Consider the following 288,358-nt stretch of genomic DNA (forward strand, 5'->3'; position numbering starts at 1 on the left):
TAAATACAATGCTTTCTAATATATAACATAAAAGAAATGAATTAGACTGAACAAAATGCAGTTTGAATGGTTTATTTTTTACAGCTGTCGGCCAATTCTGTAACTATAAAAGCATTTCAGAAAAAAAAATGCGCTTACAAAAAATGTTTTGCCATGTTAAACAGCAAATGTTTGAATTCCAATGTCAATCATTTGCACTAGAGTCACGAAACCTTTGTGTTCCATGTTATTGTTATTTTACAATTTAAATCTTTTATTAATTGTAGAATAATTGTGTGTTGAAATAAACTTATATATATAGTTTAGAGACATATAAATAATGTGATTATTTTTAAAGGCGTTGGAATGTTTTGTTGTATTAAGAAAAATGATTTCCACAGCTTTGTTTTTGTTTAAAGAACACAGACACAACTATTTGATGAACATACCAGCAATGTAAGTATATGAAAATAATTTAGCTCTCATTACTCGTGCTTCCCATTTGCTTAGTCCATTTTATGTTATTTCTAGAATTAGTAAATATCTTACAATTGCATATTTTAGTATCTAGCTAATTATGTTGTATGTAAGTAGTGGTATTTGAAGCCACTTACAATAACTGTTAAAATCAGATTGCCTTGGTTTATACGTGGGTGTGCATAAATTTCCTAAATCCTCCTGAATTGTGTTTCAGGATACAAGGTGAGTCTAACCTTCCATATAAGGGTTAAGGCTAGTACAATATCTCTATTGCAAGTAAATTTAACACCATATGCTACTCAGGCAGAAATTAACTTTCAGATCCATACTCGTGTTAGTTCTGTTCTGCTGAAATGATTTCTCGCTGTGCACACCTCAAGTGTTATAGCTAGTGACAGCAGAACTAAAGCAAACCAATATATAAAAACAAGCCATGGAGGATATTTAAAGGAATACTCCAAGCACCACAACCACTATAGTGTGCTGTAGTGTAACACTTGAAAGGGTTGTAGTGGAAGTCTTGGTGCCTCCCCACCCCCAGTGCAAGTAGTCAATTTGTAGTCATTAGCAATTTATTCCCTGCAAATTAATTTTCTCTCTTTTATATGATCGTAGGGACAATATGGACCAATCATAGTGACCAAGACCAACTCATCTCATTGAGGTGGCTGGATACAGTGTCCCTATCGCCCTTAGTCCTGCAATGTAAATCATTACAGTTTTCGAGAAACTGCAACATGTACATTGCAACACAAAACAGCCCCAGAGATGTTTCTGGGATCTTACCAGACTTTAGATCACCTAACTGATGCAGGACGTCCTCACGCCTGCATGAGGACATCAAGTATTAGTGAAAACCCCATAGGAAAGCATTAATTCAAAGCTTTCCAATGAAGAGGGCCTAATGCTCTTGCAGTGCCCAGCGCCAGTGCTTTTTAGGTCCCCTCGGCAAATGACGTAGGAGGAGGCAGATCGCTGACCTAATGCCAAGGGACATTGCTGCTGGAATCAGGTGAGTAAAAAAGGTTTTTTAACCCTTTATTGGTTGGGTGGTCGCAAAAGAGGGGGAAAACTGAGTAAACTATAGTGTTAGGAATACAGCTTTGTATTTATTTGAACACTATAGTATCTCTTTAAAGTGTCCTTAATTACAGCCCTGATTCTATATTTATTAAATTAAAACTGTTGAATATTATAATATTTACTTGTCAAACATGAATAAAAGTTCTTCTCGGTATTACACAACTCCAACATAATCAGGACAGTCTCTCACACCAGTATAACATTTGCCAGCGGGTAACCAAGTGGGTGACCTGAGTAAACCAGATTTAAAGAATCAATTCAAGCCCCATAACCACTACATCATGCTGTAATGGTTACTGAGCCAGGAGTGCACAGTGCAGTGCAGGACCTTGCTCATTGGCTGAGAGAAAGCCTACTCTCTACCAATAGGCTGGCCCTGCATGGAAGAGCTTAGCTCAGACACAGAGCTTTTGGAAGCTCCATGGCAGAAGAGGTTAGACAGGAAGGCACCCAGAGAACCCCATGTAAGAAGTCAAACCATTAACAAAGTGTTTTAATGCATACATTGGGAGATACCCAGGTACTCCTGGCATTATAACCACTACAATTTGCTTGCTGCTTGTGACTGTTCTTTAAGCAAATTTGGGAATAATAAGTAGTAGCTTACCTAACTATAAAACCATTTTTATCAACAATTCCAGCTTGGAATAGCTGAGCAATACAGGACAATTCCTAAATATGAATAGATATAATGTGATGAAACTGGTAACTGCATGGTGTAAAAGCAAAAGATCTCCATCCAGATAGACAATCTGTCCTACCCTTTTTATTTATATTTACAATCTCTATAAAATGCCTTTCATTTATTTTTTATTTTTAAATGAACACTGTAGGGTCAGGATCACAAACATGTACTCCTGACCCTGAAGTGTTAAAACCACCGTCTGGCCCCCACTTGCCCCAGAACATATAAATCTTACCTTTATTGCAGTCTGCTTCTGCTGACTCTGTCCCTGATCTGCCTACTTGGCTTCCATAATCAAAAGTGTTGTTCTGAGCCAATCACAATGATTTTACATAGGAAAGCACTGGATTGGCTTAGACTGTCAAGAAGGCAGATTGGGGCAGAGCCAGCACAAGTGAGGAGTGAGCAGTGGAGGTATCCCTAGGCTGTAATGTAACCACGACATTTTCTCTGAAAAGAGAGTGTATACAGCAAAAAGCCTGAAGATAAAGATTATATTTACCAGAACAAATACAATAAGCTGTAGTTGTTCTGGTTACTATAGTGTCTCTTTAAACTCCCAAAAGAAATTATAGTTTTATGGTGAAGGGTCCTACAAATGCAAGCCTGAATCATTGGGCTGCAGTCAACATAAATTTAATGATCATTAAGTTTTCACATTAGATGGTCACATTTCAGAATAAACAATCGTAATTGGCCTACAGCTTAAAATGCTTTCTGAAGACTAAGAACTGGTTGTAAGTAATTTTAAACTTCCTATTTGGGGGCAATAAACATTCTGAAAAACATACACATCAGGATGTTCAAATATCTACTTCAGACCACTTGCCCAAAGCTGTTTCCAGGTGCATGGATGTAAAGTCACGTATGCATTGTGTCATGTGTAAGAATATGAGCAAGCTGTGGAACACATATTAAAAATCAGTTTTGAAGTTGGCACAGGATGTTGTTTCATGATGTTATACATACAAAGGTGTAGCTGTTATCTACCTGAGTTACTCCAATGGGTATAGAAGCCCAATAATCTATAAGTCCTTGTGGGTGTCTAGATTGTTAAATTTTAAAAATGGAGTAAACATCCATTATAAGTTTTTCTAGCTTCAATATCTATCTTAATATTGTATTGTATGTTGGTTGATTTGGTTGAGCTGGGAAATGGTGTCCTTCAGAGCATTTCACAGAAGAGTTTTCTCAAATTTGTTCAAAGGGACATTGATCCATTCTGTTGGTTAAAGGGCACTCTAACCATTTTAACCACTACAGCATGCTCCAATGATTATGCTGCCTGGATCATTGGTGTTCCAATGTGCTGTGGCAAACTAATGTGTCTTAAGACATCTTAAAGGGATCTACAAACACATTGACATCAGGTTTAGAATATGATGAACACTGGCATTAAATTTCAGTTTTAATAAAATTAAGATTTCTGAAAATTATTTTAAGTTAGTCGATTTGTCTACAAGTATACATATCTCCCTAAAAGTGCTTAAAAATGTGATGTGTTACATGCCTGTGAAGTTAAAAGAAAGCATAATTAATTGTGCATTGATCATTTTTCTGTATGCTCAAAAGTTCTAAATCGTTGGTTATCACTGGTCTAGTGTAGCCTAATATTCAATTTAACATAAAAAGTCTTAAAAACAGTTTAATAAAAGCCCTAACACTTGCCACAAGACTGTCCCATCCTCATTCACATCGAAAATGGATAATTACAATTTTTTTTTTTTATTCTTTATTTTTGTTAGTGCATGAAATAACATTTTAGCTTTCTGAACCACAACAGTTGGAGGAAACCATTGGATAACCGTATATAACATGGTATAGAGATAGCTGTGCACATTTTTTTTTTTTAAAGAAAAGGTGAACTATAAATGAGTATAAACGGAGTTGTCAGACAGTTTAAGTGACGAGTAATGACAGTGCATAGAATAAGAGGAGTGTTGGCTAGATATATATATAACTTATGAAGTATTAACATCATTGTAAACCAGAATCTTTCTAACCGTTATACACATTGAAAAACATTTCCAGCTAGTATTTCTGATTATCCGTCTAATTATGTTGTCACGTGTTAAGTTTTATAATGTATACTCTTAATAACATCAAGTATGTAGAAAACAATAGTGTTGAGGACGGTTGTGATAGTCTAAATCATGGCTTGTAGGTGGGCATAGCAGGCTGCCTGCGGTTATCTAGTGAGCGCCATAAGCCTGCTTCCACCTGGGTTTAAGTGTCACTAAACAGGCCACCTATATGTAAAAGGTATGATGAGTTGTCCCGGTGATCCTCTGCTAGCTATGCATTAAACAATAAATGGTTATATCACAAAAAAATAATAACGGTATGTTAGCAGGCTGAGTAAGCATTGTGTTCCTTGCAGATTAACATTCTAACTGAGTAAAAACAGGCTAGGTTGAATTGTGAAATGAGATTAGTTAAATTTGGTTGAGATTAGTTAAGTCCAGCTTTAGAATAAATACACTATTACAGCTTTGATACCCCTAAGTTAGCCGTCTTGATTCAGAGTCCCTGTCCGGTGACTGGTCTCGGCCTATAGCCATCTTCCAGTGTCCTGAAGCTAGCCGATTCCCTGGATGGGCACCTGTGTAGCATGCGTGCAATGTCTCTGAGCGGCCACCGCTCCAGGGTGATTTAGGGTGTCCTTCAATTTGTGTGGACTAGGGTGAGTAAAATGAGCAAGCTTGAGTACAGTCCCTTGTGCAGGCCTAGGTGTCGGCTTGAGTGCTGGCCGCTGCGTATGTTTGGGTGCTGGCTTGAGTGTAGGCTTGAGTGCAGGCTTGGGTGAAGGCCGCTGTGCAGGCTTGGATGCAGGTCGCTGTGCAGGCTTGGGTGCAGATCGCTGTGCGGGCTTGGGTGCAGGCCGCTGTGCAGGCTTGGGTGCAGGTCGCTGTGCAGGCTTGGGTGCAGGCCGCTGTGCAGGCTTGGGTGCAGGCCGCTGTGCAGGCTTGGGTGCAGCCCGCTTTGCAGGTCGCTGTGCGGGCCGCTGTGTAGGCTTGGGTGTAGGCTTAAGTGCAGGCCGCTGTATAGGCTTGGGTGCAGGCCGCTGTGCAGGCATGGGTGCAAGCTTGAGTGCAGGCCGCTGTACAGGCTTTGGTTCAGGCCGCTGTGCAGGCTTGGGTGCATGCCTGAGAGCAGACCGCTTTGCAGGCTTGGGTGCAGGCCGCTTTGCAGGCTTGGGTGCAGGCTGCTGTGCAGGTGATAATTAACATTTTTACAATATCAATGCCAATTTTGCTCAACCACTCACTGGCACAGACTGTAGGAGGTAGATTAACCTAGTGATCTCACCTAATTAATGTTGTCCAGCCAGGATGAAATTGACACTGATAATGTAAAAGTGATTATTCTACTTTATCCATGTGGACGCAGAAAGGCTGATGTATAGGCATTGGGAAGAGCCTTGGTTTACATCAAAGTATTCATAAATGCCAAACAATATATCAAACTGCTTGGTGTTGGACAAGAACTGTTTTTGTCTTGCAATACTTCAGCTGCAAATTTAAATAAGCAAACTTGATGAGCACTCAGGTTTTTTTTTTTTTTTCTTTGTTGCTTTATTGAGCAAACTTCATCAGACAAACGTCAAAGCATTCTGTGCAGAGGAAAATAAAACTGTCAGCATTTCAGTCATGCTCTATACCTTCTTCACCAATTTCCAATATATATATATATATATATAAAAAAAGAAAAAGAGACCTTGCACTCCAACTTACTTGATTGTAGACCCGGTGCTAGATTGCACTAAATAGATATAGCCAAAGAAAATCAGCACTCCCAGGATTTGTATCAAAAAATGAAAATAAATCTTTATTCCAACGGTCAACGTTTCAGTTCCGCTAGGGAACTTTCATCAGGACAGTCCCTAGCGGAACTGAAACGTTGACCGTTGGAATAAAGATTTATTTTCATTTTTTGATACAAATCCTGGGAGTGCTGATTTTCTTTGGCTATATATATATATATATATATATATATAATTAGTGGAAAAATAATGTCATATCAGATTTCTGGAGATATAATAAACCACAAGACTGTCAAGTATTTATGAATGTCTCCAGAACCCCAGATAACATTTAGTTTCCTTAATACTTTAATCCCTATCACGCATCGTTTGTAGTATGTGATATATAGTCTTAGTGATAGGATTAATGTTAAAAGTTAGGTCTAGCTCATGGTAAGGGTTAGGATTTGGTTTAAAGTGTTTTTACTCATAGTACAGCACCAGGACACACGTCATGCTGCTTCTACAGCCATTTATTCAGCTCCTCTGTCTATAGTAGGGATACCCAAAATGTAGATCTCCAGATGTTGTAGAACTACAACTCCCATGATGCTTTGCATGTGTTTGCATGTCTTTAGAATGACAGAGCATCATGGAAGTTGTATTTTAAAACACCTTTTGGGCACCCCATGTGTGGCGAAACCGACCTCGCCACATGTCCTTGGAGGGGGCTGCTTGCCCGCCTCTTGCCTTTAGACTATGGCCCCTGTTCTTTTTCCCTGCAAAAAGGCTGGTTTGTGCCTTTCTGTGGACTGTTAAAGCCATGCTACCCCAGATAGCTATGCCATGGAGCCCAGCCGTATACTGAAAGACTGTATGAAAGACTTTGGCTCCATGGCGATTGAACTGTATGTATGTGATCTGAGCGCCCTCCGGTGCGCTCAGATCTAAGCTATCTGGGGATAGGTAGAATGTCTGTAGTTTATGTAATAAATGTAACCTTGTGTATTTTATTGTATTTTTCTGTCTTTTATTGCCCTTTGTCTGCCATTTGGCTCATTGGAGTTTTGCCTCTGTCCTTGGAAATAATTGGATTACTTCTCAATTATCTCCAGTATAGAAGACTCTGTGGAACTGGTTTTGGGCAGAAAAGCCATGCTTCATTTGGTCACAAAGGACTTTGATCTATCTTTTGAACCAATGGACCAATTTGGATGATTTTGACATATGTTTGTATTTGGAGTATGCTGCTTATGAAAATGTATGTTTTATGTTTGTGACATGTATATTTTAGAAGTTATAAATATTGTGTAAAAACTGTATTCCTCTGCCTGTGATAATGAGATTACCCATTGTGTTCAGTAATCATATCACAGGCAGAGGGGAGGATATTGTGTGGGAGTGTCTGTGTGTATTGTACAGATTGATTGGTTGTTCTGTAATACCCTGTGGGCAGTACTGTGGTTGTGGATTGGGAATAAAAGAGACTGTATGTGCCAGGACAGTGAGATTCTGCTTAACGAAGTGTCGTCTCGTTATTGGGGGAATTGGATTGTATGCTGACTGCCAGGAGTGTAATGCTTTTGTATGGTTTTCCTGTTCGGCTGTTTCCAGGATTCGTAGAGTTTGCAGTTCGGGAGATTGGTGCTTACAGTTGCTGCCTGTGCATCTGGAAAGGGGAATATCGCCTAAATGGTTTTTAACCCCTGATGAGCGAAACGGTTCGTTACACCTGGTCTATAGGAATCTGTGTGCAGAGTAAGATAAAAGCATAATCACTCTGTTTCTGCCTACGCAGCTACTTTCACTGACCAATGTTTCACTAAAGGGATAGGGCTGAAATGAAATAGTGGAGCATAACACCCACTAAACTTGCACACATATATCTGTATGTATTTATACATCACAAATACAGCATTCAGACACTAGAACTTACACACCACATCACACACACACAACATTTCCTCACTAGATTAGGTGTCATATAGTGCCATGTTTATTATAAATAGATATAGAGACAGACAAACTGATAAATACCTATAGAACTTTGTGTTCTCTCTCTCTCTCTCTCTCTCTCTCTCTCTACCTCTCTATCTTTTCTTAAGTGTGCACACAATTACATTTTGTAACAATGTCATGCTTTTGACCAACAGCTGCAACAGGGGATGTGAAAGGCTGAACCTGATAACAGGGTTTGTATGTTACATTTCCATTTTTTATTTACATCTTAAATAGCATGCATAATGATGCCACATGTTTATAATGAAGTCATCCTCTATCTTTTCAGTAAGCATTAATCATTTTGATGTTTTCAAAATGATATTGATCTAACTAACTCTAATGCTGATCTAAATTTAAGAAAAAACATTTTTGGAACATAACATGTAAGAATGAGGTTCTCAGTCCATTGTTGTTTTGTTTAGTTTTTTTATTAAGATTCTCAGACCACCAAGACTGACACTTAATTCCTGTCATATAACCTTACATTAAAAGTTTGTTTTCTCTACTATCAAGTTTATTTTAATTGAACTCTGTCTTTATAAAATTGTATGTTTAAGCATAATATTCTAAACTGAGGAGTTCAGGACCCAATCTGTTTACAAATGATCAGATTTAGGACTAGCATTCCCAAAATGATGTGCGTGCCCCCAAATTTCTACGAAGTTTATAAAGCATATCATAATGGAACAATATACATACACTCACGGTGCAATATAGGTTAAATGTTAACAGTGTATACTCATATTACATTGTAATATGCTTGATGTGTGGCCTATGAAATATGTAAAGATTTATTAATGTAATATTTTCTGTTCTGCTTAATATTTCACCTTGAACTTGTATTGCTTTTTTTGTTCATATTTCTTTACAACTTGTGTTATTTGTATGTTTTTCATTCTGATAGATGTGTGACAAAAAACGGTATATATCTATGCTAATATAAATGAAATAATTCCAAAGAAGCCTTCTTGAAAGAAAATAGATTTTAAGATAATAACAAGTGTGTATTTGTTTTAATAATTTTCTAGATTTCTTTTACTTTAATAAAATATGTAAAATGAAAACCCCGTAGCATGCCAAAATTCTGTCTCTCATGACCCCTATACAACAATACAGTCAAATGTCAAAAGCAAGAATATAGACATTAATCACTTTTACCTTGCTGCACTGGTGGTGCTACCTTGTTAGCGCTAGTGTTAGAAAGGAGCACTGATGAGAGATGACAAGTGTGCTTTAAGGCATTATCCCTACCTTGTACGCACTGCTGCTGTAATAAAACCAATGGCTGGGTTTTCTCATGGAGAATAAATTAATAAAATGCATTAGTAATGTATAAAGAGGGCTATCTCAATTTTTTTTCTATCTCAAATTTTAGATGGACTGTAGTAAAAGGAAGTAGACTCATAACTATTAGTCTGCTAGCTTACTAAAATAAAGAAGTGCACTAGCCTTAATTTCATTTTTGTGTTTTGGGAAGATTAAATAGTCAATCTAAGCTCCAAAACCATTTCATTATACTAACATGGTTAGGTTGCAAAATACTCTATCCCTGCAGCCTTTCTTGAAAAATGTTTAATAATGAAGATACATACTTTTTTATTTCTATGTGTAGGGTCTGGATCTTCATTAGCTACAGAGGTCATTCCTGCAGCTAATGAAAGGTATTTTTTAAGGTTTAGTAAATAGTTGAGCAAATTTTAATAAAAACATATTTTTACATTGCTTAACCCCTAACGACCGCGGACGTACTAGGTATGTCCAACAAAAAAAGGTCGTTAAGGAAGTCCGCGGCAAATATTAGCGGTAAACTTACCTGGACCGCGATCTGCCTGAGACCCCAGCAGTTCCCCTGCAGCAACTCCAGCCACCCCAGCTCTCTAGGGCTATGGGATCATCATGAAGTCTATGGAGCTGCCTGCAGGGGGACTGTCTGAACTGTCAGGCCGTTCCCCCGACACCTAAAATAAAAAAAATATACAAATAAATATATTGTACATATTATATATGTATAATACATTATAAAATCATGAAAGCATTTTATAATATATTATACATATATAATGCATATACACTGCGTGCAGAATTATTAGGCAAATGAGTATTTTGACCACATCATCCTCTTTATGCATGTTGTCTTACTCCAAGCTGTATAGGCTCGAAAGCCTACTACCAATTAAGCATATTAGGTGATGTGCATCTCTGTAATGAGAAGGGGTGTGGTCTAATGACATCAACACCCTATATCAGGTGTGCATAATTATTAGGCAACCTCCTTTCCTTTGGCAAAATGGGTCAAAAGAAGGACTTGACAGGCTCAGAAAAGTTAAAAATAGTGAGATATCTTGCAGAGGGATGCAGCACTCTTAAAATTGCAAAGCTTCTGAAGCGTGATCATCGAACAATCAAGCGTTTCATTCAAAATAGTCAACAGGGTCGCAAGAAGCGTGTGGAGAAACCAAGGCGCAAAATAACTGCCCATGAACTGAGAAAAGTCAAGCGTGCAGCTGCCAAGATGCCACTTGCCACCAGTCTGGCCATATTTCAGAGCTGCAACATCACTAGAGTGCCCGAAAGCACAAGGTGTGCAATACTCAGAGACATGGTCAAGGTAAGAAAGGCTGAAAGACGACCACCACTGAACAAGACACACAAGCTGAAATGTCAAGACTGGGCCAAGAAATATCTCAAGACTGATTTTTCTAAGGTTTTATGGATTGATGAAATGAGAGTGAGTCTTGATGGGCCAGATGGATGGATTGGTAAAGGGCAGAGAGCTCCAGTCTGACTCAGACGCCAGCAAGGTGGAGGTGGAGTACTGGTTTGGGCTGGTATCATCAAAGATGAGCTTGTGGGGCCTTTTTGGGTTGAGGATGGAGTCAAGCTCAACTCCCAGTTTCTGGAAGACACCTTATTCAAGCAGTGGTACAGGAAGAAGTCTGCATCCTTCAAGAAAAACATGATTTTCATGCAGGACAATGCTCCATCACATGCGTCCAAGTACTCCACAACGTGGCTGGCAAGAAAGGGTATAAAAGAAGAAAATCTAATGACATGGCCTCCTTGTTCACCTGATCTGAACCCCATTGAGAACCTGTGGTCCATCATCAAATGTGAGATTTACAAGGAGGGAAAACAGTACACCTCTCTGAACAGTGTCTGGGAGGCTGTGGTTGCTGCTGCATGCAATGTTGATGGTGAACAGATCAAAACACTGACAGAATCCATGGATGGCAGGCTTTTGAGTGTCCTTGCAAAGAAAGGTGGCTATATTGGTCAATGATTTGTTTTTTGTTATGTTTTTGAATGTCAGAAATGTATATTTGTGAATGTTGAGATGTTATATTGGTTTCACTGGTAAAAATAAATAATTGAAATGGGTATATATTTGTTTTTTGTTAAGTTGCCTAATAATTATGCACAGTAATAGTCACCTGCACACACAGATATCCCCCTAAAATAGCTATAACTAAAAACAAACTAAAAACTACTTCCAAAAATATTCAGCTTTGATATTAATGAGTTTTTTGGGTTCATTGAGAACATGGTTGTTGTTCAATAATAAAATTAATCCTCAAAAATACAACTTGCCTAATAATTCTTTACTCCCTGTATATGATTTCATTATAATTGTACTTTGAGATATATACACATATATCTCAAAATACACTTATAATGTATTCATATATATGCATTATATATGTATAATATATTATAAAAATGCTTTAATTATTTTAAAATATATTAAAAATATATAGGAAATAAAAGTGTGCGTGTGTGTATATATACACACACACACACACATATTATATACACGTACTATATGTATATGTGTGTGTTTATTTATATCTATATATACATACACACACACATATTATATGTATACACACATAATATATATATATATATATCAACACAGTAAAGGAGGAGACCATATTTAAAAGAAGAAAAACTACCACAACAAGAGGATATATATATATATTTGTAGTCGGGGACATAAGCCGTAAGTGTACTGATTATACCAGAGTATGAAAGTCGGTTGAGGTGTGCCGTAACCGACGTATGAGGTAGGCCTGAAATAAAAGAGGGCAAAAAGGTTGGAGTAAACAATTCATTTTATTTATACACAGATTACATAGCAAGACCTTTGAATGCTGATCTTAGTTCTATTTCTGGTTGTGGAATGTAAGTGGTGTAAACCGCTGATTTCCACCGACCTAATCTTTTAATTATGTGAGATGGTACGCCATGACTAGAGGCTGCTGAAGCGGCTCCGATTCTGAACGAGTGACCGGAAAATCCTGTGGGATTGAGGCCGAGTCGGGTGAACAGAGTTCTGACGTACTGAATGAACTTGGCCGTTGTTAAGGGTAGACCTTGGAGTGTGAGTAGTGGGGTGTTTTGATTGAGACCTGTGAGGGAGGCCAAAAAGGTGTCGAATACTGCGACCGGGCACCACTGATTGCCCGTGGGGTAGTAGCAGATCTTAGTCGGTGGGCCTACTTGGTTAGTTTTTGTGCGACCTAGGCTGAGAACGTAGTGATCTGTGTTTCTCTGGAGATTTGAAATGTAGAGAGGCTGACAAGAAACACTATTGGTAGTGAACTCGTTTGGACGTAGAAACCCATAGAAAGCTAGGTATGCCGCTGTCTTGATAACCAGGTTGGTATGGGATTCGAAAGGTTTGGAGTCCAAAATATTGGAGAGTGAGCGGAACTTGGGACCGTCTATCGGTAGTCTAGACAAGGTAGTGGGTATGTCTAATCTCATTATACCTTTTAATATGGTTTTTACGGGATAGGAAGATATGAAGGGTTTAGTACTAGGGTAGGCACTGATGATATGATGTTGTATACCCGAGAGATATAGTTTAATGGTGTTCAATGCTAATTTTAGGTTAAGGTGGCAGAAAGAAATAAAGGCGATAATGGAGTCTAAAGAATGGGTGTTGGTTAACTGATGGTCTGTTGTGAATTTGGTGTATAAGCTAAATGCTCGATTATAAGCGCGGGATGTGTTTGTGGATAGGGCTGCTCCGGCTAGGTATCTGCTGTGAGATAGCAGTCTTTCTAGTCCAGGATGAGGTCTCGGAATGGAGGGGTGCTGACCGGTCTGGAGTTGGCTGTGGGATGTGTCTTGAAGAAAACCTGTAAGTTAAATCGAGACAATGCATCAGCGGCTATGTTGGTTTTCCCTGGGATGTGGATGCAAGTGATATGGAACTGTAGTGTCGCTGCTAACCAAGTCAGCCTTCGAATCAGTCTCATGATGGTGAGTGAGGAGGATCTACCCTTGTTTATTATGTCACAGGCTGGTTTGTTGTCGGAAAAGCATTTTACCGCTTTCCCCTGCCATAAGTGTCCCCACACTCTTGCGGCTGCCACTATTGGGTAGATCTCAAATAGAGCCGATGTACTCGGAAATGAGGGTAGACCTAGGGTTTCTACCGGCCATGAATCTCTGAACCAGTCATTGATATAGATTGCTGCGAACCCTGTGTGAGCTGCTGCATCGGTCCAGATGATGGGTGAGGAGTCTGATAAAGGTGTAATGAACATGGCTACCCCATTCCAATGAGTTAGGAACCGTAACCACATGAGTAGGTCTGCCCTTGCGTGAATATCTAGCGATATCCTGCTGGAGTCTGTATTGAGCAACGGGAGGAGGTTCAGCAATCTTGAGATAAACGCCCGACCTTGGGGAATGATTTTCATGGCGAAGTTTAACGTGCCCAGTAGGGATTGTAGGTCTGACCTGGTACACGTGTCCTTCCCCAGAAAATACTTTACCATCTCAATGATCTGCTGCACCTTCTCATGAGGGAGACTAGCCTGTAACGTAACGGTGTCTAGGTCGATACCTAAGAACGTGAGTTTTGAAGTAGGGCCTATTGTCTTAGCTTGAGACAGTGGCACCCCCAATGCTGTAAATAAGGCCAACGTTTTCTGGAGACTAACTGGTGCGGACTGAGGTGGTTCTATCGTCAGGAAGTCATCCAGATAGTGCAGAACAGTGGGACAGTGAGTGACATTGAGGAGTAGCCAGCATAAAGTGTCGGCAAAAATGTCGAATAATTTCGGGCTACTTTTTGCTCCGAAGGTAAGGCGGGTGGCAAAGTAATATTTGTTTTCCCATTTGATGCCGTGCACGTGCCACAGGGACGGGTGAATGGGTAGGAGCTTGAAGGCGTTGGAAATATCGGTTTTTCCTAACCAGGCTCCCCCCCCTGCCCTCAGAATGGATTGAATGGCATCATCTACTGTGGTATACTGCAGGGAAAACTCTTCCGAAGGTATTAACGAATTGATGCTGGGAGTAGGTAAAGAATGAGGAGCGGACAAGTCGTAGATAAGTCTTTTTTTATTGTTGGACTTGCCAGTGGCAATACCTATAGGGTTGGTGCGCCAGCTGGCGAAAGGAGGGTGAACAAAGGGGCCTATGATAAAGCCGTTAGTCAGTTCGGTCTTGAGTAGTGACTGTGTAGTGATTGGGTCAAGGATAGCTGACTGTAAGTTGGGACATTCTAGAACACCAGTGGGGAGTGTGACTAGACCCGTGTGGAAACCTTCAGTGAAGCCCTGAATGAGGAAGTCGACTAAGTGAAGGGAAGGGTGTGCCTGGAGGTAGAATGCCAGGTTGTCGATGCTAACTTCGGTTAGTCATTGTTTGGGGTACAGACGATTGGGGCACATAGTTTTTGCATGTGCCCGGAAGCAGATTGAGCAGACGTGCAGCAGTCTGCAAGAACTGAACCCACAACTTCCTGAATTGAAGTTGTTGCAGATCTGCGCTTTGCCAAGGTATATAATGGGTCTGCCCAACTTGTCCTTCAATCCTCTGTGTTCTGTAGTGGAGGAACCGAAGGTAGCCCGACTAGTGGTAGGAAGGTTAGGATCGACTGGGCACAGGTTGGTGGAGTGTGAGATAGAGGCGCATAGGGCACAGGATGGAGGCTTTTGGCCCGCGAAATGGCGGCAGAAGAGTTCAGTATCCATGTTACTCCAGTTGGTATGAGTGTTAAATTGAGTTATGGATGCTGCCGCCTTGGCCGAAAACGATTTGTGGTAATCATAGAAGGAAAAACCCCCATACTTGTGTCCTAAGTCCACCAACTTGTGCATGTACAAGTCCAATTCCTCCCTACGGTGAGGGGAAGTGGAACAGATTACGTCACGGTAGAGGCCGAAGGCAAGGACGAATTCCGGTATGGTGAGCTTCCGGTTGAGCCTGGGATCTCTGGCTTTTAGCACAACCGAAAGATCGCCGTAGCAATAAGCCTTGTTCTCTACGACATCTTGTGATGCGATTAGCAGAGAAACCAGGTTTATGTCCTTGCCTTCCAGAATGTCTTTGCGTATTGTCGGGGGTACGAAATGTGCAGGCGTGATGATGTGGGAGGATGTGCTTGGTATTGGGTTTATGGTAGTGTCATTACCGTGGGGGAGGAGGACCGGAGTGAGGGTTGGTGCCGGAGTGAGGGTTGGTGTGGGCGAGGTGACTGTCGCCGTCTGGGGAGTTTCCAGTTTATCCAGCCTGGTGCTGATCGTGGTAATTGAGGCCAAGAGGGATGACATCAGACCCTTGATCTCATTATAGTTTTCTGAATGCAGAACTACTCCAGGTTGGGGAGTACAAGCATTAGAAATGTAAAGTTTGTACAGTTCTGCTTTGCGGGCTGTAGCTGGATACGGGACACCCATGCGACGTAGTTCAGCCGCGAGCTTGGGGATGGTCCATGACCGGAGAGCGTATGGGCTGGCTGGTTCTAGGTTCTCGGTGGGAGTGCTTGGGCCGGCCGGAGTGGCGGGTCTGGTAGGGGTTTCAGGTATGGCCAGCTCTTCTTCTTGGTCATGGGATTGAGACATACTAAAAAATGAAAAATAGGGTAAGAGACGGGTTTTGATTCTGAGCGAAGTTGCCTGAGTCAACTGGTGCTAGCTATGCCGAGCCGGCGAAACATTATCTGTCTTATGAGGAAGGTGAGGCCCTACTAATGCCAAGTGGCGAGAGAGGCTCTATCTATGTGGAGGGCCGGTTGGACGAGGGACACCTAAATGACGTGGTGGTAACGTTGGCCTCTCTGTGACTGTAACAAGACAAAGTAGGTTGGCTGTGACTGGTGAGACCCTAGCTGACCACCAAGGGTGGTTGTTGTGAGGCTCTGTCTATGCGTTGGGCCGAGGGGCGAATACCTCCGACGAGGATGGGTGTATGCCTCCCAGGAACATTTTTAATTTACAATAACTTAGCTACAGGCTGTACGCCAGTTGTCACCAGTTGACTGCCCTATATATGTATATATATATATATATACTGGGTCGGGGTGGAGTGATCGTCGTGCGACCGTACCTATTTGTTTGTTGTACGAGTTTCCAACGTTGGGTTTTGGAGGGATTTATAGATTATTATTATTTCCTTTTCGTCTGTGAAATAAAACATATGGTTAGGGACGGCTAATTGGTTTGGGCTTGAAAATATATATATATTTTTTTTTTTTTTTTTTTAAATGGTTTTACCTGTTAACGCTTTAAATAACGATGTTGATTTGGGTGATAGCTTGGACGTCAGGTGGGGTAACAATCTGGGGGTAGAGTTAGAAGTTATCCTTTGTATCCTCTATGTTAAATATCGGTTAAGGATAAAGTGCGGTGAAACTTAAATATTTACCAGTGGTAGGCTAGGAATGGGAGTCCGATGATGGCTCAGAGTATCAGGGGAGTTGTTGAACCAGGATTCGAATTGGGCCAGGCGTGAATCCTGAGGAGATGGACGTATTTGGTTTAAGTCGTGACTTTTATGTGGAGGGCATGACAAAGGACTGGACAACCCCTGACATGGGGTAAGCTAATCCTTACCGAGTGCGTAAAGACAAAAGTTTAGCTTTAAATATCTAATTGTATTATTAATTAATTTTTTTTTTTTAATTTATTTATTTATTTATTTATTTTTTTTTTTTTTAAACACCTGTGTAGGTGATAGGTAACCTCACCCGGTTTTTGGAAATGTGTGACAGGTTCAAGTAAACATTTGAACCAAACATATTACACATGAAAACATTATGATATAATAGCCAGGAGTATAACTTAATAGTGAAATCTGGGGAAAAAGAAGGGGAAAAAAAACCAACAAACATATATACTGCTTATTTTAACATTGTGTCATAATATGTGTGGCCACCAGGGGTCGTCTGTTTCCTTTTTTTTTTTTTTTTGAGAAAGTAAACGGATATAAATATATTTTGTCCACCAGGGGGCGTTGTGAGCTGACATGCGTTTTGTCAGCAAGAAATTTGCAAACACTAATTGCCGGGTGGCCGGTTACCGAACCGCGTTGGAGAGAAAGGGTTTGAGGTCTGCGTGACCAGTGAAACCGGATGGTAAGGAACTGCGGTACCGAGCGGTAGTGTAAGTATAAGGACGTAATTTGGAACAGGTGAGCAAAGTGTGCGTGGATGCCAGGCGTCTGGCTGAGGGTGGTGTGGATGAGACTCACGGTTTCTGGGACCTGGATTAGGTAAGTAAGTGTCCGGATTCAGCAACCGCCGTGGGTCTGGCTGGGGAGGATGGGAGTTCGTCGGGATCCCGGTAGATTGCCGGGCTGGAGCGCTAGACACCGAGCAGAGGGTAAGCACTTCGGACCGGAGTGGATCACGTGGGGACGAGCTCGAACCGGAAGTACAAAGGTTCCGAATGAACCCGGCTATTCCAGTGCTGAACCAGAGGGGGCCTGAGCTTTTATAGCCGGGTAACCCCTCCCACAACTACAGGCTATGCCTTACTATATATATATATATATATATATTATAAATAAAAATAAACATTTTATTTATTTTTATATTTATAAAGTATATCTACATATATATTTAACTATAAATTTTACATCATTATTTGATTTTATTAATTATAATTTGAGGGACCTGCCCGACAACCCAGGCAGACAGTCTAGAGAATGTCATTGTCAAGCCCTATATTTAACCCCATAAATTTCCAAAACACCATAAATCCTTTACATGAGGGGTATTGTTATACTTGGGAGACTTCCCTGAACACCAATATGAGTGTTTTAAAAAGTAAAACTTATCACGACAATGATATCACCAGTAAAAGTGCAGTTTTTGTTTTAAAAAAAATGCAAAAAATAAATAAAAATGCTAACTTTGACCAGTGTTTGTAACTAAGTGGCTACTACAAAAGACTGGAAATACCCCATTTTGAATACCCTGGGTTGTCTACATTTGCAAATGGTATGCCATGATGGGGTTAATTCAATACAAAAGGCAACATAGACCCAGCAAACCAATCTGGCATACTGAAATGGGCAAGCTCCATATTGACCCTGTAACTCCAAAACACCATAAAATCTGTATTGTTATGCTCGGGAGACTTCTCTGAACACAAATATGAGTTTTTCAAAACAGTAAAACTTATCACAACGATAAAATCACTAGTAAAATTTTTGTGTTAAGAAAAATGCAAAAAACAAATAAAAATGCTAAAGACTGGACATACCCCATTATGAATACCCCTGTGTTATATATTTCGAAACAGCAATGTCCTACTTGTACTTATAGCCCTATAACTTGCAAAAAAAAAGCTAAGAACATGTTATCATTGGGTATTTCTAAACTCAGGACAAAATTTAGAAAATATTTAGCACGTGTGTTTTTTGGCGGTTGTAGAAGTGTGTTTAAAAAAAATCATATTTTAGATTTTTTTATAGTAATTTATATGATATGATGAAAATAATGGTATCTTTAGAAAGACCATTTAATGGCAAGAAAAACTGTATGAAACATGTGAGGGTACAGTAAATGATTAAGAGGAAAATTACAGCTAAACACAAACACCGCAGAAATGTAAAAACAGCCCTGGTTGTTAACAGTAAGAAAATTGAAAAACAGTATGGCCATTAAGGGGTTAATTACATACATAAAAATATAGGCATTTTAGGATATATAATTTTTATTTGTAAAGTATTTTATTATATTACGTTGATGGGAAAGGACAAGTATGGAAGTCGCATTTACAACATAACAAGTCATAAAAAAACAACCAAAATGGATAAAAAGCTGGAAGTAAGCAAAATAGTATTAAAGACGTATATACATCCACTGGCTAATAGATTGGAAAATGACAAATGGTAACACACAGTCTTGCTGGAACCCCACAAAAAACATTACTTATTAATTGAGGATAATGCCAACTATAGGCATCACATCGTAGTTCACATAATCCTGATAAAGAATGAAACTCGTTGACGTCACCACAACCACATTCTATCTAAGACTTTCCCCCGTCCACTTACCCCGGAGGGTAAGCCATTGAACGTATATATGTCTTTTATACGGCTTTGTTTACTTGCAGCTTTCTTTTGCATTTTGCAAGTCTGCTAAAGTTGTTTTTAGTTTAATTTAGTTTTTGACTACATGTTTTGTATTCCCTATACATGGTTTTATTGATAAAGCTTAGTTTTTTACTTTGTTATAAATCATACACTGCACACACTAATATCTTTGGTTTTATTTTCCTTTTAGCCACATTGCTAATCAGAGGCAACTGCAGCTTTCAGATATATACATTATATGCACTTTATATTTTGTGTTTGGTATTTGTAATAACCCTGCTTATACAATTTGGCAAGCTATTCTACTCTACCAAAACAAAAGCACTACTGGTAGGATTGCGATCTTCCTTGATGAAGTAATTAAGCTTTATTGATTGCGACCAGCGACTATCGTATACCTTGCTGACTGCTTAAATGCAACCATACCGTCTGACCTACCTACATTTAAAGGACTAGTCCAAGCAATATAATCACTAGAGGCTGGTGTAGTGGTTATGATATGTGGAGCATCCTGGCCCTATATCTAAATATCTTAATTTATTTAAAAATCAATATCGCAATGGATCACTGTGATGAGACCAATCTCGCCACATTGCATTGGAGGAGCCTGGTTGCCCGCCTGTTGCCTCTGGACTATGGCTCCATAGTAAAACTTGTATTTTCCCCTGCAGAAAGGCTTGTTCGTGCCTTTCTGCCAGGGTGTTCGGTAAATTCAATGTACTGAACAAACGCACGAATGACCGGACCACCTGGGAGCTGGAATGTGCCATCAATTGACCTCCTAGAAGCGGTTAACCGCAGCTTAATTGACGAATGCTGGGTGGCCTTTGTTCGTTTGCCGAACACATGGCGGCGGCCATTTTAAAGTCCCGAACGGCCAGCGGTGTTCAGCGCGCAAACTATGGAACTGGAAACGGACACTTATTTGCGTGAACACCGCTGAGCCGTCAGCCTCCTTTCTTCTGCATTCGGTCATTTAACTGAATGCCTGTTCATTCGGTAGTTTAACCGTATGAACAGCATCACCCCAGAAAGCCATGCCATGGAGCCTATTCGTATAACGAAAGACTATGGGAAAGACTTTGGCTCCATGGTGATTGAACTGTATGTATGTGATCTGAGAGCCATTCGGTAATAATGTGCGCTCAGATCTAAGCTATCTGGGGATAGGTAGAATGTATATGTTGTATTCATTATTTGTAACACTGTGTATTTTTGTGTCTTTTTGCTAACATGTGCTCAATGGAGTTTTGCCTCTGTCCTTGGAGATAATTGGATTACTTCCCAATTATCTCCAGGATAGAGGGGAAGGATTGTAATGTACAGTGTTTTAACCCTGTATGCCTGTGATTGGTCATTTTACCATTTGTGTCCCAGTCTTCCATCTGGTCCCCTAGGGGAGTGTCCACCAGGTGGAAGACCTGCATAAATACCGGGCAGGTAGCAAACATTAAACCAGACCACTGCTTAACCCTCAACACGGAGCCTTGTCTCCTTCTTGGGGGGATTTATTGTATGCTGTTCCAGTTTGACTGCTAGTAGTGTAAACCTATTCGTATGGTTTTTCCTACTCGGCTGTTTGCAGCATTCGTATGTTTGAGAGCATTCATATGCTTCTCCGGTTCGGTGTATTGGTGTCTACAGTAGCTGTGCCTGTGTCTCTGGAAGGGAAGATCTATTAAACGGCTGTTAACCCGTTTTATGCCTGGGGGTGCTGTTACAATCACTATAAAAAAAAAACTCTGGTACTTTAAATATTTAAATGTCCACCCCTTTGTTAAGCTAACATGTGAAATATCATAAATAAAAATACATCATTTTCTCATCATTTTCTTTTTCAGTTTAAAAAAATAAGCACTTATTAGTCTTATCTAATTAAAACACAAAATAATCAGTGTGGTTTTGGTAATGATATTGATGGTAATAAGACCTGGTGGCACAGAACTTATACAGATGTCAGAAACATCTTTTAAATAGTTTGATAGACCTGGCGTTTTATTTCACAAACAATAAAGGAACAGGCCTAGGTATAGTGTGCATCTTTACTCAGATCAAATAAATGATTTATATATAAACACCTGAACTTATTGTGGGCTAATCAATCAGTCTTATGAAAAGTGATGCAATATGTACATTTGGCACCATTCCACAGAGCACCCAGTAGCTTAGGTCTTATGTGCTAGATCATTAACTTAGTATAACTTGGAAAAACATAGCAATTTGGTATTAATGTTAATCTTTAGTTTGCTACAGATGGATTATCCTGACTCAAAATAAACAGAAAAAGTCAATAGACACTAGAGGAATATGACTTGCCCATATATCTAGTATATCTGAGCTAACATTCTGGAAAACATGCAAGAGTATTACCTTTTAACCTTACTGATGACCATTTTAGTTAAAGACTTACTCCAAGCACCATGACCACAATGAGTCTGTGCATGCAAGATTCTGTTTTGAAACACTGCACATGCCAAGTTATACCCCTTTGCTGCCAGAGATGTAACTCCTCCATCAGCAGGGTCATGGAGCTTTCTTGAGCCCATAACAGGAATTCAGGGTTTGCAAATTTCAGTTCTGTGCAAAGCATTCATTGTCTAAGAGCGATCATCTGATGCTCTCAGGCAGTAAATGAGCAGCAGGAAGTCAGATGCCATACATTTGCCTACAGAGCGAACCTGGGGACCAGCAGGACCAGGAAAGTAATCAAACCATTGTAAAAAGGTTAATCTCATTACCGATGTATGTTACCATGTTAGTCCTTACATTATTACATAGTTGCCAACTGTACAGTTTTTGCTGGGACAGCAAACTGGAGTCTGTCCTGGGCAATTTACTCTCCCGGGACAGCCTCGGCAACTTGCAGGGCCATGTGCTTTTATTATATTCTCTTGGACTGTAACAGTCTGAGGGAATTAAGGACAGAGCTGCTGGGAGATGCTGGGGGCTATAGATAGATTCTGGGGGCTGGATGGAGATGATGGATGCTGCTGGTGGCTGCTGGGGGCCAGAAGGAGCACTGACGGTATCCTTTCTGATTTCCCAGCAGCCTCGCGGTTGCAGGCCCAGCCCCCACATCATACATGCATGCTCCGCCTCTGCCATCAAGCTCCGAACGCACATTAAGCTGGTGACCTTGCTGCAGAACATGGCTACCTGACCTCCCAGCAACAGCCTCCAGTGCCAGGTAGGCTTGATATGCTCAGTGTGCGTGTGTGCGTGTGTGTGTGTGTGTGTATGTGCCTGCTAGTGAGAAAGCTTGTGAGTGTGTGTGTGTGTGAGCTTGTCTATAGTGTGCTTGTGTGTGTCAGTGAGCTTGTCTTTAGTAAACTTGTGACAACTCACCACCACCAGGGCACAGCATCCCTCACATACACACAGCACCCCTGACACAGCACCCCTGCACACACACATCACCTTCACATACACACACACACAGCACCTGTCACACACTGCACTCCTCACACACACACACTGCACCACTCACGCACACACACAGCACCCGTCACACACTGCACCCCTCACACACACACACACACTGCACCCCTCACGCACACACACAGCACCCGTCACACACTGCAAACCTCACACACACAGCACCTCTCTCACACACACACAGATCCTCTCTCACACCCACACACAGCACCCCTGCACACACACACACATCACCTTCACATACACACATACTACACCCCACATGCCCACACAGCACCCATCACCCACACAGCACCCCTCACACACACACATCACTTCTCTCTCACACATACACTGCACCCCTCACACACACCACACCTCTCTCACACATACACACACAGCACCCCTGACACACACAGCAACCCTGACACACAAAGTACCCCTGACACACACAGCACCCTCACACACAATTAGCACCCCACAAACACACTCAACACCCCTCACACTCGAGGAAAAATAATAACACACACACAGCACCCATTGCAAACTGCACCACAAACACACACACACTCACACACACACTCAGACACACACAGCACTCTTCACTCACTGCACCCCTCACACACACACACTTCACCCCTCACACACATACACTGCACCTCTCACACACATGTGTGTATTTAGCAGCCTATGTGCATTCAGCAGACTGCATATGTATTCAGCAGTCTGTGTGTTTGTGTGTATTCAGCAGTCTATGTGTGTGTGTGTGTGTGTTTGTGTGTATTCAGTGTACTGTGTACGTGTGTGTGTGTATTCAGTAGCCTATGTGCAATCAGCAGTCTGTATGTGTGTATTCAGCAGCCTTTGTTCATCCAGCAGTCTGTCTGTGTGTACTCAGCATTCTGTGTGTGTACTCAGCAGTCAGTGTGTACTCAGCAGTCTGTTTGTGTGTACTCAGCAGTATATGTGTGTGTACTCAGCAGTCTGTGTGTGTGTGTGTGTACTTAGCAGTCTGTCAGTGTGTACTCAGCTGTCTGTGTGTGCGTATATTCAGCAGTCGGTATGTGCGTGTTTTCAGTGTATTCAGCAGTTGGTGTGTGAATGTGTTCAGCAGTATGTGACTGTTTTCAGCAGTCTGTGTGTATTCAGCAGTCTGGGTGTGTATTCAGCAGTCTGTGTGTGTGTGTGTGTATATTCAGCAGTCTGTGTGTGTATTCAGCAGCCTGTGTGCATTCTGCAGTCTGCATATGTATTCAGCAGTCTGTGTGTGTGTGTGGTGTATTCAGCAGTCTGTGTGTGAATGTGTTCAGTAGTCTGTGTGTATGTATTGTATGTATGTATTGCATTTTTTGGAGGTACCAATAAATATAAGCTTAATTTTATCAATAATTTATCGATAATACAGGTCTGTGTGCATAATATCCTGGGGCAATCAGGGCTTCCTGTATAGTGCTGCTCTCTGTACCAGGATATTATACACACATAGACCTGTATTATACTGAGAGCAGCACTATACAGAAAGGACTGACTGTCCCAGGATATTATACATACATAGACCTGTATTATACAGTCAGTGCTCCCTGTATAAAGCTGCTCTCTGTATAAAACAGGTCATTGTGTGTATAATATCCCAGGACAGTCAGTGCTCTCTGTATAGTGCTGCTCTCTGTACAGTACAGGTCTGTGTGTATAATATCCTGGGACAGTCAGTGATCCCTGTATAGTGCTGCTCTCTGTTTAATACATGTATAATACCCACAGACTCCAGGAACTAGAGGAATCAGAAGCAGTGGAGTAGTGACTGAAGCCTCAATCTGAGACATTCAACATGTTGAATTGGTGGCATGAAGAGGGGTTAATGAAATATGTACATATGTTTTCCATTTTCTCCCATTTCTCTCTTTAATTCCATTCTGTGCATTCTCCTTCTTTATCTTTCATTTCCTATTTTCACCTTTTTTTTTTTTAACTTTATTCACTCCCCAATATAATTATTTTTGTGAACTAATGCATGTTCTATGGTGTAGACAAAACTCTCTGACTGAAGCACATCTGCACAAGGTCTTTCTTTATTTGTACTGACAGTGTCACCACTGATACACAACTCATGTTAAAGTGATAAAATGTACCTGCCTGATATAGATGGTGTGCTGCGAATGTATCTATCGCACACCAAGGATGATGGTACTGTTGGTGGAAACTTGGTGTTATAAAGGTCTACTCAATAAAGAGAGAATTGCAGGGAATTGTGTTGGGAATAGGCAGCTGAATGGCAGAATTTTTCCAACTCGGCTACTTTTGCCTTAAGTTTAAAATTATCATCTCAATTCCCTGTAATTCTCTCTTTATTGAGTAGACCCTGTAATCTGCACTATAAGTAGACATAGATTAATTATGTGGGCTGTACATAGTGGGCAGAGCTTTGTGGCAGTGGTTGTGGTAGATTTTCAAGGTAGTAATTGATAGCTGTGCTGCAAAGTGTCCCTGGAATTTTGTTTCAAATGTTGACAGAGTGGGCTATTGTGTATGTATGATGCAAGGAGTTACCCTTTAATCCGGAACATATCTTTCTTATGCTACAAATAAAATGTAAAGTACTAGATATTTAAAAGATTTCAAAGATAATCTTTTAAATTAAATTCAAGCAAATGTCAAAGATAACTTGCAAGAACAGACAACAGTTTTAATTAATTGAAACATAGCAGCAAGAAGATCAGTCTACCAAGAATAATTGCACAGAAGATCAGACCTCTGTTTGAGACTGGTTGTGGACCGTATTCTGTTTCAAACCATCAACAGAAATCTAAGAAATCTAAGAACTCTGTCCACTATTTTCAAATGGGAAGATTAAGAGGTTTTAAACTCTTCAGAGCACTCCCAGTTCTATTCATTATGGTTTATATTGTAAATAAGCACCAAAGACATCAAGTGGTTTCAGGGTTAATCACTGTTTGCATGACCCTTTACCGAACTTTCTTTAGTCTTTAGAATAACTGTAAAGGAGACCAAACAGAGCCACTTAATAAGTAATGAAAAGTCCCCTATTTTACAGATTAAAGGGGTCTAAGAACAGAGTCGAATTCAAGTGTATGTAAAGGGCTCAGTATGTGCAAACACCAATGAAAACAAATCTCAAACATTTTCTAAGTAGTTCAAGTGCATCTCTAATATTTCTACTATATAAAAACATAAAGTGATTATTTTAAAATGAGCAGTTAATTCAAAATAGTGTTTTAATGTAATCTAATGTAATCAGGATTTTGATTTATGCCTTTTATGTTCATGAAATTATATAATTTCTGGAAATCACCTAATTGTCACTGTACTTTGGCTTTAAACATGTATGTCATGGTACTGAATCCAGTTATCATTGAAAGTGAATTGTGCTCATGTTGCATGTGATTTACTGGCCTGGCCCTGTTTTCACTGTTAACCTGTGTCAATTCAACTTCATCAAAACCTGGAATAATTTGGAAGGTCACCAAGCCCAAACTGAATTAAATCTTCACTCCCCTGTAGGGTCACTCACTTAAGTGAGAACTGTTGGGTATCAAATGTGAATGCGAAGTGAATTTCAAATAAATAGCCACAGTGTAAGTATAGCTGACTGGAAAATGTTCACAATTTGACTATTTTGACCCTAAATGCAAAAATAAAAATAAAATACAAATCCCTCTTTTGTAGATCTACGCCCAATGCAATGGAACCTTGCATATTTTTAAGCATGCATTTTTTAATTGGAGAAATATCTGAAAGCAACTTGCAAAAGCTGCAGATTTTGTGTCTAAAGTCTTTACAAGCCACCCCCTTTATTCCAGCCAATTCTTTCTGTGGCTGTCCAATCACGGACTTCCCAACACAACTTATTAAAGGACCACTCTAGTGCCAGGAAAACATACTCGTTTTCCTGGCACTAGAGTGGCCTGAGAGTGCCACCCTCAGGGACCCCCTCCCGCCCGGCTCTGGAAAGGGGAAAAGGGTTAAAACTTACCTTTTTCCAGCGCTGGGCGAGGAGCTCTCCTCCTCCCCTCCGCCTCCGTTCCGCCCCATCGGCTGAATGCGCACGCGCGGCAAGAGCTGCGCGCGCATTCAGCCGGTCGCATAGGAAAGCATTTACAATGCTTTCCTATGGACGCTTGCGTGCGCTCACTGTGATTTTCACAGTGAGAATCACGCAAGCGCCTCTAGCGGCTGTCAGTGAGACAGCCACTAGAGGATTAGGGGGAAGGCTTAACCCATTAATAAACATAGCAGTTTCTCTGAAACTGCTATGTTTATAAAAAAATAGGTTAACCCTAGCTGGACCTGGCACCCAGACCACTTTATTAAGCTGAAGTGGTCTGGGTGCCTAGAGTGGTCCTTTAAGAAGTCTTTCCAAGTCGTGTGTTCTGGGCAAAGGCCTGCTTGTTGAGTTTAGCTCCACTGAGCTAAACAACTAGGAAGTAACAGGACCAGTTGTCTGATTGACAGCCTGGGGGGGAGGGGGGGAAGGGGAAGTGGTTTTAGGGGTCTGGAGTTCTTTTAGGGGTCTGACAGGAATTCTTGACATTGCTCAAGTTATTGATTAATTTTTAGGGGTTAGACCATTCTTTAATGGTTTAACCCTAAAGTCTTTGTTCCAGACTAAATCTCCCTGTCTCTCTGTCCTTGCATTTTCTCTAAATCTTTAAGCCAAAAGGCTCTAGCCGAATCGCCAGTTGATGCTCTCAGCCAATGAGTGACTCCCTGTTCATAAAACTTGCTTGAAATTAAATGTACCTTTTTCAAGCCAGTTTTACGAATGGGGAATCACTGATTGGCTGCAAGAGCCTTCTGGTTTAAAGATTTTGAGAAAATGGAAAGACAGATAGGCAGGGAGATTTGGCACTGGAACGCAGACTTTGTGGTTAAACCATTTGAGAGCCACTGCCATGGACCTCCTGGAACCACAACAACTTAATTTCGATAAAGTTGTTATGCCCAAACAAGTTCTTTAAAGAGAAAATGTCACTTCTGTGACTTCTCCTCATTCTCTCATCTTAGCAAATGCTACTGAAGTGCTTACTAGAATGAGTAGAGTATGAGTAGAGTAGAGTAGAGTAGAGTAGAGGAGGAGAGTAAATAATACACTTACCTCCACAGTCTAACTAATTAGTGACAGTTCTGCTCTAACTTGTATTTTTATAATATATAATTGTGTCTGTTAGTGTGTGTGTGTTTCTGTTAGCTAGTGTATGCATATCTGTCAGTGAATGTGTGTGTGTGTATTTAGAAGGCGGGGCGGGGGAAGGGTTGGGTGGGGGTGGCGCGGGCGGGCAGGAGGGGGGCGCCTGAGTTTTGTCCTGCCTAGGGCAGCACAAAACCAGGATACACCACTGGTGCCACAAAGAATAAAAATGTTCAATCAGTTCAATCCAGATACTTGGTTTGGTTTCATAACCACCCCTCCAGTTAAATCCAATTCTATGTGAGCAGCATGTTCAGTCCTGCTTCCCATGTTCCACGTAACATTACATATAGTAGTTTAGAATTTCTTATTAAATACCTCAAAGTACAAAGGTCAACAACTGTTGAATAACCTTCAACAAAAACTCAATCGTTAACTTCAGTTAAAACATCTCAGTAAACTGGTAGCATTAAATTATTATATATTTTTTATATATATATATTTTAAAAAAATATCATGTTTAAATGAATTAATTAAGAAAAATAATTGAACACAAGAGAAATCTAAATGTATTCTTCTTGATGAATACTTTACAAACAAATAAATGTCTGACTTTATATATGTTACATAGTTACATAGTTACCTAGTTGAAAAGAGACTTGCGTCCATGAATTTCAGCCTTTCTCACATATGTTTCTACTGTTGATCCAAAAGAAGGCAAAAAAAACCTAGTCTGTAGAGCTTCCAATTTTGCAACAAACTAGGAAAAAATTCCGTCTTGACCCCAAAATAGCAGTCAGATGTCTCCTTGGATCAAGCAGCGATTACCCCACAATATGACTCATCTTACGTGTTAAATAAAACAAAGTTACTTGCGCACTATTCCAAACATTTGTGTGTTTGTATTTACCTTTTGTATTTTTGTGTATTTGTATTTAGCTTTTGTATCACACAGCCATGTTACAGTGCTACCGCCTATCCCATGTGTTCTTTTTTTAAGGTTTAATAAGTATGCACTGGTTTTACTTACACCCCCTCCATCTCATTAAAAAAAATTATATTGCCTTAAGTTTAAGCCTTAAGTTAGTGTAGGACCCACCAAAGAGGTTTGCCTTGATGTGGCAGGTGGGCTTACATCTAATGGACGTTGGAGTGGAACTAAAAACCTCCATTTATATAATATACATAAGGATTTGGGAAGTGTGCAGGTACCCTTTTTTCTTTGGATTTATTGTGTGTATGGGGGTAGATGTGTACTATGGTCATTGCTGCCTCCCTGGAGTAGTGGGAGTGCAGGACATATTTTTGTGTATTTATCTTAAGTGTTAGATGACTGCTTCATATTTTTCGCAAGATGGCTATTTCAGCTAACATTGTGCAAGTTGACTTCAACGCTGGGGAAATGCGATCTTTTGTTTAAGAATCTCAATGTCTGTTTAGGCCTTGATCATTTTTTCCAAAAAAAAAAAAACATATTTAACTATACGATATTCAGATGGACAAAACAAGTGTCTTCTTCATATGCTCTTGTCTTTATCTAGAACTATATGCTACCACCTAATTAGAAGGATGGATAAAGTACTTTTCAGAATACAAAGATGTCAAGTTTTTAACTTTCTCTAAATATTAATTAGTAGCTGTTAAAGGTATAGTAATTTGGAACATTGGATCCATTTAAAAGTTATACACACTAAATTGAGATGTATCAGCAATTCACAAGAGTATTGAAATAGATTCTCAAATTTAAAGCCATAATATTCAAACTGGAAATAATCTCAGCTTCTCTTAGCCGCGCAGATACAAGAGGGTTGAATGAGTATATTTTTATTGCATTTCATTTATTTATCAATCTATTTAATGCATAACATAAAAGAGGATGATCAATTCCTGCCTTAGTGTCCATTTAAGTTTATTATTTGCTAAGCAGTAACTGACCTTTGTTTTTGTAAATGCTGTATCAGAATATCGATAATCATGGAATAATATCAATGATAAGCAATGTAAATACTTGAAAAAAATCCTTTAAATAATTTCCTTAGTGCTTTATAATTCCTTTATTAACAACAAAATGCAGCAGATGAGCTGCCTTAGGACCCGCCATTAGGCAGGCAACAATACAGTAAGGTTAAGTATTCGCTAGCTTACCTGAATGTAGAAATATAGTGTCGGGAGGGGGAAAATGGAGACAGGACTGAAGGGAGCTCTGATCTTTGTGCTCTTCCAGCATTTGATATAGACCAGATACACAATATGCATTGTGAGTATTAACATAAAAGCACTTTGATTATTTAATTAGGACAATTTTTTTAATAGTTTTTTTTTTATTCAGATTACTTTTCCATGGTGTATTTTCTCAGTGCTTTTACAACAGATTAATTAAATGTAGTTTAGTTCACATAGCACTATTGCTATTTAATTTGACGTCCATATTAAAATTAGTGTAGGGCCCACCGATATTGGGATACTGTGGTATAGTGTCTGCCATTAGGGAACACCATTGCCATTAAAGGGTGTACATGGCCTACATTGCTTGAGGTCAGGTTTCTGGCTGAGGTTAATGGGAGTGTGAGGTCTGGAGCTGCTCTTTTCTTGCTCCTCTGCCTCCTTGCTGCCTTCTCTTCCTCTGCCTGTGTGCGCCACTACTGCCTCCTCCTTCTGCATGATGCACAGCTAGGAGGAACTGATCAGCTGTCACTTCCTCCCAGCTGGCTGAAACCACAGGGGCCCAGTAGCAGTTTTAAAAAAAACACCTGACTGGTCCCCTATTCATCAATAACACCCATCGGGTGGCCTTAAGTGCATAGGCCACATGATGGGTCCTCTAGCACGTGTTAGTTCCACCATTGGCACTGACACCAGTGTACTGACAGTGTAGACGGCATGTTAACATTAGCATGGGGATTGTCATGCTTAGGGAAATCATCCCAAGCAGGGCCAATCACTCCACATTCACAAGTAGCCAAACCCCATATTCAAGCACACTCATCCAGTTACACAAATACACACAATCACAGTCCGCCAGCTTGATACATACATATCACACTAAGTCAAGCCCTGCACCTAATCACAATCAACCAACACCCACACAATCACACTCAGCCACCACAAACAACTCACTCAGGGCCAATTAAAACAACATACAAAAAATTACTCACTAAACACCAACTTTCATGCTCACAAAATGTATGAACTCTTTGTCATAGGTGCCTCATTCCAGGGCCCTATTTAACCCTGCAAAGAGCCCCAGGAGGATGGATTTTATGATCAAGTGGGTTAATCTCATAAGAAAAGCATAAGTAGGATCTGTCAAAAATGGAGTACATCGACATTATGGCAAGGTGTTTTTTTAAAAAAACAATAAAATATTGTAAGCTTTGAAGCTGGTGTTTAGTGAATATATTTATCATGGCACACATATAACCCTGACCAACAGTAGTTAGCTCAGTAACTGGATCTAGAAATGTCCATGGTCTCACGTGGTGAAAAAACTAGCCACACAAGCTGACCCTTTTATTAAATCAAATTCCCATAGCAGAGTGTCTTTTATTTAGTTCAAATGTTAAACAAATCTAACATCCTGGTGACAGGAAATTATCTGAAAGTGATGGTCACTAACAATAACAGTCTTGGTTTACACAATAACCCATATATCCTTTGTTTCTTTTTGTCTTTTGTAACCTTTACCCTTTATGTTTGGTGACTAGAATGGATCGAAACAGAAAGTACATTGAGAAAACACATAATAGACAAGGCTTTTCTTTCTGCAATCTGCTTGTTTAACTCAATGTTTTCATTTTAGGATTGGGTTTGAGTGTAAGAATAATAATAGTAGTAGAAATAATAACAATAATAATAAAATTGTCTAAAAAAACCAAAATCTCTAAAAATGTAGGCACATTACATATAGTTAATTGAATAGGATTGTGAATAGTAAAATAGGTAGTGGGAGTCATTATTTTCTCAAGAAACCATATAGGTGGATTCTCTGTCAGCTATAAAGTTGTTAGCTATGGTAAGTTTTTTTTTTTTTATGCACAAGACAATATAGCCCCCAACACTGGCATCCAGTGAAGGGGAATGCTGGTGGGTGTTGTAAAAGGGAAATGGAAATTGGCATGTCTGCTAATTAAGCAAGGTGGCCCACTAAGGAACCATGTAAAGAGTTTTATTTCAGAGCTCTCTGCATGGTCCTAGACCCGGAACATAGTGATATGCTTGTGCTATGCTTTCTTGGGACAATTCTTCTAAAAGTAGGACATCAGGTAACAAAGTCAGAATGGCAGAACAGGAATCTAAAATAAAGGCCACTCAATTCAAATTGGGACTGTTGGAAGGTCTGAGTCTGGGGAACTAAGGTAACACAAGCTTGGCAGTGTACATGACCAGGGTACTGAGACTGAATTAGAGACAAGATAGTGTTACTCCCTAAACATCAGAATATATATTTAAAGGAAATAACAAAGGATGCTCTAGCAAGACGAGGTATCTGTCAGTTAAGAATTCCTGACACTCTGCACTGTAATAGTATGACCGTTGCACAGAATATCCTGCTGCACAAACAGAAATGCCTGCCTTTTTAATACTTTCTATTTTTAATGAATAGTGAAGATAGCGTTAGAGAAGACCAAATTATTATTATGTACCTAGGTTTAAATGGTAGGTGATGTCATCTGTGTATCAGTTTAGGATTCGCCAACATATGGCATGTATGTCATGCATGGCACACAAGGTACTTTTGCATGATCCAAACAGGCACGACCTTGTGCCAGACCCAAACAGGCTGGGTAGATTTGAGGATCTCACTTGGAACTAGCCTGACAGAGGTCCAAGTGGGACTTATTTAGATTTGTGTTCCAGACTGTAGTGGCAGTGAGGGGCATCCCTCAATCAACTAATGGTATTGTTTTTCATTGTCTTTGTCTTTAAGTGTATGTTTGAATTACAGCCACCCACCCCCTCCTCCCCCCAAACATAAACCTTCAACATCCCACATGCAAACACACACATACACACAACTCCACAAACAGCCCACACAAGCACAGTACCACATACACAAAACACCACATACACTACTCAACTTATACCCACATACAATCCCTGAAGCAGACCCCCTTACACAGCCCACGTTCACACATACATAACACACACAATACCACAATCGACTTACTAATATACACAATATAATAACACCCCACCTATATATGCAAAAATACAATCCTCCTAAGCAACCACATGCATCCATAATTAACACAAGCAGACACACACATACACACAGGTTAATAAAAATAAATAGGACCAGCACACCAATGGATTTCAAAGTCTTGTTTTGGCACAGTGCAGCTAAAACGTTGCCTAAACCTGTTCTAAGAAATCTTGTCAGATAGATACTTAAACAGACAGACAAATAGATACATTTTTCCTATATACATAAAATGTTGCTGTATATACTCACTCTAGTCTCAGATTCGCTTTTATCAGCCACCCAAGAACAGTTTTTCCGTGAGCATTCTAAGTTTGCAAACAAAAACAAAAATTATATTGTTTCTTTATTGCACTTGTGAATTCTTTTGTCTTTGTGATAAAAGGGAGCAAATGGTGCATTCAAAAGCCTAAAAGCTGGAATAAAGATTAGGTGTAAAGTGTTATTGATTGTTTTACATAAAGAAAGACTGAATCACTTGTCAAGTCAAATATTTATCCAGTCACCCATACATGAGATTTGAATGTTTTTGAGGAAACTAAAAATTAAATAATAGTTGGCTATCATTTATATAAAAGGCTACTTTCATATATGTTTATCAGAGAGAGTTTTTTTTCCATCGACTTTGATTTAGGAAATCACTTCTTTTGTCATTGAAATGTAATATAAGTGTTAGAATTAAGAATACATAAGAGTTACAGTGCCTACACCAGGAAATAAAAATAAGGATATATATATTATATGTTATATTTTTATATATATAATAATATATACTGTATATATTTAATAATAATATATACTGTATATATATGCAGTATTATTATTAGTAGTAGTAGTATTATTCGTTACAGTCCATAATAAATATGGCAGCGAGGCTCATCTTCCTGTCCGCCCGCACCTCCCATGCCTCACCCTTCTGTCAGTCTCTACATTGGCTTCCTATAAAATATAGAGCTCAATTTAAAATTCTGGTTCTTGTTTTCAAATCTCTACATAATGCTGCTCCCACCTATCTATCCTCCCTTATACACAAGTATGTCCCATCTAGACCCTTACGATCTGCTGAAGACCTGAATCTATCTTCTGTCCGTACTCCCACCTCTGATGCTCGCCATTCAAGATTTCTCGAGGGCTGCACCGTTCCTCTGGAACTCTATTCCCGACTCCGTTAGATGCTCACCCAGTCTCCACTCCTTCAAAAAATCATTAAAAACCCACTTCTTCATAAAAGCATAACAATTAAACTGTTAATAGCTCCTGACTGATCCTCTTCTGCAACTGTCACTAGTCTAATACTATCCTTACCTTTTTGTGTCATTTTACCCCACTCCCTCTAGCATGTATGCTCATTGAGCAGGGCCCTCAACCCCTCTTTTCCTGTGTGTCCAACTTGTCTGGTTACAACTACATGTCTGTTCGTCCACCCATTGTAAAGCGCTGCGGAATTTGATGGCGCTATATAAATATCATAATAATAATAATAATAATAATATCTCACAAAAGTGAGTACACCGCTCACATTTTCGTAAATTAGGAATTAGGAATGGGAATATACAGGGAGTGCAGAATTATTAGGCAAATTAGTATTTTGACCACATCATCCTCTTTATGCATGTTGTCTTACTCCAAGCTGTATAGGCTCGAAAGCCTACTACCAATTAAGCATATTAGGTGATGTGCATCTCTGTAATGAGAAGGGGTGTGGTCTAATGACATCAACACCCTATATCAGGTGTGCATAATTATTAGGCAACTTCCTTTCCTTTGGCAAAATGGGTCAAAAGAAGGACTTGACAGGCTCAGAAAAGTCAAAAATAGTGAGATATCTTGCAGAGAGATGCAGTACTCTTAAAATTGCAAAGCTTCTGAAGCGTGATCATCGAACAATCAAGCGTTTCATTCAAAATAGTCAACAGGGTCGCAAGAAGCGTGTGGAAAAACCAAGGCGCAAAATAACTGCCCATGAACTGAGAAAAGTCAAGCGTGCAGCTGCCAAGATGCCACTTGCCACCAGTTTGGCCATATTTCAGAGCTGCAACATCACTGGAGTGCCCAAAAGCACAAGGTGTGCAATACTCAGAGACATGGCCAAGGTAAGAAAGGCTGAAAGACGACCACCACTGAACAAGACACACAAGCTGAAACGTCAAGACTGGGCCAAGAAATATCTCAAGACTGATTTTTCTAAGGTTTTATGGACTGATGAAATGAGAGTGAGTCTTGATGGGCCAGATGGATGGGCCCGTGGCTGGATTGGTAAAGGCCAGAGAGCTCCAGTCCGACTCAGACGCCAGCAAGGTGGAGGTGGAGTACTGGTTTGGGCTGGTATCATCAAAGATGAGCTTGCGGGGCCTTTTCGGGTTGAGGATGGAGTCAAGCTCAACTCCCAGTCCTACTGCCAGTTTCTGGAAGACAACTTCTTCAAGCAGTGGTACAGGAAGAAGTCTGCATCCTTCAAGAAAAACATGATTTTCATGCAGGACAATGCTCCATCACACGCGTCCAAGTACTCCACAGCGTGGCTGGCAAGAAAGGGTATAAAAGAAGAAAATCTAATGACATGGCCTCCTTGTTCACCTGATCTGAACCCCATTGAGAACCTGTGGTCCATCATCAAATGTGAGATTTACAAGGAGGAAAAACAGTACACCTCTCTGAACAGTGTCTGGGATGCTGTGGTTGCTTCTACATGCAATGTTGATGGTGAACAGATCAAAACACTGACAGAATCCATGGATGGCAGGCTTTTGAGTGTCCTTGCAAAGAAAGGTGGCTATATTGGTCAATGATTTGTTTTTGTTTTGTTTTTGAATGTCAGAAATGTATATTTGTGAATGTTGAGATGTTATATTGGTTTCACTGGTAAAAGTAAATAATTGAAATGGGTATATATTTGTTTTTTGTTAAGTTGCCTAATAATTATGCACAGTAATAGTCACCTGCACACACAGATATCGCCCTAAAATAGCTAAAACTAAAAACAAACTAAAAACTACTTCCAAAAATATTCAGCTTTGATATTAATGAGTTTTTTGGGTTCATTGAGAACATGGTTGTTGTTCAATAATAAAATGAATCCTCAAAAATACAACTTGCCTAATAATTCTGCACTCCCTGTATAAGAGATCCAATGGGAAGGTTTATGTTATGTTTATTGCAGGTTGTACATATAGTGCCACCAAACTGCCTGGGACCACCATGGGGATGTTTACAATACCTGATCAAGAGGGCATGACATGGATGTACAGACATCTATGAATGACACCAAGGTCATTTAATCTCATATAGATGTACAATGAGTGATGCTGAAGCTTGTTTATTGGCACACATACTCAGCATCAATATGGTGTTTACCAAAACCCATAAAGATCACAATGACCTGAAGCAGTCCTCAGGCAAGTAACCATGCAGCACCATGCAGCATACCAAATCCTTTCTTGGTGGTGTGAGGAGAAAAAAAATTCCCATTATACACTTCCTATAAAAAAAAACAAAAAAAACAAAAGTCGATGTCATTACTGCTGGTCACATTTTAATAACTGAGTTTTCTATCTATCTATCTATCTATCTCTCTCTCTCTCTCTCTCTCTCTCTCTCTCTCTCTCTCTCTATATATATATATATATATATATATATATATATATATATACACTGCTCAAAAAAATAACACATCATAGATCTGAATGAATTAAATATTCTTCTGAAATACTTTGTTCTTTACATAGTTGAATGTGCTAACAACAAAATTACACAAAAATAAAAAAAATGGAAATCACATTTTTCAACCCATATAGGTCTGGATTTGGAGTCACACTCAAAATGAAAGTGGAAAAACACACTACAGACTGATCCAAATAGTTCAATTCTTTGGACTAGGTATGAAAACATTAGATATTTCACGAAAACGTAAGCGTGATCATCGCACTATTAAGAGATTTGGGACTGATTCAGAGCACAGACGGGTTTGTGTGGCCACCGTTTGTATAACCTAACGCACGTGTTCAAACAATTGTTGGCCATTTTGTCTCCTGAACATGGACAGCAGTACATAGTCCACACGACCACGCGAACAACCGGCAAACTGGTACCACTGCCCATCTAACTTCCCGAACAGTTATGAGAATGGCATTCGGGAGGCATACACTACTGAACAGGGGGAGCATTTGTACCCTAACAGCCAGGGGGCGCATTCGTCGGTGTTCGTGTGAGAACCTCCGAAAGATGACTGGTCATTGCCTTGTTTTCTCTGGAACTGTTTTGGGGCATCACCTTGTGGCCGACCGGTCAAAACGTAATTCGAATGGCGTTCCCGGACCACCAACGAGATCTGAGTGATATTTCGTCAAAGTGTGTGCTCAGATCCAAGCTATTCGGTGATGTGACTTTCGTGGGATTCTGAAATATTAAAATATATTTTTGGGGTACATTTTTATGTACCTAAAAGATAATTGAGTTATAGCTTTTTCTCACGCAATTATCTCTCACGCACAGATGATCTTAGGAGGAAAAGCCCTATATTTTTGTATAGGAGACCCCATGTAGGGGTCTGTGCATAAAAACTGTGTGTAGCCAAAATAAAATCAGTTGACTTTCAGAACTGTGTGTTGTCCAGTTACTTGGGGAATGGGCTATATCTACTAACCAGCGCTTCCCTTCCAGTTTCAGAGGATTACAGCGGAGATATTCAGTCTCAGCATTGCAGCTCCGCTACAGTTGGTGGCAGGGTGGGATACAGACCTCACAGTGGAAGAAAGCCGCGCTTCGGTGAATAGCAGCGTACGAATAGGAAACAAATGGAGATGAACTACTCCGTTCTCAAACAAACAACATTAAAATAAATTTTGGAAGCAATGGGTAAGGTAGCCAGCAACAAAGTGAAAGCTACTCTTATCACCAAACTGATGGAGGGAGACCAGGCCAGCAATGTTGCTCCTCTACAAGCAATGGATGAGACAGAGTTTCAGAGGGAAGTAAGGATAAAGCTGGCATTTTACAGCAGAACCCCCTCAGATGAAATGGTGACCAGAGTGATGGCAGAGGCACAGGCATACATAGTGACCAGAGAGTAGCAGGCAAACCAGCTACATTTGGCAGACTGGCAGTTCAGAGAAGGATCCCCAGCGATGTTTGCTTTTAAAACTTTCTTGGACACAGTTGAAGAAATTTAGGGCTTTCTCCAGGGTTTTGAAAGATGTTGCTATCTACACAACATCAGCCTTGAGGACTGGGTACCCCTGTTGGCAGGAAAACTGTCTGGATGTGCAGCAAAGGCATAAAGGGCAGTACCCGATGAGGACAGTAGTAATTACACCCTGGTCAAACAAGTGATCCCAGCCTGGTATGCCATAACTCCAGAGTCATTCCGACAGCTATTCCGGGAACTGAAAAAATTGGAAAAGGATTCACTTGCAGAGTGGGCATGCAGACTACAAAAAGCCGCAGTTGGATGGGTACAGGTCACCAAGCTACAACCATGGAGGAACTGCTCCAGCTTATATTCCTGGAGCAGTTCTTCAATGGGCTGGCCCCAGAAGTGCAAGAATGGGTGAGGGACCATAATCCCCTGTAATGGCTACCCAGTTAGTGAGAGGGTATCAGCCGTTGGAGACGTCCTTTTTCCCGGCAAGCTGCTGTATAGTAATGAAGTTGGTTAGTCCCATCCACAAGATCCAAGAGGAGAGTCAGGTTCAGCTGTTAAAAAGTAAAGTAATAATGCAGTAAAAATCCCCTTCCAAGAACAAGACAAGGCTACGTTTTGAAGGGTCAAGAAGAACTAAATTTTAATGACAGGGATTCTCCTTTTATGCGATTCTGCCCATGCAAGGGAGACACCTACATAATTAGGACAGTAACCAATTACAAACATGTTACATCCCACACATTTCCTCCCCTCAGATAAACAGTTAACATAATTGTCACACACACATTTTTACCCGAGTTTTGGATGTACCCCAAATACTTGGGGTACATTCATAAATCCAGTATCCCCAGATAGCCCCAATCTGGGGGAACAACATACTTAAAAATCATCCCATTCGGTTAAGGGGTTCGGGAGTTATGGGACTTTAAAGTTTTGACCGACCGCATAGGCACACTAGCCGAAAATAGTTCCATAAGTTTTGGCCTTGCGGTCGGTCCTCGTTCGTGTGGTGAAAAGGCACGAAAATCCTGCCATCCGTGTGTTTCCTGATGGTCGCTACAATCCCTGTATGTGGTATAGTTTTTCTACCGAACGACAGCACGGTAGGTAGTTCCTGCACGAATTTACGGTGTTATGGAGGTCTCAGCGGTGTTCGCCTACTCGAGTGTCCGATTTTGGTTCCAGACAGTCGACGGCAATTCACCACTTTTCGTGAACTAAGATGGCCGCGAACACGTGTAAAAGTTCCGAAATGGTGGCCACCTAGTAACTGGAACAAAGAGTTTGTGCGTTTCATACGGATGGTAAGTGCCGACCTGGGAGGTAAAATACCACATAATTGAAAAGGAGGGTGGTCCGGTGTTCGGTAGTTTGTGTCCATTCTTATACATGCTGAATCTTTACCGTACGGATTGCATAAAATAGACGAAAGTGGTTAAATGTCCTGACCTGTGTAAAAAGTAATCCACATGAACCAGGTAAGCACATGCCATTGTGGTTATAGTCTCTGTTAATGTGCATGTACCTGGTTAGTGGTTAAAGGGCCGGTTTAGCAATAAATGTTACACCCCCTTACTCTCACAGATATAGCCCGGCTGGCGGACGAGCACCATGACGCCTGGTGCCATCACAACGCCAAACTGATGGAGGGAAATCATGCATAAAAATCATGTGTAGTCAAAATAAAATCAGTTGACTCCCAGAACTGTGTGTCATCCAGTTACTTGGGGAATGGGCTATATCTACTAACCAGTGCTTCCCTTCCAGCTCCAGAGGATTTCAGCAGAGATATTCAGTCTCAGCATTGCAGATCTGCTACAATGTTTTAAGAAATGCATTTAGAGGAGAGGTAAATCTGAGTATTGTCAGTATATAGATGGTTCTGAAATCCAAAGGAGTTAATAAGTTTACCTAGAGAGGGAGTCAGAAGGTTAATAAAAGAGGATCAAGAACAGAGCCTAGGAGAACACCAACTTAAACAGGCAGCAGGGGGAAGGTGGCACCAGAGAAAGAGAGTAATTAGGAAAACCAGGAAGGCACATTATCATTTAGTCCATGGTTACAGAGGCTTTGAAGAAGAAGGCAGCAAAGAGGTCGAGGAGGATTAAGATAAAGTAATGACATTTAGGTTTAGCAGTGATTAAGTTGTCTGTCACTTTGGTAAGGGCAGTTTCAGTAGAATGGAGGGAGTGGAATATAGATTGAAGAAGTTAAAGGGGAGAGTTAGTATTGAGAAAGTGACTAATATCGTTAAATACAACCCACTCAAGATGCTTAGATATGAGAATCGAGAATGCACTAAAGTTCATAATAGTGGGGTGAAAGGATCGGAAAAGCTTAGAAACCTCTAGCTCAGAGACAGGGGGAAAGGTGTTAAAAGTGGAAGAAGGTACAGAATGGAAGCTGAGTATTGGAGAGGAGGATGACAGAAGGGTGACTGCATTCCTGATTTGGTTGATCTTGTCAGTAAAGTGAGGCCAGGTTTAAAGGCATAGCTGACACCTTGAGTGAGCTTTGATTAATGCAACCATATCTAGAGCAGTACACAGGACAGAATTGTAGTATGAGGTAGTTAGAGAGGGCCAGGAGAGAGATGAATGGGGAGCAAGTGGAGACATAGAGGATGCGAAGTGATATATATATCAAGTGAGCTTAGGTTTCTAATAGTCAAAGTGAAGCTAGATTTAATATGTTGAGTGAGGAGCACACTAGTATTGCAAGTTGAAAGATGGTGGTCAGACAGAGGGAAAGGTGAGTTAGAGAGGTTAGAGACAGAGCAAAGTTTGGAGAAACAAGGTCAAGGGTATTGCTGGCTATGCATGCAGGAGACTTGGTCCATTTAGTAAGGCCAAAAGAGGAGATGAGATATAGAAGTCTAGATGTTGTTGAGTTGTTAGGTCGATTAATATGGATGCTAAAGTCACCAAGGTATATTGGTCTTACTGTTTTATTAATTAAATGGCCAACTTTTAAACCCTGTTCTGTTAAAATAGAGCTTTTGCTAGTAAATTATCTTGGTCCAAGGAATCCATAGAATGCCAAGAATATTGCAGCCTTAATTAGTAGGTTAGTATGAGACTCAAGTGGTGAAGAGTCAAGTATGTTTATTAGGGTATAAGGTCAACATGTGATGTTGTATTCCAGTAAGGTATATTTTTATTGTATTGTGTGAAAGTTTTAACCTAAGGTGGCAAAAAGCTGTAAAGGCTACCAAAGATTCCATTAAATATGTTGTGGATATAAAACAACTTAAATATGTTGAATGCTATGTTATATGACGAATAGTATTTTCTGAAAGTGTTGCTTGCACTAGATGTCGGCTATGATTAATAAGGCTATTTAAGCCATAATTGGTGACAGTTCAGGGTTTCTGTTGCATGTCTTGAGGCTGTAAGGTGTGCTTTAAAAAAGTCCTGAAACTTAAAATGAGTAAATGCGTCACCTGTAATATTGTTGTCTCATGCTACATGTACACATATCAAATAAAATTGGTACTTTGCTGCTAACAAGGTCGATTTCCTTATAAATTTCATAATAATACTTTATTTACAATAAACTGTGTAGCTTGATTGTCAGACAAGCATTTAACCATCTGATCAGGGGCCCCAGATTTGAACTGCGGCTAGTATAGGGTATACCTGATGCGTCTTTAAAAGGCATCTAGATATTTAGCCTCTGCTGGTCAAGTGCCGCATAACCAATCATTATTGAATATTGCTGCAAAGCCAGTTGAGTAATCAAAAGCCATTCAGATTGTAGTTGAATTGTCTCCTAGAGGTTGAAAGAAACATGTACTTTCAATTCTACTCGTATAGCAACCTCTGCCACATAATAAGATCTGCCACAGCTTGCTTATCTATGATGACTAGATTATCCTCGTTGGATAAACAGAGTAGCCTGGAAATAAAGGGCCAGCTTTGAGGGATTACCTTCATGGCAAAGTTAAGTGAGCCTAGCAGTGATGAGAGTTCCTTACAATTGCATGAACCTTGTTGGATAAGATTGTGAATATGTGCTGTGCCGATCAAGATACTATTACTGGCTAGAGGAAGTACAATCGCTGAAACTATGAAACTAGTCCCTCCCACAACTCCAGGCTCACCTCTTTATATATCTATATATCATGTATATAACAGAGATGCAATAAACATTAATGTACACATGGCAAAAAGTACCTATACAATAATATACAATAATATACTCTACTACTCTCTCTCTGTATATGTATAAATATATATATACTAATGTTCTTTTCTTTTCTGCTAGAAAGTTGTACAACATTTTCTTTGACAATGAGCACTGCTATTAGGACATATATTATTACTTTGCAAATAATGATCCAATGAAGATGTTAATAATTCATCACTCATCTTATATTCACTAATGAAGATGTGAAATTAGACTTCTGCCAGAAGTCTAGAGTGAGGCAAAGTAATTTCTACAAGAGGCATTTATTTTAAAACCTAGTTTTATATTTGATTACAAATCTAAGTTGACCTATTTTGTGCTATCATATTCCAACATTGCACAGAAATATTAAATGTATATGTTTTTTGTTTGCTCTGTTATGCTTATTTGTCACTATCTATATGTCTGACTGCCATCAGTCTGTCCATCTATTTTGCTCAAAATTCATAATTTTCCCAACTTTTCGTTCCCTGGCTTCAAAACCATTTGACTTTTTTTTTTTAATTAACCTGGTAGTAATTAAGTTAAAAAGTATACTTTATTCCAGTTGAATACTATTTTTTAGATTAACTTTGGTTAACCCTTGCTAGTTTATTACATATAATTTTGCTTCTAAGACTTTAGTACTAATTTGTAATTTATTGCAAAGATAGTTCATTGCAGGCTGTATAAAAATGACTTTATAGACATTCAGTAATTAATTTCTATTGATCCTGAGATAATGATTCAACTTAATTTAACACTTCAGCAAATATTAGAAAAAATAATAAGTAAATAGACATTTTTTTGCACAGAAAGTAAATGGTAAAATATAATCTCTAATGATGAGAAAACAAAAATAGACAATTCTGTCAGAGACTGAAAAATACATAAACCTCTCATTTCATGTTAATTTAAACTGTGTACTTAGAGTGTAGAAACAGATGCTATAGAAGAACTTGTCACTCAGGCCATCCATAATTAAAGCAAGCCTTCAATTAAAACATTTCACAACAACCTCCATTAAGCTTTGTCATACCGCAAAAAGAACATGAGACTCTGTGTAAAGAAAAGTTAAACAATTGTCAGCTGCAAGCAGATGAGGGTTTTATTGAGTACTTGTATTATTAATGCATGAAGAGGTGCCCATGCAGAGCACAGAGGTTCCAATCATTGTACTACACATCCTATAACCGGTTGGAGAGGTGAACAATGCAAGATGACTATAACACTGCCTTTTGACTTGGTTTTCTGTAGTCATAGCTCCAAGGAAATCAGTGACCTGGGTCATTCTCTTGTGAATGATCTTAACAAAAGGATCTTCTCTTCACCAAACAGCAGCTAATATTACCAGCTTGAGGAGTCCTGGTCACAAAATCGGACAACTTATTTAATAGATGTCAATGAAAGGTTAAACGAATTAATTCTTTATGTGAATTTTTTTTTTTACAATTTTTTTTTAAGTACATGTTATATGTAGATGATAAAATTGAACAAATATAGTTAAATCATTTTACTTAAAATATAAGTTTCATAAATGTTTGTAGATTAAATGACTCACACATATACCTCAATTTACCAGGAGGTGTAAACAGCCAATCTGTTGATAAATTTAGTTACACTAATATCTAAGATATTTCCTATTTTTTGTATTGTGGTTCACATGCTGGCTTCAGGACATAATGTAATTCTACCTGTGGATCTTGTTCCCTAGTGAAATGCAAAATGTCAGGTCTCTCAATAATAGCTGGGCATTTCCCCTTAGATGAGACATCATTATTCGTTAAATTGTAGCAACACTGCATCACTGGTTGCAGCTAGAAGCAGAACTAATAGCAAATAAATAATATTTAAAATAAAACGTGCTATGGTCTGTAAGACCTTACAATGTCAAAAGAGGATCCACGGCAGCTTTCTCACAATGGAAGAGAAACAGTAGCAGCTGGTAAACATTTAAGGTGGTTGGGCACTTTAAAGGTGGTTGGGCACTGTCCCTCTGACTTGTTGGGATCTACCCACTTAACCCCAAAGCTGCATTTCCAGTCATTAATAAAGGGGAGAACAGAAACTACAGAAATAATTATGACCGACTAACACACACTTTTGCAGTAGTCTTTAAAATGACAATGTATTTATATTTTTCCATTCATTTTTTTTTGCAACAAAACCTGTGGGGCACAGCCCAACCTGCCCCTGTGGACCAGCTTCTGCTGAAGAGAACCAATGTCTCTCTAATACAAATAAATAAACAAACATTAAGTTGTCTGAGAACCCCCGAAAACCATGTAATATTTAATAATACCATGGGAACTGTATAAAATAGATTGGGCAATAAGGCTATGGATATGTCCAGGTAATGGCCCCTATAATGGCTTAGAAAATGTCCACTAAGCTGGGTTATAAAGCTTCTAGTCACCCCCTAAAATACCCCCACTAACACTAATAATACTAAAGGGGCGCAACAAATAAAAAAAAAAAGAAATAGTAACCATTTGCAGATCTTTTTTTAGTGCTCTTTTTTCACATTAAACATCAGATACAGAAGAAGCATTCAAAGTGGGAAAACTCTTTAACCCCTTAAGGACCAAACTTCTGGAATAAAAGGGAATCATGACATGTCACACATGTCATGTGTCCTTAAGGGGTTAAAAAGGTCTTCCCAGGTTTTGAATTCCAAGTATTAACACAGTGGCTGGTTTGTAAGTCCTGCTTTTTTCAAAGCTAGCTAGCGTGTATAGATATACATGTAAACACATTAACAGGGAAGTATAGTGAGAAGTCGGATTTTCCCATCTAAGTCAACCAATCAACGTGCTTTTCCTGATTAATGAAAGCATGGGAAGAACTTGATTAAACATACTTCCTGCCTTTCATGCTCAGTATGTGCAGAGCCCTCTGTTGGATCAATGGATTTCATTGGATTCCATTTTTTTCCCTTTTTTTCTCATGTTTTTTATTTCATACCTTTAGTAGATTGTCATTTAATTATTTTTTTGTAATTTATGAATTACTTTTTAGTTTATCCTCCTACTATCATTTATGTGAGTATAACAGTTTGGAACATATTTTGGAGGACAGTCAGAGGACTAGGCATCCCTAGATACCATAAATATACAAGAATACTTTGATATCTATTTTCAGTGGCATAATTATACTTCTACTTCAATAGGGACCATTACCACAACATGTTAATGAGGTGATCATATTACTATTAGACTTTTGGCACAAATGAAATGGAAGGGCATGCAGTCTAATGCTGTCAAAGTAAGAATTTAAAGTTATTTCAAAGTGAATTCCACAATTATGCCCAGAGTAGCCAAACTGAAAGCATAACTGACTTAGTTATTTTTACAGATAGGCTATTTTGACTTTAAATTTTAAATTCACTTTGAATTCATATTGAACTCTTACTTTAGGGCATAACCCTGTGTGGTTATTGTGCTTAGACTTCTCTTTTAACGTATTAGGTTCATAAAAAGACAGACATATCTGTTTCTTTTGTAAAGAGTATTTACAACAAAATCTGTAGTATATACACTTTTAGGACTACATGAGTTCATAGGGATTGTATGAACTTTATTTCTTCATTTTGTGTGAAAAAGTTCCTTAGGCTCTTGTCTTTCATTTAATTTTACTTATTCAGTGCTCAAAGAAAATATAATTGTTTGTCCATTAAGTATATAATCTAAAAGACATGCCATGGAAATGTATAATATTTGATTAATTTTGAGTGAACATCTAACATATACTATATTGTTTTTTGGGGTTTTTTTTTTAGTGGCATAATTATATTTCTAATTAGTTAAGCTGTCTAAGCAGCATAAGCACTGCATGGTAATATAGTGATCATGTTGCCATTAACCTGCTTTCACAAATGAATTGAAGGATATGGCCTGCAGTCAAGCACTAGAATGTTGTGATTATGGTGCTTAGACTCCCTCTTTAATGTATCAGTTATATAAAAAGACAAATATCTGTTTTATTTACATAGATTGTTTTAAACTAAAACTGTGTTATATAATTGTACAGGACTATGCAATGGCATATGGACATACCTTACTTCCCTTTACAGAATTCCATGAACTTTATTTCTTATTTTTCTTGTGAAATTATTTCATATACTTATTCCTCTTAATATAGCACATTGCTTATTAAGCGCATCATCGAAAAGATAAACCAAAATGGAAAATAGGCTATGAAATACATGTTGTGTGACTTTTAACAAGGCAACATTTGAAACATGTTTTTGTCCCTTAGAAAGTCTGTGCAGGCTGACAAAATGCATAGGACTTTTGGACCTATTACTGTTTTTAATTGTTTTATCCTTATGTAGACACCAAGAGGGGAAATAACTTTCTCTGGAGGTACCTAGACTCTAGCTGCTTGACATTATTGGGTTAGTGAGATATGTATCCCCTGGTGTTTTCATTGAATTTGTCTTTCAAACTCATTGTTTGTGAGTGTTATTTTAAATACATTTCATTAGTGTTTTATCGCATTAATTTTTCTATTTTTAATTTTCCTCTCTGAAGCATATACCTGGAAACCATCTAACTGCTTGAGACTTTGAAGAAAATTATGCAAATATTAAAGAATTGTGATATGCTTTTATTTATCTCTTTTGTGAGTTCATCCTAGTGTCCCTTTTTGTCAGTTTTTTTTCTACGTATTGTCCTGTGTATTTGTATGTTTTCCAGTCCTTTTATTCAGTGTTTGTAGCTTTTTTATAAGGATTTGAGGAGTCCTTTTGAATTTACTATGGAAGAGTATTTCTATTTTTTGTCTTTTCTGTGCACATTTTTTGTGGATTTTTACATTTGTTTTATTTTTGAATTAAGCATTGTCTGATTAAATGTACTCTGGATGTGTTTCCTAATTATTTGTAATGAGGAACGTGTTTTATTGTTGCTTTCATCTTTCGTAATACTTTAAAAGTTTAGTAGAAAGTTCTCTTTCCGCAAGCTTAGTTCAACTATTAGCCCTTCACAAAGTTCTGCTTGTCAAAATAAAAGGCCTTTGGCCTCCAAGGATTAGTGAAGAGCAAAATCTACTGTTGTACTTTCACATAAAGTCTTCTGCTACATCTTATCTGCTCATCTTACTGGACTGGGTGTCTATTTGTTATCTCACTCAATAGACTCTTAAAATAGTTCTTGCAAAAACTAACAGGAATAATGGATTTAAGGTATATGACATCCACCAAACACGTTGAAAAAAGAAGCATTGTGCAATTTACACATTCTTAAGTAATGGTATTGATTCATTCTTTATTTTTTGTTTAGATGATCCAAAATGCAATGACCCGATCAAAGGAATTTGTTTAAACTCTCAAACAAATGCAGGGACTAGAGAGAAGAGGACATGACAGTTAAACTTGATAATGTTTTTTTTTATGGATGTTGCTTGTTAATCATCTGTGAAAATAAAGGGTGTGAAAATTTACAAAACATGCATGAAAATCGCAAGGTGTATGCCTTTTTAGTAACCTTGATCATTCTAAAGGTTAGACATGCATAGGCATGACATTTCAAACTGTATGTAGTTTTCTTTTTTTCAGGAAGTAAAATATTTTAAAAATAAGATGTAAACTATTGACGTTGGTTAAAATGGATGTGTAGTACTATATACAGCATTGCAAAATCTAATGAACTTCTTTCTTAAACAACACTGGTCTCCGCTTTTATTAGTCCTACCTGTTGGGGTCGTCATACTGCAAGGAATGTGCACATACAAGACACTGAAGAAACTAGAGAGAATATTGTTTCTGCTAAAATTACATGTTTTATCTGGACTAGAGTAAAGCTCCTTTACGATATAATTATGGCTGTTCTGTAAAGTTAATCTAACAGAAATTATTTAAAATGTTTAATATGTACTAGTTTACCTACCTTAAAAAAGGAACTGACAAGTTTGAAATTAGAATGTTTTTAAATGTAGGACCAAGAATATGCGTTATCACTGTTTCATGTTTTAAAAGCAAAAAGGATAAAAAAAGAATTAAAGAATTAAAGAAATAAATCACACCCATGACAGTTTGCAGTAGTGGTTATGGTGCCAAGTGTGCCATGGAGTACCTTCATCACAAGGAGTCAAACCATCTTGAGCGCCGCTCCCTACCTCTACTACCATTTCCTAAGAGCCAGGAGTTCCTCAGCAGGGCTTATCGGCACACTGGGCTATTGACTCTTATTGGCTTAGAGCCTCAGGAGAGCTAATACAAGTTCCTGCTGTTCCACCGGTGAGTTTTTTGTGATTATAGCACCTTAGGTGTTCCTTTAATTCGTTGTTTATAAACATTTTTTTGCTTTAAAAACCTGAAACAGTGAAGATACATAGCAAATAAAATTCAGTTAACATGGCTCCATTATATGTGGCATTGGGTCTCCCATGGTGACCTCTACAATTTAAGGTTTTCAAGAAATCACTTGCAGAGTAGGGTTGAGGTGGCAAGGGAATGAATAAATATTAAAACTAAGTATATAAAAAGTTGTGCTTTAGTATTTTCTGTTTATTGGTAACCCAGTTCACAAGTGTAACTTTTGGCAATATGCTGCTAATTGTAAATCAATAAGGTTAAAGGGACACTTCAGACCTCTAAAGCACTTAAGCTTTCTGAAACGCGTTATGTGTGAAGAGTATAGAATAGAATAGAAATGTACACTTTTATAAATTAACCTGGTTACACCACCTGGCTTCCACACAAACAACTGGTCATGTTACTTGCTGGTTTAGTTAGCTCAGTGGAGCTAAATTCAAAAGTCAGCAATTGCCCACTTCACCTGCCTTGCAAAGAGCTCTCATTGAGCTGCATTGGGAAGTCTGTGATTGGAAAGCCATAGAAAGTCTGGGCGGGATGAGAAGGGCAGGGTTAGAAAAGCAGAAAAGAGAAAGTATAATTAAATGCACGCATGTTTACTAAACAATGATTTTATATTTAATCTGTATTTGGGCAGTTTATTGTCCCTTTACACTTGCAAAATAAAATGAATTGAGTTGTCTTAGATATTAAAATAATTCTGTAAAAGCATTGTGCAAAACATTTATTTAAATTATACATTTGCAGAAGCTTTCAGTGAACTAAAAAAGATTGCATTGATGCACTCAGTTTGTCATATTTTACGCTAAATAGGCAGGGCTGGACTAGGGATACGAAACAGCCCTGGAAAGGAATCTATGCCAGCACGGAAAGTCATTGTGCTATGTAGGGTGTGTTTTATATATATACATATATATATATATATATATATATATATATATATATATATAAAAAACAAAATTGCTCCTTCACTCACGCTCCAACATCCCTTGATTACCGGGTGCCAGCCAAAAAAAAGCTTTGATATCCACAGAAAATCCAAATAGATGGCTGCACTCACGGTTTTAAAAGTCCAAAGTTTATTGAAAAATGGTTAAAACATCAGTGATCAACGTTTCAGTCCTACTTGGAGGACTTTCTTCAGGATCATAAAAACACAATACCATACATACAAGTTTTATATACATGACATAATTAATCAAACTAAGGAAATTAAGAAAATTAGCTTACCCCCAGGTGAAAATTGCCGTGTACCCGGTGTCCCTACGTGTCCAGTGCACATGCGCGAATAGGCTCTGCCCCCTGTAGTGACGTCATAACGTTATGATGTTGCCGTTCGTTGCCATAGCGACGCGGACACCTAATGCGTCGCTATGGAGATAAAACAAAACGGCCTTAATAAGTGTACGTAATTTAGGGGAGCACCGTGCAGATACAATTAATATGGATGATTAGTGCAACATGACAAGTTTAAACAGTGTAGTATATAAGAAATGTGAGCAATGCCATGTTACTTATTTGAAATACAGATAGTAGTACTAAGGTGTAATAGTGGCTGAATGCCAATATGAAGTATTAATGTAAAGTGCATAATGTAAGTAAATAAAGATGTTGAAAATATTATTTCAGTAAAGGACCAAATAGTCTTCAGTGCAAATTTTCTAAAGTAACATATGTGAACTTAAAGTGCAGAATCAGTGACAAAAAGTGCCAAAGTGTGTATTTAAAGTGACATGCATATATTAAAGTGCAAAAATATATAGAATTTTTTTTTTGTTTGAAAATACATTATTGACAATAAATAATTTATACTAAAAAGGACTAACCACATATATTGTGGGTTACAAACTATCCACATATCAATATATACTCTAATAATCATTAATCATACTGAGACACAAGTTTAAAAACCTCAAAAAAAGGCATAATACTATAGCAAAAAACAAATATTGCATATGCTTATGAATTGTGGACCTACTCTAGGCTGTAATTCCTATCTAGGCTACAATTATTGTGGCCTGTGTCTCAGAATGTATTAATTAAAAATGAAACTAAATTGGATTAAAACAATAATCCTAACTGGAGCGCTGTAACCCATATTGCTTCTGGGTTCAAAGAACAGTGTTTATGCAAACTAGGAGTGACAAAGAGATTAATGCATACAACTTCATTTTAATCTTCAATTTCAACGCATCATTTATGGTACACTCTCTATGGGTTTGAGAGCAGGCTTTATCGATATTGATTTATTTCAATTCCTCAATCAAACTAATCCACTCAGTCCTATTATTTACAGCATTCCGAAGATCCACAAGAATGCCCAAAAACTTCCGGGACGCCCAATAGTGTCAGCAATCAAAGGAATCCTGGAACCTCTAGTCAAATGGCTTGATTTTTTGTTAAAGGAGCCAATTGAACAACTGGAAACCTGTATCAAGGACACACCGACATTACTGAGTAAAGTTAATGATATTAGATTTTTGAATTATCAACCGTTACTTATCACCATGGATGTGAAGAGTCTTTATACGGTGATTCCACACGAAGGAGGAGAAGAAGCCATGCGTCAAGTTCTCTCAGCTTCAACAGTATATAGTGAGCCTCCTATTGAGTTCATTTTGGAAATTCTGGCACTAACTCTGGAAAATAACTATTTCCATTTTGAGAACCAATGGTATTTACAGGTATCCGGTACATCTATGGGGGCAGTTATGGCCCCCATGTATGCTAACGCATACATGTATATATATGAAAAACGCCACATTTTGGCTTCATATGGCCATCTAAAACAGGGGTACTATCGCTATATAGATGACCTCCTAATTATATGGAAAGGTACAGCATCAGAAGCAAATACCATGGTGGAGGAACTCAACAAGCTACCAACACCCATCAGACTGACAGCACACATCAGCCCTGAGAGGGTTCAATATTTGGACGTTGAATCGACGACAGATCGAAATACACTGTTACACGCGCATAGTGCTCACCCTCAAACGCTCATCAAGTTTCTTCCAAAAGCCCAGTATTTAAGGGTGATGAGAAACAACTCTAATGAGATCACCAAAGAAAGATAGTTGTCAGAAATGACGGAGACATTTTTGGAACGTGGGTATCAGCACTCCATTCTCGACCAAGCTCTAGACGAAGCTAGAAAACCTTGAGTATCCAAGGAGGAAATGCCAAACCGGGAAACAGTCCAGAGACTGGTTTTTCCCACCACGTACCACCAATCCACTAATTCTATCTCTTCAACTATCAGAAAAAACTGGAGAATCATATGATACTGCCGATATACATTTTTTCTAATTTGGAGTGCAGGGGATTTCTGTCTTTTTGTATATATATATATATATATATATATATATATATATATATATATATATATATATTATATTATATATATTATTGATACATTTCTTCTTCTAATTGAAAATATCAGTCCTTTCAGGGTAATTCAATTATACAGTAAATCATACTCACATACAGACACAGACAATCTTACTGATGCACACAAATAGTCTCATTGACAGACAATCTCAATGACACACACAGACAAGGTTACTGACACAAACACAAATTTAGTACAGACAAACTCTGATACACACACAAGCTTACTACAGACAAGCTCACTGTCACACACACGCTCACTGCAGACTAGCTCACTGATGCGCACACACTCTCCCTACAGACAAGCCCATTGATGCACACATGCTCCCTACAGAAGAGCTCACTAACACACAGATCCACTACAGACAAGCTCACTGATACGCACACACTCTCCCTACAGACAAGCCCATTGACACACACACATGCTCCCTACAGAAGAGCTCACTGACACACAGATCCACTACAGACAAGCTCACTGACACACACATGCTCACTACAGACAAGCATACTGACACACATATAGTCACTACAGACAATCTCACGATCACACACATGCTCCCTACAGACAAGCTCACTGTACACACATGCTCACAACAGACAGGCTCAGACACACCCATGTTCCCTACAGACAAACTCACTAACATGCACACACACATTTTTGATCCCTACAGACAAGCTCACTGATACACATACAAGCTCACTCACTAGCAGGCACACACACACAAACTCACTAGCAGGCACACACATACACACACACACACCCACAGACGCTCGCTCACTCACTAGCAGATGCACACACACACAAATACATCCACACACACAGAGGCAGACAGTCTCTGACACAGAGGCAGACATCCACACACAGACAGACAGACAGCCACACACAGACAGACAAACAGCCACACAGGCAGACAGCCACATAAACAGGCAGACAGCCACAGACTCACAGGCAGTCACACACACACACACACACAGGCAAACAGTCACACACACACACACACAGTCACACACACAGGCAGACAGTCACACACACACGCAGTCACACGCTCACAGGCAGACAGTCACACACACAAACACACACAGTCACACGCTCACAGGCAGACAGTCACACACACAAACACACACAAACAGGCAGACAGTCACAGACACACACACACAGGCAGACAGTCAAACACTCACAGGCAGAGAGTCACACACAGGCATACAGTCACACACTCACAGGCAGACAGTCACACACTTACAGGCAGACAGTCACACACACACACACACACACACACAGGCAGACAGTCATACACACACACAGACACGCAGTCTCACACACACACACACACACAATGGCAGACAGTCACACACTCACAGTCACACACACAGTTACACACACACACAATGGCAGACAGTCACACACTCACAGTCACACACACAGACACAGGCAGACAGTCACACACATACACACAGGCAGTCACACACACACACACACTGACCTGCTTCTTACCTTCAGATCCCTTGGAGCTCCTGGAGACTGGTTGTTGGGGAAGCAGGGACTCCTTCCTGCTTCCCATTTTGCAGTAACCAGGGCCCCCACCGCACGCTAAGCTCTGCCCCCGCCACATGCTAAGCTCCGCCCCCACCGCAATATAGATTTTTTTTTTTTTTTTTTTATCCCGGCCGGCCAAGTCTGAGCTGTGCCGGCCGCCTAGCTCCTCCTGTTCCCATGGGGCCCTATGCAGCCGCACAGCTCGCACATGGCCGGCTGGGATTATAGGAGCCTGATCACTTATTAGGGCTGTCAGCCCAGCCCCAGGGGCCGCGGCCCACTGGGAAATTGCCCGGTATCCTGGTGGGCCAGTCCGGCCCTGTAAATAGGATATATAACTTTAAATGTTTTCCTTACAGATAACAATACCTCTAAAAATTAAAATAAAACAGGGGATCCCATGCTTACACCATTGTTGTAAGGTCTGAAATACCAGATTAAAACTGTAAAGTACATAGGTTAACATTGGTTCGCAAATTCCCCCATTTTCCCGAGAGGATGATTGTCTAATGGAAATAATGTATAAAGGTACATATACAAACATGCACCAAAATCCCTGCAAGCACTTTTGAGTGAACAAATTATTAATAAGTACTATACAGTGAGCCCAAAAAGGACAAATCCACATTTCAAGCTTCTACCAAGCATATAGAAAAAAGCATTTAGTCCACACTACCAGCTTATATAATAATATATAATAATATATACAAATAGTTCAAACTAATAACTCAAGTATTCACAATAAAAAAGAGTAGCAGAGTTATTCTCTAAAATGAGAATTGCCCGTAATTCAATGAGTATTCAATGTGGATTTCAAGTTTAAATGAACACTATAGGCACACAGACAAATTCATCTAAACAAAGGGGTCAGGGTGCCACGTTACCCCCATTTTAACCCTACAGTTAAAAACATTGCCTTTCTGAGGGAGACTATGGCACTTTAGCATTATGTATTTATATTTGTATAACTAGCGATATAGTGTTCCTGTAAGGGCAAATAGCAGGACTGGAAAATGCACCTAGTAAGCTATATTTGGCCTACTTTGGCCTTAAATTTGAAATTCACTTTGAGTTCCGATTGGTATTCAAATTGAATTCCTGACAATTCTTTAGTAAATAACCTTGGAAGGAAACATGTCAGGTTGTCTTTTTTTCACCCAAACTCGGGTGGAATTTTTTTGTGCTTTTTTTTTTTTAATACTTAATAAAAGGTTGGACTTTTACTGTTTTTTTTTTCCAAGTTTTCAGGCGTTGTGAAAAGCATATATGTTGAAAAAATATTCTCAGTATTATAATATACTTTTTTTATTAACAATAAAATAATAGAAAATAAATTAAACACATTAAAATATATCTTCCTTGTTTTCTAAAACATTAAACTCTCTACCTAATAATATGAACTTCAGCCTGATTCATATTATATAAATGAGCAACGTTACAGTAATTATTTGTTTCCTCAACACTCCCATGTGTGTGAAAGCCAAGAACAGCTGATCAAAAATCTGGACATCTACACAGGATTCTCTAGACAATGATGATCTTACTTGTTAATTTTTCTTTAGACTCATTTACAAGATAGATGTTCTTATGAAGTCTAATAAATTGAGCTGGCTGTAAACCAAAATGCTGAAGGTAGTTTAATTGGTGCTAACAGCTTTAGTATGTGTCCCTTTCATCTCGTTCTCAAAGAATGCATGAAATAATTTATGCATATACAATATGGATAGTATCAGAGATTCAAAGTTAACAGTCTAGATAAATATTTCCATAGGCATTGTTGCCAAGTAGGATTTAGATCTGAATTAAATTGAAATAAAAAGTGTGCACTTTCCACACTCAATTGCCATAAGCTTCTCATTTAGACATTTTTAATTAGCGTTTGGATTTTCAATTTGTATAAGATAAATTAGGCTATGTTTATCATTGTGGTCATTAGTAATTTGCTCTTTTTAACAGCATTTTGCACAACACTGTTTTAAAACCTCTGTGCAGATTTTATGCAAATAACACACCAAGATACTTAGCTCAGTGATATGCTATTGATTGGCAGATTCGGTTCTACTAGCTGTGTTGCCTTTAATGTTGCATTAAATAGTACATGCTTGTATTTAACAGTCTGGGAAATAAACACAGCTGAAAATAACAAGCTAAAACAATGATTTATTTTAAAACAAAATTCTTCTCTGGGACATTTTACGACAAAACACAACTTTTTGTGTTGAATTGTTTTTATTATGTTTACATATGTTAATCGTACATACAGCATAAACAAACTTTTACTGCATCATTGCCTACGCAGAGGCTCTGCTTGTATAATCAAGGTACTCGAAAATGCGCCTACGCAGAGGCTAGCTTTTGGTAATAATTCACATTTTCATAGTGTTGTATGCGTTATCCGTGTATTGGTTCGGTTATTTGCAACATAGGCCTATGTCAGTACGTACTATGGTTGACTCTTGTAAAGTTATATGTGGGTATGTTTGTGATGTTTGGAAGGTCTGTGGTGTTGGGAGTATGTGTCCTCGGGATCCCTATGATTAGGCATTTGGTCCAGTGGGTTTGATCCCTTTCGAGTACTCCTGTCGGGTGTAATATAGCATTCCGAGGTGTCAATGTCATCATCGTCATTAATTGGTGTGGTTTACCCGGGCCGTCTGGGGACTTGTGACGTCGTGTGTCCCGGTGTGTCGTTTGGTTGGTTTGGCGTCGGTCGGTGTCTCATCCCATAGCAGTTGAGGTCGTGGCTCCGTCCACACATATGTGGTGTAAAGTTAGCCTATTGTTTGGCCCTCTCTATGGGTTCCTGTAGTGGGTGCCGTAGTTTTTGGTGCTTGTCTGTGTGTGTGGTTAAAACACGACTTTTTGGATGGTAGATGTGGATCGTCCTAATTGATTCGTCCCTACAACAAACAGAATTTTGGATTATTCTGGTTTTGTCCATGTGGCATTTAAGGTCAGATGAATTTTATTCATGTTTCAGGAAACACAATTTGGATAAATCAAGAAATTGCAAAAATGTACTGGTAAATATAAATATTACACAATTTTTCATGCCATTTGGTTAACATATCAACGAGACAACAGTAAAAAATTAAAAATTAAATTGACATATTTATATATTATATATGAAATATATAAATATAGTTTTTTTTTTTTTGTTCCTCCTATTTTTACTCTATTGGTCACTTCTCATTGAATCAGTGAATAAAATCAATATTTCATGGTTGTCTCCTAACCATCAATCATCTTTCTTTCTATCAATAATTTAGTTTTTTGTCTCCACAGATAGAACTTTGAATCCCAAAACAAACAAAACAGTTTGTCCATTGTCAATTTTGTTTGTTGTGTCATTCATCTATATGCCATTTTGGAGTTGTGATCACTCAAAGCTGGACAAATCAAGTCTAATAACCATTACAAGCCATTTTAGTAGGTATGATGCTAGGAGGTTTCAGGAACTGGTCTACTATTTTTGACACAAAACTAAAGTCTCTTCAGGCACTGTTGACAAGACCCATACTCATTTTATTGCTAACTAGACTTGTGCAGGATTAAACAAAAATGTATTTCTACAGAACAACTTCGACAGAAAAAAAATATTTCAGGATGGTAGATCATGTTGTTATTCAACAAATAAATATTGATAGTGAAAAATAAACTGAGAAGTCAATTAGGTCAGCCAAAAAAAAGGCTAGCTGTTGCGACACTAGTCTATACCCTAGCACTTGATTGATTAATGCTAACTGAAATGATTATGATGGTACTGGTGATGGTGGTGGAAGTCGTAGTGAGGGAAGAAGGTGCAGCTGATGTCACAACTGTCTCCATTGGATGAGACGATTCTAATTCAGACACAGATGGACTTGGAGATGGTGTCATACTAGACTATGATGAATGATGCAGACTATCTCTACATGAGTGCAAATGTAGGAGTAGCTAAGCAATAGCAACTTTCTTCTTTTTTTTTTACTGAACAACACACTTCCAACACACTTCCAAAAAAGACATTCCTTTCTATAAACAGTAAACAAAAAATACTTTTAATAACTGTAAATTAGTGATTCTACGTTGGTGTTAGTGGCTAGCTTTCAACAGTTATAAAAAATCAAAAATGTTATCAACAGTAAAATGATGACATAAAAAAACAGTATCACACTAGGACAAATTAAGCAGGCTATCTTTACCACTCAAAATTTGCATGTATGCCAATATGGCATACAATAGGGCATTCAACCCAGTCCTCAGGACCCCCTACCAGTCCAGGGTTTAGGGATTACCTGGGTGTGTCTAAGGTGTTTAGAACTGACAAAAAAGGAGAAAGGAGGGAACCCTAGGACAAAAAGTCCAGGGTACCCAAGTAGGATATCTCAGTGTGAACTGATACTGTTAAAAAGCCATAATTTTATTAATACATACTAGACATCAACAAAGAAAGAAAGAATATAACTCCAACCTATGGGGACAGGAAAGAGGGTATTATACTAGGAAGGGACCCCAAACAGAAAAGGGAGACAGCCAAGGTATGTTGCTCATAACCAGAAGTACTGCTAAAGGTAATACAACCTAAAGTAGAAATGTCCTATATGGAGTTATAGAGCATAGAGTCAAAACCCCCAGGGGTTAACTGCCTTTAGAAGGTATATAAGCAACTTAGAGTCCCATAGGTCACCCAGTCCAAAGAGAAACAGGATAAGGTATATAGGTATATGTCAGTAAATCAGAAGTCTCTCTGCTGCACTTCTCTATGTAAGTCAGCTATGCTTTTAGACTGCATATCCCAGAATAACCTCCTAGTAATCCTTACTCTTACTAAGGTACCTAAGTGCAGGTCGGTCTCCTTCCTAGCTTACACTGAACACAATACCATTTCAACTAAGAATTCCCCATAGATACACACACCCCGATTAAAGTGTAAAAAAATAAAGTGAAGTGAGTTAAAAACCCATCCTCTGCCTAACGCGTTTTGGCGCTTAAACTAGCGCCTTTCTCAAAGGCTATCAATGAGGACGCTTACCTGAACGTGTCTTACCTCCTGTTCAGTTCTAAAACCAATCCGATCGTGGATAGGGGGTGTATCCGTTTGCACGTCCCCCATCACTGCGATTGAGTGTTGTCACTGTCCATCATATTACTGGAAGCCAGTCAGAAAGTGTGCGGGGCTTAGTGCCGAAATTCCAGAGAGAGCGTTTTTTCCCCCCTTTCCCGGTTGCCTTTGGCACCGCCCCCATCAATGCCATTTGAGGTTGTCTCTGTCCATCATATTGTCAGGAGCCTATCAGAGAGTGGGCGGGGCCCAATGCCGAAACCCTAGAGAGTACATTTTTTCCGTTGCCATTGGCAACTTTAACGTTATCGGTTGCGTTTAGATCCCTATTAAGACTCTCAGATGATTCAGAATTACAGAGTTTTATGACAAGTAGCCCATACATTTCTGCTTGTACGAAGTTATTGGTATTGTGTATAACTTCAAGCACATTCATATCCAGCATCTTTACCCAATGTAAGTCCATTTCTTCCAGTGTATTCACAATAAAGTGTTTAAATTTCATGGAAGGACTATACATTGGGTGCTAGAGTACAGAGTTAGATGTATACATAAATCAATATTTCGTTGCCATAGGCAACTTTAAAGCTCTTAGGTTGCATATTGATACCTGTTAAGCCAATGCTCTCCAGCCCCTCAGAGGATTCAAAGTTAAAGAGCTTATAACGAGTAGCAAATACAGTTCTACTTGTGTAAAGTTATTAATATTATATATAGCTTTAGGGGCACTCATATCTAGCATATTTGTCCCATGTAGGTCCATTTCTTCCAGTGTCTTCACAATTAAGTATTGAAATTCATAAAAGGACTGTGCATTGGGTGCTAGAATATAGAGTTAGATGTATACACTAGTCTGGCTCCAGTAATTCATAGGTGGACAGATACAAATAAATGAACTAGTTAGTGGGTATATATATAAAAAAGGGTTATCAGGTCTCTTCATAGATGGCTGTCCTCATACGTTCACGCCTAGGATGTAATATATGAAGGTATATAATGGAAACAGCATATATCTCACAGATACATACTCATAGGATTAAAATGTAATCTAGGATTCAATAAAGGGGGTGAAGGTGAAGCCTTCATTTAGGCCATTTTGAAAAAGAGTTTCTAGTTTATGAATCCATAGACATTCTCTTCTTTTTAAAATAAGATCCAAATCACCACCCCTTTTTCCCAACTGTACTTTTTCAACAACGACAAACTTAAAGCATCTTGGTGTATCGCTATGATGTAACCTAGCGTGCCTCGCAACTGGTGTGTCTCTTTCAGAGGTGACCGAGTGGATGTGCTCCATTATGCGTCTTTTTAAGGGGCGTATTGTCTTGCTGACATATTTTAGTCCGCATTTGCAGGTAAGGAGGTACACGACGCCTGTAGAATTACAGTTAAAAAACTGTTTAATAGGGAACTTCAGTGTGCCAGAGGAGTCGGTTACAACTTTCGAATCTCTGCCTATGTAGCGACTAAGGTGTTTTTTCCCCCCTTTTTCTAAACACCTTAGACACACCCAGGTAATCCCCAGATCCTGGACTGGTAGGGGGTCCTGAGGACTGGGTTGAGAACCCCTGGTCTAGAGGGAAAAATCCCTGCTTGGTTCTGTAGCTTTGAATACTGAATGTTATTTATCTAAACTGTGAAAAATTGCATATTTTTTAGATGCTCTGTCACAAATGTCTCTCTATATAACATATTAATGGGACAATAAATACATTTAGTATCCAAGTTCATATATATATATATATATATATATATATATATATTTTTTTTTTATTATTTTTTTTTTTAAATCACTCACACTTCTATTTAGGCAATGATAAAATAAAGAAACCATACATTTTACACTATAATTAAAGGATTAATTTTATTCTTTCAAGTAAATAATTTCTTCTTACACATAATGGCCGTTTCTTTCCTCTTCTTTTGAATTATAGACTATTTAATGTGCTGGTGGATTAATCAGATTTAAAATTAAAAGGAATTATAGTATTTGTCATAAATTCCCTCTAGGTAATTATTCTTTTAACTACTGCAGGTATTCTTTGATACCAAACATGAAGGATTACATGAAGGTGACAGGAGAGGTAGCCTACATCTGTCAGGTGTTCCCTGATCAAGAGCCAAGAAAACTTAGTCAGTAACTCGGAGCGCATCATCTTTGAAACCAAGCCCAATCATCAGAAATCAAAGGTGCAGCTGGATGGAAATCTCCCTCATATGTATACATATATGCAACCACACATGCATATATATATATATATATATGTAGATACATTAATAAAAAGGTTGATGCATGCAAGGCTTGAAAATTCAATTAATCTCTTCACGTGTGACAAGAAAGAAAATCTGCAGAATAAGTTAAAAAATAAATTGGCAGTATAATATAAATACATTTAATAAACAAAACATTTAAAAAATAATACATTGTTAGACTTTAGTATAGCAATAGAAGAAAAACAAAAAAGGACAAAGGCAAAATTTTGAATCAAATATGAAAAGTATTTCACTTTTTTTTACTATTATTTATTACGATTTTATGGGGCATTTGGGTGGGTTTTCACTTTTTTTTTTACCAAATTAATTTGTAATTAAATGATAGTTATTGTGGAAATCATTTTTAATTTGCCTTTTTATTAATGCATTATATTTATTGATAAAGCGTATCATACCTACCTAAATATTTTTGCCAGGTATCTGAAGCAAATCAGGATGTTAAGATCTACTTTGTAACACATTTAGATTTTGGAAAATAGCCTCAATTTTATATTATTACAACTATTATTTATGAGGAACCCATTCAGGAGCACTCTACATTGCGTAAATAAAACATACAAGTAAATGACAAACAAATTTAGACAAATGAGAACAAGAGGTGACATGAAGAAGAACCGGCTCAGACAAGCTTACATTCTGGCTGTAGAAATAATATGTAATCAGAATCCTGAAATAGATTACTCAATTTAACAGCCTACAAATTATAACTCCAGATTGTAATTAATCTTTAATGTAGTTTTCCATGACTCACCAAATGAATAAACCTAATAGCATATTAAGCAATTCAGATATAATGCTCTAAGCCAGGCAGGATGGCAACTATAATTTCTACTGTTTATTGGGATAAAGGTGTTGGATACATCAATGGATTTATGATTCAATAATTCTAATATGTATTACATTAAGGTAGACATATTTAAATTATCCCTTCATGTCTAATATAGAATATATTGCAACAATTTAATTATCATTAATTAAAAAGCTTAAATGCTCCTACCACCAACATACAAAATCCAGTGCACACACTCATTCACTAAACAGCAATTTCAAGTATCACAGAATGTAATAGTTTTAGTTAAAAAAAAAATAATGGGGGTTTAGTTACAGTAAATGATCATACATTGCCTAAGCCTGCAATACATTTGTATATCAAACCAAAGGTCTGCACTCACTTGAACATGCACACATTAGAAATTGGTGCTGGGGCCAATTTATACAACATACAAGATCCAGAGCACTCACTCATTCACTAAACAGAAATGTCAGCGCTTACAGAATAACCTAAACACATGACCTAGGCACAAAATAATGGGGGTTTAGTTACTATAACTACTGTCACTCCATTTTTACAAACTAAAATGTAAATTAATGATTTTTACAACATTAAAATATGTGGATGTGGATTTGAATGTATACACAATATGAGCAGTGCAAACATATTTAACTAGCAAGAATGCACAGCAATTTTATTGAGATGATAGTACATTATACATACTTATATGTCCACCGTACAGTGGGATAACAGTAAGGCTTATGCATAATGTATGCCATAATGTGCACCAGCAGGAATAACATCTCAGTTTTATATATTTAAAAGAAAAAGAAGCAATGAATTGCACCTTCTCTTATTTTTATTTTATTTTGTTTGGTCACTCTTTGTTTTGTTCCTAAAACAAAAGGTAATGGTTATACATTCAACTATGCAGGTAGCCAAAATTATGATGCATGCCAATAGGGAATGTTGATAGACAAACAAAAGGTTGACTAAGAAGAAAGACTATTAAGTTGGAAGCATTTTAGATTATGGTATGGTAAAATATAACTGGACCAGCATAAACTATTACATGTTGAGTAGGAATATATGAATATAACATAAAATAACACGTGTAAGATAACGATATGAGTAGGTAAATAATTAAGGTACAGGAGTTAACCCTGCAAAGTATAAGGGAAAGCACATCTGCTACAAACAGCAAATATTGCAAGACTACTCAAGATACAGCCTCATCCGATGCCTCGTCTGCAGTATGGCAACTGGCCTCCCTTCAGAGTGTCCTAATCAGAGTGTGACTTTGGGCTTCGTGGATCTGGCTGCAGCGTTTCCTGGAGCTGCCATGAGGACTCCCGTATGTCACCACCATCTTGTGAGGTCTTTGAAAAGGCCTTTCCCAGGCCTTGATCTCCAGTACACCAAGGTGCAGCACCATACTTGTTAGTACCAGAGATAGCTGGCCGAGCAGAGTTTGCCTGCATCCCCGACTGAGTGAGATATACCAGCTGAATATTTGAGCTGACACCAGCCCCCATGAGAATGGATACTCTGTCGCAGCACAAGTTCAGAGGAGATACTGTAACAGAAATTCAGGAATGGTACTCCACTAGCTTACTAGTTCAGCAGGATTAGTTTTAGTAATATTTACCAGTATTTTCCAACTGCTGATATACACAAATTATGGATGTGACCACTAAGAGTTGTGTTTATGATCTGTGCTTCCATCTGTCTTTCTATCAAGATATATTGAGATGAGATAATTAAAATGGGAGGCACCCATTATTATGCACTTTCTTCTGCTTCCTCCCCTGCTGCTGGACTCTAATGCCACTGAGCTATGTCTGGCAGTGCCAGGCAAAAGTCATTGGTTGAGAGCACTCAGCTGATGTTCACAGGCATTGACTGTGACTCTACATGACTGGACTTAACTCACTGGAGCTAACTGGCTCACTGCAGGACCCTCTGGAAACAGAGGAAGCAGTGGAGGGTGGCTGGTAAGACCCACACAAGTTGTCAAACTGTTGTTAAATTACTTACTCTGCATTGATGCCAGAAAACTCCTAGCGCCATAACCATTGCAAAGACTGCATTGCTGTTGTTGCTCTGTATGTTCGCTTAACGAATGTACACTTATATAATTAAATCATTGTATGAATTAAAATGCCTGATCCTTGCACGTTTTTTTGAAAAAACAACGATGAATAATGAATAATGTTTTTTACCTTGAGACATACAGAACAATAAGCTATCTGGTTTACTTCATTGTCCCAGTCGTCAGCACACTACAGTCAAATAGGGGCCCTAAATGGTCAACTTTGACAGAGTCCTTCCGGGATTCTGCAGTGATGGTGAAAGACAGACAAAATACCAACATGACATCTGAGGCTTAGGCAGAGGGGTCCCGTTACAGAAGCACTACACCTTTGGAGTGCTCCACAAATGTATCGGGATATGAAAGACCTACTGAAATACTTAAAAGTAGAAGCAGACTTTCAACAACCAGGCAAGTCTGAGGCAAGACAGAGATCAGACATAAACACAAAACTCCTCTCTGTCCGCTGAGTTGAGCACACTGTCCTCCCATCTCTCCTATCTACAATTCTGTTAAAAACATAGATAACAGGGGAAGACCGAATAATCTCTACATAAGGGGGTAGCCGGAGACCGCAGAGCCACATGGGAGAACTTACCTATGTTCTTCCAAGCCTTCTTTAACAACATTCTTCACAAACTGGCAGATAATTCAGACTGCTTTGACAAAATACTCAGAGCCCTCAGATAAACTTGCATTGCCCTTTCCAAGCAATGCAACATCATCTGTCATCTTCGATATAATTTAGATAAGGAGGAAATCCTCATGGCTGCCAGACTAGTGGATATTCTTGCACTCACAAATGTAAATGCTTAATTCTTTCAAGATCTCCCCTGAATGACTCTTCAAGCCTGTAGGGCCTTCATCACCTCAGCCAGGGATGAACCAGCTCTCACAAAGGCACTGGAAATACCAAGGTTTCCATTGCAGACTAGTATACGGTTCTGCCATCATCACAGCCTCCTGCACATCCATAGAAATACCAGTGGCAGACAACTGCCAGAAAGTGAAAATTAATTGCACCATCACATTCTCAAACTAAAGGTAGTTCCCTAAAAGGCCCAGTAAATTATCCTCATGTTCCAACCAAGTATGACATAACCCTCTCCCCTGATTAAAGAACCCGTAGGAGGCATTGAGAGCCTGGGCGTCCCATGGTTATGATTGTATTTAAGATGTTAATATTCTCTAATACAATTTATTTTTTTAAGTCTTGCTAGTTACTTCTTAGATGTGCAATACTCATTGGTATTGTTAAATTGTCCTGACCTCTTTTCCAGACCTCTACAATGTGACCAATCATTCACCTATCATTCACACCCCCAAAGCAGTGTAGACTCTACTTATTTCACCTAGGTACGGTTTCTGTTATTGATGACATACACTGTGTTTTATATTTTCTAAATAGTTGTTTAATTATTTTAATTGACAAATGTAAATTTTTTGTTTTAAATGAGCTCTGGAGGATACTACTATTGCAATCCTATGGCTACACTTAGCAATCTTTTCTTAAATGTTAGTGGTTTAAACATCCCAGAAAAGAGATCTATGGCACAAAGAGCAGATTATATTTTCCAACAAGAAACCAACTTTAAGGAGGGTTTGGGCCCTAGAGATTGCAACACTTCACACCCTACAGCAGGGGTAGGCAACCTTCGGCACCCCAGATGTTGTGGACTACATCCCCCATAATGCTCTTACACCTATAATCCTGGCAAAGCATCATGAGAGGTGTAGTCCAAAACATATGGAGTGCTGAAGGCTGCCTATGCCTGCAAGGCAGGGTACTTTTTTATGTCCAAATAATCACTTACATAGATCACAGGCAGGACAAGTGATATCAGTACCTGCTACTTTTGTCAATGTACATTTGTGAAACCAGTCACAATGTTCTACTGTTAAAAATTACTGATGCTATGTGACAGCTTTGTGGAGGGCACTATAATTTAAAAAAGTATATTTTGGATTACATCCTCCTAAATGTGGACCAAAACATTTCTATCACCCTGATCAATTTGGCTTCAACCTGAACAGGGAGCCCAGTATATTCAGCTCATGAAACTAAGCAACCATCTATTATCCTAACACTAGATGTAGAAATGTTTTTTGACAGGGTGGACTGGTTCTTCCCATCCCATACCCTGGAATATTTGGGCTTTGGCTCTTGTTGGCTAAATTGGATCTGATATCTATATTCTAAGTACTCTGTTAGTTTGCTTATCAATGATCAATGATCAATATCCCCTTTTACACTTAGTAATTTTTCTGCCAAAGATGTCCCTTATCTCCTCTTTTATTTATTTATTTATTTTTATTTAGGACCAACCCACAGATCAGAGATATCCCTATGGGAAATAATTAATGCAAAGTATCTGCTTGTGCAGATAACCTATTATTTATATTAATCCTCCCACAACGCTCCCTCAAGAATGGGCAACATATAGCTCAAAGTTAATTTAAAAAAAAAAAATGAGATTCTTAATTTAAATATAACATGTATGGATAAGTCAGTAAAATATTTGGGAGTCAAGGTAATTTCATCCCTGTCCTCATCTTATGAATTGTACTATTCTCCCTTGCTCAAATCCATACAATCCAAACAAATGGAAAATTCCCCATTTTAACGTATTAGGCAGAGAGCAAATATTAAAAATGAAAGTTATTTGTTGCCTGTAATATCTAATGCTTTTACCCAAGTACCACTGAATACTCTCCCATAGCAAGTGTCTCCTATCACTGCTTTAGTACCAATTTCTCACCCAACTATTACTACCACTATTTGGATACGGAGAGAACATAAATCAGAATACCAACTTTCTCACCCCCCAGGAAGAGGGGCTTACCTTTTTTAACTCCCTGAGTTAAGTTAAGCTATGCAGGTTTGCAGTGTTTTAAACGGCCATTTTTTCTGTGCATTTTTGTATTAGTTAATTTCTTCACTCCAGCATATGTAGCTGTGTTATTCTATAGACAACAATTTCTGTTTGAAACACTTCAGCAGCCTAATATGCCTTGCTTATTTGAGGATCGATGAACCATGCATAACTGAACTTTTCAATAGATGCTAAAAGAACACATTCAATGTTTTTAAACTATATAACTTTGCAAAGCACTACCTATAAACATAAACACTGCAAATCCCCCAAATATTTTTTTCATGATACTTTCCCTTTAACCATGCCGATGAAATTCAAGCAATCACAGTAAGGCATATAACATGTATTAATATACTCCACATAATGTGAATGAAATATCTCCGTATCACACTGTTTAAGTGAAACGAAACTTTGTGATTTGCGTAGTTGAACATCTTCTTTAAGTCTCATTACATAGCAAAGTAAAGTGATTTCCATTTCTGAGATATGATTAAACTCAAATTTACGCCTTGGCTAAGGTTTAGCTTTTATTTGAAGAAAGAAATATACCTCGGAAGCCAGCAGTCTTGTGGTATGGCACTCTGTGAGACCATTAAATTTAATCCTTCCTTCAAACTCACTCCAGGGGTGATTTCAATTAAATTTGTTCAAAATTTATCAGTTTCCTGCATGTAGGCATAAATGATTCAACGCCACTTACATATTCACAGAGTAGAATGCATTGAAGGAGCCATATGATTGTTATAACTTTTCACAGTTTCTTCATAAATTCACTTAATAGAAGATTTCATTATTTAAACACTTGCCCTCCCTATATTATTTGCCTTTTAAAGAACAGTCTCTAATTGTGTATGCAAATTTAGGGTAGACTCACGAGTATAACAGACTGTCCTTTTCTTTAGCATGCTGGTTTTCAGGTGATAAAAAAAGATTTTGAGAGGATTATTAATCTAGACAAGGAAATTATTTCCCATCGGCAAAGTGAGATATGGAACATTATTTTACCTTTATATTTCAGTGTTGATTTGTAAGCTTCTTTTGATTTCTTTGACAGTGGCAAATCAAAGTGTAGCCCTCATAAAAACTACTTTAAATATTCCTCGAGCACCCTAATTCTTTATAAAAAAAAAATATGGTCTGCAAATGTAAAAAGAAAAAGTATAGCTTTAAATTTAATTTAAAAAAAATACATCTCAAGGGGTGAATCCATGATTATTATGCTTACATCTTAGCCTTTTGCATCCTGGGACACAAAAGATTAAATATAGTTTGTAGAAATGTATTTTGTTTTTCAAATGTCATTAATAATATAGTATTTTAATGTTGTACTGTATAATTTATGTGAAGAAGTGTGATTGCTTAAACAACAATGGAAGTTGTTTGAATGATATGACTAGTATATACATGGTATCTGTACCTTGCCGGGCATTTCAAATTCTGTGTATTTGGATATAAAACAGTAATTTATAGTTTGAATTGAAGTGGAAATTTAAGTGATATCTATGGATTCAAAAACAGAAAAGGAACAACAGTGTTCCACATTAGCCTGTATCAGTGTTTCCCAAGCTTTTATTGCCTAAAGCATACTTCAAGTTGCAAAATGTTTCTAAGAAACATTTTTGCCTTTGTCTTTATTAGCAGCTTAGAAATGCCAGATTTTCCCAAAGCCTTATTAAAGAGACGTGCATACTTCTTTCTAGCCAAACTGATATTTTGCAGAATAACTTACCCAAATGGGAAATCCAATTTTAATTGTAACTTATTAAAAAACAAACACATTATAAGGATTGCATTCAACCTATCACAGCCCTGAAGTCAATGTATTCATGGTACACTTTGTGGTGGCTTGAGGCTTGAGGCTTGAGGCATATCAAATGTGCCAAGGTACACTGGTTGAACACCATTTGTCTATACCAGAAGTGAATATATACATATATGGTGAAAAGCGCAAGCATGCACATGTGAATACAGAATGATATTCAATAGTGTTGGTACCAGAATACTATGTTAATTTATGAAAAAAACTAAAATAAAACCACACTCATTATAGTCTACTTCAGACAAAAATTAACTTATGTGTTGTTATTGCATAGAAGGGGGCAAAAACTATGTATCATCCACAGGTATCTAACAAAAAAAGTATATTATCAACTATGCCCCAGAGTCAAGAATTTATTATGTCAACTTACATATATGTCCATTATTACAAAAGTGAACCACATGGATTTTAACAATGGCTACTATAAAGTCTGGTGGATTTGTTATATACCTATGGATGATACCTAGTTTTTGCCCCCTTCTATGCAATAACAACACATCAAATTATTTTTTTCTGCAATAGACTTTAATGAGTGCGGGATTATTTTGGGTTTTTGGGGTATTTTTTTGGTTTTTGGTATATTTTGGAGGTTGTATTTTGGAAGGTGACCTCAAGACTTGCACCATTATTACAGTTGAGTGCCAACACCATTAGTATTTAATGTTAATGTATGTGCCACAACATTCTTAACGTAGCAAATTTTTGTTATCTCCTGTTTTTTGCTAGTATAAAGTATGAAAATGACTATTGGACCTGATCACATATGTGGTAGATTAAATCTGTGTTAATCTGGAAGTCAATTTAAAGTCAATAAATTATAACAAAAGAAAAAAGTGATGTGATCAAAGTAATATGTTTGAATTAACTTCAGTATGAGGTAAGAAAAAAGGAAAATGACTGAAATTATAAAAAACATTTACTTGATACACAATATAAAATATAAGAATAAATGAAAACATAAGAAGAAAGGTTATCAAAAAATGGATCTCTGTCAAATGAAAACTAACAGGGTTATTCACTGAAGTGAGCATGAATTAAAAGTGCATTTCAAATTTAAGTTCAAAATAGCCAAACTGGAAAAAAACGGTCATACCGGTCATACTTTCTGTTCAGCCACTCTGGCATTAAATTTGACATTTGCTTTAAATTCACTTTGACTTCTCACTTTACTAAATAATCCTCATTGATTTGGGTGAGAACAAAAAATCTATTTATTTAATTTGTTACCACATGTATGCTATTTACATTTTTTAATTTTATTATATTTTCACTATTTCTTATTGGTTGTAACTTCTCATTTGCCTCTTATAGTGAGATCCACTCTGCAGACTATCTTATAAGTAAAAAAAAAAAAAATAGTTAATGCTTGCTGGAACAATCATAACTACCTGGACAGAAAAAAATTGACGCTAGTCATCTTTTTCTCTTGAACAAAACCAGCTACTCTAATGACAGTTTGCACAATCCCCTTGCAATCACATGAAAGATAAATGCTAATGAGTTTTATTTCAAGGAACAATGTTTTGCATTTACTGGTGAATTTTATTGAATATAGCAAAAAGTGCAGACTCTTATTGATCATAACCTTTCCAAACATCATTAAATTGCCCAGAAGGTACAAGTCAGCCATTTAGGTAAGGCATAGAAAAGTAATTACTACTTTCCCTCATGGCCTAAATCAAATACTAAGTGTACATAATTATCTGCTACATTATTCTCTTGAAGCTCCACAATCAAATGAACTAGGTTTTTAATATTTAAATTTAAATACATTTTAAATGTATTTATTTAATATGTCACATTTTTTGCAACTGCAATTTGTATAGCAATATATTGTAAATGTGTCCATTCAGTGGCGGCTCTAGACTTGGCAAGGCCTTGGGCAAAACTCAAACATGAGGCCCCCAGTAACAACTGTAGATATATTGAAGGGCGGGCTTGCAGCATTGGATGTAGAGACCTAGTCTCTGTATTCATCGTTTAGAGGCTTGCATTGTAGTGGCACACTGTGCTGAGGCGTTGTGAGCTCTGACTGTAGTTATGGCATAAATTACAATAAACAAATTTAAATTCGCAATTATGCTGTTTATACATGATTGCGAGGTATGGTTGCATAGCCTGGCAGTTGTGTATACATAAGTGCTGGTGTGAAGGGGTTCTTGTAAACATAAATATTTATTTTGGTTGGGATTTTTTAAAAATCTGTCACAATGTGTATTTATCTGTCTGTGTGTATTTCTGAGTGTGTCTTGCATTATCTACCTGTGTGTGTGCCTGAGAATGTGTGTCTGACAGTGAGTATCCTTGTATCTGTACGTATGTTTCTTTGAGCATGTGTATGTTTGTGTATTGCCTGTGGCCTTTGGGCACTGAGTTTTTGACAAAGCTATGTTTTATGAGGAAAAAGGAGGAGTTAAGGGCTGCGCTATTAGACAGAGAACAGTACCATAAAATAGAGACCAAATGGTCGAAATTAATAATCAGCAAGCGATAAAACCTGGGTATAATAGTCTCTATTACAGTTACTTTAAAAAAATAATAAATAAAACAGAATCCAACCAGATGTTCAGTAAAAATGAAATGATAAAAATGTTCAATAAAATCAATAAAACCGTCTCACTGATATATGGATAGGGTATGTGTACAATCCTCAGGAGTTGATCCGTCCGGGTTGTAGGTAATCCGTATATGTGAAGATAAAAGAAAACACGAAAAACTGCCAATGGTGAAATATTGTAGCTCCAAGGGTAAAATAAATAAAAAGGAGGATAGTACACTCACATTTGGTGGAGCTAGGGCCAGCTATGGAGTGAAGGGCACTTAGTGGTATGATCCCCACTAAAGGATGTACTGGAAAGGTAGCTCTGTCCATCCGGGTAGGGTTCCGTCGTATTCCACAAAGTATAAGAAACAGCAATAGTGCTCTCAGTAGGAACAGTATATAAAATAAATAAAATAAAATATACTCACAATGGTAGAGCAGCAAATACTGTTCTATTGCCACAGTGCTGGTGGAATTATTCCCACCTATGGATTTCTTGAAACAGGATACAATAAAAAATGCCAGGAAGAATAATAGTAAAAGTGTATGTAAAATACAATAAAGTAAGTAAAAGATTGGCCCTATAAAAAAGGTAACCAAAAATAACTTTTATTGTTATAAAATACACAATTTAAAACCATTAACGCGTTTCACCTTTAAGGCTTTATCAAAAATGGTAATAGCAGGCATCCTGTGGCAGGATGAGTGTAAAAGAGCAAGGGGGTGAATACGACAGGGTTAGGATTTGAGTGTGACAAAATGAGGGAGGGTGATGGTGACAGGGTGTCAAGGCTTACCTTGGTAGGAGTCCAGTGTGCAGAGATATGCTCACCCTTGCAATTAAACACAGGCCAAGGTGGTCAGGGAAGAACTCACCTGGCCTGTGAGTCTGTGCACGGGGGCTGTTTCAGGATAACCAGGTCGAAGTACAGACAAGGACAAGAGCAGGAGAATCGTTGTGGGTAAGCCGGAGGTCAGAGGATGCCAGAATACAGGATCAACAAGAACAAAGCCAAGGTCAGAAGCAGAAAACTAACAGGACAACAGGAACACGAAATAACAGGAACCAGAGTCAATGAACTGACACTGCCTTCTGGGAGAGGCAGTGTTATATACCTGGCTAACGGCCATCAGCTTCAGGTGTGCTGAGAATATTGGAGCAGCCACAGATAACAGCCAGCCCCCAGTGCTGGATACAAGGCAAGATTGGACTATGAGCAATACTAGAACTGTAAGGTGGCTCTGAGGAGAAACAACAGGCCCAGGACCGCAAAGTACCCAGGTTCAAATCCCTTGTTGGGCACTTCTGGGGCGACCTCGTCTTGCAGTCTGGATGTCGTGGCGAGAACCGTGACACAGGGTTTGAAGAGAGAGTGTAACAGGGTGAGAGGAGGTATGTATGACAGGATTAGGAATTAATGTGATAGGGTGAATGTAGCATGCTTGGTGTATGTCCCTTATTTGACAGGGTGATTGTGACAGGGTGAATGTCCCTGAGCAGAGTGTGATAGGGCTGGGAGGTGAATGTGATAAAAGGTGAGTGTGACAGGATTAAGGAAAATCATGTTATAGGGTAAGTGCTGCACGATTGGATGGGGGTAAGTGTGACTGAATCAGACAGTTCAGTCTGCCCTGTGTGGGGGTGGTAGCAGTGTCTGGGGGGTGTCAGTTTGTTTTAGGGGGGGTGCCAGAGTGCAGAGGAGAATAGGAGAATAGGGTGTATGGAGGGGGGGTTCCAGAGTGTGGAGGGGTGACAGTGTGTATAGAGAGGGGTGCCAGAGTGTGGTGACAGTGTGTTTGGAGGGAGTGAAAGTGTGTATTGAGATGGGTGACAGTGTTTATGGAGGGAAGTGCCAGTGTGTGCGGAGAGTGGTGTCAGTGTATGTGTGAAGAGTGGTCACAATGTATTTGGAGGGTGCGAGAGGTGGGGTGACATCAGAGTGAGAGGGGTTGACATAGTGTGAGGGGGTGACACAGTGTTAGGGGGGGTGACAGAGTGAGAGTGGGGTGACAGTATGAGGGTGGTTGACATAGTGTGAGGGGGAGAGGGGGAGAGGGGGGGTGACATAGGATGAAAGGAGGGTGACAGAATGAGGGTGGTGACAGGGTGAGAGTGGGGTGACATAGTGTGAGGGGGTGACAGGGTGAGGACATAGTGTTGGGTGTGACATAGTATGAGGGGGAGACAGTGTGGGAGGTAACATAGTGTGAGAGGGGGTGACAGGGTGAGAGGGTGAGGGGGTGACATAGTGTGAGAGGGGGTGATACGTTGACAGGGGGTGACATTGTGTGAGGGGGTGACAGGGTGAGAGTGGGGTGACAAAGTGTGAGAGGGGATGACAGAGTGAGAGGGGATGACAGGGTGGTGACATAGTGTAAGAGGGTGTGACAGAGTGAGAGGGGGTGACAGGGTGACAGAGTGAGAGAAGGGTGGCATAGTATAGGGGATGACAGAGTAAGAGGGGGATGACAGTGTCAGAGTGGATGACATAGTGTGAGGGGGGTGACAGAGTGTGTGGGAGGGTGACAGAGTGAGGGGGTGACATGGTGAGAGGGGGTGACAAAGTGAGAACATAGTGTGGGGGATGACAGAGAAAGAGGGGGTGACATAGTATGAAGGGGTGACAGGATGAGAGGGGGTGACAGTGTGGAGGGGTGACAGTGTGGGGGGTGACAAAGTGTGAGAGGGGGTGACAGAGTGAGAGGGGGTGACATAGTGTGAGAGGGGGTAACAGGGTGAGAGAGGGGTGTCAGTGTGAGAGGGAATGACATAGTGTGAGAGGAGGTGACAGGGTGGTGACATAGTGTGAGAGGGTGTGACAGGGTGGGACGGGGGTGACATAGTGTGAGAGGGGGTGACAGGGTAAGAGGGGGTGACAGGATGAGAGTTGGGTGACATAGATTGACAGGGGGTAACAGAGGGGGTGTCAGAGGTAACAGAGAGGGGTGTCAGTGTGAGAGGGGATGACATAGTGTGAGAGGGGGTGAGAGGGTGAGAGGGGGTGACATAGTGTGAGAGGGGGTAACAGGGTGAGAGAGGGGTGTCAGTGTGAGAGGGAATGACATAGTGTGAGAGGAGGTGACAGGGTGGTGACATAGTGTGAGAGGGTGTGACAGGGTGGGACGGGGGTGACATAGTGTGAGAGGGGGTGACAGGGTAAGAGGGGGTGACAGGATGAGAGTTGGGTGACATAGATTGACAGGGGGTAACAGAGGGGGTGTCAGAGGTAACAGAGAGGGGTGTCAGTGTGAGAGGGGATGACATAGTGTGAGAGGAGGTGACAGGGTGGTGACATAGTGTGAGAGGGTGTGACAGGGTGGGAGGCGGGTGACATAGATTGAAAGGGGGTGACATGGGGAGGAGGTTGAAATTTAGCTGGTTGTCCAGTGGGCTCCCTCTGTCCTTGGTGGTCTGGTAGGCTTTCTGGTCTGCAGCTCTGCCAAATGCAGAGCTGCAGACCACATGGTAAATGTCTTGTGATCTCCAGTCAGAGCATTGCCATGGTAACCCGCGGCAATGCTCTGATTGGCTGGAGATCGCGAGACACTTCAGTCTTCAGCTCACACCCAGCAGACCTGCAGACTGAAGGCTGGCTCTCCCCCAGGGCAGACCGAGCTGAGGGGCCTCGCACCCAGCGGCATAAAAGGCAAGCTGCCGGGTCCCCTCCTATGTCGGGTACTCAGTCATACACCAAAAACCCGACAGTTCAGTCTGCCCTAATTCGATTTAGGTGGCCGCGAGGCCCCTGACAATGTGAGGCCTTAGGCGGCCACCTAAATCGCCTAATTAGAGAACCGCCTCTGTGTCCATTAACTTCTCTCTAATATATTTGTGATGCTTTGACATCCAATTGCTAGTAGACAACATATTTGTGTTTTATAAACCTACAAATGCATAACTAGAAATAAAATGTAAAATCAGACAATTATAGTATTCTGTTATCATATTTCCTCCTTAGTACCATTCTTATATGATTAATGTTAAATGTTGTATATACAAAAGAGCAATATTTCGTCAAACGAAATATATTTTGTCTGGCTGTTCCCTCCAAGTAAACTGAAAAAATATTTTATTTTTCATTATCCTTCTTGGACAATCAGCAAGGTCTCAAAAGACATTGCCACAGGCATTCTCATCTAAAATCTGTTATTTAAAGTGATCAATGTTACATAAGTGTAAGGTTTATTTGCATGAAAATGCACACAAGAAAATTAGATGTATGGGCCCTGGCTATTGTAAAATACATTTTGAGTAATTTATTTGCACGAAATGTGTGCTGTTAGTTTGCAACGTGACTCTGTTGTAAAAGATTTTGGGAGTATTTTTTTTTTACACAAAATGTGTGCTGTTAGTTTGCGAATGGCTTTTAAAAGCAAATACTTTCTAAACGTGTTTCCATTGTACTGGTGTTTGATTGTGACCAGTAATGACTGATAAGTCGTATTGTTGTTAAATTATTCAAACATGAAACTGAGTAGAGTTAGAATCAAGTAATTTCAAAAATTTAAATAACAATATGATGAATTATGTTAATGGATATTAAGCTCAGTCAGTGATGCCTCCCTGGAGTATTTTCTTTTTAGAGAAAAATAATCTGTACTGACAAATTTCCAAATATCACAACTTATTTGTGTACTCTAAATTGTAGGAAGAACAGGAGTTGAAAAGAAAAATACTGTGTTGGTTAGACAATATTGTACACGTAATGTTTTGTTTTTGTAATCGATTAGGCTTCATTATTTTTATATAAAGTGTTCACTTGTTTATAGTAATGTGCATTTGTTGACTGCCATGCTTTTTTAATTCCTAAAGAAGACAAAACTAAAATTGATCAATAATCATAATAAACAAAAATGTAATTACACAATTTGAATTTCATGTACGTTTTTGCAACTACCAGTAATTGCACTCAAAGTAATTATAAAACAAATAAAAATGTTCAAGTCCGTACAGAAATTTTAGTTGACAGCAAAAGCAATTATTCAGGAAACAACAGGATAGGTTCACATTCTGTATTTAACATATTAAGAAAAAATAATGATTGTTATTCAAATCAGAGACATCTCGATAAACTTAATCATCTGTAGAGGTGTCAATCAAAATTATGTTCTGCATTTTGCATCTTTGTTTCTACACATATTACATATATGTGTTTCTACAGTATAGCCAATGATCTTTGTTATTAGTAAAACAATAATATAATATTGTATTATTATTATTGGTATTTCATATAGCACCGGCTTGTTTCCATTAAAACGACAGTGTGCATGAGATACGGGTTTATCTTTATCCAAACTTCAGTTTTACACTTTAAATAGAACAGTTATGGGGCTATGTAGATGTCCGCTTATAAACAGTGAATTGTCAGCAAAATATATTTAATATTCTGATCAAAAAGTTGTGAAAAACAATAATAAGTTCTTCAGGGTTTGTGACTTTGGCTTCATAATGCAACTTGCTTTGCAAATTATATCTGGAGCCTTTTAGTAGATAGAACCTTAAGTAAACAAAAATGTAATCTCATTAAAACATGGTTCACTGCAGTCCAACCAGCTCTAAAACTGGTACAGAGCGTAACCCTAATAATAATAATAATAATAATAATAACAACAAAGTATTTAACCAGGAAAGGTACATTCAGATTACTCTGGTTTTCAAGTACGTCATGTGGATGTTATCTTTGCCCAACATCCAGTGGTTACACTTTACAAATCGGACTTTGCATCAACAAAATTAGGTAATCTACTGAGAATCACAAGTTAAATACTTAAAGGGACACAACAGGCACCCAGGCCAATTCAGCACATTGAAGTGGTCTGGGTGCACTGTCCCAGGCCCAGTCCCAGTCCCCTTAACCCTGCAAATGTAATTATTGCAGTGATTGATGAACTGCAATAATTACCTTGCAGGGTTAACTCCACCTCTAGTGGCTTTCTACCTATATGTGAACCTGTTAATTTCCAAAACTACTGTACAGACTTCATTGAACATAAATATGAGCGTTTTAAAGAAGTAAAATGTACAGTTGTGCTCAAAAGTTTGGCAGAAATTATGAAATGTTGACATTGATTTTAAAAATATGACTGGAAAAAAGTATTTTATTGAAGGATAGTGATCATATGAAGCCATTTATTACCACATAGTTATTTGACTCCTTTTTAAATCATAATAACAGAAATCACCCAAATGGCTCTGATGAAAAGTTTGCATACCCTTGAATGTTTGTCCTTGTCGCGAGACACTTCAGTCTTCAGCTCATACCCGGCAGAGCTGCAGACTGAAGGCTGGCTCTCCCCCAGGGCAGACCGAGCTGAGGGGCCTCGCACCTGGCGGCATAAAGGCAAGCCGCCGGGCCCCCTCCTATGTCGGGTACTCAGTCATTGACCGAGAACCCGACAGTTCAGTCTGCCCTAATTCGATTAAGGTGGCCGCGAGGCCTCTTACAGCGTGAGGCCTTAGGCGGCCGCCTAAATCACCTTATTAAATGCTTTCTACCTATATTTGAACCTGTTAATTTCCAAAACTACTGTACAGACTACATTGAACATAAATATGAGCGTTTTAAAGAAGTAAAATGTACAGTTGTGCTCAAAAGTTTGTCAGAAATTGTGAAATGTTGACACTGATTTTAAAAAAAATGACTGGAAAAAAAGTATTTTATTGAAGGATAGTGATCATATGAAGCCATTTATTACCACATAGTTATTTGGCTCCTTTTTAAATCATAATAACAGAAATCACCCAAATGGCTCTGATAAAAAGTTTACATACCCTTGAATGTTTGACCTTGTTACAGACACACAAGGTGACACACACATAGGTTAAAACGGCAATTGAAGGTTAATTTCCCACACTTGTGACTTTTTAAATTGCAATTAGTGTCTGTGTATAAATAGTCATTAGAGCAGAAAAGAACTGTCAAAAGACCTGTGTAACAGGGTAATGGAACTTTATAAAGATGAAAATCTTGTGAAGATTAAAGGCAAGATGTATGCAGCATGATATCAGAAAATACTGGCAGACAATTTGCATTTTTCTGCACAAAGGCTGTGCATGGGAAGCTCTTGGACTTTCCAGCATGAAAATGACCCTAAACACAAGGCCAAGATGACCCTCCAGTGGTTACAGCAGAAAAAGGTGAAGGTTCTAGAGTGGCCATCACAGTCTCCTGACCTTAATATCATCAAGCCACTCTGGGGAGATCTCAAAAGTGTGGTTCATGTAAGACGACTAATGACTTTGTATAACCTGGAGGCATTTTGCCAAGACGAACGGGCAGCTATACCACTTGCAAGAACTGGGGCTTCATAGTCAACTATTACAAAAGACTGCATACTATCATTGAGACACATGGAGGGACTTGGTCCCCCAAGAATGAGGCATGTAGAGGAGCTGAGGGGGAGACTGAGACACGTGGAGAGGCTGAGGGGGAGAATGAGACATGTGGAGAGATTTGGGGGAAAATGAGACATGTGGAGTGGCTGGCAGGGGGGGATGAGACACTTGGCGGGGTGGATGAGACACATGGGGGGCCCCCAGGGAACATTTTGCACTGAGGACCCATTGTCTCTAGTTGCGCCTCTGGTCTAGGCCTTATTATACCATAGAGTGTTAACTCCTAGAGAAGAGAAACAGACTATCAATAAGAATCTGCCCAATTATTGGGGAATAAAAGAAGGAAAATAAAATGATCTAACTAACTTATAATCAAGATGTAATTATGTGCAACAGTTTTGGTAAAAATAAAAAAGAAAGAAGACACTTCGGTGCTATGAATGTGTACCTTCGTAATGGACTAGACTACTCACTCTGCCTGTATGAAAATTATTTCCAGTGGTGAAGACCCCCATATATGATAGACCAAAATGCCATGGACTTGAATTTAGAGATCTCTGCTTTAACCTGAACCCTTCTTGCAATGCTGGAGGAGACCCAATGAACAACAAACACACAAGAGGTAGGTTCATAGAGACTGCCCAATATTTTAATGCATAGCAACATAATAAAATATATTCATGTCTTGGAGAGTGATGTAGCTTTTTACCAATCAAGAGTTAAAACATTTTTAAAGCACTACTTTTGCCTTTTACATACGTCTTGCAGGGCATAAATCCAGCCAATCATTCCCTAACTGGCATTATTTTATCTAGGTTAGAAGTTCGTGATATCTCAGTTATTTGCTGCGTAGCCAAACATTAGTTTCCTGGAACTACAGAACTAAAAACAGAAATTACAAACAATGTACTTGAATTAAAGCAGCCAGACTATATAAAACAAATAAAGGTATATCACTTAAACATGGCTGTATCAAAAGGTAAACAAATTTATTAAATCACTGCTCTTACTTCATAGTCTATTTTCTTCTGGGACAGACTAAGACAAATGTCTGGAGTGGTGAAATAAAGGACGATATCATCATTACTATATTTCCCACCATCATTACCAAGACCAGACATTGGGGATACTACTTGGGTATTCTGCCCTACTTCTTCAGCACAGTTTGACTCTGGGTCTCTACTGAGCTCTTAGGTACTTCTTTAGCAAATAGACCTGAAAGGGTCTCTAAGAATCCTGCTTGGAAGTATAGTTGCATTATTGCTGATCCTTTTTTCCCCACTATTGGTCACTTTACTTGATCCCCTAACCATCAATTATCCTCTTTCTATCTCTTAACTGGACAGGATATCCAGCCCACATGTTTGGATAGATCTATTCTCCATCATTGTAGACGTTCTGGCACTCACTCAAAAAAACAGCATCTTCTCCATTGTGTCCTCCTTTTGATGGAGCAAAGAAAAGAACTACGAATCAAGAACCAAACCAAACATGTTTGAGCTCATGCAAGTTAGTTCCCCCAAAATTGTTGCACGTGGTGGTTCGGAAACAGAAATTATTTTGATCACCTGATCAAATTAGGCCAAATTTCAGTTTGTTCTGAAATAAATCTCCAAATCTAATATTTTTTTAAAGCGTCATGTCTCATTCATCACCACTAAAATGAATTCATGATAATTTTTTAATGTAAGTTGTCAGTTTCAAAGAAATTGAGTTCTTGTACTGGCAAGAAACAGGACACTCTTTTCAGGTCATATTTGCAAAATGCATGAGGATTAAAGTTCCATAGTGTATTAGTATCCTGAAGGTGCTTTGTGTTGTCACAAGATGTAAGGTTTCCATGAAAGCTTTGCATTAGTTCGCCGGTGCTTCTGTGAATCAGAGTTAAGGGGGGAAAATTAGGTATTCTAATAGGAGATTACTTCAAGGCCTTCTTTAATACCTTAGTATGGAAATGCAAATGTATAACTTTCTAATAAAGCCAAAGAGATTGGTGGTTATTTGAAAAGAAACAGTTTGTGTTTTAAATCAGTAATACAGCTCTCTATATCAGCTTACATGATTAAGCAAAGTTGTGGTACTAGCTATTTTTTTTAATTTTCAAAAAAGCAATGAAAAGAATGAAAATTAAGATTTATTTTACCCTTTATGTCATAAGTCATAACCTTTTTTTTACAAAAGCTAAAGTAACCGCACATATTGATTCTTTCCATTTTTTTTCAATGTGCAAGTAAATTTTTCAAGGTTATTTGGACAACCTTTCTGGGATCTCATATTATTGGAGTCACAAGGCAAGCCCTAAAGTAAACCTTTAAATAATGGGGAAAAAAATGCTGTTAACTTTATTTCCTGGCAGATATAATTCTGCATATAACAATACATGCCATGGCAATTTTGCATTGTTGTAAGTATTTGATAAAATAAGTAGAATGTTTACAGACTTAAAAACAAAGTTTTTGTCATAGTGAACAATTTTTAATAAATTTTTGCCATGTTATACAATGTTATAACATTTCTATTCCTGACATGGTTCTCAATTAAACACCTGCTTATCAGTTTGCATATATAAACAGATACACAGAATATTTGCTAGCTTTCTAGGAGATTGAGACACAGATGCAAGCTCTCTGAATGCAGGACAGTGACATCTCTGCAGAGTAAATTAAACATCGAATGATCAATCAAACTAATGATTCAATTTCTAGAGATTTACACAAAAGCTAAAACTTATAAACTGAGTTTCTCCTACTCCTTTTTTAAATTAAAGTGACACTATAGTCACCAAAACAACTTTAGCTTAATGAAGCAGTATTGGTGTATAAATCATGGCCCTGCAGTCTCACTGCTCAATTCTCTGCCATTGAGGAGTTAAACTATTTTTGTTTTTGTTTATGCAGCTACAGCACCCCTGCATGGAATCGCACAGTCTGTTAACTTGATTTAGACATTGTTATCACCTGCTCTGTTATTTGAAATTTAATTGCACATAGGAGGGGCGTGCAGGGTCTAGAAGGCTATTAACAGTGCAGGTGATAAGAAATTATAAATTAAACAGAAATTGCAATACAGGAAATATAAATATTATAGATTACTCATTACAGGAAGTGTTTAGGAGGCCGTGTAAGTCACATGCAGGGAGTTATGACCAGGGCTGCAGAAACAAAGGGATTTACCTCTTAAATGGCAGAGAATTGAGCAGTGAGACTGCAGGGGCATGATCTATACACCAAATCTACTTAATTAAGCTAAAGTTGTTTTGGGGACTATAGTGTCGCTTTAATTTTCTAATGAATTTATTAACATGCATAGGATTGGAGCTTATATATTACTAAGACAGGATATCTCAGCTGTAAATTGGTTAATATGATCTCAATAAGCAGGAAATAAAGATCAAACACAAAGAGTATGTGTTAAAATCAATTAATGCTAAATATTGCAAATCAAACACATAATAGAAATATATAATTTAAAAAAAAAAAAAAAAAACTAATAAAATTAACTATGGATACTTAGAATACAAGTATAGTCCCCATAAGGAATTTAATATACAGTACTTAGGGTACGTGGGTAGGCCTCAATGGTTTTCAGGTTACAGAGGATTGGTAAGAAATCTAGAATAAAGCAAGCTTCTGGGGAACTCAGGATACAATGCAGGTACAGGATACTCAGGAGCCAGAATCAGGACTCATAGAAACACACCAGTTTAGTCATTACTCTTTATTTTAAAGGGACACTATAATCACCAGAACAGGCAGTGTTTACATTACAGTCGAGAGACACCTCCAGTGGCCACTCTTCAGATGGCTACTAGAGCTGCTTCCTGGGGCAGGAAGACATTATAAACTACCTAAACAGTATTTTAAAAACCTGATCTTGAAGGGTTACCAACACACAGACAGTAGGAGAGGTCAACCAAATGCTCTCCAAAGTAGTCCTATTAAGAGCTACATTAAGGTCAGCCTCCCATTGGTGAATGTATGATAAACTATCGCATACTTTAGAATTAGAACAAATATAGTTGTATAAGGTCAATATCAAACTCTTGACATTAGTCTATCGAATAATGATTCCATTAGGGTCTTTAGATGACAGTTGTGCCATTTCTCTTTTAACCCCTTAAGGACCAAACTTCTGGAATAAAAGGGAATCATGACATGTCACACATGTTATGTGTCCTTAAGGGGTTAAGGGAAAAGTTCCTAATCTGGTTACATCTAAAAAGTCACTGGGAGCCAGGGTTGCTATTTGGCAATAGCTATCAAAGGTGATAACAACTCCCTCTTCTTTGAATGCCTACCTACTTTATATTACCAAAATCTCTAAGTCTCATGTCTGGAGCGAAGTCACAATTCATTAGAATGGGTATCATAGGAGAAGGGGTGGGAGACAGGGTGAACAGAGTTTGAAATCGATCCCAAATGGACAGTGGTTTTCCTGGTTTTCACTAAATCTTTTTTGTTTGATTATTACTAAGATCAGATCTGATCCCACAAGGGATGCCCAGCCCCAGCCCCTTTTGGGCCTCTATAGTAGTTTTCTGGCTCTTCTACATCTCCCACCACTCCAGGCAAAGTTGTCTATACTGGAATGAAGACTTTCTAAGTCACTTCTAGTTACAAAGAAGGGAATGGCTTGAAAACTTAATAATATGCTTGTGACTAAATAAATTTTAATTGAACACATTCTGGGTTTTGTGGCCCATGTTTCCAAGTTAGTCTGCAGTGTCCTAAGTAAAGGTATAAAAAAGATTTTAGAAGGAGCCTTAGGATCAGCTGTGAGTGAATATCGGAGCCAGTGGGTTTGATCTGTGGATGGAAGTTACATTGGCATCTGAAAGGTTAAGGACATTACACTGGTCGTAGCCCATTTGTTGCCCATCAAGTCCCATAGGTAGTAATGAGATCAAATACATGAAGAAGGCTGCTCAGTCAGTGACTGTTAAGGATATTACCAGAGTAGGTGGAGAGTTTATAGGACTCCTTTCCTATTTGTATTCCCTGTATAAATGGGTGTACTTAGATAGTATGGTGCAGTGGCTCCAAGGAAAGTGTAAGAAGAAAAGGAGATAGAGGGCACCCCTGTCTAGTTCCATTGGAAATTTAAATCAAAAACAGAAGTCAGTCAATGTTGAGAAGAAGCAGCTGTGCTTGTAAAGCACAGTACAAGGCCAGGATGGTGTGGTTAAAGAGTTATTAAAACCCCTAGTGTTTCAGGAGGCCAAACTAGTATATCAAACACATTATTTGGCATCTAGTGATATCTCCAGAAAACACATTTTTTGATTTATGACCACTCGGATATAGTCTGTCACTCAAGTTGTGTTCTTGTATAACTGGAGTTCCAGTATGAAACCAAACTGGTCCGGATGAACAATGTATCCCAACAGAGAAAGGAGTCTAGTCGGGTTTTTAAGTCCGAGTTGATCAAGAAGATGAATTAGTAATTATCTATTCTGGTGGGGTACTTCACCTCTTTTGGGCACAACATTAAAACCACTGACAGGCAAAGTGAATAACATTGATGATATTGTTACAATGGCACATATAATGAGGTGGGCTTTATTAGGCTGCAAGTAAACAGTTAGTTCTTGAATTTCATGTTTTGGAAGCATGAAAAACAATTAAAAAATGGATCTGAGTGATATTGATAACTAGACAACTGGGTCTGAGTATCTACAAAAAGTCTTGTGAAGTGTTCCCGGTATGCAGTGGTTAGTGCCTACCACACGTGGTGCAAGGAAGTTCTATTGGTGAACTGGCATCACCATCATGGGCTCCAAAGGCTCATTGATGCTAGTGGAGAACAAATCTTAGCCTGTCTGGTCTGATCATACAGAAGAGTTACTGTTGCTTGGGTTGCTGAAAAACTAATCAGACAGAAAGGTGCCAAGCAGAAAGGTACTATGCAGCTCCATATTTAGCTACCCACCATCAAAAGTGCATTCAATGGGGACGTGAGCACCAGAACTGCACCATAGAGCACTGGAAGAAGGTTGTCTGGTCTAATGAGTCTTGTTTTCTTTTAGATCAATTAACTGGCCTGGTGATTGTGCATCATGTACTTGGGGAAGAGATGGCAGCAGGATGTACTATGGTAAGAAAGCAGGATGGTGGAGGCATTGTAATGCTCTGAGAAATGTTCTGATGGGAAATTTTAGGTCCTGGCATTCATGTGGCCATGTATGTACTATGCATTCATGTGGATGTTACTTTGACATGTACAGCTTACCTAGAAATGTATACCCTTTACACCCTTTATGGCCATGGCCAGGTTCCCTGATCGCAGTGGCTTTTTTTAGCAGGATAATGCACCCTGCCACCCAACAAAATTGTTCAGGAATAGTTTAATGAACTTGACAAAGACTTCAAGGTGTTGCTTTGACTTCTAAATTCCCCAGATCTCAGTTTAGCATCTGTGGGATGTGCTGGAACAAAAAACCTGATTTATAGAGGCCCTACCTTGCATCTTGAGGACTTAAAGGATATACTGCTAATGTATTGATGCCAGATAAAACAGGACAGATTTAGAGGTCCTGTGCCGTCCATGTCTCAACACTTTAGAACTGCCTGGCAGCATGAGAGGGCCTACACAATATGAGGCAGGTGGTTTTTATGTTGTGGCTGATCAGTGTATATCAGCAATACATCTCAAAAGGAATTAAAGACCTGGAACAGACATGTTTTATGCATTGCAATAGCTATTCCATTTTGTTTTGGTAGGAGTATGAGCTATGTTGACTCTCATCTTTTCTTTCTGAGGTCATTCAGGCCCTTGACATTCAAGAGAAAATCCTAAAGGGCATGGAAACACAAAAGAGGAAGCCAGTTCTTGACACTCACTATAATGAAATAATATGGACAAAGGTTCACAGATATTCCCACAAAAATGTAGTGCATAACCTCTGGCTTGTCAGTATGCATTAGGCAAAGCACACACAGCATGCCTGTGGAGGAAGAGCCATTTCTTGTACAGGGGAACTATGGAACTCCTACATGGACATGTAACAATAACACTAGAAACAAAGAGCATAGGGTGGCATAAAAGCAAAGGTCATACAAACAAAAATTATATAATGAAGATAGTTCAGCAAATAAAGAAAACAGTGTGTCCCTCACAGCTAGCCCATAAGATATGCCATAGAAATTAGGAAATTCTGATGGCCCCAACACTCACAGTGCATCCACATTCTTGCCAATCAAAATATTCTCATCATGTTTAAATGGGAATAACAATGAGGAGTTGCCACTGAAGGCCAAAAGTTATGTTCGGGAGGCTGTCCGATCATTTTGATGCTTGCCTTCTCCATCAGCCAAAAACATGCCCAACCTGAGCAAAGCACTAACATTAGAAATGAGGGGGGTCAATACAGCTGAAGAAAGAGGGTACACAATTACAAAAGAACAAAAAAGAACAAAATAATTACTTATCATATTGCTGACCTCTCAGTCAGAAACTCTTAATTTTAGTTTTGGACAACAAACAAGGCAGCTTACTCTACACTCTTCCTTACAAATGGATTGTTGCCACTAAGCAGACATAACCACTGGGATAAGATGTTTTTTCCAAAGCATTAGTGGCTTTAAAAACATAGTCATTCTGCACAGTTGTTTGATACTGCCGAAGTCTCTAAATAACATAGCTAACATTATTGCTATAGAAATAAGATTTTCTAATGGACATGGTTCCCAACTTATAAAGACCTTTAGACAGGAAGAAATAAAACACAGGTTAGAAAGGAGACGAACCATAAATAGAGCAAGATTGAAGCAAACAATGACAAGGCAATTATATGGTAATAGGCTAGTAAGGTACAATATGTAGAGAGAGAGAGAGGAATTGTTAAATCACCTAACAAGAAAATCAGCAACGTTGCAGGTTGTAATGAAATCTGGCTGATCTGAGCATTTTTCTGCCACCATTCTACAATTTTTTTTTTAATAAATAGATTCTCCCTATCAACTGGTCTTAACTTTTACTTCACATTCCCAGCAAGCAGTATATAAAACACAGAACTGCAAACTTTGTTAGGCAGGATTTAGCATTAACAGTCTTTTGTGACTTTAAGTTGCTTTTATTGCTTTTACTTGTAATACCTACTAATTTTGTTTTAAATTTGAAAAAAAGCAGTGATTTGAAAAAATCCAGCTTGGAGCTTTATGGTATTTGGCATTTAATATTTTTGGCAAGCTATTTTTTCTAATTTCATAAATAGAAAAAGAAAAGAAATTAAAAAGAACAGGCAACTTGCTATATTTACAATGAAGTGACATGGCATCCAGACCGTTACTTATCAACTCATCATTAAACTTTAATAGATTAATCATTAATTATTAAGGAATTAATGTTGAGATCCAGCTGTGTTGTCCCAGTTCACTTCACAAGCATCGACAGAGATACTTTATGGACTATGCCATTTAGTGTTACATTTCTCTTCCGTTACTTCCTCTCTCCCCTTTGTTTCCTGAAGCAGAAATCAGTAAGCTATTTAATGCTACTAATAGAACAGTTACTGTTCAAAGTGATAAAAATAAAAAGCCAAAAATAAATATATATATATATTTATTTATAAAATATTTTACCAGGATGGATACATTGAGATGTTTCTCGTTTACATGTGTATATATATATATATATATATATATATATATATATATATAGAGAGAGAGAGAGAGAGAGAGAGAGAGAGAGAGAGAGAGAGAGAGAGTCTTAAATTCTTAATTCTTTTTTTTTTTTTTAAGAAATACATGGTGTTAAAAGTCTGTGGAAAAATATTATAGGTGTTATTTATTGAATTATAAGAATATTATGATAAAGACCTGATTAAGCTTCTTTACCAGATGAAAAATACCAAATTATGAAATTACCATTTGTTGTTCTATCACTGTTCTCAAAACCTAGCACTGGCGTCTGGTTTCCCACTAGCATCCATTAGAAGCCATAACAACAAAATATCTGCCACATCTATGATTAAACTTGATTAGTAATCTCGTTCATCTTCCACTTTGAGTACGGGGGCAAGAAGTTGTCACAAAGGACAATATTAATCTTGTAGACCTTGTTGTAAATTCCTTTCTTGTTTGCTGTAGGGTTGGTTCGGATTTCCCTAGCATTGTATTATGGAATCTCAGTAGAGTGAGGATTTCTGAACATCATATTGTGATGCTTATGTCCAAAATGTCTGCCTTGTCAGAGCAGGCTTCAAAGATAGCTTCAGAGTCCTGAGTATTGAATGACCAGAGAGGAGATTCACCGCGTGCGTTCCACTTCAGTTCAGTATGCGTTCCGTGACGCTCGGTCACTTCATCAGAGGAAGCCGGCTCTGACAAGGCAGCACTTCAAGAGTATCCAGACAGTTGGGAGATAGACTCTGTTGAAAGGTTCCCTATTCATGGCAACTTTTTTTATATTCTTTGCTATTTGCTTCGCTAAATAATGAAAGACTTTTGTAAAACAATTTGTATTACTTGTATTATTATACTGATGTACAAGATGTAATAATGAGAATGCTATTCTGTCAATTTATAAGTAGTGATGTACCGAACTGTCCGCCGGCGAACAGTTCCCGGCGAACTTAGCGTGTTCGCGTTCGCCGCCGCGGGCGAACACATGGGCGGTTCGATCCGCCCCCTATTCGTCATCATTGGGCAAACTTTGACCCTGTGCCTCTCGGTCAGCAGACACATTCCAGCCAATCAGCAGCACTCCCTCCCTTCCACACCCTCCAACCTCCCTCCCAGCATCCATTTTCAATTCATTCTGAAGCTGCATGCTTAGTGAGAGGAGGGAAAGTTTAGCTGCTGCTGATTACATAGGGAAATTGATAGCTAGGCTAGGGTATTCAGTGTCCACTACAATCCTGAAGGACTCATCTGATCTCTGCTGTAAGGACAGCACCCCAAAAAGCCCTTTTTAGGGCTATAACATCAGGCTGCTTTTTTTTTTTTTTTTTTTCCTGTGTAATGTAATTGCAGGTGCCTGCCTGCCAGCTTCTGTGTGAGGTTCACATCGGATACTGTACCTACTTGCCCAGTGCCACCACTCATATCTGTTTTAACAATTGGTTAAGCTTTAGATTTAAAATAAATAATTTGTTTTCACTGTAATAGAAGAGCAGTTGCCTGCCTGCCAGCTTCTGTGTCAGGTTGGATGCCTTGCCCACTTGCACAGTCAGTGCCACCACTCATATCTGTTTTAACAATTGGTTAAGCTTTAGATTTTAAATAAATAATTTGTTTTCACTGTAATAGAAGAGCAGTTGCCTGCCTGCCAGCTTCTGTGTCAGGTTGGATGCCTTGCCCATTTGCACATTCAGTGCCACCACTCATATCTGTTTTAACAATAGCTTAAGCTTTAGATTTTAAAGAAATCATTTTTTTTTCACTGTAATAGAAGAGCAGTTGCCTGCCTGCCAGCTTCTGTGTCAGGTTGGATGCCTTGCCCATTTGCACAGTCAGTGCCACCACTCATATCTGTTTTAACAATAGCTTAAGCTTTAGATTTTAAAGAAATCATTTTTTTTCACTGTAATAGAAGAGCAGTTGCCTGCCTGCCAGCTTCTGTGTCAGGTTGGATGCCTTGCCCATTTGCACAGTCAGTGCCACCACTCATATCTGTTTTAACAATAGCTTAAGCTTTAGATTTTAAAGAAATCATTTTTTTCACTGTAATAGAAGATCAGTTAGTTGTCTGCAAGCGTCTGGGTGTCAGGCCTACTTCAGCGTGTGCTCTGCAGACCTGTGCCAGCGTGCTTTGACAGTTGCCAATCATATCTGGTGTCTCTTTAGCGTGCTTTTACAAAGAAAAAAGGTTTCCAGTGTAAGCTAATAGCAGCCAGTCAGTGTCCTTCAAGCGGCTCTGTCAGGCCTTCCTTCAGCATGTGCCCTGGACAACCCTGCCAGCGTACTTTGACAATTGCCACTCATATCTGGTGTCTCTATAGCCTGCTTTTACAAAGAAAAAAGGTTTCCAGTGTAAGCTAATAGCAGCCAGTCAGTGTCCTTCAAGCGGCTCTGTCAGGCCTTCCTTCAGCGTGTGCCCTGCACAACCCTGCCAGCGTACTTTGACAATTACCACTCATATCTGGTGTCTCTATAGCGTGCTTTTTCAAAGAAAAAAGGTTTCCAGTGTAAGCTAATAGCAGCCAGTCAGTGTCCTTCAAGCGGCTCTGTCAGGCCTTCCTTCAGCGTGTGCCCTGCACAACCCTGCCAGCGTACTTTGACAGTTGCCACTCATATCTGGTGTCTCTATAGCGTGCTTTTACAACCAAAATTTTGTTTCCACTGTAATAGAAGAGCAGTTGCCTGCCTGCCAGCTTCTGTGTGAGGTTCACAGTGGATACTGTGCCCTCTTGCCCAGTGCCACCACTCATATCTGTTTTTACAATAGCTTAAGCTTTAGATTTAAAAGAAATAATTTTTTATCACTGTAATAGAAGAGCAGTTGCCTGCCTGCCAGCTTCTGTGTCAGGTTGGATGCCTTGCCCATTTGCACAGTCAGTGCCACCACTCATATCTGTTTTAACAATAGCTTAAGCTTTAGATTTTAAAGAAATCATATTTTTTCACTGTAATAGAAGAGCAGTTGCCTGCCTGCCAGCTTCTGTGTCAGGTTGGATGCCTTGCCCATTTGCACAGTCAGTGCCACCACTCATATCTGTTTTAACAATAGCTTAAGCTTTAGATTTTTAAGAAATCATTTTTTTTCACTGTAATAGAAGATCAGTTAGTTGTCTGCAAGCGTCTGGGTGTCAGGCCTACTTCAGCGTGTGCTCTGCAGACCTGTGCCAGCGTGCTTTGACAGTTGCCAATCATATCTGGTGTCTCTTTAGCGTGCTTTTACAAAGAAAAAAGGTTTCCAGTGTAAGCTAATAGCAGCCAGTCAGTGTCCTTCAAGCGGCTCTGTCAGGCCTTCCTTCAGCGTGTGCCCTGCACAACCCTGCCAGCGTACTTTGACAATTGCCACTCATATCTGGTGTCTCTATAGCGTGCTTTTACAAAGAAAAAAGGTTTCCAGTGTAAGCTAATAGCAGCCAGTCAGTGTCCTTCAAGCGGCTCTGTCAGGCCTTCCTTCAGCGTGTGCCCTGCACAACCCTGCCAGCGTACTTTGACAGTTGCCACTCATATCTGGTGTCTCTATAGCGTGCTTTTACAACCAAAATTTTGTTTCCACTGTAATAGAAGAGCAGTTGCCTGCCTGCCAGCTTCTGTGTGAGGTTCACAGTGGATACTGTGCCCTCTTGCCCAGTGCCACCACTCATATCTGTTTTTACAATAGCTTAAGCTTTAGATTTAAAAGAAATAATTTGTTTTCACTGTAATAGAAGAGCAGTTAGTTGTCTGCAAGCGTCTGGGTGTCAGGCCTACTTCAGCGTGTGCTCTGTAGACCTGTTCCAGTGTGCTTTGACAGTTGCCAATCATATTTGGTGTCTCTTTAGCGTGCTTTTACAAAGAAAAAAGGTTTCTAGTGTAAGCTAATAGCAGCCAGTCAGTGTCCTTCAAGCGGCTCTGTCAGTCCTTCCTTCAGCGTGTGCTCTCCAGAACTGTTCCAGTGCACATTGCCAATCATATCTGGTGTCTCTATAGCGTGCTTTTAAAACCAAAATTTATTTTTCACTGTTATAGATTGAATAGCAGTTACTTGTCTTCAAGCGGGTGTCTCAGGCCTACAGTGTGTGCTCTGCAGAACTGTTCCAGTGCACATTGCCAATCATATCTGGTGTCTCTATAGCGTGCTTTTAAAACCAAAATTTGTTTTTCACTGTTATAGATTGAATAGCAGTTACTTGTCTTCAAGCGGGTGTCTCAGGCCTACAGTGTGTGCTCTGCAGAACTGTTCCATTGCACATTGCCAATCATATCTGGTGTCTCTATAGCGTGCTTTTAAAACCAAAATTTGTTTTTCACTGTTATAGATTGAATAGCAGTTACTTGTCTTCAAGCGGGTGTGTCAGGCCTACAGTGTGTGCTCTGCAGAACTGTTCCAGTGCACATTGCCAATCATATCTGGTGTCTCTATAGCGTGCTTTTAAAACCAAAATTTGTTTTTCACTGTTATAGATTGAATAGCAGTTACTTGTCTTCAAGCGGGTGTCTCAGGCCTACAGTGTGTGCTCTGCAGAACTCTTACAGTTCACATTGCCAATCATATCTGGTCTCACAGTAGCTTGCACTTATAGTACCACTAATCCCCAAAAAATGACAGGCAGAGGCAGGCCACCCCGCAGGGGCCGTTGTGGTCGTGGTGCTGTGATTCCCTTTTGCCCTAGAATAATGCCCAGTTTTCAGAAGCCACGTACCCTGAACTTGAAAAGTTCTGAGGACATAGTTGACTGGCTAACACAGGACACCCAATCTTGTACAGCCTCCGCTCGGAACCTTGACGCACCATCCTCCTCCAGCTTAGCTTCAGGCACCTCTCAAGATAGCACTCACCCGCCTGCCGCCACCACCAAAACTAGCACCACAGCCGCTTTACTTGGTATGTCAGAGGAGTTATTCACACACCCGTTTGAAGAAATGAGTGATGCGCAACCATTATTGCTAGAGGATGTAGATAACAGGGATATGTATCAGGCAGGCAGCATTAAACACATGGAGGTACGGTGTGATGATGATGATGTTGTACCCGCTGCTGCTTCCTTTTCTGAGTTGTCAGATACAAGCGAAGCGGTTGATGATGACGATGCATCCATGGATGTCACGTGGGTGCCCGCTCGGCAAGAAGAAGAACAGGGCGAAAGTTCAGATGGGGAGACAGAGAGGAGGAGGAGACGAGTTGGAAGCAGGGGGGGGGTCGTCGCAAGGAGCTAGTGGCACAGTCAGACAGCATGCATTGGCACCCGGGGTCAGCCCGACAGCACGCCAATCAACGCATGCTGTGTCCACCACCAGAATGCCGTCATTGCAGAGCTCAGCAGTGTGGCATTTTTTTTGTGTGTCTGCCTCGGACAACAGCGATGCCATTTTCAACCTGTGCCAAAGGAAACTGAGTCGTGGGAGGTCCAACACCCACCTAGGTACAACTGCTTTGCGTAGGCACATGATCTCACATCACAAACGCCTATGGGATCAACACATGAGTACAAGCAGCACGCCTACTCTAAGCCGCCAACCTCCTCCTGGTCTAGCATCTTCAGCCACGTCAACCACTGCTGTCCTTCTTGCCCCCTCTCAACCATCCGCCACTCCGTCTCCCGCCTTGAGCAGTTCCCGCTCATCTGCCCACAGTCATGTGTCTGTCAAGGACATGTTTGAGCGTAAGAAGCCAATGTCACCAAGTCACCCCCTTGCCCAGCGTCTGACAGCTGGCTTGTCCGAACTATTAGCCCGCCAGCTTTTACCATACAATCTGGTTGAGTCTGAGGCGGTCAAAAAATTTGTAGCTACTGGGACACCGCAGTGGAAGGTACCCGGCCGGAATTTCTTTTCACAAAAGGCAATCCCCAACTTGTACTCGATTGTGCAAAAGGAAGTCATGGCATGTCTGGTACACAGTGTTGGGGCAAGGGTCCATCTGACCACTGATACCTGGTCTGCAAAGCATGGTCAGGGCAGGTATATCACCTACACTGCGCATTGGGTAAACCTGCTGACGGCTGACAAGCAAGGAATGCGTGGCATTGCAGAGGAGTTGGTGACACCGCCACGAATTGCAGGCAGTCCTGCTGCCACCTCCTCTACTCCTCCTACTCCATCCTCTTCCATAACCTCCTCGGCTGAGTTCTCTTGTGCTGCTGCGTCTTGCTCCACATCAACGGCACCCTCCCAGCTCCCCAGGTACTATTCCACATCCCGGAAACGGCAGTGTCACGCCGTCTTGGGTTTGACTTGCTTGAAAGCAGAGAGTCACACCGGACAAGCACTCCTGTCCGCCCTGAACGCACAGGTGGAAAAGTGGCTGACTCCGCAGCAACTGGATATCGGCAAAGTGGTGTGTGACAACGGAAAGAATTTGATAGCGGCATTGAAGTTGGGCAAGTTGACACATGTGCCGTGCATGGCACATGTGTGTAATCTGATCGTACAACGCTTTGTGCATACGTACACAGGCTTACAGGACGTCCTGAAGCAGGCCAGGAAGGTGTGTGGCCATTTCAGGCGTTCCTACACGGCCATGGCTCACTTTGCCGATATCCAGCGGCGAAACAATATGCCAGTGAGGCGCTTGATTTGCGACAGCCCTACACGTTGGAATTCCACACTCCTAATGTTCGACCGCCTGCTCCAACAAGAAAAAGCTGTTAATGAATATTTGTATGACCGGGGTGCTAGGACAGCCTCTGGGGAGCTGGGATTTTTTTGCCACGTTACTGGACGCTCATGCGCAATGCCTGTAGGCTCATGCGTCCTTTTGAGGAGGTGACAAACCTAGTCAGTCGCAACGAAGGCACCATCAGCGACATCATCCCATTTGTTTTCTTCCTGGAGCCTGCCCTGCGAAGAGTGCTGGATCAGGCTGTAGATGAGCGTGAAGAGGAAGAGGAAGAGTTGTGGTCACCATCACCACCAGAAACAGCCTTATCAGCATCGCTTGCTGGACCTGCGGCAACGCTGGAAGAGGATTGTGAGGAAGAGGAGTCAGAGGAGGAATGTAGCTTTGAGGAGGAGGAGGAGGAGGAGCAAGACCAAACACAACAGGCATCCCAGGGTGCTCGTTGTCACCTATCTGGTACCCGTGGTGTTGTACGTGGCTGGGGGGAAGAACATACCTTCAATGACATCAGTGAGGAGGAGGAACGGGAAATGAGTAGCTCGGCATCCAACCTTGTGCAAATGGGGTCTTTCATGCTGTCCTGCCTGTTGAGGGACCCTCGTATAAAAAGGCTGAAGGAGAACGACCTGTACTGGGTGTCCACCCTACTAGACCCCCGGTATAAGCAGAAAGTGGCGGAAATGTTACAGAATTACAACAAGTCGGAAAGGATGCAGCATTTGCAAAATAAATTAAAAAGTATGCTTTACACAGCGTATAAGGGTGATGTCACAGCACAACGGGAATCTAACAGGGGGAGAGGTGGAAGTCATCCTCCTCCTTCTCCCACGACCACGCCGGCAAGGACAGGACGCTTTAAAGACGTGTTGTTGATGGAGGACATGCGGACCTTTTTAAGTCCTATGCATCGCCACAGCCCTTCGGGATCCACCCTCAGAGAGCGACTCGACCGACAGGTAGCAGACTACCTCGCCTTAACTGCAGATATCGACACTCTGAGGAGCGATGAACCCCTTGACTACTGGGTGTGCAGGCTTGACCTGTGGCCTGAGCTATCCCAATTTGCGATAGAACTTCTGGCCTGCCCCGCTTCAAGTGTCCTGTCAGAAAGGACCTTCAGTGCAGCAGGAGGTATTGTCACTGAGAAGAGAAGTCGCCTAGGTCAAAAAAGTCTAGATTACCTCACCTTTATTAAGATGAATGAGGGATGGATCCCGAAGGGACTGACACTGGGCGATACATTCGATTAAAAAAGGCCTGATGAGATGAGCTGCCTTGGGCTAAAAATGGTCCACACGCTGCTGTATTTTAGCTCTGAATGACGTTTGACTTGCGTGACTTATCCGCCACCAACTAGGGTTCAAGCCGCCATGTTTTAGGGCACTTTCTGCCTGTGAAACAAACATCAATTTTACAGCAGCGGCTGCAACAATACCAAATTTTTCAGGCATGTGTACATGCCTAATTTTTAGGCCCACTGGTGCAGCACTGTGGCTTCAAAAACCAAACCAAAAAAAAATCCTCCAAGATGGCACCAATATACCAGTGGTCTAAGCATCTTCCCACCTTGGCCTAAAAAGGGGAGGTGATTCAACAATTAAAAATCGTCCACTGATAGGAGACGCGGAAGGTATTAAACTGATATGAACAATACTAAACTCACCACTCCTATCTGGTGGCACATTAGCTTGCCCGCGCAGTGCCACAAATTTCAAGTAAGAGTACCGACCAAGCATCTTCTTCCATCTCCCTGTTACATAAATCAATGCCATATCCATAGAACTTGTAGAGAATATCCAGGATAGTTTTACAGGGCCAAATCATGTCGCCTGTTGAAAGAGGTGACCTTGCTCGGGTCTCAGGTGTGCGGTTCCTAAAATGGCTGCCATATACATGTCCTCTGATAGGAGACGCGGAAGGTATTAAACTGATATGAACAATACTAAACTCACCACTCCTATCTGGTGGCACATTAGCTTGCCCGCGCAGTGCCACAAATTTCAAGTAAGAGGACCGACCAAGCATCTCCCTGTTACATAAATCAATGCCATATCCATAGAACTTGTAGAGAATATCCAGGATAGTTTTACAGGGCCAAATCATGTCGCCTGTTGAAAGAGGTGACCTTGCTCGGGTCCCAGGTGTGCGGTTCCTAAAATGGCTGCCATATACACGTCCACTGATAGGAGACGCGGAAGGTATTAAACTGATATGAACATTTACTAAACTCACCACTCCGAGTGCTGTTATTTATTTAATTTTTTTGTGGTGAGGCTTTACAGGACAGAGTGCTTCTCCACGGGACATGTTAACTCACGGGCAGCTGGCTCATCAAGGAACCAGAGCAGCTTGAACGAGGTGAACTTGCTCGGGTCCCAGGTGTGCGGTTCCTAAAATGGCTGCCATATACACGTCCACTGATAGGAGACGCGGAAGGTATTAAACTGATATGAACATTTACTAAACTCACCACTCCGAGTGCTGTTATTTATTTAATTTTTTTGTGGTGAGGCTTTACAGGACAGAGTGCTTCTCCACGGGACATGTTAACTCACGGGCAGCTGGCTCATCAAGGAACCAGAGCAGCTTGAACGAGGTGACCTTGCTCGGGTCCCAGGTGTGCGGTTCCTAAAATGGCTGCCATATACACGTCCACTGATAGGAGACGCGGAAGGTATTAAACTGATATGAACAATACTCCACTCCTATCTGTAGGTCCGTCCCATTGTGATTTATGCCCCCCACCCACCGCGCAGGGATGGGGGCCGGGGGGAGGAAAGTAGGCCCCCCCATTGTGATTTATGGCCCCCACACACCGCGCAGGGGTGGGGGCCGAGGGGGGGAGGACAGTAGGTCCCCCCATTGTGATTTATGGCCCCCACCCACCGCGCAGTGGTTGGGGAGGACAGTAGCTCCCCCCAGTGTGTATCATGGGCTTTGAGGACAGGTGTCAATCCATACCTGCCAAGTGACCCTATGTAGGGGGAACAGTCCCTATTCTGCTCTGTGTCAGTGTGTATCATGGTCTCTGTGGACGGGGAACAGTCTCTATTCTGCTCTGTGTCAGTGTGTATCATGGTCTCTGTGGACGGTGAACAGTCTCTATTCTGCTCTGTGTCAGTGTGTATCATGGTCTCTGTGGACAGGGAACAGTCTTTATTCTGCTCTGTGTCAGTGTGTATCAGGGGCTTTGAGGACAGGTGTCAATCCATACCTGCCAAGTGACCCTATGTAGGGGTAACAGTCCCTATTCTGCTCTCTGTCAGTGTGTATCATGGTCTCTGTGGACGGGGAACAGTCTCTATTCTGCTCTGTGTCAGTGTGTTTCATGGTCTCTGTGGACGGGGAACAGTCTCTATTCTGCTCTGTGTCAGTGTGTATCATGGACTCTGTGGACAGGGAACAGTCTCTATTCTGCTCTGTGTCAGTGTGTATCAGGGGCTTTGAGGACAGGTGTCAATCCATACCTGCCAAGTGACCCTATGTAGGGAGAACAGTCCCTATTCTGCTCTTTGTCAGTGTGTATCATGGACTCTGTGGACAGGGAACAGTCTCTATTCTGCTCTGTGTCAGTGTGTATCAGGGGCTTTGAGGACAGGTGTCAATCCATACCTGCCAAGTGACCCTATGTAGGGAGAACAGTCCCTATTCTGCTCTGTGTCAGTGTGTATCATGGTCTCTGTGGACGGGGAACAGTCTCTATTCTGCTCTGTGTCAGTGTGTATCATGGTCTCTGTGGACGGTGAACAGTCTCTATTCTGCTCTGTGTCAGTGTGTATCATGGTCTCTGTGGACAGGGAACAGTCTCTATTCTGCTCTGTGTCAGTGTGTATCAGGGGCTTTGAGGACAGGTGTCAATCCATACCTGCCAAGTGACCCTATGTAGGGGGGACAGTCTCTATTCTGCTCTGTGTCAGTGTGTATCAGGGGTTTTGAGGACAGGTGTCAATCCATATCTGCCAAGTGACCCTATGTAGGGGGAACTGTCTCTATTCCACTCTGTGTCAGTGTGTATCAGGGATTTGACTATCTTTATTCAGATTCAAAAATTACAATTCCAGGAAAAATTTAACAAACATTTACAAGAACATGTTATGCACATCATAGAAACAACGTGAACCTCTTTAAAGCCACAAACTTAAGACAAAAAGTATGTACACACAATGTGTAAGGGTTTGAAAGAATATTCTGAATCCTTACATGTTTACTTTATCGTTTGTTTGATTTTTGTGAACCATATATAAACTACAAGCAGCGTGAAAACTATAAAAGCTCAAGTGGCCATGCTGATCAAATTAAATAGTATGCTTTACACAGCGTATAAGGGTGATGTCACAGCACAACGGGAATCTAACAGGGGAAGAGGTGAAAGTCATCCTCCCCCTCCCACGACCCCGCCATATCTGCCAAGTGACCCTATGTAGGGGTAACAGTCTCTATTCTGCTCTCTGTCAGTGTGTATCATGGTCTCTGAGGACGGGGAACAGTCTCTATTCTGCTCTGTGTCAGTGTGTATCAGGGGCTTTGAGGACAGGTGTCAATGTTAGGTGATTTCTGCCCTTTATGGATTAAAAGCAGACTCTGCATCAACTGTGTAATTTTCCATGGGAGTTTTGCCATGGATCCCCCTCCGGCATGCCACAGTCCAGGTCCCCTTGAAACAACTTTTCCATCACTTTTGTGGCCAGAAAGAGTCCCTGTTGGTTTTAAAATTCGCCTGCCCATTAAAGTCAAATTTCGGGTTCGCGACAACACTATTTATAAGTCATTGAAATATTGTACCACAATTACCACAATTTCTTTTTATCTCTTTAACAAATATATATATTTTTGTTTTCTTTTTTTATTATTAATTATGCATAATATGACCATTGTCTTGTATAATACATTTTTTTATCTGATAAAATCCAATAAAAATATACATGAAAGAAGAGAGTATCTGCTAAATTATTATATTACCATACACAAGAAACTATTTTTTTATATAGCATTAGAGATGACACAGACATTAGGTGGAGACCTAGTTTTATATGGTGTTGTAAGGATTTTTTTTTTTTATATATATTTTGTTCTTCCAATAATGAATAGATATCAGCAGGTATTATACAGTTCAAGTGTTGGTCTCCTTTCTTTCCAATAAACACTACACAGGTTAAAAATGAAAGAATAAACTAAAAGCTAGTTGAGCATTTATAGTACATGAAAGGTAATGAATCTTACATTTGGTATAGTGGAAGTTACTTATTTTTTCAATCCACCGTACATCTCTCATGCAATGATTTGCTAACTATTGATTTTATTTTTTATATATGCTGTTTTTGCTCATTATAATAGTCAACAAATTATAAATGCTTATTAATAACTTATGTAGTCTAATTAGCCTTAAGGGCAAAGAAGCATCCCAATGGAAGCCCAAAAATAATTCTAGTTAACTGTTGATGCATTTTATTGTCATTAAATAAATATGGCTTAAATCCTTATGCATTATCTAATTGATACGAATGGGCTCAAAAGATTATATGAGTGTACATAACAAATCCCTAAGTGTTATATCATTTATTGAGCATGAAGAAGAGCTAATCCCAGATTTGTTTGTTTTGGTAGTCAGTAACCTTGCAGCGTAAATGTACTTTTGAAGTGAAGGACTTTAAAAGCAGTTTGTAAGTGTATAAACTATTTTGTCACTGAGTAAAATCACTATGTTCAGAGATTAATGTATCTTGTTGTTTTTAAATATCAGAGATCCTAATAAATTAATACTGATATAGTTAAAATATTCTTGCCTGCATTCATCTAAAAACAGAGAGACGGAGAAAGCAAAAGTGGCCAGAAGATTTTAATATAAATTTAAAGGGACACTAAAGTCATTATAACAACTGCAGCTATTTGTATTTGTTCTGGTGAGTATAATCCTTCCCTTCAGGCTCTTTGCAGTAAACACTTTCTTTTCAGAGAAAAGGCAGCGTTCACATTACAGCCACTCCTCAGATGGCTACTAGAGTTGCTTCCTGGGGCAGTGCTGTTCAGCATTGACAATCAGTGTATCCACCCTCTGCATGCAGACACTGAACTTTCAATGTATCTCTACAGGGAGTGCAGAATTATTAGGCAAGTTGTATTTTTGAGGATTAATTTTATTATTGAACAACAACCATGTTCTCAATGAACCCAAAAAACTCATTAATATCAAAGCTGAATATTTTTGGAAGTAGTTTTTAGTTTGTTTTTAGTTATAGCTATTTTAGGGGGATATCTGTGTGTGCAGGTGACTATTACTGTGCATAATTATTAGGCAACTTAACAAAAAACAAATATATACCCATTTCAATTATTTATTTTTACCAGTGAAACCAATATAACATCTCAACATTCACAAATATACATTTCTGACATTCAAAAACATAACAAAAACAAATCAGTGACCAATATAGCCACCTTTCTTTGCAAGGACACTCAAAAGCCTGCCATCCATGGATTCTGTCAGTGTTTTGATCTGTTCACCATCAACATTGCGTGCAGCAACAACCACAGCCTCCCAGACACTGTTTAGAGAGGTGTACTGTTTTCCCTCCTTGTAAATCTCACATTTGATGATGGACCACAGGTTCTCAATGGGGTTCAGATCAGGTGAACAAGGAGGCCATGTCATTAGATTTTCTTCTTTTATACCCTTTCTTGCCAGCCCCGCTGTGGAGTACTTGGACGCGTGTGATGGAGCATTGTCCTGCATGAAAATCATGTTTTTCTTGAAGGATGCAGACTTCTTCCTGTACCACTGCTTGAAGAAGGTGTCTTCCAGAAACTGGCAGTAGGACTGGGAGTTGAGCTTGACTCCATCCTCAACCCGAAAAGGCCCCACAAGCACATCTTTGATGATACCAGCCCAAACCAGTACTCCACCTCCACCTTGCTGGCGTCTGAGTCGGACTGGAGCTCTCTGCCCTTTACCAATCCAGCCACGGGCCCATCCATCTGGCCCATCAAGACTCACTCTCATTTCATCAGTCCATAAAACCTTAGAAAAATCAGTCTTGAGATATTTCTTGGCCCAGTCTTGACGTTTCAGCTTGTGTGTCTTGTTCAGTGGTGGTCGTCTTTCAGCCTTTCTTACCTTGGCCATGTCTCTGAGTATTGCACACCTTGTGCTTTTGGGCACTCCAGTGATGTTGCAGCTCTGAAATATGGCCAAACTGGTGGCAAGTGGCATCTTGGCAGCTGCACGCTTGACTTTTCTCAGTTCATGGGCAGTTATTTTGCGCCTTGGTTTTTCCACACGCTTCTTGCGACCCTGTTGACTATTTTGAATGAAACGCTTGATTGTTCGATGATCACGCTTCAGAAGCTTTGCAATTTTAAGAGTACTGCATCTCTCTGCAAGATATCTCACTATTTTTGACTTTTCTGAGCCTGTCAAGTCCTTCTTTTGACCCATTTTGCCAAAGGAAAGGAAGTTGCCTAATAATTATGCACACCTGATATAGGGTGTTGATGTCATTAGACCACACTCCTTCTCATTACAGAGATGCACATCACCTAATATGCTTAATTGGTAGTAGGCTTTCGAGCCTATACAGCTTGGAGTAAGACAACATGCATAAAGAGGATGATGTGGTCAAAATACTCATTTGCCTAATAATTCTGCACTCCCTGTATGAGGAGAAGCTGATTGGCCAGGGCTGTGTTCCTATGGGAATGCATTGTGGTTGGCTTTGAACACCATTTCTGATTATGTCAGCCAAGCAGGCAGATCAGGGGCAGAGAAAGCAGCAGACTGATATAAAGGTTAGATTTTACTATGTTTAGGGGGGCAAGGGTGTCTAAGGGGGGCTAGATAGTGTTTTGTTAACGCTATAGGGTCAGGAATACATGTTTGTGTTCCTGATCATATAGTGTTCCTTTAAATTAAAATGCAACTTTTTGAGTGGGAAAAACGACATTACATGTGCAAAACATTAGATCCCTGTGAGATTCCCTGCAGGAAAAATATTTAGATTTGTTTGTCATACAGATGGAGAAAATCTTAACCTTAACAGAGAACACGTACATTTTTGGATGTGCTGGTATCACCACAACTCTCTTTTTAAGTAATATAAATACAGTTATATTTGGATTTTTGTGTGGTATAATAATTGATGAGAAAATAATTAACCATCTGGGGGCTTCTGTATCTGTTGTGAAGAGAGAACTTGATGGTATTTCAGTACTTCCCTGTTGTTGGCACAAGGTATGATTAGAGCTGTGTAATGGCACGAGTAAGCTAAAATTTGTTAGAGACTTGATTACAGACTAAGCTGAAGGACAAGCTACTTAATTTTTGTATGTTCTCTGCATTCTCATAAATTATGTTTGGTTTAGTTAATAAAAAGTCAGAATTCGGTACTGCTTGCCAACAGGGTCTCCATAAACTGTCTGAAGTTTGGAGCAGATGACACATGGGGATTACTCGGTACAATAGAAAGATAGAAATAAACATAAGAGTAGTTGAATGGCAAACTGAATTATAATAAGGCAAACAATAGGGCTTGGCGACTCCTAGCAACAGAAGGATTTCTTAAAACATTGGGGGGAGAGTGGATAATAGTATATCCACAACAACTTGTCTATTATACTATTAGACCCTACACATCACTAATAGGAGAGGGGTGGGGCTGAAGGGTACGTTAGCTTCCTCTGTTATTATAAATAGCAGACCCCACCTACAGCTCACAGGTGGGAAATGGGGTGGCTCAATGTACGTATCTAATAGCCCCTGCCCTTGGCTACAGGCCAGGACACAGTGGAGGAACACTATGTCCCCCTCCCTTTATTACTTAGTTATAGGGGGCATGAGGGGGACATGCCAGGTCCTCAGAGTATTGTATTAGCAACTGGGAAGCAATAGTAGCCCAGTCGCTAATCTATTTTCAGAGAAAATAGCAACTTGTTAATCGCTGTAAGTATACTTGCCCCCACCCATGGCATGTCATGTTGGAGCTTTAGTGAGGTTTACATTATTGTGCGCGCCTACACCTTCCTTTTTTCTGTTCATTTGAGTAAGACATTAAGTCCTTTTTGGCCACTGAATTTCTTGGTTGGGTTTAAAGCCTGGGGACTTTTCCGAACTGTGACTAGTAAAAAAAGAACAAGTCTTTTTGAAAGCAGCATTTTTGAAGTGTTTATTCTCTGAACTGGTATTTGTGAAAAACTTCCAAGAGAAGTACATACACACTTTGGCCAAAATAACTAAGCTATAAAAATATCTTATCAGCTACAAATTTCAATTTGTCATGTCATTTCTCAAAAATGACCAGTTTGGTCAAATCCAAGAGATTACCTGACATAGTTTTAAAACAATCTTAACCAAAATACTAAATGTGGAGCAAGCACTGACAATTATCTTTTCATCATGATTACCCAACATCTAGCAACTTCAGTAGCTGCATTTTTAGACTCCAAATCTTTCAATTTTAGGCGACTCCAGATGATAACCTAAGAAATAATGCAGAGGCTGATCACTAAATAAACACAATGGGAAATGCTGTTGCACAAACATGTGATGCCATTTGTATTAGAAATTATTTATCAGCTTCTGTTTATACAACAAAATCAACATTGAGAATTAAAAAAGCCTATTATGGATCCTGCAGTTTACAAAGCATTAGAGAGAGGTAATCTCTATAATACAGCGAGGGTTCTAGTTTCCAAGCCTGATTATGTTAGCTATAGACATATTTACAGTGCTACATGATATGGACATTAACACCAACATATTGATTACAAAATACTGTATCTGTTCTTAACACCCTGCAACAGATACCCAACAAGATAATAGAAGCCTCGATGAAGACTACATGTTCTTGTTTCACAACTAATTATAACATTTAAAAGGAAAAACTTCCAAGCTCATGAGGTGAACACCATTTCAATTCACCACAACAAAGTGTCATTATTATGAGATGCTTTCAATTACTCTGCCTTTGCCAGCTTGACCTGTCTGACATTGCACACGTTTAATGTTACTGCCTGCGAGTTTTCTTTTGAATTGGAGCCTGGTATAATCAAGGCCCTTCTAGATTTACACCAGCAAACATAAAATTGAAATTCTGTACTACATGATTGATGTGAAGAAGCCATTTCAAGGACTAACTAGACCTTTGCTTGCTAAAATACTATTGCAAGACAATCCAAAACAATAGCATTGCTATCTCTCCGTTCACTTTGTGTTGTCCTACATTGTCAGCCATTCATAGTGAAGACAGCAAAAGCTGCCAGCAATATATGGTTGAAAGGAACCACCCTGCTTTAAAAGTTCAAACAAATGATGGGGACAGCTCTAGTAAGTAAGATGAAAATGCAACACAGTTATGAATCTTGACAGATTTAAACAAAGTACTTCAAGAGAACGCTATATTTTTATTTTTCCTTTTCATTTCCCATATTCGTTTTGATCATGAGCACTGAAAATCTCCAAGATGCACAATCTCTTTGCAGGAGTCCAAAACTAATGTTTCAGGTTTGACTTTGATTAGCTGTCTTGCTTATATTTGCACTCTTGTATTTTGTTTACCGGTAACTTCCTTTTGTTATTTTAGTAACCATAGAATATGGCTTTGAACAGAAGCAGGCAATTGACTATCATATGAGCAATAACTGTATTATTTTCACTTCTAGCTAAAAATCAGCTTTACGTCTGAAATGCTCAATGTCACGGCAGAAAGACTAGAAGTTCTGTGGATGTGTAGAAAAGCTTATTGGTTTTAAGAAATTGCTTTGCTAATTCTCACAAAGACAATATTAATAAAGTGATGAAATTATTGCTTAGTATTCAAGACAGTATTAATATAAAATATTTAAAAACGGGGGAAGGTGTCACAGAATAAAAAGGAGGGATCAAACTGATTGTCACATGTAAAAAAAAAAGAAAGATAAAATGTAATAAGTAAAAGTACAATGATACATGAACCTTTCTCACTCCTAGTTGGTTAACTGCATCCAGTATTCACTTTAAGGTTGCCACATAGGGAGATTTAACCAAAAATATACATTTATTGTGCAGTACATTGATAAATAGAAAACATGGGGGGAGGGGGGAAATCACACTGATCTGAAATACACGTTGGGATGTATCCCAATCAAATTACATTTTATAGATGATGAGTGTTTCTCCAGTTTGTGAGACATGAACTTACCTTTTGTGTCACTTTACCCCACTCCCTCTAGCATGTAAGCTCATTGAGCAGGGTCCTCAACCCCTCTGTTTCTGTGCATGAAACTTGTCTGGTTACAATTACATGTTTCGTTAGTCCACCCATTGTAAAGCGCTATGGAATTTGTTGGCGCTATATAAATATAATAATAATGAATGTTAATGTTATTAGATATCTTACTAAAACAGTATATCTATTGAAACAAGTACTTTTTTTTTTCTAAAAAGCACTTTCATATCTAGCTTTTGTAATTGCAAAAGTATACTACCACTAAAGTAAACAGAAATATATATTATTCACTTTTGTGTTTATACTTTACACTTTGTTGACTTTATGTCAAAATGAAATAATTTGCATAATGTGCATAACTAACTGTTACATGATACTGCACTATCAATTCTAATTATAAAAGGTTCTTATTGGTTAGTATTATTAAAGTTGGTTTACTTTATCTTCTGACAATGTTAGACATCTGTTAAAGGGCAAAGGTATTCCAAAATAGAATAGTGTAAGCTAACAATTATACTTCCAGGGGCTTCCTTTTTGGTTTGTACTGTATGTTAGTAATTCATTAGTTTTTTCGTGACATATCTATTTTAAATGTGATCCCACCCATGATTAAGTATAGCTTAACTTTCATTAGCTATAATTGTGTACAAATACCTACTTGTGGCTCTGCATCTTTATGTTTGTGTTGTCTTCTTCTTCAGTTGCTTGACTTAGTCAGTTTTCTTGAGTAACATTTTGAGTTAAGTTGTCAACAATTAGTTTGGCACTGCAATAAAGGATCACTAAACTAATGTTTGAGAAGGACATTGAATTATTTTAACATTTGAAAAGAAGTCTGAAAATATAAGAGTTACGATTAAAGTAATATTCCAGTCATTATAACCTGCTGTAGTAGTTAGGTACTAAGAGCACTATGGTGCTTTCCCAGAGTAATTTGACAAATAATTTTAGTACGATTTAAAAAAATTACCTGAGTCCTGCTAGGCACCCTTGGTCAGCTCCCGTGAGCTAAGCAGAGCTGTACAGTACTGCTCTCATTGTCTAAGAGCATCAGTTGAGCATTCTTTGCCAATCATCCCAGTCCTGGATTGGCTCAGATAAGACATCCCATTTCTTCTGCAAGAGAAGACAGGGTGTGTCATTGTCATCTGGAGCACTAAGGCAAGTTGTCAAACCATCCTAAAATGGTTTATCAAATAACTTTGGGAGGGTGTCAGGGCACTTCTGACACCATAACCACTACAATTGACTATAGTCGATGTGGTACTTGGAATGTACCTTTAAGCCTCATACGCTTGATCATATGCCACAACTTTTTGGGGGTTTGTTTTATGTCACATTGGGTGGCCTAATATTGTTTATAGCGTCACAATACTCTACTGCAGTGTAATATTATTTTGTGACACTAAATTGAACTCTCATTTTGCCAAGTATACTGAACAACACCAGAGACACTGCAGACTAGTGAGTGGTAAATAGTGCTTACTGTAGATAGATAGATATAGATAATTAAAGCTGATTTTATACTCTGGCAACCCACAGGTAATTCTACAAAGTGTTTGCTATTCATTTGAAATACTCCTCAACATGTTTAAAGAACTTAGAAGCAAGCTGAGGTTTATAGTAATTTGGTGACAATATAACATGAAAGAGTAGTAATTGTTGGATGTATATATTGGACAGGTACCAACAAAAAGGTGTTTGCTGAACTTTATATTAATCGAACAATGCTTAAATGACTAAGATAAGTGCTTATAACAGCCTAATTAGTAGTGAATCACTGTTAAATGAGCAACTTATGGAGCTTCCTATAAGTGTATTCACAATTTGTCATTTGTTTGAGAAACCATCTCCCTTCAGAAGTTAAAAATAATTATTGCTCCTAAATACAATATTTATCCACTAGGTTTCCTTTTAGGTAAATATGCTTTTTTAAATTTTGTTTTCTGTTATAATATCTCTTGTTATTCAAAAGAAAATGGATATTGATCACAAAAAGTCACAGCAGTTTACCAATATCTGTGCTTTGGCAAGCCAATTTCTTCATCTATATATCTGAATTTCCTGGCCAATCATGGCAGCATTTAACCTATGGGTTAACTCCTCCCTCTAGCCAATAGGACAGGAAAAAACGTAATTAAACAATCAAGAGGACATGTATATCAGGCTCTCTGTCAGCCTAGTTCCTCTGTCTTTTTTCCTGTCCTCTTAGCCAGGGACAGACAGTTTTGAACTGATAGAAAAAATGTTTTTGCTCACCTGACTATCTATGTAGTCTTCACCCTTCGCCAGTTTTAAAGATGACGGTCGGGTCTTTTGTCGGCCGTGCACGCATGCGCACAGATTTAAAGGCGCGGAATTTAAAACTGAGGCTTTTAAAGCTTTTAAGGTTTTCAACCTTTCTCTGCACAGCAAGATCGGATTTGGATGCGTTTTTTTTTTGCTCTCAATTCCAAAATGTTAGCATGCTGCAGGTAGGATATGGAGTTTTGTTTCCCATTAAGAATTAATTTATATTACTTACATTGTGGATTTAAAGCAAACCTTTCATCCTTAGCCCATAGATCCTATCTCCGCCAAGTCATCTGCAATAGGCCATAGGTGAGCAATACTCAATCTCTTTTTTTTATTTATTGCAAATATTATTAAAGAGTGCACAGAGGGTACAATCTGTTTTATGACTTCTGTCTTAACAGCCTTCAAGATCGATCGGGCCCTAGCTCTCCATCACGGAGAAGGGAGAAGCCAGAGGCCTGCCCAGGATGTGGTGCAAGGCCTTTGCAGAATTGCAGGCTTTGCCGAAAGTGCTTAACTCTACTTGCGGGTGAATCTGAGCAACATCAGACACCCGAGGCCTCAACTTCTGCACAAGATATTGCCACTTGGATAAAACAGGCAGTGGCAGAAGGAATCGTCGAATCTACCAGAGGCAAAAGGCCTAGACAAGATTCTTTCTAGATGAGTTCAGAATCATCAGAGGAAGAGAGGCTAGTCATGGCAGACTCCTGGGAATTAGAACAGATTTCCTCCAGTGAATAGGAATCCTCAAACGGTCAATGCCCCTTGGACTCAAGAGCCGTGGAGCATCTGATCTCCTTGGTCAGGAGAACATTAGAGATTCCAGAGGAGTTGCAAGAATCATCTGCATCAGACAGATTTTATGGCGATCTGCGCCACAAAAAAGTCCAGTACATAAATCCATTAAGGAGCTTATGAAGACTGAATGGGCCATTCCAGAGAAAAGGTTCTCCTTGCAATCATGCCTCCAAAAGCTATATCCAATCTAATGAGAGTGATTCAAAACGTTGTATTTCTAATCCTAAGGTTGATGCACCTGTTATCAAGGTGGCTAAACACTCCACTCTACCCATTGACAGTAATGCTTCTCTTAGACATCCTATGGACAAGATAATTTACTCCAACCTTTCAAAATTGTTTGTCACAGCGGGCTTAGGCTGTCATCCAGCAGTAGCCATTTTGGCCATGTCAAGGGCTATGAAAGCTTAGGTAATGGATATTGAAGAAGACCTGGACAGAGGTGTTAGAAGACACAACATCTCGGAATCTCTAAAGGAGGTGAAATTGGCCAGTGAATGGCTTTCGGAGGCCTCTACAGACCTTATAAAGGTCCTTTCTAAAACAATGGGATATTCTGTATCCGCAAGAAGAGCCCTAAGGTTGAGATCTTGGGGAGCAGGCATCGCTTCTAAACACAATTTATGTGCCTTATGCTTTCTAGGGAATGTTCTCTTTGGAAAACACTTGGAAGAGGCCATTAGGAGGGCAGCAGATGCAAAACCAGTCCTTCTGCCTCAGGATAAGAGACCAAGGAAACCTCTTCCAGGCCGCAGGCCTTACAGAGAATCTAATCCCTAAAGGGAGAGTAAGGCATACAGACCTGGTAGAGAATATACTAGACACAATACCTGGAGATGTGGTCAGTCAGCTAAAGCACCCAGTGGCAAGAATCCTTTGTCTTCCTTTCGTGTTAATAAACAATTCTGAAGATTACAGTCTCTAGGCTTCCCTAGTAGGTGCCAGACTCTTAAACTTCAGGAAGGCCTGGGATGCGATTCAGGATTTGTGGGTAAGAGCCATAGTGTCATCCGGCTACACCCTAAAGTTCGAAGACCTTATTCCACCTCCGCGGTTCATCTTCCAATCCTCAAAAACAAGAGGTACTATTGCATTACGTTTCATGCCTTCTTCAACAGGAAGATTTCAAGGGTTTTATTCCCCTTTCTTCCTAGTTAAAAAAAAAACAGGAGGGAAATGGAGACTGATTCTGGATTTACACCAGCTCAACCTCTTCCTCAGAATAAGGAAATTTCACATGGAGTCTTTGAGATCAATCATACCGGTGATTCATCAGGGAGACTGGATGATTTCGGTAGAGTTGACGGACGCGTATTACCATATCCCGATTGCCAGTCCTCATCAGAGATTCCTCAGGGTTTGCATTTACAACCATCACTTCCAGTTTTGGGCCATGCCGTTTGGCATAAGCACTGTTTCAAGAACTTTCTCGAAGGTCCTGTTTACGATTGTAGCCTTGATAAGAAAACAAGGAGTCACAATCTTTCATTACCTGGACGACATTTTGATAACAGCTTCAGAATACAGCCTGTTGATTCAGCATCGGTCTCTGGTTCTAGAAACTCTCTCCCATTTTGGCTGGTTGATAAATCCCGAAAAGAGCCAGCTACATCCATCCAAGGAGCTGATATTTCTCAGGGCTCATTTCAACACCAAAACTGCTGTTGTATCCTTAGCCCACAAAAGGAAGATGACTCTGTTGCACAGGGTGCAGCAATTTCATCAGCAGTCTTCAGGCTCCAGCAAGGTGTTTCATGAAGTTACTGGGCATTTTATCGTCAACGATAGGCCTTGTTTAAAATGGGCACAGTGGAATATCCGTCCACTTCAAAAGTACCTGCTAGACCACTTCAACGCCAGTTCTCAGGAATGGGAAACCGTCCTTTTTATTCCGAGGCATCTGAAGGAGGATCTCCAGTGGTGGCTGTCTTGGAATCACATTTCCCGGGGGTTTCCTCAAAAGAACATAGACTGGTGAATCATAACTGTGAAGGTACAATCCGTTAATCCGTCAAGCATTCCCTTCTTCCCATAAAATAAAATCACCAAGTAATCCACAGAGTAATAACTTGCTGGTCTCGCCAAATAATCCACACATGAGCCAAAGCTTAATGCTGGAACAAGACTGATTTACTGGCACACAGAACTCACAATTTATGCAACACATAACTCCTCCTCTGGGCCAGGCTAGATAATTGAGTTCTTACAATACACATAGCTCAATTATCTGCTGGCCGGAACATTTACAGTTTAAAACATACTTTTTACCTAACATTCATAACTCTAAAACCATACATCACATTCACATAAAAATTACATATTCACAATCAATCCATTCAGGGGAACAACATATTACAAAATGGCATGAATCAGACCAGGGGTTCAAAAGTTAGTAAAAGTATATTTTGTACCTCTGGCTGGCAGCATATCAATCTGTCTCAAACAGGTTTTACAGGGGCCTCTATCCTGGAGACAAAGGGGAAAGTAATCCAATTATCCAGGGCTAGAGGCAGACTCCATTGAGCACATGGTTGCAAAAAGACATAAAACACTTTAAAATACATAAAGTCACCTTGTACACATAACACACAGACATTTCATCCCCAGATAGCTGGGATCTGAACGCACAAAACTACCGAATAGCGCTCAGATCCTATTCACACAGTTCAATTGCCATGGAGCTCAAGTCTTTCCCATAGTCTTTCATTATATGAATAGGCTCCATGGCATAGCTATCTGGGGGTATCACCGCTCACACAGGGCAAGTACCGAATGGCCCCACTGTGTTTAACGGGCCAGAATGAGTGACATGCACTCTGTTAGGGCCAAATACTGTTTTTAAAGGGCTCAATCTCCCCGGGCCATAGTCCAAAGGCAGCAGGCGGGCAGCCAGGCTTCTCCAATGCAATGTGGCGAGATTGCTCTCGTCACAATAACCACTGATGCGAGCCAGTCAGGCTGGGGCGCCCATTTCGGAAGGTTTGTTCAAGCAACGTGGCCTCACCATGCCCTTCAATTACCCTCAAATATTTGGGAACTAAGAGCAGCCTTTCTGCCTCTCCTTCACTTTCAAGGTCATTTGAGGAACAGATGGGTGAAAATCAGGATAGACAACAGAGCCGCAGCTGCTTATAGCAACCATCAAGGCGGTACCAGGAGCACATCACTGAGGAAAGAGATTTTACCTCTCATGACCTGGGCTCAGAAGAATTTGGCAGGCCCTTGTGCAGTTTTCCTCCCAGGGAAAGACAATGTGGTAGCAGAATTTTTGAGCAGACAACAGGTAGAAGAGACGGAGTGGCAACTCTCCAGGAAAATATTCCGACAATTGGTCCAACGGTGAGGACTTCCCCAAGTCAACCTTATGGCCACAGCAAAGAATGCCCAAGTTCCGAACTTCATCTCAAGGTGGTTTCATCCCAATGTGGTTTCATCCCAAGGCCATGGCACAGGATGCTCTCTCAATGAAATGGGAATTCGATCTGGCCTACATCTTTCCTCTGATTCCTTTGATCCAGACAGTCCTCAAGAAAGTATCCAAAGAAAACTGCAAGGTGGTAGCCATTTTACCATTTTGGCCTCTACGTCCTTGGTTGCCCCTGTTGAGGAGACTAATGATAGACCATCCTTGGGAATTACCTCTGTCAGAGGATCTATTGTTCCAGGGACCTCTTCAACATTCTGAACCACACAAACTCAGACTTCAGGCCTAGCTCTTGAAAGGCGATCCCTAATCTCTAAAGGTATTCCAGAACAGGTGGTGTCTACTCTGTTTTGTTCCAGGAAAGGTTCTACCTCTCACACGTATCACAAGATTTGGCCGAAATTTGCAGACTGGCTGAAGAAGGAAGTTCCTTCCTTGGGAGAAGTCACAAATTTGCAAGTATTGGAATTTTTGCAAGCCGGCCTGGACAAGGGCCTCAGTCTCAATACACTTAAGGTTCATTGTTCAGCAATATCAGCCATTTCAGGCATCAGATGGATGGAAGATCCATTTGTAATTTGTTTTTTTATGGCGGTCATCAGAATCAGACCTACGATCCATTCCTTTACGGCCACTTGGGATCTTCCTTTGATTTTACATTCTCTTACAGATTCTCAGTTTGAACCTTTGGAAGAAATCTCTGTCACCATGCTTTCTCACAAGACATTGCTCCTTCTCGCATTAGTCTCAGCTAGGAGAATTGCTGATATTAAAGCCCTCTCGGTTGACGAACCTTACATATCCTTCCTTCTGCGTCCAAGACCAGAATTCTTACCTAAGGTAGTAAAATCCTTTCATTTAAACCAGGAAATTGTCCAACCTGATTACTTTCCTGATCCAACTTCTCATATGGAAGAAAGATGTCACAGGCTTGATCTCAAGCGATGTTTGTCGCCCTACATTCAACGTACTGCAGGTTGAAGAAAATCCAAACAGTTGTTTATCATTCCTTGGGGAACACGTAAAAGTGAGGCTGCTTCAACTGCTACTCTCCGTTCTCAGATCATCACAGCTATTACTAGAGCATACAAGTCTCAAGATTTCCAGTGCCTAAGGGGATCAGGGCACATTCTACAAGATCCATTTCTACTTCATGGGCTGCAGCAGCTGTTGTTCCAGCAGAGAGCATTTGTAAGGCGGCAAATTGGTCTTCACTCAAAACGTTTGTACGACACTATAGATTGGATGTAGCCTCAATGGCTGAATCCCGATTTGGTCTCTCGGTCCTGAATTCTGTACAGGTTTAATAAATTATTGGCATTACTTCCTTCTCTGTAGTTGTTTACTGCTTGGGTATTCCCATAGGTTAAATGCTGCCATGATTGGCCAGGAATAAGGAAAATGTATTCATACTTACCGTAATTTTCTTTTCCTGGCTATTATTCATGGCAGCATTTAACGTTTCCTCCCACTGTGGATTGTTACTGGATTGAGGAACTAGGCTGACAGAGAGCCTGATAAACCTGTCCTATTGATTTTTTAATTAAGTTTTTTCCTGTCCTATTGGCTAGAGGGAGGAGCTAACCCATAGATTAAATGCTGCCATGAATAATAGCCAGGAAAAGAATATTATGGTAAGTATGGATACATTTTCCTATTGAGGAACAGAAATATAATTATTCTCTCTGTTAAATGCTTGTAACATTTGGATATTGTGTTAATGGTGCAATAGTCAATCGTTTATCTAAAATTAACAAAGAGTAATAGAGTACAGTGTGAGAAAATGGTAACTATAGCATGTGTCAAGCAAAAATCTATGGAGATATTGTAATGTTATAGTAACATACAAACTAGCACTATTTCTCTAATAAAATGTCTCTCTAACTTGAGCCGTTTTTTTTTTTTTGTTCAGGGATAGACCATTTATATGTTAAAATACTTTATTTATTAACAGTGTCTCAATTTTTATTAAAGACAATAGGGCTGGAAATCAATGTATTAAAATTTGATAAAATAAATCAAGGTCCTTTTTATCTTTCCATACCACAGCACATTTATCTGCTTAAAATATATTTGGTTTCCAGTGGTAAATGTGGCAGACAGTACAAAAAGATTTTCATCATCAGTACTTCCTCAAACACACGCAGACCAAATCTCATATATTGTAAGTCAAAATGTGGTTTTGTTGGAAAACAAATTTATTTCTTTTTGATATATATTCAAACCTCTTTGCATGTTCATCTCTTAATCATGCTGCCATTGTTATAGCCTTTGCTTTTTTCAACTACAAGCATTTAAGACAGCTTGCAATAAGAACAAATCTTTATGTAAATAGTATGCTAAAATATGTTCAAATAAATAATTAGCATGTCAAAAATATTTGTTAGTTTGTCATTTTTATTGCATGACTGTGAAATGCGTCAAATTTGTCATAGACATGGTAGCTATTACGCATAATGGTTTTACTAATAATTTAGGTGCACATAAATAAAAATAAGAAGGGTTACATTTTCTAAAAGCCATAAAAATAGTGTGACACATAAAATGAGTTAGGTTATTAGGAAGAGAGGAGACTATTTAAAATCAAAGTAAAGGAGTTTAAAAGAGGAGTAGAGGAGAGTAACATAGTAAATACTCACATGAACACTTGTTTCCTATAAAAAAACATACACTACACATTTCTATTTAATTCAATAGTGAGAGTAAGTGCACGTCTGACTGGATGAGTAGTCATATTCAGACTGAATATGAACAGGTAAAGACTGAGTGATGTTTAGAGGCAAGGGGGGTAGATTAGAAGGTTGTGGATTCATACAGAGAACAAGGAAAATAAGGGGGCACATTGGCAGCAGATATATACTCTATATAATTTTTCAGGGCTTACCTTAGTTGGGAGTCCGGTATGCAGAGATATACGCTCACCCTTGCAAATAAACGCAGACCAAGGTGACCAGATAAGGAACCACCTGGCCTGTGAGTCTGTGCACGAGGATTGTGCAGGATATTGCTCCAAGTCGCAGTACAGGCAAGGACACAAGCAGGAGAATCGTCGAGGATAAGCCAAAAGTCAGATGGTGCCAGAAGTCAGATTAAACAAGGGTAAGCCAAAGTCAGAGGATGCCAGAGGTCAGGACACACAAAAGAATAAGCCAAGGTCAGGAGCCGACTGGAGAAAACTGGATCACGAACACAAACACAGGAACAAGAGTAAATGAACTGACATTGCCCTCAGGGAGTTTCTTATACCTGGCTAATTGGACATCAGCTTCAGGTGGGCTGAGATTGATAAGAGCAGCCCCATGTAAAATCCAGCCCCCAGTTCTGGAGACAAGGCAAGGATAACATGATACAGAAATAAGAACTGATGTGTGGCCCAGAGGCAAGACAGGAAGACTAGGACACATGGATCCCCTGTTGGGCACTTCTGGGGCGACCTCGTCTGGCCGTCTGGATGTCACGGTGAGAACCATGACAATAATAAAGTACTATCAAGTGATGGTGCTTAAGAAAATAGTACAGTATGTAAGACTGATTCATTGTAGCGTACTACGTATTTGTAAATTTCAAATAAACATGTATATGTGTAATGAATAGATTAAACCCATGAAAATAGGAAATAAAACTTTCCTCAAAACCTATACGTGTTCTTCCCACTATTCACTAACCAAATCTAATTCCATCCTTTTGAACATACTTCCTATACAGAACTGGAAGCTCCTAAGCAAGAGCAACTATTAGTTCTCTTGAGCTGAGTCCTGCAGTGAGATGATCACCTCTACCAATGACATATGATCTGCATTGCCATGCTTAGCTCAAAGAGTCTCCAGCACTCCATAGCAAATAATTGAGGTGGGGAGCAGAACCTGGTGGACCTGTTCTAATTTGGTGGCTTATATTTTGCTATTCAGATATAATTTTGCTACAGTTTGTAGTTTAGTGAATAACCCTGTTTACTCAAGGTGAACTTTCTCAACTATACTACTGTTAGACATAGTGTAACTAACAGCTATACTGATAGGTCCATATATTTGAATATTTTCCAGCTATTCTATAATATGATAAATGTGAGTCTTTTGCTTTTCATCATTAGAGTGGATAAAATGATTTTCACTATATGAAAAATAATTTGAATATAATCTCTACCTAATAACATGAACATAACTCATTATCATTTAACCCCTTAAGGACCAAACTTCTGGAATAAAAGGGAATTGTGACATGTCACACATGTCATGTGTCCTTAAGAGGTTAAACAAATCTGTTCTAAAATAATAGCCATGATGTGTAGAAATGTCATTGTTTTATAACAGATATTATTGATAATATTCCATCAGTGTACTCACTGAAAACTGCAATAACAAAACACAGTATGGTGTAGTTGTTATAAGGCTTTTCTATGACGTTAAGGAAGAAAAGTACAAATTTATACTGCCTAATATATAATATATACTTTTCCTTTTGTATTTATGCTTAAAACTAGCTAGTAGATGCCTGGGAAACTTTCACTTAAATAATAATGACATATGATATACTTAGTGCTGTAACAGTAAATCAGTACACCGGACCACGTCAATACTATTTTGACAGAAATATCTCCTTATAAATATGTTTATCTAGAAGCATTACAGGATCAGTTAGCATGTTATGAAATTGTTTACATTTAAAGTCAGAATTAGCCACCAGCAAAAACTACATTGGATGAGTAACTCATCGTGTGCCATGTAGATGGTACCTACCAGCACAATTTAAATCAGGTAGCTGGCAGAGAATGATGTAATATTTAATGTTATTGTTGGATGTATTTGTACCATAGGGTATATCACAATCTAGTGTTTGATTTTTTTTTGGAATGTTAGAACCTAGTGAAAATAAATACATTTCTATTTTTAGGATAGAGAATTAAACCCTTGACAAATTTTAATATATTTGATCTCATTGTAACCAGTCTTAAGAAATGCCACATGATTAATGCCACATGACTAAGAATTACAGAAATGATATGAACAATGTTCAACTCAATGCATTACAACCACCAAACTGGTGTCTATTTGATATGGGTGCATTATATAACATTAGAAAAAACTATGCTTTACTACAGGTCAAAAACAAAGTTCAAAGTTTCACTATAGATTTTATTTTTGTGTCTTACTCTGCACCCTACAACCCCCATTTTTGTTGTGGAAATTACACATACATGTTCACTTTCATATACACACATATATATATATATATATATATAAATATATACATCCTCATAGTCATTAAGGACAGGTAAGGTGACCACCCGCTAGTTTTGTTGTTGTTGTTGTTTTTTTTTCTTTAACCCCTTAAGGACAGGACTGTATTTGCGATGTTGTACATTTGTGACCAGGCATCTTTTTACATTTTTGTGGTGTTTAGCTGTAATTTTCCGCTCTCTAATTTACTGTTCCCATACAAATTATATATTTTTTTTTTCAGGACAAAAGGGGCTTTCTTTACATACCATTATTTATATAATCTCATGTAATTTAATTTTTTAAAAATGAAAAAATCTGATGAAAAATTGAAAAAAATACATGTTTTTTGACTTTTATGTGAAAAATCTTTTACTCATCTACAAAAGCGAATGAAAAAAACTGCTAAATAGATTCAAAATTTTGTCCTGAGTTTAAAAATACCCAGTGTTTACATGCTTTTTGCTATTTTTTTGCAAGTTATAGGGCTATAAGTACAAGTAGGATATTGCGGTTTCAAAACATACATTTTTAAAATGTATCAATAGTGACATTGTAATACTATTATCTGTCATAAATCGCTGAATAACACCCCACATGTACATATTTCTTTTAAAGTAGACAACCCAGGGTATTCAATATGGGGTATGTCCAGACTTTTTTAGTAGCCCGTTAGTCGCAAACACTGGCCAAAGTTAGCGTTCATATTTGTTTGTGTGTGAAAAAAGTAAAAAACTAAATTGAACGCTAATTTTGGCCAGTGTTTGTGACTAAGTGGTTACTAAAAAATACTGGACATACCCCATTTGCAATACCTTGGGTTGTCTTATTTTGCAAATGGTATGCCATCATGGGGGTAATTATCATTCCTGGGCTACCATACGCTCTCAAAGGCAACGTAACCAACCTGGCCCTTTTCAATGTAAAAATATTTGACCCATATATTTGACCCTGTAACTTTCAAAAACGCTATAAAACCTGTACATGGGGGGTACTGTTATACTCAGGAGACTTTGCTGAACACAAATATTAGTGTTTCAAAACTGGAAAATGTATCACAACAATTATATCATCAGTAAAAGTGCTGTTTGTGTGTGAAAAATGCAAAAAAAGTAACTTTCACTGACAATATCATCGCTGTGATATGTTTTACTGTTTTGAATCACTAATATTTGTGTTCAGCGAAGTCTCCCGAGTAAAACGGTACCCCCCATGTACAGGTTTTAGGGTGTCGTAGAACGTTACAGGGTAAAATACAGTGATAGCAAATTAAATTCTCTGGACTTTCGGCCTGGGTTGGCAGGCAGGTCCCTTAAATTGCAATCAATAAAATAACTTAATTATGTAAAAATATTACATAAATATGCACGTAGAATTTAAATATATATGCATATTTATATATTTGAAGTCTACGTGTATATTTATATAATTATTTATGTAATTTTGTATATGGACATATGAATAGTTCGTATTCTTTTTATTTATTTATATATACATAGATATATATACAATTTCATTCTAAGTGTTTTTTGATATAAATATATATATATTAATATCAAAATACAGTTAGAATAAAATTTCGTATAGATATATAATTTTTAAAAAAAAAAATATTATTATTTTTACATGTTTAATTTAATTTAAATTACTTATTATTTGTATTTTATAATAATATATATATATACAATATATATAGTTATTATATATATTATATATATACGTGTGTAATTTAATTATAAGTGTATTTTTATATTAATATATGTACATAATAATATAAAAATACACTTAGCATGACATTATATATATGATATATAGACATATATTATATAGGTATAATATATGTCTATATATCATATATATATATATATACACATATATAATAATAATTTTTTTTTATTAACTATAACTTGAATTTTTTTCATGATTTTACACATGCAGGGAGACTGCCTGTCAGCACAGACAGTCCCCCTGCAGGCAGAGACTAGGACACCTATTGTGACCATGTGGTCGCCCTGTTGGGCGATCACATGGCCACAGGGGTCCTAATTCGCCATGGGGAGACTGTCTGGGCTGCAGGCAGTCTCCCCACAACGGGAGCACTGCTGATCGCCACCGGGGGAACGACGGCGATCGGGTAAGTACATTTTAAATTTAGGACGGTTCAGGACCGTCGGCGGTCGGCAAGGAAAAAATGCCGATGACGGTCCTGAACTGTCCTACGTCCTTAAGGGGTTAAATATCAAATCTATTGTTGCTGCAAGACTCATAATACGTGTTGTGTTAAAGAAAAACTTGCACCACCCCCATTTTATTGATGGCTGTTATGTTTATGGTTTTGAACAGGGCATAAAGTCCCGTTGGGGCACAGTCCAACAAGTCCGAGGTGCCGCAACCTGCCATATTTATATGTTGCTAGCTTCTACTGTAAGACAAGTGAAAGCCTCAGCAAAGAATGCAAATGGAGAGAAAATATAGAAACTTGGTTTCATTTTTTTTCCTCTTGTCTATATGCTTTCTCTATGCTGAATGCCAGCTTGCAAGGATAGGACGTAGGTAGAGATTGTTTTCTACATTTATCGTATTTTTAATGCTTCAAAAATATATATTTGTTTAATATATGGAAAACTTAACATAATATCAAGAAACCGTTGCCCTTTAAAGCACAAGAGGAAAGTACAAAACAGAAAGATAAGGATTTCCTGCTCTCTTTCAAGCTTCAGGTTACCCTTTATTACATTTAATTTCAGGTCCCTTCTCAGCCTTCCTACTCACTCATGATCAGTCTTTTGCTATGTAGTTCATAAGGGTCATTAGAACTCTCTTTATTTAATCTTAGCACACAACAAACTGTTTATGGGATTTGGGAAGACCTGGTGGTTGGTTGCTCAGCCTTCCAGAATACCAACATCAATTGCAGCATGAACATTGGTACTGGGGAAGAATTGGATCAGCAATTGCATCCACACCTGATCATAAGTACTTATTAATGTTCACCTTTCAACACATTGTCCACCAGTTACAAATGTATCCCCATTCTATTATTGCTGTAGCCTCACTAGATTGGGTTTTAGAAGACTTACGGCATCATATTAACAAATCCTTTTTTTTTGGTGGGGGGGGGGGGGGAGATAGATGGGGGGTAAAGAACACGTACTCATTGTTTCAGTATCAACACCAACATATGAATGAAGGAAAAGTGAGCTTCTTGCTCCCTTCTGAAAATCAGAGAGTCATGGAAACCCACATTAATTGTGTGATGTGTATTCTGTGCTGTGCTGGATGGCAATACAAATAGATTATTTACTTTTTTTAGAACTTCTGTTTGCAGCAAGAGATCAGAAAATATACAATATCAGAGAATGATGGTGGATATATTTGGGTGCCTGATAGATGCTGAATTTCCCTTTTGGAACTTTTTTATTTATTTTTTACCTGGAACTTGAAAACCTTTCTAAATAGATACTAAATTGCCTCAAAGTGAATGGCATCTCTTTATGCACATTATGATTTACACTAGTTAATTTAGGGACGTGTGGTCCAATTTAAATATGTTTAAGTCTAACAATTCTTAAACTATATTAAAAATATTTTAAGTTTAACCATTCATGTGCATACTGTTAGTACTTAATGAATAAACAACTGCAAAATAATAATAGATACAATAACATATATTTGCAATTCAATATTCTTTCTTTGAATTTTAGGACAGATATTATTATGATCATAATTATTATTATTTCTTGCATTTATAAAGCACCAACATATACTGCAGGGATGTACAATTGGGGAAAAAGACAGTACAATATAAATAGACCAATTCAAAATATGAGAACCCTGCCCGTGAGCGGAGATCTAGCCCCTGAAGATCTTTTATACAGAGTACTTTGCTAGAGAGATGCTAATTATAATCAATTGTTAACATTTTAATAACCAGATTATTAAAAACTGGTAGTCGTTTTCAGACCTGTTTGTGTGTACCTATTGTGTCTTTTCATTTTGTTTGCACCTGTAATAATGTTAAAACATACAAGGAAATAATTTTAATAAATACGATTATAGGTGGAATAAGATATAAAAATGAATGCATTTATTTTACCACTTATAAACAGCCTTCAAGCTATAATTATACTAAACTGTAATTATGGTGTTATTATGACTTTTTGAGTGGCACCATTTGATTTGGCATGGTTCCCTTGACCCAGTGATTCTTTACCTCCCCATGCTTTCTGATGTCTTTCCAGCTTGAAGTTCCTGCTTAGATAAAACAGATGACTTTCTGGGCCTCTTTCTGCTAACAGCAGGCAGAAGCAGTGGTGACTGATTGGTTGAAACATGAGGATTAATGGGTATTTATATTTCATTAAATTTTATGCTCGCTGGAGAATAATGTATCACTTGCAGATATTGAAACATATGTCAACCCTATCCACTTACATATAATTCAATTTGACTTAACTGCATTGATCAAATTTTATTAAAGTCCAATAGATCTTTAAAAAAGGCCCACTAACATAATATTACTGCTTCACATTCATAAGATAAAAGGAGGCAATAGTGTTGTAATTCTATTTATACCGTTTTTCAGGAAAACAGAGATTACTGCTGAGTGACTACTCATTACAAGGTGACTGTAGCTGTCTGAAGGACTTGGGAGGACTTGGGAGAGAAATGATGTTCAGAATTCTCAATTGGTGGCATTTGTAGTCATGTAAAGATGTTCAGATTAGTGAGTATGATATTAGGAAATATATATATATAAATGTAAATATGAAACACATGAGAACACATAGTGATTTAAAATGTTTATTCTCTGCAATAACTCAGTACCTGTCAGAAATCTATTTTATTTATTTTTTTATTCTTGTGGTAGGGCAGTTTATGTGTGTAATATAGTTAAACGTTAAAAATATTCAGTTTTTTTGTGTGCTATTTATTTGTTTTTTTATTCATAAAAAATTGCCATTTGCGAATAAATTGGAGTGCTTATTGGGGGTAGTCCACTTCAAGTGCACAAAATGCTCCCCTTTTAACAATTCAGGCACTGGCCTAACAGCGCATTGCTGGTTGTAGATGCCTGCTCTGCTGCTGTGTAGGAGTCTCTGTGTGTATATGAATGTATGTGTGTGTTTTGTATGTGTGCATATAAACGTAAGTGTAAAAATGAATGAGTATGTAAATATGTATATATATGTGTGTATATGAAAGTAAGCATGTGCGTGTCATTTCCCTAACAAAGGTGGGTTGTAAAGTTAGGCACAAAATAAAATCTACAGTTCAAGGTTACATTTTCTCTTCCCAGCAATGTAAACATTCTAGCCCCACTGCAGTAGGCATGTCACCCTTTTCCAATCATTTAAAACTGTTCCTGCCCTCAGTTTCCTGCTCCAATATTAGTTGAGCTCTTGTGTGTTAGCTTGCCTTATTGACCTTGACTTTTGCATTTCCCTATTGTTTTGATGCTATGGGAATAAACACAATTTTATTTAAAAAGACAGTGCACTCTTTTGCGGTCTTCTGCTCCCTGTACCCATTTACCCCAAACTGTGAAACTGGCTGACCATCTTACCAGTGTACAAGTTTACAATCATTTTCATATAAACACAGTACACCTAGCATAGAGCTGCTGGTGGTATTGGTGGACCAGAGACCTACTTAGGCTACCTGGGACTCAGAGTAGGTATGTCATCTCATTTTACAAACTGAGAACCATAACAATAACAATAAGCTTCTTCTGGTGGTTAGTGTGCATTGAGGATATTGATGTATTCCCTTCAATTTATCAATTTCTGTTATGTTTGACAAATGCTATATTTCTCAGCATCTTAGCTCACCGCTGCTGTTTGGTATGACAAACTAGAGAGTTTGAATTCCTTATTTTCTATTCAATTTAATTGAGTGGAGTACAGCAGGATTTGGCTGCACACTTGTTTGGATGCCACTGAAATAAGTGAAGAGGTAAGTAAAGACCTCTTTATAGTCCTGTTCAGCGGCACATCAGAAGTACGTCAGATGGATAGAACCTTAAAGGAAAACTAGCTACATATTAAAATATATTTTGCCATACAGTTCATAATAGTTTTTGTTACTTTTCGACTGCAATGTTTGTTTGGCTTCATATTTTGTACAGATAACTAGTAAATATGTGATCAGATATGGAACAGCGTGTAACAAAACAAATGACTTTTAAAACTAGGGCATTAGTTCTAACTCTTATTTGGCCATACAGTTGGTGACGGCCTTATTTTCTTTCAGAGAGTATTGGCTGTTGTTGATCTTGAAGTTACATCGAGAGCAGAGGAAAATCTATTTGTCTCACAAGGTCTTCCATGGAGTAAAAAGAGACATTTCTTCATTTTTCTGGTAGTGTATATATGTGCTGTTACAATATCATTTACATAAATGCCATCATTTGAGACATTCATTTACAATCATTGTGGACTTCTGTCATAAGGGGTTCCATGTGACTTTTTTCACATTTTAGCCAAACCTCAGAGACTCAGATGAGGTGAGTGAGGTCAGATGTATATTGTTAGGACATGCCCCTGGAATGAAATCCAACAAAATGTTTCAGTAGGCTGGCAGGTACGTTGCTGGAATAATGAGGGCTGGTAGTCCGCCTCTCTATGTAACCTACTGGCACAAGGCCCCTCATCACCCGGCTCCACCTGTGGGTGGTAATAATGGAGGAGATACCAATGTTGGTAGTTGGTTGTGCAGATTCAGAAACAATGCCACTGGATTTACTCCCTACTCTAGTACCAGGGCTGGGGCTACTGCTAAGTGAACCAGACAGCTGCCAAGGGTTGCTTGTCCGGGAGTTGCAGTCTCCAGGTGTCTGGCAGCATGAGAGTGCACTGCACAACTCTCCACCTCCTGCCAGTCACAGCATGTAGAGTGGCCAAGCAGACCAGGGTAAAGGATCTTCTGTATCCTCTACCAGTCTGACAGGATGCTGCTCATTGAGAAAAACACAGAAACCTATAACTGATACATCCATGAATAGCTCAACCCCTCAGCTACTCACTTGATTGCTTATTGACCCTGCCAAGACAGCCAAGTCTTGGAGAAATCCCTGGTTGGATTCCGCTGAGTATGTCCACATTCATCGTAAGCAGTTGCATAAAAAGAGATATATGTATCTAAATAGCCACTATATATATTTCCGTGCCCTTTGCTTCATTTTTTCTAAACACTTATAAGAGCTGTGCAGTAACTTCAGTACTAATGCTTGTAACAAAGCAAAAGGTTTAGCTGGTCTCCCAGCTTCTGCTCTCTTCAATCATAGACCAGTGAATTCCTAACTTTGTGCATTGCCTATACAAACGTATGTAATTTTCCGCATTATGATATATCATCCAATCATATTGTCACTACATTCAATTTTCCGCTGTTCCTCAACTCACATTTTTTCTTCCTTCCACTCCCAATCTCTTATTTTTATGTATCTAAATATATTTTCATATGTAGGTCTGACTTCTTTAAGGGCCCCCTTAAATAATGTGAATTTGGCACTAACACTAATACAATTTATTTGAATATTAGAAGTATGATGTGCCACCATCAGTATTACAGTACTGTCAACTTCCTGTTATTACAGACATTAACTCCTTAATGATCGCGGATGTACTAGGCACTTCTGACAAAAATGGTCGTTGAGAAACACGGTCGTACCTAGTATGACCACGGCAAATATGAGCGCTACACTTACCTGGACCTGCGATCCGCAGCAATCCTGGTCGGGGGGAACTGCCTGAGACCCCAGCAGTCCCCCTGCAGCAGCTCCGGTCACCCCGGCCCACCAGGGCCATGTGACCACAATATAAGTCTATGGAGCTGCCGGCAGGGGGACTGTCTGAGCTGTCAGGCCTACACCTAAAAGTGTACATATATTACATATGTATAATATATTATAAAATAATTAAAACATTTTATAATATATTATACATCTATAATGCATGTATATGGTTTAATTATAAGTGAACTATATTCACATATATATATATATATATATATATATATACATACATACACACACACATATTACGTGCCATCCTGATGAAAGCCCATGTATTGGGGCTGAAACGTCAATATTTTTAAATGATATAGAATAAAAGTTATATTTTATTTTTACTATCAACAAGTCCTTGGAGTGCGGTAATTTCCAATCATTTTTTTGTATCTTGTGCCTGACCAGCACCGGGCAATTATTCTCTAATCCAGGAGTGCAAGCATCTCGGTTTTCTTATATATATATATATATATATATATACATAATTATTTGATTTTATTAATTATAATTTGAGGGACCTGTCTGACAACCCAGGCAGACAATCCAGAAAATGTATTTGTCAAGTACTATATTAAACCCTGTAACTTTCCAAAACACCATAAAACCTTTACATGGGGGGTATTGTTATACTCGGGAGACTTCGCTGAACACAACTTTAAAAAAATCTGTACATGTAAGGTGTGATTGAGAGATTTATGACAGATAACAGTGTTACAATGTCACTATTAAAACATTGTAAAAATATTTATTTTGAAACAGCAATGTCCTACTTGTACTTATAGCCCTATAACTTTCAAAAAAAAAGTGAGAACACATTAACATTTGGTATTTCTAAACTCAGGACAAAATTTAGAAACTCTTTAGCATGGTTGTTTTTTGGCGGTTGTAGATGCATCATAGATTTTGGGGTCAAAGTTAGAATAAGTGTGTTTTTTTAAATGTTTTTATCATATTTTATAATTTTTTTTAGTAAATTATATGATGAAAATAATGGTATCTTTAGAAAGACCATTTAATGGTGAGAAAAACAGTTTATAATATGTGTGGGTACGGTAATTGAGTAAGAGGAAAATTACAGCTAAACACAAACACCGCACAAATGTGCACAAATGTGCCGGTAAGAAAACGGAAAAACGGTCTGGCCGCTAAGGGGTTAAAGAGGTGTGTGTGTTTGTGTGCGGACATGTTTCTTTCAAGCAATGATAATAATAGATTATATTTTAGAATATTTTAGAACATCATTGATGCTTTAATGACTTTCATAAAAAAAAAAAAAAAATACTAACATTTTGGAGAACCTCAAGCTTAGTATTATAACTGATTGATCGGATGGATGGATGAAAGAAGAACATTCCTCCATGTGTTTCTATTCATATAAAACATTCCATGGCAATCATGTTTACCAGAATGCTTTCTAAAAAAGGACAGGCACGTACAAAATAACCCTTGTGCTTGCCAGTGATCTATTTATGAAACTCCTTTCTTATAAATGAGAATATGAATCAGAGGTGCTGACTCGTTTCCGACAATCTATGACTTTGTGTCTGCAGCTGTAGGTTAGACTATAGACACATATATACTTTACCACAGAGGCACTCAGATTACCTCTTTATTCCACATAGCTTTTTTCTACAAATTCCAAAATAGTATCTGGCTCTTAATTATATAAAAAAAAATCTATGTTTTATTCATGCCCAAATAGTTCCAGACTGATTGAATGCTACCTCATACTATGTGGCAAAGAGATTTTACTTTGGTAAAAAATAAGTTATTCTAGTTCATTCTCTTCTTATTTCTGTAGAATTTTCAAGCTCACTAATATGTGTTTTGTAATGTTTTTAGACACTTTTAATTTACTTTTTTCTTGAGTTGTATATAGTCAGCCACCTTGAGAGATTCCGTTTTTCTGTTATCATCTTCTATTTATATACAACACTCCATGGCAATGAATGCATACCTAAATAAAAAATATGGTATGTTAACCTACATTACTTGTATTTGGTAAATAAAAGCATAGCAGATTAAAGTAGCAATCGATTCAATTTAAAATTGTAATTTTTATGACTTTTAATGCTGCAGGCAGGAAACTTGATAACTTGATAACGGCACAGAGGGGTGCCGTGAAAACATTACTACTGAACAGGGGCCCGGTCGGGTGCCGCGGCCCTTTACAACCACACCCGTTCTGCTGTAATGTCGGCCGGCTGGGAGGAAGTGACAGCCTGTCACTTCCTCCCAGCATCCTGCAGGGAGACAGCATGGGAGTAGGCAGTCACAGCATGAGGGGAGAGGAACATGAGAGCTCCAGACCCCTAACTTCCATCGCAGCAGGACTCCAAGCCTCCCTCTTGGCACGTAAGGTAAGCTGAAGGGAACAGGAGGGTGGCTGCAGATGTTTAACAAAAAAAAATCACTTGTATGTGTGAATGTGTGTATGAGTGTGAGTGTGTGTATGTGTATAAGTTTGAGTGTGTATGTGTATGAGTGTATATGTGAGTTTGAGTGTGTGTATGAGTATGAGTGTGTGTATGAGTGTGTGTATGTGTTTGACTGTGTGAGTATGAGTGTGTGTATGTGTGTGTGTATGTATGTGTGTGAGTGTGTGTATGTTTATGAGTGTGTGTGTGTTTGTGTGTGAGTATGAGTGTTTGTATGTATCATTGTGAGTATGAGTGGCCCTTTACAACCACACCCGTTCTGCTGTAATGTCGGCCGGCTGGGAGGAAGTGACAGCCTGTCACTTCCTCCCAGCATCCTGCAGGGAGACAGCACAGGAGTAGGCTGTCACAGCATGATGGGAGATGAACATGAAGAGCTCCAGACCCCTAACTTCCATCGCAGCAGGACTCCAAGCCTCCCTCTTGGCACATAAGGTAAGCTGAAGGGAACAGGAGGGTGGCTGGAGATGTTTAACAAAAAAAATCACTTGTATGTGTGAATGTGTGTATGAGTGTGAGTGTTTGTATGTGTATAAGTTTGAGTGTGTATGTGTATGAGTGTATATGTGAGTTTGAGTGTGTGTATGAGTATGAGTGTGTGTATGAGTGTGTGTATGTGTTTGACTGTGTGAGTATGAGTGTGTGTATGTGTGTGTGTATGTATGTGTGTGAGTGTGTGTATGTTTATGAGTGTGTGTGTGTTTGTGTGTGAGTATGAGTGTTTGTATGTATCATTGTGAGTATGAGTGGCCCTTTACAACCACACCCGTTCTGCTGTAATGTCGGCCGGCTGGGAGGAAGTGACAGCCTGTCACTTCCTCCCAGCATCCTGCAGGGAGACAGCACAGGAGTAGGCTGTCACAGCATGATGGGAGATGAACATGAAGAGCTCCAGACCCCTAACTTCCATCGCAGCAGGACTCCAAGCCTCCCTCTTGGCACATAAGGTAAGCTGAAGGGAACAGGAGGGTGGCTGGAGATGTTTAACAAAAAAAAAAATCACTTGTATGTGTGAATGTGTGTATGAGTGTGAGTGTTTGTATGTGTATAAGTTTGAGTGTGTATGTGTATGAGTGTATATGTGAGTTTGAGTGTGTGTATGAGTATGAGTGTGTGTATGAGTGTGTGTATGAGTGTGTGTATGTGTTTGACTGTGTGAGTATGAGTGTGTGTATGAGTGTGTGTATGTGTGTGTGTGAGTGTGTGTATGTTTATGAGTGTGTGTGTGTGTGTGTGTGAGTATGAGTGTTTGTATGTATCATTGTGAGTATGAGTGTGTGTGTGTGTGTGTGTGTCAGGGTGTACATCTGTGTGTGTGTGTATATATATATATATATATATAAATATATGTTGGTAGGATTCTGTGTCTGTGCACACATCTGTGTATGTGCATATGTCTGTCAGGGTGTGTGCTTTTATGTAAGTGTGTGTATCTGTGCCAGGGTGTGGGCATGGATCAATGTTTGTGTATGTCAGGGTGCATGTGTGTATATGTTGGTGTGTATCTTTGTGTGTGTATGTGTGTATCTATATGTGTCGGTGTCTATATGAATTTGTGTGTTAACACGCATGAATATCTGTGTAATTATGTATGTATGTCGTAGTGTATGTGCATACATCCAAGCAGTCAACACCAGCACAACATACAAGCAAGCTCCTGCAATCAAACACAAATATTACATACATACGCACCCCTGCATTCAAACTCAAAAAATATACAAACACACCCCTTCACTCAAACACAAATACTTCCCACAAATGTTCATCTGCATTTTAAAAGTGAACATTACACTGAGACACACCCCTGCAATTAAACACAGACATTACATACAAACACACCCCTATATTAAAACACAATAACTATATACAAGCACCCCTTCAAACACCAACACTGTACATTACACTATAGCGCCAGTAAATGCCACAGCGCTGTACAGATATGCAACCTAGAAATTTTTACTTGGGGTGCCTTGGAAAAATACTGAAATATTAAGGGCGCCTTGAACCTAAAATGTTTGGGAACCACTGCTCTAATGCATTTACATACCACCTAACTACAGCGTCCTGACAATCATCTACCAGAGATGCAATCATGCCACTAGCTCTACCCCTAAGTGGGTGGACCCTCCTATAAAGTTGAATACATACCTAGCTGCCTGTCCATCACTCAGGCCGGACTACTGAGGGCAAGACATACAGGGAACACTGTTTCAGCACTACCTGCAGGTATCTTGTGTCATAAACATAACGTGAAGACATCTTACGATGTGCTCATGCTATGATTGTTGAGGACAGTTCCACGGTGGGACAGGCATGTATTTACTTTGTAGGACTCTTTGGCTTTCATGGTATGCCACGTGAGGTATATCTCTCTAGAATAGATAGATAGATAGATAGATCAATTCTACTCTTTTAGTCTATACCAGATTATTTTAAAATGTATTGTGATATTTCATATATGTACGTTTTTTTCTTAACATTGGAATGTGGTTTTCAATAATCGGTCAATTCTCAATAAAATTGAAAGTGTACTGAAAATCTTTACTGATATTTTACCAAGATGGAAATCTAACATATTTATTTTATGAGAGACCAGTTGTCCCCAGTTTGTCAGAACTTGACCTTCAGGCATGATTAACCCCTTGCCTCCCAGCCATGTGTGTGTTCATGATAATGTAGACCATAAAGTCCAACTTACCTTCATCTTTTCTAAAGTGCTCTTTTCTTCACACTTGGAAAAAACAAATCAGACTACCTGGGCTTCATTCCATTCCTCTGCATCTCTGCAGATGTACGGAAAATAGATGTTCCATTAATTTTACTTCATTCTAATGCAAATTTTGTAAGATTCATAGCAGCATTCTAACAGCAATGAAGAGGGGAGTGGGGACTATGAGCTTACATAGTATACTACATAGAGTTCTTGCAGGCAACAATAGCAACTTAAAAGAGCTTTATACATATTGATACTTTAAGTTACCCTATTTACTGTTCTATGATTATGCATATTGTTTTATTCTAGAGACATTTTAGAATGCAATATATATTTTGTCACTTACAGCTGTCTAAATAGAAAATACAATATAAATGCCACATTCCCTATTTATTGGTGTTCATATATAGCTTGATAGGATGTGTGGATGTGGCATTGGTAGGATGTGTATATATATTTCTGACCAGTCTAGATCTTTTATACCCCAAAATTATTTCTGTACTGGGTGAACAACTAAATTAAAGAGTAAATGTGTATACATATACATAAAGTTAAATGTTTAGCTATTTCTGAACAATAATACACATGTTGTTTTATTGTACAGTTATGTGCTAGATATGAATTAAAACAAATATTATTCTACTTTTTAAATAATGTGTGCTTGGTGGTAAAGGGGTTAAGGACAACAACTACACTTCTCTTGAATCTTGATTTCAAAGCAAAATCCGAATGCTACTAAATGTTTTTTTTCTTTTTAAAATATATCATTTATTTTTAAACTCCAAACAAAACAAAACAAAACAAAAAATAATCTGTGTAGTTTTATCTTTAATCAACCAAATATTATTCTCTGGTATTTCATGCTGTCTAGCAATTTGATTCTCTTTTCAAGCCAGAGCAAAATACCTATACAGAAATGCTTGTCCGACTGTTAAGGATACAAACTGCTTGGATATTTAACTCTAGTGGTACCTAATCGGACGCTATCAATTTTTTATTGTAAGAGAATACATAAATTACCTCCTAATATGTCCTTTAGTTTAGTAGAACAGCATAATGATCAAAGACACACAATAGAAATGTATTTGTGTCTGTAGAAAGCTTATTCCCTTAGCTCTCCATCTGTGGTGATGGACAGGCAGTGAGCTGTCAGTTTTTGTTCTGTCTGTCACACTACACTTACCTCCTGATGTTTTAAGTAATCAATATGGAGGTTGAAATCACCTACCGCTACCTCTGCTACCTCCTATTTTGTCCACTCATAAATTATGAATCTCTGCACAACATCAAGTGTACAATTTCGATTGCATTTGCTAATCATTGATCAATAATTCAGGAGCTCTCCTTCTTCAAGGGTCCCTGGTTTCCTAAAACATATGGCAGAAGGCTGACAGCATCCGCCAGACTATTCCCTTATCACAAAGAGCAGCCAGGGAAAACAAGTTGTTTAAAGTTGTTTCTTCTCTTTTATAATGCAGACTTTGTACTTTTTTTTTGTTCCCCTCGCTTGTTACATTTAATGACTGCACAACCACAGCAGCTACAGAGTAAAGTACCAGCAGCCAGTATAATTTGCAGTATGGGTAGACATGGTTACTTATCTACAAACCTGCATGTAATTTTTATTCTATTCGATTGCATCGTCCGTCTTTTTTTTTTTTTGGTGTTCAGATTTCCTCAGGTTTTATTGCATTATTTATGCTACTTGTGTGGACACAAATACCGAGATAAAAAAAGCTTTGCTTTACACACTTATAAGACTGTAGAGTGTGACGATGACAACAAAGTGTTCCCATCACTTACAGTCAGTAAATTTGAAGTTGCTAGATTCAATGACAGCACGGTAAACTGCTTTCTGCTATAGCGTTTCCTATTTCCATTTCTCCTGTTCAGATGTTACTTGATTCTTTTTTTATTTACGGTAATCTATTTAATTTATAACAATTTATTTAACATTATTTATTCTATTTTAGTAATTTATTTTACACATTTTTTTGAAATGTTATATTGTTATTAAATATAATGGAGAACATAAATTTTCAATTAATTTTCTTCTCTAATGTTTTCCTGACTGAAAGGAAAATGTACTACTTCTATTAAGTCTATTAACTTGATTGAGTTTGTCTGATGTAGTCTCTATTCTTTCTGTTATTGATTAATTAATATATTTGGTGAATGGCAAATGCTAGCAGTAAATTACAAATGTGCGGCAGTGCATCTAGCTCTTTTGTCTATAAGCAGGGCCAGCACTACCTTAAGGCAGGACAAACGGCCTGACTTGGAAAAGTGCGCAGTATCCAAAAATACTGTTGCCCCATATATTTTATATATTGTCCAGAAAAAATGTCCCATCACCCCTTCCATTTTTTGCAGGTAGGTGGCTAAGTTCCTGGGGGTACAGCGGGTGGGGGTACTATTGTCCCTGGTTATCCTGTAGGTTAATGAGTATACCCAAGTGGATTGTGGTGGAGTGCATAGTCTGAACTTCTGCCTGGTGCAGACCATATCAATTGCATCTTCACGGTTCTGGTGCTCTGTGAGAGAGTCAGAGTGCAAATGGAGAATTCTCAGTCTGCGTTCTCACTTCCTCAGAAGGAGCGATTATTATGGCAAAGGTGCAGACAATGCGCTCCACCACAGTGCACCAGGGAATCATCATTTACCTGCAAGATCACCAAGGAAAACAGTTCCCCCACCCTATAGACCAACACTCCTTTTTTTTTTTTTTTTTAAATATCAGATGGGTATCATCTCACATTTTTCTTGGACTATGCCAAGCACCAGGTTCTGATTTATTTCTGATACCTCTATCATCATTTATTTATATCAATTATTTATTTACCTTTCTTTAATAATATTACACCTATAAATCTAACAATACATCTAAAAACACCTACACCAGCAACTTAAGGAGGGAGAAGACTTATAACTGTACCTTTCTTATAGCTTTCCTAAATTGTCTCTTCTTCTCCCTTCCTTCTCTTGTTTATCTGTAACTAATTTGGTGATAACAACATAAACATTCATACCAAATTCATACTCAATCTGACTATTTGGGGATAATCAATCTTAATAATATTTACAGAACTGATTCCTCTATCTTTTTGAACCCTTCACTAGTCCCAAATATGTTTTTATGATTTCACTCCATATTCTTTCTTTCTTTTTGTACCATTGCGACTTTTTTTTTAATGAATTTTCCAATTAGTTTCATTGTTTTGCCCGTAATCTTTCTCCATTAGCTCTTGATATTGCACTTGTTCAAATAACTCTCCAAAGTTTAATTTTATTATAGACACGGAGGCTCGTATATATGCAATCTCTTTCTTATTCCCTCAGCAGCAAGAAATTTTGAGAGAAATATGAAAAAATGTTAACATTTAAATCTGCCTAGAAACAGCGGCAGCCAATAATGTACATTGTCCATATGGAAAAGGGGCTGTCCTTTGTCACTCTTCCTCTTTCTTGCTGCTCCCTCAGAGTTAAGTACACAAATTTTCTCACTGTTTAGTATACTGATATAGATGTATTTTATTATAGTGTGTGATTCTGTTTTTTTGCGTTATTCCTATACTTGGTGTATATCCGGACCACCCTCACTGAGATACCGGTGGTTTTAGGGACCCCCTGGGGACTCTTTTCCCCATTCCTCTCTGACTCCTGTCCCCTTGCTTCGTGGCCCTCGACCGCATTCAGGAACCGGCAGTTCCCCCTTCCACGGGAGAACTGCCGGGCTTGTGCTATTAGCCGAAAGAGGTTTTCTCCCTCCCTGTGCGGCTGAGTTTTTCCCATGCTGTCAGCGGGCGCGAGCTCTGTGCAGCTCACGGCCATTTTGAGGGGAGGAGCTGGATACGGCCTGTGGGATTTCTTGCCTTCCATTGCTGGCTGACGGCTCCAGGATCCTCTGGCAGGGTATACACCAGATTGATTTAACAATACTATTAAAAGTAGTAATTTAATTTTTTCTCATCGCTGTATTGCACTGTTTAGCTCAGTATTTGATTCAATTAGATTGTACTGCGGGTTAATCAACCCTATTTATTTAATTCCCCTGACCAATTTTCTTTTATAGTCTAGCTGCTTTTCAGCTTTTCCCTTACAGTTTGTCTCTACACCTGATTATACCAATATGCAGTCCATGACTGATAATACTGAAGGGTCTGGGTTACCCACTGTGGACCCATTTCAAAACCCCACTACTGATGATACAGCCTTAAAGGCTTGTGAGGAATTCCAGAATATACTGGACACTACCATGGCTGCATCTATAAATAAAGCGCTGGCCTCTGCCATGGGGGCTATGTCCGCTTCATTCTCCCAAACCCTCACGCAAGCGCTCTCCCAAACCCATAGTGTACATATGGCTCCCTCCGTGGTGCATACCCCATCCGCCACCGCGGACACTGTGTCCCGCAAGGAAAAAATAAAACAAAGCACCTCAGCTCCCACTCCACCGTAAAGGCTATGCCTATTATGACTGATCCGCCCTTGGCGATCAACGATGGCGCGTTACAGCAGCTCAAAAGAGCCCCTGGCCGGGCAAAAGCGGTCAGATCTTGGAAACGGGCACATGCCCTAGAAGATGGGTCGGACTCCCACTGGAGTGAGGAGGACGAGGTTTCCGACACCCCTGACTACGCCTCCTATGATGAGGCGGAGTCCGAGGCAGAGGGACCATTTTTTGAAGCCCGGGAGGATCTGACCTCCACAGCGCTTGGGTCGGACGCTACTCCGGAGGGCGCGGGGGCAGGTCTCCAGGATCCTCAGGGCCAACCCCTGTTCGACCCGTAAGACTTGCGCAACCCGCGTTCTGTGGAGTGGGAGCCACCCACTCATATAGCACGGTATCTAGCGTTGCGTATGCGCACGCCCCTATCAAAGGAGGGATGCCAGAAACTCAGAGCGGAATGCCCCCGTCCTATTGTGCCTGATGAGATCTGTAAAACCCCAGAGGTGGACCCAGGGCCGGACTGGCCCACCGGGATACCGAGAAATTTCCCGGTGGGCCGTCGGCACCTGGGGCCGGGCCGCCGGGGAGACATGTGGGTGTCCTGCAGCCGCATGGAGAGCTTGGATGTCGGCTGCAGGGGAAGCTCTCCTTGCGGCCGCTGGGGGAACAGGCTGTTCTGTCTCTGCTCCCCCTCCCTCGCGCGCTAGAAAGAGACCGGCCCCCGGTCTCATTAAGCTGGACGCGAGGGAGGGGGAGCAGAGACAGAACAGCCTGCTCCCCCAGCGGCCGCAAGAAGAGCTTCCCCTGCGGCCGACATTCAAGCTCTCCATGCGGCCGCCAGCACAGCTATCAGTCTGCCCACCCACAGGCACCAAAAAGTATGTATATCAGTGGGAGTGTGTGTGTGTCATGCTGTCTGTGTCATGCTGTGTGTGTCTGTCTGTGTCATGCTGTGTGTGTCTGTCTGTCATGGTGTGTGTGTCATGCTGTGTGTGTCTGTCTGTCATGGTGTGTGTGTCTGTGTCATGGTGTGTGTGTCATGCTGTGTGTGTCTGTCTGTCATGGTGTATGTGTCATGCTGTGTGTGTCTGTCTGTCATGGGGCGTGTGTCTGTGTCATGGTGTGTTTGTCATGCTGTGTGGGTCTGTCTGTGTCATGCTGTGTGTGTCTGTCTGTCATGGTGTGTGTGTCATGGTGTGTGTGTCTGTGTCATTGTGTGTGTGTCATGTTGTGTGTGTCTGTCTGTCATGGGGCGTGTGTCTGTGTCATGGTGTGTGTGTCATGCTGTGTGGGTCTGTCTGTGTCATGCTGTGTGTGTCTGTCTGTCATGGTGTGTGTGTCATGGTGTGTGTGTCTGTGTCATTGTGTGTGTGTCATGTTGTGTGTGTCTGTCTATGTCATGCTGTGTGTCTGTCTGTGTCATGGTGTGTGTCTGTCTGTGTCATGCTGTGTGTATCTGTCTGGGCCATGGTGTGTGTGTGTCTGTCTGTGTCATGGTGTGTGTCTGTGTTGTGTGTGTGTCTGTGTCACGGTGTGTCTGTATCATGGTCATGGTGTGTGTGTGTGTATGTCTGTCATGGTGTGTGTGTGTGTCATGGTGTGTGTGTGTCTGTCGTGGTGTGTGTGTGTGTGTCGTGGTGTGTGTGTGTCAGTCGTGGTGTCTGTGTGTGTTTTTAAAAATAGTGTTTTACTCACCTTTTTTTTCCCAACGTCGTGCTGGTCTCTGCCTCTATGACTGAGATCATCAAGCTTGATGATCTCAGCCAATCTGCACTGACACAGGAAGCGCCTCTAGTGACCGTCCGAGTGTCTGTCACTAGAGGTGTCACTAGGAAGCAATGTAAACACTGCCTTTGAGACTTTTTGCAGTTTACATGGCAAGGAAGGAAATGGCGCTTCAAATGCCTCCCATTCGGCCTATCTTCAGCACCACGGTGCTTCACCAAGGTGATGAAGCCGGTGATAGCGTTTCTCAGATCACGAAGGGTCAGACTCATCATATACCTGGACGACATCCTCCTTCTCACCAGCTCTCCATCCCTATTGCGTACCCATTTGGAGTGGTCATTGCACCTACAGAACCTAGGCTTCCTCATCAACTGGGAGAAGTCGGTCTTAGAACCAACACAAGACATAGAATTTCTAGGCTTCCAAATCAATTCCATTCATCAGACCCTCTACCTTCCGGAAGACAAGATCAAAACCATAAAAAAGGAAATCAAATGAATCTTACGAGCTCCAGACTTATCGATCCGACAACTGGCACGAATCATAGGTCTGCTCGCCTCATCCATCCAGGCGATATTTTCCGGCCCATTACACTACCGGGCAATGCAGAGACTCAAGGGCTCCTATCTCCGTACTGGCCACACATACGAAACGCGTCTCACTCTCAACACAGAGCCCAGAGGGGAACTAGTTTGGTGGCTCGCCCACATGGAAGCCTGGAATGGCAGAGCGATATTCGGAGAAACACCAGACTTGATTATAGAGTCGGACGCCAGCTCTTTCACCTGGGGCGCACGCTGTGGAGATATTTCTACCGGGGGCAGATGGTCAGAACAAGAAACTTGTCTACACATCAACTGTTTAGAACTCTTGGCGGGGTCATTCGCTATCCGCAGCCTTACGCCCACCAACATAACTTGCTGTGTCCTACTCAAAATGGACAATGTGTCAGCGGTGAGATGCATAAACCACGTAGGCACTAGAAACGCTTACCAGTCAGCATGGAGAGTATGGTCTAGCTGGTGCCTGGCAAGGAAAGTGGATCCCATATCTGCCCCTCTGAATAAGGTTCCTCGCATCTATGTTTGAAGCAGGAAAAGCTTATCGTACGATCAATGTATACAGATCGGCTATAGCAGCAGGCCATCAGGGATTTACGGGAAATACGGCAGGAGACCACCCCCTAACCTGCCGACTCATGAAAGGGATTAGACTGTCGAGACCTCCTACTGCCAGATACTCAGCCTTCTGGGACGTCGACATAGTCCTCAATTTCTTGGATACGTGGCCGACAAATCAAGAGCTCTCACTTCAACAACTTTCCGCAAAATTACTCATCCTCCTTTGTTTAATTGCATGTAAACGGGTCTCCAATGTCAGAGCCCTAGATTGGAACGCCATCACCTTTCAATCGGGCAGAGTGGCTTTCAACATTTCACGAAGAACCAAGACTTCAACTAAACGAGTATTCTATCCAGCTTTTCCTAGCAAACCTAATCTGTGCCCAGTACTAGGTCTGAAAGCATATCTGGACCACACAGCCCCCCTGCGGTCTCCACAGGAAGGAGCATTATTTTTTTCCCTTCGGAAACCACACCTCCCAGTCTCATCTCCCAATTTGGCACGCTGGGCAAGTTGCATGCTTGCTACGGCAGGAATTGATGTATCAAATTTTTCACCTCATTCAGTACGAGGGGCGATGGCCTCCAAAGCTTCAAAGATAGGGTGTCGTTTAGAGGATATCCTAAAAGTGGCCGACTGGTCTAATGAGTCTACGTTTAGGGATTTTTATTGTCGCCCTATCGAACATTTTTCTTCAAGGATTATTGATCAGCTTTAAAATTGCATATATACGAGCCTCCGTGTCTATAATACAATTCCAAGATTTTACTATTTACATGACGTAAAGTAATGATTTTAAAGGGATAAAGTTATATATTGATGATCTAGGATCTACGGTAAGGCTCATATGACATGATTGAACTGTTTCATAAGTTTAGATTTAAGGTAAAGATAAGGAGGTTTGGTTAGGTCAGAATGCTTGAATTTTGATTATATCGTGATAAGTAGTGATGTACCGAACTGTCCGCTGGCGAACAGTTCCCGGCGAACTTGGCGTGTTCGCGTTCGCCGCGGCGGGCGAACACATGCGCAGTTCGATCCGCCCCCTATTCGTCATCATTGGGCAAACTTTGACCCTGTGCCTCTCGGTCAGCAGACACATTACAGCCAATCAGCAGCACTCCCTCCCTTCCACACCCTCCAACCTCCCTCCCAGCATCCATTTTCGATTCATTCGGAAGATGCATGCTTAGTGAGAGGAGGGAAAGTTTAGCTGCTGCTGATTAGATAGGCAAATTGATAGCTAGGCTAGGGTATTCAGTGTCCACTACAATCCTGAAGGACTCATCTGATCTCTGCTGTAAGGACAGCACCCCAAAAAGCCCTTTTTAGGGCTATAACATCAGGCTGCTTTTTTTTTTTTTTCCTGTGTAATGTAATTGCAGGTGCCTGCCTGCCAGCTTCTGTGTGAGGTTCACATTGGATACTGTGCCTATTTGCCCAGTGCCACCACTCATATCTGTTTTAACAATAGGTTAAGCTTTACATTTAAAATAAATATTTTTTTTTCACTGTAATAGAAGAGCAGTTGCCTGCCTGCCAGCTTCTGTGTGAGGTTGGATGCCTTGCCCATTTGCACAGTCAGTGTCACCACTCATATCTGTTTTAACAATTGGTTAAGCTTTAGATTTAAAATAAATAATTATTTTTCACTGTAATAGAAGAGCAGTTGCCTGCCTGCCAGCTTCTGTGTGAGGTTGGATGCCTTGCCCATTTGCACAGTCAGTGCCACCACTCATATCTGTTTTAACAATTGGTTAAGCTTTAGATTTTAAATAAATCATTTTTTCACTGTAATAGAAGAGCAGTTGCCTGCCTGCCAGCTTCTGTGTGAGGTTGGATGCCTTGCCCATTTGCACAGTCAGTGCCACCACTCATATCTGTTTTAACAATTGGTTAAGCTTTAGATTTAAAATAAATAAAAAAAATTTCACTGTAATAGAAGAGCAGTTGCCTGCCTGCCAGCTTCTGTGTGAGGTTGGATGCCTTGCCCATTTGCACAGTCAGTGCCACCACTCATATCTGTTTTAACAATAGCTTAAGCTTTAGATTTTAAAGAAATCATTTTTTTTCACTGTAATAGAAGAGCAGTTGCCTGCCTGCCAGCTTCTGTGTGAGGTTGGATGCCTTGCCCATTTGCACAGTCAGTGCCACCACTCATATCTGTTTTAACAATTGGTTAAGCTTTAGATTTAAAATAAATAATTTTTTTTCACTGTAATAGAAGAGCAGTTGCCTGCCTGCCAGCTTCTGTGTGAGGTTGGATGCCTTGCCCATTTGCACAGTCAGTGCCACCACTCATATCTGTTTTAACAATTGGTTAAGCTTTAGATTTAAAATAAATAATTTTTTTTCACTGTAATAGAAGAGCAGTTGCCTGCCTGCCAGCTTCTGTGTGAGGTTGGATGCCTTGCCCATTTGCACAGTCAGTGCCACCACTCATATCTGTTTTAACAATTGGTTAAGCTTTAGATTTTAAATAAATCATTTTTTTCACTGTAATAGAAGAGCAGTTGCCTGCCTGCCAGCTTCTGTGTGAGGTTGGATGCCTTGCCCATTTGCACAGTCAGTGCCACCACTCATATCTGTTTTAACAATTGGTTAAGCTTTAGATTTAAAATAAATATTTTTTTTCACTGTAATAGAAGAGCAGTTGCCTGCCTGCCAGCTTCTGTGTGAGGTTGGATGCCTTGCCCATTTGCACAGTCAGTGCCACCACTCATATCTGTTTTAACAATTGGTTAAGCTTTAGATTTAAAATAAAAGAAAAAATTTCACTGTAATAGAAGAGCAGTTGCCTGCCTGCCAGCTTCTGTGTGAGGTTGGATGCCTTGCCCATTTGCACAGTCAGTTCCACCACTCATATCTGTTTTAACAATTGGTTAAGCTTTAGATTTAAAATAAATAAAAATGTTTCACTGTAATAGAAGAGCAGTTGCCTGCCTGCCAGCTTCTGTGTGAGGTTGGATGCCTTGCCCATTTGCACAGTCAGTGCCACCACTCATATCTGTTTTAACAATTGGTTAAGCTTTAGATTTTAAATAAATCATTTTTTTCACTGTAATAGAAGAGCAGTTGCCTGCCTGCCAGCTTCTGTGTGAGGTTGGATGCCTTGCCCATTTGCACAGTCAGTGCCACCACTCATATCTGTTTTAACAATTGGTTAAGCTTTAGATTTAAAATAAATAATTTTTTTTCACTGTAATAGAAGAGCAGTTGCCTGCCTGCCAGCTTCTGTGTGAGGTTGGATGCCTTGCCCATTTGCACAGTCAGTGCCACCACTCATATCTGTTTTAACAATTGGTTAAGCTTTAGATTTTAAATAAATCATTTTTTTCACTGTAATAGAAGAGCAGTTGCCTGCCTGCCAGCTTCTGTGTGAGGTTCACATTGGATACTGTGCCCACTAGCCCAGTGCCACCACTCATATCTGTTTTAACAATTGGTTAAGCTTTAGATTTAAAATAAATCATTTTTTTTCACTGTAATAGAAGAGCAGTTGCCTGCCTGCCAGCTTCTGTGTGAGGTTGGATGCCTTGCCCATTTGCACAGTCAGGGCCACCACTCATATCTGTTTTAACAATAACTTAAGCTTTAGATTTTAAAGAAATCACTTTTTTTCACTGTAATAGAAGATCAGTTAGTTGTCTGCAAGCGTCTGGGTGTCAGGCCTACTTCAGCGTGTGCTCTGCAGACCTGTGCCAGCGTGCTTTGACAATTGCCACTCATATCTGGTGTCTCTTTAGCGTGCTTTTACAAAGAAAAAAGGTTTCCAGTGTAAGCTAATAGCAGACAGTCAGTGTCCTTCAAGCGGCTCTGTCAGGCCTTCCTTCAGCGTGTGCCCTGCAAACCCTGCCAGCGTGCTTTGACAGTTGCCACTCATATCTTGTGTCTCTATAGCGTGCTTTTACAACCAAAATTTTGTTTCCACTGTAATAGAAGAGCAGTTGCCTGCCTGCCATCTTCTGTGTGAGGTTCACATTGGATACTGTGCCCACTAGCCCAGTGCCACCACTCATATCTGTTTTAACAATTGGTTAAGCTTTAGATTTAAAATAAATATTTTTTTTTCACTGTAATAGAAGAGCAGTTAGTTGTCTGCAAGCGTCTGTGTTTCAGGCCTACTTCAGCGTGTGCTCTGCAGACCTGTGCCAGCGTGCTTTGACAGTTGCCACTCATATCTGGTGTCTCTTTAGCGTGCTTTTACAAAGAAAAAAGGTTTCCCGTGTAAGCTAATAGCAGACAGTCAGTGTCCTTCAAGCGGCTCTGTCAGGCCTTCCTTCAGCGTGTGCCCTGCACAACCCTGCCAGCGTGCTTTGACAGTTGCCACTCATATCTTGTGTCTCTATAGCGTGCTTTTACAACCAAAATTTTGTTTCCATTGTAATAGAAGAGCAGTTGCCTGCCTGCCAGCTTCTGTGTGAGGTTCACATTGGATACTGTGCCCACTAGCCCAGTGCCACCACTCATATCTGTTTTAACAATTGGTTAAGCTTTAGATTTAGATATTTTTTTTTCACTGTAACAGAAGAGCAGTTAGTTGTCTGCAAGCGTCTGTGTTTCAGGCCTACTTCAGCGTGTGCTCTGCAGACCTGTGCCAGCGTGCTTTGACAGTTGCCACTCATATCTTGTGTCTCTATAGCGTGCTTTTACAACCAAAATTTTGTTTCCACTGTAATAGAAGAGCAGTTGCCTGCCTGCCAGCTTCTGTGTGAGGTTCACATTGGATACTGTGCCTATTTGCCCAGTGCCACCACTCATATCTGTTTTAACAATAGGTTAAGCTTTACATTTAAAATTAATATTTTTTTTTCACTGTAATAGAAGAGCAGTTAGTTGTCTGCAAGCGTCTGTGTTTCAGGCCTACTTCAGCGTGTGCTCTGCAGACCTGTGCCAGCGTGCTTTGACAGTTGCCACTCATATCTTGTGTCTCTATAGCGTGCTTTTACAACCAAAATTTAGTTTCCACTGTAATAGAAGAGCAGTTGCCTGCCTGCCAGCTTCTGTGTGAGGTTCACATTGGATACTGTGCCTATTTGCCCAGTGCCACCACTCATATCTGTTTTAACAATAGGTTAAGCTTTACATATAAAATAAATATTTTTTTTCACTGTAATAGAAGAGCAGTTGCCTGCCTGCCAGCTTCTGTGTGAGGTTCACATTGGATACTGTGCCTATTTGCCCAGTGCCACCACTCATATCTGTTTTAACAATAGGTTAAGCTTTACATTTAAAATAAATATTATTTTTTCACTGTAATAGACGAGCAGTTGCCTGCCTGCCAGCTTCTGTGTGAGGTTCACATTGGATACTGTGCCTATTTGCCCAGTGCCACCACTCATATCTGTTTTAACAATAGGTTAAGCTTTACATTTAAAATAAATATTTTTTTTTTCACTGTAATAGAAGAGCAGTTGCCTGCCTGCCAGCTTCTGTGTGAGGTTCACATTGGATACTGTGCCTATTTGCCCAGTGCCACCACTCATATCTGTTTTAACAATAGGTTAAGCTTTACATTTAAAATAAATATTTTTTTTTCACTGTAATAGAAGAGCAGTTGCCTGCCTGCCAGCTTCTGTGTGAGGTTCACATTGGATACTGTGCCTATTTGCCCAGTGCCACCACTCATATCTGTTTTAACAATTGGTTAAGCTTTAGATTTAAAATAAATATTTTTTTTCACTGTAATAGAAGATCAGTTAGTTGTCTGCAAGCGTCTGGGTGTCAGGCCTACTTCAGCGTGTGCTCTGTAGACCTGTTCCAGCGTGCTTTGACAGTTGCCAATCATATTTGGTGTCTCTATAGCGTGCTTTTAAAACCAAAATTTGTTTTTCACTGTTATAGATTGAATAGCAGTTACTAGTCTTCAAGCGGGTGTCTCAGGCCTACAGTGTGTGCTCTGCAGAACTGTTCCAGTGCACATTGCCAATCATATCTGGTGTCTCTATAGCGTGCTTTTAAAACCAAAATTTGTTTTTCACTGTTATAGATTGAATAGCAGTTACTTGTCTTCAAGCGGGTGTCTCAGGCCTACAGTGTGTGCTCTGCAGAACTGTTACAGTTCACATTGCCAATCATATCTGATCTCACAGTAGCTTGCACGCATAGTACCACTAATCCCCCAAAAAATGACAGGCAGAGGCAGGCCACCCCGCAGGGGCCGTCGTGGTCGTGGTACTGTGATTCCCTTTTGCCCTAGAATAATGCCCAGTTTTCAGAAGCCACGTACCCTGAACTTGAAAAGTTCTGAGGACTTAGTTGACTGGCTAACACAGGACACCCAATCTTGTACAGCCTCCGCTCGGAACCTTGACGCACCATCCTCCTCCAGCTTAGCTTCAGGCACCTCTCAAGATAGCACTCACCCGCCTGCCGCCACCACCAAAACTAGCACCACAGCCGCTTTACTTGGTATGTCAGAGGAGTTATTCACACACCCGTTTGAAGAAATGAGTGATGCGCAACCATTATTGCTAGAGGATGTAGATAACAGGGATATGTCTCAGGCAGGAAGCATTAAACACATGGAGGTACGGTGTGATGATGATGATGTTGTACCCGCTGCTGCTTCCTTTTCTGAGTTGTCAGATACAAGCGAAGCGGTTGATGATGACGATGCGTCCATGGATGTCACGTGGGTGCCCGCTAGAAGAGAAGAAGAACAGGGCGAAAGTTCAGATGGGGAGACAGAGAGGAGGAGGAGGAGACGAGTTGGAAGCAGGGGGGGTCGTCGCAAGGAGCTAGTGGCACAGTCAGACAGCATGCATCGGCACCCGGGGTCAGCCCGACAGCACGCCAATCAACGCATGCTGTGTCCACCACCAGAATGCCGTCATTGCAGAGCTCAGCAGTGTGGCATTTTTTTTGTGTGTCTGCCTCAGACAACAGCGATGCCATTTGCAACCTGTGCCAAAGGAAACTGAGTCGTGGGAGGTCCAACAACCACCTAGGTACAACTGCTTTGCGTAGGCACATGATCTCACATCACAAACGCCTATGGGATCAACACATGAGTACAAGCAGCACGCCTACTCTAAGCCGCCATCCTCCTCCTGGTCCAGCATCTTCAGCCACGTCAACCACTGCTGTCCTTCTTGCCCCCTCTCAACCATCCGCCACTCCGTCTCCCGCCTTGAGCAGTTCCCGCTCATCTGCCCACAGTCATGTGTTTCTGTCAAGGACATGTTTGAGCGTAAGAAGCCAATGTCACCAAGTCACCCCCTTGCCCAGCGTCTGACAGCTGGCTTGTCCGAACTATTAGCCCGCCAGCTTTTACCATACAATCTGGTTGAGTCTGAGGCATTCAAAAAATTTGTAGCTATTGGGACACCGCAGTGGAAGGTACCCGGCCGGAATTTCTTTTCACAAAAGGCAATCCCCAACTTGTACTCGATTGTGCAAAAGGAAGTCATGGCATGTCTGGCACACAGTGTTGGGGCAAGGGTCCATCTGACCACTGATACCTGGTCTGCAAAGCATGGTCAGGGCAGGTATATCACCTACACTGTGCATTGGGTAAACCTGCTGACGGCTGACAAGCAAGGAATGCGTGGCATCGCAGAGGAGTTGGTGACACCGCCACGAATTGCAGGCAGTCCTGCTGCCACCTCCTCTACTCCTCCTACTCCATCCTCTTCCATAACCTCCTCGGCTGAGTCCTCTTGTGCCGCTGCTTCTTGCTCCACATCAATGGCACCCCCCCAGCTCCCCAGGTACTATTCCACATCCCGGATACGGCAGTGTCACGCCGTCTTGGGTTTGAATTGCTTGAAAGCAGAGAGTCACACCGGACAAGCACTCCTGTCCGCCCTGAACGCACAGGTGGAAAAGTGGCTGACTCCGCAGCAACTGGATATCGGGCAAGTGGTGTGTGACAACGGAAACAATTTGATAGCGGCATTGAAGTTGGCAAGTTGACACATGTGCCGTGCATGGCACATGTGTGTAATCTGATCGTACAACGCTTTGTGCATAAGTACACAGGCTTACAGGACGTCCTGAAGCAGGCCAGGAAGGTGTGTGGCCATTTCAGGCGTTCCTACACGGCCATGGCTCACTTTGCCGATATCCAGCGGCAAAACAACATGCCAGTGAGGCGCTTGATTTGCGACAGCCCTACACGTTGGAATTCAACACTCCTAATGTTCGACCGCCTGCTCCAACAAGAAAAAGCTGTTAATGAATATTTGTATGACCGGGGTGCTAGGACAGCCTCTGGGGAGCTGGGAATTTTTTTGCCACGTTACTGGATGCTCATGCGCAATGCCTGTAGGCTCATGCGTCCTTTAGAGGAGGTGACAAACCTAGTCAGTCGCAGTTGTGTGTGTGCGTGTGTATGGCTGTCTGCCTGTGTGTGTGTGACAGGGTGAAGATTTCTTGCACATGGGTGTGACAGGGTGAAGATTTCTTGCACAGGGCGCCCAAAGGCCTAAGGCTGGCCCTGCGCATGGGTCAGTGGCTCTGCACCAGACTTCCCTCCAATTGATCAAAGTTAAAGGATTTCAAGTGGACTGATTACAATTACAGGGCCTCTAAAGAGTCCTGTATTGTTATTTGTCGTCACTACCTTCCCGCGTCAGGAGTGGGTCATTTGCGCCCCTGCTGCCTTCCTTGCATGTGGTAGCTGTTTGTCAGGGATTTGTCAATCCATATCTGCCAAGTGACCCTATCACAGGGTGAAGATTTCTTGCACATGGGTGTGACAGGGTGAAGATTTCTTGCACAGGGCGCCCAAAGGCCTAAGGCTGGCCCTGCGCATGGGTCAGTGGCTCTGCACCAGACTTCCCTCCAATTGATCAAAGTTAAAGGATTTCAAGTGGACTGATTACAATTACAGGGCCTCTAAAGAGTCCTGTATTGTTATTTGTCGTCACTACCTTCCCGCGTCAGGAGTGGGTCATTTGCGCCCCTGCTGCCTTCCTTGCATGTGGTAGCTGTTTGTCAGGGATTTGTCAATCCATATCTGCCAAGTGACCCTATGACAGGGTGAAGATTTCTTGCACATGGGTGTGACAGGGTGAAGATTTCTTGCACAGGGCGCCCAAAGGCCTAAGGCTGGCCCTGCGCATGGGTCAGTGGCTCTGCACCAGACTTCCCTCCAATTGATCAAAGTTAAAGGATTTCAAGTGGACTGATTACAATTACAGGGCCTCTAAAGAGTCCTGTATTGTTATTTGTCGTCACTACCTTCCCGCGTCGGGAGTGGGTCATTTGCGCCCCTGCTGCCTTCCTTGCATGTGGTAGCTGTTTGTCAGGGATTTGTCAATCCATATCTGCCAAGTGACCCTATGACAGGGTGAAGATTTCTTGCACATGACTGTGACAGGGTGAAGATTTCTTGCACAGGGCGCCCAAAGGCCTAAGGCTGGCCCTGCGCATGGGTCAGTGGCTCTGCACCAGACTTCCCTCCAATTGATCAAAGTTAAAGGATTTCAAGTGGACTGATTACAATTACAGGGCCTCTAAAGAGTCCTGTATTGTTATTTGTCGTCACTACCTTCCCGCGTCAGGAGTGGGTCATTTGCGCCCCTGCTGCCTTCCTTGCATGTGGTAGCTGTTTGTCAGGGATTTGTCAATCCATATCTGCCAAGTGACCCTATGTAGGGGTAACAGTCTCTATTCTGCTTTGTGTCAGTGTGTATCATGGTCTCTGTGGACGGTGAACAGTCTCTATTCTGCTCTGTGTCAGTGTGTATCATGGTCTCTGTGGACAGGGAACAGTCTCTATTCTGCTCTGTGTCAGTGTGTATCAGGGGTTTTGAGGACAGGTGTCAATCCATATCTGCCAAGTGACCCTATGTAGGGGTAACAGTCTCTATTCTGCTTTGTGTCAGTGTGTATCATGGTCTCTGTGGACGGTGAACAGTCTCTATTCTGCTCTGTGTCAGTGTGTATCATGGTCTCTGTGGACAGGGAACAGTCTCTATTCTGCTCTGTGTCAGTGTGTATCAGGGGTTTTGAGGACAGGTGTCAATCCATATCTGCCAAGTGACCCTATGTATATCTGCTGTCAGTACACAAGAAAAGTTTAAATATTTCTTGTTCTACGTTCTCTGCAACTCCACGCACCGACTCATCCAATACGTGAAGATCTGGGGTTTCTCTGACTCTCCTCAGTAGTGTATCAAACAGAGTCTGCACGGACATCTTCAGGACATAACTCAACTATTTGCAGATAGGCAGTCTGCAGCTTCTCTTTCACCTGTTCTCTTCTTTCTCTTATGCGTATTCTTGTCTATATGCCGGTGGTCTCTTGCCTTTCTTTTAACCAATTTGTTCCTTCCATATGGTTTCAAAAGATCTCTGGCATCATTACTTTCAACGCAAATAACGTCATCATAGTTAGTCTCCTCATTATTCACCGGGAAGAGAGTGTTTGCACTGACTACCCACAGCATGCTCTTGCCATTGCCTACTCCACCTTCAATGACAGGGTGCAAGTCCCAAGGAGAAGGATCATTCACTTTATTATCTGTCTTTATTTCACAAGTAGTGCCTGGAACATCCTCATGGGTCACAAGATGTAAATCTGGACTAATGTCAACCCCAGGGTCTGGAAAATCATCAATTTGAAATTTTTCGAATAATACCAGTGGGCTGCCACATTCTTCCTCCTCTGATGGTATTAAAGTTTGCAGAGATTCACTATGGGGTGGTGTCAAGCATTTTGGAGAACAATTAAGCATCTCCATCCCAATACGTTTCAGATGTCCTATCAGCTCTTCCACCCTATGCGATACTATGGGCAGGCTACCCGTGACGTCATTACTCACGGCCCTATTTCACGCGGACACTCTGTGTCAGTGTGTATCATGGTGTCTGTGGACAGGGAACAGTCTCTATTCTGCTCTGTGTCAGTGTGTATCATGGTCTCTGTGGACGGTGAACAGTCTCTATTCTGCTCTGTGTCAGTGTGTATCATGGTCTCTGTGGACAGGGAACCGTCTCTATTCTGCTCTGTGTCAGTGTGTATCAGGGGTTTTGAGGACAGGTGTCAATCCATATCTGCCAAGTGACCCTATGTAGGGGGAACAGTCCCTATTCTGCTCTGTGTCAGTGTGTATCAGGGATCATTAGGATAGGTGTCAATCCATATCTGCCAAGTGACCCTATGTAGGGGGAACAGTCCCTATTCTGCTCTGTGTCAGTGTGTATCAGGGGTTTTGAGGACAGGTGTCAATCCATATCTGCCAAGTGACCCTATGTAGGAGGAACAGTCCCTATTCTGCTCTGTGTCAGTGTGTATCAGGGATCATTAGGATAGGTGTCAATCCATATCTGCCAAGTGACCCTATGTAGGAGGAACAGTCCCTATTCTGCTCTGTGTCAGTGTGTATCAGGGATCATTAGGATAGGTGTCAATCCATATCTGCCAAGTGACCCTATGTAGGGGGAACAGTCTCTATTCTGCTCTGTGTCAGTGTGTATCAGGGGTTTTGAGGACAGGTGTCAATCCATATCTGCCAAGTGACCCTATGTAGGGGGAACAGTCCCTATTCTGCTCTGTGTCAGTGTGTATCAGGGGTTTTGAGGACAGGTGTCAATCCATATCTGCCAAGTGACCCTATGTAGGGGGAACAGTCTCTATTCTGCTCTGTGTCAATCCATATCTGCCAAGTGACCCTATGTAGGAGGAACAGTCCCTATTCTGCTCTGTGTCAGTGTGTATCAGGGATCATTAGGATAGGTGTCAATCCATATCTGCCAAGTGACCCTATGTAAGGGGAACAGTCTCTATTCTGCTCTGTGTCAGTGTGTATCATGGTCTCTGTGGACAGGGAACAGTCTCTATTCTGCTCTGTGTCAGTGTGTATCAGGGGTTTTGAGGACAGGTGTCAATCCATATCTGCCAAGTGACCCTATGTAGGGGGAACAGTCCCTATTCTGCTCTGTGTCAGTGTGTATCAGGGGTTTTGAGGACAGGTGTCAATCCATATCTGCCAGGGCCGGACTGGGAATTAAAAGCAACCCTGGAAAAAAATATTTACCAGCCCCATAATGCGTCGCGCCAGCATAGTGTGCAGCGTTAGAAAAGAAAGATAATTTAAGATTAAAAATTATTACTCCAACGTGAAAAAAAGCACATATAGGCTTCAAAAAAAAACAAGAGTGCAGATTTATTTTAAGCAGACGTTGCATATAACCAATGTTTTAGTCCAACTACCTTGACATATTAAGAAAAGCTTGGTAATGGGACTGAAATGGTGAATGTATGTAGGGCACAACTGTAAAAAATGACGGTATCTTGTTTATTTTGAAGTCCTGTGGGTGCGCTCTTCACTTGAAATATGTTATTGTGCTGGAGTATGCACCTAGCAACAAGACTGGGCCAATATCTGCTCATTACATATGGTACATATCAATTACATTTCTCTGTGTATTACGTATATATATATATATGTACATTAATATATGTGTAAATATAATAGGCATAATTATATATATATATATATATATATATATATATATATATATATATATAACTAATACACACATAAATATACATGATATATATATATATATATACACACACACACACCAGTGGCGGATCCAGAGCCTGATCTCGGGAGGGGCACTTATAGATTTAAAAAAATAATCCATGCACAATAACCACTACTGCTCTGTGTAGTGGTTATGGTGCCAGGAGTGCCGGGACCCGCTCCCAGAGTAAGTAGTCAAACCGTTTAAGAACAGTTTGACAACTTACCTGGGGTCAGCTGGGATATGGGGCTGTAGTAGGGTATAGGAGCAGTGGTGCAATGTGTGAGGGGTGCAGTTTGTGTGAAAGGTTTGGTGTGTGGGGCTGTGTGTGTGGGGGGGCAATGTGTGTGTGGGGGGTCTGGGTGTGTGTATGGGGCTAGAGGTCGCAGTGGTGAGAGTGAACTCTAGCCCGTAGCTCCAGCGCTAGAGTTCACTCTCGCGAGAGCTGGAGCGTTACCACTGTAACCGCTTGCAACGTTCTGTACTCGCTCAAGAAGGACCCGGAGGAGCTGCAGGCTGAGCTCCCGGGTCCTCTCTTCCTCCCTCCCCTGCTGGCTGCCTGCATGGTGCCTCCAGAACAGGGAGGGATATCTCTGATCTCCCCTCCGGTTCGTGAAGGCACATGGTGCTTGGACAGTGCCAGCCTTGCATTGGCCAGCAGGGGAGAGCATCTGGGGGGGATAGGGCAATTGCCCGTTGCCTCTCCTGGATCCACCTGTCATATATATATATATATATATATATATTTCTTTCTCTCCCTCACTGCTCCTCTGTGTCCATGTCACCCCTCTCCTTCCTAGTCACTCTCTTCCCCCTCTGCCTCTTTCTCCCCCTCCCCTTGTGTATCTCTCTTCCCCTCTGTCTTTCCCCCTTTTCCCCGTCTCTCTCTACCATCTCTCTATCCCCCTCTTTCTCCCCTTGTGTCTCACTCTCCCTCCCTTTGTGTATCTCTCTCTTCCCCTCTGTCTCTTTTTCCCCCTTCTCCCTGTCTCTCTCTCCCTCTCTACTATCTCTCTATCCCCCTCTTTCTCCCCTTGTGTCTCACTCTCCCTCCCCCTCTGTCTATCTCTATTCTCCCACTGTCTCTTTCTTCCCTATCTCTGTTTTATTTCCCCCCTCCCCTTGTGTCTCTATATTCCCCCTTGTGTCTCTATATCCCCCCCTTTTGTGTCTCTATATTATCCCCCCTTGTTTGTCTCTATATTTCCCCCCCTTTTGTGTCTCTATAGTCCCCCCCTTTTGTGTCTCTATAGTCCCCCCCTTTTGTGTCTCTATATTATCCCCCCTTTTGTGTCTCTATATTATCCCCCCCTTTTGTGTCTCTATATTATCCCCCCCTTTTGTGTCTCTATATTATCCCTCCCCTTTTGTGTCTCTATATTATATCCCCCTTTTGTGTCTCTATATTATCCCCCCTTTTGTGTCTCTATATTATCCCCCCTTTTGTGTCTCTATATTATCCCCCCCCCTTTTGTGTCTCTATATTATCCCCCCCTTTTGTGTCTCTATATTATCCCCCCCTTTTGTGTCTCTATATTATCCCCCCCTTTTGTGTCTCTATATTATCCCCCCCTTTTGTGTCTCTATATTATCCCCCCCTTTTGTGACTCTATATTATCCCCCCCTTTTGTGTCTCTATATTATCCCCCCTTTTGTGTCTCTATATTATCCCCCCTTTTGTGTCTCTATATTATCCCCCCTTTTGTGTCTCTATATTATCCCGCCTTTTGTGTCTCTATATTATCCCCCCTTTTGTGTCTCTATATTATCCCCCCCTTTGTGTCTCTATATTATCCCCCCCTTTGTGTCTCTATATTATCCCCCCCTTTTGTGTCTCTATATTATCCCCCCTTTTTTGTCTCTATATTATCCCCCCTTTTTTGTCTCTATATTATCCCCCTTTTTTGTCTCTATATTATTCCCCCTTTTTTGTCTCTATATTATCCCCCCCTTTTGTGTCTCTATATTATCCCCCCCTTTTGTGTCTCTATATTATCCCCCCTTTTGTGTCTCTATACCCCCCCTTTTGTGTCTCTATACCCCCCCTTTTGTGTCTCTATAACCCCCCTTTTTTGTCTCTATATTATCCCCCCCTTTTTTGTCTCTATATTATCCCCCCTGTTTTGTCTCTATATTATCCCTCCCTTTTTTGTCTCTATATTACCCCCCCCTTTTGTGTCTCTATATTCCCCCCCTTTTTTGTCTATATTATCCCCCCCCCCCTTTTGTCTCTATATTATCCCCCCCCCCATCCCCTCCTCTCCTCCATTTACCTGAGAGGAGTCAGAGGGAGCCGGACGCTTTCCACGCTGGTGCCGCCGGGCACTTTTAATGCTGAGGACGGAAGGAGGAGGAGGAGGAGGGAGGAGCATGTCTCTGTACCATGCTCCCTCGCGGTTCCCACAATTCACAGCACAGGAACCGCGAGGGAGCATGGTACAGAGACATGCTCCTCCCTCCTCCCCCTCCTCCTTCCGTCCTCAGCATTAGAAGTGCCGCCGGACCGGCGAGGCTGCCACCCGGCCCGGCGGCACCAGCGTGGAAAGCGGCCGGCCCCCTCTGAGTATGCCACCGGACCGGCCACCCGGTGGCACATACCTCTGCAGCCCCCAGGTGCCGCGGCCCACCGGGAAATTTCCCGGTATCCCGGTGGGCCAGTCCGGCCCTGATATCTGCCAAGTGACCCTATGTAGGGGGAACAGTCTCTATTCTGCTCTGTGTCAATGTGTATCAGGGCTGGGCTTTGAGGACAGGTGTCAATGTTAGGTGATTTCTGCCCTTTATGGATTAAAAGCAGACTCTGCATCAACTGTGCAATTTTCCATGGGAGTTTTGCCATGGATCCCCCTCTGGCATGCCACAGTCCAGGTGTTAGTCCCCTTGAAACAACGTTTCCATCACTATTGTGGCCAGAAAGAGTCCCTGTTGGTTTTAAAATTCGCCTGCCCGGTTCGCGCAGTTCGCCGGTTTGCGAACATTTGCGGAAGTTCGCGTTCGCCATTCGCGAACCGAAAATTTCGGGTTCGCGACAACACTAGTGATAAGATATACAAATAGTTGGGAGATAAGATTTTACCACATATTTGTTTGTCTTTACAGCCTAAATTGTGAATACGGATAATCTCGTCATCAACGGATTGGAAGTTATTAGATGTTGATTCGTTCTATGGAAGGTCACAGACAGAAAGAGGAAGAGTGAAAGAGGACAGCCCCTTTTCCATATGGACAATGTGACATTATTGGCTGCCGCTGTTTCTAGGCAGATTTAAATGTTAAACTTAATTTTTTTTCATATTTCTCTCAAAATTTCTTGCTGCTGAGGGAATAAATAAGAAAGAGATTGCATATATACTCGCCTCCGTGTCTTTAATAAAATCATGACTTTACATCATGTAAATAGTAAAATCTTGGAATTTTGCACCACTTTTCCATTTCCTTAATAGTTGTAATTTAAAAGCCAGGAATAAGTGAATGGCTATGTATCTAACATTTTTATTTAGCATCTTTATGACATATGAAACAAAGCTAACCATAAATTTGATCTGATTTCCATTTCTGCTAATTTTGAAAAGAAATAATATGTTCCATATTTGTTTGATATCCTTAAATTCCCACCATAGATGAATAAAGTAAAATACTTCACCAGAATATCTCCGGCATGTTTTGCTATATTGACTATTGATATTTGTAATTTTTTGGAGTCAAATACCATCGGATTAGGAGTTTAACATATATTTCTAAAAGATTTACATTATATGTAACATGTTTCATGAAACATGAAGCCGTTTTCCATTTATTTTCATCTATTTCAAGTGCACATTCTTCTTGCCATCTCTTTATTTGCATCAATTCAGAACATGGTTCTTGTTGATTGATTAAATTATACATGTTCTTCCCAATATTATTTTCTATTTTTCCCTAGAAATATTGCTTCTATATTTTTGTTTTTAATTTTTTTAGACCTCAGTATCTCCTTTTCCAAATAACTTAGTAGTAAACTTGTAGTAAAACAAGAGATTGAAAATAAGAAAAGGGCATTTAAAGCATTTAAATCAGACAAATCAGATGCATCTTATAAAAGATATAAGAAAGCAAATAATGCGTGCAAAAAGGCAATTAAACTTGCTAAACTTCAAAATGAAAAAATGATAGCTAAAGAGAGTAAAACCAACCCCAAAGCATTTTTTAAGTACATAAATTCCAAAAAAAACAAAAATGAAAGTATAGGTACACTTAAAACTGAAACGGGGGTGTTAGTTAATGAAGACCAAGAAAAGGCAGGAATTCTAAATAACTATTTCTCCTCCGTATATATTAAAGAAGAACCCATGGCAATAGATGTGCAAATGATTGCTACTAAAAACTTGCAGAATAATTGTAATTGGTTAACTCAAGACAATGTGCTGCAGCAACTAAAGAAAGTTAATATAAACAAAGCTCCAGGGCCTGACGGTATCCACCCACGTGTACTTAAAGGGACTCTATAGTCTACATATAAAAGCAAGAAAGACAGGTCCCCCAGCCTTCCTTCTTGCTTTTATATGAACTTACATTTAATAAAAAAAAAATTCGAGGTGTTTTTATATTAAAAACTTACCTCCGTTCCAGCGCCGAGCTCCCAGCCAGGCCGCGCCCACTTTTTCATCAAAATGACGAAATCGCGGGGCCCAATAGGACGCTTCTTTGAGAGAAGCGTCAGGGCGATGTGGTGCGCATGCGCGGCTTCGCGCTGCACCAATCGCGTTCTTCATAGAGCGGCATTGACAGCCGCCCTATGAAGAACCTGAGCGCTTTACCGCGCATGTGCGTGGAATGCGCGTTCGCGAGCTGAGCTGTCTGACTGACAGCTCAGCTCGCTTTCTAAAACTATATCAATAAGGGGGGACCTACTGTCCCCCCCCCGGCCCCCACCCCTGAGCGGCGGGTGGGGGCCCTAAAATTATCAATAAGGGGGGGACCTAGTGTCCCCCCCCCCGGCCCCAAACCCTAAGCGGTGGGTGGGGGCCCTAAAATTCACAATAGGGGGGGACCTACTATCCCCCCCCGGCCCCCACCCCTGAGCAGCGGGTGGGGGCCCTAAAATTATCAATAAGGGGGGGGGACCTACTGTCCCTCCCCGGCCCCCACCCCTAAGCGGTGGGTGGGGGCCCTAAAATTCACAATAGGGGGGGACCTACTATCCCCCCCCGGCCCCCACCCCTGTGCGGCGGGTGGGGGCCCTAAAATAAAAAATAAGGGGGGGACCTACTGCCCCCCCCCCGGCCCCCACCCCTGAGCGGTGGGTGGGGGCCCTAAAATTCACAATAGGGGGGGGACCTACTGTCCCCCCCGGCCCCCACCCCTGTGCGGCGGGTGGGGGCCCTAAAATTCACAATAAGGGGGGGGACCTACTGCCCCCCCCCCCGGCCCCCGGGGTGGGTGGGGGTCCTAAAATTATCAATAGGGGGGGACCTATTGTCCCCCCCGGCCACCACCCCTGTGCGGCGGTTGGGGGCCCTAAAATTCACAATAAGGGGGGGGACCTACTGCCCCCCCCCGGCCCCCACCCCTGAGCGGTGGGTGGGGGCCCTAAAATTATCAATATTGGGGGACCTATTGTCCCCCCCGGCCCCCACCCCTGAGCGGTGGGTGGGGGCCCTAAATACAAAGGGGGTGGGGACCCTAGTTAACCCTCTCCCCCCCCCCCCCCCCCCAAAAAAAAAATATCTCCCTACCTACCCCCCTCACCCTAAAAATAATGAGTGGGGACCCTTTAACTAAAAACTTGTAAAGAAAAAAAATAAGATAAAAACAACTTACCATTCGATGTTTTCTTTCTTCTAAAATCTTCTTTCTTCAGCCCCAAAAAAGGCCAAATAAAAATCCATAATAACCGATGCAATAAAAAAAAAAAAAAAAAAACCCGAGCGCAAAAAAAATAATCCATCTTCACCCATGGAGGGCTCCGCGCAGACTGAGCTCCGCAGGGCGGGGGAAGGCTTATAAAGCCTTGCCCCGCCCTGCAATTAGGCTAAGAACACTCTGATTGGTGGGTTTAAGCCAATCAGAGTGCTCTTTGTCATTTTACAAGCGTGGGAAAGTTCTTTGGAATTTTCCCACGCTTGTAAAATGACACAGAGCACTGTGATTGGATGGATTTCAAGCCATCCAATCACATTGCTCTGTGTCATTTTACAAGCGTGGGAAAATTCCAAAGAACTTTCCCACGCTTGTAAAATGACAAAGAGCACTGTGATTGGATGGCTTGAAATCCATCCAATCACAGTGCTCTGTGTCATTTTACAAGCGTGGGAAAATTCCAAAGAACTTTCCCACGCTTGTAAAATGACAAAGAGCACTCTGATTGGCTTAATCTCTATTGTCCCCCCCCGGCCCCCACCCCTGTGCGGCGGGTGGGGGCCTTAAAATAAAAAATAAGGGGGGGACATACTGCCCACCCCCCCGGCCCCCACCCGCCGCTCAGGGGTGGGGGCCGGGGGGGACAATAGGTCCCCCCTTATTGATAATTTTAGGGCCCCCACCCGCCGCACAGGGGTGGGGGCCGGGGGGGGAAGTATGTCCCCCCCCCTTATTTATTATTTTAGGGCCCCCACCCGCCGCACAGGGGTGGTGGCCGGGGGGGACAATAGGTCCCCCCTTATTGATAATTTTAGGGCCCCCACCCGCCGCACAGGGGTGGGGGCCGGGGGGGCAGTATGTGCCCCCCTTAGTTTTTAATTTTAGGGCTCCCACCCGCCGCACAGGGGTGGGGGCCGGGGGGGGCAGTATGTCCCCCCTTATTTTTTATTTTAAGGCCCCCACCAGCCGCACAGGGGTGGGGGCCGGGGGGGGACAATAGGTCCCCCTTATTGATAATTTTAGGGCCCCCACCCGCCGCACAGGGGTGGGGGCCGGGAGGGGCAGTATGTCCCCCCCTTATTTTTTATTTTAAGGCCCCCACCCACCGCACAGGGGTGGGGGCCGGGGGGGGACAATAGGTCCCCCCTTATTGATAATTTTAGGGCCCCCACCCGCCGCACAGGGGTGGGGGCCGGGGGGGCAGTATGTGCCCCCCTTATTTTTAGGGCCCCCACCCACCGCTCAGGGGTGGGGGCCGGGGGGGGGAGGAGAGTAGGTCCCCCCCCCTTCAACCACTATTGTGGCCAGACAGCATCCCTGTGGGTTCGGGCTTCAGCTGTCAGCTGAAGCCACGCCCACAGCAGTGCTGACAGGCTGTCAGCACACAAAGCGCGTTCACAGTGCTTTGTGTGCTGATAGCCCGTCTGATGCATTCACCCAGAATGCATCGGACGAGAGGCCTTTTTAGGGCCTCTGAACTCGGAAGTCCCTCTGGTGGCCGTCTGATTGACTGCAACAAGAGGTGTTCCAAGCTTCCAATGTAAACACTGCATTTTCTCAGAAAATACAGTGCTTACAAGAAAAAGGCTCCGGGTAGCTGTAGCACTCACCTAAACAACCTCATTAAGCTGAAGTTGTTCAGGTGACTATAGTGTCCCTTTAAGGAACTAAGTGTAGAAATAAGTGAACCTCTGTTTTTAATCTTTCAAGATTCTTTTCTTTCAGGAAGTGTTCCGGAGGATTGGAGGAAGGCAGATGTGGTTCCTATATTCAAAAAGGGTTCAAAATCCTTGCCTGGAAATTATAGACCTGTGAGCTTAACTTCTGTGGCTGGTAAAATATTTGAAAGGTTATTAAGGGATAATATTCAAGAATTCCTTGAGAAGAATATGGTTATCAGCAAAAATCAGCACGGTTTTATGAAGCACAGGTCATGTCAAACTAACTTGATTGCGTTCTACGAAGAAGTAAGTAGAAGTATAGATCAGGGTGTTGCAGTGGATGTGATCTATTTTGATTTTGCCAAGGCATTTGATACAGTTCCACACAAAAGATTAGTGTTCAAACTCAAGGAAATCGGTCTCGATGAAAATGCTTGTTCTTGGGTAGAACATTGGCTTAAAAACAGAATACAAAGAGTTGTCGTTAATGGTAAATTTTCAAGCTGGACAGAGGTGGCAAGTGGTGTCCCTCAGGGGTCTGTTCTGGGACCCCTTCTATTTAACATTTTTATAAATGATCTTGAAGACAGCATTGAAAGTCATGTTTCAGTGTTTGCAGATGACACAAAACTTTGTAAAATAATACAATGTGAGCAAGATATTACTTTGCTGCAGAAGGATTTAGATAGAGGAGGACTGGGCACTCAAATGGCAGATGAAATTTAATGTTGAAAAATGCAAAGTTATGCACTTCGGCGTAAAGAATACACAAGCAACGTATACCCTTAATGGAAGTGAATTAGGGATAACAACACACGAAAAGGACTTGGGAATTGTTATAGACAACAAACTATGCAACAATGTGCATTGTCAATTAGTAGTGGCCAAGGCCAGTAAGGTATTGTCATGCATGAAAAAGGGCATTCATTCTCGGGACGAGAATATCATTTTGCCTCTCTATAAATCACTGGTAAGACCACATATTGAATATGCTGTGCAATTTTGGGCACCTGTTCTAAAGAAGGATATCATGGCACTAGAAAAAGTGCAGAGGCGGGCTACAAAATTAATAAAAGGAATGGAACATATCAGCTATGAAGAAAGGTTAACAAATTTAAACCTATTTAGTTTAGAAAAACGTCGCCTGAGAGGGGATATGATAACATTATACAAATATATTCGGGGCCAATACAAACCATTGTGTGGAAATCTATTCACAAACCGGACTTTACATAGGACACGAGGCCATGCGTTTAGACTGGAAGAAAGAAGATTTCGTCTAAGGCAAAGGAAATGTTTTTTTACTGTAAGAACAATCAGGATGTGGAATTCTCTGCCTGAAGAAGTGGTTTAATCAGAGTCCATACAGATGTTCAAACAGCTACTAGATGCATACTTGCAAAGACAGAATATTCAAGGATATAATCTTTCAATGTAGGGTAATAACTGCTTGATTCAAGGATAAATCTGACTGCCATTCTGGGGTCAAGAAGGAATTTTTTGTCCTAGCTTGTTGCAAAATTGTGCTTCAAACTGGGTTTTTTTTTTTTTGCCTTTTGGATCAACAGCAAAAAACAGGTGTGAGGAAGGCTGAACTTGATGGACGCAAGTCTCTTTTCAGCTATCTAACTATGTAACTATGTAACTATGTAACTTTTCAATCTTAAATAATGATAAAATTCATTTGGTGGGAGTTCGAAGCTTTGTGAAAGTTCACAAAAGGGTGCAATGTCTTGTTCATTTACTATCTGATATAGATGTGTTATCCCTTTATCTACCTAAGATTTCAAACTTATATTACGTAGAATAATTCCCATCATATTCAATGGGATATAGGATTTCAGCTCATACATTGCATTGCTAAATATTTCGATTTGATTTTTCTCCAAACAAAACTTAAATCTTTTAAAATAGGGTTATCTATTGCAGACTTTATAAGAAAAAGATACCTCGGGGGGCGAAAGGGAGAGCGAAGACAGCGTGTGCCTATAGCACACAAATATTCGTTCCCCTGAAATCCCCCAGAGATTACCCACAACGAGAGTGGCAAATCAGAGGGCACAAAATATTTGTTTAAATGTATGTATAAAATTATCTTTATTAAGTACTAGACCGTACTGTACAGAGTATGTGGACTCAACAAACAAAAAAACATAGATAGTGAACAAAAACTTTTTTTACCCTATCCAGCTATTTTTTGGACTAGGGTAGCTCTGTGTACTCAGAGCTACACATGGGGATACCCTTGTTTCAAGGATTTCCTTTATTTGTATATGTTGATTTCTTTTTGGGTTACCCCCTACGGTGTAGCTCTGTGTTAGGCTCCATTTAGACCTGACCTGATACCCTCAACCTGTGTGAGTGTACAGATCAGTTCTGTTTTTCTTCCTTTTTTCATTATGTAGCCTGTCTAATCTCTTATATAAGTGTCTGTTAATATATTGTTCAAATACAGAGTAATTCATACAGCCATTAGAAAAGCATAGTAACGTCTTCCTTAGAACCTAGGATAGGAGAATAATAAATAATAGGTAATTGCAATAACAAAATAACAAGTGGTTGTATCTTGTGGCAATTGGAGCAGACATAGAGGTACTGAGATGTATATTTACTTCAGGGTGGAAGAGATTATATATATATATTATGTCTTATAAGTTTAGGCTTAGAGATTTGCATATAGAGTCTGGCAGATATCTATGTTCTGATAAGATTGTGTGTAATTCAGGGTTGGGATTAAATGTCTGGGATTAATGCAGTCAAACAACAGAGGGGGCTACTTAAGTGGATTTTATACACGTATATAAGTATAGATAACCCCTATGATCGGAGCATGCATTTTCACCAGTAAGACTCCTAAGTCCCAAATATGGTTAACACACCTCCTCCATAATATATAGTAATTCAAGAATGAAAAAGCAAGACTCATGGGCTAAGGGATCAAAGTAAGACATCAGACGGTGCCCAGCTGATCAGAATCTCTAAATGGGGTTAATTCCATGTGGAAAGACAAAAAAACTGGGAATCTGTGCAGCAACAGGAACCTAAAAAGGGTTTACGTAAATCAGAGCTTCCCTTTAGGACCAAAGCATGCCATATCCCTAGTTAAATGTCTAAATCTTAAATATTGCATACTTTACTTCTTTTGACCATAGAATGAGTTTCACATCCTTTTTATTTAACACATTATTTTCTAATTCTAACCATTGTGAGGCTTGATTTGTATTGCACCAGTTCACTATATGAGACAGCATAACTGAGTCATATTTTTTTTTAAAATATTTGGAAGGCCTAAACCTCCTTCTTTCACAGTTCTAGATAATACTTTGAATGCAACTCTCGGTTTCTTAAAGTTCCAGACAAATATAATATTTAATTGGTTCTATTCTGCCTATCCATGAAATAATAATTTTTTTCCATTCATTTAATTTATTTTTAAGGATTTATTAAATGATTTCCTTTTTTGAAAAAGGCGATTTTTATCCCTAGATAGTCCATCATTTTCTCTTTCCATTGAAATTTATATGTGTCTTGAAGATCTTTTTTATTACCCTCCTTCATACTCCTACCGCTAACATACCCATTTGTGTTACTGGTGCATTATGACAGCAAATGGGGTACTGAAAATCAAATTTTTCCTAGTTTTTCCCTTTTTTTTTTCCCAGCAGATTATTCTTTTTCTGTCTTTTATAATGAATACTTTTTATAAAGATCTTCTCAGAGTGGACGCTTTCCGACAATAACAGGTTGTTTTTATCAGTCTCTTTTACAAAGAGGTCAGTTGAATGTCTGTCGACCTCTTTGCATATGAAGGGGGATGGAGGAGAGACTCATGGAGGTTATTGGAGAGAGAGACCAATGGAGAGTTGGGTTGGGAGAGACACATGAGGGGATTGGGGAGAGACACATGGAGGGAGGCGGAAGACAGATGGGGAGAGACACATGGAGTGGCTGGGGGAGTGGGAGAGACTTATGGAGGAGATGGGGCAGAGACACATAGGGGGCTGGGGATGCTAGGGACACATGACGGACCTGGGGAGATGGGAGAGACTCATGGAAGAGATGTGGAAGAGACACATGAAGAGGCTGGAGTGGTGGGAGAGACACATGAAGGGGTGCTGGTGCTTTGAGAGACACATGTGAGCAGAAGAGAAACATATGAGGGTGCGGTGGTAGAGACACATGAAGGGGCTAGGGGTGGGGAATGAGACACATGGAGGGTCTGGGGGAAGTGAGACACATGGGAAGACCCCAGGGCAAATTTTGCACCAGGGCCCAGTGGTTTCTATTTGCACCTCTGGTTTCAATTGGAAGATATCAAGTTAATTGCAAGCATTAAATGTATCACTGATAGTAGAATCCCGCTGCAAGTTTCTTATTTTAATTTGCCTATTTTTACAATAAGCTCTCAGGTTACCACAGCTGGCTGCTTAGTGAATAGCAGCCTTCTATTCACATTCATTGTACTGTGTTAAACCCTTAAGGACGGAGTCAATTGTAAGTACCAGTCGGTTGTGGTGTGCTGGAACCGATGTATGGGGTAGGCCTGTAATAAAAGAAGGACCACCCATTTGTGATAAAGGGGAGAGGTGGGAGGGATGAAATCACTGGTGTCGGTTTTGTCATTGAGGGGGCCTGAGTTTTTATAGCCAGGTAACACCTCCCACAATTACAGGCTACGCCTTTATATTTGTAGTCGGGACATTAAGCTATAATAATAATAATACAACAGCTAAGGAAAGTATTTTCCCCACCTTGTCGTTCTCTTTTTCAACCACACATAGATCATGCCTTTCCTACCCTTCAGACTTTCTCCCCGGCTACTGAAAAATAGGTGGCTGCGCTTCTCCTTCCCTCTCACCCCACCACTTGCCAGCTCATTTCTGTCCCATCTCACCTTATCAGATCTCTCTCCCCTTGTCTTGTGCCTTCCTTAACACACATCTTCAACTGCTGTTTCTCTTCTGGCATTGTCCCTGCTTACCTTAAACATGCCACTGTAGTACCTATCCTGAAAAAAACATCTCTTCACCTGTCCTCCCTCTCTAACTATTGTCCCATATCCCTGCTCCCTTTTTCCTCAAAGCGTCTGTCTCACATACTCAATTGGAACTCTCTCCTTGACCCTCTTCAATCTGGCTTCCACCCTCTCCACTCTACTGAGACTGCCCTCATCAAAGTTACTAATGACCTAATAACAGCTTAATCCAAAGGCCACTACTCCATACAAATTATTCTTGACCTTTCTGCTGCCTTTGACACCGTTGATCATGCTCTCCTTCTTCAAACTCTTCAATCACTCGGTCTCTGTGACTCTGTCCTCTCTTGGTTTTCCTCTTATCTCTCACAATGCTCATTGAGTGTTTCCTTTTCAAATACCTCCTCCCCTTGTCCTGTCTTGGTTGGAGTCCCCCAAGGCTCTGTCCTTGGTCCCCTTCTATTTTCTCTTTTTACTGCCTCTCTTGGCAAACGTATTACTTCATTTGGATTCCACTACCACCTGCATGCTGATGACTACCAGATAAATCTCTCCTCTACAGACCACTCCCCTGCTGTCCTGCAACGTGTCACTGCTTGCCTTTCTTCCATCTCTGACTGGATGTCCTCCTGCTTTCTGAAACTCAATCTCTCTAAAATTGAGCTCCCTGTTTTTACTCCTCCTGATACTGTTCCTACTCTTTCACTCTCCCATCAAGTTAGTGGTATTCACATAAGTCCATCCTTGCAAGCGCACTGTCTTGGCATCATATTTGATTCTCGCCTCACCTTTGAGCCTCACATCTAGTATGTTGCAAAATCCTGTAGATTCCACCTTAAAAACATAGCTTGCATCCACCCCCTTTTTACGCAAGATGCTACCAAGGAGCTTGTCCATGGTCTAGTAATTTCCCACATGGATTATTGTAACCCTCTCCTAATTGGTGTTCCCAAAAGCCATATTGCCCTGCTATAGTCTGTAATGAAACTTGCCGCCAGACTGATTTTCCTCTCTAGTCGGTCCTCTCACACCTCACCCTTCTGTCAGTCCCTACACTGGCTACCTGTAACCTATAGGAGTCAATTCAAAGTGCTAACCCATACCTATAAAGCACTGAACAATTCTAGCCCCTCTTATATATCATCACAGATCCATAGGTATGCCCCTTCTCGGTCTTTCCGCTATACCCGTGACCTTTTCCTGTCCGCTGCTTACACCCGTATGGCCAACTCATGACTTCTCGCGGGTGGCAGGTACAATACACACAAGGAAACAAAGTGGGGAAAATACTGGCTAATACACTAAAAAGCACACAAGCAAAATCCAGGATCCCATACATTATAGACGACCTTAACAATAAAATCATATCGCCGATAGACATAGGGAACACGTTCGCTAAATTCTACAGTTCCCTTTACAATCTGTCAGAAGATGCCTCACTACATCATGCTACCGTGGAAGAGGCCGCGGATTACCTGGTGCAAATACAAACCACAACATTAACAGACACACAAAAGGAAGCACTGGCAAGCCCCATAGATAGAACGGATATAGAACGCGCAATTGCTCAACTGCCAGCCCACAAGTCGCCGGGCCCGGACGGCTTACCCAACGGCTTATATAAATCATTCCGCAAAATCCTGATCCCGCATCTCCAATCATTATTTAATGCCGCGATCCACAACACACAATTGCCCCAAGAAATGCTGGGAGCCACAATTGTAACTCTGCCCAAACCTGGCAAAGCCCCAGACAGGTGTAAAAACTTCCGCCCTATATGCCTCCTCAACACCGATGCCAAACTGTTCGCCAAGATCATTGCAAACAGAATGTCAGACACCCTCGCCACCCTGGTACATATGGACCAGTCAGGTTTTGTCAAAGGTCGACAGGGTACTGACAACACCAGACGTGTGCTAGACGTGGTAGAATCCATGAGAAGAGGGGTGAGATCTGGTCTCCTGCTTTCTCTGGACGCAGAGAAAGCTTTTGACCGGCTGGGTTGGAACTTCATGGAGGCAGTGTTGGCCAAATATGGGTTCCCCGCCCAGTTTTCAGCAATGGCCAAGGCTTTATACAAACACCCTACAGCACGCGTACTCATCGGAGGCTTCATGTCTGAGAGGTTCACCATCTCAAACGGTACACGTCAGGGATGCCCCCTTTCCTCCTTGCTCTATGTTCTGGCACTCGAACCATTGGCATCTCAAATCCGCATGAACGCTAACATTAAGGGCATACACATAAGACGGTCCGAACATAAGCTCAGCCTCTTCGCTGATGACGTGCTCCTAACCATTACGGAACCAGAGACATCCCTCCCAGCCCTTATGAATCTAATAGACACATACGGTAGTATGTCATATTACAAGCTCAACAAAAACAAAACTCAGACACTGCCAATCAACATACCCCGAGCACCACTACACACACTATGACACCACCACGATCTGGATTGGAGGTCAGATAACCTCACATACCTCACATACACATGTTTTCACCACTTATGGTCTGGGAACTCCCTAATACAGTTCACGCGACTATGTTCGAACCATGACATCCCCAAGGGACAATACATATCGTACCTCCAAATACAATCACTGACATGCCAAATACAACATAAAGCACCAGAGACCGATAACCAGCACCACAATATGTCACTCATTGAAAAAATGTGTATAGGTCTACTACCTAAAAAGAGAGTGATATCGACCTGCTACGACGTACTGACAAAGACCCCTACAGGGCAACTACCGACCTACACATCCACATGGGAAAGGAAATTATGCTCTGCCATACCACGGGAACAGTGGCTCATAGCCTTTACTGTACACAAAACCCTCACCCACTGCACGTCCCACATTGAACTTGTCAGGAAGATCCTAACGAGATGGTATATGGTGCCTACAAAACTAGCCAAAGCTTACCATAACATTAAGGACACGTGTTGGAGGTGTGGCGAAAGAGGGGGAGACATGTCTCACATCTGGTGGGAATGCTCTGCCCTACGGCCATATTAGGAAATGGTGGCCACCCTACTGACGGATGTCGTAGGCCAACCAATAGCTAAGTCTATTGAGTCATTTGTCCTATTCATGCTACCCAAGAGTCTAACGCTAGCTCAAAAAACCCTTGCCTTCCACATCCTGATATCCGCGAACTTGCTCATTGCTCGAAAGTGGAAATCGACCAAGATCTCTAATAGGGAAGAAATCATAACTCAGGTCTCCACTAATGGGCACTACGAGCAAATGGCACACCTGAGCTCAACAAGAACCCACCGGAAGCTGGAGAGATGGGCCCAATGGGAAAGATGGGTGTCAAAACACTACACGAGTGGTACCATCAATGACAAGGATGACTGAAAGGCCGACCCCATCCAGACTTACTTAGCTACCATCTGGGAAATGACCGCCCCTTGACAGCGAATGTTATGCTATGTTGCAGTTTTCCCGTGAATGAGACACCCCAACCCCCCCCCCCTCCCCCGTATTCCCGATCCCCTCCCCACCACAGGTTCTACTCTGCTTAGCCCCACGGTGGCACTCTGCATGGGTGTAAAGGGCGTGGCGTCCACGATGCGCTGGGCACACTGAAAAGAGCAGACAAATGCAGTTCACAATATGTCCATCAGACGGAGACACTACTTCTCACAATACTCAACAACACGCCGACTCCTCCCCACGTACACTCACCACAGTTGATTAACACGAGAATATGAAAAGTCAAACCACACCAGTGAACTACATTGCTCAAAAAAGATCCTCAGTTTCCAATGCGATGAAGTAGGTGTTAACCCTGTCGCATTTTGTAACGATTGAAACCTTTATTTGTTGTAAGAATGCTCAATGTTTATGATCCCGTACGCTGTATTTTGAAAATAAAAGAAATAAATATATATAAATATATAAAAAAAAAAAACATATGAAAGGTGTAATAAAAATAGATACATTAAAATGGTTGAAGGACTACTCCAACCAGGAAACGTTGCTTATTTTTGTTTATTTATTTATTTAAGTTTTGGTTTGGATAAACCCTTCAAAAATGCCCCCTTCCCCTTTAAAAAAAAATAATAAAAGAAAAACCCCAGTTTCACTCCAGCCAGACCTTGAATATGCGTATATTGCAGAACTAGAACAGAGGTGAACTACAAAAAAAAATAATATGGGAGATGGAAAACATTACTTAAGAAGGAAGGCTAGAAAGCCTGCACCTGTTTTCATTGGTAAAAAAAAATGTGTCTCAGAGGAGATATGATAGCACTGTACGAATATTTAAAATCAGTACTAACCACAAGGTGCTAACTTGTTCATTAGCAGAGATGTACAACAGACAAGGGACTGGAAGAAAGGCAATTTCACTTACTGCAGAGACAAGGATTATTTTACAGTAAGAACAATAAAGATGTGAACTTCTCTATCAAAAGAGGTTGTCTTATTAAATTCTGTAGTTATTTTTTTTTAAGTCTTTAATTTGTTTTGGTAAAACAGAATATTCAATGATATCATTAAAATTGATGTGGGTTGTTGATCCAAGAAGGAATGTGATTGCCATTGTGGAGTCAATAAGCATTTTCCCTTTTTGTGGCATAATGGGCCATTGCTTCAAATAGTTGTTTTCCCTCATCTGAATCAACACTTGATTGATCTTGAGTCCTTTTTCAACCTACTATGTAACTACATAACTATCCATCTTCTGTGACGTCACTCATCTTCACTGCAGGTCTGATGGAGGGCTTAGGGTAGAATGGATTGGGGCACTGTGCCACCATTGGCTACCAATGGATTTTCTTTATGCACTATTTTAACGTTAACATTATATTAACATTAACTCTCTTTCCAGTCTGGCTAGAAGTACTGGCGGACGTGGACTTGCACCTCTTGCAGTAACACAAAATATATCAGTTTCATCTTTATTTGTGTTGTGTAAGTATGCACAATTGCCTCACTAAAACAAGATGTTTGAACAATACAGGACATTGTTGTAGTGGATTGAGAAATTTCTTCTCCACCATCCTTGACTGCAATATGCCATGCTATTTAGAGCCGTAACATATTTTAGAGTGTAATTTATATGGGGCTTTGAAGCGCACATGTCATGGAACGAAAGTATAGTAGTATCAGAGGCCTAGGCCACTCAAAATCAACATTATCCATTTGGGACCATTACATTTACACAGGGATCCTGTGGTAGAGCATGTCAAGTGTATAATTACATGAATGAAGACAGGTGGTTGCTGTACAATTATTACTCAATGTTGAAGCCCACAGGAAGTGCTGAATAGTTATTGCCTTGGGTGTTAAGTTGTGGATATCCAGCTGCAGCTGGATAATAAATATTATATTCTTTAGTTTCTGCATTCCTATCAGAGAAGTATGGTAGCTGTTGGTAAACCACATTGAGATAACCACAGCTAGATCCATGAGGTGGCACCAAAGATTCTGTAATAAGTGGGAAATAGCATTAAATTGACTTGTATAAACAGACTGCAAGAAGTGTTATACACAATATCATAATGGATTTCTGGATATCCAGCTGTGGCTTGAATATAATATCTTAATTAATGCTATTACAATTAAGTCTAAAATGGAGATAATGATAATTTTATAATTATGATGAGTTCGGGTTAGCCAGGTACATTTGCATTAGTAAATAGCCAAAGGAACAAATGCACTGTAATTTTTTATGTGATGAAACCTGAAAAAAAAAACACGTTTTGATAACGGAGCATAGTGCACTTAAATGTGAATTATTTTTAAATCAGATCTAACAAATGTAAAATTACAAAGAAGAAAGTTACAATTTATGATATAATAAACCATGCCTTTTTATTGCATTCTGTGGTTAAACATTAAAGGAAATTATGAGATAGCACAAAAGAATAATTAGAACATCTTCCATAAAGAATGAAGACAGTGTGACATTGTAGCTTTTCCCAAAAGTCCTTTAGGTCTTGAAATTGAACAGAAGAAGAATGCACACTTCATTTCACGTGCAATGAAAGATATTATAAAACTAAATGTTAAATTAATTCTTGTTGATGATAAGACATTTTACTGATCCATCTGGCCATGGAAATATTTTCATACGATATGTTAAGATCTCTTTAATTTACATTCATTCCAAAGAAAAAAACATTATAAGGAAAATCCATATATATGAACGATCCAATATATATGAAATAGAATATCTTAATAAAACGTAAAGTTAATTTTTCATACAATGTTATATTCAGATTTCCTACATAATATGCAAAGGGTAGTAAAGTTAAATTAGGCCTAAAAAGGTCTAGGCGGGATTTTATAAGCATAGTGAGTACTACCACTAACGCTTTAGATGTGCACAGTTTGCCATGATTATATGTTTGTCTGTGTATATATAGATCACTATACCCTAGGTTTTGTCTTCTGAGCATTATTCACAATCTTGAAAGATTTGTCAGGCATTAATCTTAGTTCAGCACTGGGACACTCTTGCACTGACCTAACCAAGATAAACAAGAATTATGCAGCCGTCTCGTGATAATAATCATCATATTGCAGAAGAGGAGCTGAGGAGACAGAATCAGTGTAATTCTGTCTCCATCGATCCTCTCACAGCACATAGCAAGACTGTAACCCCCACCAATCTCAGGCAGACTATATGTCACTTCCCTGACATATATATATATATATATATATATATATATATATATATATATTATATAAGGACTGGCAAAAGTCTAGAATTACATACGACAATGCAGTTCCTAAAGGTGTGCTTAAGGTAATGCTGAATCTTCAATATTTTTAGAAGTTTTATTTGTTAAGACCAGTCATAAATGTCTCTAAAATATTTGTACTCATTTACTTCAAAAGCGATAACCCTATTTTTGGTGGGAACAAAAAAAGGGTCATGGAAAATTGTGTATATCTAGGTAAAATACACAATTGTATGTGTCAATGTTTACAATGAGAAAATAAGCATCCCTGCTAACATTTTTAAATCAAGGTTTTTGTTTCTACTTGAGCGGTCCAGATGCCATCAAGAAAAAAAGAAATAATGTTCTGCAACTTGATTCTAGCCTTTTAGTTAATTCAAATGAAGTAGCCTCAAATGGTTTAGTTAGGAATTAAGTTAATTGGGTTTGGTATAAGGTTGGTGTACTTCCTACTGGAAAGTTTCCCATGTTTTCTTCAGTATAAGTAGCGGCTGAGCTCCCATGTCACCCTGTTATCCCAGACTTTAATTAGATCTGGCATTCTCCTCATAATGATAAATGCTGAGATGATGAATGGAAATGCAAATGAGTGTGAAGTAGCTCAGCCATCAGAGCTGAATATCATTAACACCTTCCTACTGTTAAATCGATCAATGTCATCTTCGGATCCCTATTTTCAGCGAGTGCAGGTGGTAGGTCACCCTTACCAGAATGCCTTCCACAATATTGGCTCTCCAAAATGTGTAATTTTTTTTCTACCCATATGTTTTTATATCTTTTGTTAAATATTTTTTTCTGGCTCATGTCAATTTCCAGCTGGGGAAAGAACTACTTGAGAGTGTAAGGAGAAGCATGTCTGATACAGTTGCAAAACAGTTCTGAGGTTATTAATGTTAATTTAAAACAGAAACGTAGTAATACAATCACAATTATTTTAACTTGAATTTCATTTTTGAACTTTGAATAGTACTAATGCAAAAAGTGTCTCCACCATCTTGATCGTAACACGGGAAAAAAAGAACAGATAACAGATTGCAGTAGTTTTTAGTACAAACATACTAATTAACATATACATACAGAAAAGAAAAACATATCAATATGGTGGGTATTGACGTATGTTGTGCATAGGGATTTGGGATAGTGCACAGGTATGTTTTTGTTTTGTACTACATAGAAAAGAAAATCTGCACTCCAGTAAACATGCAGATTTTGTAAGTGTAACCAATAAATATGGCATCAAATTTAGCACACCCTCTTCAAACTAATTTTGAAGGACACAAAATATTTAGAAACGCTAGACTTAGAGTATTACTTGGTAATAATAGTCGTTTAGTTATAGTATATTATTAAACATTAACAATGAATACAATAGGTGAGTGCAATACATAATAAAATAAAATAAATACATAGTTAAGATTACATGGTAAAGAACAATATTATATGGTGTACATTATTCTGTCTCAATCAATAGATACTTATCAGATATTTATCAGGTTTTCAACCAGGTATTAATAGATACTAGCATTTTACCCAAGGATTGCAATATTGTACTTTTTAAAATTTATAACAATCAAGGTGGGGGGAGCAGGGAGGGGGATAACCCCAATCTGCTGGATTGTACCCTAAGAAATACCTCTGAAAGATACTTATTTGAGTCAATTGTGAAACACTCTTGAACAAAATTTGAGCTTCTCTTCATAGTCAGTGGCCCAGTAGTGTGTTTTGGCCTACCCAACGGAGGTGCCCCACAGAAGGGAGAATCGGGTGATCTCCCTGGCCTGGAGCTGTGGACACCAGTGACATCTCAACTGCTGCCCCACCCATCTGCCAAGGGGGGAATATCCCAGTCCCCACCAGGGAAAGACTTACTGTTACCTCAGAGGCAAAGTTGTGAAAACCTACGCATTTACTGCATGACCTCATGGCAAAATTAACATGGCCATCTCACTGACGGAGTCCTCGTAGTCATGCTGGGAAGCTCAGTTCAATGCAGCCTTTGATGCAGTATGCAAGGCCTTCTGGAGCTGGATGAAGGGCTGCCAAGAAAAACAATCACTCTCCCAATCTACAAAGGTCTTTCACGATGTTCTGGTATGACGCTCACCTTCTGGCAAGAGCCAGGATGGATGTCGTACCCATCAGCCAGCCACAACCTGTGGGCTCTGCCTGCAGAGCAGGAATTCCACAACATGCTACCCTACTCTATTGTGGGCACTTTTAAATGTGGAAAGTGAGTGGCATGTAAGTTTATTCACAAGGATTCAAAGATCATATTTGATAACAACACAGATCATCATGTGAAGTCATTTTTAATTGTAACGCAGCTGGAGATGTGTACCTGCTAAACTGTGAGTGTGGCCTAGAGATACTCTTATTTTTAGGCATTTGAAGACATATCATTCTGGGTCCTCAAGGGGACTTTGATTTTGCGGGCTAGAACATATGAAAATAGATCATAGAAATGGTGACTTCTGAATCTACATGCTCAAGACCCTCCATCCTACCCCATTCATGATGTTCATATGATTGAAGTAATACCTTTTTGGATTATGTGAAAGTCGCTTGACTGTAATTGTATAGGCATTATTAGGTAAGGATGACATTTTTGAACACGGGGAGAAATTAATTATATGCAATTACCTTGAACTGTGTTTAAATTAAAATCCATACATCTGAACCTCCCATGCATGTACATGGGAAAGGGCTGTGTGAAAAATATCATATTTAGATTTTCATTCTCTTTTGGCCTTGGCCATACAGGAAACAATCTGGCCCCTCACAACTGCTTTACCGGCTGTCCAAAAGGGAAAGGGGATCTTTAAAAGAATCTTGTGATCAGAGATTTGTAGGATATCACCAACTAATCAAGAGAGGCTTACGAATTGGGGAAAACTCTCTTTAACTAGTCGTAAGCAATGAGACGTAATATTGAAAAAGAAGAATTGGATGGTCTTGATACTTGTATGCTTGCAAGATGATTGTTTAGTCTGCACAATTCAGGACTTGAATAATGACTTGATGTGTTAGTGAGGCTGATGAAAATGATTTTTCCATCCTCCATAAAGTGGAGTGCAAGATAATGCATCTTGGGCGTAAAAACCCAAGGGCAGAGTATAGAATATTTGATACCATACTAACTTCAACATCTGAGGAAAGGGATTTAGGAATAATTATTTCAGATGACTTAAAGGTAGGAAGACAATGTAAGAGAACAGCTGGAAATGCTAGCAGAATGCTTGGTTGTATAGGGAGAGGCATTAGCAGTAGAAAGAGATAAGTGCTCATGCCATAGTACAGAACACTGGTGAGACCTCACTTGGAGTATTGTACGCAGTACTGGAGACCGTATCTTCAGAAGGATATTGATACTGTAGAAAGAGTTCAGAGAAGGGCTGCTAAACGGGTTCATGGATTTCAGGATAAAACTTACCAGGAAAGGTTAAAGGATATTAACATGTATAGCTTGGAGGAAAGACGAGACAGGGGGAATAGAAACATTTAAATACATAAAGGGAATCAAAACAGTAAAGGAGGAGCTATATTTAAAAGAAGAAAAGCTACCACAACAAGAGGGCATAGTCTTAAATTAAAGGGGCAAAGGTATAAACATAATTTTAGGAAGTATTACTTTAAAGAGAGGGTACATGGAATAGCCTTCCAGCTGAAGTGGTAGAGGTTAACACAGTGAGGGAGTTTAAGCATGTGTGGGATAGGCATAAGGCTATCCTAAACTTAAGATAAGGCCAGGGGCTAATTAAAAGTATTCTGTGTTTCTATCTGGTGGAAGGTTTGCTGGAGGAAAGTTCACAGTATGCAGATTGGAAGGTTAGAAGTTTTTGTGTTTTTTGTCAATAAGATGCTGTAATGAAACCTATCATAATTGTATGTATTGATGGTGTGGAACTTGTTCTTGCCATTGAGTTGGGACTTCCGGAGTTGTCTGATTCTATGGAAGTACTTAGATGCTTGCTTCTTCCTCATGTTTCCCATGCATTTGTGGTATGCACAGATACTTGCAGCTGTTCCCTACATCTCCTATTAGAACTTCTGCCACCTTAACTCCTTCATTCTTGATTATCTTCCCTCTTTTTGTTATCATACATGCACACTTATCTAGTCTGAAAGACATTTCAATGTCCTTGTTGTATATTTACGAGGTGGATCCACGGTCAGATTTACCAACCTTGCTGCCCCAAGGCCAGTTTCCTCAATGCACCCCCTGTCTTATATATACATACACAAAGTTATAAAACTGGTTCGGAGCATGATTGAATGGTAAATGTGACTAGATTGGTGTTTGGATGATAAGTGGGGCAGGGCTGGGAGATGTTGTGCAAATGTGTGTGGAGGCTGCTTGTGATGTAGTATGATTGTAGGAATACTTTTGTGGGTGTATGTGTATGGGGGTTGCTTGTTATGTTGTGTTTTGTTATGTAGGAGGGAATAGGAGCCTTAGTAGTGGGATAATGGCTATAGTCGGAGTATATTGGCTGTGGTTGGGGGAATGGCGGCTATAGTGAAGGTATAGAGGGTGTACTAGTGGGATAGGTGCTGTAATGGGGTATAATGGCTGTAGTAGAGGATAGTGGCTATAGTGTGGGGATAGGGGATAATGTTAAAGTTATAGGGCAATAGTTGGGGAGATAGTGGCTGTAGCAGAATGATAGAGACTGTAATATAGACATAAGGACTGTGGCTGTAGTGAAGGAACAGTGGTTGTAGTGGGAAGGATAGTGGCTATAGTAAGGAAATAGGGCTGCAGTGGGGGTATATGGGTTGTAGTGGAGGCAGTGAGGGCCTTATTAGGGTATATGGGCTATAGGTTTGTTTTTGTTTAAGAAAAAAACAGCACTAGACTAAAGCTTATTTCCCCTTCTTGTGGCTTAAGGAGGAGGGAATCCTGATTCCTGGTGGTCCAATGGGAGAGGCAACCTTTCTGCAAACAGCTTCTTCCAGCTGTGCTGGGAAATGCATCCACAGAAACACTCCGTCCGATAGAGTGCAGGTGAGGTAGACCTATTACAATCTCTATTCAAGCCATGCAGCCACACATGTTGAGAATGGAGATCTTTGATCTTCTCATCAGCCATGCTGCCCCTTTCCTGCCTGCCACCCCGAGGTCATGGCCTCAGTGGCCTTTGGTAGTTTTGTCCTGGTTGGGTCAGTAAGTCAATGCCCCCTCATTCACCATCATTCCTGGAATGCAGCTTGATGTCATCCATGCAGAGCAGGTGGCTGAATGTTGCTGCACTTCCATAATGATCTGGTTGGGGGCATTAAAGCCTATGCAGAACAGTATCATGAATAGCACATCACCTTGGTATATGCTTTATTTGATGTTCACATGTGTAATTGTCCTGGAAACTGTCTTCTAGTGTTGTTCTTCACTTTCTCATTGAGTTCATGAAGAGCCACAAATTCCAATATCCGTGTGACATTGTGGTGTAGGCTTTCTTGTAGTCAATATAGGCTGTGCACAGATTGATCTGTCTGTTCCTGTGTGACTGTTTGCTCTATCAGCAGCTGGTATTTTGAGCCACTGGTGTTGTTTCCAATCCCCTTCAGAGTATTGCTCATGTATTGACTCATATGGCCATCGATCTTGGACGCAATGACATCATATACGGCTACAGCTGTATTTACTGTTTCTAGTATTCTGGCTGTATACAGACCTATTATTTGTATATTGTTGAAGAGTGTACATCCTTGACAATAGGTGCACACTAATTGTGATCTATGTCTGGTGAATTGGGGTATAAGGTACCACATATCAATGATTATTTAAACAGTCCCAAATTATTTATTACGCAGATAAGTGATCTAATACAATATTTGTGTATGTGTACTCTTTTTTTTATTTTTTGCCTCTGTACAGAAATCTAAACATCAAATTGCTTTATCTGACTAGAAATGCATTATTTTTTCATTTAAATTGTTCACGTGGTCTTTTCATGTCAATCAGTCTATCACGTTCTTTCTTTTCTATAAAATACACAGGAGTAAAGAGTCGGGAATGCATGCACAGTAGTGAAATTGATTTTTTTTTTTAAATAATGTTCATTGGATATACGTTTGCATAGTCTGGATAAAGTAGAACAGTATATTCCAATTACAACTGGTATATCATCAACTGTTGTAACAGAGTGCAATGTATTAAATTGTACACAGACCCTTTTCATTTGTTGTTTTTGGTTATTGAGAGGGGTTAGCAACAAAGTAAGAATGTTACCTATTTACAATATTAAATAAGAAAATATGTAGGAAGCACTCAACCTAGGATGGGCAAAGGTTGCTAGATGTTACATGTAAAGGGAATATGCTTGGCATTTAACCATGCTTCTGCTGGGAAATTCACAATAAAAGGAACACCAGAATCTATATATCTGTGTTGATGGCCAAGGCCTAATACTAATTTAGTAACAAAATGATCATTTAAAATAATGTGAAATAATATTACAAATAAATAACTGTATTGGTGTGAAGCATTTTGCCATTTTTCCTTTATCTCCTAATGAATGCTACACTCTCCATGTCACAAAATGTGTACTCAATGTGTAATTCCAAAATGTCAGAATCTTAATGCCCTTTTTTACAACATTCTTTATACTGTAATATTGTTCTATGTGTCAGGCACTTTCATGCTTAACAGTCTCTCAAACTTTACAGAGAATGGTGTGAAAAACACTACTCTCGAATGAGAACAGGACACTGAGTCTACAGTCTAAACAAAACTGGATAGTAGAATATTAAAAAATTGATCCATTCTTCCTTGTGTTAATGGTCCAGTCTGGTGGTGGTGCAGTGGTGTGAAGCATATTTTATTTACAGAGTAGATTCCCAAGTGGCTACATTTAAATGCCACAGCTTATCTTATGTTTGACGATGTCCATTCCTATAAGATCACAGTCTACCCATCTTCTAGTGACTATTTCCAGCATGATAACATGCTGTGACGGACCTGCTGGCACTCCGACCGAGTACCTCCGCCAATCGATGCTCCTAGTGCTTGTCGAGGACTCCAAGCACTCCAACCGACACCATCAGCACTGCAGACTTATCCCTCCCCAAGCATGAGACAAGGCTTCAAGAAAGGGACAAGCAGGTCTGTTTAATGAGCACACAAAAGCAACAGCACTCATGCAGCAAAATAACTCCTCCTCAGAGGAAAACAAAATTACAGTTAAGTTCAGTCAGTGTTTGAATATATGTTATTGGGTCAGACGGTGTTTGAATGTAACAAGGTATTAAGGGTTTAACTGGTGTTCTGGGGGGGGGGAATAAAACAGTCAAACTAAGCCCATAAAACAGGGGTTTTCTTCACACACCTGAAGGGCCATAGTCACAGGGCAAGAGGCTGGCAAGCAGACCTCTCCAAAACTCAGTGGCGAGGTTATTTTCACCACATATATTCCCCTCCCAGGGAAGACTAACCAGGTACCTGACCTCACGCCAGTCGGTATCTGAGTTAGTCTGGCAGCCCACCCACAACCAAATACTGGACCTGGTGAATTTGGTAGCCTGTCTCTGTCCAGTGAGTCCATCAAAGTTTTGTTGGTATCTGGTACTCCTAGTCTCTGGGTGGTTCTTTGGCTTGCAGTGGAGGTTACTTGGGGGGAAGAGATCAGCGGTGCTCTGCCCTGGGGCCAGTGCTTCAACTGGGTAAACCAGTACACAGTCTGGCCCTGTAGCAATGGGATAGGTAGGGCAGAGGCCAGCGGCGCTCTGCTCGGATGCCAGCGCTTCTGCTGGAAGGGGGTCAGTGTGTATCGCAGACTCATCCACTGCCCCCAGGACTCATCCACTGCCCCAGGTTGGGAATTAGCTGGGGAGAGGGGGGCTCGCTTACCTCGTCCTCCTGGTATCCCTGCGGGGATGGTTGGGGATCTGGACTGTCCGTCCACCATCCCTGTAGGATTGGCACAGAGACCGTTGTCCCATCTGCGTCAGTGGGGTTAGGGTTGCTTTCCCACTGTAGTTGAGGTTAGGGACCAGTTGTATCCTCTCCCGGTATCTCTGGCTGCTGTTGGAGGGTGAGGTCAGTTGCCTCCACTCTCCAGGACACTGGTTGCTGTAAGGTGGAGGAATCGATCATCTCCTCCTCCTGGAACTCAGGCCGCCGCTGGGGAGGGAGACCGACTGTCTCTTCTCCCAATAACACATGCTGCCGCTGGGGAGAAAGAACAACACATTCGTCTCCCTGTACTGGACACTGCCGCTGGGGATCTGGACCGGCTGCCCAGCATCCCTGTAGGGCCGGTAGAGAGGCCTCGGTCCCATCTCCACCTGCCATCTGTGGGTTTTCCCAGGACCAGTCTATGAGGTCCCTCAACATTTGAAAAAAAAGACCAGCTGCCTCCGCACCCGGTAACTCTGGCTGCTGCTGGGCATCTGAGCCGGCTGCCCAGCATCCCGGTTTGCCCGGTGGAGAGACCTCTGTCCCATCTCCACCTGCCTGTTGGGGTTCCTCACAGGACCAGTCTATGAGGACCCCTACTTCGGGTACCTCTGGCCTCCTCAGGGGAAAGCGGCTAACATCCTCGGATGCAGAGTCTATTTGGCTGCTGTAAACCTCCTTCCGCTGGAGATTTTTCCTCATTTTCGCCAGCCAGAATTCTTGGTCCTTCTTTGCTTGTCGCTTCACTGTGACCTGGTTCCAGATCGCCTGGAAGGTATCCATGGACACATTAGGACCATACCAGGCCACTCGCTGCCTCACCTCGGCCAGCCAATCGTCGTCAGAGTCAGAGCATTCCATATCTGTCTGCTCCAAGTCGCTGGATACCTCTGCTCCCAGGGGCGCTGCACGAGTGCTAGCGTTGCCCTCACTATAATCACCATGTTACCAGTGTCTCTGAGCTGCTTCTCCTCACACTAGGACGCCATCCCACCACTGCTACCAAATGTGACGGACCTGCTGGCACTCCGACCAAGTACCTCCGCCAATTGATGCTCCTAGTGCTTGCCGAGGACTCCAAGCACTCCAACTGACACCATCAGCACTGCAGACTTATCCCATCCCCCAAGCATGAGCCAAGGCTTCAATAAAGGGTCAAGCAGGTCTGTTTAATAAACACACAGAAGTAATAGCACTCATGCAGCAAAACAACTCCTCCTCAGAGGAAAACAAAATGACAGTTAAGTTCAGTCAGTGTTTGAATATATGACAGTTATCGTGTCAGATGGTGTTTGAATATGACAGTTATTGGGTCAGACGGTGTTTGAATGTAACACGGTATTAAGGGTTTAACTGGTGTTCTGCGGGGGAATAAAACAGCAAAACTAAGTTCACACACCCCAAGGGCCATAGTCACAGGGCAAGATGCTGGCAAGGAGGTCTCTCCAAAACCCAGTGGTGAGGTTACTTTCGCCACACATGCCATGTCACAAAGTAGGCATAATTTCAGCTTCAGCATAAACTGCTTCCACGGGAACCAGATATAAATACAATATAGCATGTTTAGGATGTGGTAGCACTGGAGATTTGCAACTTGATAGCACAGCTGACAAATTTACAAAAACTGTAGGATACTATCACATTAACTTGAACCATAAACTCTAAAGATTGCTTCCAGTACCTTGTTAATTTCATGTCAGAGAAAACCCAGGCTATTCTGAAGGATGTAAGGAAATCTACTTTTTTTTTTTTAATTCTTTATTTTTGAGTGCAGTGTTAAATTTACATTTCAGCATTATCACATAGCTTTAGAGATAGAGTAACAATGTATCTGTTGGCATCATCATGGTGGGCTGCACTTTTTTTTTTGTTTTTAGTACATAAGTAATAGCATTATACAAACAGGCGTATCAGCAAACATGCTGAACAAATTATGAGGGTAGAGATTGAAATGAGTTTGTAGCTTAGTGTTCGTAGAGTTTAGTTTTAGTGTTTGTAGTTTAGATTAAGTTAATAGTTAGATGAGTAGCGTGCAGGTTTTCTGTTAGCGTAGACAACAATAGATTGTGGAACATAAGGAGCTGTGTTGGGGTTAAAGATGTTGTATGCATACAGGTGTGTGTCTTCTAGTAAGAAGAGTAATGGTATACAGGCTAAGCATGCTGTCTGTGAGCATATTCTTTCAGGCATGACGATGGTTAGACAGACATGTGAAACATAGGAAATAATACTGCTCATGTTGTTTGTCTTGGAAACCATTAAAATAACTCACAAGTAAAGCAACAAAAAACAACAACAACAAAAAAGAAATAAACATGTCCCTCTTACGAGGTCTTCGAGGTCAAGAGAAGGTTGGTGCCAACGTCCTGGTGCCAAGGTGTTGTAGGTTGTGAGTGCTCTCCATTCAGCCCACGCCAGTCAGAAACAGTCCCGGTGACCCGTTACAGTGTATAGAAGGGGGCTTCTGCCCCGGTCTCCACCAGTCGCTTGTCGGAGCTCCGAGACCCCATGACACTCTGCGTGGGTCTGGAAGAGGGCTCTTCGTAGCTTTCGTGCTCGGTGTTGGTGGGTTCTTGAGTGAGGGCTTGGGTGAGACCGGCTTCGGTCCATGTGGGAGTTTAGTGGTGGTCTGGGGTATGCATTGTGCGGGTGCCGTCGAGGTGTCGCGTCTGGTGACTCCTTTCATCCTCCATCCAGTCTGCGCCAAGTGTCGATCCTCCTTGTGGGCTCCCCAGCTTGGTTGATTGCCACTGCTGTACCTTAGGTGAGCTGTTACCTCCCGGTCCCACACCAGGGGGACTGCATGTCTCTTGTTGCCGCTTGCTGGCTGAGCTCTAGGCTTGGGTGTCTGGTGATGTTTGCGTCTCCGATACCCCGCTGTTCGCCGGTGTCGCTTTTTCTTCAGCAGAGTAAGTCTCCGGGTGGGCCTCATTGTGGATGCTTTAATCGGGCAGCTCGGCCCCATGTGATAGGGGGTGCGGTGCCGCATTGCCGTTGTAGCTGGCTTCGGTGCGGGAGGCAAGCTCCTCTTCTCCAACTGCTCCCAGAATTTCATGCACACGGCGTTGAACCTAGCCTGGAAGGCCGCTGCCCATTCGTCGTCTGTCTGAGGCGGGTTGGCGGCACTGCCGTCGGCCATCTTGGCGTGGCCTCGTGGGGCTGTTTGGTCGGAGGTGCTTTTACGGATATCCCAGAGGCGAGAGTTCTCCGTGGGCTGGTGGACCGGGATGACCCCCGCCGGTCCAGAGGGGGGGAGACATGGGCCCTTCTTCACAGGGGTAGTTGTTTGTGGTGGGGGGAGAGGGACTGTCTCTCCCGCGCCCGCCTGTCAAGTAGGCCTCAGACACTTGTCCGAGAGTTGCCTCTCGTTTTGTCGCTTGAGAGGCACCCTGCTGCTCCACTTTGTGTCCCCCTTCATTTGCCGGCCTTTGTGGCCCGATTAGTCGCCGTTTAAGAGGTGAAAGGTGGGTTTTAAAGCAGTTAGTTGCAGGAGCTCTGGAGGTTATCAACCACTCGGCTCTGCGGTCAGGCCCCGCCCCGAGGAAATCTACTTTAATTGATACTCCTGCATCAGTTTAGTGCCTCGGTGTCTTGAAATAACCTCAGACAACTCTGACAGCTTTTCTGAAGCTAGACACTGTAGTCCTGCCCCTATCTATGACACAATAATGTCATGACATCATTGCCCACATATGTGTTGGGATGTGGCTATCAAGTAAACACTCCAAGTCCATATATAGAGTATATATTCAGTGCAGTTGCATGGTCTCAGATCCCTTAAGAGCATTATCCTTGTTCCTGACTCTGCTTAGATATTGACATTGATTTTTTCAGTATATCCCTGTGTACCAGACCTCGGCTACACTTGACTACAATTGATACTGTTTTATGTACCAGACAATTGTTACTGTTTTATGTTTGATCTTCATATTCTACTGCTCCTGTATGACTATTAGAACCAGCTTGTTTGTGACATTGAGTTCCAGTTACTCTGTACCTTCAGTTATTACTTTTATAAATTTCATTATTCTCCTCCTGGTCTGAATACACATATAAGTAAATCCTATTATAATTCTTGCTTTGTGTTAAAGGGACACTCCAGGCACCCAGACCACTTCTGCCCATTGGAGTGGTCTGGGTGTCAACTCCCACTACCCTTAACCCTGCAAGTGTAATTATTGCAGTTTTTTATAAACTGCAATAATTACCTTACAGGGTTAACTCCACTTCTAGTGGCTGTCTACTAGACAGCGTCTAGAGGGCACTTCCTGCTTCATAGCACAGGTTTCTGTGCTAGAGAGTCGCTGGACGTCCTCACCCTGTGTGAGGACCTCCAGCGTCGCTCAATTCCCCATAGGAAAGCATTGAAAAGTATTTTCAATGCTTTCCTATGGGGGCTCTAATGCGCATGCTCCGTATTGCCACGCATGCACATTAGGTCTCCCTGGCCGGTGGGCGGGATCAGTCTCACCCACCGGCCGACGTAATGTAGAGGAGGAGCGGCGGCGGAGGAAGAAGCAGCGACGTGGGACATGTTGCTGCCTCTGGTAAGTGACTGAAGGGGTTTTCACCCCTTCAGCAACCGGGGATTGGGAGGTGGGAGGGAGAAGGGACCTGCAGTGCCAGGAAAACGGATTGTTTTCCTGGCACTGGAGTTTCCCTTTAAGTCCAGCCAATCTAAGGTTCAGTAATATGCCTTACTATCTTTTAATTTAATTTTGTTAGGATTGTTGCCTTTTATATTGCAGAGGATCCTAACGTACCGTAAAGAGGGGCAAAAAGGGTCCTACCCATCATTAGTTAGATACATGTACCTAAAAAGTGTCTACTGAGTCTATGTTCCCCTAAATGTTGTTATATAATCCCTCCTATACACTGTCATATTGTCCTCACATTGCCCAACCCAGTTTGTTGTCATATTTGAACTTTTATAAAACTGCTACAGATGTTAGAATAAAGCCGATTTTCTTCTACTTTTTCTTCTTTATAACTCTAAGTATTCCTGTGTCTGTTAACCAATTTATATGAGTAGTGGCTACATTCTCAAAGGCACTCTAGATAAAAAGTAAGTAGATGAACTGATAAATCAATCAAGCAATCAATGTTACTCACTCACATTACTCTATAGCTTGCAGTAAGGTTGAACCTCTTCTTCTATCACCACCATACCACCATAACACCAGTGTACTAGTGTGCTGTCAAGATAAGAAAGTCAAGCTAATCAGAAGGAGCACTCGAAAAATCTTGGCAATCTGGTGAGTAATTTAGTTAGTTTTCACATGGTGCTGGAATTAAATCTAACAAAAAACAAAAAAGAGTGGGCTGGTGGACAATTCCCTGGAATGATGAGGAATACAACTGTCCATCCTGCCCCTGCCAATGAATGGCTCTACCCTCAAAATCTCCCATGCTTTGCTTAAAGGTGGTAGCAGTGGAGGAGGTGATGGTGCTGCTGCTTTTGTTTTTTATTTTATTTTAAATGCCTCTCATTATAGAGGATACACTCTGCCTTATGTTTGTGTTGAAAAACTAGTTACCAACTCCCTCCCCCTTACTCTGCCTTCCTTCCACTTAAGTTTTGTAATTAATTTCCTATAAAAGGATATCACATACATGTCCACATTGCCTTGATAAAAGTCCACTATAGGACTGAACCTTATTAGTGAACATTGTGGCCCCTGGCTACTCTACTCAACATACAATAATAGGTCAGGAATAAATGATTGTATGTGTAAACTAGATGGAAAAGACATAGGGAGTTAGAAATGGAACTAACGGCAGACCCGGATTAAATATGAGTATAGGCACGTAGTATCTGAACATGGGGGGACTAGGCAGGGTCCCTGTTAAAGCTGGGCTGAGTAGTTCTGAGGTTTTTGTGTACATAACCTGAAAGTATGTGAGAGACTGTGAATGCCTAGATATATGAGCTCTCTGAAGCACAGACAAGAGCAGAGTTTTCCTTTTCTTTTCTTTGAGCCCCTACCAATGGAAAAAAAAGATTTAATTTAAGACATGTTTTATTATATAGGCTGAATAATTCTATGTTACTCTACATTATCAAAAGAGGTGGAAATATGGCAAATATCTACGTTTCCACAACAAGAATAAAGAAATTTAAACTAAAACTTTTGGGATTTCTCTTTTGTAACGACAAGGTAGTATCAAGTAGCTGGAAAATTATAACAGATGAAGTGTTAAAACACACCGGTTAGTTTCCTACCCTGCAATATGAGCCCCTTTGTTTGAGCAGCTACTGGACAATAATGCAGTTGGAGTAGATGGAGATGTAGTCAGGAGATATCAAGTTCATAAACAAGAATTATACAGCCAAATCACAGTACAAGGGCATTACAAAAGTAATTATCCTTAGTTTGAGGTAACATGTGAACTCAAGAACATGTAAGGAACAGCACACCCAGAGCCATTGTGGAACACGTGGATTAATGGGCTTTATAAAGAAATTTATGCTGCATTTTATACAATGTAAAGTCAAGTCTAAGTGTCTTTTTCTGCATGATGTGGTGACAGCAGTATATATACATCTATATACTACCCCTGAACCATGTGCCATTATGGTGTCACTGCTCCAGGAGCCAATATACTACCGTAATTGCTTACACTTGATCAAGATGTAGACAGTTATGGGAGGTAGACTATACTCAGCGGATCTGGGACAATAGAGGCCAGCAGATGTAGTTCAGGAGATTGGTGTAACATACCAGACTAAAGAATAATGCATTCATAAACACCACTGTACTTACTATGTCAAGCTATGTCAGGCCAAAGTACACATCTGTAGTTGCTGCATTAGTACAAATATGATAAGCTGACACATATTTCCCTTCTATAATGACACAAATGAACTACAGCTTGTTTGTCTTACTACATGTGTCATTTCACTACACTCCCTCTACAAAGAAAGCTTGTGTGAGCATGATCCTCAGCACCTTGTGTTCCTGTACATCCAATCTTCTTATCTCATCTATTTGTTGGTTAGTCCACCTATTGTCTAGTAATGCAGAATTTGTTGGCACTATAAAAAAAATATATAAAATGGGTGCAATCTCCTAAGCAAAGTATTGATATTTTTCTATTTTTAGTGTACTGTTCTCTTACAATTGTCTTATTTCTTATTTATAGCATTACACATTAAACTTGGCAAAAAATATTTTTCTTCTCACCATTCTGAAATGGTGACAAAGTACTCACGTAACCACACTGCACTTATTAATACACAAAAAGAGGCCATATAACTTTATGACTGAAGCAATATAGGGCTAATTTTTACTAAAAGAAAATGTGTGTGAAACAGCTCAGTACAATACTAGATTGCCAATGTAATCATGTGTTTATTTTATACTTTACTAGGACACACTCTGTAAATGAGTGTCAAATTTGACAGCTGACAACTGAATATATAATACGAGCGTGTTCTGTTTAAAGTTGTTTAATGCATTAAACCTTCACATTACGTAAGTGTAAATGAGATTAACAAGTAAGACAAACAGCATGTTGATTTTCAGCAACCAGACAATTTTAGATTAGATAAACAAAACACAATTCAAGTCTGTGTCAGTTTGCTGTGTTACACTGCATCGCCCATTATAGTAGGGAGTTTGATTCAAGTTTGGTTAAGACCTTTTATTTTTTTTCTTATTAAAAGAGCATATACTGTACGACTCTGTCAGGCAGAAAATTTTGACCTTTAGTATCAAAGAAAGACAATCGCCCAAGCTAATAAGTCCTATATTTGCTACTCAAACCACTCATTAACAAATAATTGGATCAAAAGTTCAGTGGCCATTATTGCTTTGGCAATTAGACTGCATGAAACCAAATGAGTTGGTCACTAGGTCATAAATAATTTCTAGTGGCTACTCCCCTTACCAGAGGCTGTTTACAGAGGCCAAACTTCTCATTTATACAAGCTGAAAATGTTCTCTTTTAACAGTCTGTTACAAGTCAGTTACAAGTGAGTTATCTAATTTAAAACATATTTGCTATCACCTATTAATAATGCATCACAGACAAGCGTAATAAACATGTGAATATACCACGTAGTTCACACCCTGAATAATTTAATTTGACACAAATATTACAATTATAAGCCATGCTAGAACATAAATGTTAGTGCCTTTGAAAATAATATGAATTCCTGTTCTTTATACTTTTTTTTAGAGAATTGGACAATAACTGGCATAGCTAGTCAAAATTATTCTTATAATGACTAGGTGACTAGTATTTACAAAGACTCAAGCCAGAATTAAATAACTAAAGGAATAAAAGCTGTTCTTACAAGTGTGAAATGTATGTCTCCTCCCATGACTTCCACAAGGATGGGACTAATACAGCCTTGTCAATAGTCTGGTCTAGTCCACTGTACACCACAGACTAAGGCTGTACAATAATAAAGGTTTAAAGGTCCAATTTCACTGGATCAGGAAGAGTCTCACAGCATGGGATGTAGCTTGAGAAGAACCTGTAAGCATTTGGCCTTACCTACCACCATTATTGACTCATATCACTCGATAGGACAATACACAATATGTATCGTACTAAAATAATACATATCAACAATATAAGCTGAAAAAAATTGAGGGTTTCACATTAACACACACATCATGATAATTTAACACATTAGTGGTTATCTATTACCAGCAGATCCAAAAAAGCAGAAAAAAAGATCATCATTATTGTGTTAACATACAAAAATAGCTACACTTTTGCCTAAATGCCTAGCCTCATGAGTTTACAAAATTAGATAGATTATATATCTGGGCCAAAAAAAGGAGTGTTAGAACTTTATAATGATTGGTTGCAATTTTTTTCCATTTTCTCTCTAATATTAATAACAAATGGGAAGCAGGAGTCATCTAAGTTGAAAAAGGTGAATTTATCCAAAAGTGAATGGTCTGTTGAACACCAAATAACACCTCCCACGCAAAGTTTTCCCACACATTCCAATTTTCCCAGTCTGTTGCTTCACTGACCATCGTTCCACATGGAAAAAACAGTGCCCTATCAGCTTCTCTCAACTGTATCTGAGAAGGAAGCAGGTAGTGCAAGATGCAATTGGGAAGGGCAAAACCACTTCAATGGAAAATAGCTGAATAAAGTAAGAGTAGCAGGAGTAATTACATTTTTTATCAATGCAGTGATGGAAAGATAAACTGTGGATTACGATCTGGCTAACCCTCACACTTGAGGGAAATACAGATGGACATACCAGGCAATTCTCCTCCACTGAACAAGTAAGGTGTGAAATAAGGTTGAACCTTTTCCGCAACCACCAACATACCCAGGCTCTTTGGGTCATACTCCAACTTACAGATATGGTGAATTCCACAAACAGAGGTACTAGAAAGACATATTATCGGGCCTTAGAGTGGCTGGACTTAACATAAGAAAGATAACGACAAAGTCAGTAATGGCCAAGGTCAGGAATATAGAAATATGGATAAACGGAATAAAAAGCTGGGTCAAGACTCTCAATACTCAAGGTCAAAAACAAGCCAGATCAGAAATACACAAAGTCAAATACAAGCCATAGTCGAAATCAGAACAAATCAAGAGTAGTTTACTATAAGCACTAACGTGTATCAAGGCCGAAACCATGATAGGGCAAAGAAATAACGCCCAAATTAACATTATATAACAATGTTTCGGATTGGTCCACATCATTTCTGCGACTCCAAAATGTTTAATAATGGGGTGACATGGTCACCTTAAGGCCAGGCATAATGTCACAATTTGAATTGACAAGAGACGCACCATTCAAACAGGAAGCTCCTAATATAATGCAAGGAATATAATGCAGGGAAGAAAACATCGAAGAAAATTTTGGTCCACGTGTATTTCCTGTTCAGACGTGAGGAGGGGAGCACCGTGGCCTTGCGAAGTGTTCGGCTCATGACGCCCAATGAGCGGAGTAGCACAGTTGCCAGGAGCAGGTAAGTACAGGTTTGCACTATTTCCTCAATAGAAATCAGCCTCTCTACAAGATTCTGATGCTTCATTTTGAGGAGCAGTAGCCCTTTTAAATATCATGGGTTGAAAAATCAGTGCAAGGTATCCTTGTATGCTGCATACAGTGAGGGAAAAAAATATTTGATCCCCTGCTGATTTTGAATGTTTGCCCACTGACAAAGTAATGATCAGTCTATAATTTTAATGGTAGGTGTATTTTAACAGTGAGAGACAGAATAACCAAAAAAAAAAAAAATCCAGAAAAACGCATGTCAAAAAAGTTTGTAAATTGATTTGAATGTCAATGAGTGAAATAAGTAATTGACCCCTTCGACGTAGTACTTGGTGGTAAAACACTTGTTGGCAATAGAAACATAGAAACATAGAAACATAGAATGTGACGGCAGATAAGAACCATTCGGCCCATCTAGTCTGCCCAGTTTTCTAAATACGTTCATTAGTCCCTGGCCTTATCTTATAATTAGGATAGCCTTATGCCTATCCCACGCATGCTTAAACTCCTTTACTGTGTTAACCTCTACCACTTCAGCTGGAAGGCTATTCCATGCATCCACTACCCTCTCAGTAAAGTAATACTTCCTGATATTATTTTTAAACCTTTGCCCCTCTAATTTAAGACTATGTCCTCTTGTTGTGGTAGTTTTTCTTCTTTTAAATATAGTCTCCTCCTTTACTGTGTTGAGGTCAATCACAGAGGTCAGATGTTTCATGTAGTTCGCCACCAGGTTTGCACACATCTCAGGAGGGATTTTGCCCCACTCCTCTTTGCAGATCCTCTCCAAGTCATTAAGGTTCCGAGGCCCATGTTTGGCAACTCGTACCTTCAGCTCCCTCCACAGATTTTATATTTCTCTACAGATTAAGGACTCCAGTGCCTTAATGTGCTTCTTCCTGAGCCATTCCTTTGTTGCCTTGGCTGTGTGTTTTGGGTAATTGTCATGCTGGAATACCCATCCACAATGCATTGTCAATGCCCTGGCTGAGGGAAGGAGGTTCTCACCCAAAATGGCCCCGTCCATCGTCCCTTTGATTCAGTGCAGTTGTCCTGTCCCCTTAGCAGAAAAAGACCCCCAAAGCATGTTTCCACCTCCATGTTTGGGGATTGTGTTCTTGGGGTCATAGGCAGCATTCCTCCCCTTCCAAACACGGTGAGTTGAGTTGATACCAAAGAGCTTGATTTTGGTCTCATCTGACCACAACACTTTCACCCAGTTCTCCTCTGAATCAAGTAAATGTTCATTTGCAAATTTCAGACAGGCCTGTACAGGTGCTAATTTGAGCAGGATTTCAGTCCTTCACGGCGTAGTGTGTTACCAATTGTTTTTTTGGTGACTATGGTCCCAGCTGCCTTGAGATCATTAACAAGATCCTCCGATGTAGTTCTGAGCTGATTCTTTACCATTCTCATCATCATTGAAACTCCAGGAGGTGAGATCTTGCATGGGGCACCAGACCGATGGAGATGGACAGTTATTTTGTGTTTCTTCCTTTTGTGAATAATTGCACCAACTATTGTAACCTTCTCACCAAGCTGCTTGGCGATGGTTTTGTAGCCCATTCAAGCCTTGTGTAGGTCTACAATCTGGTCCCTGACATCCTTGGACAACTCTTCGGTCTTGGCCATGGTGGAGAATTTGGAATCTGATTGATTGATTGCTTCTGTGGACAGGTGACTTTACACCATTAACGAGCTGAGACTAGGAGCACTCCCTTTAACCCCTTAAGGACACATGACATGTGTGACACGTCATAATTCCCTTTTATTCCAGAAGTATGGTCCTTAAGGGGTTAAGAGAGTGCTCCTAATCTCAGCTCATTACCTGTATAAAAGACACATTGGAGCCAGAAATCTTGCTGATTGATAGGGGATAACTTTTTTGCATGTGTTTTTCTGGATTCTTTTTTTTGTTATTCCATCTCTCACTGTTAAAATACACCTACCATTAAAATTATAGACTGATAATTTCTTTATCAGTGGGCAAACGTTCAAAATCAGCAGGGGATCAAATACTTTTTTCCCTCACTGTAGATCGGGAAGGAGAGAGATGCATGGAAATAAACTGTAGCTCAAGTTACAGATGATAAACATTGAGCAAGAGTGGACTTTATATGCCCACTCTTTACTTTTTTGTAAATATTGGAACTATTTTTTAAGTATAATTATATTGTATATATTTCTAATTCTAGGTTTCTTCTAGGTTTTAATCTGAGTTTCATTTCAGTTCTTCGGTCAAATTGTATCATTGGTAACATTTTAGAATTCAAAGTTCCAGTAGTGAAACGTGTTAACAGACCATGAACATTCTATCTGTTAATAGGTAATCATACAATCAAGCATGTGTTTGACAGTTTCAGTACAACTAGATAAGAATTTAGATTATAAATGCTGGGAGGTCTGTTTGCTAAATAGAGAGTGGTGGTGACTTTAGATGGATTTGCAAAGGGCTTACCGCAATAAAAAAAAACAGTGTTTTCATAAAAACACTTTATGGACCCTTGTTGTGCATTTTAGCCTTCCAAAATTAATAAAATATAAATAAAAATAAAGCTCAAACTCACTTCTATCCAGCGTTAAGGTCAAATTATCTTTGCAGCCCTATCTTCCATGGTTGGCATCACTCCTCCTCACAGAACTTTAAATGGCTTTGTAGCTGTTACTGTAATTTTTGCAACAACTCTAAGCTATAATATAAAAAACTATTTTTAAGTCAAAAACTTTTTTTAAGATACATTTGCTGTACAAATGGCAAATATCCTTGTTAATATGCACAATTAATACTTATATGTAGCCCACTTTTTTATAGGAACATATCAAACCTGGCATTATATGTTATAGATTATTACAAAAGTAATATAGTGATATAAAAGTTAATACATTAACAACGTATTGAGGTATATGTTTACACAATACTCAGCGGTGCTGAAAATGAAAATAAAATAAATGTTACACATAAAAAAATGTATGTATTCTTAGTTAAAAAAGATGCAGTTAATAGACAGCAGCTTTGGTTAACTTTTCTAAAATATAGGTTATTAATACTTTTTAAGTAAAAAAATATATATATATTTTCAAATATTTCAAATAAAATATTTCTTTAGATGGTATATTGATGATTTTATTTTTATGTGTGGTGATCTTTTGATTTGTTATTCTTTCATTTTGTGATTTATTAGCTAAATGCCATTTTAAAAATGGTTATGTACCGCAAATAAATAGCATAATATAACAATTCATATACTCTTGAATGATAAATGTTTTCTGCACACTCTAAGCAAAAATAAAGTTCTATCCCTGCCAGTACCAAATCTGAGCTTGCTCACAATAGTGTAATCAGGGTGGTCTTATTGGGCCCAAATTCAATGGTGGAGTAAATAAAGAAAATATATTTTAGATGACAGATTCCTTTTTTTTTTTTTTTTTTACAGTTTTTGATTGAAGAATATTGCCAAACTTTAGAATCCTAGGAGATACAGGAGAATGTTTAGCCAGGACATCCATGCGCAGAATGTACGGCACGGTTCATTTGACTGCTTATCTCATTTCTGTAGGGGCTTATGTAGACACTCTAGATATAGTGTGTACCAGTTTTTCTTTAAAAAATGACTTCTGTTGTTAAGCCATCTGTGAGTTGCTAGACTCTTGGACACTGTCATTAGAATGGTTAGTTTGTTTGCTATTCCTTTAAACATGGGCACTGACATGGGCACTCTTTTCTCCATATTGTAACCAAATTAACCTATGAGAGTTCTGAGCTCCTCACTGGAAAATCACTAATTTTAAAACCAAACAAACAAAAAAAAATTACTCTTTAAGTAATTGGCTTCTCATAATCTAACAGTCCAATATCCCAGGAGGGTTGCTTAAACGATTTGCACCCAGTATCAATGGTCATACATCATTCACTTAAGTTGTTTACTCATACCTATTAACAAAGATTTCAATTTACTTTATGTTTATATTGATTTTTTTAAATAGAAATCTGTTTTTAGTGTTTAATTTTTTCCTTTACTAGTATTCAAATGTGAGTTTTTTCACAACTTTAGTGTGATTATTAAAAAAAATTGTTATTTTGTACTCAGAAGATGAGCAGCCAAGTCTAGTTATGATGTCTATGACCATTGTTCATGCTACATTTTTTTCAACTTTCACATACACCAGTTAAGTCTTTCCCTAAGGCCTAAGATAAGGGACTGCAAGAAGAATGAGTGTATTCAGATGGTCTAAATTTTTAATATTAAAATGCACTGAGATTTGCTGTACACATGCTCGAAGATGTATTGCCTCAAGCAAAACAGTGTGTTATAGATGGACATGCAATTGTGTTTGTTTTATTATAGGTCACAGTTTCTTAAAAGATAATCATAATTATAAGTAATTTATAACATGATGATACTATACATGAAATGGTTTCCAACTATGCACTTTAGCATTTTTCAAATTACCTTAGATAATACACATCCTTGATTTGTAGTTCAGAATTCTTTTCATTAAATCGCTTACATGATTTTGTGAGCAGGCATAGCAAAAATAATAATATAGGTGTTATCTGCAGCTCAAACAGAAAAGTTATGTTACAATTTAAATCATGCTTTTATTGTGCTCTGCACTACTCGTGGTAGTAGCAAGAAATTTAAAGGTCAGTGTACTAGTACCAAAAATATACAAAAGCTTGCTTTTGCACATAAAATATATAATCATAAAAAATATAGCTCAAAAAACATGAAACTTGTGCATTTTGATTCAAACTAATTGTGATATCTCAGAATGTTGCAGCTGGTGATTTGGCTAAATTCCGTAACTCAATATTAGCCTGAGATGGAATCACAGAGCAAACAAAATGATGAATGAATGAGCCATTCGTGATTCTAAGTTTTATCCATGTTGCCAAAAATAAAAAAGATTATTGATAGAAAAAAAGATGAGTGATGGTTAGGGGAGAGAGAGAGAGAGTGTGTGTGTGGTTTTTTTTTTTTTACTGCAGTTACCTTTTCTCATGTGATCTGTAAACCAAATGCATGAAACTGCATATATCAGTGCACTACAAAATATAAACATATTTATATTTGTAAGCATTTTTTTACACCATTTTGGTTCATCCAAATAGTTTTTTTTCAAAACAATGGCATGGACGAAATTGACCTAAACTAAAATGCCACATAGACAAAACCCGAATTGCCTGAAGCAAAATATATTTTCAGATGAATTGATTAAGACAAACTAAATTGTTTCGCCATGTAGTCTTCAAAACATATTTGCAATCATCACATTGCATATTACTTCAAAATAAAAATTTCTGATACATTGATATTTTGTGTAGCTATAATTGTCATGTTCCTATCTCTGTTTTTATCAAAGAGAGAAAAATACAATAGTGCAAATAATGGGTTAATATCATGTAAAGACACCAAGCACTAATTGAACAAATATCAGACTATTTAGAACGAATTAGCAATATAGCATATTCCCATTCTGAACTGATCAGTAGATTGTGTTCCCAACTTAGCTCTTTTTAATATTTTACAGGTCTTTTTCCAGTTCACTTGGATTTTTTTTGCATTTGTCACCACAATTTACTGTTTAATGAATAACACCAAGTGCCATGTAAAGACTTGTTAGTTTGATACACCCCAAAAAAACAAATATATTGACAGCATCACAGAAACAGGAACTGAGACTATGCTATAATGAACAAATTCTATTTTTTACAGTAGGAAGAATAGTACTTAAAAACATAAAGCAAACTTAATTTAAAATATTTATTTCTATAATCAATCCATTTTTGGCTTTACAAATAGTTCACTGTGTTCATACAATTTTCTCAATGCAAGTTTGACTTCTTTTTAATTTTTGTGTATTCCCTGAAATATGCCACTGGTGGGCAGCAGCTAAATGCACTAAAACATTTTTCTGTAAATAATCTGATTCATGTTACAGATGCAACATTTTTAAGTTAGGTTTTCAGTCTTTAGAAAATAAGGAAATTTTCAATGACTTCAATTTCAAAGTCAACTCGAGATTAAAATTCAAGTAACAATCTGATGCACGGTACAGTAATATTTTACAGATCATTACAGAGTTTTAAAAGCATTGCTATTGTCTGACAGAAACATAATCTAATTGCTAATGTCTGTCATTTTATTTGTTTTTGAAAGAACAGAAACATGTTTTTGTAGGGAATTCTTCAGAATCATTTGCTCAATATCAATCAACATCTTTTCCTGTTTCATTTATCCCGTTATCTTGTTATAACTTTTTCTAGCTTATTTTCTTGAACTATTCTTGGGGTTGTCACAAAGAATTAATCAAATGTTTTAGACCCATATAAATAAATCACACAATTGGAGGTTTTCACATTATTTAGATCAAAACTGATCTCCTTATTTCTATCTATAGGGATAACATTTATCATACAAACAGTTATAGATCACAACAGATCTATCACAGCAGAATGGGTACATTATGACATATTATTTAACTTTAAAATAAAAAAGTGACCCTCATTAATGTCTTGCATATATCATGCATACACAGACATTTAACACGTGTGTACCACTGTTGTGTACTTTGAATTGGGGGCAAGGATTGCAAATGGTGACATTCTACATAATGCACTAAATGCATGTGTCTTATATAAGTCAGATGCAGAGCTGCTATTAGAAATTTGGGCTTCTCTTGCAAACCAATGAGCAGGACTCCCCCAGAATCACACAGACAGACACACATACACTTATAATTCAAGATCAAGGAGGTAACACTCAATAATAGGTAACTGGGTGCGTTGCCCCAAGGTACGCAGAGCCGTATTAAGATTGTCCAGGGCACCAGGTAGGAGGCCAGATTGGGGCTCCATTCTGTGAATGGGGATGGCTGAATGTTGTATGTGTGTGGGGGGGACTGAGTGATGTGCGTGTAGGGGGCTGAGAGCTGTATGTGGACGTAGCAAATGTTTTTTTATAGGAGCTGGAATGCATGTTTTGTATATGGGATGTAGTATGTTTGCACATATGGGATGAAGTGAGTGTGTGTATATAAGGTACTTTCGTCAGGATTGTTCTGATACAGAACTGAAACGTTGATCCACTGTGGCAGTTGCTGAATGAAAGCGAAGTTTTTTCACCTTATTACAAAGTCCTTGGAGTGCTATCTTTTCATAGACTATTATAATCTTTCTGACAAACAACGGGCTTCCTTTACTCTAAACACTGGATACAAGCATTGGATATTATATACCGTATTTATCGGCGTATAACACGCCCCGGCGTATAACACGCACCTCATTTTAAGAAGGAAATTTCCCCCCCTCCCATAGTATTCTCCCCCACTCCCATAGTATTTTCCTTGTCCCATAGTGCACTTTCCCTCCCCTTGTCCCATAATTACTTACCTGTCTTGAAGCGTGGGCCGGCTTCACAGCGTGCACCGCGGTACAGGAACTTAAATTTCAGGTTCCGGTTTCTGGCGGGACTGAAAGGAAGTGTGCACACTGAGTGCGCACTTCCTTTCAGTCCTGCCGGAAACCGGAACCTGAAATTGAAGTTCCAGTCCCGCGGTGCGCGCTGAACACCGGCCCACGCTTCAAGACAGGTAAGTAAACCTTCACATTCGCTCCATAAGACGGTAAAGATGGTAAAAATTTTCTCTTTATTCCAGTATTCTTAAAACATGATTCAATTCATCAACGTTTCAGCCATCTATTGTGGCTTTCATCAGGATCAGTTTAGCACCAGGTGCTAAACTGATCCTGATGAAAGCCACAATAGATGGCTGAAACGTTGATGAATTGAATCATGTTTTAAGAATACTGGAATAAAGAGAACATTTTTACCATGAGACAGACCGTGAGTGCAAGCCTTCTTTTTGTATACTATATATATATATATATATATATATATATATATATATATATATAAAATATCCAATATGTAAGAAATACAGTTATATAAAACATGAGGGCGGCACTCACATGAACATGGCATACATTACAGGGATGTCACTGGGGCCAAAATAGCAAACATGATCCAGCGCACTTATCCATTCACTAAACAGAAATTTCAAGTCTCACAGAATGTAATGGTTTTATTTAAAAACACCTAATCTAAGCAAAAATAATAGTTACAAGATATGATCATACATTGCATAAGCCTGTCACAATGCCAATGTACCCAATTCTTGGCAGGTCCATCCTAATGCCGACTCTAATGAGATTAATTCAATTATGTTGGAAATCCTCTGGGACTCTCTGCAGTGCAAGATTAAAAAAGAACCTGGCGTGAGGCAACTGTGACAGAGAGGGGTACAAAACTGGATAGTTGGCCTGGACTTCCAAATATAAATATGAGACCAAGTGGTCTATATTCATCTCAGTGAGGAAGGATTTCCCAAGTAAGTAGATTAATCTCATAAGAGCAGGCAGTAGTACACACAGTAGATCCCAACATGCAAGAGCTCACTGGAAGTGCAGTTACGTAGGTGCAGGGTATAGTCTACTATTGTAGAGTGCTTTGGGCTGGTGAGAGAGATCAAGGATTAAGCGATGCCACTGCATGAACCAGCGGGAGAGATAATTTGATCTTCCCTGTAGACCACAGCCCATGGCCATCATGGTTTGTCCAATAGTCAGTTCAGGCATTAGTTTATTTGACACCCTTCACTATTATTAGTGTGTGGGGGTAGGTAGTGTTATATATTTGTATTAGGGGGTTGCTTGGCAATTGCAGATACCTAGCCACCTGAGGGAGAAGGGGGGACGTAATACTAATTGGGAGTGTGAACAATGGATTTTCCACCTGCCCAATTGTTTAATTAATTAGGGATATCACCTATCGGGGGAGACACTAGTTCCTCCCTCCTGATTATTTTTAGAGCCCCCACAAACTGCCAATTGGTGGGTTCTTAGGGAACTCTAGGTCTTCCCCCTGAATATTATAATAGCCCCCACCCATAGCTGGGGATGCATAGTAATCTGTCCACCCACCATTACATATTTAAAATTCCTCACCTGATACCCAAGGGAGGACTATATCCCTCCTCCCACTTTATTCAACATGCCTCATGGCATAGGGACTTTTCAGCAACTGGGAAGCAATGGCTGCCCAGTTGCTAGTTTTAACAGTTTAGTAGAAATGCCCACACAAAGTGCATGGCAGATGGGGGGATACAGGGAGATAAAAAAAACTCCCTTAAAGTAATATGAGGGTCCTATTAACCCCCATGAGCAATTGCTGGCCAGCTGCCACATATTTAACCCTCGCTTCAACGAGGACTATTTAACTATTTGCACACTGGCTAATATCGCTGTCAGCCAGTAAACAGTACTTAAAATCATCATTCACTTGCATTAAAGCAAGTGAGCAATAATTTGCGACTGTGAATCCTGCTGGATGGATTCGGCCCCAAATTTTCTTAAAATTGGTGCTTTGTGAATCCTTCAAATCTAATACTTTGTATGGGATTCGGATGTGAAAAAAGCTATTTTAATCCAGATAACTAAAGCATCTTGGCAATTGCTGTATATTTGCTGAGACCAGCTGAATTCTGATCATATTTGGCTTAAGTAAATATGGGAATTGTCAATGTGGTCAGAATTCAGTCATTTTCACAGGATTTTGTCCATCTGGATAAAATCCAGTGTTTAGTGAATAATCTCGTTTGACTTTCAACACACAGTTGCTGAGATCGTGTTTGATATTACTGATGAATATCAAGGAGAATGTTTTTCGTATTTTAACGAGTCTTGTCAAAAATTGAAAGCATAGATTGGAATGAGTAAGTCAATTATGTGATATAGTAAGTTGTTACAGAAAATAGATTGATGCTTTAATTTAGTCTTCAGTCCACAATTTGGACAACATTATTCTTAAAAAAAAACCTGGACATTTGATTATCTATTTAAGGCTCATTTAATGAATGCAAGTTAAAGATACCTTTAATTACAATTCAGCTGAACTTTAAAAGACTACTCTAAGGGACAAAACAACTTTAGCTTCATGAAGCTATTTTGGTATAGATGATCCTGCAGTCTTATTGCTCACATTTCTGCATTTTGACTTTTTTTATGCAGTCCTGGCCATACCTCCAGTGGACTCACTCTGTTTTCCTACAATAATTGTGCATTTGGTTTCTTTGTGTCTGAATTTTGAACAATTGGCAACTCATATGACTTTTTAAACTCTGAAACAATATATGGATGAATCATGATGCAAATGAAATGGACACTAGGCAGACTGTTTTGTTTGTTTCGTGATTCAGTGTTCTATATGGCTTCAAAAAAGTGATTGATGAAAAAACATGATTACTGGTTAGCGGACAGGCACTGAATGTTGATTTATTTTTTCACAGATCAAGTGAGAAGTGATCAACAGGAGGGAAAACAATTCACCTTGCACATGTCTACTCCCTACAAACTTCCTGAAAAAAAGTATATATTTTACTTTTCTTATTGCACAGTGTGTTTAATTTAGAATTTCTGTCATCTATCACTCTCTTAATTGCTTTCCAGACAAGGCAAAAGATTCCTTTGTGTGATTAGAGATCAAATAACAAAGCAGTAGATACGCACTAATAAAGTAGAACACACTGTGATGTAAGATCTGCATGAAAATTAAACTAATTATTGAGACAGATGCAGTCATATTTGTGAACCCATGTTGTGCCCTGCTAAGTGAAAAGATTGCAACCTCAGCACTAGGTATTAAATAGTCAAATTATTACTCCCTCTTTGACTCACAAAAAAAAAAAACCAGAAATAATTCAAACAGCTGCAAGACTTCTGTCCTTTCCATTTAATAAATCACGAATATCTGAGAAATTAAGAAACCTTTAACTGTTTAAACGTGGAGCACTGAATGCCCAAACTCCTTACCTTGGAGAGAAACCTTTGGAGAGTGGCCCTTGGAGATAATTAGTTCCCAGGTCCATGGGATGCATAGTCATCTGGCCTTAATAAATACACTTTCCTACCATAAGAGATGATCAATGACCTGATTCTTAGTGAATAACCAAAATCTGAACACTTCAAACATCCCGTGGCCTGAAAAACAATTAGACAAAACAAACAAACAAAAACAAAACAGAGATAAAATTATTCAAAATTTATCAAACCCTGAAAACCTTGAATTCTGGTTTTCAGCTAAGGAAGTAGCACGAAAAAATAAAACTTTAATTCCACAGAATATTACAAAATAATTAAATATAAAAAAAACTACAAAAAAATTGCAATCCATACCATAAATTTAATGTTTATCATCCAGCAATAATACCTGGAAGGTCCCAAAAGTAAAGTGTCCTAGTTGACAGAAGCAATTATTTGCCACTGCTGGTTCAAGCTGCCCCTCTTGGGGATTTAAAGAAAGCTTGTCACAATGAATCATTGAAAAAGTCTCTCCCCATGAGGGTTACCAGGCAGAGGCACGTTCATTAGACTCCGATTTGCATCCGACTGGGAAGTCAGTACCAATGTCACATCTGACATGATTGGGCAAACCTGGAGGGAGTGAGAGGGATTTGTTCAGTTCTTCACTCAGATATGCTGTGTTGAAAGCCAGTCTATGAAAGGTGCAAGGGAATTCTTTCCTGGAAATACAGAGCATATACATCATCCAACCAATGGATGCTATCCATGTACTTTTGTTGCAACCTTTTTTTAATTCTGTAAAAGTTATATTGCATAAGCGATTTGTTTTGAAGGAACCTAGTATGATATATGATGTGCTGAAACAATGTTCAACATTTCTGTAACGTATATTACTGTTTGCTGGACCTTCCATACTATTAAGATTATTAGGGATCCCTGCTTTGTCCTCAGAGGATCCATCCACTTTATTATTTAAAAGATTTTTATGATAAAACCTGAAGAAAAGAGATACCATTTTGTTGTTTTAGTAGATTTTAATTATTTTCTTATGTTCATGTCACATGAAAAGTCAAATAAGTTCTAAATGCATAGGTAAAAACCAAAATGAACACCCGACTGTTCCAAATATAGTAGTCCTTGTATCAACACAAAATGTAATATCTTCCTCGGGCAGATGGTCTATACATTTACTTGCCTTGAAAACAGCTAATGACTGTGAATGAATGAATGTGTAAAAAAGTATTCTGATTTTTTTGTTCTTGTTTTGTTATAGGTTATATATATATATATATAATACAGAACCAGTTTGTTATAGTATTGTCAGCTAGACAAATAAATAACATTTGAATGTATATTTTAAATATATTCTAAATATAGTATTTTAAATGCAATTTGTGTGACCATATAAAAATATTAAAACATACATACATTTTCCTTAAAAAACTTTAGTGTAGAAAACATAATTAAAATATAGAAAAATTGTTCCACTCACAGTGTGCGCAGTCCTATTTTCTACAATCCACATCTTTCATTTTACTTATTAAAATTATTAACATAAAATGCTAATTATTCTACTTTGTAACTTTAAAGTGAATAATGAATCAAACAACACAAACCATGTGGAATATTCAAATAAACACAAATACATGTATAACATCTTAATTAAAAATGTAATGTGCTATTTATTTTTAACCCAATAACTAGTCTGTAACACAGTAATTTTCCATAAATCTGGTTCAGATTTGCTATCCTCATAAATCACTATTCAATAGTGCAGACTCCAACTTAATTAATCAAACCCATACTGCAACACATTTGTATTTGAAACTTAACAAAAATGTTGTCCTGTAAAATGAAGTCTGCGACTCAATTACAGAGTTTATCCTCCGGAAATTGAAGCTGTGCAGAAATCGTTCGGTGTAGTTATGTGGTTTTTAGAAAATTGCTGGTCACAAAGACCAAATACTTCAGTATTGCAGTTTGCCTTCATAAACATGTGTTTCACCAAGAATGTTACCTTTAGAACAACAAGGCATAGCCCATGCATATCATATGTCTTTAATAATTATACTGGCATTTTTTAAACATAATAATAAAATTGCAGTGATCATACATGACAGATGAGATTGAGTAAGAATATTTTTTATTTCTATCACTTTATGACATTTGCTTCTGATGGCAATCCTAACCCAGAAAGTTTATGTAAGGTAAAATAAATTATCAATCAAACTTGATATGCTCTATTTTCTGCTGAAATAAAATGTGTTCCTCTTTAAAATTTCCGTGAAACTTCAGACTCTAAAATTAATAACAAGGTGCCTGGCTCCACATGCAGAATAGAAAGACTTTGTACATATGTTGTAATTAGTGGCAAAAGTTTAAAGCTACAAATTAAAACATGAATGGCATATTTTAGGCTAAAATAGCTAAGCTGTGAATATAGCTTAGTTGGAGATTTTTCCAGATCGGCTATTTTAGCCCCAATTTCATCATTTGCTTTTTAATTTGCTACATTTCAGAGTTTGCATAGTTATATAGCTGAAAAGAGACATGCATCCATCAAGTTCTGCATTTCTCACATCTGTTTTTGCTGTTGATCCAAAAGAAGACAAAAAAACAGTTTGAAGTAAAGAAAAAATGTCTTCTTGACCCCAGAATGGTAGTAAGATATCTCCTTGGATAAAGAAGCTATTATCCCACTAATTGAAAATTACATCCTTGAATATTGTGTTTTTGCAAGTGTTTATCCAATTGCTGTTTAAACATCTGTATAGATTCTAGAAAAACACATTTTCAGGCAGAGAATTGTACATCCTTATTTTTCTTACTGTAGAAAAGCATTTTCTTTGCCTTAGACCAGGGATAGGTAACCTTCGGCTCTCCAGATGTTGTGGACTACATTCCCCATAATGCTCTTACAAACATAATGCTGGCAAAGCATCATGGGAGGTGTAGTCCAAAACATCTGGAGAGCCGAAGGTTGCCCATCCCTGCCTTAGACTAAATCTCTTTTCTTCTAGTCTAAATGTGCGACCAGGTGTCCTATCTAACTTAAAGCTTTGCATTGATGTACTATAGTTATATTGAAAAATAAAAAAAAAATATTTAAACGAAGCATACAGACTATTAGGCAAAGAAAATTATTTAAACGAAGCATACAGACAGACAAAGAAAATTATTTAAATGAAGCATACAGACTATTAGGAGATGGGGAAACTTACGAAAAGCTACCCAAGAACCCATTGGAAAAGATACAAAGAGCATTGAAAAATATGCTTATGCGAGCTGAAGAGGTGGGAATCCTAAAAATGTCAGAGTACAAATTCTTGGACATAAATTTTCCGAAAACTCCAACATTTTACTTTTTACCAAAGATAAATAAAAACCTGAGAACACCACCAGGTAGACCTATTATTTCTGGTATTAATTCCATCACTTCAAATCTGTCTCAGTATATTGACCATTTCCTACAATCATATGTATTGGGAGTGAAATCACATCTAAAAGATACAACACAGATGATTCGAGGACTGGCCCCTGTGGTATGGAAGGAGAACTTCATTCTGGTATCTATGGATGTAACATCACTGTACACCATAATCGAACATGAATTAGGGTGCAACTCAGTAAGGAACACTCTGAGAAGGATTGGAGACCTAGAAGAGTCACAGATTGCGTTCATTATTGAAGGCATTGAATTTATACTCAAGAACAACTACTTTCTTTTTGAAGGCCAATTTTACTTACAGAAGAGAGGGATTACAATGGGGACAAAATTTGCTCCCAGCTTTGCAAACATATTCATGGGTGAATGGGAAAACAATTACATCTGGAATACCCATTCATGGAACAAGAACATCTATAGTTACAAGAGATATATTGATGACATCTTTCTTATATGGGAAGGGAATATAGAAGAACTGCACAAATTTCTTGTATACATCAACAACAATACCTGGGGAGTAGCACTCAATACAACCCACAGCACCACATCTGTGGATTTCCTCGACCTTACCATCTATATTGAGTCAGGTATCTTGAAAACAAAGACACACTTCAAGGATGTTGACGTTAACAGTTTCATTCTAAAAGAAAGCTGCCATCTTCCAGCATGGCTGAAAAATGTACCATATAACGAATTTAGAAGATTAAGGCGTAACTGTACAGACCAACAAGTATACACAGAACAGGCAGAGAAGATAAAAGAAATTTGTTTGGCTAAAATCTATGACCCCAAGGAAGTAGAACATGCCCTATTGAGAGTGAAGGATATAGAACGCAGTAACCTGCTAAGAGAAAAAAGAAAGAATGACAGAGTAACATCACAACAAAACAGTTCTTTTCCATCCATCATTCTAGACTATAACAAAGAGAATATACAACTCAAAAAGATCCTGATGAAACACTGGCACTTGGTCAAAAGAGATAGATTATTGACTAGTACCATACCGGAAAAACCTAGGATAATATTTACAGGAGTTAGGAACCTTAAAAATAAATTTACAAACAATCACTTAAAAGCAACCAAGAAGGATGAAACAAGAATGAGAAAGAAAGGCTTCTTCTATTGCAATGAATGTATTGCTTGCAAAACTAGCAAAAATACCTAAATGAAAGGAGTGCATGAAATTTCTAACAGAAAAACTAACAATCGTAGTGAAGTATTTAAAATTCGGGACTTTATTACGTGTCAAAGTGTGAACATAATCTACGTACTGGAATGCCCATGTGGACTCCAGTATGTGGGCAGAACAAAAAGACAACTGTATATAAGAATTAGAGAGCACATGCTAAATATCAAAAATAAATTTATGCAACATACGGTATCAGCACATTTTGCACAGTACCATGGAGCTGATATGAGCCTCTTGAACTTCAAAGCCATATGTAAAGTAAAGAAACACTGGAGAGGTGGAGACTATACGAAACAGCTAGGTATACAAGAGATGAAATGGATATACAATTTAAATACACTACAACCAAATGGCTTGAATGCAGAATTCGAACTATGCCACTTTTTAGGATGAAAAATGATGGATAAAAACTTATCCCCTCCTAGAGAATAGTAATTAAGTCAGTGATCTATAACCTTATTAATCTCAAATTACATCAATAATACTAGTGTCGCTTAGGAATAATTCTCCATATATAGCACTATATAACCATAAGGTCTAATATCGTATCTATCCCCTCTCATGGTATGTATCCTTTGTACCCATAATGGCACAGTTCTATCTATCTGCCATGATTTCTAGCCTGATAAGCTGATATATCCCTTATGTGATAAGTGATTTCACTTTATAACTCCAGCCTGCATTACAGTGACGAAACATAAACCGTTAATATGTATACACCTTTAAATTGGATTATATAAAATATAGACTTTTAACTGTATTTACTACACTCTTTTTTCATAAGTACTATTTTATTGTTGATTATTTTTTAGATCTCTTATAAATCTCTTTGTGTGCTCTATTTTTGACAATTAATACCATCAATTTAAAAGTGCTATACCTGTACAGGTCAAACTTAACAATCAGGAGAGTATTCAATGCAAATCATTAAATTACAAACACTATTTCAATACATTTAATTTTGAATGTATTATCATTATTTTTTAGAGAGTATTGATAATAAATACTGTGTAAATATATGATTGTATATTATGGTAAAAATGCCCTGTGGATTATGTTTATAGAATGACAGTTAAATGAATGACAGTTACGTTTAAATTTGTATCCAGCGGGAGTAACCATGGTTACACATGGTAACAAAAATGTAACATTATGTGCACGATTATAAATAAGAACTTGAAAATATCTGTTATATCAGTAACAGTGTGCCATTAATGACTGTTATGGAATTCCAAAAGTTTGAAACATTATTCATTACTAAGTGCAAAACAAAAGGCAGACACCGCTATAAAAGCGGCAACTATCTGAAAGTCCGCATCCATTGATAAAGCCGTTGGAACGGAGAAACGCGTTTAGAAGGACTCAACTCTCATTACAGAAAGCCAGTGCCTGGGGAGCATTTACCCTTATTGGAACCAGCAATACCAACATCTGAACTGCTGAATTCGGGACGCCGAGAACAATATAAGGTCTGCACCCAGTATGCACTTTCTGAATTGATTTATAGGCATAATAACGAAGCCTCAGTATTACTTACTTGAAGATATCTGGAATTTGTTTTAATTTCGATTTTAATTTATTGTGAACCTTTTATATACCGACACTTAGCTTTGAGCTAAGATTCTAATAAAGCCAGTCTATTTTTTAAAACATATACGGATTGCTTTTTTGTATTGAAACAGAAAGCTACTAACTTAGCTTTTTCTTTGTATTTTTATATCTATTTCGATCAGGGAGTGAAACTATCAAAGAAAACACCCGGAATAAAGGGACTTGCACAGACCATTATTTGACTTTATTACTTAGTCTGTTGCATTTATTATATGAGATATTCAATTGATTTTTATTTGTATTTTTCTGCCGAGTATGATGTACCACTGTCTAAGTATTCTATAGTGGTAGTTTAGGTGGAAGAACCAGAATCATTTTTATAGGTAAAGGGTATACTTTTTTCTATTAGTTATATTGTATTAGAGTCTATACGCCATCAGCAAGGTAATGTCAGCTGAGAAACGACTTGCAAAATTAGGCCACAATTAGATATAGGTGGCATAAATTTAACATTTAGTAGGACCATGTATTTTCAGGCTAACTAACATAACATGACTGGGTATTAGCTTCATAACAATAATTGGGTTTTCAGTGACTGATCCATGAGCTGGACATTGATAAACATAATAATAATATATACAGGAGGTAGAAGAAAGGATATACCTGGCACAAGCCCAGCAATAGCCCTGGCTCCTTTTCACTGAAGTAGGGTAGAAGGAAGTATATATTTGGCCAGAGGCTCATCTGTCCTCTGGCTGTAGGGTAAACGGTAATCAAAGGTTTGGGCAAGAGTGTACCTAACTCAATGACCAGTGTATCAGAATATACCTAAACAGCTAGAAGGAGCCAAATCCCTCTGAACTATAAAATAGCATCTTTCCCAAACCAGTCCATGGTTCTAAGCCCCTAGATACTAAACCCACAAAACGTGCTATCCCCACCCAGCAAAATTACAAGTTATGACAGCGCAAGACTCTTTAGTTGTTGCCATCTTTAGTTGTTGCCATTAGTATGAAGTGGTTGTTTGTATTCATGAAATCAGTATTTATATTTCCAGTTATAGGCAGTTCACACCTATGGTATAAAACACTAAAGATGGTATTATCCTAGGAATATAATAGGTTCCATTACAAATGTATATGCCCTAGTCTGCATGTGATTTTAAATCAGCTTTATCCAAGCAGTGGAGTGCTGACAACTGTTGGCCTGTGGAGCAGGTATAGATGGCTGGAAATGTTTGGACACAGAACTTACATGAAATGTAACAAAGATGGAGGCTGCTGGATTTGCAAAGTGTGACATCATAGGTGCAAACATTGTTAGTATGACCCGCACAATAGGAGCAGTTATGGAGATTGAAAGCTCTGTTTCTCAGAACTGCATTGCCACCATTGCTAATCTGTGTTTCATGATCACTACCTCATTTCACCCTGAGGAAACTTGCAAATGCCTCCAAAGACAGCCTTGCCAGCCCCAAACATTGCAGCCTGCCTGTTAATACCCTATTGGCCAATCCAGACACAAACACACAGTGCTGGATTAGCAAAGATTTCACACATATCCCGATTTCTGCCTCACGGTTTTAGAAGTGTGTCAACAGACAACCCATATCAACTCCTGCTATTTTAATCTGTACTAGAACAGTGTAAGGCTGCAGTCTATGGCACTTGTATGTTATTGGCTCAAGTGGTAATTGTCAACCCTCCCATGCTCTCAAGTAGACATAGCTCCAACTCAGGAGTGTAACTATAACTAATTTCAAACAGCACCAGGATATCTCCCCTTGACCCCTAGACTATACTAATATTTACATTACCAAACCACATATACATGATTAAAAACCACAAGGGAAAAGAACACTGGAAAGAAACCATCATAACTTTATTTTAGGAACACATAACATCACCATAAGTAGCGACAACCAGTGCTTAAGTGTACTTTAATAGAATTCCCACTGACTCCTTTATCACTTGAAGTAGTCACAACCGTGTGCATATATTTTAGACTACAACAAAGCATTAAAATAAACTGTAGCAAAGTAGTTTGCTCTCTACAAGTAAACTGCAACTTATCTCTCTATAAGTAAATTGCGACTACCCAGAATATATAGTCATTACCACGAGAAACCAGACTGAAGTCTAAAAGGCTCTGCCCAGATATCTCACACAATACTGCTCATTATTTTATATCTGTTCACAACACTCAATAAATGGAGGAAGATTAAGATCCAGAAATATATCTGCACAGCTCACCTTAACAATCGTAATGATATATAGGGGTATCTATTACGTATACATAAATAGACAAGAATCAAGTGGAAAGAAAGATGAATTAAATACGACTGCTCACATGCTTTAACACTCCCTACCTCAACATAAATATCTTCAAACAGGGTAAACTGAACAACAGTCTGACAAATAAGTGCTTTAGACTGCATGTGATGTCAACTCTTCTAGGCAAGGAAGGTCAGAAAAAAACAGATAATGTATATGAGCGCTTATTTAGTGCAAGTATTGTAATAATTATATGAGCAGAAAAAAATATATAATATAATCAAAGGTGATGTGTGTTACAGACAGGCGCTTAGAAAATATAACCCTGAGTGGGTTAAGGTGATATCAACCAGAGCCAGGTTTATCCCATTGGCTCTGAACAAGGTGAGCACTTTACCACCTGACATTTGTATATATTTGAATATTAATATTAATTAATGAATATCTATACTGATGAAATACTACACTAGAAAGGAATTTTTTCTGTTTTTAATGTGTTTCCCTGCTAAGCAATAGAGAAGGAGTCTGAAAGAAGGGTGGTGTCTCCTGAAGGACACCAAAGCGAGAGCGATTTCAGCCAGTCCACTCCTTGGCTCTACACTTGTGAGTTGATAATACTACTATTATTATCAACCAGATTCCTAACTTAATATACTCCACCATTGGATCATTCTTCCCCCCCCCCCCCCCCCCCCCACACACACACACTTTTTGTTTTTCACGTATATGCTGAGTCTCACAATGAAATACAACAGTAGGGGTGAGTATACATCATATACATCATATCATTTTAGCGCTCCACTTTTGGGATTTTTAGGTGGTTGATATTCTCATTAACCTTCCTTCTAAATTCCCTATCTTTATTACAGAAAAAAATATATCTCTTAGCTGCTGCCACACTGTGATGTGCAATTCTCCAAAATACACACAAATGACAGAAATGTATAATACCAAATACAGTAGAGTGCTTAAATTGTAAATATAAATAAATAATACACCTATTGAAAACAAGAAATGTTCTTATACCATTTGTTTTTGTATCCTTAACAATCCAATGACGTATATACCTTTACAATAGATATAAATGACAAAAAACAGTGTAGTATCCGTTTGCACACAAATATAATACACACACAAAATGGGGCACTCACATGTTCCAGAGCTATAACCTAGCACTGGGAGGTTTTCACCAGTAGGTCCGTTTAGGTGACTTTCCCCTTTTTTTCTTATTTCTTATGAAGAGTGGTTGTGGATCTCCTTATGTAAGGCAGTTGTATGCAGTATCTCAAGAAAATATATTTGTAGATAGTATAACACCGTTTAAGAAATATTCCAACATATAAGAAAGTAGAATACTATTTTCCATAATGAGAAAGCATGTGCTACCATGAGAAGCGAGAGTGTATTCTTCACACCTCTACGATACCAAATCATGCGGCAAAGGTCCCAATATCCTGCTGAGCAATACCAATTGCTGCAGAAATTATGTAGTCAAAAAGAAAAGGGCCATATATCATTCTAAGCCAGGGGTAAGCAACCATGAGCTGTTGTGGACTACATGTTGATGTTGTGGAATACATCTCACCTGAAGCTTTGCCAGCATTATCGCTTAAAGAGCATTATGGGAGATGTAGTCCACAACATCTATAGGGCCAAAGGCTGCCAACCCTGTTCTACGTTATACCAGTTGCTGAACACTAAGATTACTTAGACTTAATGAGGGAAAGCAAATTTTTTACTTCTCAACGTTAACAGATTAGTGGGAAAACAAATTAAACCCTAATCTAAAGACTTCAGCGAACACACTAGTGAAAATAAAACAAGCAAAACCCCAACACAAATCATTAAAAAAGGTGTGCTGTGTTTGTTTTTTTGTTAAACAATGGCAGTGTTTGTGTGAAACATCTTAATATAAAGTGTTTTATATTCAAAGTGCACTCTATAACTTACAGTATATACTTAGTAAATTGCACAAAACAATTGTGTTATTTGCATATTATTAACCTCAAAGTGCATACTGCATATCTAACACTTACAGTATATGGCATATCCATTCAACTCATATAGAAGAAAAAAAAACATATGGTGTAATTATATTAATTATATAAATAAGGGGTATACAAATGGATAAAACCACTCACAAACACAGAGCTGGTAGAGTCTACTCAGGCTATAGACACTCCAATGGGCCACCTTAATGTGGGACTGAAGTTTACACTTCCAGGTTATAAGGATTTAATAAGCAGCAAAGTTAAAGGGACACTATAGTCACCAGTCACCACACAACTACAGCTTATTGAATTTGTTCTGGTGAGTAGAATCATTACCTTCAGGCTTTTTTCTGTAAACTCTGTCTTTTCAGAGAAAATGCAGTGTTTACATTACAGCCTAGTGATAACTTCACTGGCAACTCCTTGGACAGCTGTCAGAGATCCTTCCTGGGTCATGGCTACCTAAAATGCATCCAAACATTCAGTATCTCCTCCCACTGCATGCAGACACTGAACTTTCCTCATAGAGATTCATTGATTCAATTAATCTCTATGAGGAGATGCTGATTGGCCAGGGCTGTGTTTGAATCATGCTGGCTCTGCCCTTGATCTGCCTCTTTGTCAGTCTCAGCCAATCCTATGGGGAAGCATTATGATTGGATCAGGCTACCACTTCTGAAGATGTCAACAGACTGCTTGTTTTTTTTTTTTTTTTTAGGCAAACAGCATGCAAAGTTACAGCTTCTGGCTTGAATACAGTAAGAGTTTGCTATACTTATGAAGGCATGACGGGCCCAGGGGGGCTAGATGGTGGCTTTAACACTATAGGGTCAGGAATACATGTTTGTGTTCAATTTGTATTGACAAGACGTTTTACAAGTTAAAATATTGCAGGTCACGATCACCCCTAATTACTTGTAACAGTGATCTGGCTATTCTTTTGTCCAGCTGCTCGCAACACTGGTGTTCTAAGTCCCGATCGTAGCTACAATTCTTGTGGGAGGCGGGGTTTACATCCTGCTTGTGTGTAACGCGATGCTGCATTTCACCGAGCAACGGCTTCTTCAGATCTGCCTGTCTAAATGGGATTCAGTGACTTTGTGCAGTATAGTAAAGCAGGTACAACAGTGGAGGGATCAGACTATTTTAACATCTATTCCAGGTATATGTGTGGATAGAGGGCTTATGGAATGGCCTACCACCTTGTGTCCCATGTCACACTCAGTGCGAAGGGTCTAAATCACGGCTGGGTTGATCCATGTTTCCCGCTGCCCTACATCCCACACTCCTATGTCCTGTTCCCTGTCTCCTACCCCCGTCTGCATTTTGCGTGGATGTTGTCGTCACGGTAAGTCGCAGTCCCTACACCCACTACTTCCGGTCAGTTCCTCAGTGGATTTTGCTACATATAGAAGGTTTTTCAATAATGTCGAATATAGCATTAGTTGAAATAGACCTAGAAAGGGAAAATAAAAGGAAGTAGGAAGAAAGTAAAAGCAGAATGGTTACAGTGAGAAGTGGTAGAGAGGAGGTATAGTGTACAGGTAACGGGGTGCATCTCCCCAATATATAACGGAATATAGGAATATATACATGAAAATATCATACTTAACTGACCAATTTAATGTTTATTGATTAATGTATAAATAAAAAAGTGCTTTAAAACATATTATAATAAACATTATAATTATATTTTAATAACATAACATCATTATACACCACAAAAAAAATAGACAACATTTAAAAAATAGGCTGTATTATTAAAATATGTTAAAAATAAACATGTAGATGAAAAACATTTCTTATCAATTAATGTATCAAAAAGCCATCTGCAGTGGAAAAGAACAAAGGAAACAAATCCAACCTTAATGACTTGGAGAGGATCTGCAAAGAGGAGAGGGACAAAATCCCTACTGAGATGTGTGCAAATCTGGTGGCCAACTACAAGAAACGTCTGACCTCTGTGATTGCCAACAAGGGTTTTGCCCCCAAGTACTAAGTTGAAGGGGTCAAATACTTATTTCACTCATTGACATGCAAATAAATGTATAACTTTTTTGACATGCGTTTTTCTGGATTTTTTTTTTTTTTGTTATTCTGTCTCTCACTTTTAAAATACACCTACCATTAACATTATAGACTGATAATTTCTTTGTCAGTGGGCAAACCTTCAAAATCAGTAGGGGATCAAATACTTTTTACTCTCAATGTATATATTACATGCACAATGTAAGAGAGTTTTAGAATGCCATACTGCATGAATGGTGGTCATACATACAATTATTTTCCATAACATATCAGTAATATTGCAAATATCACCTCTGTGCAATATGGAGACTTTGATAGGGGATTATTTACTAGTGGTTATTTACTAAACATCAGATTTTGTTTGAATGGACAAAATCTGTTGAAAATGACTGAATTCCAACTGCATTGGCAATCCTCATATTTACTAAAGCCAAATGCTATCAGGATTCGGTTGATCCGAACAATTCTGTAACAACAGGTGGAGGATACTTTAAATTTTAAGGGGGGACACCTTGTGTCCCCTTCCCCTGGCTTTTCGAAGCACCCATGCGTGCGGGATGAGGCCATAATAGTTATAAAATGATGGTGGACCTAGTGACCCCTTCAATGGCACCAACCCATGCCGGCGGGTTGCGTCCCTAATTATTTATAAAGAGAAATGAGACTAGGCTGTCAGAGCACTCTGATTGGTTGATTTACTTGCCAATCCATTAGAGCACTTTTAGTCATACTGCAAACATGGAAAATGTTCCCATGCTTTGCAATTCCTGTCATAGCGTGAGAAGCCAATTCCCTAGACCGATATTTTTTTTTTTTTGTTCAGGCATGGTTTTATTTTTGCAGCAAATTTTCTTTTTGCAATTTTCTTTTTTATTTTATTTAGGGAATTATGGATTTTAGTTTGGACCTTTTTTCAGGGCTGAAGAAAATAATAATTAGAAGAAAGAATACTTCTGATAGTAAAAAAAATATAATATATATATATATATATATATATATATATATATATATATATATATATATATATATTATTATATATTTTTTTTTTTTACAGCTTTTAGATTTCTTTGGCCAACACCACATAATTAACACTACCACTGCCAAAGGTTTCAGCTATTTGTCTGCTGGCTGCTAAAAAGGTTTGGCTTTTTTTCAAACCCTGGCTCAGAGATAAATTGTCCAAACCTGGATTTGGTGCATTCAGTGCCCAGATTTCCGTCTGAATGCCCAAACTTGACTCTATTAACAATGTCTGGATTTTGCAGTTCAAATGGCAGCCTAAAAGATTTACCCCAATCGGTTTTGGGACATTAAGACTTTAGGGACTAACCCTGCAATTTTGGGACAGAATGTTTGAATACATGCCACAAAAACCCTACAATTTTTGGCAGTTTCACTATTACATTTATTTAGATTTTATTTTTAAATAAAAAACCTTCAAATCCAGGTAATAGTTTGGTTTCCCCAAGACGCAATTTCAGCACTAAGGATAGAATTAATTTTTATTTTTATAGGTTAACATGCACATTAATGCATGTATTTATAACATTGTGTATGCATGTTTTATATCCTTTTTACTGTCATTTTCAGATTCATTTCATAAAACATTTCATAAAAACTGTATTATAAAAGGTAAGTGACATTTAACATTTCATTTAATGTGCATTAAATAAAGTAAGCGCCAGTTAAATAAGTCAGGTTAATTAAACAAACCAAATTAGTAAGGAAAAAAGCTCTCTTATAAACATTACTGACTATAAATACTCTTTTACGCCAGACAAAAGAGTACAAAAAAATGTCGCTAATATAATTTACAGACAAATGTGGTTTCTTTTCTTTTTTTTTTTATATATGAGGAAGTAAAGTTGTATGAAAAGTAAGTATGTTTACATTTTGGATTTCTTTTAGCAATGATGTCATTTAATATTTTAAATTATGGATATCAACACTTAGAACTAATCCAGCAGTAAAATACATTTAATAGAGAGAGATTAAAAAACATTTTGCTGAGATGCATGGCAAAATCCAAAATAATACTTAAAATTCAGCTATAGGATTTTTGTGCTGCAAGTTTGAGCAGATTTTCTTTATTTGAGGAAAGACATGTATGTATCAATCTAAGTCCAAAAACATTCACTTTGCATTATTTTTGGCAACTGTACTTTACAAGCAGTGCTTGAACTTTCTGATTCAGACTCATTCTGTATATTTTTACTTTCCCAAGCCAAACCATGAGTCGTGAGACATTTTAATGGAAAGCCATTATTGCACTGAGTGAATCAAGAAAATAAACACAAATTTAAACATATGCCTGTTAGGAAAGAACTAAATGAGTAGTTAGAACTTCAGTGGTTTATTTGTAAAATGTGCCTGAGACCATTATGTTTCAACAAAGAGAAATATATTGGAAAAAAATTGACATGCCAGTTACAAAGGTAAAAATAGTGTAGTGCTCAATATATATTACAAATATTCTACACAATGTTCATATTTATCGTAAGCATGTGTGAGTTTGAACCTTAAATCTATGTCTGCTGATATTGTTTATGGGACCAACTATAAACTTTGATAAGTGAAATAAAGGTGGATATCATTCCATCAAAGTCAAAAGTTTTTCAGCATCCGAGACCATGGTGCCTGCTTGCCCATGTCTGGATTGTGGCTGTATGTGGATGTTAGTACTTGGCAGATTTGCTCATTGATATGTTGATTCTTCAATAAACATACATTTGTCATGCACACTATACAGGAAGTCTTGACAAGAGGCCCATTAGGTTTTTCCAGTACTGAAGGGGGAAAAATTGCATTAAGTCTGATTGTTCAATGTCTGCTACTAAATCACAGCTGTCTCAAGAGATAAGGGTTTCAGGATAGTGAGACAGTAGAGCACACAGCGGAAAAGAAATCGGTTTGGACAAATCAATTTGTTCAAAAAAATATTTTGTTTGGGTAGACTAAATTGGACCATGTGGCCTTTCAGTTCAAATTTCACACATGTAATCATCTCAGGACGATTCTGTCTAACCAAAAGGCACACAATTGGGCCAATCAATGTACTATAATATATGTATATATATATATATATATATATATATATATATATATATATATATATATATAACTATTATATATTATGCATTTCCGCTCCATTTGGTTCACTGGAACAAGTGAGAAGTGATCAATAAAAAAGAAAAAAGGATGAGACATTAAAAAAATCTAAATATACATTTATTAAACATATAATATAATTATAGAAATATAGAAATTCTTACTGCTTCTCCTCTTTCCCTCTATTGGTCACTCCCCCTTGATTTGTGAATAAAATCAACCTTAAGTGGCTGTTGCCTATCAATCATATTTTTTGCCAATAATTAACTCTTTTTTTTTTGGCAATGGTGGACTTTCAAATCACAAATCAAAAAAAAAATGTCCATCCATTGTCTGTTTTGGTTGTTTTGCAAGAGGCACATATGGTGATTCAGAGTTATGGAATTCAGATGACCAGTCAATCTTGCAAAATTCTGAAAAATTGCAATTACTTTGAAACCAAATGCCCAAATCTAGATGCCACTGTAGAGGCTGAGAGTGCATGCACTGATTGTGTGATGAGTATATTTATTTATCAATGTACATGTCCAATATAAAAGTTGCAAAGTATTTAACATTGTTTTCGGAAGAATATATGCACGGTTAGTAGGATTGGTTATTTTGGTGATATTTGTTTTGGAAAAATGCATTTATGGAAGCAACCATCCTTTCACTTGCATCCTATGTGCATAAGGATTAAATAACTAGTTCCTTGCTAGATGTAGATGCTATAGCATGACCATATTTTGCCCAGGAATTATTCAAAATAGTTTGTAAAGAAATTGATATCAACTGGGACCATATTGATAAGTTCTGCTTTGCTCCCTAATGAATGCATAAGAAGCTGTACATTTGCCTGAGGTTGGTAGTGACTATCAGTTTAAGTCATTCCTCGGTGAATTGGTTTTGAATCCTCTTCCTCTCTATTTAACGTGTTCCCCTATTCCAATCAATATCTTTCTCACCTTTGTCAGCATTTCCTACCCGTGCTAAGTATCTCTCTCCTTCCTGTGACATAATCAATATACATATAGCTGAGCCATGCGTTATGAATAGTACAAAAAAGAGAAAACATATTGATTTCTATTAAATATTCAAAGAGGAATAAAAGTAGAAAAATATGTTTAGTTCATAACTGTTTGACTTTTGACCTCCGAGATTTAAACCAGAATGAGATTCGCAGAAATCTCAGCGATTGCATTTAATCTAGAGTTTAAACTAAACTTGTAATGCTGTTGACTCCTATTAGACTCCTATTAGAGAAACATTATATTTGGCCTGTTTACTTTGCTTAATGACTGCAAGTTCAGTCTCTGCTTAGATGAATAACCATTATATTTATTGTACCTTCTGCATACCAATATTTAATCCATATCCTTTCCTTGTTAATTCAGCAAAATTTAAATGTTTATGCTCTTCTGACAAAGTTTTAATACTCGTCAGCACTTTTGATTTAAGCAACTCCTATTAGTGATGCCATGTTTTTTCCATTGTTTACTCTATGCTAATGAAAATAAATGTAAATATATTTGGCCATTTATGATTTGTAATGCTATTTAATGTTACAAGACCATAGGTAAGATTATGCATCTAGTGCAGGGGTAGGCAACCTATGCACGTGCGCCATGCATGGCACTCGAGGTGCCTTTGCATCAGTGGTGTATCCTGGTTTTGTGCTGCCCTAGGCAGGACAAAACTCAGGCACCCCCCCCTCCCGCGCCACCCCCACCCAACCTTTCCCCCCGCCCCGCATTCTAAATACACACACACACATTCACTGACAGATATGCATACACTAGCTAACAGAAACACACACTCGCTAACAGAAACACACACACACTAACAGACACACTCACACTCAGTAACAGACAAACACACTCACTAACAGACACACACTAACAGACACACACTCACTCACTAGCAGACACAAACCAGCATACACACACACTCACTAACATACACACACACTCACAGGCAAACACACACACACTAACAGACACACACAGTCAGACACACACACTAACAGACACACACAGTCAGACACACACACACACACACACTCACTAACAGACACACACACTCCCAGGCAAACACACTAACAGACACACACTAACAGACACACATTAACAGAAACACACTAACAGACACACACTAACAGACACAGACACACACTAACAGACACACACACTAACAGACACAGACACACACTAACAGACAGACACACACACACACACTCACCCACATTGACACATTTTTTTTTATATTTATTTAAACACCCCCCCCGCCTCCTTACCTTTGGGAATGCTGGGGGGGGGGGTGTCTCTTCCTCCCTGGTGGTCCAGTGGCTGCTGGGCGAGCGGCACTGGCTGGCGGCATTGGTGGGCGGGCGGCTGGCGAGGGAGCACTTCCTCTGAGCTGTCTGCTCAGCTCCCTCGCGCGTCGCAGAGTGAGGCTGGGAGCCGGAATATGACGTCATATTGCGGTTCCCATCCTCACTCTGCGGCACGCGAGGGAGCTGAGCAGACAGCTCAGTGGAAGTGCTCCCTCGCCAGCCGCCCACCAGCACCGCCCAACCGCCCAGCATGTCTGTTAGCCACAAGGCTAACAAGACATTTGCCTTGGGCATTTGGGGGCCCCCTGGAAAATGCCGCCCAAGGCAAATGCCTTGTTAGCCTCGCGGCTAATACGCCCCTGCTTTGCATGGCACTCCAGGCTGGTAGAGCCTAACTGCTTCTGGATTCAGAAATCCCTGTGTGGCTTCAGGTATCTGCTAATACAAAAAGGTTGTGAGGGACAATCCTCAATTTATGCATTACAGCACTTAGAGAGAGTGATCTCAGAAACTTCCTCCCAGAACCTGTGAACGGGCAATTCACACTAGAGTAGAGCAGCCCACAGCAGCTATTACAACTCCTGTCCTTAACCTGCACCGGGCCAGCACATTCCCCACTGAACACCAATAAAGCCACCCACACTGCTAGACATACACAGAGCTGAAGAAGACGCCTTTACCTTATACAAAACTACTAACAACCCACAAACAAACAGTCTCCACAAACACAACACTACTGACAATCCACATACACAATTCCACAAAGAGCCCCTCACATGCACACACCAAACACACTATGTGACATATTATCTACACACGCTCACACAATTCCACAAGAAGCCACCATACACAGCCCACATTCACAGGTATAATACACAATACTACAAAGTAACTACAGCACTCAAAAATAATGCAAACAGAATATTTAAATATACACACCTCAATTAAAAAAGAAATAGGATTGGCACACCAAGGGACTGCAAGATCTTTTTTTGACACAGTAGTACTAAAAGTTTGTCTATCACTGATCTAGTATATTTTTTGACAGAGTTTGCATATCTAAAATCAAACCTAACACAACACAGGCCTTCTCTACAAACTATATTCTGTGATCTTAGTGTCTACATTTTTATGAATATATCTAGAACTCCAAGATGGTACCATAGTACTCAATTCACTTATCTGTATGCTTTATATTTTCTGAAACAATGAAAATTCCTTTGGCACCATGTGCGTGATGGAAGTTATATAAATAAACATGCAGCTAAACACACACAATTAGTTGTGTGCAGATGTTGGGGCTAGTAAGTGCCAATATAAGTCACATGATTTTTTTAAACCACTCCCAAGTGGTAGTAGATGTGTTAACAGCATTTAATGAAAACATTTTCTTTAGAAAATACTGATAAAGTCTGTGTTGAAATTTTATTCACTTTGTCTCATGGTAGTAAAGTGTCATGTTGACAAAAGTTGACATAAGGTGGAGATCCACCTTTCAACTTTTGACCAATCCCACCAGCCATCACAAATGCAGCCTGTGGGATTAAACCTCTGTCCTGTGAGACTGCGGGATCCTCTATAGTCCTCAGTGTTATCTTCTCATGCATGCGTGAGAGTACAGCACTGACGTAGCTCCTGGCAACTGAAGTACTAGGAGCGGAAGAAAACAGCAGCATAAATATAGCAGCAGTGAGGGACAGCCTAAGGTATGTAAAATTAATCTACCCTGCACCCCGTGGCCACTGAACCAACATCAGATCTGCCAGTTTAGAGGGTCTTTGCAAAATATGTGAAGACCCCCAATAGTGACAGATCTGCTTCAAGATAACATGATTCCCTTTACCATTATGCAGCTGAGATATGCATAGTACAGTCATATATTATAGAATACAATTCATGGGCTGAGCATCCCTGTGAAGTATGGGGTTTGAAAACCTAAATATGTCCTTTGAATTTTCAGATAGATCAGATAATATGCACAGCACATATATGTGTGCTACTGCATTTTAATTCTTTCTTGTAAATCCTGAGATCTGATATTACAAAGTTTGTGTCTCAAGAAAACTAAAAACTTACATAGTATGAGTGTTTTTGCAGTTGCAGTTTGTACTTTAAGAATATTGATGTGTATACAATAGCTTTGCAATTTCTTTTAATTCATTTCAGAGTATAATTATGTACCATGCACATCACCACTGAGTTTCAATGGGGGGTGCTGAGCATACTCTGTAAACCCAAGCTCAGAATGCTCCCAACTTACTAATAACTCTATTCACGTCTTCAAGACTTGCCTCTGTCTCTTTCAAGGAATGCTATGCAGAAGTCCGTCATAGCAAGTATCCCATTAAAAGCCATTAACAAGAAAGGAATAATAAAACTTGCATAATTTTCAATGGTTTATAACTTGACAAATTATTGTAATATAATATCCGTGACCATTAGTAGCTGCATACTCTTAAAAAACTCTTTAAAGAAAAGAATAAGAATATGATATTTTGTTTAACGTAAGAGAAAAATGTTGTGAACCACGTTACTTTTTAAACATATATTTATAAGGATTAAATACAATAAATACTTTTCCTTTCATGGTGACAAAAATGAAAGCACAATCCTGTTCATTATTATCTTGCAAATTGCTCCTAAGAGGAGGCAACCAGCTCAAAAATACCATGGGATGTCATCTTCCAAAATTCTTTACAGAAGCAGAATAAGCCTTTAAATGAAGGATCAACAACAGTTCCTTTTCACTATACTTTAAAAGTAAACCCGACATCAAAGATGGGTAAATTGCTTTTTTTACTCCAAGAGAAATATAACACGGCTTTCAAAGAAGTGATTAGTTGTAATGATATGTTTTCTAATGCAGTTACGCTTTGTGTCATGTCCAGAATAGTTGATTGACAGCTACCCCACAGGAAGCTAAGTGAAAATATGACTACAATGTATATTTATTTGGAATGCACAGTCACATGTACATTGAGTGCATTTCCCCCCCAAGCATTATTTTGAGTCTTTTATTTTGATCCAAAGATCCATTGCAGAATCTCTCGATTTTGTCCTATTTAACAAAATGTGGATTTATACCACTAAAACGCTAATCAGATATATCTGCAAATATATGCATTGTAATTTAACAGATTTTCTGGAGAGTTTCGTAACAGACCAGACTTCCTTGTACTTTCTTGTACTACGAGTTCGATTCACTCAGGGCTAGAATTCCACAGCACATGTGATACATGTACAACAAATGTTAGATTTTGCCTGTCACAGTGGATACACCAGTTGTGTTGCTTAGTGTATGGTAATATAGATTCTACAGACATACATTAATTGTAGCATAGCATTCAACATAAATGTATTTTAATTATTATTACCTTTCTGGAACACAGATTCACAATGCTGGAAATTGAAAGAATAAAAGGATAAATTATTCGGGAGGACTTTTTTGCAAATTTGCAACTTGACAAGGAATTTCAAGATACACCTCTGTGTGTTGCTGTCTAGACACTGACTAACCTCACTTGACATTATAATCTAGTAGAAGTTATCTTTATAGGTCTCTAAGATAATTATGAGTAAACCAGTTAATTCAAGTTAAACCATGCTTTCAAAGGATTAGAGACTTGAGGATCAGGCTAAAACCTAATGTTTAACCTTTTATTCTATATCTTAAGGTAAATTAACACCTTTTTGTTTTATCTCTATGGCTCTCCAGATAAACCAGTCATGAACACTGTAGTTTACAGGGATGTTATTGTGCTTTGTGTTGTTTTTTTTTTTTGTATTCTTTTTTTACAGTGAACATTGTGCTTTAAAACAGTCTTTCAACATTTGTTTCCGAGAGACATTAACACCTGTGCTAGTACTGCTACATAGTTTCAGTACAGTACTCATGACATGCACACAGTTGTTTATTCTGCATGGGAAATACCTATACCAAACTCCCCCTTAATAAGACATGGTCACTGGCTTTTCTGTTGGAAAGATATTTGGTCCACAGCTCTATTTAATTATTGTAACAAAATTAACAAATTAGGGTCATTGCCAAAAATTTTAATCATATTTAGAAACAATATCCCCCCAAACATAAATACCCCTGGCAATGACCCCGGACCAATATAACAATATATAACCATAGAAATAACATATAAAATGTAACACGGCCTAACAAAAGATGTCCCATATCCAAATGTTTAAACTGTAGGGGTGTGCCGAGACACCCCTACACCCCCAAGTTTGGAACCACTGACAAGCTTGAACCTACCAACCAAGTGTAACACTAATTAGCCTAATCCAGCCTAAACCTCGCCATGACCACGTCCTACTTCACCTACCGGCCACTTAAATCTTAGCCATTCCCCGCCGCTGTGAAGAAACAGGAAATAACAATGAAAAACATCAGGGAGGGTGGGAGGGACAACTAACAGGTAAGTGAAAGTTTTAGTTAAAATGGCCACTTCCCAAGATAGCCGCTATATATCCTCCCAAAGCCCCACCCCATCTCCATTTGCTAACCCACAGCCCAGTATCAAATTTAGATTCCATGCCTACTTCCTGGCCCTGTCAAGGCCCATTCTCTTATCTGCGCTGTTCCATGGGCTGCATGACATGCGCACAGTCATTTATTCGACATGGGAAATACCTATACCCCAAACTCCCCCATAGTAAGAAGTGGACACCGTCTTTTCTGTTGTAAATATTTAGTCCACAGCTTTATTTAATTATTGTAATAAAATTGACAAATTAGGGTCATTGCTAAAAATTTTAATAATATTTAGAAATAATATGCCCCATACATAAATACCCCTGGCAATGACCCCAGACCAATATAAAATCCAAATGTTTAAACTGTAGGGGTGTACCGAGACACCCCTACACCCCCAGGTTCGCAGTCACCAAAGAGCTTGAACCTACCAACCAAGTGTAACACTCCTGCCTAATCCATCCCAAACCTCACCATGACCACTTCCTACTCCACCTACCCCAACTTAAAACCTATCCATTCCCCGCCACAGCTCATGACCTGACCCCTTAAGCTCATGAGCGCCCCCCACCACACAAAACGAAAACCTGTGAATACCCTCTTGAAAGCCCAAGTTAAGCAGGTCACAACCAACCTCTGAAAAATGGACCCCGTCCCTCCTAAAATACCCTGGAAGCATACCCTCCAATTCCCTATGCCTCACTGCCACACCACTTACCCGGCGAATAAAAAACTATCAACTTTCCACGATAACAAGCAACTGCAGCCGGGTCCCCGGCATGTCACCAGTGGAACCGAGGCACCATTTCAGACCACCATGCCTGGAACAAGCTCCCATAACCAGTCAACATCCATTTTCATCCACCGAACCAGCTCCCTTTGAGGTACCAACTTTAAATTGTTACCCCCACCATGAATTACCAGCACGTCAGGGGTGGCACCCCCAGCTACCCTCCAAAAAATCTCCCCACTGATGCTTTGCCAACCAAATCCCCAAAAACCAAACCACACAAACAACACCAGATCCAGAGGAAAGTCCAGCTGCATTCCGTATATCCAAACTGCGGCTCTCTTCTGTGCTCAATAGACATAAAAATGGACCACCAACCAGGCAACCCAACCTAAAAGGAAACAAAAAGAGTGACAAAGCAGAAACACCATCAAACAATCCCCAGCATCTGTTGCAGCCCCTATCCGAAAAGTGTGGGTCCCGAACTGCATCGGTTCTAAACCCAACCACTAATCCCAACTGAAAAACCCTGAAAAAGAGCCATCAGCATGAACCAAAAAACAACCCGCCACCCCAGGGTGGGTCCCCGCAAAGCTGGATGCAAAAAAAAAAAACGGGCAAGTCCCCGACCCAGGTAAAGAAAACAGTGAAAGTGTACCAACCGGATCTCCACCCTATCCGTCTCAATCGTGACGTCCTTGCATCACACCTCACCGACTCCAGCCCGATTAGAGTTTACCAATTGCCCTATCCGGAAAGCACTGAAAAAAGCCCATACAAACGCAACCGCAAATGAAACCTCCTCATAGGGAGCTGAAAAGACAGTCGGCAGAACACCCACCAAATTCTGTAAAACGGAAAAAGAAACGGGCCTTCTCATGTCCACAGATTTTTTTCCCCTTATGGAAACCCCGCAGTACCTGCTGAATTATTTTTTTTTTGGTCAGATCCTTCCAACCATTCAACTTAAACAAAAACGTTAAGGTCGACATATGCCGGTCGATCACAGACGGGGTTGCTTGCCGTGCAAACAATCGACATAGGAACCATAAAAGAGCATCCAATCAACCCATGTGAGACTGTGCCACCTCAGCATGATCCACTACCTTGTCCCAATAATTCCAGACCTTAACATAGGAAGCCCATGTGCCTAGCGCCAGAGAACCCCTTTGAATCCTTATGAAGTATAGAGCTGGAGCTGCCTCCCGAAAACAACCCACATAAAACCTGGCATGTGTCGAGCCCGGAAAACAATGTTAAATGACATACAAAGCAAAATAAAACGCCATAGCAACCGAACCACCGGTATAGAGGATGCCGACAACCCATTAACAGCATGAACAACTGCCATGTTATCCGAGAAAAATAAAATCTTCCAATCCCGAAGAGCCTCCCCCCACAAAGCCAACACCACTACCAATAGAAAAAACTTGAGATATGAGATATGCCAAGTTCCGAATCAGAGGACTCGACGTCCATGCCTCAGGCCACCAAGCCGCACACCAGCTACCTGCCAGATAAACCCCAAACCCAATGCTCCCAGATGCATCCGTGACTAGGCAGCTGAACCCTGAAAGAAAACTTGTCCTTTGAAATTCCGCAAGAACAGTTCCCAGACCTCCAAGTCTGCTTTCATAGAGCCAGTCACTCTAACATAGTGATTTAGGGACCTGACCCCACTTGTCGCCCGGGCTAAAAAAACAGCAAAAAACCTGCCCCATTGGAATCACCCGACATGCAAAATTGAGACTGCCCAACAGGGACTGCAACCCCCAACCAGCTGTTGAACAGCGATCAGTTTGTCCCTGGGCAACCTACATTCCCCCTTTCCTGAGTCAAATTCCAGCCCAAGAAAGCTAAGGCAAGTGGTAGGGCCCAACGTCTTGGCAGCAGCCACGGAACCCCAAATTAATCCCACTGCAAAACCTTAATGTATGGCCGCAACAGTAGGAACCAGCAGGGTCCACGCACAAAAAATCATTGAGGTAATGTACCATGGAACCTCCACCAGTCTCATTCCTCACTACCCACTCCAAGAAAGTGCTAAACTTCTCAAAGTATGAACACAAAATGGAGCAGCCCATGGGGCAGACATAAATCCACAAAATAAGTCCCATTGAAAAATACCCCAAAAGATGGTGATGCATAGGACACACAACACAGGGCCGCATCAATATCATCATTCACCTTTTTGGAGTCTTAGTTATTTTGCGATAGTGCTGGCGCTTTTCTTCCTCCTATTTCTTGTCATCTTTTTGATCCTCCTCCTTTAGATCAAGGAATTCTTTCAAGGGAAGAAGTGAAAAGATCTCTAGAAATTCCCCCTTCCATATTTTCTCCTTGACCTCTGGTTTCAAATGACACCCCAGTGGCCCTGCGAAAGATACATGAACGTTTTGTCTCGCCATATCCGGGATACCGCCCTTCAACTCCCCCCAAACAGATGCGACACAAGGGAAGAAAATGTTGTTTCATTGTACACCCCACCTAATGCCGCGATGCCCCCCCACCCCCAGACTCACTAACCCAGTCAAAACTCACAATCTCAGCCAAAGTGACAGAGCAAGGACATGACTAGCCGCGAGGAAACCCACGCGGCATTGGAAAAAGATAGGCAAAATACCTTCTTTAATTGGGGCAAGGGAGACTGGGGACCTAAACAGCACATTTAGACCTATAGGGTCAGAAATATATGTTTGTGTTAACGACACTATAGTGTTCCTTTAACTCCTCAAAAGGTAACTGACCTTGCATCCCATGCCACTTTTTCTCTTTACAAAAAGTCCTGCCTCCTTGACTAAGATCATCAAAATTGGTCATTTCAGTCACATGCTCGACAAAACGCCATCCTGCGCCAATCTCTGAGACCATCGGATAGATATAGTATTAGATATATAGATATATAGATATATAGTATTAGATAGTATAGTATATAGATATAGAGTTATACAGAAACCCCTCTAGTAGTTGTGTAGGGCACATGGCACCAAGACCACTTCATTATGATGAAGTAGACTGAATGCCTATAGTGTCCCTTTAACTGTAATTTTTACTAAGTAAATTAATTCTAGCTGTAGCAGTAGAATATGTGTGTTTCTGTGTTCCAGGCATAATTCAGTACTCTCTTCTTTCTATATATCTCTATCTTTATATTGTGTATGTGTGTGTTGCATGTCTATGTGCCTATCTTTCTTTCTTTCTTATATAGAAATATCTAAGATTTTTCTATTTATATAAGATTTTTCTATTTAACCTAATAGAAAATTTGTGGTTGATGTAAGATAAAATTGTGCAGGATGTGTCCATGTTTTTACTCATTGTTTGTGACATGAATCAACAAATCAATCTTTGCTGTTTTGGGTAATTTTTCTATATGTTTTATAGTATTTTTACCTGGACCAAGAAATGTTGAGTCAGATTGCCAAGAGCAAATTTATGGATATTTTATTGTCAGTGACATACATTAATTTTATCACATGACAGGAGGCTTCACATTTGCATAACTCTCTTTACTGAAAACGTCAAGCAGCACAGAACAACCAATCAGAAAACATTTTAACATTCCACAAAAAGCCCTGACACGCCCCTCACTTCCTCTTTCTTTGCTGCACCAGCTATATCACAGGTCAGAGTATTTTGTCCTCCTGAAATTTTACTTTGTATTTTATTTATGGTTTAGTTTTTCTTATGATTGTTGTTTAATTCCTACTATCCTACTGCCCCCTACTACTGTCAGACTTTATATTATCACTTTTTGGAACTTTCTATTTGGCTTGCTCCTATTATTCCCCTCCTTCCCCTGGAAGCCATGGTCTATCCTGCTTCCTTAGCCTCTTGCGCGTCGAGGCCGGCGAGTGCCGAAATCGCGCTCCTATCTGATTTTCTGTAACCTCTGGGGCTTCCTGTGTAGGGGTGGTGTAGGGATGGAGGGGGGCCCCAGCGCTGTTTTCTTCCTCGCCAAATCTCATGTGGCGGCCATCTTGGATCTCGCGGGCGCCACGAGATTCACGCCGGCCATTTTCTTTCTCCTTCACAATCAGTATTACCGCAATCTGGACCTCCATTTGCCCTCGGACAAGTGCTTCTAACTGTATTCAACGGTCACATACTGCCTAAAGGACCTGCTAATCCTGCTTTATCATCTATAAGATACCTTTGGCTAGAGGGAAACATACTGTGTTTATGCCAATTCTGGGAGTGTTTCTATTTATATGGAAAATGTCTTAATCAATGGAGTCACTGTCACACAAGGGACCGCATTCTGGGGTTTGTAATTGCTGATTATTTTATATAACCCACTGTGGTGTATCTAGTTCAGGGCTGCACTGTGCTTTATGCCCTTGCACTGTGCCTGTCTGCACAAGGTACGCCACCTGGGGTGAGCCCTCAGATTTCAGGTCCATCACTGGCACAAAGGTTATCCCCTATTCGTTAAACTGTTTATAGACACGTGCATATGGCTGACCACGGAGGTCCCTGACTTGACGTACAACTGGGGTAAACCCCTTAGCTGTATACATCACCACAATCCACAATGAAGTGGCATTATTTGGGGTCCACAACGCAAACGCTATGAGACTACCACGTCTCCCATTCACTTAACGGAAACTCCCCTTTCATACCTCGGAGGGTGAGCCCCTCTTATTTGGCACTGTACTCTGATTGAAGGCTGTATATGCAATAACCTGAACCAGTTCATTCACTTTTGGCTACGCAATCCTTTGGATAAGGAAGACCAGGCACGTCTGCGGGCAGAGTGCCCCCGGCCCCTCTTGCCGGACACAATTGCCAATACTCCGGAATTTTATACCACAGTCAGTCTTGGTCTTTATGTCACAAACCGGCAGAGACCCTCGCAAGGGCATTGAAAGAGGGCTTAAATCGTCCCACTGGCCCAAATACTTTATTTTGCGGACCTAGCTCTGTCCCAGGGTACCCAATTGGACCCAGGTGAATGGGCACACGTGAATGGACACAACGCTCAATTTGTATGCTTGGAAATGCCAATGGTGCCCTCTGCACTGAGAGATGCAGGTCAGCACTTGTAAGGATGAACTTGAAACTCCTGGAACTGGGCTTCAAAGAGCTGGGCCCCCTGGCTGAGGGCCTACTGTTTGGAGAGCCGTTTATAACAGAGCTAAAGAAGCATGTCAACCTACTCACAACATTGAACAAGGCTCAAACCTCCTTGAAGTAAGTATTCCACCACCCACCTGGAAGAGGTGTATTTGGGAGGGCTGGTCGACAGCGGGCCGCACCACCAGCCAATTTTGGTACACATGCCCCAGAGCTTATGCACAATCTTCCTCATTCTACCCATCGTACACGGCAAGGCCACCGTTCCACAGAGGAGCAGACCGTCTGAGAGGATCTGGAGAAAGGGGCCGAGGACACTTCCCTACAGGTGAGTCTCACCATATGGTACTCCAATTCTCACTATGACTGCAGGCCATTTATCTCTTTCTTACAGAATTGGATGGAGATCACCACAGACGCATGATCATTCAAACGGTCTAGGTGTATGTTATTGAGTTCCACTCGCAACCCACACAGACCTCCCGCCCACCACCTTTACAGGTCTCCAGGGGAGATAGACTCCTCATAGACGAAGAGATGGAATCACTGTTCATCAAAGGCGTGGTTCAGTTCGCCCCGGACGGATGGGGTTTCTACAGCAACATCTTTCTGGTAAAGAAAAAGACGGGTGATTATGTCATATACCAACACTTCAAAATGGAAGGACTTCACCTTCTATGGAACCTTCTGTGGGCCAACGATTGGTTCACCCGTCTTGATCTCAAGAATGCGTATCTTTCCGTGCCTATGGCACCGGACAGCCGACGGTTCCTTTGGTTCGTCTGGGGCCGTCAAGCGTACCAATTTATGTGCCTTCCCTTTGGCCTCAGCTCAGCTCTGTGATGCTTCACAAAGCTGCTGAAGCTGATTATGGCTCACCTCCAATCCAGGGGCATCCGTTGCATCATCTACCTGGCCGATTTGCTAATCTTCTGCAACGCACACTCCAGACTGCACTTTTCAGACAAGTTTTGTTGTTCATTTTCCGGAGTCCTTGGGCTTAGTGGTGAACAGACAGAAGTCAACACTCTCACTGTCTCAGGTCATACAATTCATCTGCCTCAAACTAGACTTAATAAGCTGTGTTCTTCACCTACCCGCAGCGAAGATAGCATTTATCCGGAGATAAAGAGATTAGACGGATTCTTCTCATGGAAATGGTCCCCCTACGATTTCCAAGACCTCTACACTACCGCGCCATGCAACGGTTGAAGGCAAAGCACCTATGCTTGGGCCACACGTACGATCACTGGATACCCTTCTCAAGGGAGGTGTGGACGGAACTCAGATGGTGGTTGTTACACATGTAAGCCTGGAATGGCAGAGTGATATTTGGTCCATCGCTGGATTTCATGGTGGAGTCGGATGCCAGCCTCTGGGCCTGGGGAGCCCAGTGCGCTGACGCATCCACAGGAGGTCCGTGGCCGGAGGAAGAGACCGGGTTACATATAAATTGCCTGGAGTTGATCGCCGGATCATTTGCCATACACAGTCTGGCCAATGGCCTCATAGATTGTTAAATCCTACTCTGGATAGACAAAATCACGGCAGTTCAATACATCAATTGCCTGGAAGGAGACAGATCTCATTCTTTGATGGAAGAGACGAAGGACATTTAAAATTTTTGCCTCTCACGCAACATTACGATGCAGGTGGAGTATCTCCCGGGATCACCAACCTCACAGCGGACTGGTTCTCTCACCACTGGCGAGACACCAGCGACTGGCGGCTAGACTACTCAATTTTTCACACCCTGATGGATCTCAGGGGCCCTCTGCAAGTGGACTTGTTCGCTGCCAGGACAAACGGACAACTCACGAGTTACTTCAGTTGGCTCCAAGAACCAGAATGCGAGGCAGACGATGCATTCCTACAGAATTGGCCGGATGAGGGGGCCTACGCCTTTCCTCCATTCGCCATGCTGATGAGGGTGATACATCAGCAAAGCCTCCACTGATCCTCACCCTCTATGGAGGGGCCAAGTGTGGTTTCCAGATCTACTGGAATTGTCTCAAAACCACCTGCTGTTTTTACCAGCATTTCCCCTCCTCCTGACAGCACCTCAGGGGAACCATTAGAACTATTAGAATGGAAACTGCATCTAGTGGCTTGGACACTATCCAATCGCATCTAAAGCTTTTTGGGCCCGGGGCCCATGTTACATCTCCAGCTGGTATGCTTGGAATAGCTGGTGCGTGGAGAGGGACGCAGATCCCTTTACAGCCTCTACTACATCCATTCTGTACTATCTGTCTCACCTTTTCTCATCAGGACGCTCGTATCGTTCCATTAATGTGGTGCGATCAGCAATTTCAGTGGCTCACGTTCCTCTCTGGGGCAGCACATAAAATGCCATAGGCTTGGATTGTAATTCCACAGGGCTGAGGAAACACTTGGGTTAGTAATTTACTAAGTCATTGCTTACTGTTTCCTATTTCTTAACTTCACTGGTGATAATTCATTTGAAGATGGTAAATATTCTTCGGGGGATTTTTTTTGTTTTTTTTTTACAAATGGACAACTTAATGAAGACTGATCTACCCTTTCCCTGTCCAGCCTGGAAGGCAAGGTTTGATATAAAACAGAGAGTTAGGCCCTTAGGATACAAAACAAAAGAGAAAGAGTAACATAGCTCAGCATGTTTGTTGGAAATCCAATTATATGTTGCAAGCCTTGAATTCAAAATTGGGTTCAGAAACTCCTAAAGCAATTATGATTTGCACTAAGAACACTATGGTTGGTTGACTGTTAAGAGGGATTAAGTTATCCAGATCACCCACTTATAAGTATCCTCATCTATGGGACGTCGATTTAGTGTTAAGGGTGCTTCGGTCCTTCGCTAAACTTGCTATGCTTTTGTGCCTGATTTCGACAGGTCTCGGACGTTCGTGCGTTTTATGTGGATGGGTTTAACTTCTCTCCGGAGGGTGTCTCATTCCTAGTGTCACGGCATACGAAGTCGGATTCGACTTCTACCTGTTTTTACAGACAGTTCCACGCTTGTGCTCTTTTACGGTACGTCAAGGTTACAGCGACGTTACAGGCTTCGCCTTCGGGTTTACTTCTGGTGTCTTATGTTAGACCACATCTATCGGTATCTTCGACTATAATCACTGTAGGTGGTAGAGAAGTGCAAAGTGTATAGGATTTAAACCAGTGTTAAACTGTGTTCGAATTAGATAAGTGGCTATATATATAGAAGAGTGAAGCCATTGGTTATGAAATTAAAATAAATACCATACAGAATAAGAAAGTATATGAAACATTACAAGTGTTAATAGTGCAAACAAAGTGTAAAGAAGTGTAAATAAAAAAAATAAAAAAAATGGTGAAAAATGGTGCTAAAAAATAATGAAGAGAGAGGGGCGGGGCCTGTCCAGCATGGCCGACAGACGTGCAAGGGGTGAGCTCCTCACACAAACCAAGCCAAACCGGGCACAAAACGGGATCTTAACCCCAAACCAGCAGCCACTGAGAGCGCACACTTTACCTAACCGTTGGGGCACATTTTCAGATGATTCCGGAGACTCGCCCGCCGATCTGCGGCTGAATGCGGCTTCTGAGGCCTATTGGCGCGGAGATACTCATGGGGGGAGGATGCGGCCGCCGGTGGGGGTCATCCCGGTCCCTGCTAAGGAAAAGGCAGCCGAGAACGGCACATTAAGCAATGCCGCAGCCTCCCGCTCGTGGGCCGCAACAAACATGGCGGACGGAGAAAGGGACCACCCTGCAACAACCTGGGAAGCCAAATTTAACGCTGATTTTGACAAGCTATGCGCAGCGTTCTGGGACCGGATCGCAGCCCGAGCAGGGCGGGCGCACCCGCCCTTTACTCATACCTCACAGATCCAGACCGGTACCACCAATCTAATAAGCCCAGCCACTCACATGGACGAAGCTACAGTCGCAGCCACTTTCCCTTCTTCTGGGCCGGGCACTCACATGGAAGCATCCCTCCTACGCCAGCCATACACCCGGGGAGCCACCTGTGAACCGGGGATGCCCTGGGCCCACAATCCTCCACACGGGATTCATGGCAAGACGGCGAGAGTTCCCTCTAAGGCCTCAGGCAGAAGACACGTGGCACACAGACATCGTAAGTCCAGGAACCGCTGGAAGCAACCAACAACCAAGCCAGCCAAAAGCCCATCTGCTACGGAAGGATTACCTGATGGCTCACTGCGGTCCAGGTGGAAGATAAGAGAGGAAGAAGGGAAGCAATTGCAGCCACAGAACCCATCACTGCCAACTCCAGCAACAAGCCTACAAAGTCAAGCAATGTGGGACTGTGCGATACCAGTTAAGGGGATAGGCTGATAGCCTTATATTTTAGCACAAGCTACTTCCACGGCTGACCCAGCTCCCCTTGGCTACCAGTCTCTATATATGTTTTTGTTGCTGAATATGTCATGCCACCAGTGTTCCTCTCCTTAATAATAATTAACAGCCTACTTGATATAGCCTATTGATGCATAGTATACTGTGTTCCCTTTATTATCCTGTAATCCATGTCTAGCCTGTTATGCCAAGGACAGAATAAGCTAACACTCACCATGTCTATGTCTCTTACAAGTTATACTGTTTTGCATTTGCCTAACATTTACACAGGATTATACACCCTGCTAAATACTTCAAGAATTGACAGCAATCTTTGAAGTTATGCCTGTACCGCTCTGTTGTAATATCCGCCCTCTTCCCTTCCGCTCTAACACACTCAGATGTCCTAGCTTGCAACACTAGCAACACTGCCACAGCTCACCTCAAAGCCTCCCTCACAACGCACACTAGATACGCACTACCCATGTTGGAACGCTACACAGGACACCATATTAGAGGTGCTGTACTCCTGCCTATATCATAGGATAACCGAACAGGATTTCATTACAAAGCCTGTACCTAACTTACTTATCGACTACCAAGTTAATTACTCTTGTTAACCATAACATTTAATGCTAGCCTGTTCGGCGAACACTTGTATTATTTTATTACTTAACCTTCATGTCAGTTTACATACTGATCTTCAACGCTTTATATTGCCTGTTATACTGACATAGCTGTTGTTTAAACCTGAACCAAGCATGAATCTTATAACAAAAATTTGCAGATGTAACCTATGCCGATTAATGGCCGGTACCTGCTGTTGTGGCAGTGCCGGCATTTTTGTCATCACTATGCACGTCAAAATAAAGAATTAAAAAAAAAAAAAAAAAAATAATGAAGAGAGATGACAGTAGTGTAATTTTAATTAAAGATATATCCACAAAGGATATAGTAGATGACTGTCACACAGTTCAACTACAAATATAATCTGGATAGTTAATAGAAAAGTAAGAATATAGATGAACATAACACATTGATCATATAATTATGCTATTAAGGAATTACCTGCTCACTATTATATTAAGGAATTTCATGTTCACAATATAAGACTGGTCAGATTATAAGATATAATGTATCTAGAGGACCAACACCAGCAACAATCCCCTCAATTGAGGAATGTCTTTAATGACAAAAAAGACAAAATAGTAAATTACATAAAACAGAAAAAATTATTTAAAAGTAACGAAAATTTAAAATCAAATAAAATTGACAAGATGAGGTCAGGTTCCTGATTTAAGCCCTTTACTTACTTAAGAATACTTTGAGTCTCAGACTACGAAATAATCTACATAGATTAATATCTAGAGCTTTGGGAGTATACAAAGGACACAAATTCAAACCTTTTTCTAACACCATCAGTTCTTTACTAGATAGTTATTTTGAAAAAGATTAGTAACTGTATCTTCTTTCTTTTCTGTGCTGCTTAGTTCTTCCACATCGATGGTAAAGTTTTTGCTCCTTTGGCGACCCCTTCTGAGACGTCTTCGCTTGATGTCCCCCATTAGAGATGTTTACACTTCGTCTGATACCAGCAAAGTTTATTGTATGTGTAGAAGCCCTATAAAGGGTTAAATGTGAAAGGGTTTATAAAGCACCCCTTTCTGTCTCATTAGAGATGTTTACACTTTGTCTGATACCAGCAAAGTTTACTGTATGTGTAGAAGCCCTATAAAGGGTTAAATGTGAAAGGGTTTATAAAGCACCCCTTTCTGTCTCATTAGAGATGTTTACCTTTGTCTGATACCAGCAAAGTTTACTGTATGTGTAGAAGCCATATACAGGGTTAAATGTTAAAGGGTTTATAAAATACCCCTTCCTGTCTTACTGGAGATTCTTGGCTGATATCAGCATATCTAATGGCTAGTGTAGGAACTCACCTATTGAGGCTTGCCTTGACGTGGCTGGTGAGCTTATATTCAAATGGCCATTGGAATGAAACTAAAGAGCCTCCATTTTGTTTAAATGCACATGGGGATTTAGGCCAGAGCGCAGGTAACGTTCTCTTTGTTTTTACTATGTATTTTAAGCTGTTGGATACTAAGCTACTGCTGCTGTAAGCGCGGTGCTTTATCTTTGTGTTATTAACTAAATGCCATCTATATACATAGTATAGTATAGTTCTCATAGTCCCAAAGATCCTTCTGGAATTTTCCTTTTTTTCCGCTCTTGACTTTTCTCTTTAAAGAGAGTAGGTTGTGCATGCATTCGCATTCCTCTTGGAATCCGTTAAGTTTTATAGTATTCAGCTATAGTAGTACTATGTAGTTTGTAACTCACGTTTTTCTTGAGTGTTTTTTCAAACTTTGACTTGAAGATTCTGTGTTAGGAGTATTCTGAAAAAAAAAGATTGCCGTCAGCTGCCGAAAATATTCGTCCTGCTTCCTCATCTGTATAATAAAAAGTGCTGCTTGTGCTGGGTTGGTCATCAGGTTCCATAGTGTAAAGGTTAGTACAAAAATACTTGTACTTTTAGGGCAAGTTTTGCCAATAGTAAATAGATAACGATAGGGAAGGTGCAAACAAATTCCACTGTGTTTAAAATAAACCTTTAGTAGTGTGTGTGGAACTGCACTCACTCCCATAAATCTGAGCCAGGGTGCTTGCTGAACCGGAATCAAACACCAGATTTCCAAAAATTATTAAAGTAATAGAGGTCCAGGCACTCCTTGGTTCAAGACAGGTACTTTATTAAGAACCACAACAGCAACGTTTCGACCCCAAAATGTCTTTGTCAAGCTGATACATACATCAATTTTACAATATATATAATAAACTTAAACAATCACAATTATAGTTATCCACACACACTGCTAAAAGTTGTTAGATGATGGACATTATGCCACTTCATATGCCTTTCTCTTTTGTTTCTTTTCAGTGTAATCATCACATTATGCTTCACTTCTGGATTCTACAGACACTTTGGATATTCCCACTACCGTAGTCTGGATTACAAATTTATTTCTGGATTTCTATCGTATTGTTCGCTGTTGGATCTATATTGAACTCTGTTGAAACTTTGATTCTGGTTCGCTACAAAGAAAGAGAAAGTGAGGGGCATGTCAGGGCATTTTGTGGAATGTTAAAATGTTTTCTGATGGGTTGTTCTGTGCTGCTGGAAGTTTTCAGTAAAGAGAGTTATGCAAATATTCGCCTCCTGTCATTACTTAAATTAAGATTATAGGTACACTACGTTAGCATTATCTACAATTGACCATATACAATGTCAAAGTGTTGTAAAAATTACAGCACATAAAATGCCATAGGCTTGGATTGTAATTCCACAGGGCTGAGGAAACACTTGGGTTAGTAATTTACTAAGTCATTGCTTACTGTTTCCTATTTCTTAACTTCACTGGTGATAATTCATTTGAAGATGGTAAATATTGTTCGGGGGATTTTTTTTTTTTTTAACAAATGGACAACTTAATGAAGACTGATCTACCCTTTCCCTGTCCAGCCTGGAAGGCAAGGTTTGATATAAAACAGAGAGTTAGGCCCTTAGGATACAAAACAAAAGAGAGAGTAACATAGCTCAGCATGTTTGTTGGAAATCCAATTATATGTTGCAAGCTTTGAATTCAAAATTGGGTTCAGAAACTCCTAAAGCAATTATGATTTGCACTAAGAAGACAAACTGACTGCAAGGCCAGTAGATAAATGTTTGTTTAGGTTTTGACTTTTGCGGAGCATTAGTTGAACCACCAGAGAAATACTGTTTTAACTCAATCAGCAAAGAGCATTGATTTATCTCTCTTCTCCAAAAAATGCATAATCACCTGTTGCTTTAAATTCATGCAAAATCTTAATAATGCATGAATAGATAGATAGATAGATAGATAGATAGATACAAACATACGCACTCACTTATTCACGTAACATCAATTTCAAAGCTCACAGAATGTAATGGATTTTTTAAAAACACCTAACCTATGCAAAAATAATGTTTTTTTTTAGTTACAGTATAGGATCAAACATTGCAAAAGCCTGCCTAGTGCTTGCTCTTATCAGAGAAATGCTTATTGTGAAATGCTTCCTCCTGAGTTATGATGCCTTTAGTGTTCCTTTAAATCCCACAGCCTATGGCAGTATTGTTGCTGTCAGGGCTGGATTTCTCATAAGGTCACTAAGACCAAGAACCTCACTGGTCAGCCGATTCTCAGGCTAAAATCAGATTCTGTGTTAACTGTAGAACTGTGTTTGCAGTTTCACGGGGACCGTTAATTTCCTACAGCACTAATGTGCACCCCACAACCTCCCAGGTCCACCGTTGGAGTGTGCTGTCTCCCAGTTACTTAGAATCCCCCAAATCTAATGATCCTTGAGCAGTCTGCCAGGAGCAATTACAGAAAAACTACAACTGGCAGCTAGACCTAGGACAGTAATGCCAACTCTACCAAGAAGCAGAGTGGGGTTGGGGGGGGCAAGGAAGTTTCCGGACAGTATGTGGCAGCAGCAACCTGGAAGGTGTTACGGTGGCTTATGTGAGCTCCTGCAGGAGACCCTCTGACACTTGGGTTTGAGATGTATTCCTTCCAGGTGCAGTATGCAGACTAAGAGAACAGATTTCAGTGGGCACCATATGTATTTCCTATGGGCTGTGATGGCTGTGACGGCTAACCTTGGCACACCAAATGTTTCTGAACTCCATTGTTTAAGCCCAGCCAAAAGGGTGGGAAACATCTGGGGTCACATGTTACTCATCACTAGGTGCAAAATCTAGAATCAGTATAAAAACTCAAATTCCCTTTTTACTCCCTTAACACACTGTCGCTTTCTCCCTAATACACACAACAGCCCCTAACTACCCATAAACACAAACACACAAAACAGTCTTGTTTCCCCCAACACATACATCCATACACAACAGCCCTGTCCCCCACAACACACACAACAGTCCTGACTCCCCCAACACACACACATACATACACACACAACATCCCTGTCACCCTTACATAAATTACAAGTCCTACTTCCCATGCACACACATTCATATACATATCACTCTGCAAACATACACTACAGCCTCAATTACTCTCCTACACACACATACACCCCCCCCACACATACATATACACCACCCCAGTCTCCCCCACACATACATATACACACTACAGCCCCAGTTGCCTCCACACACTCACAGTCCCACTTCTCCCCCAAATTCACAATATAGCCCTGTTCACATACTGACTTTGTTCACATGCACATACACACATGCTACACCATAAACAGCCGCACCCATGCACAAGCAAACCCGGAAATGCCTCACTACCACACACTCAAATCTAAAAGCAGCTTCCCCCAAAAGAGAACAAACAGCCTCCCCACAAACAGCGTCCCCAGAAACAAGCAACCCCACATGCAACCTTTTCAACATACACAATACCACAAATAACCTCCACTGACATGCACACACACCCCCAGCCCTGTTCCACTTATCATCCAACCACCCACCTAGTCACATTTACCATCCAATCATGCATTCACCCATCTAACCAAAGACATAAATTACATATCCCAAACTATTCGTATTCCCTCATGAAATCAAAACACCAAACATTTTCCATATGTGTATATATGAAGGTATAAGGGTGCACTGAGTAAACTTGCCTTTGGGGCAGCAAATATGGCCCTGGTTGCTGATCTTCTCTTCTCCCTCTATACATTTTCTAATAACTGTCAGAAAGCAAACGTCATCACTCATTCCATAAACATGACAATGCGTTCATAAACTTCAATGGCCTCCATAGTCATCAGATCTCAATCTAATAGAGCAGTTTTGGGTTGATTCATTATTCTGTGACTGATTGTTGAGATTTAACCTGTCCATAAACAAGAATGAATATCTAAATAAAAAGCTAAATTTTCTCGGTTCTCCCCAAACCTTCCATCACAGCCAAGGAGTACATGAGCATACTGGGCTCGATAACCTCAACTATATATTTAGTCCGCTGGGCTCAATGGAACTCAAGAACTATCCAGTCGAATTTCCTGAGTCAGTTCAATCACTATCGCAACAACAGGAAACACATTACCGTATATACTCGAGTATAAGACAAGTTTTTTGGCACATATTTTTGTGCTCAAAAAGCCCCCTCATCTTATACTCGAGTCTAGGTCTGTATTATGGCAACTTACATTGCCATAATACAGACCATGACATGTTGAGGGCCGGAGAAGCTGTTACTTACCTTTACAGCAGCTCCGGTCAGCTCCCAGCACGTCCGCGCGGCTCCTCTGCAAAGCTCCCAGTGTAAATCTCGCGAGACACGCGGGCCGCGAGATTTACACTGGGAGCAGACCGCAAGATTTCCACCGGCAGTAAGTGCTCTTCCCCTGCACAGCCTCCCCTCCCCCTGGACAGCCCCCCTCCACCCCCCGGATAGCCCCCCCTCCCCCCGGACAGCCGCCCCTCCCCCCGGACAGCCCCCCCTCCCTGGCCAAGTATGAAGTAGGGAGGGGGGGAACAAAAAAAAATGGTTAAATATTTAATTATGAAAATAAATAAATGCCCAGATTGATGGGAGTCTGACTCCCTTTTCTAACTCCCTGTATTTAATGCAGAGTGTGTGTGTATATAATGCACACACTCTGCATTAAATACAGGGAGTCAGAAAAGGGAGTCAGACTCCCATCAATCTGAGTCACCCTCTTGCACATAAAATTCAGATGTGTGTATTTAATGTAGAGTGTGTGCATTATATACACATACACTCTGCATTATATGCACACACACTCTGCATTTTAGGTGCAAGAGGGTGACTCAGGTTGATGGGAGTCTGACTCCCTTTTCTGACTCCCTGTATTTAATGCAGAGTGTGTGCATTATATACACACACACACTCTGTAAATAATGCAGAGTGTGTGTGTGTATATATATATATATAATGCACACACTGCATTATATGCAGGGAGTCGGAAATTGGAGTCAGACTCCCATCAACCTGAGTCACCCTTTTGCACCTAAAAGGTAGGCAACAGGAGGGTGACTTAAATATTAGCTACGGTATATTTAATATTAAGTGTGTGTGTGTGTGTGTGTATGTGAGTGTGTGTGTTTGTATGTATGTGTCTGTCTGTAATATGTATGTGTGCCTGTCTGTTTGTATGTGTGCCTTTGTATGTATGGCTTGTGTGTGTCTGACTGTGTCGATCTGTCTGTATGTATGTGTCTTTGTATGTGTGTGTGTGTGTGTCTGTATGTATGTGTGCCTGTATGTATGTGTGTGTGTCTCTGTATGTGTGTGTGTGTGTGTCTGTATGTCTCTGTATGTATGTGTGTGTGTGTGTCTGTCTGTATGTCTCTGTATGTATGTGTGTGTGTGTCTCTGTATGTATATGTCTCTGTATGTGTGTGTGTCTCTGTATGTCTCTGTATGTATGTGTGTGTGTCTATGTATGTTTGTGTGCCTGTATGTATGTGTGTGCGTCTCTGTATGTGTGTGTGTTATTGTCTGTCGGGGGGGTAAGAAGGAGGGAGGGAGGGGCCACTGGTCCCACTTACCGGTTCTCCGGTGCAGTGCGGGTGTTCTCCAGTGTCTCCCACTCATCCTCTACAGCCTCTGTGGGTGGTCCAATGACTGTTGATATCACCGCTCTTCTTTTCTCCTGCACGCCGGCCGTAACGCAGCGCATGCAGTAACACTGCGTGTATAGTATGAGCCCCAACACAGGCTGGTGTACCCGCTTCATGAATAGGTTTGCCCTATGTTTGCGGCAAAGAACAAAGATTTCCCAGAAGTTGCCAAAAGACCTTGATGAAAAAGTGATGTCATTCCATTCATTCATCATAAAACAAAGAAGGATCCATAACTATGACCTGGGAGATATGGGGAATATGGATGAAACACCTATGACCTTTGATCTTCCAAGCAACAGAACTGTGGCAAGTTTGGGAGAAAAAAACTATTTTACTCAGAACCACAGGAAATGAAAAAAAACATTTCACATTTGTTCTGTCATGTTTGGCTAATGGAACTAAGCTACGGCCTGTCATTATTTTTAAAAGAAAGACCTTGCCTAAAAAGGTCAAATTCCCACCATGAATTACAGTGCACGCACATGTTAAAGGCTGGATGGATGAAGACGGAACAAAAAAATGGCTGGAAGAAATTTGGAACGGACGACCAGGCGCAGCCTTAAAGAAAAAAACATCATTGCTAGTTTGGGATATGTTCAGAGCCCACACATCTGATGACATAAAAAAATTGGCAAAGTCATCTCAAGTTACTTTGGCCGTTATTCCAGGTGGGCTTACATCTGTATTGCAGCCCCTAGATGTGTGTTTAAATAAACCTTTCAAAGACCGTGTGCGAAAGAGGTGGCATGAATGGATGTCATCTGGTCAACCCCGACTGACAAAAGTTGGAAATCTGATGAAGCCCGACATAGAATTGATAGCAACATGGGTTCGTGATGCATGGGAAGAGATTCCAGACGACATGGTGCAACGCGCCTTCACGAAATGTGGCATTAGTAATGCTATGGATGGCAGTGAAGACAGCGCTTTGTATGAGGACAGCAGTGATGGTGATGACTGCGAACTCAGTGATGATGACAATGTCTACACTGATAACCTCACACCAGCTACAGTTGAAGCTCTGTTTGGACATACAGACGATGAGGAATCCAGTTTTGAAGGATTTTAACTCTTTTAGCTGTTTTAGCTTTAGTTGGTTTTTGTACTGTTAAAGTTATTGTTGATACCATTTTGTTTTTCTTTGAAATAAATATTCAAAAACCTTTAACCTACTGATGCCTCAATTATTGTAATTTTATTGGTATCTATTTTTATTTTTGAAATGTACCAGTAGCTGCTGCATTTCCCACCCAAGTCTTATACTCGAGTCAATAATTTTTCCCAGTTTTTTGGGGTAAAATTAGGGGCCTCGGCTTATATTCGGGTCGGCTTATACTCGAGTATATACGGTATTCAAATTCCCCAAATTGTAAAAGAGCCCCCCCACGGAAAGGGTTTCCAATAGAAGATCCTCCTTGGCAAGTTATCACTACAGATGCAAGCATGACGGGATGGGGTGCTCACACAGAATCAATATGGATTCAAGGCACTTGGAAACCATCAGAGAAATGCCTTCACTCAAATCTGCGGGAACTGAGGGCCATTTATGTTGCTATACGGAAACTCCACAGGGATCTCAAGAGTCCTTGGCTATCTATACGTACGGACAACAGGCAGGGCCGGCCTTAGGGGTGTGCGGACTCTGTGACCGCACAGGGCGCCATGGAGCAGGGGGCGCCCTGCGGCCGACACAACTCACACATGGGCGTCCGGGATTTAAAAAAAAAAATAATAATAAAATTGTGGCGGGGATGGAGCTTCCGTTTGATGCGGGCGGAGCGAACTGACGGTGGGGGTGGAGCTAAAATTGCCAGATAACTGCTGCAGGGGAAGCAGGAAGGAGTCCCTGCTTCCCCAACAAACAGTCTCCAGGAGCTGCACTGCCTCCACAATCAACAGAGGTAACTATGTGTGATTGTCAGTGTGAGTGTGACTGTCTGCCTGTGTGTGTGTCTGTGTGCATGACTGTCTGCATGTGTGTGCGTGACTGTCTGTCTGTGTGTGAGTATGACTGCCTGTGTGTGTGTGTGTGTGTCTGTGTGTTTATGACTGTCTGCCTGTGTGTCTGTGTGTGTGTGTGTGAATGTCTGCCTGTGTGTGTGTCTGTGTGTGTGTATGACTCTTTGCTTGTGTGTGTTTGTGTGTGTGTGTCTGTGTGTATGGCTGTAAGCCTATGTGTGTGTGACTGTCTGCCTGTGTGTGTGTATGACTGTCTGCCTGTGTGTGTGACTGCCTGCCTGTGTATGTGTGTGACTGTTTGCGTGTGTGTGTGTGTGTGTGTGTGTGTGTGTGTGTGTGTGACTGTCTGCCTCTGTGTGTGTGTGTGTGTGTGTGTGTGTGGCTGTCTGCCTGTGTGTGTGTGACTGTCTGCCTCTGTGTGTGTGTGGCTGATGGACCATGGAGGACATAGATGGTGCTAGTAGAAGCATAGTGAAGGCAAAGGATGGAGTATTTGCTCTTGTCCAGTGTACTGTGGGCTATACAACATACTCACTTTACATCGGCCTGTGGCAACAATGGAAAATGAATGCCAAGCACGAAAGAGCATCAACATGCAGACTGTGTGTGATATCTTTATACACTCCTACATGCACATCCCTGGATCCTATCATATCAATCCCAAAATCATTCTATGGGGTAGTGAGTATGCTGCCCAGAATCATTATAGTTGCAGATCTATCTTTGCATGATCATACCTATCATTCCTTCTCTCTTTCATGTCATTTACTTCTATATGTGTTTTATTTCCTCTGTATAGACGTCATCAGGGTGGAACAGGGTTGAAATCCCTGAATTTCTATCTTTTCCCTTTATGAAAAGAGGTTGTTTTGTACTTGATGTGAATGCTTCTTTTTTGTTTGGTGCAATTTATGTTATTTTCCTCTGAACAGAGTTCCCTTTTAAGCAAAATAAAAGTAGATATTTTCTAAAGAAGCCCAACCTTGACCCTAACTCCCCATTCAACTACTGTCCTATCTCGCTACTGCCTTTTGCATCCAAGATCCTTGAAAGAGTTGTGTATGCAAGATTGACAGACTTCCTCGAGTCCAACTCTCTGCTAGACCTGCTTCAGTCTGGTTTCCACGCTAAGTGCTCTGTGGAAACGGCACTAACCAAAGTATCCAATGATCTACTCTCTGCAAAATCTTGAGGTCATTATGCTATTCTAAGTCCCCTTGACCTTTCTGCGGCTTTTGACTTGTTGATCATCAACAGCTTCTTCTCATCCTCTGCAATATCGATCTACAAGATATTGCTCTCTCCTGGTGCTCCTCCTACCTCTCCCAGCGCTCTTTCAGTGTGTCTTTTTCTGGCTCTGCCTCTTCTCCCCAACTCCTCTCAGTTGGTGTCCCCCAAGGTTCAGTCCTTGGTCCCCTACTGTTCTCCATCTATACTGCATCCCTTGGTAAACTCATTAGCTCCTTTGTCTTCCAATATCATTTCTATGTGGATGACATGCAAATCTATCTGTCCTCTCTTGATCTCTCCCCGTCCCTCTTGACTAGTGTCTCTGACGGCCTCTCTGTTATTTCTAACTGGATGGCTACCCACTTCCTTAAACTCAACTTGACCAAAACTGAAATTCTGGTGTTTCCTCCCTCAAGTGTTGCTACTCCTGTGTCTGTCTCCCTCCAACTCAACAGTGCTACCATCAGCTCCACCACGCATGCTCACTGCCTAGGTGTTCTCTTTGACTCCGACCTCTCCTTCACGCCTCACGTTCAGTCTATCACCAAATCCTTCCGCTTCCATCTCAAAAACATTGTGCGCATCCAACCCTACCTAACGCCAGATGCAACTAAGGTGCTTGTCCATTCCACTGTCCTTTCTTGCCTTGACTACTTCCCTCCTCTGTTAGATGCTCACCCAGTCTCCACTCCTTCAAAAAATCATTAAAAACCCACTTCTTCATAAAAGTGTATCAATTAAACTGTTACTAGCTCTGTTGCAACTGTCATTAGTCTAATACTATCCTTACCTTTTGTGTCACTTTACCGACTCCCTCTAGCATGTAAGCTCATTGAGCGGGGCCCTCAACCCCTCTGTTCCTGTGTGTCCAAATTGTCTGGTTACAACTACATGTTTGTTCGTCCACCCACTGTAAAGCGCTTCGGAATTTGTTGGCGCTATATAAATAACATAATAATAATAATAATAATAATAATAGATAGATAAATAGATAGATAGATAGACATGCAAACAGACAGATTTGCTTTTTTCTTTGCGCAGAGCTCTATTTAGCATGACATGTAACTAAAATTTACTTTTGTTATTAAATATGAATTGGACTGATAATTCAGTGAATTGTTACATTTTTTGTTGCTTTTTCTCTCAATGTCTTGCACAAATTGTTAACATTTATTCGCTGTTGAATATGTTAACGAATTAGCCAACGAATTATCACCACACAATGTTTGCATATGACCTGTCTACTGCACTTTTAATGAAATCACAAGTTTATCATTTTTAAAGCAGGTTATTCTATCAAGAATTGTTTGAAGTTCACATGATTTTTATTTCATTTTAAACATGTTGAAAAAATAAAAAACAGTCACATTTTATGATGTTTGAATAACATTAAATTATATGACATATTCTTTATTTAGCATTGCAAGATGAACCAATATTTTGCCCTAATTAAGTAAATATTTTATACTGTTAAACATACATTAATGAATATGCCAAAAAATGTTAAGAAGATGTCTTATGACAGCTCAGTGTGTGAATCTCAACTTGGATAAACATATTAATGGAAAAATACTCCCTTAAGGATTTTCATACTAAGTTATATTATTTATATTTTATACCCATCTATGGTTTTTTGAAAGTAAAATTCCTAAAAATAAATAACAAACTTTTCATTTTGAGTTTAATAACATACAGCGTTTATTCTCTCAAGTCTGACTGGCCCCATACTGAATCAGGCAAAACTATCCGGTTGCATACAAGGACTGCATTCGGACAGCAAAATCTGGACATTGTTTATGCTATTAACAATGTCTGGGTTTTGCAAATTAGACCCAGTTGGGACTGAATTTGGTTGGACAGCTGAAATCTGGACAGAATTCTTCAAACCATGGCACAGAATTATGAATCAGAAGTGTTTTGATCTGTTCACCATCAACATTGCGTGCAGCAGCAACCACAGCCTCCCAGACACTGTTCAGAGAGGTGTACTGTTTTCCCTCCTTGTAAATCTCACATTTGATGATGGACCACAGGTTCTCAATGGGGTTCAGATCAGGTGAACAAGGTTCTTTTATACCCTTTCTTGCCAGCCACGCTGTGGAGTATGCGTGTGATGGAGAATTGTCCTGCATGAAAATCATGTTTTTCTTGAAGGATGCAGACTTCTTCCCGTACCACTGCTTGAAAAAGGTGTCTTCCAGAAACTGGCAGTAGGACTGGGAGTTGAGCTTGACTCCATCCTCAACCCGAAAAGGCCCCACAAGCTCATCTTTGATGATACCAGCCCAAACCAGTACTCCACCTCCACCTTGCTGGCGTCTGAGTCGGACTGCAGCTCTCTGCCCTTTACCAATCCATCCATCTGGCCCATCAAGACTCACTCTCATTTCATCAGTCCATAAAACCTTAGAAAAATCAGTCTTGAGATATTTCTTGGCCCAGTCTTGACGTTTCAGCTTGTGTGTCTTGTTCAATGGTGGTCGTCTTTCAGCCTTTCTTACCTTGGCCATGTCTCTGAGTATTGCACACCTTGTGCATTTGGGCACTCCAGTGATGTTGCAGCTCTGAAATATGGCCAAACTGGTGGCAAGTGGCATCTTGGCAGCTGCACGACTTTTCTCAGTTCATGGGCAGTTATTCTGCGCCTTGGTTTCTCCACACGCTTCTTGCGACCCTGTTGACTATTTTGAATGAAACGCTTGATTGTTCGATGATCACGCTTCAGAAGCTTTGCAATTTTAAGAGTGCTGCATCCTTCTGCAAGATATCTCACTATTTTTGATTTTTCTGAGCCTGTCAAGTCCTTCTTTTGACCCATTTTGCCAAAGGAAAGGAAGTTGCCTAATAATTATGCACACCTGATATAGGGTGTTGATGTCATTAGACCACACCCCTTCTCATTACAGAGATGCACATCACCTAATTTGCTTAATTGGTAGTAGGCTTTCAAGCCTATACAGCTTGGAGTAAGACAACATGCATAAAGAGGATGATGTGGTCAAAATACTCATTTGCCTAATAATTCTGCACTCCCTCTATAAAGGAGATTTAACATGTTGCTATTCCCTCCATTTGCCACGTGGGCATCTCTACCAAATGTCTAAGACCAGTACCTGGGCAGTCATAGTTCCCCACCATGGTGAGCATCAGGTGGTAAACATGTGTGTACCAAATGTGGTCAGTGGATAGTGGCTATTATAATATTCAGAAGGGAAGACCCAATGTCAAAATTAAAGAACAAATACAAATACATCATCCTGCAACTCAACTCTTAAAAAAAAAAAAAAAAGTCATATGAAACGACAAAAAAAAAAAAAAGAAAACGGAAGCAATAAATTAGTCTTTCTTTGCCTTGTGAGGGCTCACCTCAGACTAAGCTGTTATAGCAGATAGAGCCCTTATAAAGGCTTTTCCACGCTATGCTAGTTATTAAATTTCATGGGCAAATGATGTAGTATCATTAACCCCTTAAGGACCAAACTTCTGTAATAAAAGGGAATCATGACATGCCACACATGTCATGTGTCCTTAAGGGGTTAAGAGCTCTCTGATTGGTTGGCTTGCAAGCCAACCAATCAGAATGCATTGAGAGCCAAGTATTGAGAGAAGTAAGACTTGGTTGTTGTTTTTTTTCCTTGACATTTCTTTTTTAGAAGTGGGGTGAGGGATTTCTATGGCTACCTAGTTACTATTTTTAGATATTTAGTAGATATGCCCCATTTGCCACTGGGCAGGTGCGGAATAGGCAGGATGAAAAACTCCCTTATTGTATCATGGGGATCTTATTAACCCCATAGACTTTTTATTTATTATATTTTACTTTCTTAATGTGGCAGCTGGCTAGTAAGTCCTGGCCAGCCACTACATAATTAACCCTCGCATTGCTGGGGGTTATTAACGGACCATTACACACCCATAATACACTTTTGCTGAAGTGCTTTATGGGTAAGTTGTATCTGATTTTTATCCCAGATTATAAACATGCAGATTTTATAATCCTGCCTCCTTCCATTAGCTCCCCTGCTGGATGCATTGGGTCTGTGTATAATTTTAAAATCGATGCTTTGTAATTCTACTGATTCCTAATTCCTAGTAAAATCCACAACGCACACATGACTGACCATTCACCAAATTTAAACGAAAAGGAGATTCATCAGATCAGGCAATTTCCTCCATTCTTCCATGGTCCAGTACTGTTGCTCACATCCCCATTGAAGGTGCTCTCGGTGGTGTACAGTGGTCATCATGGGCACTCTGACCATTCTGCAGCTACACAACCTGATATGCTGCAAACTGCAAAGCACACTATGTTTTCAGACACTTTTCTATTATGGCTAACATTACGTTTTTGAGTAATTTGAGCAACTAAAGCTCTTTTGTGTGATTGGGCCAGGCGGACTTCCCTCATGCATCAATGAGCCTTGGACGCCCATAACACTAACACCAATTTGCAAGTTGCCTTCCTTGCACAAATTTCAGTATGTACTAGCCACTGCATGCCGGGAACAGCCCACACGACTTCCCGTTTAAGAGATGTTTTGACCGTTGTCTAACAATCACTATTTGGCCATTGTCAAAGTCACTCAAATATTTTTGCTTACCCATTTTCCTGCTTCCAACACATTTATTACACATCAACTCTACATGCAAAAATACCAATTCTGTCACAGTCTATATGTCTTGATATATTTGTTGTAGAAGTCTGTTGTTAAAAATATATATTTTGGAGAATTTTGCATCTGCCTAACCTTACAATATTTTGCTGCTTATTCCTTTCTGAGATTAAGGGATTCTTGAATGTCGTTGCTGTTTTTAATAGACCATCTGCTATAGGGGATACATTTCTGGCTCTTGTAAACTGTTATCTAAGCTACATATTCAACCAAATGTGAGCCTGAAGTGCCTATTTTAAGGGACATGCCACTGCCCAAATACATCTTCACCTATCTTAACCAGCCCCTCTCCCTGTCCATTATTGGTCCCCTCCCTTCCCTGTCCCTTAGTGTTCTTCTGACAGTCACACACATTCAATGACAAACACACAGACTCACTGATCTGACACACACTCATTCATTGACACACACACACACTGATTGACACTCATTGACAGACACACTGATAGTCACACACAGACTCAATGACAAAGATACTCTCACTGATTTGACAGACACTCACAAACACACACTGACAGACACACACATACACTGACACGCTCATACACTCACATGCAACACTCATACAATCACTCACAGACACACACACTCATATAATCACTCACAGACACACACACTCACACACATATACTCACTCACAGACACACATGCACTCACACACAGACACACATACACTCACTCACACAGAGACACACATGCACACTCACTCACAGACACACATACACACTCACTCACACACATACACACTCACTCACAGACACACATACACTCACACACAGTCACTCACTGACACACAGACACTCACACACACACTCACTCACAGACATACAGACACTCACACACACACACTCACTCACTCACAGACACACAGACACTCACAAACACACTCACTCACAGACACACAGACACTCACACACACACTCATTTACAGACACACACTCACACACACAGACACACAGACACTCACACACACACTCACTCACTCACAGACACACAGACACTCACACACATACACATCACATACAATAATTATTTTAATAAACATTTTCCACCCAGCCTCCCTACCTGGAGAGCTGGTGTGGATGAGGAGTCATTCCCTGGGGTCCAGTGGGGCTGCTGTGCGGCGTGCGGCTGTGCTGTGATCAGATGGCGAGGGAGCTCTTATCTCACCGCTCTGCTCCCTCGCGCGCTGTCTGCTGATACTGCGGGAGCCGGAATATGACGTCACATTCCGGCTCCTGCAGCATCAGCAGACAGCGCGCAAGGGAGCAGAGCGGTGAGATTAGAGCTCCCTCGCCGCGTCTGATCACAGCACAGCCGCGCCGGGGGTCGAGATGGTGGCCTGGCAGGAGGGAGAGCTTCCCTCCTGCCGGTCACTGAAATCTTGCACCCCCGGAGCCGGTGCGCCCTAAGGCGGCCGCCTGTGCCGCCTTATGGACGCGCCGGCCCTGAATATAATAAGAACATGCTTTAATTGCAATAAAGTTTTTTTATAATGTGTTTTAATAAAGTTAATAAAATAGTTTTAAACATGTGCATATTTTTTAGTTTCTTTTCAAGAGGTGCTTGATGAAGGTGGACGCAAGGGACTGGTGTCACGGCTCCCCGCAATTCTGTCGGCGTAGCCACACGGAACATAGTGGTTATGCTGACAGAAAAATCAAATACCAACCTTGGTCGCAGCAAGCTGCTGCCTTCTATCCCGGTCCCAGCAAGTACGGCGTTCCTAGAGACCCTGACCGCTGCGGTTCCGGTTTTAATAGGTGACTTACCTCCGGCCACATCAAAGATGGCGTCATAGACGCATATGCACGTTTTGGGGTCAGAGGTCAGAATAAGCCAATTATAGCCTAAGGAGGGTTATATAAACCCAAATTACCTTTTTGTCAGTGCCCTGTCATGGTTTCCACAAGCTTGTTATCTGAGAGAGTGTTCCTGATTGCGTTTCTCTGGTATTTGACTTTAGCTTCGTTTTGACCTCCCTGATTTCTGGTATCCTTGACTTCTGGCTTTCCTCATCGTTGTGTCTCTTTCTGTGTCCCTGACCTCGGCAAGTATTTTGACTATTCTCAGGTACGTTAAGTCCGGCCATTCTAAGGTCTAGTTAGACGTTATCCTTAGTCCTAGGTGTGATACTATTCTGCATGCTGGATGAACTATAATCCTGACAGCTGGGTATGGTTAAAAATATTCAGCTGCATAATCAGATTTTCTGGACTTTTTTTAGATTTTGTGACAAAAATTGCATTTGCTTAAAGGAACACTACATTGACAGGAATACAAATGTGTATTCCTGTCACTATAGAGTTAAAAACACAGTTTAGGCCTGTAGCCCTCCCTTGCCATACTTTAAAAAGGTAATAAACTTACATTTATTCCAGCGCCGCAGAACAGAGCATGGAGATGATGAACGTTGGTTCTGCCACTATTTTCTATGAAAAGGCAGTGTTTACATAAAAATAAATCCTGCAGGGACATACTAAAGACACCAGAACCACTACCTTAAGCTGTAGTTGTTCTGGTGACTATAGTGCCCCTTTAATGAACAATTTCCTGATCAGTACTGAGCATAGCCTTGTAATATTTTTAGGGTCTATATGTAGGTCAAGTTAGAGACTTTAACAACTCATTTTTTAGAGTTAGTGAGTCATTTGATATCTGCAAACCATCGTTCTTGGGTTTCTGCTTCAGACATACATGCGGGCCACAAAATCCTTTCCTTCCATGCCAAATTTCCCCTCAAGCCTTATAAGTAACATATAGAATGAGGGGATAAGAAGAAATCCATAGCTCCTTCATAATTTGGGCAGGGCCTTTTTCACCTGTTGTCTCTGTTATATTCTGTATGTCAGTTATTTGCTGTCTAATTTTCTTGTTGTATAATTGTAAAGCACTGTGGAATACATATATAATAATAGCAATAATAATGTCTCACTTTATTATCAACCCCTTAAGACCGGAGGGCGTACTATTACACCCTATTTTAAGCGGCTCTAAACACCGCCGGGCGTAATAGTACGCCCTCCTTTTTTTTTACTTACCCGGCCGCCGGCGATCCCCCCGCGGCACGTCCGTCCTCTTCCGACCCCCACGGCCATATGAGAGTGAAGTCCTTGCGAGGACCTCACAATCACATGGCCGGGATAGCTGGCTCATTGCCAGCAGGGGAACTAACTGTAATGACAGTTAGCCCCCATGCTGGCTGAAATCAAATCAAATAAATTAAAATAAGTGTAAAAAAAAATAATAATATACTTAGATCATATATATATATATATATATGATCTAAGTGTATGTATATATATATATATATATATATATATATATATATATATACACATATGCATACACACACATACACTGTCTAGGTGTATTTTACTATTAATATATATATAATTATATATATATATATATATATATATATATATATATATATATATATATATATATATATCAAACTACATGTAGACTGATACTGATTATATATATATATAATTATTGTTTATATAAAAAATTATTGTTAATATAAAAAAAATATGTAAATACGTTATAAAATAAAATTACAAAAATAATTAAAAATAAATTATTAAAAAATATATAGATGTGTGTTATTTCGTTCTAACTGTATTGTGATATTAATATATATATATATATATATTTATATCAAAATACACGTAGAATGAAATAATATATATATCTATATACATAAATATATGCGTATATATCAATATATATATATACCTATATATAAATAAAAATATAAAAAATTATATATATATACATATATATATACATATATTAATTCTACACATATATTTATGTAATATTTTTACATAATTAGGTATCTTAATTAATTACAATTAGCAGGACCTGCCTGACAACCCATGCCGAAAGTAAAGGGTTTCATTTGCTAGCACTATATTTAACCCTATAACTTTTGAAAACACCATAAAACCTTTACATGTGGGGTACTGTTCTACTCAGGAGACTTCGCTGAACACAAATATTAGTGTTTCACAACAGTAAAATGTATTACAACGATGATATCGGTAGTAAAAGTTATGTTTTTTGCATTTTTCACGCACAAACAGCACTTACACGGATGATATTATTGCTGCAATACTTTTTACTCTTTTGAAACACAAATATTTGTGTTCAGCCAAGTCTCCCGAGTACAACAGTACCCCTCATGTACAGGTTTTATGGTGTTTTCAAAAGTTACAGCGTCAAATATAAGGCTTGTGTTTCATTTTTTTCACATTAAAATTCGCCAGATTGGTTACGTTGCCTTTGAGACCCTATGGTAGCCCAAGAATAAAATTACCCCTATGATGGCATACCATTTGCAATAGTAGACAACCCAATGTATTGTAAATGGGGTATGTCCAGTCTTTTTTAGTAGCCACTTGGTCACAAACACTGGGACAAATTGGCGTTTTTTGCATTTTTCACACACAAACAAATACTAACGCTAACTTTGGCCAGTGTTTGTGACCAAATGGCTACTAAAAAAGATTGGACATACCCCATTTGCAATACCTTGTGTTGTCTACTATTGCAAATGGTATGCCATTATGGGTTCAAATTTTATTCCTGGGCTACTATACAGTCCCAAAGGCAGCGTAAGCAATCTGGCGAATTTCAATTTCAAATTTAACGTGCTATATTTGACCCTGTAACTTCCCAAAACACTATAAAACCTGTACATAGGGGGTACTGTTTTACACGTGAGACTTTGCTGAATACAAATATGTGTATTTTATTGCAGTAAAAGCAAACAGTATTATGACATTGACAGTTATGTAGAACTAAAAAAATAACACAATTTCTTATTTTCTCCCATTGTTTTCATATTAAATTATGTTTCATAGCAAAATATTTGATATTAAATAAAAGCCCTGTTTCCCCTGAATAAAATGATATATAATAAGGGGGGGTGCATTTAATATGAAAGAGGTGAATTACGGTTGGACAGACATGCAGCGCAAATGCCAGGTTTTCTTTACGTTTTGTTTTTTTCACAACGTGTACATTTGGCCCAGTCCTTAAGGGGTTAATCATTCATGTCAAAAAACGTAAGATGCAGAAAGAGTGATAAGTGTAATTTGCTAGTTTTTATCCCTCATCTTAACATATTTGGAGTGAGGAATAGGGACCATTTTTCAAGCTCCTTTAAGTAATAGGGGATTGTCAGGTCCCCGTGTATTTGGAGATCACAAGTGCAGAGTGTTTACAAAGAACACAGAGCACTTTCACAGATTAATTAAGATGATGAATAAGGGACACATGGTGTTGATTATTTATTATACAATGGCTTCCAGGTATAATTACAAATACGTTTAACAAAATATATTGTTTCAACAAAGATTTTCTCATTGAATATATAATAAATATAAAATAGAAATTGGGTCGGTAAATTATAAGATTATTTTAAAGAGAAGTTTGCATGGTCTTTATAATCTTACATTATATTTTAGCTATGGAGTGCTGCTTCCTTGCTCCTTCCCTGCTGTCTTCTATGTTCCACCATAATTACTCCTCGAAAACACTTCTACTGTGATAGCACACAAATCAGCCTTGCCTCTACTGCTTCCTCGGAGTCACTCTTCCCAAATGTCCAAATGCCAGCTCAAATCAACTGTCTCTTAACCATAATTAATAATTTTCATTTTTTTTTTATGCAAAGTTTTTTATTTCTTTTTTTCCAAAACATGGGGGGTACAGAAACGAAGATGGGGGTTGGGATAAGAAAGATCACCTTTTACATGCATAGTCAATTAGTGAGTCCACACACTGCAGCGGTTATAACATTCCTGATGGGTAAAGTACATGCTATGGTAAAGTACATGTTATGTTAGGCATACTTCAAGGTAAACTCCACGGGCAAGAGCTGCTAGTAAAATGTTACATAGTTACATAGTTACATAGCTGAAAAGAGACTTGCGTTCATCAAGTTCAGCCTTCCTCACATTTGTTTTTTGCTGTTGATCCAAAAGAAGGCAAGAAAACCCCAAAACACAATTTTGCAACAAGCTAGGAAAAAAATTCCTTCTTGACCCCAGAATGGCAGTCAGATTTATCCTTGGATCAAGCAGTTATTACCCTACATTGAAAGATTATATCCTAGAATATTCTGTTTTTGCAAGTATGCATCCAGTAGCTGTTTGAACATCTGTATGGAGTCTGATAAAACAACCTCTTCAGGCAGAGAATTCCACATCCTGATTGTTCTTACAGTAAAAAAACCTTTCCTTTGCCATAGACAAAATCTTCTTTCTTCCAGTCTAAACGCATGGCCTCGTGTCCTATGTAAAGTCCGGTTTGTGAATAGATTTCCACACAATGGTTTGTATTGACCCCGAGATACATAGATATTTTGGTCGATATTTAAACCTGTTTGCCCTGAGCTTTCGCATATACATTGCATGTCTATTTCCCTTGGAAGGGAGGATAATTTCCCTTTTCAATCTCCAATTTAGTCTACAGTTACAGATTTACATTTATAATTAAAGGTATACAGGATAATTAAGGACATCTCAACCTATCATACATCTCTATTTTATTGGTGATCCATAAAACTGTGAAATATCCAACATGAAGTGATTTTCAAAAGCATCATATAGATAAATTACCATATCTTTTCAAATATACCTATCAAATCTACTGGTTAGATTATTAGCCATCTTAATGGCTGTTACTTTAATGACCTTTTTCTCTGCTCCATGGATTTGTACAGTCATGCTGATGAACATGTTACCTGAGAGATACAATTTACTTTACATTTTTTAATCTAGCTCACACTGTATGACCATGACTCCAGTCAGGACAAACAAGCCCCTTCCTGACTTTTAAAAAAAGCTCCAGGACCTAGATTAGGGCAGGGCAAAACAAACTGATTCTCTCAAACCATTTCAACAGGAAAAATATAAATAAGTCCTACCAGTAGTTCTTACAGTAATGGAAAATGGGGAGCAGGAGTAATTTAAAGTTAAAAATAGAGGATCTATCCAAAAATGAAAGGAAAAAGTCAGTGGGCAATTGACCAGTCCTTACTTTTTTCATCCTAACAAGAGCAAAGCTTCAGTGGCAGGGGCATTCAAGTCAGATCCCAAGGCAGGGGGAGACAAGATTTTGCAAAAATTTCTTAGCAACACTGGGCTGCTGGATCCATGGAGACTCTAGCATACCAGCTCGGTAGATTACACCTTTTAGTCGGCATCCCACTTCACCTACTCATGTGTTGATCCCTTTTTAATTAATCAAATTGGCATGCAGTGCTTACAGGCCACACACCTAAATTTAATCTCATGGTCTGACCATGCAGATATCAGACTTCACTTTCAGCCACCAGGGTCACGCACTCTGTGGAGATGGAGACTCAATAGCCATCTCCTCAGAGACCAAGCTACAGCCAAACAAATACACTCAGAGATCAAAGCTATTTTCAGACTAACCAGACCCCTGACCTAGCCCCCAAAATGATATGGGCTGCCCACAGAGTAGTCACGAGAGGTTCATTAATAAAACTGGCTATGGACCATAAAAAACATAAATCCAAGAGATTGTTTGAGCTATAACAAGCATTACAAAAATTAGAAATGCAACACAAACAAATGCCTACTTAACTGAAACTAGCTGAGCTGAGGGAATCAGACTTCTGCTATGTGAGCTATCCTTAGAGAATGTTGAGGGGAACCTCCTTCAAGCCAAACAGCTCTTTTATGAACAGTAATAAGATGGATACTTTACTGGCTCTGAACCTAGGCAAAAGCACAAACTGATCACAGCAGTCAAATACACCCAGGGAAACATAGCCAATATCCATGCGTACATCAACAAAGACTTCAATGACAACTTCACGCAGGATACGGAGAAGGTGTTAGACTGAGTCCAATGGCACTACCTATTCGCCCTCTTACAGCACATCGGCCTAACTTTGTCCTTAATCACAGCAGTGAAGGCGCTGTACTCTAACCCACATGCATAAGCCTCTATCCCAGGATCAGTGCCTTCCCCATTTAAACTCAGTAACGGCACCAGTCAGGGATGACCGTCATCCCCCCATTGTTTGCTTTAGGGACAAGTATGACGATTAAGGGCCTAAAAGTGGCCAATGAAAAGTCAATGGAATCGGCCTACGCGGATGACATCCTGCTCTGAGTGACCCAGTTACCTCACTCTCCTCCTTCTGGATCTTCTAGATAGCCATGCACAAGTTTCTTGTTATATATCTGGGGATGCGGCGCTTCTGGGGAACAGACATAGCATCAAAATTACCTACTACTCACTTAAATACCTAGAAATAAAATTGACGGCTTACCCAAACAAACTATATTCAGACAACTACTCAATGTTGATAAAAACACCGACACACGACCTGTAAACATGGGATGAAAAACCCATATCCTGGATTGGGAGACTACATGCAGTGAAAATTAACCTCCTGCTGCGTCTACTTTTCCTTTTTCAGGCCCTACCAATTAAAGTGACTAAAAGGGACCTGAGCCAACTACAGAGCATAATCGACAACTTAATGTGGTCAGGAAAAAGACACAGGGTTGCCAGACACATTCTTTATAGACCTAAGATGCACAGGGGATGCACAGGGGGCTATATGTGTACTACCTAGCTGAGAAACTAGCGCAAATTGTAGCATGGCATTTCCCAATTGATGCCCACAGATGGGTAGATCTTGAAACATTACTAAAGGGAACAGACTAACCCCAATTTTTAATATGAAGGCCCAAAACTAACAGACCTGACTTCTGTACCACTTGTCCAGCCATATTAAATACCTTATGAATTTGGGACCTCACTGCTCACACATACTCACCCCTTTGAACCTGTGATGAGTGCAAGGGACTTTAAACTCATAGAGGCCACAGGAGTACAAAGATACTTCCAAATGTACTAACACAGCATGTTCAGGTCATTTGACGAATTAATAACTTTAGCACACAACCACCAAAGACAACTTCTGTTACATCCAACTCAGGGACTGACATGTACTTCCAGCAGCAGCGACCTCCATAACATTCTTCAAAAAACTATGTGTCACAGAAGCCACACAAAAGGGCCTGGTCATTACTATCTAAACACAGCTCAGCGCCCCAGAGGATAATGAACACAATCTTAGATAAATTGACCAGTGGGAAGAAGACCTGTCACAGAGTTTAGAGAGGGAGGACTGGGTAGACATCTGGGAGGCTGACACTAAGAGCTCCAAATGTGTAACATTACAGGAGCAATCCTATAAAATGCTGATGAGGTAGTACACCACACCAAAGACATTGTTTTGCATGGGAAAAAACTACCTTTGATGAATGTTGAAGGAAATATGGGAATAAAGGCACATTTATACATATGTGGTGGACCTGCCCGAAAATAGCATGATTCTTGGTTCTCATCCAGAATCTTCTCAGGGATGTGATGAAATGGCAGATTGACATAGAGCCCTGGTCATTCCTACTATCTAGACTGACAAAGGGATTTACCTTCAAATAACAAAATACAAAATACAACAAAATGATGTTCACTGCGAGATGTGCAATAGCCCAATCGTGGCTCAAAAACATAACACCTACCTTAGTCCAGGTAATCCTTAAAATAAAAAAATGATCTAAAGGACAAATTGACGGGCCAGTTTCGAAACACAGAGTCAACATTCACCAAGGTTTGGCAACCATGTGAGGAATACTTAGAGCAATAACCAAATAGAGACAATGTGATGAATGGGGTCACTGCTCCTGCTCTTGCTCCTGTCCCTCAAAGGGACCAAGCCCATCTCTGCCCTCTCCCCTCTTAGCTGCCCTTATCCCCTCTCCAGACTATTTATCCTCCCTGTCACTGCTCTCCTACCCCCCACACACCCCTCCTAACTCTCTCTCTGTCACATCTGTTATAATAATCATAAAAACAGAGCCAGAGATGGCAATTCTCGAAAACTTAGCATTACAGCCAGTGGTAACATGTATTGGTCCTAATGTTAGATACGACCATGACAAAGCTTGCAGAAGCTGCAGATACCCGTATTAAGGGCAATGAACATAACCCAGAGGCACCGATTGTGAACAACATCACTGATATGTCCTCATATAATATATTTCTTACCAGTTAAAATCTTCATGTATGACGTAGCTATTTCTATATCAAAACAGATGTTAACGATGTAAAGAAGTGACTACTATGAAATATGCAACGATTATTATGTACCACTGGGAATGAAGTATGTACTGTTCCAATGTAAAGTTTTTGTGATATTCTGGCAATGTGTACCACAAGTCTGCCTGACTCTTAAACAAAGTATTTTTTTTTTTTTAAAGATGGGTTTACTTGGACAGATACTTTCAGTAATGCCAGAGTTTGCAATGATGTAATGGCAAATTAGAGAAGTGAGCTATTGGATCCAGTGACACATTGTTCTCACATGTTCTTTCCATGACTTGTGTTACCAATCACAATCTTAATGCATGTATCACTACTGCATATTTTAAACATTTTACACTCTATGTGTCAATGCAGATATTTACATACCTCAAACTCAGTCTAAGCAACATATATATGCTTTGTTCTTAGTTAAAATTATGATATTATTAAAAAAGCTAGGTTTAATCAATAAACAGAGGAAGAAGTTGCAAAACATTAGCTAGTATAGATGAGATAGTTTATAAAAATCTCACTTCTAATAAAGGCTGATTTTACTTAACTTTTCTAAAAGACTGTGAGATAGTGGATATCAAATTATCATTTAGAGTGTATGCCATCCAAAGTTTTTGATGTTAGGACATACTATGCTGTCATGTAAAAGCAGGACTTTAAAGCCATTAGTGTGGCATGGTATGTCCTATCAATCGGCAGCCCTCCTGGTCTGCATACTTACCTTGCGCAGTAACCCAGGCAGCCGATATGGCCCTTTCGGTCCATGTGATCACAATGAAAGCCCTAATTCTCTTTAACAAAATTATATATAATAAGTGTGGGTGTACTTAGTGTGAAATATGTTAATCAAATTACATTTAGCTCATATAGCTCATTCTAGGTTTTGTTTTGATTTTGTTTGGTCAGAACTTGAGTTTTTGCCTCGGTTCTTAAGGGGTTAATAAGCAGAAAAGCAATGTATACAAAACTTTTCTTTCCTAAATGTATGTTCTAATCATGTATAGAAATTATTTTTAGTAATACAAGGAAACCCATGTTATGGTGTGCTTTTGTACTTAGAGGAGAATTGTTAACTGTTTCATGGGTTTCATGGGGCAAGCAATTTCTGGTAATACCCATACAATCTTTACTAATGTACTTTGCAAACCATGAATGCAGTCTTCATTTACTAGATAAATAAATATGTGTATAAATAATAAGAACAACAACAAAAAGAAGTACAATACACATTTGGAAATGATGTGAGTTTGTTATTGATTTCATTCACACTCTGTCGTTCCATTTTCATTTCTGGTGGTGGCAAAATCAAATATTTTAGCCCCTCCCCCCCCCCCCCCTCCTAAATCCGAATTCTTATTAAAAGTTGATGCTTTTTTATCCCCACTGCCTGTGTTTGCAGTGTGGCAATGCCTACTTTCTCCACCAGTACAGCCAGTTAATCACTAGAGCATTGAATGTGCACACTGAAGTCCACTCCACATGCCAAGGACTGAAGGATCTGCTTTCCCCTTAGGAGTTAATCATCAATTGCCCACTCACTCCCCTATTCCACTTTAATTTCCATTCCATTTAAATGGCTTTCTTTGTAAATCATCTTTCTTCCTTATCTCTTTTACTTATCTTCCTGACCTCACACTGTATGCACTCACTATACACAGAGAAACACTGCAAGTAGTTTACACAGTAAAGGAGTTTAAGCATGCGTGGGATAGGCACAAGGCTATCCTAACTATAAGATAAGGCCAGGGACTAATAAAGGTATTTAGAAAATTGGGCAGATTAGATGGGCCGAATGGTTCTTATCTGCCGTCACATTCTATGTTTTCATCATTCGCATAAGTTAATTACTAAAATTGACCTATTAGACAGCTTCCTAATTTAGTACCCCTATGTGATATTGACATATTAAAGGATACCTAAGGGAGCTCCATTTACAAGTAGATAGCTACCTAATTTCTTCTCCTTGAATACTGGCTATCCAACATAAGGCTACCAATATTTTACTTGATATAAGAACAATAAGGGAAATCCCTGAAAATTATTTCGCCACTACTTCTTGCATGTTCTGATGTTCAAGGGGGTTCTTCTAGGTGTCCTACTAATTGGACTTTCCAGCCATTATATGTCTCTTTAAGCTGTGAAGTCAGCTTGTTTGTGACAAACATTTGGCTGATATTTTCCCCATGGTCTCTGTGCCTAGATCCATATATGTGACTTTCATTCCTGACATTCCATTGATGTAATATTTGTGAAAAATATGCTTGGACTGATGTTAGTATCGTTGCAGATAAAACAAGCTGCATAAGGATCTTAAAGTCACCATAGGCTCTGCTGTAAATCCATCATCACTATCTGAAGATAAGGTCAGAGTAAGTATATGGTTGCTTTGTTCTCTTAAGGACAATTTACTAAACCCAGCAATTCTGCTTATTTATGTGTCTGTTGCCATAATGCATTCTGTGCCACTGGTTACCACATTTTCATTGGTATCCTGCCTCATACATATTACCTACTTATATTGATCAACAGTGTCTAATCATTTTGATTCTACTGTTTGGCTAAATTTGTACTATTTACAGTATTTTTGTCTTTGAATGTGTGTTGATGTTGTTGACCTACATTTCCTACTTATAACTGGTAGTTGGCAGAATTCCTATAGTTCATCCTTTCACTTTCACTACTATCTGAATGAAGTGATCCTTCTTGCCTTTCCCTAGTAATATCTACTATTTGTGTTACTGGTTTATACCTCTCCTGATTTTATCATTACAGTATCAAACAATCTATTTACAGTGTGAAGTGCAATTGAGAGTCTGATCTTTGCAATATATAGTCATTGTTGCAGTGTTGTAATAACAAACTCTCCTATTTCTCTACTATTTCTCTGTCTTACAGGCAAATATTGTTCGGTGTTTCCTGTAGTTACAGGTAAGTAGCTCACAAGGCAAGATCAAGCAGAGAATTTAGTCATGAATAAATACATTCTTTTAGAAAATGGTGGGAATTTCCCTTTAATTTCTCCTCCCTGTTTGATAGCAGGGGATGACTGTTTTTCTTTCAGCAGTTTCTGAAATGTCAGGGCTTGTTCTAGTCGGGTGTCTGGAAGTTATGCCTTTGACAAGGTTCTACATTAGGGCCATCTATTGAGTATTTCCTTTATATTGGAAAAGGACATTAATTTCTGCTTTTACCAAACAAAATTATAATTTCCAGTCAGTGTTTTTATGTTTTTAGGAGCTTCTCCTCTAATCTATTTTATTATCTCCATCGCAATAGAGATGCAAGATGGGTGTCTCATTTCTTACAGGAGTTAGTTTTCTCTTAGTCTAGACTTGTTCCTTTCATAGGTTTAGTTATCATGACCTTAATTCCTACCTGGCACTATAATTCTCCAGGATATTCTCTATATTTAGATACCAAAGGGCTGATAACCATCAGCCACTGGTGTACAATAACTTGTCTGAGTTGATATTATGACAATATCCTAATGATAACCTGTTTGGCTTTTGATAAGGCTTGTTAGGCTCAATAATGTTTTTTTATAACTATTGGGTGTATTTGAAATCTGTAAATGCTGCCATATTTGATTAGGAATAATGAAAATTGTTTCATACATGGCAGCATTACGTTCCCACCCATCTACTTTGAGAGATGTAAAGATAGTAAAGACCGGCTAATGGGGAGGGGTGGATGTATTTATACCACAGAGTTCAGAGTTCTAATTCTTGTTCTTTCTGCTGTGAGGAGAGGAGCTACGCCATAAGTGAATGGTGCCATGTATAATTATTTATTATTATTTATAAAGCACCAACTAATTTTGCAGTGCTGTACAATGGTGGACTAAGAGACACTTACTTGTAACCAGACGAGTTGGACGCACAGGAACAGAGGGGGTTGAGGTCCCTACTCAAATGAGCGTACATGCTAGAGGGAGTGGGGTATAATTTACTAAAGGTAAGGGTAGAGTAGAAATGTAGGTTGCTAGAATAACATTCACTGAGGGCTTAGCATTTTTTTTTTATGACAGTTACAATAGAGGAAGCAAGGTGGGGAGGGAAAGCTATTAACAGTTTAATTGATATGCTATCCTGAAGAAGTTATTTCTTAAAGATTTTTCTGAAGGAATGGAAACTGGGTGAGAGTCTAACGGAGAAAGAAAGGGAGTTCTACAGGAACGGTGCAGGCCTAGTGAAGTCATGAAGGTGAGCACCAGAGGTTGGAGTACAAACAGAGGATAGATCTAGGTCTTTGGCAGAGCGTAGCGGACAAAACGGGACATACTTGTGTATTAGGGAGGATAATTAGGTAGAAACAGTGTTATGTAGAGATTTGTGAGCGAGTACTAGAATTTTAAATTGAGACCTTTACCTTTTGAGAAGCCAATGTAAGGGTTGACAGAAAGGGGAGGCATGGTAGATTCGGACGGACAGGAAGATGGGGCAAGTTAGGAACACATAATACCACTGAGCGAGAGGATAGCGGCATGAACCAGCACCGTAGCCCTGTCTGACGTGTAAATAGGGGCAGATGCACAATATGTTTTTGGACAGAGGGGTGAAGGATAATTGGAGTTGAAGAGAACATCTAGGAAACGAGCCTGCAAGGAGGAGTAGATGCTAGTGCTTGGAAGGAAACATACAGTGGAGTAGCAGCACTTGAGGGAAATATGAACAAAACTTCTGCTTTGGACAGATTAGGTTTAAGGAAATGAGTAATGGGGTTGACACCTGAAGTCAAGTGTAATAGATCCAGGAGCTAGTTCACTGGAAAAGGCTTTGTGTATATTCAAATAATCCTGGATGAACTGCAGCACTTACATATATGGGGTGTACGCCTTTAAATCTGCTAGAGGCATAGTCACTTGACCACACCCCAAATACTATACTTTTAGCATAAAGATTTTGATCTGATGAAGTGGGGCTGACACCCACGAAACGCGTTAGACAACACTAAGCAGGATACGGACGCAGACTCTGAAACCGGCAGAAGAATCTCTCCATCCACTGAGAGTGAAACATCCTAGAATCTGGGGACCGATCGGCCAGTGACGTGCATCACCCAGAGTGAGGTCTGGGACGCACGCCAACCTTACAGCCGCCAGCTAGAGATCTCTGTTTCAGCAACATTGTATCTACATCCATCCTAGCCGGTCCCTGCGGTTAACTCGAATTAAGAACTGCATAACTGCTGGTAATACTCTTGCTATCCATTCCTGGCTTATATTTTTAATATTTTTCGATATTTTTAACGGTTTTATTTGATATACCTATTTTTGTTTAATAAACGTTGTATTGATTTCTCTAATAATCTTAATGAATTCATTATTTTAAAGCGATACTCAATCTATTGCATTATAGAATACAGTTCCATATACTGTATTTCTATCACATGAAGCTTATATCTTTTGTTATAAAGTACAGCATCTGGTATATACTTCACTTTTCTCTGTCTCTAACAGATTTAAAGGCATATACACCATATATAACTGTGACAGTATCCATCACAATATAATATAGGAAGCAGTTCCTTATACTGTTTTTCTATTTCACTTATATGGTCTAAATCTTTATGTTAAAAGTATAGTATTTGGTGTGTGGTCAAGTGACTCTGCCTCTACTTGATTTAAAGGCGTACACCCCATATATGTAAGTGCTGCAGTTCATCCAGGATTATTTGAATATACACAAAGCCTTTTCCAGTGAACTAGCTCCTGGATCTATTACACTTGACTTCAGGTGTCAACCCCATTATTCTATTACTTTAGACAGATTTTTGGTGAAATCTCTGCCTGCATCCAGTTTGAGCTATTCACTATAAGTCAGACTCCCGCATCCCTGTGTGTTGCAATAGGCATACCAGATCAACTTGGCTTTAAGGAAATGAGGTTTAGAAATAGCCAAGAGGAAGTTAGAGACTCTAGTTAAGAGGGACGGCGCGGGAGCGGGAGAGGACAGATAGATTTGTGTGTCATCCGCATAGAATATATATTGGAAGCTAAAGGAGCTGAAGTTTACCAATGGAGGCAGAATAGATCGAAAACAGTAGGGGAACCAAGAACAGAAAGAAACACTGAAAGAGCACTGTGAGACAGCAGTATCTCACAAACCAAGATTACGGAGGATGAGAAGAATATGTTGATGATCAACAGTGTCAATAGCAGCAGAAAGATCAAGAAGAATTAAGATAGAATAATGACCACGAGATTTTGCAGCGATAAAATCATTGGATACTTTGGTCAGAGCCATTTTGACAGAGTTATGAGTGCAGAACCCAGACTGAAGTGGGTCAAGCTGAAAGTTGGATTCAAGGAAGTGGGTTAATCTTGTGTACTCAAATTTCTCAATGATCTTGCAGGCAAACATAGCGAGATAGGGCGGTAACTGGATGGGGAGCTAGGGTCAAACTTGTGCTTTTGAGAATCAGGGTTACAGTTGCATGTTTTAAGGGTGAAGGAAATATGTCAGAGGAGACTTGAGAGATTGAATATTTTAGTAAGAGGCAGTGGCGTACATACCAGGGTCGCAGGGGTCGCGGCTGCGACCGGGCCCGGCCCACCAGGGGGCCCGGCCGCCCCTGCGACCTGGTATGTAGCTACTGGGCCAGCCTCTTCTCCTGGGGGGCCCTAGAGCCGGCCACCTCCGGGCCCCCCCGAGGCTGGCCCTGCTGCCACCCGGCTGGCCGGTCCTGCGGGCGCGCGAGGGAGCACTCTCCCCTGAGTGCTTCCTCTTCAGCTCCCTCGCGCACCGCGTAGGGATGCCGGCGCCGGAAGATGACGTCATCTTCCGGCGCCGGTATCAGTACGCGGCGCGCGAGGGAGCTGAAGAGGAAGCACTCAGGGGAGAGTGCTCCCTCGCGCGCCCGCCAGCCTGACTGCCCGCCAGGTGACCGGACCCCCAGGAGCCCAGCAGCACCACTGGACCCCAGGGAATCCCCTCAGCACTCCAAAAGGTAAGGAGGCTGGGGGGATTAAATACAAAAAAACGTTAGTGTGTGTGTGTTAGTGTTAGTGTGTGAGTGTTAGTGTGTGTTAGTGTTAGTGTGTGTGTAAGTGTTAGTGTTAGTGTGTGTTAGTGTTAGTGTGTGTGTAAGTGTTAGTGTGTGTTAGTGTTAGTGTGCGTGTGTGTAAGTGTTATTGTGAGTGTTAGTGTGAGTGTGTTTGTTAGAGTGTTTGTGTCTGCTAGTGAGTGTCAGTGAGTGTGTTACTGTGTGTGTCTGTTACTGTGTGTGTTTGTGTGTGTGTTAGAGTGTGTGTGTCTGCTAGTGTCAGTGAGTGAGTGTGTGTCTGCTAGTGAGTGTCAGTGATTGTGTTACTGTGTGTGTCTGTTACTGAGTGTGTTTGTGTGTGTGTTAGTGAGTCTGTTTGATGTCTGTCAGTGAGAGTGTATGTTTTGTAAGTGAGTGTGTATGTATGTCTGTCGCTGAGTGTGTCTCTGTCAGTAAATGTGTGTGTCTGTTAGCTAGTGTGTATGCGTCTGTTCGTGAGAGTGTGTGTGTGTCTTCAGCACTTACCTTTCTCCAGCGCCGGACTCCCTTGGCGCAGGGGAACCCTCCGCCTCTCAGTTCCGAATACGCATGCGCGACAAGAGCCGCGCACGCATTCAAACCGCCCATAGGAAAGCATTACTCAATGCTTTTCTATGGACGTTCAGAGTCTTAGAATCGCGGAAGCGCCTCTAGCGGCTGTCAGTGAGACAGCCACTAGAGGCTGGATTAACCCTCAGTGAAACATAGCAGTTTCTCTGAAACTGCTATGTTTTCAGCTGCAGGGTTAAAACCAGAGGGACCTGACACCCAGACCACTTCATTGAGCTGATGTGATCTGGGTGTCTGTAGTGGTCCTTTAAGTGTGTGCATCTGTATGCACTGGCGTACATACCGCGGTCGCAGGGTTCGCAGCCCTGCAACCCCTGCGACCAGGTGCCCGCCGCAATGTGTTGCGGCCCCGGTCCGCCAGAGTAAGCGCGGGGGGTTGGGGGGGGCCCACGGATCAATTTTCGCACCGGGGCCCCATGGGTCATGTGTACGCCACTGGTAAGAGGCAGAGCAAGAGAATGAGACAGAGTGTGAATGAGATATGATGGAATAGGCTTGAGGGTGGTGGGGCGGGAGGACTGGAGTAGAGTGGAAATCTTGTCTGCTGTGGCAGGTGCAAATTAGCATAGAACAGCGGAGGGAGTGGGGTTTCAGAAGTCTTGGTAGGGGAAGGAGATAATTCTCTTCCCCAAGTAAATGAGTGAGTTGCGAAATTTATGGCGGTCAAGCTGGTAAGAGGATAATGATCAGGAAAAGAAAAATACGGTAAGTATGAAACAATTTTCCTTATTTCTGTTCTAAGCATTAGAAGAATAGCTGAAAATTCCATTTATTCTTAAAATATAGAATTGTTCTCAATACCACATGTCTAAAATTTGATTAAAATACAAAGCTAAGTGAGCTTATTAAAAAAAAAAAAAAAAAAAGATTAGACAAAAACCTCTATTAGAATTAGAATTTTCAAGCTGACATTCTCTGTGTAACATTATAGTATAATTCTTTATGTCTTTTATCAGTATTTGAACAGCAGTGATAATTTCAATTCGTTTTATTAAGCAGAAAAAAAAAATCCTATTTGAGTATATAGTGTTTGGCTATTATGTTCTGTTTTCAAATATACTATCATGTAAGCTTATTTTGTTTAACCACATATTTTAATCCAAAATCTCTGTCAATATTCTGTCTTTCATATATAATATTATGTAATATTGCTTCACTATGACTGAAATTATTGTGGTTTTATAGACAAATGACATAAGCTTATGGTTATCAACGTTTAAGTGAGAGCATGGGAATTTGTTTTATGAGTGACCATTAAAATACAATTACGTCTTCCTTTTCATTAAACTGAATAATCATTTCTTGATGAACCCCTGCCAGAGGCTTTAAATAAAAGGTCATCCACCTGCAGGATATGAAGAATAAAAACTCCCTTTATATATAGATGCAAGAATGACTCCAAATGTTCTTTATTTTTGGTCAGGGGAGGGCTGGCAGCCTTAGGCCTGGCGGGGCAAATCCAGTCAAGTGGCCCATTGCACCAAGAGGAGAGTAAAAACACCTTTCCCATGTGATTGAAAGGGGGGGCAGTCACCTAAACAGACACACTCACTTGCTGATTTGACACACACTAACAAACACACAATCACTGACAGGCACACACATACATACACACACACACACACAGTTACAGGCATATTGACTCACACAGACAGACAGAATTACACACACACACAGGCATACTGGCTGACACACACACCTACTCACACACACACACACACATAGACAAACTGGCACACACACAGAGACAGATATACTGACACACAAACAGACAGACATACTAGCACACACACAGACAGACATACTGACACACACAGAGACAAACTGGCACACACAAAGACATACAGAAACACACACACATACTGACACACACACACACATTTTACACTTTTAAAGTCAGTAGACAGGGGCTGAGTAAGGGGACAGGGCTGTAGTAGGGGGCTAGGGGATATAGTGCGGGGTATGAGCTGTAATTGGGAGGTTAGGACCTTTTTTGGCGGGATAGGGGCTGTGATGTTGGTGATATTAGTTGAAATGGGGGGAGATGAGCTGTAGTAAGGATGGTATAGGGGCTGTGGTGGGGGGGGGGCATGGGGCTTAGTAAGGGGGAGAGGAGCTAAGAGGGGGCACAGGAGCTGAGTGGGGACAGTAGGCGAGAGAGGGGAGCAGGAGATGAGAGGGGAACAGGAGCTGAGAGGGGGACAGGAGCAGAGAGGGGGGAACAGGATCTGAGAGGGGGGACAGTAGCTGAGAGGGGGGAACAGGAGCTGACAGGGGGCAGGAGCTGAGAGGGGGGGACAGGATCTAAGAGAGGGGACAGGATCTGAGATGAGGGGGGCTAAGGAAGGGGGAAAGGGGCTGAGGAATGGGACAGGGCTGAGGAGGGGGATAAAATAAACAAAAAAAACAAGTGTATTCCCTCCCTCCCTGAGTTTTACCTTAGGCCAGGGAGGGGTGGGCAGGAGGCAGGAGACAGGAGGCAGCAGCCAGGAGTCAGCAGCCAACAGGAGCAGCGACCAGAAATCAGGGGAGTCATGATGATTTCAGGAGGAGGGGGCGTGATTTCCTCTATTCTTCTCCCAGATTCCCCAGCGGTCCTGTGAGAAGAGCAGTGGAAGTCACGCCCCCTCCTCCTGACATCATCAGGAGAGGCTGGCCGACTCCACTGGTTGCAGGCTGCAGGGAGAGTAAGGTAAATTGAAAAATCTGAGTCCCCAGCCAGAGGCAGGGGATGTGGATTTTTGCTGGATGCGGGTGGCCCTGGGTTTAGGGCAGCCTGGAGGACAATTGCCCCCCATCCCAGCCCGCCCCTGTTTGTGGTTATAGAGACACATCCTGCACCTCCATTCAAGTGTAAGAGAGTAATTAATTCTGATTTCCGTAACTGCTACTTTGGAAGAAATGCTCCTTTTATATTCGTTATTGTATGTGCTATACTCCATTATGTTATTTTATCAACTTACCTATTTTGCATTAATGCAAGTCTGCGACTTGAGAAATAAAAACATATATGGTGGGTTAAAATTCAGAGTAAGGTTTGAGGAGTCAATAACTTTTTTATTAAGAAACCAATTTCAGTGATATTACATATAATTGGAAAAGTAAGATATACCTAAACACATAAACAGAGAAAAAAAAAATCATAGGGCAATAGCATTAATCTCCCTGTACTTCCCACATATTGTGCACGACATCCACATGTGAGGAGGTACCCAACATGTGTGGAAGAACAGGTGACCCCTCCCTGAATTTTAAATTCCTCTCCAGTATTCATACTGGAGAATGAATGGTTATGAGATGGCACAAATCTACAGGCCTTGCAATATCCAGAAATATAGAATCCCTTCCTAGTATTGGATTTCTTACTGGTATTCTTATCCTGAAACAAACTAGGTGTGAGGTAAGTTGAAAAATTCCTCCCTTTTCTACAGATGACCCTTGGAATATGTGGTAATTTACGTCCTAGATACTCATCGTGTAGGAGGATTGACCAGTGTTTTTTTAGGATTTGATTAATAGCAAAGGCCTTGGAATTATACTGTGTGTTAAAGGAAAATTCAAATTGTGTGATGGATTTCATCTAAGTCCATACCTCAAGGGGAAGACACTTTCCAAAATAGAGATTTTTTAGAGAGGGGACTAGACCAAAAAGTAAGAAAAAAATAAATAACTCAATATTTTTTTTCCCCAAAACCTCCCAGGATTAATTTAGCCAATCATTTTGCCCCACTCAGAGGCCATGCTACCACAACGAAAAGAGGAGGATGATCCCAGAAATGGAAAATTAGGCTTAAAGACAGAGGAATCTATGGGGATATTCAATATCTCCAAGGTATCTCTAACTGAACAAGAATGTTCAATTTTGAAAAAAGGTCTCAAGTCCACTCCAAAAGTCCCTCCAAACCCATTTTAAATCTACATAAATGTGCAAAAATGTGTTAGGAAACTGAGCATCAAAAGATTATTTTTTTAAAAACATTTGGAAAATCCCTTTGATAAGGAAACTACATAAAAATTAAAACAACAAAATTAATTTAAACAATTTAAACCGTGATCTACATTTTGTCCTTATGACATGAAGAGCCAGATTGAAGTCTTCAATAAAATGGTAATGAAAGATCTCGACCAACTAACTAATAAAAAAGAATACTGTAATAATATGACTAAAAAGGAAATGCAAACCTTAAACCAACTAAATAAGAGAGAAGACATAGTTATCAAGAACTCAAATAAAGGGGGGGGCATAGTAGTCATGTCTGTAGATTTCTACTTGAGAGAGGCATACAGATTGTTGGGAGATACCAGTACATATGGCCAACTCCTTAACAATCCCAATTTGGATTTAAAAAATGAATTGAAAGTTTTATTAGAGAAAGCCTTAGCGACTAATGTCATTGACACCAATATCTACCAGTTCCTTTATCAAGAATGTCCAAGAATTCCAACCTTTTACTTTCTTCTGAAAGTGCATAAATCTAAAGAAAATCCACCTGGTAGACCAATAATAAGTGGAATCAATTCTCTTACCTCCAGACTGTCTCAATTTATAGATTATTCATTACAAAAATATGCACAATCAGCAAAGTCCTATCTAAAGGACACTAAGCATTTATTGCAAGAACTAGACTCCATTGAATGGCATAGGGACTGCATCTGGGTAAGACTAGATGTAAGTTTCCTTTATGCAGTTATAGACCATGATTTGGGTTTGGAGGCCATTAAGAACAATCTTGATAGAGATACAACTTTGGATCAGGGATTTGTTTTGTTTTTGCTTGATGCAATCAAATTCATACCGGCACACAAATTTTTATGTTCAATTAAGAATTTTTCCTACAAGTCAAGGGTACAGCAATGGTCACCAGGTTTGCCCCTAGTCATGCCAATATATTTATGGACTATTGGGAGCGGACACTTATTTGGGCCAATAATCCATATGGGGCAAACCTGGTGCTCTGGCATCGGTATATCGATGATATCCTTGTTATTTGGAAGGGGTCTGATGAACAATTGCAAGATTTTTTTCCAATATTTAACCACTTAAGGACACATGACGTGTGTGACATGTCATGATTCCCTTTTATTCCAGAAGTTTGGTCCTTAAGGGGTTAGACAACAACCAGACTTAGACGGAATTGTGCAGAGATCCTGACCAATGCATTTTTGGGAAAGGGGAACAACAAAGAACATCTGCAAACGGAAGTTCAAAGAATTGGGGAAATTAACAGAGGAGATCTCCTTGTAGATAAATCCAAACAGATGTCTAATTCCAACACACAATTAGAATTTTCCTTTAACACATAGTAAAATTCCAAGGCCTTTGCTATTAATCAAATCCTAAAGAAACACTGGTCAATCCTCCAACACGATGAGTATCTAGGACGTAAATTACCACATATTCCAAGGGTCATCTATAGAAAAGGGAGGATTTTTTCAACTTACCTCACACCTAGTTTGTTTCAGGATAAGAATACCAATAAAAAATCAAATACTAGGAAGGGATTCTTTACTTGTGGATATTGCAAGGCCTGTAGATTTGTGCCATCTCATAACCATTCATTCTCCAGTATGACTACTGAAGAAGAATTTAAAATTCAGGGAGGGGTCACCTGTTCTTCCACACATGTTGTGTACCTCATCACGTGTGGATGTGGTGCATAATATGTGAGAAGAACGGGGAGAAAAGCCAAAACTCGTTTTTTGGAACATCTGAATAATATCAAGAAGGAAATTCAAAGCAACTCTATTCCTATAAACAGACAAAAGTGGAAACCACCCAGAATACGTATAATAGGTTAAATACAAAAGGACAACCTGATATAGGTCAAATCTCCTTAATGGGAATCTGTGTAAAAATTTAAATAACTTTCATAGCGTAAAAGAGTAAATATGAGTAGTGATTAAAGTGAGATTAGAAATGCACTCACAAACAAACGATAATTCAGGCCTTTCACCCTCTCAGGGGTAGTATGATGAGTAAAGATATCCTCCAAAACGATATATGTAAATGTAAAAAGAGGCAATATAGTGAAGTATGTTTAGAAATATACAAATTCACATTTATTCATTGCACTTACAAAATAGCAGCATAAAAAGGCATCTCTCCATAAACATATGGAACTCCTAGTGATGACAATGGAGTATCCACAGTCCAGAGTCAGGAAGAAGATGATACAGCATTCAAATAAATAAAAATGAATAAAAACAATATAAGTACATAAAAAGTACAATAATATCCAACGCGTTTCGTCCTATTGGGTATCGGACTTCTTCAGGGATAACCATGGGTCCATTTCTGGAAGTTTATATACCGTTGTACATCATCTTCATAATCCGGTACACATGTAATAAAACATGCGTTTCACTGGTGAACCGCAGAAATCCGGCGCGAAATACATGGAGCTTCTCAAACAGTTCCGGGTAATAGTGCGCATGCGCGTAATGAACGCGCATACGTCAGCTGTAAAGACCGCTGCCTGCAGGGGACAGAAAGCACAGAAAGGCGAAAGATACGCCTGAGAAGATAACCGTACACATTCCACTGAAAAAAATCCTATACAGTGGCAAAAATGCCTATGCTCTTGAAGTATACAGTATAGATATATCTTTAGATCTCAGTATAAATGTTGTATTACAAACATTAGTGCAGAAATTTAATATACATAATCCATATGCAAACATAAGGTTATAAGTGAGGATTGGATTGAATATAACTAGTGTAAACCATATTAAGGAGTCATATAAACCCCTTATGTAAGTTAATATCATGAGTTACTTATGCACAAGGAAATATGTTGTTGGTTCAATAATTGTAGGGGTTCCTAATATGAATCAAAAAGTTAGATTATAGTAAATTATATTACATAAAAATTATTATATACCATATACTTGCATATGAAGCTTATATATTTATATGTAAATACAAACAAAGAGAAACCATGACATCTTATTAAAGGAACATCGACATAAAGGAGAACACATGATGAAAAATGATTAAATGAGACCTTGTAGATCTATTTCTTGATTGAGTCCCACATTTAAAGTTTTTAGATTGAAAATCCACCAAGCCTCCTTCCTAACTAACTCCTGTTGCTTATCTCCACCTCTCCACCCTAGTTGAACTGAGTCTATTCCATGCACTTGCAAAGTGTTCCAAGAAAATGAAGGACAAGAATTACAGAATAAATTAAAGAATAAATTGGCACCTAGCCTATTACCTATTACTCCCTCTTGTAACAACTTTCTTAAGGCCCAATTACAAGGGTTTTATAGCTGTGGCCACTGCTCTACATGTATACACCTCAAAAGGAAAATCCAAGATTTTATTGGTACATATACGAAAAAAACATATAAAATAAAAAACTATATTCATTGCTCCTCTACTTTTGTAATTTACTTATTACAATGTGGCTGTGGAGCCCAATATGTCGGACGCACATCCAGAAAGTTACATATCAGAATACTAGAACACCACAACAATATACGTAAAAATAAAATTGACCACAGTGTACCAAGACACTGTAATTCTTGTCCTTCATTTTCTTGGAACACTTTGCAAGTGCATGAAATAGACTCAGTTCAACTAGGGTGGAGAGGTGGAGATAAGCAACAGGAGTTAGTTAGGAAGGAGGCTTGGTGGATTTTCAATCTAAAAACTTTAAATGTGGGACTCAATCAAGAAATAGATCTACAAGGTCTCATTTAATCATTTTTCATCATGTGTTCTCCTTTATGTCGATGTTCCTTTAATAAGATGTCATGGTTTCTCTTTGTTTGTATTTACATATAAATATATAAGCTTCATATGCAAGTATATGGTATATAATAATTTTTATGTAATATAATTTACTATAATCTAACTTTTTGATTCATATTAGGAACCCCTACAATTATTGAACCAACAACATATTTCCTTGTGCATAAGTAACTCATGATATTAACTTACATAAGGGGTTTATATGACTCCTTAATATGGTTTACACTAGTTATATTCAATCCAATCCTCACTTATAACCTTATGTTTGCATATGGATTATATATATTAAATTTCTGCACTAACGTTTGTAATACAACATTTATACTGAGATCTAAAGATATATCTATACTGTATACTTCAAGAGCATAGGCATTTTTGCCACTGTATAGGATTTTTTTCAGTGGAATGTGTACGGTTATCTTCTCAGGCGTATCTTTCGCCTTTCTGTGCTTTCTGTCCCCTGCAGGCAGCGGTCTTTACAGCTGACGTATGCGCGTTCATTACGCGCATGCGCACTATTACCCGGAACTGTTTGAGAAGCTCCATGTATTTCGCGCCGGATTTCTGCGGTTCACCAGTGAAACGCATGTTTTATTACATGTGTACCGGATTATGAAGATGATGTACAACGGTATATAAACTTCCAGAAATGGACCCATGGTTATCCCTGAAGAAGTCCGATACCCAATAGGATGAAACGCGTTGGATATTATTGTACTTTTTATGTACTTATATTGTTTTTATTCATTTTTATTTATTTGAATGCTGTATCATCTTCTTCCTGACTCTGGACTGTGGATACTCCATTGTCATCACTAGGAGTTCCATATGTTTATGGAGAGATGCCTTTTTATGCTGCTATTTTGTAAGTGCAATGAATAAATGTGAATTTGTATATTTCTAAACATACTTCACTATATTGCCTCTTTTTACATTTACATATATCGTTTTGGAGGATATCTTTACTCATCATACTACCCCTGAGAGGGTGAAAGGCCTGAATTATCGTTTGTTTGTGAGTGCATTTCTAATCTCACTTTAATCACTACTCATATTTACTCTTTTACACTATGAAAGTTATTTCAATTTTTACACAGATTCCCATTAAGGAGATTTGACCTATATCAGGTTGTCCTTTTGTATTTAACCTATTATACGTATTCTGGGTGGTTTCCACTTTTGTCTGTTTACTGTATATTTCCACAGGTGGTTGTGAAGTTCACCTGGAGCTATCACAGTATACGTGTATTTCTCTAGTGTATATACTTTGTTTTTTGCTTCAACTCTATTCCTATACACTGCAACAAATGTCCATTGTTTAAAATTCAGAACTTTTCCTGGATAATCATAGAACAAGTTACTCTAGACGTTAGAGAGGTGGTGACATCACAATGAAGTTAAGACAAAGAGATGGATTCTGGATACATAGACTGAGAACACTTCAACCATTAGGGTTAAACGTGGATTTTGATTTAATTTGTTTTTTATAAAATTATTTTTATGATTCATATATCTTTTTTATAGTTTTTATTTTTTTTCATATTTTCTATTTTTTTATATATATTTTTTACTTTTTCATCATTTATCTTTTGTGGTTTACTTTATTCTTCAGTCTAGTGTCTCCAAACTCCTTCCCTTTCTTCCACTTTTTCTCCCCCTCTTTTCTATCATCTCTTGGTCTTTTAGACCACTCTGAGGGTGATGCATGTTTCTAATTTTTTTGTTATAACATACTATTTAAATATGTATTTGACTGTATATATTTTTATATTCTTGTGAATTTGGCTGTTGGAAATGCATGCTTGTATTTGTAATTGAATACACTGAGCCCCTAACACTTTTTAATATACTTTTGTTTTTATGTTATTATCTGGTACCTTATGATCTAATGAGGACTCATTATGATAACCCTGTGATGGAAAGACGAAGTGGAATGCACATGCGTCCCAGCCGCATACTATTCACGTCAACATGATCTATGCAAGAATATAGAACATTTCCTGATCGGTGAAGCGCACGTGTGTTCCACCGACGTCCGCCGGAACTTCATATAAGGAAGAGATTGAACGGGCAATTAGAAGCAAGTAAATTGAGAAAAGCAGATTGGCTGAATGGATTCTGACACCTGTAGGAGGGACTTTTAAATACAGCTGCGGTCCTCAGAGTGAATTAAGCACCTTATCAGTGTATCAGCTATGTTTTTACTCCTGATGAAGTCTAATACATTAGTCGAAACGCGTGGAGTTTATTTTTAATCTTTGTTTTATATATATATATGCTCTTTTTTGCCTACTACTCCTGTGAAGAACCCTCTACTCAACACCATATAGATTGGGAATGCAGAGTTGTATTGATGGGCTTTTTAACTCCTTGTACACTGTAAGTGCATTTATTAAAGTGTGTGATTTTACTTTATATCAGCGCTGTACTATGTTTATTTATATTTTTTTCATGCATCATTGGATATCTGAGTGATGGTGAACCTGTGAGAGTCCATGCATTATTGATGAGCCTGAATATTTCTCTAATTTTGTGAGTGCAACATTGAAATAAGGGTCTGATTGTTGATTAACGCTATTGCACTATGAGTTTTTTTTCTTTCTCTGTTTATGTGTTTAGGTATATCTAACTTTTCCATTTATATTGAGGATTGAGAGGGATCCTTTGTTATACCAAATCAAAAGGAAGTAATTATATTTTTATATTCATTGTGTATGTACTGCACCTGGGTGGTCTAAACTTGTTTCTTGAATATTACATATAATGAATGTTTAATGCATGGAGTTTATTTGACTAGGTACAGAAGATGACAACTTTCGAATAAGCTCCATTTGCTGCTTTTTCATTTACATTGTTTATATCATTAGTTAGTTGAGTCTCTATCGCTCGAATCTCTGCACGCATGTTCTCCTTGAGCTGCTCAAGTTTACAAGATTAGTTCATGCACACCCACTTTTCACATATCGGCACAGGAAGTAATTGGGAGATGAAAGGTCTGGGGAATGTGGCAGGAAATTAATCTGGGAATTTCTTGAAATTATCTGCTCACTGAACAGTTGTCTCTAATAGAGGTTTTGTCTAATCTTTTTTTTTACTAAGCTCACTCAGCTTTTTATTTTAATCAAACTTTAGACATGTGGTATTAAGAAGAATTCCATATTTTAAGAATAAATTGAATTTATGGTGTTTTATGGTGTTTTGGAAAATTACAGGGTTACATACTGGGCTTGCAAATTAAATTCTCTGGGCTTTCTGCCTTGGTTGTCAGGTATGTCCCTAAAATCGAAAATGATAAAATCCCATAATTATGTAAAAAGATTTCATAAATACACACACAGAATATAAATTTATATACAAATCTATATATCTATGTTGTGGCATTGAATCCCACATTTTCCATGGCAGCATAGAATACCTTGTGGTATTAAGGGGTCAGTAGACATTCAAAAAATTGTTTGGGCAAATTCTGGCAATCATCAAAAGAATTGACTCCAAATTGTTTTATCTGTACAGGTAAGATAGAGCTGGACATTTTAAATTGTTTCATTTCAGTATTGATTGACAATTGTTTTATTTGGATGAATAAGACATTTTTGCACAAGTTTATAAATTACACTTTAGCAAATCTTCAACACAATTGAAAGTCTTTCTTAAATTAATGTTATCAATTGTGTAACTTGCATGTAATTTATTGCTGCAATAAGTGTTGTGTGAACTGCTTGATAATACCACAAGAATGATTTGCCTTAAGATTTAAGGTATTAATTAATCACACAACATGTGGATTAAATCAGGTAACCATGTTGTGTAAACTATGACAGTAAATAATTTGTTCATGTAATATGTTAAAGCAAAATGTTTCTGTTTTCTGTTAGCAGACACGGGCAAAAGGTCACTTGCAGAGACTAAAAACAACAAAATGAAAAGCGATAGAAGAGACAAAACTTTTAACACTTTTTCCACTAGTAACAAAATTAAAAATAAACACAAACGAAACTTTAATAGAGACACTAGAAATTTTGAGGAAACACAGAGAAACACTTTTTTCAGAAAATCTGACACATATAAAAGAAACACCTCACCCATCCGAACAAGAAATTCTCCAATTAACCATACACGAAATTCACCTATTGAAACTAGAAGACACTCTAATAATTACATATGAAGTCCACTTATCACGAGATGAAAAACATTCATTTCATATAAAAATTATAATGCTCTACAGACTCAAAATTCCTCTAAACAAAGGGGAAGGAAAGAATCTATTTCCCCAAGTCGGTGTGTTTCTCCCCCTAAGAGATCCTATACCCAAGTAACAAGAACTAGTCTAGAACATCCAGATGAGAGGGAGAATCTTTTTACAGGGAGGGTCCCATCACAGGGATGGGAGAATAACTAAATTTTTCAAACCACGTCACAATCACCAGGGAACTATATCAGGCATCCAATCAACTCCCCCCAAAAGAAAAAGAAGAGAAGAGAATCCACGGAGAGAGGACTCCTTAAGACAAAGATACTAGAAAAACAATATGGAATTTACAATCTAACAGATATAGAGCTATGTGACACTGATTTAAAAGCCTTGAGCAAAGGTTTAAAATTCGCTCCAAATCAAAAAATGAATTTATTTAACACATATATTGATGTCCAGAAATATATCCGCAAAATGACATTAAAAAGATTTTTCCTTAAAAGAGAGATAGAAGAAAATACATCTTTAAAAAATATAGATGAAACTACTTTAGAACAAAAACAATTTAAAAGGAAATCACGTTTCTACCCGGTAGGAGATAGAGGCCCTTTTTTAGAAACTTTAACAACATGGTATGACATGATTTGGAAAAATTAGAAAAGGAAAAAAATCAAGGAGAAAATAAATATAATATGAGCAAGGAAGAATCATCTAGTATAACTAAATTGCAAAAAATGGACACCATAGTAATAAAGGAAGCTGACAAAGGGGGAGCTATAGTCATCATGACAAAAGAATACTATATGAATGAGGCATTCAGAATTTTGGGAGATATAGAAACTTACATCAAATTTACAGGAGACCCAACAAAAAAATGTAATACCATCTTGGGATCTCTATTGGATCAAGCTTATAAAAATGATATAATTTCTAAAATAATAAGGAATATCTTTTCAATAATTTTCCAATAATACCCATTTTTTTTCTTCCCAAGCTACATAAGAACCCTATAACCCCCCCCCCCCCCCCCAGGTAGGTCGATCATCAGTGGCATTAACTCTGTATCTGCCCATTTGTCTGAATTTGTAGACCACCATCTTCAAAAATATGCACAAGAAGCACCTTCCTATTTAAAAGACACTGCTCATGTTCTAAGAATTAATGAGAATGTCATCTGGGAACCTGACTACGTCTGGGTGACCATAGATGTCACGTCACTATATACAATAATAAAACACAACAACGGTTTAGTTGCAGTGGAATGGATCATGGAGAAAGATGAAAATATATCATCAAATTTTCGAAATTTCATTTTAAACAGTATTCATTACATCCTCAAGCATAATTATTTTTTCTTTGATGATTCATTTTACCTCCAAACCACTGGTACAACCATGGGGACCAGGTGCGCCCCCCAGCAATGCAAACATATATATGCGGGATTGGGAATCCAACCACATATGGAGTGGGCATGGCTGGGCGGTCCTATGGAAATGCTTTATTGATGACATAATATTGATTTGGCGAGGTTCACAGGAAGACTTGTCATCGTTTATTGATTACATCCATCAAAATGACTACGGTTTAAAATTGCCGCATGAAATAAATATCACTACCATCAATTTCCTTGATCTTAGTCTCTTTATAGAAAATAATCAGATTCAATCAAAATATTTTTTTAAAAAAACAGAGGGTTATAGTTTCATTCATAGAAAAAGTTGCCATAAAGATAAATGGTTGGAAACCATACCAAAAAGTCAGTTAATACGAGAGAGAAGAAATTGTACAAAAAATTCAGATTATAGAGAACAATCACCTAAAAAACAAATTTGTGTCAAAGAAATATGAAACAACACTGTTAGATAAAGAAATCAAAGAAATAGGAAAAAAGAATAGAAGAGATCTGATAGCATCTAACCCCAAAAGACATTCTAAGGATAATTCTAATTTTTCTTTCACAACTCAATACTATACACAACACTGGAAAATAAAAAAAGATTCTCAATAAACATTGGAACATTTTGCGTCAGGACCCTATTTTGGGTAAAGTGTTACCAAAAAAAATGCCAGTCATGTTTAGGAGAATTTTTTTTTTGAGGGAAACAGTATGTGGGGAGAACATAAGCTAAAGAGAGAATACTAGAACACCAAAATAACATTAGAAAAAACTCAATGAAACACATTGTACCATTACACTGCAATACCTGCAATAAATGTGATTGGCGGAGTTTCACCTTTCTGGGCATAGAGCATGTGGACCCATATTGGAGAGGAGGGAATTTGACCAAAAGGCTCTCCCAGAGAGCGAATTTTTGGATCAATAAATTAAAAACACTGCAACCCCTCGGTTTAAATTTAGACATTGATTTGTGGAGCTTTTTTGAAGACTAAATTAACCACTAATTTTATATTCTGTTCTTTGTGGAGTGTTTGGGAATCATTGCACTTTTCCCTCATTCGAAAATTAAGGATTTTTAATTTTAATTTTATTTTTCATTTTTTATTTTTATTTTTATTTTTATTTTCATTTATTTGTATTTGTATTTTTTTTTTTCATTCTAATTTTATTTTTATTTTCACTTTTATTTTTATTTTTATTTTTATTTTCATTTTAATTTTAATTTTTATTAATTTATATTTTTTTATTATTATTTTATATTCATTTTTATTTTTTATTTTTATTTTATTTTCATTATTATTCACTCATTACTTTATTTCGAATTTCTGTCTTATTTTATCGTCTCATTCATTTATTTTGGATTTTCATATTGATTTCATTTTTTATTTTTATTTTTATTTCTATTTTCATTTTTACTTTCATTCTAATTTTATTTTTATGCCCCTTTTTTCATTTTTTTTCATTTTTTTTCATTTTTAGTTTTATTTTATTTTTCATTTTTATCCATTTTTATTTTTTCATCTAAAGATATATATTCATTCTATTTATCTTTAAGGAGAAAGAGACAAAAGTGCAATATAAATGGGTTTCACCAACTATGCCATTATTTATATATACTTATATAACGTTTATTGCATTATAATTATACAAGATGTTAATTTATATCACCACCTATGCACCTTGTGAAAATTCTTTTTCCGTATATATTGTATAAATTGTGTGAATAATATGTATAAGTTGAATATGTAAAAACTTATGTTTTGTGTAATTCGCTTTATAAATGGGATATACATATACATGTCTATCATCACAGATCACATTGTGAATATACAATTATTCCGATTTTACTTCATTTTATTTTGTTACTGTAGTGCCACCCAGAGAATTATTTTAATTGCTATCTCCTCCCCTTCCCCATTTTGTCCATCCATTTATATATGTCCTGAGTCAATGTATCAGAACAAGAAAGACAGACCAGCGATCGCGACCCACTTCCGGGTCTGTGGAACGCAAGGTGGAATGCACGCGACGCACGCGATTACGTCATCCAGTTCCTTACCGCCAAAATGAAAATCGAACAACAGCTGAAAGACTTTCAACACTAAATGGGGATGTATAAAAAGACTGCGGGAGGGATAGTTTTAAGCTGTTATTATATTATTTTTTATTGCACTTTACTTAACCAAGTCCCTGAGGAAGTCCAATCCAAGGACGAAACGTGTTGGACGCTTTATGGCGACATGCTGTTTGTTTTATACTTGAATGTAAGTCATTAAATTATATTTTTTATTATACTCTGGAAGTGCACTACATTTTTGTATATATTCTTCTCTTTTGAGACATATATACCTATACGCTGATGAATATGTGAGGAGGGACAACATATTGGCCACTGAAGGAAAAGATACCACTCAAGGCTGTTTTAACTCTACAAATTTGTGAGTGACCAATTGTGATTGTATATCAGTGCCAGTCCCCACACAGTTATACGCTATGTTTTTTTTTATTTCATTTGTATTTAGCAGATTGTCCCTTATTCTATTCGTATATACATATTGAAGACAAGAGGAAGTCTTCGGGGATTCACCTGGATACTTCACCCAAATACAGGGGAAGTCCCGGTTTGCTTTGAATTATATATTTTTTTCACTGGGGTTGTGTTCACATATATTGTTGTTTTCGTACGGGCAAAAGGTCATTTGTTTTGGTGAAGAATTCCAATTTTTTTTTTACCCATTTTGTGGTGTAGTTATGTAATATCAGCAAAGGATACCTTATGCTTTTTTAAACATTACTTTATAATTCCAGCAATAAGGAACAGAGGCAATGATAAAACACACAAACAAAAAAAAACTCTTCTTTAACTAGCCACTCTATTAGAAAGAGCATGGAAATGAGAGGGACAAACACATTATTGGGCCATATTTTGAGTGATAAATATAAATATATTCCTATTCAAATCAATATTCAAATCAATTTCATAACATGCAATTTCTAACAGGTGTCTATTAGCTTTAGCATGAGATTTGTATTTGAAGTTTGACTAAATTGGCTTAATATTTTACAAGGAAAACCACAAATGTATTATTAAAATTTCATGGAAACTGCTGAAACATTTTGAAAAATATAAGCATATAGGCAGGGCTGGAGCTTTGACATGCTGGGGGCACCCAACAGAGAGCAACCATTTCCTGTGCTGGTCTCATCTATGTCACAGACGATTATCTGCTCAGGGAGCGGTGTTTACTGTAAGCATCCAAGCTGAACTTGATGCGTCCTGTAGCCAGGGGAAGCGGGGATGTGACCTGATATCCTGGCTGCCCCCTACTTTTTTAACATTGGAACACTCTGAAGGGAGCAGGAAGCAGTGTGTGCTCAGAGTGCGTGACTCTCCTTCTCCCCCATCAGAAACAAAGGCAAACAACTGCAAGCTTAAGGTCGGTCCCCTTCTATTCCAGAAGCACTTATGTATTGTCCACCTGGAGGCTAAGGGGACTGGTTATTGTTCAGTTGGTTTGTTTGTGTGTGTTTAAATAAAGTGTGACTATGTTCACTGGTGTGAAATTTTGTGGCCCCTAACTCATCTCAGGGTTTGGGCCCCCTGGGGCCTGCCTCCAATCCTGCCCACAGGGTCCGCCTCCAAATCCTGCATAGGAATACACAGACAGACACAAACACACACACTGATACAAAAGGGCACAGATACACATACACACAGATACATATTAACAGACACACATACTGAAACAGACATACACGCATATAGGCATACATACTGACACACACATACTGAGACATACATATACAGACACACAGGCATACATAGTGACAGACAGACATACTAACATACATACAGACACACATGCATGAAGACATACAGACACATACATACATACATACATACATACATACACACTGACATACATACAGACATCAACATACATACATACACACATACATACATACACACATACATCCATACACACATACACATAGACATACGTTCATAATGACATGCAGACATACGTTCATACTGACATACAGACATACATAATGACATACAGACATACATTGATACTGGCATACATACATATAGACATACATGCATACATTCATAATGACATACAGACATACTGACAGACATACATTGATACTGGCATACATACATATAGACATGCATGCATACATTCATAATGACATACAGACATACTGACAGACATACATACCGTATATACTCGAGTATAAGCCGAGTTTTTCAGCACATTTTTTGTGCTGAAAAACCCCAACTCGGCTTATACTCGAGACAGTGTCTGTAATTTACATTGCCATAATACAGACTGGGGGCTGGCAGCGAGCGCTTACCTCTCCTGCAGCTCCTGTCAGCTCCCTCCTCCTCCGCGTCGGTCCTTTCAGCACCTCTGTCAGCTCCCAGTGTAAGTCTCGCGAGAGCCGCGGTGTCATAGTGCGGCCGCGAGACTTACACTGTGAGCTGACAGAGGAGCTGCACGGACCGGCGCGGAGGAGAAGGGAGCTGACAGGAGCTGCAAGAGAGGTAAGTGCTTCCTGCCAGCCCCCCTCCCACCACTGAACTGCCAATGCCACTGGACCACCAGGGAGTGAGAGCCCCCTCCCTGCCATGTATCAAGCAGGGAAGGGGGACGAAAAAAATAATAAAAATATTAATAATAATAATAATAATAATAATAATAAAATTATAAAATAATAATAATTAAAAAAAATAATATAACAAAAAAAAACTATTAAAATAAAATAATACAAAAATTATAAAAATGCCCACCCCCACCAAGGCTCTGCATCACACACTCAAACACTGCATTCATACACACTGCACTCATACACACACACTGCATCACACACACACACACACACTGCACTCATACACACACACACACTGCATTCATACACACACACTGCACTCATACACACACTGCACTCATACACACACACTGCACTCTTACACATACACTGCACTCATATACACACTGCACTCATACACACACACTGCACTCATACACACACACACTGCACTCATACACACACACACACTGCATTCATACACACTGCACTCATACACACACACTGCACTCATACACACACTGCACTCATACACACACACTGCATTCATACACACTGCACTCATACACACACTGCATTCATACACACACTGCACTCATACACACACTGCACTTATACACACACACTGTAAATAAATATTCAATTAATATAATTTTTTTAGGATCTAATTTTATTTAGAGATTTACCAGTAGCTGCTGCATTTCTCACCCTAGTCTTATACTCGAGTCAATAAGTTTTCCCAGTTTTTTGGGGTAAAATTAGGAGCCTCGGCTTATATTCGGGTTGGCTTATACTCGAGTATATACGGTGCACACATTCATACAGACATACATGCATACAGACACTGACATCCATACACACATTCATACATACATACATACATACACAGACATACATTCATAATGGCATACAGACATACATACATACATTCATACTGATATACATGCATATATACAGACATACTGACAGACATACATACATACATACAATTATACATACTGACATACATCCATACACACATACACACATACTCACGTTCATAATGACATGCAGACATACATTCATACTGACATACAGACATGCATAATGACATACAGACATACATTGATACTGGCATACATACATATAGACATACATGCATACATTTATAATGACATACATGCATACATTTATAACGACATACATACAGACATACATACATACTGACAGACATACAGAGAGACATGTATACAGACATAATGACATACAGACATACATTGAAACTAGCAATATAAATCTAGGGAAAGTAGGTGTAATGAATAACTTAAAATAAAGTGTGGGCAGCTACATACATCCACAAGCGTCTGAGAATGAGTGTAAGCTCATAGGTCAAAGCAGTATGTGTGATCCTAAATATAATAAAGTAAAACTATAGAAGTAGAAATATATTTATTAGTATAAAACTTATATACATGTGAATAAATTAAATCATAAATAAAAACATGACCGCACTGATCTAATGCTGGTTGATAGAGAGTTATTCAGAAAGAAGCAAATACAGCCTTACAAATATAGATACAAAAATAGGCAAATAAAACCACCATATACACAGTGTAAAACAAAGTATCTGGTGGTTCAAATGCCTACAATGTAGGTGAAATAAAAAACAAATATATAAACACAGAAAGTACCTTGCCTCGGTGTGGGCCCCCACCGAGGTGTATATAAAAAATTATGGTAAAATCCTGGAGAGGATATCACCAGTAGGATGAGCGGTGGACGGTATCGAATAAAAAAAACTCGGTAGTCCCAGACAGGATCCGTCAATGGGGAGTTAATTGTTGCACCGCGGTCGGGATCTTCAAAAAAGACCGCGGTGTGATAAAAGTAAACCCCCGACAGGTTTCAAAGATAACTATCTACACCCCAAACTTCTGTAAACCAGAACCATATAAACCGGGAGTAACAACCGCTACAATAAAAATAGGACCGCTGAATATATACACTCTCCGGAGGACAAGAGCTACCAGCAACAGCAGATCAGAAGATCAAGCGATCAGCTGTAGCGAGTCTACGTGTTTCATCCCTCCCACGGGACTTTCTCAAGACAAAATAGCTACTGTATTTCCTGGTTTAAATACCCCAGGAGCAACATAGGGTATATATATATATATATATATATATATATATATATATATATATATATATATATATGACATATAAAAGCCCCGACTAGATTCATAATAAATCTTATAATAAAACATAGACATGAGTATCAAAACCATAAATACAAATATATATATATATATATATATATATCTCAAATAAAAAAACTTATACAATAAACATTTTAACAAACACTGAATTGTAGTTAGGCAACAAATAATAACTGAACACGATAGAGAGAACAAGAGAATGTGTCAGAATTAGCAAAGAAAGTGATGAGATTATCATTTAAAGGAACAAACCCCATTTCTTAGGATGGAATTATATGCCCTTAGTAGGTTCCAAAATACCATTTTGAATAACCCAGATCAATATATATATATCAAATTGAAAACGTTTCGGATCTATTGTAGGGACTAAACATAGAAGTATGATGGCAAATATAGCCACATGTGAGGCATTTAGTGCGACCACAGCGCTTATTGGCTAAACCCTCCTTGTTGGCTGTCATATGTCTCTCATTAGTATGATGTAACTTGGAAGGGGCTAAAATATTCTTCAAGCTAGGAGCCTTTCTGAATGTGACCCTAGGGACCTCTGAAATACAAAACGACAACCAAGGGTCCTTGGTCAGAATAGGCCAATACTTGTAGAAAATCTCAATGATATCATCAAAGGCCTTATTAAATGTCGTGGAGAACATAGGAGTATTACCTGTGCCTACCTCTTTGGTGCTGATGTTGTATTTGGCTTTTTTCGCAGTGGGGGCATGGGCATCACCCAATAATTCAAGGATCATATAATGCTCATTTGTATGGGACTCCTGTTCCATGTACACAGTTGGAGTAAGATAGTTCGATGTAGGGAAGCCTGTAGTGTGAGCCTCGGACAAAGATATAACATTCTGATTATGCCCTTTCAAATATGCATTCAGTACCTTATTCGGGGGGTAGGACTTTTCTAAAAAGCGCTGGTATAAAATAAGGGACTGTTTCTCATAATCAGACACAAACGGGCAATTTTGTCTGATTCTGGTAAATTGTCCTAAAGGGATGTTCTGTATCCATGTGGGATGGTGACCACTTTTGGCATGTAGATAACCATTCACATCCACACTTTTTTGATAGGTCTTGGTGATGATTCTTCCTTCAGAACCAATAAGAGTTAGGTCCAAGAAATCGATGGTGGACCTATGCTTCTTATATGTAAAAGAAAGGCCCCAACAATTGCTGTTGATATATGACACAAAGTCTTCTATTTCATTCCAGTCACCCCTCCAAATTATATGGATATCATCGATAAATCTGGGATAGAGGGCGAGTCGCTCCATCCAATATGGGTCTGCAAAAACCATAACCTGTTCCCAGTAACCCATAAACAAGTTGGCATAGGACGGAGCAAAACTTGCCCCCATCATAATTCCCTTACAAAAAACCTCCATTGAATTCAAAGTAATTGTGTTTCAACATAAATTCTGTAAACCTAATAATAAATTCAGACTATTTTTCCGGAAGGAGGAGGGTCTGATCCCAGATATAATGAAAGGGCTTTTAAACCCAGAGTGTGATCAATATTAGAATAGAGGGCTGCCACATCAATCGTTAGCCAGCAATAGTGTTCTGACCATTCAATCTCCTTGACAATGGACAACATGTGTCCTGTATCCTTCAGAAAAGAAGGCAGATGTGAAACGTACCTCTGCAAGAAAATCAACCCACTTGGAAATGGGTGAAATCAAAGAACCTAGGCCCGATATTATGGGGCGGCCTGGGGGGTTGGTAAGAGATTTGTGCACCTTTGGAAGGTAGTAAAAAATGGGAATATCTCCCTGCGCTGAGAGAAAGAAACTTCTCTCTTTTTTATCAATGGCACCATTCATATAGGCCAAATCTATGAGATCTCTCAGTTCCTTCCTAAAACGTAGGGTAGGATCAGACCTTAAGACCTCATAGTATTCTTCATTCCCCAAAATTCGGTCCGCTTCCTTTAGGTAATCCACTTTGTCCAATAGAACAATACCCCCTCCCTTGTCCGCCCCTTTCATAATTAGGTTGTGGTTATTTTTCAAGCTGGTAATTGCTGCTAAATCAGATTTATCCAGGTTATTACAAAATCGATCTTTTTTCTTTAAATAGTCACTACAGAGGACTCTCAATTCCTTTAAGACCAATTCATAGAACATTTGGATAAACGGGCCTTTAGCCGCCTGTGGATAGAATGTAGAAGGAGGTTTTAATCCAGATGCAATGTTAGCCTCTATTATATTTGGCACATCCTCATTCTGTCTTGGGATGTCCTGTTCCTCCAAAAGCAAAATTAAATTATAAAATGTATTTTATCCTGTGGAGTATTGAAAATCTTAGGGCATTCTTCTCCACCTTTTGCCTCCCTAAGGTTGAATGATCTGACAACAGTAAGTTTCCTGACAAAATGCTTGAGATCTTTAACCCCTTAAGGACACATGACATGTGTGACATGTCATGATTCCCTTTTATTCCAGAAGTTTGGTCCTTAAGGGGTTAAACAGGTCAGTTATATTAGGAAATCTATCTGGGGCATATTTGAGACCTTTATTCAAAAACTTCCCTTATTAAAAGCTAATAACTTACCAACGGATCATCACCTGTTCCCGCTGGGAGTCTGCTTCTATCACACCGCAGTCTTTTTAGAAGATCCCGACCGTGGTGCAACAGTTAACTCCCCACTGACGGATCCTGTCTGGCACTGACGTTTTTTTTTTTATTTGATACCGTCCACCTACTGGTGATATCCTCTCCAGGATTTTACCATTATTTTTTATATACACCTCGGTGGGGGCCCACACCAAGGCAAGGTACTTTCTGTGTTTATACATTTGTTTTTTATTTCACCTACATTGTAGGCATTTGAACCACCAGATACTTTGTTATACACTGTGTGCCTATTTTTGTATCCATATTTGTAAGGCTGTATTTGCTTCTTTCTGAATAACTCTCTATCAGCCAGCATTAGATCAGTGCGGTCATGTTTATATTTCTGATTTAATTTATTCACATGTATATAAGTTTTATACTAATAAATATATTTCTACTTCTATAGTTTTACTTTATTTTACATTGATACTGGCAAACATACATACATTCATAATGACATACATATATACATACAGACATACATACACACACACAGCACATTTTTCAGCCACTCTCCTGTTTCTTACCTTTTCTTTGCAGGAGGGTGGCTGGGGCTGATAGGAGTTGGCGTGGGTCTCCCTCTTCACTGGCTGTCTCTCCTCCCACGTGGAGTGAGCTGGGAGGAAGTAATCACTTCCGCACTTGCTGCGGCTGCGTTTTTCTTTTTTAAAGGGGCCGGGTTGCGCTATTACGTGGCCACAGCGCTGACAGGGCCCCTGAAGATATAGGGCCCCTTGGGTGGCCCTAAGTACGTGGGCCACCCAATGGGCCCCATCAGCGTGCGGGCCCCAGTGCAACTGTACTGGCGGCAGTTCCGCCGCTACACGTGGGGCCCGGGCGGCCATGCCTCCCAGGACCGACGGGCTTGTGACAACCGTCATGGTTGGCACCTCCTGATGGCAGCCCTGAGTTGTCGGGGGAAAGTGGCAGGCAATTCATCTGGGAATCTCTTGAATTAACTGCTCACCAAACAGTTGTCTCAGTTTTGAAAATAAAATGTAACTGTTTTTACTTGATGTTCCCTCGTGAAATTACCCATGATGAATCTCTCAATTTGTGCCTGCAAAAACAAAAAAAATACCTATTAACAAATAAGTTATTTACTTGTCAAATCCTGCTCTGAATTTTGGCCCACCCAGTATTAACCACTGATTAGTGAGTGATTGTCTATTTGCAGAGCCAGTGCAAGGATTCTTGCCGCCCTAGGCAAAGATCTTTTTTGCTGCCCACTCATGAATGCAATTACATTCTCTCAGAGGTTTATTCACTAAACTCTGAATTTTATTAATGACACGGAGGCTCCTATTATGTTTTCTCTTTCTTTATTATTCTCCTCAGCAGCAAAGAATTTAACTTGAAAGAGAATATAAACAAAACATCATACTAATCTGCCTTACAACAGGGCAGCCAATCATATACATTCACATGCAATAAGTGTCTTGACCAATCCTCTAATTTCCTCTTTCTTTGCTGCTCCTCAGACCAGCTAAGTAGATTTTACCTCACTCTACATTTTTCGTTCATACTGTATATGTTAATATATATATATATATATTGTTTTATTTTAATATTTAAAATTGACTTGTTTTTTTATGAATGTAACCCCTTGGTAGGATGACCGTTTGAGGCAGTGTCTCCAACACTGCTGCAGTCATACCAGTCCCCCTTTTCCTCTCTCCCTGTGTTTGCAAACCGGACAGGGCTGAGTGAGGGTCTGACAGGCTGTGAAACCGCACCGACCGTGTGTCTGGCGGTCTCACTAGCGCCCCACCGCTGTAGCACGTCGGCACCTGCATAGATTTCACCACGGGTGCCGAGCAGCTGTCTAATCCCCCGGGCTTTCCCAATGCTCGCAGCCATTGCAGGGGCGGAGCAAACTCACCTTCGCGCACTTCTCTGCTCTGAAGCGTGGGAAGGCAGAACCAATGGTCAGGCTGCACGGCTCCTAGCTCCAGTTTTGTCTCCCATATAATACGGTAAAAACACAAGTTAAGTGTCATTTAAGGTTTGGGGTTACTCAACCCCGAGGTTTTTTTCTGGGTCTAATTCTCTGCAATCAGATATAGCTTATTAACCCTAAAGGGTCCCCTCCTCCTTTTGATCCTCATAACAAAATTCTCACTGTGCATATTTAATTCTGTTCATTGCTGGGACCAATCTAAGTTTCAATTTAAAGGCCCACTCACTAAAGTATAATATCTCTATATAAACGTGGGGACTAACTTACCCAACCTTACACTAGTGAAGATAAAACCTGATATTTGCCTTGCCTGTCCTAGGACAGTAATACTGATTTACAACAATAATTTGGCTATTCTGCTTTACGTAATTATAACATGCAGAATCACTGAAGCTACTTTGGCCCCTGCTGACCTAGAACCCTCTCAGGAATTCCAGGCTCTCCTGTAGTCTACTATGGCTGGCTCGGTCCAGAACGATGTCTTCCTCGATCTCCCACTCACTGGTACAAGCATTTCTGCATCCCCCAGAGATACAGACAATTATTCCGGTCCAGAATGATACAGCAGTCCCAGTGGCTCGCAAGGCAAAAACTAAAACCAAGTACATCCTCTCCACTCCCACTGATGCAGGTATCGTCTGCCCTGATTGACCCGCCTATGGCGGCCCCAGATGGCGTGTTGCCACGCAAGAGAGCCACTGGCCGGGCACAATCGGCCAGACATTGGAAACGGGCATGTG

Source organism: Pelobates fuscus, chromosome 4 (genome assembly GCF_036172605.1).
Source record: "Pelobates fuscus isolate aPelFus1 chromosome 4, aPelFus1.pri, whole genome shotgun sequence".
Classification (NCBI taxonomy): Eukaryota; Metazoa; Chordata; class Amphibia; order Anura; family Pelobatidae; genus Pelobates; species Pelobates fuscus.